This window comes from Amblyomma americanum, chromosome 4, assembly GCF_052857255.1.
Source record: "Amblyomma americanum isolate KBUSLIRL-KWMA chromosome 4, ASM5285725v1, whole genome shotgun sequence".
NCBI classification, from domain to species: Eukaryota; Metazoa; Arthropoda; class Arachnida; order Ixodida; family Ixodidae; genus Amblyomma; species Amblyomma americanum.
This window is the reverse complement of record NC_135500.1, coordinates 127,973,643-128,262,000: the sequence shown is the minus strand read 5'-3', so window position 1 is coordinate 128,262,000 and position 288,358 is coordinate 127,973,643. Positions and strand designations below refer to the sequence as shown.

Here is a 288,358-nt window from a genome sequence, read left to right as displayed (position 1 = left end):
TACAATACAGAAAAGATAACACTGAGCAGAAAAATTAATGATCGACATATACAATGGTGGCTAATGCGGTTCTAAACTGAGTAATGTCTCCAATGCTGGCAATCGATCCGGGAAGGTGGTTCCAGTCTTTGGATGTTCGAGGAATGAAGGAGTTGCTGCATGTTTTCGTCCTGAGTGGAGCAATTCCAACCTTGTGTGCGTGGCCCAGACGAGATGAGATGTACGAAGGCGAAGGGATGAGTGCACTACGAATCTTGGGACAAATATGAAAAATTTTATGCAATTGAGCAAGTGCGGGAAAAGTTCCGACAAATAGCTAATGATGGTAGGTTTAACATGCGTTTTATTGATGATATGCTAGCAGTACGATGGTAGTTATGCAGAATGAAACGAACGGAGTTATTCTGTACAAGCTCCAGGGCATAGGTTAGGTTAGCACAGTTAGGGTCCCAAATGGATGCAGCGTATTCTAGTTTGCTACTGATTAGTGTCTTGTACAGAAGAACTTTAAGTGAGCTGGGGGCAGAAGAAAAATTACGGCGAAGATAACCAAGCATGCGATTAGCATTGTTAATTATGGTGTTAATTTGAAGGGACCAAGTAAGATCAGAAGAGATTTCGATGCCGAGATAACGATATGAAGTGACGGATTCGAGCGCACTGTTATTTAGGTAATAGACGCTAGGACTGCAGGAATTTCTAGAGACACGTAAGGCTTTACATTTAGATGTATTAAGGTACATTTTTTTAATTTTTTAATTGGTTTTTGGGGAAAGGAAATGGCGCAGTATCTGTCTCATATATCTTTGGACACCTAAACCGCGCCGTAAGGGAAGGGATGAAGGAGGGAGTGAAAGAAAGGAAGAATAGGTGCCGTAGTGGAGGGCTCCGGAATAATTTCGACCACCTGGCGATCTTTAACGTGCACTGACATCGCACAGCACACGGGCGCCTTAGCGTTTTTCCTCCATAAAAACGCAGCCGCCGCGGTCGGGTTCGAAAGGTCCATTTTCCACAAGTCACAACAATTAGTAATAGCATCCATATCACGTTGCAAGGCATTAGTACCGCCCGAACTGTTAATTTCCCGAACGACAACACAATCATCAGCAAATAAATTAATCTTCTACGCCATTTGCTTTCCTCAGAAACCAAAAACCTCCACCCACTTGGGGGGGGGGGGGGGGGGGGGGGAATCTTTAACGTGCACTGACATCGCAGAGCACACGGGCGCTTATGCGTTTCGCCTCCACCGAAACGCAGCCGCCGCGGTCGGGTCCGAACCCAGGAATTCCGGATCAGTAGCCGAGCACTCTAACCACTGAGCCACTGCGGCGGGTAACCGGGTCATTTGGCTTGTTGACTGCGCGGCAGGATGCGTCGTTTTTGGTGCAAAAAACTACACTGGCACGTTCGAGGGGATTCCTGCAATTCTGATTCCTCTCAGTGAGGACTCAATTGGGTCGTGAGCTGAGCTTGCCCAACCGGAATGATGCCGTCTATGAATTACAAGTCCAGATTTCTCGGGAAAATCATTTTGAATATTGGAAAAATGTAAGACGCTGTTATGGAAATATTAAATGTAATGGTCCATTATTTTGACACGTAGCAAAATATTTCTTTTGAAGTGTTTCCAGCGATCGCATCGAACATTAAAGACTGGCACAGAAAACCAATTGGGAACGCTTTTGACTATACCAAAAACCTGAATAGAAAAAAAAAACTACAGGACTGCCGTCGGTTGATCTACGGATATATTGATTGTTACAGTGAAATCTTCCATCATATGAAAAACTGCGTTCATAAACAGTTTCCCGCTCAAAGATGCTTTTGTCCAGAATTGCTAGGTATGTTTATTTTTGCGTGGCCGCTGGTTTTGTGATCATAAATTTAAGTGCGCTAGTACTTATTGTGGGCATTCTCTGCATTTAGCCGTTGTTTGTTTGTCTGTCTGTTTGTCTTAAGCCAGGTTTTAATGACAGGCTGCTCACCTGCCCAACCCAACCCAACCCAAGTAGCGCCGACGGCAACACCTGCCATAGAAGGCCAGTGACGCATCGCTTGACCGCTGCACCACTGCGCCAGGAGTGTTAGGAAGATTCCCGGGGATCTATGCATGAAGAGGATGACCAATTCCGCATATGAGGACATTAATTAACCCATTATCGCTATCCGAACAACTGCTGTCCGTGAACACTGGATCTGAAAAGAAAACCGAACTGCTCGTGCACCTAATTCGCATTTGGCTTAACTACGAAAATCGAGCATCATTTTTTTCGGTTACTGTGGCCGTACTGTCATTCCTCGAACCGCGTTAAATTTAGATTACTAATAAATGAACAGCAGCAACTTTACTTCACTGTCGCCAGATCCTATGGGCTCGAAAAAAAAGTACCGTAGTCCGCTCCTCCCTTCTTTCCCACTACCGTTACGATGAGCACTCTAAGACTCTAATAGGTTTCAGACAGTTACTGCGCCTTTAATTTTTAAAATCAAATTAACTGATTAACTATAATCACTCTGTACACGGAAGCCATTTCCCGGTTCCATTCTGAAAAGAAGACACCTAAACATTTTGAGTTTTGTCGATCGAGTGGACAGAGCTTCGTTGATAGCCTGAAGTAATAGTGGTTTATTGAAAGAAAGAAAGAAAGAGAAAGAAAGAAAGAAAGAAAGAAAGAAAGAAAGAAAGAAAGAAAGAAAGAAAGAAAGAAAGAAAGAAAGAAAGAAGGAAAGATGGTTCCCAGTGACACGGCGAGAAGGGCTAACAAATAGTATAAGGGTGCCTCGATGGCAGCGCCGCCTGGGTGGAGACAACTTCAGCGGCGCCGCCATAATGAATCACACGGTATCAGCGGCGCTTGCGTTCATGCTCTCGGCGCGCTTCAAAGAGCTTCAACTTGAACGGCCTTTTGCAGCGAGAGCTACACTGGGCTACCAGTCGAGCGTTTCGCGGTACATGGGAGAGGCCAGTTGTGATTCAATATGGCGGCGTCGCTTAAGTTGTCTTAATTCACCCGGCGCTGCAGCATCGAGGCACCCTAAACAGTACAAGTGCCGCGCGCCGCGAACGGAGCATTATAAAGACGGGCATGAGAAAAGAGAAATACATATTATGTAAATAGAAAAAATCCTTAATCCCCGATCCTTTATATTTTGTTTGCTTTGTAGGGGGCGCGATGGAGGACGCTTAAGCTTCGTTAGCCACCTTAGCTTCGTCTTTAAGAGTGCGACGTGACAGCGTGTTGCAGCGTTGCCAAGGTGCCCACGGAACACCATCGCCCGTTCGGCGCGACGCATGGCCCAATGGACAATTTAAGGAATGGACGCCTGTCTCACATATCTCGGTGGACACCCGAGCCGGGCCGTAAGGGAAGGAAAATAAAATGAAAATTGGTTTTAAGGAAAGGAAATGACGCCTGTCTCACAATTCTCGCTGGACACCCGTACCGCGCACCGTAAGGGAAGGGATTTACCTTCCCTTACGGCGCGGTTCAGGTGTCCACCGAGATGTGACACATACTGCGCCACTTTTCGTTCACGGCCAACGCCACCGACGCCGACGACACCGGCTTTTCTGCGACACGGGGCTCTTACTGCTGTCGCGTTAAAAACGAAGGATAAGATTTTTGCTAGCCCCGGCATCTGCCATCGATACTGAAGCACCGAGCTGGGGCAGCGGAAATAAAGGATAGGAGGCAGAAAAGAGAAATGAAATGGAGAACAGGGGCTAGGTTACGTAACTGTCAATTAGGAAAATTGTCAAAAACTTGTCACAAAGGTGTCAATAATAATAATAATTGGTTTTTGGGGGAAAGGAAATGGCGCAGTATCTGTCTCATATATCTTTGGACACCTGAACCGCGCCGTAAGGGAAGGGATAAAGGTGGGAGTGAAAGAAGAAAGGAAGAATAGGTGCCGTAGTGGAGGGCTCCGGAATAATTTCGACCACCTGGGGATCTTTAACGTGCACTGACATCGCACAGCACACGGGCGCCTTAGCGTTTTTCCTCCATAAAAACGCAACCGCCGCGGTCGGGTTCGAACCCGGGAACTCCGGATCAGTAGTCGAGCGCCCTAACCACTGAGCCACCGCGGCGGGGCTCACAAAGGTGTCAATAAGCCTCGCTCCTATTGGTCGGTTGTGGCCAGCGGCCATATTGCTTTTTTGCGTCATGGGTGGCTGCTGATGAGGTCACGAATATGACAGAAGTGATGACGTTGCACACCTAATTATGCAGGCGGTTATTGACAGTTTTTTTGTCACAGTTTTGAGGCTGTCAATTTGACCGTTGAGTTTGTGAAAGAAAATGGTGGCGGTGTACGCGGCCGTACGACTGAGGCGGCTGCGCGCGATCAACGGCGAAGGAGGGCGCACGAAGACGCGTTTGACTTGCCGGACGAGCTGTTTCGACGCCTTTTTCGACTGGAGAAGCAGACTGTGGAGTGGTTGTGCGACGAACTCGCCGATGAACTGGGAGGTTTGCGTGCGAGTGCGCTGTCGGTGCGACGGCAGGTGCTGTGTGCACTGCGGTTCTTTGCCACGGGCGGTTTTCAGGCTGCCGTTGGTTACGAGGCGTACGTCGGCATCGCACAACCGACGGTGAGCAAATGCGTGCGGCAGGTATTGGAGGCAATTTGTGAAGTTAGTGCGCAGAAGGGGTGGGTTCCGTCGTCACCTCTTTGACACACAGCTACATATAAACAAGACACGCTTATAAGCTGGCAAAGCACTTTATTTTTCCCAGCAAATGGCACTTCGTGTCGTCTTCTGTTTCCCATCCCAAGGGGAAAAAACAACCAACCACTCGTCATATACTGTAACGCCTCACCTTTTGGCATCTTTGACGTCGATCGAAAGAGCCGAACAACAGACTTCATCAAGTTGTCTTCATCGATTTCGTACCAAGCGCTTCTTGCAAGTTCGCTCGGTAGTCACGTAGCCTTCACTGCATTCGTTGAAATTTTTCTGTGCACTTAGGTCAACCGCACAGTAGGTCGATTCCAGACGCCGCGCAAAAAAAAACAACAATAACACGGCGTGAAACAGCTGCTTCTGTGCAAAGCGGCCTTTTTACTGCCGTCAGCACACCCACGCGGCACCGAAAGTTACCCACCAGTCAATTTAATAGCACAACTTCGACCGCTTTTTGTTTTGCTTAATATTCTCGAACTTTAAACACAATGTTTTGACAAAATAAAATATTAGTTATTTTCATCGCTGCTTATTTATTGCTTCTTTTTACAAAAAATTAAGCAGACGGCCCCTCGAATGCTCTCGGGGCGCTGCCCTGCTGTAATTGGCTGATTCCTCGACGCGTCACGTGGTGACGTCTCATCGTGACGTCATTTTGACGTCACTGTCAATAACTTGTGACATAATTTGTCACAGTTGCGTAATCTAGCCCCAGATTTGAGTAAGTCGTGAATGTTATGCAGCGACTGAAGGAAGAATGAAAAGGAAAGTGTACGGGCATGTCCACGTACTGGTTTGATCTGAGTCAGAATCGGTGCCACGTACGGAATCGGTGCCACCCCTACGCCAGTGGGGTTCCGGACTGGGAGCTCCAACCGCCGCTACAACCTCCTAAACAATTTCATTAAAATATTTTCACCACGAAAGAGGTGTGAGTGGAAACGATTGAACGAAGAGACGCACGTCGCAACAAGCGCGTACGCCGAAGCGACGACGCAAGTTTTAGCAACAGATACCCCAGTGGCAAGGAGCCCGTAATGTCCCTAGATCAGCTTTTCTTAGAAAATCGCTTTTTTTTTAGAAAAGCTCATGAAGGGACTTTAGGAGCCCGCACCGCAGTTGGCTAGAGCCCCTACATCCCAGCCCCTGAGGGTCAGGCCAAGCCCCAGTTACGGCCATAGTATAGACCTCCTGCATGTTTGCAAACAAACGAGGTGGCGCTGCAGTCGCTAGCGGGCTCGCGGTGGGCAAAAGGCCAGAGAGTGGCGTCGCGGAGAGGTGTTGAGCGCGGGTTTTGGTGGTGTGTGTTGGGTTTTATGGCACATAGGCAGCTAAGGCCATCATGCGCCAAACACAAGGTATAGAAAATTGTCTTGTGCTGGATTTTATACAAAAAAACAACAAACCGTTGATGTGAATGACCTAAAATTTTATTTCACATCACATAGTGAAGGTAAATGGCATAAATATTTTTAAAATGGCTAATGGTAAGAGCGCGGGTTTTCATGGCTTGTAGGCGCGTTTTCAGTTTCTGCGAATCGCAGCAGTGGTTGATGCTTTCAACTTAGTGATTTCTCGAAGTACACGCGCTCGCATTGGCCACGTGGGGCGTATTCAGAGAAATAGTTTGCCACTGTGTATTGTATATATGGTTAGTAGTTAAACAGAAAGCGTTTCTGCCGTTGATTTCTACGCAAGGCATTGAATAAAATAAAAAGGTTTTGACACTTTGCACTTGTCGGAATGATTTTACTTCTGAAAAGTAGTGAGGGGAAGCTCTGGCGTTGTTTCGGCGGAGCAGACGTGCGCTCTCCGTCTGTTGACACACGTGCCGCGCTGTGCGAAGACGGGACAGCGTCGTGTCCCCGATCTCCTCTGTCTCGCTTAAGCGCTGTTTTTAGCCGCAGGATCGCGCACCAGCCAGGCCGACCTCTACTGGTCGATTTGGTGAAAATTTGTGATTTACTTTATTTCCAATCCCTTCATTTGGTTTTCTGTTTCGTGACGAAAAATTATAGCAAAATATTCAACAGAGATCTCTAAATTACGCTTTTTAGATGTGTGGTCGTCGAAAATTGTGAGGTAATTTCTTTGATTTCTTTGAGGTTTTCTTTGATTTCAGTGCCGCATTTCTTTGACCAAAGCGAAAGCGAAGAGGCCATAAACGAGGCAATAAACTTTAAGGTTCGTTTCCTGACCTTTGACATTTTCTGCGATTGGCATTACTTACCCCGTCGTAATTTCGTAACGAATAAAATAGAATGATTCTATTTGTCGCAAACGATTCCTGAGACATCGAGGAGTGTAATAAATCTCTCGATTTTTTTTCCTACACGTGCAGTAATATATGTTAGTTATTTTTGTAAGAAACGTTTTCTTGCAACTATATGCATGCATAAGTACTGATCATCTAAAAGAAAGAATAGCGTCATCATACAGGACAAGGATTTGTGAACATGCGGGAATAAAAAAAATTGTGCCCGTTCTACACAATTATTTAAGGCCTTGGGGTGACTTGACGAGGGTGTTAATTATAATTACCCAACTGCACCAGGTAGAGCTAAAAATAAAACGCATTACTGAAACTAGCGTAGCAATTTCATATTTGCACCAAATCTAGTTACATATCACACGAAAACACTTTTCTTTGCCGCGTCCCCTCTCAATCTCGCAACGTGTGTCTGTTAGTAGCCCGGCTGCGGCTGGTTCTTTCTAAACAAGCTGCACGATCATGTACTACCTCATGAAAGAGCTTATGACACATGCATGTCGCAATGAAAAAGCATGTGGCTTTTAGCACACTTAAGGTATGCTTTTCTAAGCACGCCAATGTGACCGCGCAAGATTGACACAACTTACCAAACTTCCTTCTACTTGAATCAAATAATTACGTCAGTCTTATTAAGAAGCACTTTCAAGTAAATATTAAATGCCATAAAACATGCTGTGCTGTTAACAAAAGAACGCATTGGTGGCGAGTGAACCTGCTGGCGCTCCGTGCACACTGGCTCAAGGTGATAAATACGTGTGCAGCTACATATGTGTTTTTTTCTTTCCTTGCGCAGTTATAAGCGTACTATGCTGATGTTCAGGTGAATGAACACAGCGACTTGCATGTTATTTAAGTACATTGAGTGGTAGTGCCGATCGACTCCCAGACATCGCGCTTTACTACCGCAGCCCATTCCCTGTTAGCCAGTTTCCTAATGCGGTATTTATCTGCGACCCGCCGCGGTGGCTCAGTGGTTAGGGCGCTCGGCTACTGATCCGGAGTTCCCGGGTTTGAACTCGACCGCGACAGCTTCTCGCGTTCTTCAGGAATCTCAGGGGTTCTAGACACGGCAATAACTTGCAAACACGCGACTTCTTTTCTGGTGCCTACTCAAAAGCCATTTTGTCAATTTTGTGCCCTGAAAAAAAAAAAAATACCCGCCGCGGTGGCTCAGTGGTTAGGGCGCTCGGCTACTGGTCCGGAGTTCCCGGGTTCGAACCCGACCGCGGCGGCTGCGTTTTTATGGAGGCAAAACGCTAAGGCGCCTGTGTGCTGTGCGATGTCAGTGCACGTTAAAGATACCCAGGTGGTCGAAATTATTCCGGAGCCCTCCACTACGGCACCTCTCTCTTCCTTTCATTTTTCACTCCCTCCTATATCCCTTCCCTTACGGCGCGGTTCGTGTCCAACGATATATGAGACAGATAATGCGCCATTTCCTTTCCCCAAAATCCAATTATTTATCTGCGCGAAACATATCGAGGCTAATTTAAATTTCCTTTCATGCTACTACGCGGATCCAATAGTGACGCAGCTGGTCAGTATACATGCTGCTTCTGCAGTGCGCAGGCATGATGCAGCCGCCGGTATCTGCGGCAGCTGCGGTATACAGGCACGGGCAGGCCGAACCTGTTTTGCCTACCATGCGAAAGTCGCTGCTGACATCAGCGCCACCGCATCCTCGTGACGTGACACCTTCGTGACAGAGAGCGTGGCACGACCCTCTGAGCTCACTTTCAGCTTGTACAGAGCACGTGGAGGACAGCGTTTCAGCGGCGTGTGGAAAGGTGTACACTTAGAATAAGTTAAGCGCTGTCGGCGACAACGGACTGGTGGTCTATTTGATTCGGGCTTTAAGACGGTGAGTTGAAATCGTAGCGCGTTGCCGGGTGGGTCTGTTATTGCCATTTTTCAGTGCTGAAAACATCATGGTGCGCGCTGGTGATAAATGCATGCCTTCAAACGTAAGTCGCGGTCTATCTTCTCAGCTCCATGCGGAAAGGTATAAACGTGCATTTACTTTCTCGTTTAACCGCAGTGCGGCGTGCCGGAGCCAGAGCTGCAGTAACAACAACAACAATAACGGCATCATGAGCGGCGTCGGCAGCGTGTCCGAGCTGCGCGGCAGCAACCTGGAGTCGGCTTGCAACGGCGTGGCGGCGGCCCTTCCTACCGGGGACGGCCACCGCAGAAGGCAGTCGCCGGACGGACCAAACGTCGACCCGCACGGACGCCGGCTACCCCTCTCACCCGCTGGTAAGGCTTCCAGCTGCTGAGCGGAATCTTTTTTTCTTTTTTCTAATGCACACATGCATCCTATTTTACCGGCCGCGCTGGCTCACTGGTTAAGGCGCTCGTCTACTGAGCCGGAGTTCCCGGGATTGAACTCGACCGCGGCGGCCGCGTTTCGATGGAGGCGAAACGCAAAAGGCGTCCGTGTGCTGTCCGATGTCAGCGCACGTTAAAGTCCCCAGGTGATCGAAATTACTCCGGAGCCCTACACAACGGCACTTCTCTCTTCCTTTCAATCCCTCCTTTAAGAAAAATTAGCTGCGGTGCAAATACTGCTGAACCTGGTTTGCTGTGGCGTATCGGGCAAGTAGACGCGGCTTGGCGTCTGTAACGTTGAGTGCGTTCCGCACACTGGATAGGCAGCGCGCCCATCCCGCCACCCTGGCAGCAAATGGTTAATCGCGAGAGGTTGGTCACCCAATGAACGCTGCGGCCTATTGCTGCAGTGCCGAGTGTCTGCCGCAACAATGTCAGCGCTAACGCATGCAGCCCACATCTCTCGCTCACCACCACCACGTACCTCAAAGCGCGATTGAGGCCACCACTGACACAGGGAGCCAGTTATGCGCCTTCCTTTCTTCAAACTCATCGAAGTCTAGACCGTTGTCAACGCTAACGCCAATGAACGCAATGAACACCGACGGCAACAGAGGCGAGCGCTCGGTTTCGGCGGTGGTGGTGGTGAAAGGCCTTTATTGAATGAAAGAGGTGAGGCTCTTTAAAGAGCCCCGCAATGGGTGGAGTCGTTATTCCGGGACCCCATTGGTCGAAGCCGCCAGCTTAGCCCTCTTGACCGAAACCTTTTGGGCCTGAAGGTCCGAACAGCCAAGCAGGGCCGCCTCCCATTCCTCTCTCGTAGGGTTGGGGTGGGGGGAGTGAGCTGAGTTGCGCTGGCAAGCCCAAACCATGTGGTAGGTGTCAGCCACCTCCCCACACTGTTTGCACCTGCCAATGAACGCGGGATCGAAGTGTTTTAGTACTGCCGGGCACAGCATTGTGTTCGCGAATAATCGGAGTAGAACGCGTTCGTTTACTTTCCCAGTCCCTTTGCAGGGGCCGGGTAGAGGCGATGCCTATCCTTATAATAGGACGTGATAGCTTTGAAGGAGAGTAAGCAGCAACATTCAGGTTCCAGGTGAACGCCCGGTGAATGAGTGCTCGGGCCGCCGCGTCTGCAGCTTCGTTTCCTGCTAGGCCCTGATCCATGGCCCGGAGTCCAAACCAGGCAGCGGGGAGTAGGATCGGTATCCCGGCTGCAGTTCCTTAGTATTCGTTCAGCTAGTGGAGTTATCCGGCCAGCCTCATAATTGCGACATGCCGAACGCGAGTCTGTTATGTGTTTGGATTTTGAATCAGAAGCAGCTAGGGCGATGGCAACCTCTTCAGCTTGTGTTGTGCCTGGAGCTCGAAAGGAGAGCCCATCCACCTGTATTTCTTGATGTATGACCGCGGCCGTGTACCACCCCCCGTGGGTCGGCCCAGCTACATCTACGTAAAAGACACCTTGTTTGTTGCCATAGTGGTGCGCTAAGGCTTCCGCCCTAGCCTGACGACGACCACTATGATCCTCCTTGTCCATCTTAGTGGGGAGGGGTCGAACTCTGACGGCGCGTCTCCAGAGTTCGAGCACTCGGACCCGCTCCTGAATGTGAAAATCATGTTGGATGTGAAGGCGGGCTAGCAAGTGCCGACCCGACTTCGTTTGGGCTGGCCTCGTGTATTGATTTGTGAGATGGGCTTCCTTGAGCTCCTGAAAAGTGTTCACCACTCCCAACGCAAGAAGTCTGGCATTGGAGGTGGCCACAGGAAGGTCAAGTGCCCTCTTCATCATTTTGCGGAGTACTACCTCAACTTTGTCTTCGTCGTGTTTCCACAAGTGTAGATAAGGGACCGAATAGAGGATTCGGCTGATTACGAAAGCATGGGCCAGCCGCACGGCATCCCTGCTTCGCAAACCCGCTCTCTTGTTGGAAACGCGATGGACCATACGGCCTACTTGGTCTCCAACTTTGCGGAGTTTGTGCAATGTTGTGTCTACCCTTCTTTCGTTATGGATGAAGAAGAGCCCGAGTATTCGAATCTCTTTGTTACGGCGGCGGCGGCGGCGGCTCGGTGACGTTACAGCTGCCATGTAATTTCTCCTCGGTTCATCGTCAAACTCGTTCACACGGCGAAGAAGCTATGGAGGGTAGTAGTAAAGCATTCGCTTTAAAATGACTCCCGTGTGGTGCGCGATGTCATTGCGCGACATTATTCCGAAGCCGTTCACTACGGCACCTATTTCTCTCTTTCCTCTTCCATTCCCAACTTCCTCTCTTCCTTTACGGCGCGGTTGAGGTGTCCACCGAGGAATGAGAGAGCTACTAGGCCATTTCTTTTCCTCAAAAAAACAATTTTCAGTTCAGAAAATGTAAGCGTCCGCACTGCAGAGGCTACGTCAGGGGGTCACGTGATTGATGCCATATCGAAAGCGCACGCTGAAAATTATTAGTCGAGAACTTATCCTCGTGCCAATTTCATGTATTGGGCTGAAACTTGGAGGCCATCCAGAAAATTTGAAATGAGATTTGGTTTGGTTTATGGTTTATGGGGGTTTAACGTCCCAAAGCGACTCAGGCTATGAGGGACGCCGTAGCGAAGGTCTCCGGAAATTTCGACCACCTGGGGATCTTTAACGTGCACTGACATCGTACAGTGCACGGGCCTCTAGAATTTCGCCTACCGCCGCAATGGGGATCGAACCCGCATCTTTCGGGTCAGCAGCCGCGGGCGATAACCACTGAGCCACCGCGGCGATTAAAGAGGGAAGATTATGAAACAAAAAAATTGGCTGTGGTTTAGCTCTGGTTAACCCTAGTTGAATTGCGAAAGCTTCGTTTCCTCGGCACGTCGTCTACACAGCGTCTCATTCCGACGCTCTCGAGAACTCAAACCGGTCTCTTCCACAGTTGAAGAGTCACTCCGGAACGTGGCACGACTTCTAGCCGCATCTTCGTTACGACGCTTCTCGAGTCGTGCGGCGCGTTCTTCTGGCGTCTCTTGAGCGCGTTCTCTTCCTCGCTTCGTTATGTCGTTGTTGCGTCTCTTTCGCTCTCTCCATAACGACTACAATACACTTAACGCTGTTCGAGCTAATACAGGGAGAGAGGCAGTAGTGGTGGTCTGTGTCTCAGTTCACATCGCATTCGTTAACCACAACTGCCCACAGACGCGTACATCACAGGCGCTGCAACTGAGACAGACCACCAAGGCGAAGCGCATATATATACGGGGTGTCCCAGATAACTTGGACCAAGATTTTTATAACTAAGCGTTCTTCAGAATTGAAATCGCGTGGATGTGGTTAATTAAGGCTGATCTAAACTTACAGTACTATTTTTATTGTCGTACTTAAATAATTAGTCGAGATAAATTAATTAACTTTTTAAATACAGCTTGAAACGTTCAGGCGTCATTGGGAAATTTGTGGAGCTCCACAAATATTGTCCAACACAGATATTTCCAACGAGATAGACTTAGCGTGGCCGTTTTATTTGTGGAAAAACGAAAGCCCGCGGAGTTTAAAGAATACCACGTGACAGCGCGCTCCATGCGCCCGAACTCGCCGCGATTGCAGCGCTCTCATTCGGGCTTTCTAATAATAATAATTAATAATTGGTTTTTTGGGGAAAGGAAATGGCGCAGTATCTGTCTCATATATCGATGGACACCTGAACCGCGCCGTAAGGGAAGGGATAAGGGAGGGAGTGAAAGAGGAAAGGAAGAAGGAGGTGCCGTAGTGGAGGGCTCCGGAATAATTTCGACCACCTGGGGATCTTTAACGTGCACTGACATCGCACAGCACACGGGCGCCTTAGCGTTTTTCCTCCATAAAAACGCAGCCGCTGCGGTCGGGTTCGAACCCGGGCGGGCTTTGTAAAAAACATCGCTCGCTTCGCGCCTTTCGTGCTGCACACGACAGAGCTTCACGTTGTGATTGGTTCCAAGATAAGCGCCAGTGGGTTCGGGCGGCAGTTGAAAGTCGGCTCTCGTTTCTGCGGCGATAATAGCGCTCTCACGCGACCAGATTGTTGAATGCGTCGCCAGCTGCCGTCGGTAACGTCAGAGCCGAACAAAAAGAGAAGCCTTTCTCGTAAGCGAAGAGAAGGCGCGGCGCTGGCAACGTTTTTTTGCAAATCACGGAGGAGAGCGCTGTAATCGCGGCGCATTCTGCCGCACGGAGCGCGCTGTCACGTGGTATTTTTTGAACTCCGCGGGCGTTCGTTTTTCCCGAATAAAAACGGCCACGCTAAGGCTATCTCGTTGGAAGTGCCTGGGTTGGGCGTTATTTATGGAGCTCCACAACTTTCCTATTGACGCCTGACCGTTTCAAAATATATTTTTAAAAATAATTTATACTGAATAATTATTCAAGTAAAACGACCAAAAAATGTACTGAAACTTTAGGTAAACCCTAACAGCATCCACGCGATTTCAGTTCCGAAGAGCGCTTACGTTTTTTTAATATCTTGGTACAAGTTAGATAGATAGATTGTTGCCAGGAAAAAAGAAAAGTGCACAGGCCGGCTCACTGGCTCAAGAAGAGCCACAATCGCTACCGCGTGCAGAAGTAGGAGAGTTGAAAGATGGGATAGAAGGACAGGATAGTAAAGACGCGCTAAAGACAAGGCCGATACCGGAGGTAGTGCATTACCGGGCCAACCGGTGGCGGGAGTGAAGCATCCTTCAAACTCTCCGCCACATTTCCAAAAATAAGTCCAATTGGACCCGTAACAGATACTCCACGGGGTCCGGACATTCGCTTGGTCCAAGTTAGCTGGGACACCCTGTATAAATATATACCCCCCGCGAGGCGGCACCTCCTCTCCCTCTACCCCAGCGGAGCACCTCTGGTGGAGCGAGCGGCGAAGGCAGCGGCATCGACGGCGGCGCCATCTGTTGGAGCGCGGCTGCGGCGTTGCTAGGCAACGGCGGCTCAAGGTCGTTCGTCGGCCACGGCATACGGATGAAGTGCGCGACGAGCCGAAATGGCTCGCTGGCTGGCGTAGTAAAGCTTCCGCTTTAAAACGAGTTAATGATAGTTCGAAATAACGCGAGGTAGTGGACTTAGAACATGCAAGCGCAGGGCAGGCAGCCGGCAGTCCATTCGAGCGTCTCGTCGAACACCTCGTAAAGGCAACGTCGTCGTGGCTGGCAGGGAATGAGTTGCCAATTTGATGACGAGAAGAAAAATCTGCTGAGGTGGGTATAGAATATAGGCGACAGGTGGCGCACAGCAGGGGAAATTGACGGTCAAGCATTAAGAGAGGCCTTCTCTCCGCGTTGGACTTAGTCATCATACTTGTCCGGTTCGGACGGATTTCGCTGGGAAGTTCCCCGGGGATCCTTCTGCGAACCCAAGTTTTGCGCTCCAGGAGGGATGGGCAGTGACCGCGGGTGTAAATGCGACAGCGGCCGCTTGGCTTGGAAATGACTATGTAGCGACGAAGCATGGCTTTGACTCGCTACAAGCAACCACTGCGAAAGTCACAAATTAAATTTGGCTGTTTGAGCCGCCGCGGTGGCACAGTGGTTAAGGCGCTCGTCTACTGAGCCGGAGTACCCGGGTTCGAACCCGACCGCGGCGGCCACGTTTCGATGGAGGCGAAACGCTGTGCGATGTGAGTGCACATTAAAGATCCCCAGGTGGTCGAAATTATTCTGGAGACCTTCACTACGGCACCACTTTCTCTCTTTCTTCTTTAAATCTCACCTTTCTCCTTTCCCTTACGGCGCGGTTCCCGACTCCCATGTGAGACAGTTACTGCATTTACTTTCCTAAAAAAAAACATGTCTGTATGGTCGTATAGCTCACCGGCGCGGATAGCATCTGCGTATTTGAGATTTATGCAGTCCTTAACTGCAAACGACGTTCTCCACATTGCATCCCAAGTACATGTTGTAATCATTAAACTTGACTTCTGTTTGTAATACTCCCAGTTTATACGGACGGCCTAATTTTACAGCGTTACTTAATGCTTCGCAATAAGTTTTTCCCGCAGAGTATACTCGTACCCGTAACGCATAGCTGTCAGTAGCACCGTTTCGTCGAGATTTGACGCACCAATGCGACGAAGTATAAACCGTTGCTTTACTTTTCACAACCAGTGGTCGTTGTCAGCCATGAGTAAGATGTATCACTGACTCGCTCATTAATGGCGGGCACGCGATGTCTTGCTGCTCATGAGCCAGCATGGCAAGCGATGTGTATATGACACGACCACTGACTCTCTTTCCTTCTGCTGCTTTCTCCTTATCTCTAGCTCATTTTCCTGCCCCCTCTATAGTCTCGTACAGTTGTGGCTAAGTGCCCTCATGTGACGAGGCAGTTACGAGAGCTGCCAAAGATTCGACTCCTTCCCGCCGCGGTGGCTCAGTGGTTAGAGCGCTCGGCTACTGATCCGGAGTTCCCGGGTTCGAACCCGACCGCGGCGGCTGCGTTTTTATGGAGGAAAAACGCTAAGGCGCCCGTGTGCTGTGCGATGTCAGTGCACGTTAAAGATCCCCAGGTGGTCGAAATTATTCCGGAGCCCTCCACTACGGTACCTCTTCTTCCTTTCTTCTTTCACTCCCTCCTTTATCCCTTCCCTTACGGCGCGGTTCAGGTGTCCAACGATATATGAGAGAGATACTGCACCATTTCCTTCCCCCAAAAACCAATTTTCAATTTTCAAAGATGGTCATTACCCGCCGCGGTGGCTCAGGGGATAGGGCGCTCGACTACTGATCCGGAGTTCCCGGGTTCGAACCCGACCGCGGCGGCTGCGTTTTTATGGATGAAAAACGCTAAGGCGCCCGTATGCTGTGCGATGTCAGTGCACGTTAAAGATCCCCAGGTGGTCGAAATTATTCCGGAGCCCTCCACTACGGCACCTCTTCTTCCTTTCTTCTTTCACTCCCTCCTTTATCCCTTCCCTTACGGCGCGGTTCAGGTGTCCAACGATATATGAGACAGATACTGCGCCATTTCCTTTCCCCCCCAATACCAATTATTATTATTATTTTTGAAGAGCCTCTCTCCTGTGCCCGCAAGCACATGTGTGGACGAAACACGAGGCCTGCACCCTTTCTGAAACTGCCTCGTCACTCCATGTAAATTCTTGTCCGATCGCGCAGAGGCCATCCTGTACTACGGCACCCGGCTGAGCAACTACGAGCGGACCGAGGTGTCCCAGTACCGTGACATCTGGTACCTGGGCCTCGACGCCAGCAAGATCGAGTTTGACGAGGGGGCCGGCCAGAACGGCGGATACGACGACGAGACCGGCTCCTACATCAAGGTACTGCACCCGCTTGACAGCTTCCTATCTCTTATCCGAGTCTTCCGATTGATCGATCAGCCGATGCGTGAACAGTCATCTAATTCCTCTCAGGCAGGAAGCTGGGCTATTTGGCGTTTTGATTGAGAGGACATAGTAGTATAGCGCCAAAAACAGAGGCACAAGGATCGAAGAAGACAACACAAGCGCTAGTGCTGTCTTCTATCCTTTTGTCCCTGTTTTAAGCTCTACTACTATGTCCTCTGAATACAATTTCTGAAGGACAAGCTTAAAGGACTATAGACACCTAATTTAATTGCATGTTTCTTCTTTAAAATGATGCGTTAGATATTAGAATACATGGATCACCGCGTGCTACTCGCCTACGACCGCTTAATAATTGGTATTTGAATTTCTTGTGTCATGCTGTTTCCGTTTACGTTTCATCAACCTAACGGTGGCTGTGACGTGCAGTTGGTCTTTAGGTTACGTGAGGCACGTAAAAACTGCAGTATAAATGAAAGAGGCACGTAAAAAGTGCAGTATAAACGCTGATACGCAGTTTTAGCCCCGTACAGCACTTCAACCAGCCTTCATCAAGAGCTAGAATTAAGACAAACGACGTATCAGCAGTTATATTGCCGTTCTTTTGGTGCCTCACATGACCTGAATTCCAAGTACACGTCACACCTATCGTTCGCTTGATGAAACCGAGCCAGCGTCACGAAAAAATTAAATTATGAATTATTTAGCGGTCGTAGGCGAATTCCACTAGGTGTTTCATGCTTGCCAATATCTAAAAAGAAGAAAACACGAAAGCAAAAATTTCATGTCTGTAGTCCTTTAATTTGAGAGATATGGGAGAGATTTTTGTCCTTCAGTGGGCGTTGTCAGGCTGATGATGATGATGAAAGGCTAGAGAGGTCAACAAGGCTAGTATTGACCAGTGCATCTCAGAAGGGGCAAGTATCCAGGCGGGAAACTTCACTGCCATCCATCCATTCGAAAAGCGCCTGGCGTCGCTGAAAAATAAGACTTAGGACATAAGCCCTTGCGGAGACTCCTAAGCAGGGCGAACTTTCTGACGAAGTTTCTATGAGGCATAAATAAAGTGGCTGGTGAAAATCCACAAGATGTGCATATACTTATTCCACTTCGGTTGCGCGATCGCGTACCACGGACTTTAGAATTGTTCTTTTTCATAGTGCATGCCGCTAGTTAATTTGAATACCGAAATGTTCAGCGATTGATTTTGGAAATTCCTCGCTAAATGTGCTTAAAAGGCTACATTGGATAAGATCACAGTGGCTACCATGTACACTACTATAAGTACTAACCTTAATGCTCTCCTGTTATAAAATATGAATTTGCGACGAGTATGAGTCGTCAAGGCTAATTTGCAGGCTGAAAAAGCGAAATGAAGTTTCACTGAAAAAACTGCTCAACAAGAAACTTGCAACGTAGCACGCTCCGTCTCCTTTCTCGAGCTCCACTCTCCCTAAAAAACTTTTCATCCCTAAATGCAGCTTCCACTAAGCATACCGTTGCTATCATGAGCAGATATTTCTTGCCGAGCAAGCCTTTGCTTTCTTAAGCAGAGCTCTGCCTGCGTCTTTGAAGAGTGCTGTGGAGAAATATAGAATTAGCGTCACAGAACACAGATCTAATAGCACACGATATATACCCCGTTAACTCTGCACCGCAGCAGGGGTTCAAGCTTCATGTCCCTGCACTCGAGCGACGGAAGAACAGCTTCCCATAAAAAAATATTACAACCTTTGTCCGTAAAGTTTCGAGACTGATTTATTTTTTTTTAAAGAATGATTACCCAAAACAAATGCTGGTGCGTATGTGTAGTGCCATCTTTTCGGGCTAACCTGAGATATTTATGTTAATTGCTGTGGCAGCAGATAGATGTAACTACATGTAGAAAAATACGCTGTCACTAGTCGTCTGCGGATTGTACTGTGAGTGAGCCTGGAGAGATGGACGTCCACCTCGAACAGCGTGTAAACAGAAAATTCTGTGTGAAGCTTGGAAAGACAGCCACACAGACGTGTGAGCTCCTTCGTGACGCTTACGGCAGCGAAATTATCGCGGGCGCGAGTTTTCGAGTGGCACAAGAGGTTCTTTTCGAGGAGAACGTCGGTGGAAGACGACACAAGGCAGGGACGCCTATCAACCTCTCGGAATGAAAACAACGTGGCTCGGATCAGGGAAATCGTACAGCAAGACCGCACCATTACAGTCCGCATGATATCAGATGCTCTCGACATTAGTAGGACAACATGCCACCAAATTTTCCGTGAGACCTTGGGGAAACGAAAGCCGAATGCCAGACTTGTGCCGCACTTCCTCACACAGGACCAGAAGGACACGCGGGCATCAGTGAGCGCTGATTTGCTCTCCGAGGCAGAGTAGGATGCTGCATTCGTCGACAGCATTATCGCTGAAGACGAAACACGGTGTTTTCAATACGATCCTCACACAAACAGGCAGGTCGCCGAACGGTGATACACAAGCTTTCCTGCGTCGAGAAAGGTGCGGTGACAGAAGACGAATACAAAGACGATGCTGATAGTTTTTTTTTTCGATGCCAGAGGTGTCATACACCACGAGTTCGTCCCACAAGGGCAGACGGTGAATCGGGTTTTACATCCGCGTGCTCCAACACATGTGTGATGCACTGCGACGTTATCACCCTGACTTATGGGCATCTGGACAATGGGGCCTTCTCCACGATAACGAAAGGCCGCGTACTGCGCTCAGCGTGACAAAATTTCTCGCCAAGCACAGCATTACTGTACTTCCCCATCCGCCATACTCGCCTGACCTCTCCCCATGCGATTTTTTTTCTGTTTCCTCGTGTGAAGAGAGCCAAAAGGTCGCTGGATGGGGAGCGTGGAGGCCATTCAAGACGCCACGACAAAGGAGCTGACAGCCCTACCAAAAGAAGCGTTTTCCAACTGTTTCCAAGACGTCAAGAAGCGTTGGAAGCTGTGTATATAGACAGCAAGGGAGACTATTTCGAAGTGGTGCTGCACAAATGATTTCAATGTTAAACGCATTTTTTTTAATGGGCTCAGTCTCGGAACTTTATGGACAAAGGTTGTATATATTTATGGCCTCCGTCCACTGTACAGTCGCGAGTAAAAAATATTAGCACTAGTGACGTGCCACTGGAGCGGCTGATAGCAACTCTCCGCGCTGCGGTTACGCATACGCCAATAAAAAAAGCGCCAGGCGTGTTCGCAAATCCCTGTGCCGCGTCAGCCGCTAGATGCGATTTTTGCCGCTCCGGTGATGTTATTGAGCTAATCTTTTTTGCTCGCGACTGTACTTCACGCGCCTTGCGGCACGGCGTTGGTTGCTCGAGACAGAGGGTACCGATAATTCGAGCAGCGCCATATATCTCAGTGGTCGTGGTATATAAACTAGATATTGCAGACACCCTAAAAACTGGCTGTACTTTAACGACATCCCCAGTTAATGTCATGAGAAGATACATTTTGTTTCAAACAGTGCTTAATATGGGCAGGCAAAATCCCGTATCGAGCTGGCACTGTTCCTCACAAAACAAACGTAAAATCTAGACATTAATTATTTTTCCGAAGCATTCCAGCAGGCGTACCCATAAAAGCGGGATAAGCTTTCAGCGGAAACACCCTCTCTTTGCTTAATGCCCGATTTTACTACTAACGCGTCCGAAGTACCTAAAAAATAAATAAAAACGATTTCCAGTCGTTGCTAACCATCGCGCACCTATCTGTGAAAACTCAGAAAACACATAATATTGCGAGGTTGATCAAAGTCTCTGCGTAGTACAACTCTCGGACATACTAAAACGAAGAGCGACCGCGCTGACCGACCGAGTTCGTTCGCGAAGCCTGCACAAGAAGAGATTGTTCGAATGGACACCATGTGGAGCGAATTATTCGAGCGTGCGTCGTTCGAGATGAACTGCATCAGACAGAAACGGCCTCTTACCCCCCCCCCCCCCCCCCTTTTCTCTCCTTCCCTCGTTTCGTGACGAAAGATGAGCGGCATGTATTGGCGGCCCCTCTCTCTCAACAGGCCAGCGAGGCTACCGAATGAATGCGCTTTCTCTGCTCCCACGCGATGACAGCTGCGGCAACGCGCCCGAAATGTCTTTCATTTCGTCTCATTTCTGATTTCGCTCGCTCATCTCGGCTCCGCGCGATCCAGGCGCACTACGTGAGAACGAAATAGCCTCGGGGAACAGACGCGGATCTCCGAGGTCGTTGGCCCAGTTCATGAGCCTGACGCTCACCCGGGTTCCTCTCCATCAGCGCAGCGTAAATGAGCGTGGACTAATACAGTAAAAAACTGATGGCGACAAGAAAAAAGAAATTATAAGAAAGTCTGCGAGTGTCTTTCCATACGATGGACGCCCGGAGATGACACACGAAATATGTGCTGTCCCCCGCGTACACGCGCGGAAACAGGCCACAACCCAGGCAGCACAAAATGTTATAATAACGATATATATAATTATTATGAATGTTAAAATAATGGCTATGTTTTGGAACTACGTTCATGTAATAAAATTTGACATACAACTTATTTGTTGCGCACGTTTCAGTAAAACGAAATTATAACATTAATTATAAAACATAAGTAAAACATGTTTGCAACATAGCATGCAACATTATTGAAACAAGTTATATCAACATAGCAGGTGTTGTAGCTTTAAGTTCGAAAAGTTTGTGTAATATGTTCCATATAGAACTGGAAATTAGGATTAGCAAGAACCACAGGTGTAACTTGCAAATACGTAGCACATGAATCATTTTGTACCAACTAAGAATTCAAGATTTCTATTAAAACAATGACTAGCTACAATGGAAGTTAAGAAAAAATCTCCTTATTAGCACTGTATGTTTCAGTAACGTTTGTGGAACAATAACTAATAACATTAGCAAAGCATTACTATAACTTTAATATAGCGTTCCTCACCAATACAACCTTACTTCAAGCATCTGATTTAAGCACCAGAGGAAAAGCTGGCCGCGCTGCACTTGACCCACCATGGGCGCTCAAAGCATCATGGGGCGATGAGCTACTCGATGCGGGACAGTCGGTTTTTTTCATGAACAGAGAGTGGCGTTACTGAGATGTCCCGTTCCGACCACGGCGCAGACGACTTTGGCGCAAACGTGCGCGAAGGCCATAGTAGCGAAAACGCAACAGCATACGACGCAAATAAATCGTTTCTGTTTTTTAAATGTCATTAAAAAACCTCTTAAAGTGTTGAAGCGAAAACATTTTTTCAAGAACATTTTCTTTAAAAAAATGCATCTTAAGCACCAAATTTTGGTCTGCTGTCTGCTATACTTAGCCAATAGGAGAGCAAGCCACCGTTTATTTTGGGCAAACTTTACATTTACATCCTTTTCTGCTCATTTGTTGCAATTTATAGGCAGGATATTGAATGTTAGCGAATTCTTGATTATCAAACAACGTTTCTTTTTTATTATTTTTTGGCCAAAAGTTGCGGTTCTGCAGTCGGTAGTTCTCTGCCCCATGATACTTAGAGCGCCCATGGGGGTACAGGCGGTCTCGAGGCAGCTCTATGCAAACTCCCATAGGCGGGCGCCAGCTTTCCCTCTAGTTAATAGTAAGAAACTCTATGGTTCTAAGCATACCTAACAATTCTGGACGCAAGTATTTTTGAGCGGGGAACCGTTTATGAAGGCAATTTTTTCATATAGTGTAAGATTTCACCATAACAATCAATATATCCGCAGGCCACCCGACGTCAATCATGTATTTTTTTTTCTATTAAGATTTTTGCTATGGTCAAAAGCGTTCCCCATTGGTTTTCTAAGGTAGTCTTAACTGTTCGATGTGATCAATGGAAACAGTTTAAAAATATCAGAAAAATGGACAATTACCTTCAATATTTCCTTACTAGGGCCTAAGAATTTTCAAAGTTTCAAAATTTTTGTCCGAGAATGTTGGACATGGTGTTTTTCCATGTTTCAGACAGTAATTGTGAACTTCAGCTAACAGAACTTAGCAATTAAATTTCTTGACTTGTGCCAGCCATAGATTGTATACATAGTGCCAAGATCATTTAAGAAAACTTTAGTTGTTAACAATTGATCACTAACACCTTTAGATGCTACTGCTCATCGATAGTGTATAAGCATGAACGCAGGGTAACAACTCAGAACATGTAAGTGCACGAGTATGCTTTATAGTTGTACTGTGTTATATACTGCTCTACCTTTCGTCGCCCTTGTAGCATTCTTCACGCTGAATTGAATAGGCTGCTGGTGTGCATTCGCGTAATGCCCCAAGCGCTCGGTCTGGTCGTTAGAAATTGTTATTTTAACGGTATTTTAAAGTTGCTGAATCTTTATACAAATGTTTCAGCAATCTTGCGAAATCATTATACCAATGTTAAGTTAGTGAAAAAATGACATTAAGAACGATGTATTTACGTTTGCTTCAAACAAAGGAATAAGTTTATAAAATATAGGTGCTACTTGGGAAGGTTGATATTAATGTTGTTTTTATTGCAGTTTTTTGTTGAGTAAAGAAGAAAATTTAATGGGGAAAATGTAGGAAATTGAACTAGAAGAGAAGGCAATGAAACCACGTGCCGCCGGTGGGATTCAAACCAGCGACCTCCGCATGTTACCAACTGATAAATGGTGGCGGCTACCTCGTCTTCGACTTTCTAAGCCATTTTTATTGCGTAGCTCTTGATATAAATTTGCCAGGATTCTCCGTGGCTGCATAACTGCCGCGGAGAGGTGACGAACACAGCAGATGCGATGACACGAGCACTATAGCTGTTAATTGCGCCGTGCGATGCAGGTGATGCACGACCACATCGCTTACCGGTATGAAATCTTGGAGGTGATTGGGAAGGGCTCCTTCGGCCAGGTCATCAGGGCCTACGACCACAATACCAAAGAGCACGTCGCGCTCAAGATCATCCGTAACAAGAAGAGGTGAGTTTAGTCCACTTCTCATCCATCGCCACTTTCAACAAAAACTATATACTTACAGCAGTCTATGATAGCGCCGGGCATCAAATCGCCCTATTTGCGCCGGATTATCAGCGAGTTCCAACCATGCCAACTTTGGTACAACTTTGGCCCAACTAAATAAGGAACAACTTTTGACATATTGTGGCAATTAAAAAAAAAAACTTACTTTGTACCAGGATGGCGAGAAAACAGTAAGCAGCGTGCCGTTATTGTGAATACTATAAATTATAATCGGTGAACAAGTTAGCGACACTGCGGAGAAGACTGATATCTCACAGGTCGCATAAACAATTCCAGATTTCAAGGGCAAATTCTGCGCTCATATACAGTATGGTGCGTTTTTATCGCTGACACTTTCAAAAATTTCCCCGCCTCAACCGCTGGCTCGTTTGCGGTGAAACTGCACACAGAGCTTGCGTATTATGGTAACTTTTGTATCGTACCAAGTTTGACAATGGTACTTGCTTAGTTCAGGCGCACATGGTGCGAAAACGTAAGCGTCTACGAGAGATCGGCGAGCCAAAACCCGCAGACGACGCTTTTTCGCTGAGAACCGGCAGTGGCGTCATCTGTTTTCGCCAGCTGAAAGCGTCACGACTAGGCCGCCGAGGCGAGCGTTGCAAGGAGCGCGGGCCCTTTGAATATGCCGTTCGGCATTTGCTTCATCTTAAGTAATTTCAAATTATAGCACTGAAAAACAAACCAATTTCAGGCGTATCTCATCATTTGCCCGCGCTCCTTGCAACGCTCGCCTCGGCGGCCTAGTCGTGACGTTTTCCGCTGCCGAAAACAGATGGCGCCACTGCCGGTTCTCAGCGAAAAAGCGTCGTCTGCGGGTTTTAGCTCGCCGATCTCTCGTAGACGCTTACGTTTTCGCATCATGTGCGCCTGAACTAAGTAAGTACCATTGTCAAACTTGCTACGATACAAAAGTTACCATAATACGCAAGCTCTGTGTGCAGTTTCACCGCAAACGAGCCAGCGGTTGAGGCGGGGAAATTTTTGAAAGTGTCAGCGATAAAAACGCACAATACTGTATACCCAGCATCACTGAAACAAGCCTCTAAATGTCCCTGCGCAAGAACCGCCAGTCAGTTGGTGCGTTTGACTCTCCCTGACTCTCGTGTTTTTTTTTTTTTCTAAGCAGTATAAATTCGACGAAGCTGCTGACACCCAGTCTCCAGTTGTCCGCTCTCCTTCGCTGTACTAAAAAAAAAAAAAAAACTGTGATGTCCACACATTTGTGCTATTTGCATTGAACCAACCAGATCATTTTGAGGCAACGTTTGCATAACAGCTGTTAATTTGGAGCCCTTCCGGATCGATTCGGCATGCGTTTGGTTATGGCGCATATCACAACCTTGCATTCCTAATATTATTTCTCATCTTGTCAATACAGCGAGGCCGCAACATTGACACAGGTAGTATTAGCATTTCGAGTTTGGTCCATAACGCGCCGCAATTACGTAGGTGCATCAATTAAGCACTACAGCAAAAAAAAAAAAAAAGTAAGTCCCGCTGCATGTAGAAGGCTCCCGGAAATGAACCCCGCGGGCTCTGAGCTGCGCAATGTGGTCAGTCGAATATAAACCATAAGTTGAGCGCAAGTGATTTATTAGTAGTTTTGTGTCTATGTGAACACATTTGTATATTACTAATTGATTAATACCCCTGTCACACGGGACTTCTTCTCGGCCTTTGCCGTAAAGTTGTCTTATTGCACTAAAGGAGGAAAACCGAAAAGGAGCAGCGACGCTGCTACACGGCAAATCCAAAGGAGCTAGAACGCGGCCTCCGTGAATGCCAAAAGTCACCGCTGTGTGTGAAGCGGCGCTAGTAACATTATAAAATTAAAGCAGACGGTAGCACTTCAGCTAAGAGTGCTTTCGTTTATGTTGAAAAAAGTAGCTATCACGATAATAAACGAGCGTTCTGACGGTGAGAAACGGATATTTTGAAACAGTTTTTTGTTTTTCATCGTTCTCGGTCCGACCACGGTAGGCGCACATTTCCGTTCGGCTCCTCGTTGTGTTCGAGAAGCGTGCTTTGTTGCTTGTGTCTTTGTGCACACAAGCAAACTCAAAACACGCACACAACAAAGAGCAAACGAAGAAAAAACAGCAAAGCGAGATGCGCAAGCACGTGTGTGTCGATGCGGCTGATGAAAAGCGTTCAAGTCCTTTCTTAGCAGTGTGGATGTCTTTAGTCATAGCCTCCTCTACGGTTAAGTGCACTGTAACGCAAAATTAACCATTAAATAAGATAAATTAGATATTTTTTTACGGTTTCAAAATTAAAATTGCGTCAATTTTTTATTCTTTGAGCTCGCTAGCTGGCGCTGCCGTCTGGGTTGCTCCTTTAAGCAACATTAAGGCCGCTGACGGCCGCCTTTATTGCTACGGACCTTTATCGCAAAGGTCTCGACGCTTTGCCGTGTAGATGCGCGTTACGCGCCTTTCGGGCAAAGGACTTTAATTTCTAAGGCTGGAAGCAAAGTAACGCAATGCGCAATAATTTTGGATAAATAAAAAAAAATGTGTCAGAAGTGGGATTCGAACCCACGCCCACATACGTGGACCAGAATTCCCGAGCCCTTCACAAGGGCAAGGCTGTGCCTTGAGTCTGGCGCCTTAGACCACTCGGCCATCCTGACAGCTGGTCTGCTTCGCCTGTAACAAGCGGCCAATGAATTGCGGCCTTTATATGTTTTTGTTTACTTTGTATTAATGCTTAGTGAGTGCCGGTTTCCATTTTTTTCTTTCGTAACTCTTCGTCCCACGAACATCACTAGTTAAATTAGGCCTCCCTCACCGCGCGGTTCCAAGGCCGGGACAAATCGGCCATCAGAACCATAAAAATATTAGATACCCCGTTAACTCGCTTTTTATCAGTTGTTAACAAGTGCTTGAAACTCTGCTCACCTACGATTTCTTTCCTATTGTTAGGCAGCAAATAACCGCGAAACGGTGAATAGTGTGTGGCCATCTATCGGTGTCTTTCAGCAACAGCAACCGCGGGCGATTCGAATTGGTGTAAACGCGTGCCCGTCAACTCGACTTCCACTCGTCACTTTAATGTTTTAAGGTTAGGGTGGATTGCGGTGTATTAAGAATTGATTACGCAGAATTTAGTTGGATTGCGGTGGGTTCCGGCGGATTGCGTTTAATTAAGTGGGATTCGGGTGGATTGTGTTATATTAAGAATTTAATACGTTAAATTAATTTGCAGATGTGTGATGGATTAATTTAGATTACGGTGGATGGTAGCATATTGAGGGTGGATTCTGGTGGATTAAGAACGAATTACGTTGAATTAGGTTGGATTAGTATGGATTGCGGTAGATTAAATGTGGAATACATCGAATTAAGTTGGATTCGGCGGATTTGGTACATTAAGGGTGGATTACAATGGATTCTCCGATGAATTGAAAAGAAGTCGGTGCATTCGCCTTCACTGCACTTGAGCAGTCTTAAGTGACCTTAAGTGACATTTTTAAGTGACATTTTTTTTTTCAGCACGCCCTCTCCACATGATCTATTGTGATGTGGCCACATAATCTAGGCGTTGTGTCTTTAGGTTGCGTTCGTGAAGCCAGCTCCCTCAAAACCCTTGGGTCTCTTGTATGGAGTGCGTTCCGCGACATTCGTCATGGCTGGGCGCGGGCACGAGCAAAGCCGACGGTCATGTTGCGGCGCCACTAGCTCCAACTTTATCCGTCACTTAGTGCATGCTTGTGTATGTGTCTGTGTGTGGGCGACGCGTGCGTGCACCCTTGCAGCCATCCCACTGCGTCAAACTTGGTTCCAGGTTTCACCAACAGGCCCTCATCGAGGTGAAGATATTGGACCACTTGAAGAAGAAAGACAGGGACGGGTACCACAATGTCATCCACATGTACGACTATTTCTACTTCAGGAATCACCTGTGCATCACGTTCGAGCTGATGGGGTGAGTTGCTTTCCTCGGTGGCACAAAAACATTCTGCAACTATGTATACAGTTACACGCGCTTTCAGTTTCCTTAGAGCAATAACACTGCAGAGTTGGAAAGTATTTATTCCTTTATTAATTGCTAGTCCTCGACATTTACCAACCAGTGGTAGTCGCTGCACATGCCAAAGTTTTGTGTGCACAGCCAGGGGTGGATTCATGAAAAGGGGAGGGGGGGTATGCATGTTGCAAATATGCGATGCACTTCTTGTCGCGTTCGTATAAAAACGTAATGTGGTATGGATGGTGCGTGCTTTTCGCCTCTGAATGCCGACGCCACTGCGCAAATGATGAAGCACTGTTTCACCGTGATGCTCTGGGAAATGCGAAATGCAACCGCCCTATTAATGCAAGCATGACTGCTACTGGGAGGCTTTGTCAACCAGACTGAACGGGGGCAGTTTTCTCTTCAATTGAACGGTGGCAATATAAATGAAGGGAAGCATCTTGAATGGTCTTGAGAGGGCGTGTAATCTCATTGTTGACTTTATATTCAACGTCAGCAATAAATAGTTTAGCCGTATTCTGTGCCAGCCTACAAAGAGCTTTCACTATAAAGAATGTTTAGAGTAAAAACCCATTTTCATGCCCCATGTCGTAACTGTGCTGCTACTTGCATGCTCTGTCTACAGGATGAACCTGTACGAACTCATCAAGAACAACAACTACCAAGGCTTCAGCTTGAATCTCATCAGGAGGTTCGCCTACTCCCTTGTGCAGTGCCTGCGGCTCCTCCACCGAGAGAAGATTATTCACTGTGATCTCAAGCCTGTAAGTGTATAGCACGGCACGTCGGGCACTGTTGTGGCATGCTCTCTGCTGAGTCGAGGTAACCACTTTATGGCAGAGGCAATCACATATACGAAGGCCCTCGCCTCTGACAACTTTTTGAAACATTGCGCGCAATGTTTATCTCGGTATGAGCCAATTAAAAAATATCTGTTTTCTGCTCCTTTCAATATCTCGTGTATAACATTAGCACAGAAATTGTCTCTTAGCTTATCATGAGCGTTTGGTGACCAATTCACGTGCGTGGCATTTCACATTAAACTGTTATGAAAGACTGCAAAGAATGAGTTCCTCTTTTCTTTATTTCGTAGAGGGCATGAGGAGACCAACTATGGAAACAGCGTGTCTTTCATTTGACCATACGGGCGCATATAGAGGCCGCTTGCCGATTGGTTACGCACCAACCGCCATTACTCCTCCGTTTCTCTCCCCTTGTAGGAAAACATTCTTCTCAAACAGAGGGGCAGCAGCGCCATCAAGGTGATAGATTTCGGCAGCTCCTGCTTCGTGCACCAGAGGGTGTACACGTACATCCAGTCCCGGTTCTACCGGTCGCCGGAGGTGATCCTGGGTCTTCCGTACGGCACGGCCATCGACATCTGGAGCCTGGGTTGCATACTCGCTGAGCTCTACACGGGCTTTCCCCTCTTCCCGGGCGAGCACGAGGCCGACCAGCTGGCCTGCATCATGGAGGTGCTCGGCGTGCCGCCCGTCGCCGTCCTCGAGCTGGCAACGCGCAGGAGGCTCTTCTTCGGTACTGTGCCGCTCTTATCTCTTCCTGACACTGACAGGTGTCAGCGGAACTCGCCAAAACAAGACAGAATGCTGAAAGAGAAAGAGGATCGAACACTCTGATCTTATCTGCACACGAAACAGAACAGAAAAAGGAACTGCAGCATGAAATCTGGGGCCGTATTCTGTAAGGAGACATTATCCATTTCCCGTTTCGGATCCATTTGGAATCCATTTCGTCCTCTGGCATTGGTCACTGTTTTTCCCTGACGTAGCAGCGGTTTTCAAGCATCCGCGAAAAGTGGCCGGGCCATTGGCTGGTGCCTGGTGGCATCGGCCGATGGCGAGCCGGTGCGTACGGCAAATGGCAAAGCTAGGCTATCGTCTATATCGGGACCCACTACGTTGTGATTTCTGAGATTGGCCACTTGCTTCTTTCACCTTACGCTGACGTCACACAGGCATCACGTCAAATTAAGTTGAAAATGTGTAATGGGTCCTTATATAATACGGTCCGTGTTTCGATCCCTTAACTGCAGCCTCAGGTGGCTCACAATTCAAATGAGCTGTGCCAGTCGAGGCATGCCCCCCCATTTTAACAGACAAGAGTTAGCACTGAAGAACACCTGGCAGTGCTTCAATAAACCTACTTGCAGGGCTACTTGCTTTTCAGATATTATCGCGCTTCAGACAGCATTTTTTAAAGTTTGAATTGTCCGACTTTTCGCATCATACATGGTAAGCAGCGAACTAGCCAAGTTTTCCACTAAAGAAAAAGTAAAGCATCTGCAAGGATGTTCAAACGTGCTTCGAATGAAGGAAGAGGAGGATCAGTTAATACTGGATCATTTTTTGTGAACTAAAGCTTTTACATTATGTAAAACATGAGAAACTTTCAGCACAATTTCCCTGTGATCGCCTGAACAGGCACATATAAAACCGCGATAGCACGTGTTATACACTTAACGCTTCTTTCTTTCTCCTCTCTCTCTTTCTGGTTCAGATTCGAAGAACGTTCCTCGTCTAACTCAGAACAGCAAAGGAAAGAAGCGAAAACCGAACTCGAAAACGCTGGCTGCTGTTTTAGGCTGCAACGACGAGGAGTTTGTCGACTTTCTTTCCCTCTGCCTCGTGTGAGTATACAGTCGGCGCTTGTTAGATTTAAAAAGCTGGTCAGACTCATGACCTCCCGCAGTGTCGTATGTCTTCCTCTGTTGCACCAACCTCTGTTACATGAGTAGTACTTTGATGTTGGCTAGTTGGCGCATTATTCCAAATAGGTGTATCGTACGTGTGTGTCACAGTGCTTATCTATCAAAAACAGTGCAGAAAATTTTCTATTGTAACAACAAATTTTCCTGTAATATTTTGGGACCTGACAAGAGAAATTGTTGCAGTAACAACAGGATTTGCTGCAGCATTGTGCAGTCTTCTGTTGTAAGGACAGTCAATTATGTTGCAACAACAGACTTCACACTACTAAAGAAAAATCTGTCATAATGACAGGATGACAAAATTTTTTGTCATATTTTTTGACTGGGCTCTGTCCTTTTTCACGCCCCATCATTCATTTGAAGTTCGGAACTGTGCTACATAGGTGGAGCACACTGCATAAGTGTGATATCACCACCAGTTGTGGTCATCCGATCCTAGCAAATTTTCTACTCCCATCTGTCCTCGTAACTTTCTGCTGCTTTTGGCTACACATCCCTATACTTTTGGAACCTAATTGTTGCTTTAGCAAACTATTGTTTATCTGCTCTTTGTATTGCGTGTCTCGCACCAGTCTGTTTCCTCTTCGCAAGATAATATTAACACCATCACCTGCTCCAGTTGCATCCACTGCACGATAAACTACTCTCCCACTGATCACCAATAAGCCCTAGCTTTCAATTGGGAAATGGTGGCCAGCTATTGAACAAGGATAGAGGAATGCATTTTTATGCTCACTCAGGTCAACATTTGAATGTGGTTGAAACTGGCCTGGTTTACTTTTTAAATTGTGGATAGCTGTGGCAACACTGGGATTCGAACCCTGGGCTTCCGGCACATAAGGCTAATGCTCAAGCTCTTCTCCTGGGACACAGAGGATGTAATAGGAGCTCACTCCTTGAAGCATAAATCGTGCTAACTGTGGCGACACTCCATGGGATTCGAATCTTGGTCTTCTGGCACATGAACTCGGCTGATGCTCAAGCTCCTCTACTGTGACATAGAGGACGTAATAGAAGCTCACTCCTCGAAGCAATGCACGCCCACCATTGCTGGAAAAATATGCACTTAGCTGTCACTTGAAGCAGTATCGTTGCCTGCAGTGCCCATGTATGTATGGTTCTGTGCCTCAAGACGCATTCAGTTATCATACAATTCGCGAACCCGCAATATAATTGGCCGTTACTTTTGAGTGTACATGACTGCCCTGCACGACTGTGTCTTCAAGCATTCAAGCACAGTCTATACGCCACTATGACTGACGTGTAGAGAAAGCGTATACCTGCGAGAATGACTGGCTTTTGCGATAGTTCTGCATCTTGGACGCTACTGCACGCGTCTCGAAGCAACTTTTGTTGCTACAGTGACATTTTCCCTGCGCAACAGCAGCCTCAACTGTTAACTGCTCCAGTGTTTTTTTTTTATTTTATATTTTTCAACCATTGAAAAATGAACCGGCTCTGTTTCAATAGCTCTCATGGCGCTTCGCAGCGTGTCTAATGTCTCTGTGAAACTGTTCTGGATAAACCAAATGCCAAGCCAGCTTCTTCTTGCTTCCGTCTGATATCGCTCATCATAAATGACTTCGTAAAAGTGTGGTTTGCAAATTTATGCCAGTCACTGAACTGTGTATGTGCAGAAGAGAGTGTGAGAAAGTATTATATAATTACCCAAAGTAAATTATAGTCACAAGACGATACGGCACATGCGCGAAACGTAAACGTGAATTTCACCAAAAATAAAGTTTTTTTTTTACCCACACATCAAGGTGGAACCCCGAAACCCGAGTGACTCCTGATGAGGCACTGAGGCATTCCTGGCTTGCCATGCCCAAGGACTCGAGGCAAATATATAAGACGGTGCAGGCCATCACTGTCAAGGAGACAGAAACAGGCAAGTTTGGAGCCTTTTATTTACACCCCTACACCTCAGCAGAGTGCCTCCCGCCTTTAATTCATGGCCCTTTCAGAGTTTTAGTGCGAAATCACCAATTCACGGGGTTAAACACAACCAAGAATCTTGTGTAAAGCCTCGGAATAACTCGGGTATACTCAGGTCAGCTCAAAGCATAAAGCCGGTCGTGGTTCACAGGAGCGTCGCCAAAGCTGCAGGCAATGGGAGGAAGCTCGGGTAAGTTTGGAGGGGCGTCGCGCCAGCTGTAGCCATTGCGAGGAGGGTGTCGCGTCAGCTGCTGCCAAATGGAGACAGAGTGTGAAGGTGAAGAGCGAGAAATGCGGTTGCCTGCACATGCAGATGCCAAAAATAAGAGGCGAATGAACACAAGCTTTCGCACATCTACTCAGCTTAACCGCATTAAAACCCTACCACTTTTTTTTTTCCAGTTGTCAGAAAAATTCGCTCCCTTCAGCAAGCCGCATCGTGAGCCTGGCTCAGATTTACGAAACTTTCAGAAATTCATAGCTGATGTCAAATGGGTGGTTAGTGAGGAATACTGTGCACAAAGTTAAGTGAAAATGGCGGAATATATTGCCTGCTCGAATACCGGTGAAATTCGTAGCTTGAATGTTGTCACGGAGTGTCAGAAGTCGTGGCTCTTAATAAAGCCTTTTAGAGGACCTTAGCTCTGGTTAACTAACGGAGAGCAGGTTGCGAAAAGCATTGTACTTTGAATTCGGGCACTGCAATTGCCTCGAGTGATCTTTTCAAGAAAAAGCGGTCGGATAGAGAGCGCCTAAAGGAGCCATCCAGGTAGAGCAGATAGCGACTTTTCCCCTATAATGGTGGTTGAGAGACCACGCTGTCAAGCCCAAGACTTCGGGCTCAGTTTTCTTACTTGAAAATACTTGTAACCAAACTGCACAAATGTGTCTATGTGGCGTAGCGGTAGTGTGACTCGCAAGCCGGTGACCTGAAGGTCACAGGTTTCCGATGCACCTCTGGTGCAGCTGGTGCCATCTATGGAAGCCTCTTGCAATCAAATATAGCTCTAATTTTCCCTTCACACCGAAGGCAATGCCAAAACCGGCTTTTCTGTGACACGGGGCTTTATATAAGCTCTCGCGTTATACTTTCTTGAAAATACATATTTTCTGTTATTTTCCCTCACTATTTCAGGCAGCTTATCGAACTCCTACAAGGTCTACAAGTGTGCTAGGCCAACGGAACAGAAGATAACTGAGCAGAGGAAAGCCACCACTTCAAGCGGCGACACAAGCGCCTCCTCTGAAGAGTCCCGTGAGTACGAATTGCGCGCTGATGTCATCTTGCAAACAGAGCTGCCAATGGGACACCATTGCATATTTGGTTTGATCGGTCAGATCAGCACCGAGATGAAAGGAAAGGCACAATAACTCTCTCAGTCTGGGCGGACACCTGACTTACCACTTGTGTGGGATTGCTGCTCATGATTCAAAGCTGTACTATTTGCAGCCTAATCGAGTTGAGTTAGAGGATGAGGTTCTGCATCTTTTCATTTCAATTTTATGTCCATCTCTCTCTCTCTATCTCTGTATCCCTCGTTATAACAGCACATCGAAAATGTGTCCATATATTTCTGCACAGCGCTCCTGCCAAGCAGCTCTGTGAGCCATTGCGGGAGCAGTATCAATGGTCACAAGTTCCACGGAGACCCTCTGCAGGACTCTGGCACCTTCCTGCCTCCCATCCTGTGACGCCAGCTGGTTCAAGGTAGATAGGTGCGCCACCGCCTCCGGCTGCTGCACAGGCTGAAGACTTGGCTGGTCTTCGTCCGTTCTCATTGCTGGGCGTCCTGGGTGACACAAATGCAAGGAAGAAAACATCCGTTCCCGCCAAAAACAAGGGCACATCTTGTTTCCTGTTGGCCTACTGTATACGTTTGCAGCCCGCTTTTTGTTTCTGTTTATTTGTTCATTGAACGCGCAGAATAAGTAAATATAGGGGTAACTTGTACATACACACGAGGGAAAACTTGTTTTCCCTACAGCGAGTCATGGTAAGCCACATTAAGTTACAGGTTTTTTGTATACACCAGCCACTAAGCTCCGAGCTTGCAAATATACTTACTAGACAAGCATGGCCTATTTCCTTCTCTGTTTCTTTTTATCTTCATGTGTGTTTTTGGCTGCTTCAGCTTCAAAGACTTGTCGACGCAAGGGTGGCTACCTGCATGCAGAGGAGTATGTGTGACGCCTCCAAGGGCACGCATGACACTGTTTGGCAGCTCAGCAAACATGCATACATAAAATGTATGCATGTATACATATAGGTAACTGACGCAAAAATATTGCTGTGTTCTGTACGGCCAATTGAACTTAACCCTTATGTTTACAAACAATATGTGTGCATCATTTCAAGTCCTAAAACATGCGCACCTTCTCACCTTGCTGATATGTTACAGGTACTTCACATCCCGTGTGAGATACCTTTCGATGTTTTTTTTTTTGATGAAGCCAAAACACTGAATGTGACATTGTTGGATATTTTACAGGTTTATTATTGATGGCATCTACAAGGTGACTGCATGACCAATGTTACGCGCTTTCAGCTTCAATGTCTCAGTAAAAGGGCTCTAGCATATAGGTGGCCAATCAGGCCACGTCTAGAGCTTTCTTTTTGTCTTGTGTATATGATCCTTCACTGAGTAACAATAGCCGTCACCATGTGCACTGTACGGGGTCTTCGATTGATTAACAGAGTCACAGGGCCAGTAAAGTTTCATGTCCAGTCTCACTGTCAGTGCGTGTGCTTCAGTATAATTTGAGTGACTAAATAGTTATTTGTCCTTGTTCGTGTATTTAGCTCAGTTATTGCCTCGAAATGTTGCGCGCCAACATGTGTGACATTGATGGTTGTCAAGTGTGCATAAAAATAGCATTTGTATCTTGGCTGCTTGGACGCTATTAGTAATTCTTTTGGTTCTCTTGTGAAAAACTATCACAGGCTACACAGCTTGTGGTTTAAGACGTTTTTGAAAGTTGTTTGTATAAGAAAACACGGCAAGTGAAAATGTGCGAGCCAGAAGAACTAGATATACCATGCCCAACCTGCCGTGGCAAACGTTTACGAGCAGCTTCAGCATGAACAGGGTGCCTCCTGTAAAATGAACTACTAAGGTTTAAAGATACAAAAATTAAACTCTGAGGATTTAAGTTCGAGCGCCGCATTATTCTGTTGCCTACTGCAAGAGAAAGCATTATTGTAACTAAGCACTTCGTTAAGTTTTTATCGATTTGAACTTGCATATAAGCGCATAAAACGTTTGTTAGAAATTGCATGAGCAAAAGAAACACCAAACGATGCAATTTCCGAAAAGACTGCTTTATTCTCACAGGGTTCTAGAAACAGCTTTTACCAAAGTTGTATAATCTGTTCAGTACGATGGGTCACCACATGTGAGACCTCCTACTGCAGTGATTTCTAGGAGGTGATCTCTTCAGTAGAGTTATCAATGCCGCCACCATGCAGAAATGAAGCTGGAAAGGAATAAAGCTGCAAAGGATGAAGAACTTGACTTAATCAAGATGATAATTCTTTACCTGCCCCATGTGGCCGTAGGTTATTCTGGTAAAACGTGCAACTTTTGCGAAAAAAAAAAAGACTTTCAGTAAGTAATGCGAGACACTGTATGCCAAGCATCAACATAGGTGCATTTAGCATTTACATGGTAATATTCACAAAGCTGGCTATGTACAAGTTGTATCGTACAATCATGAGTTGTCATATCTTCTAGCTAATCACACTGAGTCACTTTTTTATTTTTAGTATGCAAATTGTGACATGTACCCGCGATTTGTAAATAAACACATCCTGCGCGCTTCAGAAGAGTTTCAATTAATAGGACGTCACGTTGTGCTGTAGATAATGTTTTTGCTCGACAGAAAGGCACATGACCAGCGCGAGATAGCAATTGCAACACAAAGGGGGTGGTACAGCGCCTGTATCGCTGAGCCTGTGTACCGAGGTTGGTGTCTCGAACGGCATGCCTGTGAGCTGGACAAGCTTTTTTGCAGGGACTGGCAGGGGCGGATTTATGGGGAGGGGTTAGCACTACCCCCTTTCTTCAAGACAGAAACTTTACACAGAAACCTCTTTTTTTTTTTTTTTACGGAAAAAGTCGGAAGAACTGCATGGTTCAAATGGGACTGCCCCAATCCCAATCGCCTGTTCCAAGAGTGCCCCATAAACCTGCCCCTGGGGACTGGATGAGAGCACTTTTGTTTTTACACATACTTTTCGTTTGTGGTGCGTGTTGAAGGAGCATGTGATCCTGCTCGAAGTAAAGGTTAGGTGAGCATGTGTAAAGATGAGATGTGGAGGGAGTTCTATTTTGACGACGCTTAATACGCCTGCAAGGTGTACAGTCACGTGTGGCGCATAGCCCTTTATAAATGAATCTTGTGAAATAGAGCTTTGTACTGTAGTCGCAGTGGACACGCCGTCTTGCGTTTTGCGATCGCGTAATGACGGCACTCTTTCCTCCTTGTCGCTTCGTTCGTCCCGTACAGCAAGAGGGCAGGGTCAATAGGCATACCCGCTCCTTCAGCTCCTCGACCTTAAGCCGCCCAGTTCTGCTCGTATTTCCCTCGCCTTGCCGTCAAGCTCAGAAAGAAAAAGCGATTACATCAAAAGGAAGAAGATTTCTGTTGTTTTGTGCAACAGGAACTGCGGAAACAGTGAAATAGTTTGAAAACTTTGTGGCTCTACCTATGTTCTGTAGGTAAGAACTACAACCAGTTGTGTCTCTATTGGTCGATGCAGCTATCAAGGAACGTGTTTTTCCGCCAACAGTGGCTTGAATCATATTGCTTGTTTTACGAAAAAATGCAATGCCGCAACCTTGCCTCGTTCTCCTTTGCGAAAGGACGCAATATAAGAAAAGACCACGCCTCTTTGTCACGAGTCTTGAAAATACGTATAAAGCATTGAATATATGCCATTTATGAATGCGACGTGTGAAGTAATTTGTATCCAAGCATAGCTGCGGTACACCGGAGTGAGGGAAAGCATTATAGACACTCAATTTTATTATTCACCGCATTTTTTTTTTTTAGGTCACTCACATGACAGTTCTGTACAGTAGGCCAGAAAAGTACTTACGTCACAGATTCCGTGTACATGCTTGCTTACGGTATGAACTCTGAGATAAATAAAACAGAGCAAGTTTGAGTGGCTTGGTAAAATACTGTGTTGCCATTGCGACCTGTATGCCATCATCTTAGGAAGAAAGCCTCTTGTTTTCCTCAAAAATGAAAGGACAACTCGCTTTATTAGAGGGCAACAATAGTGTTGTCTGATCATCACTTTGAGGGCTTTCAACATATCCCACTTAGAAGTGTTCAGGGTATGCAGTATGCAAAACAAAAACAAAAAAAAAACTAAGTGTTGCTTTATAAAAAAAATTATTGCGTCTCTCGTGTGTCAGGAACCAAAGCTGCAAATACATAGTGCGTCACGAGGCATTCATGGCCGGGGAAGCGCAGTGGAGCATTTAATGCAAAAGTGGACCAGCGAGATACGAGTGTGTCATATCTACATATGACTTGAGCTTAGCTGTTCTTTGTTGCCATGCTTCTGCCGGCAGGCCTGGAATTGCTGCCATAACTGTACTATAGAAAGGCCCATACATGCAGCAGTGGTGAAGGAATTTTCCCCAAAACATTCAGCGTGCGCCTTTACCTGCGGCTGTTAGTTGATCTTTGCTTCATTTTGTATAAAAAAAGAGAGAGTGATAATTCATAAACGTGATGCATAACAGGTTGGTGCAATAAGGGCGGCATTTGGTGCACGCAACAAATATTAAAGGAAAAGAGTGCACAGCAAGGCATCAGTTTAAAAAATGCAGGAAAGCTCTTCCTACACGCAGAATGAATTGTACTCTCAGAAAGTCGACTAACGTTTTTAGCTGCCGTCCTATAGTTTTGCAGTCGTTAACGTTTTTTTGCTGCCACCACAGTACATGCAACCTTAAAAAAAATTATCTTCATCTAAATCTTTCTGCTCTGAATAGAAACTGTTGCAGGTTTCAAGATGAGCCTTGGCTTCCATCATTTCAATTTTCCATGTTTCTTTCATCACATGTGACGTCAGTGTAGACTCACCTGAGGTATCGAGGGGAGACAATGCTTATTCTACGCCAAATAAGCATTTACAATCAAATGCAGAGACGCAGAAAAAGTAGCTACTTAAAGAAAAAAAAAAAGGTGGGCTTTTGGAGTGATGAAAAAGTGCGCCGCTCAGATATTATACACCCCTTCTTTATATCTTGTGTCTCTTAGCGAATCTAGTCGTGCTTTGCGTCACCCTTGAAGTTGTGCTGCTGTGTGCTTGCGCACCACGCTGTGACTGTATACATATATATTTTTTCTTTTGTACAGATTTGTCGATTTGCGTAACCCTGTATGTGGACGTTTTTTGATGCTTTGTTCTATGTTCTCCCAGTACTGGTCGATCCTTCTTCATGCACTGTATGTGTGCTGTCGTGGGTCATGTACTGCACAATTATTCGTCGTAACCAGCACATCCTTTACTTGGCTGCCAGTCGCAAGAAACTTGACGGTGTGACACTGAAATGATGGGCAAATAGTTGAAAACACCCGCAACCGGGCCAACTTGAAGAGTGGTACTCTAGTTTCGTGATGATATCAAGACCACAAAAAAATGCACGTAAAAGTTATGTTCCTGCTGTTATCAAAAATTCCGTCAGTTAGACCCAACAAGTTCTATTTCAGGCCCATTTTCCCAGGAGCAGCTTGAAAACCCGGTCAATCTGAGAAAAAAAATGAATTTCAGCTCTCAAAATTTTCCCTGTTCCCCGTAAAAATTCCCTTTCCACCAAATTTTACTCCTGAAAGTTCCTTAAAAAAGAAATTCCACATAAGTGGAATAGGAGCATTACAAGTAGCGGTGCTCGGAAGTAAACTGAAATTCCGTGCGAACATTAACTTCTTGTCCACACTGATTACGGAATCGTCCTGCGTCTGCTGTCACACGGGAATTCCGCTTTATTTGAGCATAAGCCACTCGTGTGCACTGGAAATGCACAGTGTCATGAAGGAGTATCTCGAATTTGGGTGCTTTTCTTCGGTGACAGTCTTCTTCTTACAGCTCCTCTTGGGAAAGCTGCAGGTGTAACACACGTGCGGTAAAAACAGCAACGCAGCATAATTTTTACGATCCAATCACGCCAGCTGACAACACTCGTAAAACATGCTGCACATAATGACTGCCTAATAATTTAATTTTTTTAAAAGGCAGATTGCAAAGCCATTTTTGAGAGCCGTAGCAAAGTGGTATTCGAGCTAGACAGCGCTGTGATCATTAGACTGTTAAAGTCCCTCAATGTAGAGGAACTTCATAAACTGTAGTACCAAAATCTACCGGTGGTGGCAGCTCGAGTCATGAATAAAGCATGGCAGCACTCTAAACGAGGAGAGGTGCGCGGCTAATTTATGTATTACTCCCGGTGTGATAGAGTTACGCAGATGCGCGCTATGCTTGTATTTCCGGCAGATGGCGTCATAAAACCGAGACTCCTCTACTGCTAGCTAAAGCTATTGAAGCCACTTGCTCTGTTTGTTAGGTCGTGCTTTGAGATACTCCTGTCAGTACAGAAAGCTCCCACAGCGGATTATTTTATAAATAATCCGGATAAGCTGATTGGAAGAATGAGCTTCAAGAAACGTAATAGATGTAACTAAGTACTTTCCTTCATAAAGGTAGCCTCAACAAAGGAAGCAAAAAAATAAAGGGCTCTCTTTGAATACGGTACTGATGCGTCTTAAGAGGATGCCACCAACCACTCACAGCGGCGTCACTCAAATCAACTTTCGACCCCTTTAAGCATGATGTGCGTATCTGAACAGGTTGGAAGCAAAAGTCGGAAGAATTAAAAGAAAAAAAGAACCACTCTCAGTGACTGCCCACATTGTGTCGCCACACGCAGCCATTACCAGGACTTCGGGACAAGCCCTTCTAGTTCCCTTGGCTGTCATCAGGTGGCACATGGCTTTGACCATTTAAAACTAGCATGCTGACACCACCTGTAATGTAAGAAAGAGACTGAACACGCGATTGCTAAACAGAATATGATAGGCCGCTAGGCTTAGCGGCACTGGCGAGGTGCTGTCCCAAATTCCTGATAATGTTCTGTCTCAGCTTTTTGTGTAATCATACCCTTCTCTCTCCTCAGCGCCATCATTGTTTCCTTACCCTTTCGTTGTGACTTGGTGTGTACTATTTATGACGTGTTATACTTCGGCATGGTTTCCAATTGTGTGCGCTCAAAGCGTACACTTCTGACAAACGCTAAATCTGTCGAGTGTGATGTCTTGGGTGCCTTTGACGATGAGAAAGAATGCAGAGTGATAAATAAAACAAAAGATATAATCAGTGAAGTGCAGTTGATGTATGTGCGATTGGAATGCGAATGAAATCAATGTGCGAATAAAACATTGGTTTTGCTCTCTGGTCCAAAGCAAGTTGCCCTTTTCTTCCATCCTCGCCTGTGCGTTATGCACAGCTGCACACAACCAAAACATCGATCATTCCATCAACTCGTTGTTTAGACTTATTAGCGAAAAGTGTTGAAAGTATAATATTCCGTATCGCAGACAACAACACTCGCAGGATGTTACCGCAGTGTAACGAGAGATTCAGCAAACGGCTATTGAGCTATTGCCATTTCGCTATATACTGAGATAAAGATTTTGAGAGCGACATGCATATATGTAAAGTTATCGAGGACTCTTCATTTTTCAGACATACTCTATCTTCAAGTAGCACTTCTCTCCCAGTCCTTGATTGTCATGAAGGAAGCCGGTCTGACAAGTGGCAAGAGATGTTTTCGAGGTGTTGAACCAGAGCCTGAATCTGAAATACAAAGTCCATGCATGTGTTGCGGGAGGTAGTCGAACCAGTCAGAGAAGTTATGAGGGAGAGAAACTACGCTATCACTCGAGATGCCTTAGGGTAAATAACACTGAGTGCAGCGAGTTGCCATAGTGCGTTGCCATAGTGCAGGCATGGAAGAGAACTGACACTCAGCGTTTGGATGATGCGTAGATGTGGAAGCAAGAAATCATGGGCAGTTCAGCTTGGAGTTAACTACGAATTATCGTGCTCTAGCACCATTAGTGCCGGTTTTGCATGGTTTATTTTGACTTTCTATGCATTTGCTTGACCTGAACTTGCTCACTTTGGTTGACATATCATATGGTGTAAGTTTACGTGATATTGCATCATTTAAGACTTGTACTACTGTAGAATTGGTCATTCTCTACATTCCCAGATACCTAGGAGTCCCGATTCCCCTCCCGGCGTAGAAATGCAGCGATTAAGCTATGCACCACTGCTTTGCGATGGCAGGCGCTGCCATCGGTGGGGCTTGTGAGTCCCACGTTGTTTCTGAGGAATCTGTTGCGACTAATCATTAATTTAACTGCCACGGTGGGTGGTTTGCTCACAATCCGGGGGGAAGCTTGCGATGACCTCACAATGTCACGTGACTAAGGTGGCCCACGTGCTATATGCAGGTTTCGGACAGAGAGACAACCGCTTTTCGGCAGAGTGGAAGCACTAGGGCACTAAAATGGCAACCACAGGATTTGTTCATTCCAGACTCGAGGAGTTAGTGACTACCATTATTCAGACCAAATGTTGCATATTAGCAACACGTTTGATTTTGAAGTGGCCTGAGTAACGCTTTGTTTTAAGTGACAGCATATGAGCCTGACTGCAGCAAAAAGCCAGCATCAGACTGGGGGAAGGCACTAAAGAAATAAAAACTTCATATCTGAGTGAGTGGGATGCGAAACTGTGGCGCTGCTAAAAAATCAGTTACGCTGGCCGCTGCTTCAGGCCACTACTTTCTCTAAAGCCACAGCTTTTTTTTAGAGCATCGTATTTATTGCTGTCAAAATATATTCTATTTATATTAGCTAAATTATTTACAAACCATTTAGGAAATGCCACGAAACACATTGCAAAAAGAGCACTAGACACGAGGTAAGGCTGAGCACATCACCAAGAGGGAGTGCCACTCCGGTGTAAAGTAGGTCGGTTCATACACTTCCCTCAAATGAACAATCAGTTGGGAGAAATCCTGCCTGAACGAACTGCCAAGCTCTCAAGCTGCGGTTGCGATGTCGTCGTCTTCGTCATGTACCTGCGTTCACGCGTGTTAAACTGCCCGCCTCTGACGCTGTAGTTTAAAAGCGTGATCTTCATCATCTTCCATCCGTGCGCATGGAAGCATCGTGCAGCACACCGCACTAAATGGCGGGAGATTAGAAGCAGGTAATAGTAATTAAGCGACCTACAAACTTTCCTTGTTCGGGGTCTATTCTGTATTTAGCATTTATTGTAATCGTCGTTGTAAGCACTACTGCGCTGTTTTCTAAATATTCTTGGCGTGCATTAGTTTTTGTACATAGACACAACAACATGCGGACTCATTTGAGCAGTGCATATAGATAACAATGAAATGTTATAAGTGCAGGGCACATGTATGCATGCAGTGCATGCTAGAAGTAAAGGCAGAGTGATATTTTGTGGTTCAACTCGTAACTGTCCCGGTTTTGCCTCACGTATTAGCTCAAACAACACAGGCACACATACACGCACAACAATATAATCATGTAGGCTCTCGCCAAAAGTGCCTTGAGGGCTTGTCTTGTGTGTTTATTACTCAGTAATATCGGCAGAAGTTGCGGACTACAAAAAATAAGTCGAGTTTTAAAAAGACTGTTAGTGAGGGTGAAGGAGGGCCAGCAAATTTTTGAAAGTGAGGGTGAGGGAGGGCTGGATAACTTTTCAAAATGAGGGTGAGGGAGGCTCATTTATTTAAAACTTAGGGTGAGCGCTAAGGAGGAAAAGTAAAAATGCGGGCATTTGCCTACCTCTGGTCCAGGGCATCTATGCGCTGCTGTACTCGCTCGAGATTGTATTGGTGGTCTACAGTGTAGGCATGCTGCGCGTAAGTAGGGATGTTTGGAAGCAGCTGAACGTCGTCATGTACGTACTTCTTAGTGGTCACCGAGTTCGTGCTCATTAGCCTCTGTGAATAGCTGGAAACACAGCACCGCTTACACGAAGTACATCGGCTTCCTACAGATCAGCTTGATCACGCTAATTTCATGCCGTGTCCTCAAAACGCTTCAAAAGCGCGTCGTGCTTTTACTCTGGATATGGGATCTGCTGAATGGATTGCTACACCGCAAGCTGTTCTACGCTTACGACCTAATCTGGGCCTAAATCACGGCCGAGGATGAGGCCATGAACAAGGTGTCCCGCTTCGTGCAGGCGCCGATGCTGGCCGCCGTTATACGCGAGAACAGTGGATACAATAAATCACAGACGCTCAAGAACGTCGCGGACGTCCAGCAGCGCTACCCTAACATCGAAGTGGCCACCAAAACGCGTCAGGCAGCTCGCAGGATTCTGAACAAAGCACTCGATGGCCTCAATGAGCTGCACGAGGGTGGTCTGTTGGATGAAAGGGAAGGAAGGGAGGAAGGAAGGAAGGAAGGAAGGAAGGAAGGAAGGAGGGAGGAAGGAAGGAAGGAAGGAAGGAAGGAAGGAAGGAAGGAAGGAAGGAAGGAAGGAAGGAAGGAAGGAAGGCCTCAGACATTGCTGGCACATACCCACTACGGGGGAGTGGCCAAGACACAGGTGGTTAATTGCTGGATACAGGAAAGTTTTGATGGGAAAAAGAGTGGTAATAGTATGTAGTCTATAGATTGGAAGACGGAAGGACAGAGGTCCTGTTAACTAGGAGATCGAGGACGGGACAATGGCTTAATGTGCATAATAGTTTGCAATGCCTGTAATGTTTCAATGTCGTACTGACTGAGAGCGGGAAAAAGAAATTAGAATGGGAGTCGCTGCGTTTCTTGAAGAAAATTTTGCACAGCAGAGCGCGCACTCCTGTCGCTTCGTCCAAGCAAAGAAGCGCCAATGGAAAGAACAACCGCGGAGGACACAGGCAAGCCCAGTTGATGAAATGGAATTTGCAAAAGACGCTTCCTCAAATGAGAGAAGCGGTGGCATAACAGCAGGAAATGATCTATTGTCTCAGGTTCGGCACAAAAAGGGCACAATGGGGAAGCCGCCAGGTCAGATCTGTGAAGGTAGAAATTTAGAAGGGGAACCCAGCAACGCAAACGCGTGAAAGAGACCTCTAGTCTGCGCGAGCGCCCTTCTTTGCTACGAAAAGCGGTTTGGCCTGCTCCTCTCTAAGTTGACCTGCATGATGGCATGCCGACTAATGTGGCCGTCGGCAACGCGGCGTTCAACACAATGCTCAGTGTGTCGTATATCTGACACGGGGCGTCGTGCTGTGGCTGCTCAATTCCTTCTACCAATACCTGAAGTTAGGTGAGCTTCTCGTGGAAAAGAACAGTATGCACGACTGCGTCTTCATCGTCTGCTCTGGAATCGTCCGCGTGAGCGGCAGCAACGAGGAGCCGTGGACAAACCTGGTGCAGCTGGCCAACTCGGACTAGACGCATTTTTATTTCTGCGAGGGCGCCTTACTTCCAGGACTGCTTGGTGGCACCGGACACGCTCGACTGCTTGGCTTTCTGACGGCCCGGCCCTCGGTGTGTCGATGTGTCTGCTGCATCCCCGTGGATGAGATATGACGGCGCTGGTGCTAGCAGCACCCCCAGCTGCCAAACCTGGTCTACCCCATGTGGTTCACCGTTGCCATCCGCGTAGGCCTCGCTGTGCTCGTGAATCAGAAGCGATACCAGGTAATTAAGCATCGAGCTAGTGGTTCTTCGAAGGCGCACTCTAGTTTGTATACAGTTCGATGTGGAGCATAGCCTCCTGTGTAATGGATAAATTTCCTTTTTTTTCTTTTTTGAGGAAATGAAGGTCAAAGTAACTGTCTCACTTCTGGGCTGACATCTCAACCACCCCATCAGGGAAGGGGGGACGAGATACTGAAAGAAGAGGTGGTGTAGTGGAGGGCTGTGAAATGATTTCGACGACCTGTGGATCTTTAACTTCACTGTCATTGGACAGCATGCGGGCGCCGTTTGTGTTTCGTGTGTAGTCGATAAATTAAAGCCGTCCTCCTAGGTGGAAGGATGATACAAGGGTGGGGGCGGGGGAAAATTTTGGAGGGGCGAGAGTGAGGGGATGAGTAGTCCTCGCATGCATTCTTCCACTTCATCGGGCGGGGGAGGGGGGGGCCGGGGGAATCGACTATCTGACTCCGCCCATTCAACGAGACTGAGTCGAACTGTTACGGTCTGGGCGAAATTAGGAACTTCACAAATCAGGTCTTCAGATGTTTCAACCCTCACAAATGAAAAGGTTCAAGAAATACTAATGAATATACGGTGGCATAAGTGAGCATTTGACAAAGTGAAAAATAGCTATGACGTAAGGAAAGACATAGTTACTGTTTCGCTCCGCGTTGGACGCCCGAACCACACTGTAATAAATTATGCAGTAGGGAGCGAAAGAAGGAAGAAAGAAAGAGACTCCGGGTTAATTTCTACCACCTGGGCTTCTTTAACGTGCAGCGCCATCGCACAGGACGGGAGCATATTCGCACTTAAGCTTGCCATGCCATCAGCTTTGTGTAAATTAATTTCTCGTAACAGTGCAATACGGTTAGGACGCCCCACCTTCAGCAAAATTTAACCAGGAGCGTACGCGCCCGGTCGGAGAAACCTTACTTGTTAGAACCAGCGCACCTCAGCTTTTCACGCGGCACTGAATTCTCTGCATGCAGGGGTGGACACACGACAAGCCGAAGCTGTTCTTGGAGAACGGCATCATGCCGAGCTTGTACTACGCCATCGACTTCGCGCTGGACGAAGCGGTGCTGGACGTAATCCTGACCCAGACACGTAGTCCAGTGCCCAAAATCACAGGAACTCTACACCGGCCCCGCATACATACCCAGCACTGTGCGGAGTTGTTCCTGCCAGGCACACCTTAGGACCGCGTGCGGCCGGTAATGCTCATTATACGGCGGTGATGCGCTACCATCTGCCAAGCGATTTGGACTGGATCCACTAGCCGCTCACGCACTACGATTACAAAAAGCGTCAAGCCCTTTCCATGGCCGTTTCCATATCTGGCTAGCACCGCATTCGTCGCCCAAAGGCCTCGCCAGCGATCTGTCCAGCGAGCCCTTTCCGGTTACTAACTATATCGTCTCGTAATCCCTCACCGACAATCCTGTCCACCTACTATACCGGTTCTATACGAGGATCACTAACGTCCTATTTCACTTAGATTTGTTTATCATTGGCTAAATCCAAAACCACATGTGCCCTTATTCGAGCTGAAGCAGACCACGATCGCAAACAAAATCACATTCGTAGCAACGTTACCTACCTGTGAACAGTTATAGATATGCTTAACCCCATGGACACGCGCTCACCATCACTATGGATTCCCCGCTTGCTGCCTGTATAATGACATCATTCGACTGGAACCACCACGTCGACCGTTTCACCACGTCTGCTCTATTGCTGTGTAAAATATGACCTCAACCTGAGGAGTGACTGACAGCGTGCCGCAGTTGGAACAGCAGTGCCCGAAACAAGCCACTTGAGCCGTCGTCGAAGACTTCTCGCTCGAGCACACATCCTCTGGTCTCCAGACGCACCTCACCTCCGCGGAAGGTCGCGTTGACGGAATGAAGTTTCTGCATGCCGCTCGGGCATCGTCTATCATATTCAGCGTGAACAATTCGCCACAGTCTGAACGTGTGACGGGCCGGACGTCGTCAGTGCATTAGAGTTTGAGGACGCGCAGGTGCACGGGCGAAGCGCCGAGGACGCTAATTTGTGTCTGCCTAGACAGCGGAGTCATTACTGCAAGATTTCTGCAGTAAGATTGTCCTGCTTAATAAAAGAACCCCATATATATACAGAGCGATGTTGCTGCAGGAGCATCTAACTTGCAAGTATCATGACTGGGTCTACGCACTGCAGGTACTGAACTGATATCTGTGTGCTCTAAAGCCGTCTTATACGCAGAAGAGGTTTGCATTGCAACTGCATTTTAAGCTGTATACCCGCTCGAGCGAGAACGATTCCTGGTATTCCGAAGTCGAACTTATCACGTAGCCCGTACCAAGCACAGTACTCCCCACGGAGAAGCCCAACTGGTGCGGCCACTGATATCTGGCAGCTTGCAGGGTCGATCATATCCATTCCTGAAGGCCTGGTAAGGGGAGCTATACCCCTGCCTTGTCCTGTGTTTGTCATGTCTACGTCCAATGTTAATATGAGAGAGCTAAAGAGGTTGGATCATAAGGACAGCATCAGGGCTTGGTTCACAATCGTTTCCTTCCCCCCAAAAAAGTCAGGAGCACGGAATATGATCCAATGCTCTGTTCTGATATGAATTAGCGATGTTATTTACTGATACCGGTGACGTGGCGATAATAAAGAGAGGCAATTAGAATACTGAGCCGTGGTGCCCGGGTCCGATCCCGACCGCGGCGGCCGCGTTTCGATGGAGGCGAAACGCAAGAGGCGTCCGTGTGCTGCGCGATGTCAGTGCGCTTTAAAGATCCCCAAATGGTAGAAAATAATCTGGAGACCTCCACTACGGCACCTTTCTTCCTTTCTTCTTTCACTCCCTCCTCTGTTCCTTCCCTTACGGCGAGGTATGGGTGTCCACCGAGATAAGCGAGACAGTTAATGCGTCATTTACTTTCCTCTAAAACCAATATTCAATTAAAATATATGTTACCCAAGAATATATAATATTGCTAATGTTCGCGGATGAAGGCACGACCATGAAATCCATCTTTTATTAAGCGATTTACAAGCATATCATATTCCTTGCCGCTCTGTACGTTCAAGTCATCGCACGCATCAAATTGTGAATAAAGCTTACTTTCCTCTGTTGTGATGAGTAGTTCAATTGTTTTATATGGCGTCACTGCAGGATATGAGCTGAAAGAGAAAACGTAACGGTTTATTTCGTGAAGTACTCCTATCATGCGTGGCGCAGCATCCGGCATTTATTTCCATATTATTTATTTGTAATTTGTACATAGTTTATACTACCCTTATCCTTTCTTACTGTCGCCCCCCCCCCCCCACCTTTCTTTCCCTCTCCCTGTTCTTTTCTTCCCGCTAGTCGCAGCTCAGGTGCTTCAGGTTCCGATGGCAGATGCCGCGGCTAGCAACATCTTTTCCATCCATTGTTATTTTATTAATAAATAGCCAGTAACAACAACAACAGCAGCAGAGTGCGTGAAGAGCACTGCAGCGGTGCCGTACAAGACAATATTCTGTAACAGTGCAACCGCGTAGTGGAGGAATAGGGCCAATGCAGAGCGGCATCCTTAGTCAAGGACGTCACTTGGAGTATGCGCGTGCTGTCACTTAACGCTGCCTGCTTGCGCAAGTCCACGCGTCCGCTGGCTACGTGATTGCACATGCTCGCTCACCTATGTCCACGTGGCAGTATGACCCGCAATGTGGACAGATCAGGTGTGGGCGAGTATGCGCATCTCGCAAAAAATTAGCTGCGGTTCAACTACTGCTGAACCTGCATGGTTATAGAGCGAAAGCTGTGGTGTGTGAGTTGGCTTGGCGCCTGTATAACATTGAGTGCGTTCCGTACACTGGACAGGCAGCGCTCTCCCCCCGGCAGGTGGCAGTTAATGGTTGATCGCGAGAGGTTGGTCACCCAATGAACGCTATACGTGTGCTCCTCGCCGCACTCCTTCATGGTTTCACCCGCACGGCTCCGGCTTATATTCCCCCCAGACTGACGTCACAACGGCAGTTTCCATCGCATGATTTACAAAGATCGTTTTAGTATTCACCTGGTAGGACGAGAAAGGCCCATGCTGGGTTTTGTTAGCCTTTAGTCGCGGAGGCTCCGGCCCCCCGTCCTCCAGGCCTGCGTGCCGAGGAGTAGTAATGGGCCCCCAAGTGTCCATCCGTCCATCCATCCGCGTCCGTCCGTCCGTCCGTCCATCGCACGACATGATGAGATTGTCCGTGACTATTATAACGCCCTCTACCGGCGAATCGAAAGGTCAATGGTCATGACCATGTGGTGTGACACCATGGTGATCCACAAGGTTAGGCTTAAGGGCTTAGCTGTGGTGCGACTTATAGCCATGCATGGCCTCTAACTCGGTGAAGGTCAAATTTAGTGTCACGCGAAGCGCGGCTACCCAGCGTAGTGAAGCTTTCGCTTCAATAATTTGCGGCACTGTGGAATCTACAGCTCTCTCGTACATTTAGGAGCACAACAAATAGCCCATTAAATATTTGAGCAGTGTTGAACTATTTTAAGAGCGTCAGCTCTTACTCATCACGTTTCTCGATTTCTTGGGGTCTGCTACCACCTCCCTTCGGGGTGAAATTTTCTGTCCTAGGAATTCAAGATGGCGGCCGCATAGTAAATCGATATAGCAACACAATTGGTGATTGATTGGTGACGTCATTAGAGATCGAATTGGTGATTGATTTGTGACGTAACTGATATATCCAATTGGCTAATAATTAGTGACGTCACTTATAAGTCCAAGATGGCGGCCGCCATAGGAAATCAATAGCAACCCAATTAGTGATTGACTGGTGACGTCACTGATGTATCTAAATGGTGATTGATTGGTGACGTCAATTATCAAACAGCTAACGCTCGTTACTTCGTCTTCCAGACGGTGGCGGCATCATTTTTTCAAACAGGTTCTGTGGCAACTAGAAAGGTAGATTTTTTTTGTAAAAGTACAGTGAGCGTTTCATTCACTGCTTAATGAACAGAGAAAGATCTCGCGAACAGAGGCCTGCTGCGAAGCGATGCAGGGCCATTCGCAAACATAGCGACCGCCGAGGCTTCTGCGTGAGCAGCTGCACACTAGTGCTCTTTCCTTCCCAGTGATGGAGCCACCAGTCTCGTGATCATGAACTTGGAGGAACACGTACGCTCATGCATGCAGCTCGCGCCCTTCTGAATGGCTCAGATCGCCATAGGTTCCAATCCATAATGCTGCAAGCTACTTGTGAGATGGAGTTTAGATTAGGAGGGATGTAAGGGAGAAAGGTGGGAAAGCTCAGCAGCCTGTGCACCTGTATGGTGGGGATATAGTTTTTATACAGATTCAGGTTTTAAGCTGTCGCAGTGCCGGCTACTCTTTAAAAGCCCGAGAAAGGCTTCCTCCCTGCACATATTTTTTTTTAACTGTGGGGTTTAACGTTCTAAAGTGACACATGGGCCGTGAGGGACGTCTTTGCGACGAGCTCTGGATTAATTTAGACCACCTGAGGTTATTTAACTTGGGCTGAAATCGCACAGCACACGTGCATTATGTCGTCTCCATTGAAATTGAACCCGCGACCCTCGGGAACAGCAGCCGAACGCCAAAGCCACTGAGCCACCGCGGTGCGTCTCTACCAGAAAGCTAATGTGGCATTTTTACGAAGACGAGCATTTTGACCGGGCACCATCCATTAGTAGCAGAAGCGTATCTGCTGGTGCGGATACTTTGGAACATCGCTAGCTTTCGCAAAAATGATAGGTGCCATTGAGTTCTTAAAGTTATTCTCTGCAGGACTTGCGCCAGTCAGAGCTTCGACTAACAACATGCGTTCATAACCGTCAGCGGTGACCAGAAGTATTTCTTATATTTTTGAGGCCGGAATACGCCGCGTGGAAAGGCATAATCGTGATGTCACGTGATCGTCAGTTCAAGACATAGTCTCCAAAGTACAGATCTACATCTAATGATTTATTTATAGTGGCTGCATGGCTCAGCAAACAGAATGATTAATAGAATAACATTTTCAAGTCGAACGTATTATTCACCTCAGTGAGGTAGAACAATAGTGGCTAACCTTCATTGTCAAAATGCATACGTCGTTTGGTGATGAGCCGAGTGATGTGACAGAAAACGCAACGTTGTACCGCCTACCATGGTCTGCTACTCATCTGATGTACGCAAGGGGCACAAAAGGCCTTAAGTGCGAACGTCACAAAGCTAAATGATCAATCCGTGTGTACCATCATGTAACTCAGGTGCAACTACAAAGCATGTGATCGTCTTCTAAATTCGATGAGAATCTGCCGACGCCATTGGCTGGAAGGGGATCCTTTGACGGGGAAAATCCACTTCGTTCTTGACTTGTATCCGACTATAATCTGCGATGCTTGCGCTCGGCGCAAAATGCTCCACGTGAGGTTCATGGATCATTTTAATGCTCTGATCTAACCTGAACGTCGCTTCATCGCCTCTTCGGCGCCACCCTGACGCTACCCTTGCGCCATTCCTGTGGCAGCTTAGCCTTATTCCAGCGTCGCTGCAGTGTAGCCCTGCGCAACTTCTCGGTTGTGTTGAAGTGAATGAGGTTCTCGAGAAACAGCACCACGACGGCGCACCCCAGCCCGAGACCAAGGAGCAGAAACGTGGCGAGGAAATGACTGAGGCTGGCGGATCCTTCTCCTGGTTCGGGCTCCGCCTCTGAGGAGGCCGGCGGGACGACGGCCTCGCAGCCCGGAGCCGAGATCTCAGCCAGCCACTTGTCCAGAAGGCCGCCCTCGCGCATCTGGCCCAGCCTGCAGCGAAGACAGCGCCGTCACTCGGTGTGCACTATGAGTGGCCATGCACGAAGGATCGCGAATCTTCAATTCGGGGGATGCCTAGTGGCCGAATCGTAAATAATATAGCCCTTCTCGCGCTGTAGAGGTCGTCCTCAAGGACATGCTCCTCCCTGATCTGCGAATCCGCTCGCGGGAAATTGATGCGGTTGACAGAAACGTCCGGGTGAGATAGGGCTGTGACAAAGTAGCTAACTGTACTGCCGGAATCCTTCAATAATACTTCCAAGGGCGAAGCACGGTGCGTCACTAGCACCGTTGGCTAGGGAATGTGCTTGCAGGACGCCCTGGAGCTGTCTGCGTCTGCGTCGCACCTTACCTGGTAGAGTCGTCCACAGACCTGTCTAGAGCGCTCGAGCTCTGTTCTGTATTGATGGCAGTCGCCGCTGCCCGGTGGGCACGATGCAGCTTTTGAAGACATGGGGAGTTCAATGCGTTTCATGGGAGTGTGCATGCTCGATAAAGTCAAATTTCGAGCACTCGTAAATCACAAATGTGTACTCCGTCGTGCGCTGTTCGAGCGCTCTGGGACGACTGTATTCCTTGATATCAATTATTTGCACAATCTATCTTTCATATAGTCTTCTATAACCTGTATTCTACGTGTTCGGCCGCGGAACAGCTCAAGTGCTCACCGTACAGTAAGGGAGTATGTATGGCGCCCAAGGCCGTTATGAGTGGCTTGTTTTCAAGCATCCACGCGATCCGCAGCAGGTCCAGCATGACCAGCTCAGATGTAACCGCTGCAAGTACATAGCATTATCTTTCACTGCCTTTCATTTTCTGCACCCGACAAAAGGTGTGCCAACTAGGAAATCAGGTCATACGATTAAATGAAATGCCCCCCGGTAGACACCATCATCAATCCAACTGCGTCTACTGCAACGCGAAATACCCCTCTCACTGGTTTCCAGTAACCTTGTTCTCCCCAGCTGCACCAGTCTGTCTCCGCAAACTTCGTAACATATGCACACCCCACTCTCTTCCGTCCGCTTCTTCATCCCTCCTTGGAATCCACTCCGGTACCCTATAAGCAGCCATCGGTAATCATCATCAGTAGGCGATGATAAACAAGCAATAAATCTTACCCGTGTGTGCTTTTGTATCAACAATGTACTCTGGTCAATCCTCCATCGTGGGTACGTGCCATTCATCCAGAGGCCATCATCATCATCATCAAATCCAGCGCGATCGACTTCAACCTACGGTGACCTACTTATGGTCCAGCGTCCGCCGCAGTGACAGTCCTCTTCGCACGAACATGGCCATGGGCACCTGCGTGACCGGCTGGCGGGCGTAGTAGAACTCGCCCTGCAGCACGCGGCAGTAGCGGTGCAAGCGGCGGTTGATGGCCACCTTGGTGAAGATCATGGCCGCCCGCTCGGCCTGTATATCGCGCAGTGTGGACAGGCTGAACAACTCCGAGGCCGGAAGGGCGCCGCCCTGGTCCACCATGCGCCGGTACACCTTCTGGAAGGCGTCCACCCGCGTGTACTGCATGGCCAGAGGGGAACATGCAGTGAGCAAAAAGAGAGACAGTTTGTAACAAGGCGGAAACTGCGGTAAAAAAAAGGAAGTTGACACACTCTCGCAGTGCCTTCATGAATTGTGAATATACAAGGCCAAAAGGGTATGAAAAACTGCCGAACTGAGAAAATTTCAACATAAAGACCGCTTCCTTGATCCTAAAATAACTTCTCGCTTCCCTGTATAGTCGTACGCTGTTAGGATAGTACACAGTAACTCGGCAGCCGGCCACGTCATAAACTTGGAAATCTACGCTTCCATATATGTACAAACCGTAAAAACAGGCTTAACGAATTCTCATGTCTCGTGTTACACGTGTACGGACTCAAAACGCGTAGTTTGATGTTAGCTTCTTGAACACCGCCGTTTACAGCCCTTAGCTGTAACAAAAGCGTGCTCTGACTGAGTCGACAACTAGCTATATAGTCAGATAGAACTCAAAAACAAAGCGGCTTCTCCCCGTCAAAAGACCCCGATCCAGTTAATGGCGTCGGCCGATTCGCACGAACCTGCTACCGTGATAATGCAGGGAGCGGCGTGGCAGTTAAGGAAGGAGACTATCCCCTTTAATCTGCGTCTCCCTGCGTTTTCATGCTATCAGGATCACGAGAATACGCCGACGCCATGAAAGGGGGTCCTTTGACGGGGAGAAGCCTCTTCGTTCTTGAGTTGTATATCCGACTGTAGTGTATAAGTCATCACATGCATAACCGTTGCAACACGCATGTCGCAAAGGGAACCTTTTGTTTTCAGATTTTTATGACAGCGCCTGCAGATGTAAGTCAGTGAAGGCTGCCTGCACGTCAAACGTAGACTTATTCGAAGATCAGCGGGCGTGCTCGCCTTGATTGCCTGGTAGAATCCCGACCCCCGCAGCAACACCGGGCGTATCTTCTGCTCTCGAGCCAGGTCCTCGATGTCCCACAGCCGCTCAACGTCCTGCTTGACCAGCAGGCTGGCCTTCATGAAGGCCGTGAAGAAGGTGGTCACCAGGATCACGCCCAGCAACCAGAAGCACGTCACCAGCCGCTGACTGACTGGGCCCGGCTTGCTCCAACGAGGCACGGCTGTCTTGCGAAAATGAACGGGAGACAACAGATAGGCACATGCACGCTTGCCTCCTGTCAGTGGTTGGTGTTAGTTTTTCTTCATCTTTAGTACATGCATTCACTGAAAATAGTGGTATGGGAGCCACTGACGGTTCATTAAATCGGCCGGGGAAATAAAAAGAAAACTACAGAGAATATCATTCCCTGCGCTAGTCACAGTGTGTTAGAAGACGGCAATGTGTGGTCCGTGTGTCGGACGCGACAGTGTATCGGCTTGTACTGCGACTTCCTCGGCGCGCGGGCGAGCGCCGGCGGTGGTCAGTCACGTCAGGTAATTCAGGTTAACGACACCACGCCAGGCGCAAATTCGGCCCTCCTACAGTCCGGCCGCTCCGACGCGGCTCAGCGGCTGCGCAAGGAGTAGCGCATGCGCAGACTGCGCAGAACGTTCGACGCGCCATCTCTCGTAGGTTTGCGAAGCAGCGCCGCCCCGAGGAGCACGCGGAACCGGTCTGGCCGGGCCGGCGGCGGCTGGCGCACTCGGCACGAAATAAAGACATGCTCCAAGTACACCAGCGCGGTCAGATTGCGCCGAAGCCGCCGAACCGAACGCGTCGGCGGTCAAGCGCAGTTGGAGTATAGAGGGTCTCGCTTTGGCCGACGTGACGTCGCCGTGCCGCGCGCGCGCGTTACGTCGGAGTATAAACGCGCCTTAAGCATCGCGGAGTGCCCGAAATCACGCGATCAGCTTCGCATGGTATCACTCCGAATACTTCTCTGCTTTTTTCGGTATGGACACCTGGCCGCAAAACTCTGTGGGCGCACCGTGATCCTTCGAGAAAGAGAATGCAGGTAAGTTTCCTTTGCTGCTCTGCGATCTTCTTGGTACGATTGCATGCTGCAGGAAGCACCTTTTATCGGAACGAATGCGCTTATACTGCTAAGGGATTTTTTTCCGCAATTCCAAAAATGCTTCCGTCGAGAATAAGAGCAATATCTTTTGAATCATAATAAAAGTATCGTACTAACTAGTGGAGGAAGTCTTGATCGTGTGGCGCTCAAGTAAATTAAGTGAATTAAGCGCTTTGCTTGCGTGCTACGTGCATTAAACACTCGTGCATCAGTACTGTTCCGTTTCCCCAATAAGTTTAAACGCAGAACCAAGGCTATACCTTCAGATGCACACGTACCTCAAGTCAGAATCGCTACGAAGGCGATTACTTTGGGATTACCGTATACGGATAAATATTCTACCCAAGGTGAATTAGAATAAACTCCTTCGTTCAACTGCAGTATATATATTTGAAAGAAGGCCGAGAAAAATACATGAGCGTAGTTGGGCCCTTCGTACCTTTATCCTTCACCACCATTTTTAGTGCGAAAGCACTACTTCGCGAAGTGAAACTGGCTCACCGAGTTTGTGTTAACCTTGACACTGAGGGTGGCCTTGGCCAAACAATAAATAAATAAAATAAATATTGCCGCGACCTGGGATTTGCACCCGCGGTGGCGCGAACAGATCAGCTTCGCTGGCCACTGCGCGAGAGCACTATACTTTCGTCGCATTCCATCACGCATCGTGTTAAACTGCAACACACAGGAAGGAAAGAAGGAAGGAAGGAAGGAAGGCCTCAGACGTTGCTGGCACATACCCACTACGGGGGAGTGGCCAAGACACAGGCGGTTATTTGCTGGACACAGGAAAGTTTTGATGGGAAAAGGAGTGGTAATAGTATGTAGTCTGATAGATTTGCAACACACTATCGCGCTGTCATTGCACATCGTCGTCTTCATCAATTAATGCTATTATCGAACGTACGCACTCGCGCGCTTTGCACTGCGCAACGTCGTTTTCATCAACTAACACTACTATCGAACCAATATCGTCGCCAGAGGTGACGACCACACAGCAAAGCAAAACCATGAGCCAACCAGGCTAAACACATGCTTTCGCACGTCTACTTGACTTAACTAATAAGTCAGAACCCTACCACTTTTTTTTTTCGGGAGCAAGTGATCGTCACGATAGGGAAAAATTTATAGCTCTCGGTAGGCCGATGCGAAAGCATTCACCACTGACGGCGATTGTCCACTGCTAGAACTTCGGTAAGTGGAGACAGCAAGTGCGCTCACCCTCAGAGAGGACGCTGCTGGCGAAGGGCCATATGAAGTAGCCCGGCCCGCGTGGTTTGTACCCGCTCGTCTGCAGAACTCTTTCGATGACGTAGTGGGCCAGCCCGCACACTACCATGCTGGCGATGATCAAGGCCCACACCTGCGCAGAACCGGTTGTGAGGGGACTCGTTCAAAGAGCGCTCGGTCATCGTTGCAAATTAAGCCTGCGGCGGCTCTGCAGCTTACTTGCCATCAGGACCAGAAGGCCCCAACCTGCATCTTCCATACACGTAGCGCTGCCCCGCCGCGGTGGCTCAGTGGTTAGGGCGCTCGACTACTGATCCGGAGTTCCCGGGTTCGAACCCGACCGCGGCGGCTGCGTTTTTATGGAGGAAAAACGCTAAGGCGCCCGTGTGCTGTGCGATGTCAGTGCACGTTAAAGATCCCCAGGTGGTCGAAATTACTCCGGAGCCCTCCACTACGGCACCTCTCTCTTCCTTTCTTCTTTCACTCCCTCCTTTATTCCTTCCCTTACGGCGCGGTTCAGGTGTCCAACGATATATGAGACAGATACTGCGCCATTTCCTTTCCCCCAAAAAACCAAACCAAACCTTTTATCGCGGTCAACGAGACGAGCGCAGAGCCGTGGTGTCTTTTTTTTTTGTTCTCGAGCGTTTACAGTCGCGTCACGCAGGTGCACGCTGTGTTTATCCGGTGCAGTAAAAGTTATCAAGAAAACTTGCTTTTTTTTTGGGGGGGGGGGAAGGAAATGGCACAGTATCTGTCTCATATATCGTTGGACACCTGAACCGCGCCGTAAGGGAAGGGGTAAAGGAGGGAGTGAAAGAAGAAAGGAAGAAAGAGCTGCCGTAGTGGAGGGCTCCGGAATAATTTCGACCACTTGGGGATCTTTGACGTGCACTGACATCGCACAGCACACGGGCGCCTTAGCGTTTTTCCTCCATAAAAACGCTGCCGCCGCGGTCGGGTTCGAGCCCGGGAACTCCGGATCAGTAGTCGAGCGCCCTAACCACTGAGCCACCGCGGCGGGTAGAAAACTTGCTTACCGCGGGAGAAAAGGTGAGCGCGATGCTGAAAAGATTGCTCTTGAACTGCTTGGGCCTTCCTCCGAGGATGACCATCTCCTCGTACGAGTAAGGCACCGTAGGGTCAGCCACAGAGACCCGTTGTGACGTCACCACCAGCGGTCCTGGCGCGATGTCAGCCTCCTTGCGAAAAAAGAGAAAGATATCACGTTGTTCCTGATGAAAATAAAAATGCAGTGCAACGGACGAGGAGGGGGACAAGTGAAGCACGAAGCAAACCTTGTCGTCGGCATACGCGCCATTTCAACAGAGGATAACGACAAGGGAATATGGAATCTCGTTCATTCAAACTCGCTTAATTCGAGCTTCCGGTTTATTCGAAACGACGCTTTGGTTAATTCTGCAAGAGATGTATTGAAAAGGTCCCAGTTAATTCGAATTCCGCACAATTACAACAAAGTATAGGTCCCCTTCGAGTTCGAATGATCGAGAGTAGCCTATTGAATTAGAGAAAAAATATATATATATATATATATATATATATATATATATATATATATATATATATATATATATATATATATATATATATATATATATATATATATATATATATATATATATATATATATATATATATATATATATATATATATATATATATATATACACTCTAAATCGAACCCAGAGTCACTGCCACACGAGTATCCACTATTGGACGAGATGGTATTGTTGACTGTCAGGAATGTGGCGATGCCCACGCATGTGAACTGTTTTTCTTCAAGCATGAACATGAGCACAAAGATGTCACACTGTTTTGACGCGTGCTGCTTTTTCCTGTGTTGTTTTGTCGTGTGCTGTTCTTTCGTGCCAACCCTTCCCCTTCCCGAGAGGCATGGTAGGCAGCGCTGCTCAAATGCTCGGGGCTGGAGTCTCAAAGGACTCTAGTCCAACGGGCGCGAGCAGCGGCCTCGTCCAGCGGGGTCCCGGACTAAGGACTCCACCTATGTAAAGGGCCATTTTTGGCCTGCAAACTCTCTATTCACTGAATAAAAAGTTTTCACCACCACCGCCATCGCAATAAGACAATAATTCCTGTATGCAGATAAATTTAAGGTAAACAGGAGTCCAGGACACAGAAGTCAGTTTGTACAGGACATGTCAGCTGTACAAATACGACTTGCAACGGAACTATGTGAGTGCACAAATACATGCTACGATTCTCTTTTGTTTCATTTCTTCGTCACGTAAAGTCCGCCGAGTTTTTTTTTATTGAGCAATTTTTTTTATGCTGCTAATTTTACAGAACTCTGGACGTACTCCCTGGTGCTGATGCCCTTTGTCAACAAATCCCTGTAATAACTTTAATATACATATGTATCCCCGCTTTTAATATATACACCCCGATTTTGCTACGCTTTTTCTACACATTTTCTTTGTTCTTAATTGACTGCTGCAATCTTATCCCTCCGCTCAACCCAAAGCATGCCGCCAGTTTTTGCACGCTTGATAAAATCTCTGCTTTTTCATTAAAAAGTCACCTCTTTTCCAACTATGCTGTGCTCCTTCTAAGCTATTGGGAATTTGAAATTGACGTGGTTCTGTACCTGTGGCCGCGTTGGCCGTCTTTCGCCACGTTTACTGATTAGCGCTGACTGTTCGCAGTCCACTACATTGATTCATATAGGCCGTGCTTCCTTGTCAATTGGTCGCTTTATTTAAGGTTCTAATAGGGGCTTATACGTCTTCACTCCATCATCATGAGTGCGAGGGAATCAGTGCTCATTGCTGTGCTGTTGTATAGCATATATAGGAACAGAAAAAAAAGTCGTAGAAATCCGCCATGGTCTTACTACGAAAGCTGTCGCTGTGCTGATTTGAGAAGCTGGTACACATATCTATCGTTCAAGTTAACCGCACAACGCAGCCACGCAGTAGCTGGAGCGAACTGGAGTGATGTCAGACTCACGTTCTTGACCAACATTCCTACGATTCCAGGCCACGTGTGGTTCACCGACTCGCCGCCGAACGTGCCATACCTCGGCTTGACGAAAGTGCAGCTTTGAAACGAAAAAAAAAATGCAGAGAAAAGGAGAGAAAGCATAAGACATTCATTGTGCAATTAATTGCACCGGCTCTCCTAAAATTTAACCACCGTACAACCACCCCATCAAAAGCGTCAGTAAAGTCTGAGCTAGTTGGTACTCTAACATGGACCAAGTCAGCGCAAAACAAACGTGCTGTTTGTCTCTGATCCTTATCCAGATAGCAGCGCAGCCTCTTTTATGTCAAGCAAGAACGAGCTCTGCCGGGTGAAAGCAGGAAATTAGAGAAGAAAAGAAAAAAAAAACTCGGCGAAGCGCGGCGTCACGCTTTTTCGCGAGGAACACAGAAACAGCCTGCAGAATGATGCAGCGGTAACCACTTACTTGAGTCTTAGGGAGTCAATGGCGGCATGCGTGATTTTCCCGATGAACCCGAGAAGCTGAATGTGGCCATTCTCCACCCTAGCATCGATATAAGGAAGATACTGAAAAAGAAGAGAGAGAGAGAGAAAAAAAACACTTTTCCCAACTGATCTTTTCGTTGTTTTCTTTGAACATAAGAAATGTTACCCCCCTGTTACAAAAAAATGTGTCAAGAAAATTATCACGATCGATTGATCAAACACGCCGGGGTAAACCATGGTAACTCTTCTCAAAGCATAATCTCATTCGTGTGCTTGGACTGCGAAAGCATGACGACAACAAAGCACAGTTACAGATGCGTCGCGCCCTGATTCGTGAACGCCCTATATCCTTGTTTTGGCAGCCAGTAATAATACTCAGTCGTCTTCCGAGTTTGTCTTCTTTCACTGCGCATAATATGACAAATACGCATGCAATATGTGACTGATGGGAAGTCCATGGTGTTTAGCTGACCATGGTGTTCGCACGGCGGGCTTGAGGCCGCCTTTCGCGTAGTTTGTGACATTTCTAGCGAGAAACGGCGTCTGTATTAAAACTACACTCCTTTCATCTTTAAACCACCACATGTTCCGCTAGTAATACCAATTGTCCAGAAATTTCTCGTATAGTTCTGAAAGCCGCAACATGTCACTAGCTCTGCCGTCTGCTGCAAAGTCGGCACAATTATAAGCAATGGTTAGCTTAGTAAAGACAGAGAGAGGATAAGACTTTAATGACGGTCGAACCAAGGCCATTTAGCAACGCTCTTCTCCTAAGCGTTCTTAAAACACACTATATGTACCACCAGCAAAGTTAAGTGCAGCTTTCGAAATCATAAAAATGGGAGAACCGATTAGCCATAGATTATCACAGCATGGAGAAGCTGTCGTCAGCTGCACAAGTACGCCTAAGGCGATGTATTGAGGTGCGCTTCACCAAAGCTAGCGCCTAATGCATATGAGCAGCCCACGCGAGCTGAGGTAGCCGCGCCGTTAAAATTCCCCCAAGCCACTGGCTTGAATCAACTGTTACATTCGAATCGCTTCCCCTCAACTTGCCTGTACCCAAATTTGCCTTCCTCAAGTCGCCTGAAAACTTGGAATCCTACCGACAGGTATGCGATCTTCCACTGCCTTTCGCGAAGAGCGTCCATGTCGAGGATCGTGCGGCCTGCTCTTTTGAGTCTGGCTGTGTATATATTCACTCGCGCTGCAAGAAGCGACCCGACAGCACATCGATTTCATTAGCGAAATGCTCTCTACTTACTGCTCTCAAACGACCTTCGTAATATTTTTTCAGATGACCTGATGTTCTCAATGGGGCGGGCAATTTAGCAAGGGGAGAGGGGGAATAAATTGGCCATCTCCTGCCCTTGAACACGTACACACACGTACGCGGCGTTGTATCAACAAGGGACCTTGTATTCACTGTGCAAACACACGTGAAATTGCCCAATGAGCCGATCCCAGCAGAAGTCATTGATCTGCAGGGCAATCGAGCTCATAAGCCAGCTGCCCGGACTAAATTGGACAGATACCCTGGGTTACCTCTTTTGAGCCCTGTCTTCGACTCCTCAGTGCTTCTTGATCAAACAACGCGCTGCAGCTCGTTATCAAGACGGTCAAAGGTTTCAAATGGATTGGTCAACCGTGATTTTCATAGGGCCGGCTAAACACACACACACACACACACACACACACACACACACACACACACACACACACACACACACACACACACACACACACACACACACACACACACACACACACACACACACACACACACACACACACACACACACACACACACACACACACACACACACACACACACACACACACACACACACACACACACACACACACACACACACAGTACGTTTCCATTAAGCGAATAACGTCGGTTGCCATAGCAAGGCGTGTACAGCCAAATCATGTACCGGCAAACGAAGTGTACCCGCGACCAGCCACAAAGAAGAAACAATACTGATCGCATTAGGCAGATTACATAGGCTGAACACTGGCACTGCACTGAGCACGTGTAAGTATTTGGCACTGAGTGAAGGTAAATCCAAGGAGTCTGAAAGAATTTCTGATGGCCATACAGAAATATGACTACTGGTCTTATTTATGGTCGCACGGACCCGGATAATAAAGGCACCCCCAGACTATAAAATGTTTGTTCTCTGCATATCTATCTCGGTTTTACGACACCCTAAGCTGTGAAGAGGCAGCTGCATGCAGTCCTTGCAAGCTGCGGTTCCATGCTGCACGCGGCGAACTCTGTACTCTGAAGCGTGCTGACTTCGCACAGTGTAACCACCGCGCAGTCTGCTGCGCTTGCAAGTGTTTTGCACAGCCGGAAACGTTCAAACGACATAAATCAATCACTACAAGAAGTTCACGATAGCAGGTCTTCAGAGTCACAAGCCGCGATTACAATGCGACTGAAGTCAACCTCCAGTCCACTTTTTAACGAAAGTGGAAAAAGCGTCGAGGGTGAGAGTAAACGACGAGTCATGTGCGCCTTTCCTTCTCAAAGCGTATATACTCTTTTCCTCAAGGAGGAAAGAACATTTATTGAGCTCTCAAATTCGTTTTTGATGGCTTCAGATGGGGTCTTCCTTCTTCGGTCGACACTCCATCTTGTTACAGGGTTGGGGCCCTAGTCTAAGGCTCCACTGAGTATGGCTGCGCCTCGCACTCTGTTTATCAGACCCTTTTGAGTTTTCAGGTGTGTGCCGGTCAGCATACCCTCCAACTGTTCCATATTCGGGTTATTGACTATCATAATGATCGGCGGCTCTATCTGTTGACAGGCCTATGACGTATGATAGATTGTTGTTTTGTCACCACAGCATGGGCATCTTGCCTCGTACTGTGTAGGAAACATTTCGCTTAAGATATTTAGGTCGGGGAAGGTGTATGTTTGGATTAATCTCCATGCAGCTGCGTCTTCCCTGCTTAGTCTTGCGTTTGGTGGTGAATATCTTCTTCATACACCTTTGTAGTAATTCAGTACGTCTGAATATTTTAGGGTTACTGGTTCGGGTTCCTCGTGGCTGTATGCATAGGGTGCTCGGCTTGTATGCCCTCAAGCTACTCTATCAGCCACCTGGTTTCCCTTTACCGCTGTATGCCCTGGTATCCAGATAATCGCGTGTTTAATGTTTTTGTCGGCTGGGTGGGTGTCTATAATGCGTAGCGCTCCGCTCACTATTCTTCCATTCATGTAATTTCGACTTGCCGTTTGCGAGACCGTTACTATTGTCAGGGTTCTGCCGGTACGGTTGCCCTCCGAGACTGCTAGAGCTATCGCCGTCTCTTCCGCTTTCACTACCGTGCAGTCCGTTAGTGACGCGCTTGTCACTTCTTGTAGGCTTTAGCTTACAACTGTGGCTACTGCGCCGTTGTTGTGGTCGTATCTCGCAGCGTCGGTGTATGCAACGTTGCTTTTCTCCTCTAACCTTTTTTGCATGTGCTCGGCCCTAGCCTCTATTCTTGCCTTATGTAGATTTGGGTCCATATTTATTGGTATCAGCGCGACATGTATTGTGCTCCGAACTCTTCAGGTATCTCTTTTGCGCCCTCGAGTTCCTTTACTAGTTCTTCGCTGCAGTATCTCCTTAAGAGTACCCTTCCTGCTTTGGTTTGTTTGTCTTTGGATTTGGTTGCTCATTATTGCCTCCTTTAGCTCGGCAAAGGTATTATGTATCCCTAGAGCTAATAGTTTTTCGGTTGATGTGCGTTGTGGCAGGTGTAATGCTGTTTTGTATGCCTGCCTTATTATAGCGTGAATTCTTTGCTCTTCCTGCTCCTCAAAAATCCCTCAAAAAGTGGATTGCAGTCGACTTCGATCGCATTCATGTAAACACTGCTACAGATAACGATGTGCAAGTTGAGTTCGTTCTCAGCATAACTTATACGAACGCGTTGGATCAAGCAATGAATTAACTTTTCGTCAAATAATTTTTTTCTGCCTTGACAGCCTGTGCTTGTTACGCAACATGTCCGTGGCATTTCTTGCAGCGCGTTTAGCGAAGCACAGAAATTAGGCAGCGACAGAACTGCAGTCGAAGCAGATTAAAGGCATCTATATGATAGCACAGTAAGCACTGTTTCAAGTAGTAAAAGGAATCGAAGAAAACAGCTCGTCGTACGTAAAATCCCGTCTGGAAGTTCACCTTGAAGAGCCAGTGGCCTATAGACCTTTCCGTCGGGCGAGGTAGGTGTTTCTTCAGATTGTTTCCATCCGTCCTGAAAAAGAGTGTGGATGAGAGGATACTCCCATGAACTGCGTGAAACAGAAAACAGCGGACACGTTGAAAAGGTTCAACTTAGTAAAAACATCAACCAGTATATTGTGAATGCGCCACCGTGGTGTGTGACGTATTACGGGATGACTGCCGAGAGCTGAATTAATTCGCCAATATCGAGTGCGATTTTGTGCACTGCTTAAGTTTTGTGACAGGCGACGAAATTAAAGTGGCGAGCGGGTGGCGTGACACAACGTATGTACATACCTCTCGCCCCTGAAAGCATAGGTTGGCACCATGAGGAGTGGCTCGTCGCTCACTGTCCCAAAATTCGGCGCATATTAGAAAGAAAGGGCGCAGCGCGTAACCAATCGCGCTGTAAAATAAAGCAAAAAAAAAAAACGGCGGGGAAGGACCCCCGGAGAGTGCGTAGCTTTGCGCGTACTGCTGCCACTCAGCTCGCCGGCGCGGCGCCGAAGGAGGCATGGCCGCGCGCGGCGTCGATTTCTCTAGGATGTCGGAGAAGTTTCTGCTCGTTGTCGATGGAAAGGGGGTAACCTTGTCCGCGCTAAAGTGATAACCTCTCCCTTTCGCTCCTGCGCCGATAACTCAGCGTGCCGAGAATGACCTAGATTTTTCTGGACGGTGATTTCCGCGCTCGACCAATGGGGTCGCGCGCCCGGCACGAGGGGTTTGTGCAGTTGAAGCCGCGTGTATGTGCGCGCCTGCATTGGCGCGAAGAACAGACGCGGGCTGCGCCTATAAATGCGGGGCTGCAACCACTGTCTGTTAGCCCGAGCCGCCGATTAAGCTTCCGAGAAGCGCGCCCGCTCGACTCCCGGGAGAACACCACTCGCCCAGCCTGGAGCAGCAAGGCAACGTGCGCCAGCCTGCGGGACGGCCCCGTCGAGCTCCTCAGGTCGTTGGGCTGTCGCAGTGCCCGGTGAACAAATTGTGTTTTGTTTGATTGTCTCTCTGCGCTAGTGCAATTCAGGTACAAAGATTTTGTTGAATTGTGTCTCTCTCTATTGTTAGTTTGCACGAGTTGCATCGTATTTGTAAATTACTTCGTATCTGCTCGTACGAGTGATAGCGAAATCCTTTGTATCGCCTCTTAGCTGTATAAAATTTGTTTTGTTTGCGAACCTTTGACTCCGACCCATTCTCTGGCTTGCGTCCGGCGAAAGCTGGGCACCAAACGACCAACCCCCTTGTCACTTGGTAGCTGGTCTCCGGCTGAGCTTGCCACGTTGAGTCGAGGGCATCTCCTTTGTGACCGAGACCGCTACCCCACACGCTCTAAAGGTGTCTGGGAGCGCACGCAAAAGTGCGCCAAGTGGTGACACTAAACGACCAGTGCACATCCGCTCACAACCACTTACTCACTCTCACGGCGTGTGAGCATGTGAGTGAGTGGATATATGAGTGCACTCGTAAGTGTGCCGACCTATGCCTGAAAGTGGAGGGGGATCTTACTCTCTCCACATGGCCACCTGCCAACCGAAGCTTCGGATGGACAGATTTTTTTTTCCCGAAATTGGGGTTCTGATGCTCACGCATTAAAAATCACAGTACGGCTAGCATCTGTAAAGCCCGTTTCACATGCAAGCGAACCGCTCGCGAACTCCGCCGCCGCGGCGCTTACACCCTCTCTCAAGCGGCGGAGGAAGCCCCAGCGGCTGGAGCGGCGAGGTTCGGGCAAGTTGGAAATTGGCTGCGTTCCAATACTCTAGACGTCTAACAAGACGTCTAGTGTGACGTCTAGTGTGACGTCTAGGAAGCAGTCTACATGTCCATGTATTGGAACTTGTCTACTGCTCACGCCGCCTCGCGGCATAATAATGTAACTAAAGCTTATGAACAATTGTACTACTATTTTTCAGAAACTGAGAAATAACGATAATTAAAAACGTGTTTTCAACAAGTTTACACATTTCTTCTGCAATGACTTTGCGCGTAAACCGGACTGGTGGATGTGCCTATCGGTCAGTCTACTTGTAGCAGACGGGACCGCTCCCCGAAGACGACGCTAAAGAGATATGAGATTATTCTTTTATTATTGATGCTAAGCTGTACATGCTCCTCGAACGTGCTCGTCCAGACGGTCCTGTAAACATAAGAAAGAATACGAAAGACTGTAATCAATTTGCGCGAAATGCGATACGGCTAATATACACTGCAACAGGAAAACACATACGTGACATTAAACCTGCTGTCTGCCGTACGTGGCACTCGGAGACAGCGAGAGACCTAAATACAGCAGCGATCTTTAATCCTGCAAATACTAAAATCAATTCGCAACATGCCGGTGTATTTATTCTGAGAGTGTAGAGATAAAGAATGCAGGCGAAAGAGTTGATGCAACTAATACAGCAACAGAAGAACACATTTGTTAACCGTCACGCCAGCCGTCTTAACGCCCGTCGAGGAAACCAACGACAGCGACGAGTATTCTCTAAAATCAGTGCTAATTAAGATCCGGCATCGTCAGATGCCGGATCACGTAAACAGACCTACAGCGTCCGCTGCTGCAGCAAAGCTCTCAACTGCACGATTTTCTCCTGCGTGATTCACTGCTAGGAATCGCACGTCCACGAAGATTAATTAGCCACTAGTTTGCGTGCCAAATAACATAATGAAATGACTCACATTTTTCCTTTCCTATACTCCGTGTACACTCCGACGCCCGCAAGAGTACGACTCGCTCATCCGCGTACATCAGCTCCGCCATCTTTAGACAGCAAGTTAGCCTGCATCGATGTGGACTTCGGCGAAGCAGTCTCATGAGACTGCTTCGCCGAGAAATGGAACGCGTCCCAAGATGGCGGCTGTCCGGCTAGACGTCTAAGTAGCCGTCTACTTGGGACTATTGGAACGCAGCCATTTTCGCGGCGGCGACGCGGCAGCACCGCATCTCAACAGAAGCGTTTCGGTGCAGGTGGGCTGGAAACGCTGATTGGTCGATGGGATGCGCTTCTCCGTGACGTTTTTCTGCTTCTCCCTCGTTCTCAACCGGACGTGGGTTCGCCGCGCCTCTCTCGGCCTGTCCCTAGAGTGCCTAGGGAATCGCTAGGGCCGGCTGGCCGGCCGCCGGGCGTGCGTGGTCTGCGGGCATTCTCTTCGTGAGCGTAGGCGGCGGCGCGCGCGTTTCGGAAGCTGTCCAGGTATGGCTTTTTTTTTTTTTGCGTGGTGCGCTCGTCGGCGCAGCCAGCTGAAATTTCTGTACAGTTCTTGCTTCCACGACATTGCGACGACCCCCAAAAGGCGCTGACCCGCGAGAAATCGCCAGCGACATAAAGGTACGCATTTTATCTCAAATTTCGCTTCATGAAGTGCTGTACCGCTTACCTACATGCCTTGCGCATTCCAGGACCTCGTTTTCCTGCTGCAGGAGCACGTCGTGCTGGTGTTCAAAATTTTGCAACTCCATTACGACGACCCACATAAGGTGCGGTTTGAGGACCGCCGGCGTCGCCATCTGAACCGCCGTCTGACAGCCACGATGAAGCGCTTGTCTGGCGTGCACGTTCTCAATCACGAGGTAAGGGTTGAACAACGTTTTCGCAAGTTTTCTCGTGCAGAACTCGCCAAATTGCGGCGCTTGTAACGTAACTTTTTTTGCAGCATCGTTTCCTGGATGCTTCTGGCGAGCCGATGCTGTCCTTGTTTGCCGCAGACCGGGGCATCGACCAGATGTCAAAGATTATCGTCGCGGCCCTCGTCAAGATCTACGGACCAGGGATAGCGTCGGCTTCAAGGGCAAGACCAGGAGAGGTGTACGTCGTGCACCGGTGTCGTCGGTGCGGAGCCAAAGGGCACAAGACGGACCACTGTGGGCCTACTGCTCACCGCGCCGCCACGCCGCTGCAGGTCGCGGTTGAAGTGCTCCTGCAAACGGCCCTCTTTAGGGCCACCTCATTGTTTCCTGGCAGATCGCGAGCGTCCCGTTTCGTGCCCGTATTCCCTCTCTGTCGAAATCGACGCCAGACATCAAAATCGCGCGGTGTGAGCTAGTAAATCGCTGGTAGAGACAAAAACTCGTGCTTGTATACAGACTTACCCATCTCCAGTGCGCCTTTGTTTATTTCCGTGGGCACTACTCGCGCTTTGTAGAAATCGACGCCAGCCGCGAAATTTTACATGTTAGACCTCGCTACAGCATTAGCGCAGCGTGCCTTCGTCTCTTTACGTTCTAACTTTTATGCAGCGCACCTTTGTTTGCTCGTTACTTTTGTTCTTTTCAGTCGTTTCCTGAATCCGTCCAAAGAGCCGGGCTAAATGGATGATTATGGAACCACATGGCGATTGCACTGCATACAGCACGACTTTGGTCCCTGTGTTTTTAAATAAAAACATCAGATGTCGAAGGTCATGGTCGTGTCCGAGGATGGCTTCCACAGCTGGGGCCTAACCATAGGGACCGCACACGCTTTGTCGTCGTTGCCAAGTGGAGAGGCCGAAGATGGCTGGCATCCTTAATAAAGATCCCTTCTCGGGGCCGCTTTAGTGTTTCCTGGCAGATCACGCGCTTTCCACCCTGTGCACATGCTCTCATTTCCAATTAAAAAGGTCCTTTAATAACAAGATGTTGCATGGTACTTGAACAATAGCGGCTACAATGACAAAGGTGAAGAAGTGCTGGAGTTACACGGAAATAAAAAAGGTTGGGGGTGCCCACATAACAACCTGAAATGGATTTGGACAGGACTCCTAGTTAATTGCATTTGGAAGAGAAAGACAAGGTTTAATTTTGCAGTGTAAGCTTGCTTCTCTAGAATGAACAGAGAACGTTGCCTCACACTGCTTGGGCCACCTTCCTTGACCCCATGAAAAAAAAAAAACAGGATGCCTCTGGGAAACTATTTGCGGAATCTCCGCCCCCCCCCCCCCCATTCAGGAGGGAAGGGTGGGTGGGGGGGGGGGGGGTGACGGCCTCCTCTTTGTCGGGCTCGGCGCGACGCACGATGGACAAGACGGCGAAAGGAAGGGGGCTGTCAGTGACGCATGTTCCGCGCTCTTCGCTTAGCCAGCGTACAAGTCCCTTCGACAGCCTGAAATGCCTTCGGTGGGCATCGTCACGCATGTCGAAAGGATTGTCATGCACGTGCGACCGCCGATAACATTCCTTGCAAGCTTATTCATTGCCGTGAAAATCACGTCCTCCCCGTATCTCGCCCCAATTTTTTTGAGCCGGTGTGAAATTCAATGGATGTATGGAATGCCCACACCACTTGTCTACGTCCACCGTCCTCTTTTTTACTAGCATGGGCCTCCCTCCTTTGAACAGGATCCTTTCGGAGATCTGAGCCAACTCAGATCAGGATACCCGGCTTCTTTCAGCCTCTCTACCTGCCCCAGGAAGCTAGCCTCCGCTCTGTGTGTACAGGATTTCCCAAGAGCTCTTTTAAGCATGAAGTCGCTATACCCGCCTTGACGAGTGTGGAATGCCCCTAACTGACGTTCAAGAGAGGTTTTTTTTTTTGTCCTATGGTGATATTCCCAACAGACCCTGCTCTCTAGATAATGGATCCGGAGGTATAAAAACTTTTTTTTATGGCGCAAGGGCATCTATGGCCAAATACGCCTTGACACAAGGTATTTTCTTTTTCTCAAGGTGGGGTCAAAGACTCATTTCCCAAGCATTTCACCCTAAATAAGCCGAGCACCAGACCAGGGAAAAGCTTGTACCCATTGTATCCCCGGTGGGTACCCGGCGGCACTGGGGATCGAACCCCGCACCTCCCGCATGCGAGGCGGATGCTCAACCACTTGGCCACCGCTGCGGTCGGTCTAAAAACTGTAGGGTAGCTGAGCTGGGTAGTTCGAAGGTGAATCGCAGGCCACTATCTGTATCTTTGAAGATTTTGACGACGTCCGGAACTGCCCTGGGAGAGTTCGACTTAAGAATGATTAAAAAATCATCGACGTAACGGAACACTTTTAGCGCGAGGTCAGCAAGATTTTGTGCCAGTTCTTGATCCATCCTGCTCAAGTAAATATCGCTCAAAACGGGTGCCACACGGGAGCCGATGCACACACCCGATTTTTGGACGTACACCTTTTCGCCCCGCCCAACAACGGTTGACTCTAGGTAAAATGATAGCAGCTCCAGGAAACTTTCTATGGAAACCCCCGCACCCCGCCACGAACACCAACTCGTCATTGTCTTTTACAATGCAGTCTTTCACTCTCTGCATGAGCTGAGCATGGGGTAGCGAATAAAATAAGTCCTCCACATCGATGCTGAAGGTAGAGTACTTTTTCTTATCCAACCCAGACAGGTACTTAACCACACTTGCGGAATTGTTCACCAAGAAAGGATCCGAAAGCTTGAGTGAGCTCAAATGTCGCTGTAGAAATCCCGACACAACATGCTGCCAAGTGTTGCGCTCGGATATGATTGTCCTGAACGTTCAGGGAATGTAATTTCACACCGGCTCAAAAAAGTTGGGGCGAGATACGGGGCGGACATGATTTTCATGGCAAAGATTAAGCTTTCAAGGATTTGTAGTGCTGTGCGAAAGAAGCTCGAGCCTGAGAGCAATCGTGCTGGAGCTGAGTGCTCGATAGCGCACAGACAGAAAACCAGGCTCACAGAGTGTAAGACGGGAGTCGTATACGAAGTCCCCCTCTCGTGTGGGAAGAAGTACATCGGCCAGACGGGTCGATGTATTAACGAGATGTTAGCAGAACATCGCAGGTCGTTGAAGGGCGCACCTTCCTCTAATCTCGCCCTGCACTGCAAAGAGTGCAAAGATTGCTTCCCACGATTGAACAAGACCAGCGTCTTGTTTAAACACAGGGATCAGGTTTGCAGGGAGTTGGTGGAAGCGTACCAGATCAAGGAATCAGATGACTGTGTAGCATCACCATCTGTAGGCCTCATTGATGGGGAGATACCTTTTTTGCGCAGTTTCTTTAGCGCAAGCAGGCGGTGTGGAGCGCTAGCTTGGCAGGAGTGTGCCTGTGAGTTCGCTGTTTGTTTGTTTTGTATCTTGTCTCTGACGATGCGGAGATTGCTTTCAGGTTGTGATCAGTGGCATCACGTTACATGTGCCAAGATGGTGTGTGATAGGGTTTGCGCTTTCGGGTTTTTAGCATGTTTTTCGCGGGATGAAGATGCATATATAGGCCTTTTTTCCTTGAAGAAAAAATCTGTTGATAGTCTGCGCTCGTGTCGTGCCTTCTTGTTCTCTGTCTTCGTTTCTTTGCGCAGTTAAACATGATACATACCCAGCTCCAGTGCGCCTTTGTTTGTCTCCGTAGCGACTACTTGCGCTTTGTGGAAATCCACGCCAGCCATGAAAATTTACATATTAGACCTCGCTACAGCATTATCCCAGCGCAGCGCGCCTTCGTTTCTTTGCGTTCTAACTTTTATGCAGCGCACCTTTGTTTGCTCGTTACTTTTGTTCTTTTCAGTCGTTTCCTGAATCCGTCCAAAGAGCCGGGCTAGGTGGATGATTATGGAACCACATGGCGATCGCACTGCATACAGCACGACTTTGGTCCCTGTGTTTTTAAATAAAAACATCAGATGTCGAAGGTCATGGTCGTGTCCGAGGATGGCTTCCACAGCTGGGGCCTAACCATAGGGACCGCACACGCTGTGTCGTCGTTGCCAAGTGGAGAGGCCCAAGATGGCTGTCATCCTTAATAAAGATCCCTTCTCGGGGCCGCTTTAGTGTTTCCTGGCAGATCACGCGCTTTCCACCCTGTGCACATGTTCTCATTTCCAATTAAAAAGGTCCTTCAAACCCTGCAGAAGGCTTGAATTAGCAACTGCTAATAACAAGATGTTGCATGGTACTTGAGAAACAATAGCGGCTACAATGACCAAGGTGAAGAAGGGCTGCGAGTTACACGGAAATAAAAAATGGTTGGGGGTGCCCCCATAACAAGCTGGAATGGTTGGACAGGACTCCTAGTTAATTGCATTTGGAAGAGAAAGACAAGGTTTAATTTTGCAGTGTAAGCTTGCTTCTCTTGACCCCATGAAAAAAAAAAGGATGCCTCTGGGAAACTATTTGCGGAATTTCCGCCCCCCGCCCCCCGATTCAGAAGGGGAAGGGGGGGGGGGGGGGTGACGGCCTTTTCTTTGTCGGGCTCGGCGCGACGCACGATGGACAAGACGGCGAAAGGAAGGGGGCTGTCAGTGACGCATGTTCTGCGCTGTCATTAGGACGAGCTGCCCGGCTTCTCCGCGGCAGCTCCCCTTTGAACCCCCCGCCTGTTCAATCGGAGGCGGGCGACGGCGGGGTGGTGTTGAAAAGGAGCGCCCTTGGGGTCAAGTGCCCCCCCCCCATAGAGACAGAAACGGCCGAGCGCTTTGAATCTCGCGTATTGTTCGCGCCCGAACCGAACAAGACACGGCTGAGACCAATTTGAGTCAAACCAGGTCCAGATGTGGCGGTGGCCAGCCGGTTTACCGGCTTCGGGCTAAGCCGCGCGCGAGCAACGCGCAATTCCCCTGGAAGGTCAAGACAAGCGGTCATGCGGGCACAGCGAAAGCGCCTCGCGACAGACGATCTGGCGACACAGCTAATTGAATACAGCGGGAGCGGCCGATCGTCAGCGAAAATCAGTCGCACGTGTGCGCGCGATATGCAGATATGCAGCTAGTGGTGCTCTTGTAGCGTGTTTCGTCTTTGTTATTGTTTGCATAGGTCGTGATCGCTTATGCATCTTTTTCGAACCTCAAACGTAGTACTTGCCCAGAAGATGGCACGATCAAAAATGGCAGATGGCAAATGGGGCAAAAAGAGAACATTAAAAAAATAATCGCTTCACTAGCAAGAAGGACAGTGGTAAACCGGCACGATAAAGCGCAAGCTTCACGAAACCTGGTGAGAGGATCGGTGGTGAATCCTTCGATGTAGACGGCTCAAGTACAACTGGCTACGTCTCATCGAGTTTTCTCTTCCCTGCAGCTTCATGCAAGATGTTGCTGTGAACAACATATCTAATGCACGTGCAGCAGGGGATTCCTCCTTTCTGTTTCGTTCATACGCTTCGATCAGTGATTTGATGCTCCCCTGCTCCACGTGTTTTATAAATACTGTCGAAAATCGTACTCGAATATAACAACTTCGAATTCATCAATCAACACTATTCACAAATTAACGGCACAGCCACGGGTACAAGGATGGTCCACACCTACGTCAACATCTTCATGCATAGTAATAAGTAAATTTTTGAAAGATTGTCCCATTAAGCCCACCCTATACAAACGCTACTTGGATGACATCTTTTTAATTTGGACTGACACACCTCGTCCACCCCAACATATCTTTCACTTACACGTGCGCCCACACCACAATTAACTTCCTAGATGTTGAGATTTTGGTAAACGAAAGCTCACTCACCACCAGTAAACCGACGGACCGTCAACAATACGTACACTTCCAAAGCTGCCATCCTCGTCACTCTAAAACAAGCATCCCATACTCTCAGGCACATCGATCTAAAGGAATATGTTCCCAAGATGAAGACTTCGTAAAAAATTCCAAACGCATGCAAGAAGTCCTCATTAAGCAGCGATACCCGTCGCCATTGCCGACGATGCCATTCAAAGGACATCTAAACCCAACCGAGAGCAAATACTGGAGTGACGTCGATACAGCGAGCAAACAGACCATCAGGCAAATCTCGTACTCCCCTTCACCAGTAACCAGCCGCCTAACGTACGTAAACAAAATCTTCAAAAAAACATTTCAACATTCTCAAACAAAGCGAGCTAGCGCCTCGCCAAAATTTTCACTGCTCTCCCTCATGCAGTCTACAGACGACCGAAAAACATTCGAAACATTCTAATACACTCAGTCACATAAAGAGACGGTTTTGGGGTGTCCACCTTGTGGAAAAAGTAGGTTCCAGGTCTGCAAACACATTACAAACATCAAGCTGTGAAATAAGCACAGCTTCAGGATTCAAATGGAAAATTAATGACAACTCTGATTGGGATTTCTGCAACGTAATATACCTCCTAGGATGCAGTGTGTGCAGTACGCAGTACATTGGGCAGACCGTTAACTTTATACGAATTCGCTTTAATAACCACCGCGCGCACATTTTATCCCTACCTCCCCTTGTTAAAACACATATATTAATGAGAAAAACGACCCATTTGATGCAATTAAGTTAACAGTCCTACAGGGTGGGTTCCACAACAAAGAGATCTCGAGCAACGCGAGTCGTACTTTATTTACAAATTTAATAACAATTCCTCACGGCATTAATGAAAGTCCGGGTGTATTGACCTCCATCGCCCCTTGCAGAGCCAATGCTGACCTTAGGAATTCCGGCGCGACAAACCTCGGTCGTTTGTCGCCAGCGGCATCTTTTTCAAGCTTCGCTGCCCGCTTACACAAAGCTCTGAATTCACCCCCCACCCCTGTCTTGCCAGTTCGACGCACCACCTTGCCGAGCGGGGTGCAATTGAAGAACCAAGAACCCTTGATGGGCACAAAAGAAAAATACTAGAAAAAGGAGAAAGAAATAAAGAGAAAAAGAAAAACGCTTTGTCCCCTGCCGCCCAGCGAGCTTGCGCGGGAGGCCAGCCCGGGGGAAAAAAGGAATAACGAGGGGAGGGAGGGCATCCGGGCCCTCAAAGCAACAATAACAGACTTTGGCGGAGTCCCGGAGCAGATAAGAATCATAGATGCATGTACTGCCCGTGCCGCCGGCCAAAACGAGCAAACAAATAAACAATAAATTCAGACAGGGCAGGAGACGTTCCAGGAGCGTCTTCGGTACGAATAGTGAAGGCGGAATCAGCGGCGCAGTTAGCTTAACTACACACACGTGCACTGTGCATGAAACACACACACAAAGGAAAAAGAAAAAAGGCGGCAAAACATACGAGTTCGCGAAAGTGTCCTGTGGGGGGGGGTAAAGGTGAATGGCAGGAGCATTTAATCAAGGGTTCTTGGTTCTTCAATTGCACCCCGCTCGACAAGGTGGTACGTCGAACTGGGAAGACAGGGGTGGGGGATGAATTATGAGCTTTGTGTAAGCGGACGGGCAGCGAAGCTTGAAAAAGATGCCGCTGGCGGCAAACGACCGAGGTTTGACGCGCCGGCACTCCTAAGGTCAGCACTGGCTCTGAAAGGGGCGATGGAGGTCAATAAACCCGGACTTTCATTAATGCCGTGAGGAATTGTTACAAATTTGTAAATAAAGTACGACTCCCGTTGCTCTCTTTGTTGTGGAACCCACCCTGTAGGACTGTGAACTTAATTGCATCAAATGGGTCGTTTTTCTCATTAATATATGTGTTTTGACAAGGGGATGATGGGTAGGAATAAGATATTTACTTATGCAAGAGTGACTAGCTATGAGCAAAAATTTCCGTGTTTCAATTTTCAAAACTGCGAACTTTGACCGCAGCGTCCCGGACAAATAATTCCAACTCCCGACCGCGTTTTTAAATTCATTCTAAACGGGGTACGTGTTTACTGGTACCTGCAGTGGTCGGCTGCGCAACTATATATATAAGCTATCGCGTGCAGCTGTCATATTATAAAAGAAAATCCGCACAAAACAAAAATTACGCAGCAACGGGCTGTGGCGAATGATTGCGCGCAATATTTTTTCGCGGGTTAGTGCTAACGAACAGTTTTGTTTTAAATCACGAGAGTTGTATCAAAAGCCTTTATATGTCGTCATTAATTACGATAGGTACGACGACACAGTGAATAAGAGTTTATATAGACTGTCGTCCTTCAAAGACCCAATGCTTTTCTCCTCCAAAACGTCGTGCAGAAAAAAACCGGACCGCCAAATTTTGACACGGTTGTACGAAATTTCTGCACTAACGAAAGCTATGAGTGTAGTCTCCTGCATGTAGAGAATGTAGAATACAAGGAAAAATTATAATATGTATGCTCTAGGTCAGGTTCATAGTCCTACAGCACTCGATTGTAAATGCAGGCACTCGACGGAGCGCTGATAGACGGGCGTGGTCACCTGTAGGCGCATTTGCGTGGCTCTGCATGGATAGTACGTGTTTAACCTCTCAGGTCTGCAAAAGCTGTATCGGGTCCGCCAGGCAGTGGCGATTATAATAAATGCACAACGAAGCGCGCCGTTCGAGCGCACTAAAATAATACACCAGCAGTTCAAGGATATCATATATAATAAAAATATAGAAACGCGCATGCAGTGTGTGAAAGCGCGGCGCATCAGGTGCGCTTTTTGAACCCGCGCGCGCTGTCAAAAACGTGGGGAATTCCGAGAAAAACCTAGGGAAAATATGTCTCTTCCCAACCGGACACGACGTCATTAAAAGTCACGTGACCATGACGTCACGTGACGTTTTAGGCGTGACGTCACATTTTGTTTGACCAATCAGCGTTTCCAGCCCACCTGCACCGAAACGCTTGTATCTCAACCAATGACCGCCCGGCAAGGGTGGCTAGACTGGCCCGGCGTTGCCACGCGAGTTTGTACGCCGCACGTACGAACTTTTGTTTAGGAAATAAATTGTATAAAGCGCTGTTTAATGCCTAAAACGCAATAATGATATTTATTTAAATAAACTATGAAAAGAAATGACAAAATAATGCTTTTATATTACGCTTTTTTTGTGTTTGCAGGCCACGAAAACCGGTTGCAGGCGCATATCTTTTGCCCGCAACATTGGTTTTCGCAGCGGTGGGAAACGCGCAGCGGCGATGCATGTGAAACGAAAGCTCGCGAACCGCTGAGCGCCGCTGTTCGCTCTGTTCGCCAATTCGCTTGCATGTGAACCGCTCTTAACGCTTCGGCGGCTTGCAGACAAATTTTGGGTGCTTGCATTGCATTGCCGGGCTCAGCCCGCCCGTTCACAAACAAATTTTAATTGAACGTTCCGACAGTAATCATTAGCAGTAGTTTTACCTTGTGTGAATTACTGCAACCAGCACAGTAATTACCGCATACGCTCTTGCGAGGGCCGCACCTTTTCCCCGAAATTTTGGAGTGATGCGGTCGCTAAACGACAGCGGCATTTTTCACCCAGTTTTTCTCATTATGCATTGTTTTTAACGAACGTAACTTGAACCAAGGATTTCAAAAAGGCGGCGGACCGGAGCTCGATTGGTGAAACCAATAACGTATAGTTCCCGTCTTTTGGTGCTTCTGAAGTATTTTTTTAATTCCGCATAATTAGTTAATCAGCTACGAGTAACTATGCAAAATTTTTAACATTCACTTTAGGGCCACGTGCCTTTCGTTACGTTGTAATAGGGATTAAGAAACAACCGATGCAGTTTTTGCGGCAATGTATCTCCTACGCGGTCCTTTTTTCTGGCATTTAAAGAAAGTTCACGAAATATGAAAGCAAAAAGCAACAAAGCTATGGCACTGTATTGGCAGACGTCACGCACGCCATCCCAAGTTATTATAAGGAATAAGGCGGATACGCGTGTCTCACGAAAGGGGACAGTGCCCCTGTCAGTCTGATCTAATGTGACGTACATCGTGACCATGTGTCCGAGAGTACATTCAAACGCTCGGTCAGCCCGTTAGTTCGAGGATGGTAGGCGGTGCTGGTCCAATGGCTCAGAGTGTTTACCAAACCTGAATGCAACTAGTCCGTTGCGAAATGTTTAGCTATCGTTTGGGCGCTAAGCTCTGTGCCAGCTGTTTCTCAAAGACCCGTCCGGTCGCTTCGCCGGATGGACTCTCCGCCATTGTGAGTTAGACATCCGCGTCATCTACCGCTCTGTGCACAAGCACATGGACGCTGATGCTGTCTCACTTCCCAACGACGCTGCATAGTCCTCGGCGGCTAATTCCGTTCTCTCGGCGCTGATATACCTTCGGTGCAGCAGAAAGATCCGTGAAAAACGCAGTAACGACGACGTATTCACTCTGAAGCGAGGGGTCCTTCTTCGTAGCGCACCGCTATGTAGGAAACGATTTTTTTTAGCGTACTCAAAAGCGCCACACATGCTAAATACGGGAAATAGCGTAGGTACGTTTGGCTTTTTTTTTATTGGGGGGGGGTTTAACGTCCCATAGCGACTCAGGCTATGAGGGACGCCGTAGTGGAGGGCTCCAAAAATTTCGACCACCTGTATCGTGCGACGTAAGCGCACGTTAAAACCCCAGGTGGTCGAAATTTCCGGAGCTCTCCACTACGTCCCATAGCCTGAGTCGCCTTGGGACGTTAAATCCCCACAAACTAAGGCAATATTCAGGCACCTTTTAAATCCTTAACAAAAGAAGCATGACAAGTTAACCAAAATCCCACTAGACACCTTTACTCACACAATATAGGAAATTGCCAACTGAAAGCTGTATTACCTAAAGAAAAAAAAACATCCAAGCTAATAAACAGGATGCTATGTTCAAGCCAGACAGTCACAGCCACCTGCAGACTGTGCGTCGTGAAGTTGTGATGCTGCTGGTAAAATGAAAGTTGAAACAATTTTTGGAGCTTTAAAATTTTCGACCTGGAGTACTTTGAAGCAGAGGAACTTGTGATTTAGGAGCAGCCTGGAGCATTATACTTCCTATCTGAAGCACTTTGGAGCAAGCAGCTTTTAGTTTCCAAATCTCTTAAGTTGGCAAACAGTGCAGTAAAAATTCAAGTGTGATCTAAAGACGTGCTACACCATCAAGTTTGTAATCTTTAACGCTGTGTCACACTTGAGAGGTCTTCAAGCATAACTGAAGAGCAGATGCCTTTGTATAATATGTCAATGTTTTGTTGAAGTACGGATACTGACAAGCACAGTAGCTCAAATGTGCAGATGTGTGGCTTCTCACTTCTTTACAAAGCTGTACAACCTTATTAGACCTCCACATTAAAACCAGTCGTTATTTTTTACATTAGCCAGTTATGCCACGTCTTCGTGCACTCGTGGGCTTGCCTCAATCAGAAGCAATTATTCACTCTGTTGCCTCCATATCCTTGCGAACCAGGCCTTGACCAGTGTCTGTGCTGGCTGAAACGTTATCAACTTTGCCTAGAGTGAGCACAAAGCCTGCACGATGTATAGCACTTCATTTTTTAACAAATGGCAGAGCACAGAGGTCACCATTGGCATCAGCCATGCCGCCTGAGATTTTCAAACTGATGTACAAAGGTAGCTATGGTCTGAAAATTTGCCTGCATAACGTGGAACACTGTATACACGTTCCCACTCAGCAAAAGCAATGTTCCATATATGCATACATCGCCACACTGGTGCATGTAAATCATACCACCAAATGATATTTGTGTCATTATATGCAACCTTAGTTTGATTTGTGCTAGGCTTAATCAGGCAGCCAGTCCGAATCATGCCAACAAAAGGTAGATTAAAAACACGCGGAAACTCGAAGACGTAGATCGGCTCCCACTCAATGCGTGTGCTGCTTGTGTTCCCGAAGTGAGAGATAAAGCAGCATCAGCAACAGCTCGAAAACAAGGCAGAACTTTTCCAGATCGAATGTGGCTTGTACAAACAGCCTAAAAAGTACACTATGGAAGCCTGCATTGAGACATTTGTTTTGATTAACCCACTTACTGCAAACTCTGGGGCAAAAGGAACTAATGCTGCACAAGTCATGTTCATCATATTTTGAAATTGTGGCTACAACTAAGGTTATGTCTGCCTGAATAGCTGGCGCACGGTACCACCCAATATGAAAGCAGGGAGTTTAGAGCAGTTTGGTGCAATTTTCTCAGTTGTCACAGGGGTGGGGGGGTTCAATGCCTAACCTAAAAGCAACACATGGGCTATGAGGGACATCATAGTGGAGAGCTCTAGATTAATTTAGACCCACCTGGTGTTCTTTAATGCGCCACCTACCTTCAACAATGATGGAAATAATTTTCACCGAGTTATACCATTTTACAATACAAGAAGTGACATACCCCCAAACCTTGTGAAGAATAAACAGTCAGCGTGTGTGTTTTTTAGCTAATCATTTATTACAATTCACTGCTCAGAAGGCATGCTCCTGATGATGTCAGAGTCACCTGTAAAAAGGAAAACAGAAAGAAACACACTCAGTCCATGGAATAAAACAAAATATGCAAGTTTACACATAAAATATGGCTCACATGCTCCAAATGTTCCTTCAATAAAACTGAAGGTGGCTGTTGCAATTCAACATTAGGTCGTGCCACATAGCCTCGCTTGAAAAATGGTGCCTATTTTACACAAGTGCCCCCGTAGAGAATGCGTGATCTCCCCAATAATTCCTCTGTGTACAGTCCTGCACTCACTGTGGTGACCACACTTACACGAGGAAGTGCCCAGAGTGATGCTGTCATTACTCAAAACTAATTTTTCTTTTCTGCAACTGCTATTAACATTGCTTTCAAAAGGTGCCTGTATTATAAGTCTTCAGATTGAAGGAGGGTACACCAGCATCTTATCTCACGAGGTCATAAATATCTGTACAGTCCAAAGCAAACAAAATCCATATACAGAAGCATGAGATATGCATTCACACGGATCTATTTACAGCTGACAGGAATAATGTACGGCCATACGGCCCCCGCTCACTACTCGTGGTGTGTACTGTGCGACTGGCAATGGTGGTGATGATGATGTGCGGGCAGAGCTTCGTGCTCGAGGGTGCATAGTTGTGGCTTACACATTTTTATCTTCTGAAATTCTGCCCACTGTCGACAATGCACCCTAACCAGGAATTTTTGCAAATTTGTACCATCCCATTGTTCTGCCGTTCCTACTGATGTCTGCAACTATACATATATATAGATGCTAAATCCAAGATATTTCACAGAATTACAGAAAACTAGGGGCACTGTATATAGCCAATTTTATTATGACCTCAGAATGCCACAACCATGGCTTGGTTAAACATGTTATATTGACAACACAGTGCTACTAATAGAAACTTAGTAGCAAAGTCTATTAAAGTGAATTAGTGCATGGAGCCACAGCTGCTGCAGTGAGAACTTATAAAACCAAAACTGCTGGTACATACTGCTGCACAACCTGCAGATGCACTTGCACAATCATGTGAACATATCCAAACCTATCACATATGCAAACATGTTTGGCCTCACAAATGTTCACATAGTGAGGCAGCTCCACAGAAGCAAAGGGGTTACAAAAATGCTTCATTTGAAGGGGTTGCCCAGTCTTATAATTTAGAGAGTCTACGTGCAGCAGCAGCATGGGCACCTTGCTCGGGAGCAACACAAGGATTCGGAGAACGAAATACAATTGTGGGTGCAATGTAGGGGCAGTGTGTTTCACTATGCCAGTAACTGTTGAAGCCTACCTGGATCAGTGATGCTGAGACAACAGACACGGTAGTACTTTCCACACGCTGTGCCCAGCTCAATGTTGTTCCCCGTGTAGTGATGGACACCAGTCTTGGCCAGCATGGCGTAGTACTCGATCTCGCTTTTCCTGCAATGCATGAGGTAAACCAATAAAGTTTGGAAAGGAGAAGAGCAGTGGGGAGGTGTATAGTTCCCCACTGTGCATTCTAGACAGCAAATGCACAATAATGGAAGCTCAGCATCCATCCAAGTCTATGCTTTCAGAGGCATATTTTGCTCATGCGCTGAGGACCATTATGCAAGGACAACTTTTTATGTACTGCAACTGCTGTTACTAAGAGCTCAACTCATAAAAAAAAAAAGAAATGAAATGGTAAATTTTTGTACACACTGCACTGATACCAACATCCAGAAGTTGCTATCAGAACCATTATGATTTGCTCAAAATCTACAATGATACAAACTTTACAATATGCTGGGCTCTTCCCACAGCATAACAGGTGCCTGCTACACATTGCTACTTCGCAGCACTGAACTTCTTGAAACATGGCTCCACTCTGCAGCTGTTCACAGCTCAGTGCTAAAAATAGACACCGTCTACCTGTTGCTTCTGTTCTGGCTGCTAAATGTCAAACTTGTGCGCTTTAGGCAACCACTACTGTACAAAATACATTAATTCAACTCTGTCAAAATTGCTACCCACCGCTTCTACACTGTTGTTTCTATTGTGCCGCGTTCCAGTTTGCTCCCTTAACTTATTCGCTCGCTACTGCGAAAAAATGACAGATTCTGAGTGTTTTAAAATAAATATTTTTTCAAGGAGTGCTAAGTGCACTGCGCAATGCAATCAAACTAGCATATTGGTTGTACTTATAAGTTTGCCTATACTCCATTTCATACACAGCAGGCAACGCTGCGGAAGTAGTGCGTCCGCAAAATCATATTTCTCCGCCACGTATCATTCGTCCTTCTCGAAGCCTCGGTGAGTGATTGGACGAAAACAAACAGCGGTATAAAACGAAGCGGTAGTACTGAAAATTAAGGCCGAAGCTGTGAGGCGCTCAATACTCGGACCCTCTTGCTGTAATTTTCACTGAGTGCGAACTACTTTTTAGGCGATGATGGGGTGAGGGCAATTCACCCTACCAGCCGATCAGACCGCCACAGTCATTTGTGCTTCTCCAAGTCTCGATGAGTTGGAAAACAAAAATGTGGCAGAGGTAAAACGAAGAGCAGAAGATCGCCATTCACGACACTAAATATCTTATTAAACGAAATATGCTTGTGCTCACTTTGCTAGTAGTGCGAACTATTTTTTGGGCGCGGACTTAATAAGCGCTAACAGGCGTGCTAGCTTTGGCAGCATTGCCTGCTATGTATGAAACGGAGTATGGTATCCTACATTGTAAGCCAACTCAAAGGTCGGTGTTGAGAAAAATATTTCCACCAAATGAAAGGGTGATTCTGAAGTGAAATAAACATGATAGTAAAAAATATTTTCTTTTTTAAAATTTCTGAAGTTTTGGCATACTTGGGTAAAAAGGAACTATGACCATAGCAAAAGAAAAAAAATAGGAATACAGGACTAATTTCTGCCCATGAAGCCAAACTCATCCATTGGGCACACGACAGGTGTAACATTGCGGAAAGAGAGAGAGAGAGAAAGAGCAATGAGATGCATATATACTCCACAACAGCAACCTCTGGGTGTTTTGTTTGCAGACCTGAAGTGCATCCCACGAATGCCTTCCCCAGCCCATGATCTAAGGCTCCACTTTGTGGGCATGTTGATTAATGTCATGAGCATACAATGTTGATGAATTCTGGGAGCAGCTGAATTTAAAAAGTGGCACCCAGAATGAACTGGTGGGCCAGTCACCTGTGGATTGCTGAACAAAAATGCACCGCTATGGCTGCCAACACTACTGCACTTCAATCTTCTCGGGTAATAGTCAAGGAGTGGAAATGTGGAAGCAACCAGCCACAAAAGAAGCACAACGGCAGTGGCACACAACAGCAGCATGAAGCAAGAAAAAGAATGCAAGGCTGAGGAAACTAGGCATGAGGAAACTGATGAGGAAACTAGGCATGCAACTAAGGCTGACCCAGAGTGGTGTATGCGCGAGCAGGAAAATTGGTACAACCAGGCACTATGCAGATATCACATCCTGTCACTTTAGAACGCAGGTGGTTCCTTGAGCTGTCTGTCTTGTAAAGCATGCGCTTGCCATGTTCACTTCTGATAAGGTTGGCTCCAGTAACAGCAGTGCTGCCAAGGCTCAAGTTCAAAATGCATGCACTTGTATCACTGCAGGTAGCAGCAAGAATGGCACTTAATAGCAATATGGTACTAGATCACGTCAGCTACCCTTGTCAGCTTTTCTGCGCGCACGAAGTGAGCAAATGCCAGAGATCTGCCCTCCGCAACGAGTGGTAGCTTCTGCCACATGTTGCTGTTGCATTTGCACATATGTGCAACGCTGCCACAATCTGATATTTTTGTAAGGACATGTATAAGTTTTAAAGTTTTGCGCATTCGGCAAAGCATTCCCATCAGTGAACCCCAACAAAGCAACAAATGGAAGTGGCAACAGTACTGCAGCACTGTGAAGGAACCTACGAAGAACATCTGTAGAATGCAAACACACTGATCTCACAGGAAAAATCATTTTGTATTCAGTAATGCAGGAAAAAATGGCATGCTGCCAGAAGGAAGGTTCGCCGGCTCCCCATCTTTCTTAATTAAATGGTGTGTGAAACTCTCCAAAGTAGGAAACAAAACTGAAAAACCACCTGTGCTACGGCCAAGCTGTTTGCTACAGTGCTGGCTTCGAATGCTGAAAAGTATGTAAAGAACCTACAGGCTCATATATTTCACCAGTGTGCATGCTGCTGAAATACCCCTTGTCTATGAATGATACCAGTTGGCAGAGCTCAGGCAGTGTAGTATATTGCCTTAAAGTAGAAGCATGCACATCACCCAGTTAGCAGAAATTAGTCCCCTAATTCAACATCAGGAACCTACCGGGAGCCCTCAACCTGCTGTTATTGCCACCTCATGAATCGGCATTCATAAATCATGAATCAGTATTCTATACTGTTTCATACACATGGCGCAGTACTGTCAAAGCTAGCACGGCTCTTCGAGCTGGCTACGTGCAAGCCCGAAAAGTAGTTTGTCATATGCCCAAAGGACAGACAAGCACTTGTGTTGTGGCGAACTCCTGTACTGCGACTAGCAATGTTTTGCACAAGTTTAGACCCGCCCCTTACAGAGAGCTCGAGAAGAGTTCCATGCAGTGGAGTGACACATGGCAGGCATATCATTTACTCCAAACTCCACCCACACCCAAAAAGTAGTCCCCCAGTGAAAAGTATAATCTGAGGGTTCAGTAAATGATGGCTGGCTGTCTTGTCCACGATTTGCAGTGCCAAGCCTGTACCACTCCTAGCGAGGCTTTGAGAAGTATGAGTGATATGCGGCAGAGTGATGTGCTTTTGCAGGTGCACTACTTGCGTAGCCTCCGAAATGTTGCAGACTAAGTGTGAAGCAGTATACATAGGTTTGCACATTGCAAATGTACCAGTATTTTAGTGAGTTTAGTTTGGTTTAGCATATGGTGGTTTAACGCCCCAAAGCGACTCTGGCTATGAGGGATGCTGTAATGAAGGGCTCGGAAATTTTTCGACCACGTGGAGTTCTTTAACGTGCACCGACATTGCACAGTACACGAGCCTCTAGCATTTCGCCCCCACCGAAATGTGACTGCCACAGTTGGGATCGAACGCGCGTCTTTCGGGTCAACAGCCGAGCGCCACAGCCATTGAGACACCATGGCGGCACCATAGTTAGTGTATGCTGCTTCTCTCAGCTGCTAGCTGTGCATACATGACGCATGCACATGCAGTTTGCACCTGGAAGACAAGCTTATGCAAGCAGTAATGCAGTAATGGTAACCTATAATGTTCCTTCTTGGCTTCGGAACGCTTACCTGAACGATCGCCGCGATACACATGCGGTAAAGCTGTATCTAATATTTCACCTTTTGTGGACTACTGTCACCAATGAACACACAAACACACACAAAAGTGCGCACAACGCTGCAGTTTAAATGTATTTATAAATTAACCAGTGGAAACTATGAAGCGAGCAACTGCTGCATTGAGGAGATTGCGCATGACGTTCTGACCACACACTTGCCCCACAATGCGTCAGACCGCAGCACCATGCCGTGCTCACATTTCTGAAACCCTGTGAAGCAAAAAATGACTGGTTTACCTAAGCGGAGGCGTGTTGTTGGCGATGATGATAAGCTTCGCCTTGCCCTGCCGCAACGTCTTGATGGTCTGCTTGTGGCCCAAGACGTACTTGCCAGACTTCATCACCAGGGCCAGCCTCGAGTTGATGCTCTCGAGAGCCTTTTTCTGCAGTGGCGGAAAGATACTGGCATGTGGCATGTGCTTGCTGCTGACATCCACCGCGCTGTGAAACCACTTCCCTTCCCCCCCACTTTATAGCTAACGCTCGCCTGCCGAACCAGGTCCCAAAACAAAATGACGGGTCGATTCCCGAATGCCTTCCACGCCGTCATAGATGAAGGCATGAACCGAAGCTCATGTCACGCCTGTGGCAAAAAAGCTACACCGTTGTACTATTGACACTAGCTACTTTAAACAGCTCGTTGCTTAGAAGGTGCAGAACTATAAGGTAATACCGTGCAAAGCACCGCAAGACTTTAGCTCGGTGACCAATCTCGATCTACATGACAAATCGCTCGTCCTAATGAAACGCGCCGGCTGACCGGCAGCTCGACCTGCCGCAGCATATTATGCCACGCAGATATATTTCATATTACCACAACGCGACTACATAACCATTGACAGAGAACTAACAAAAGGACACACAAAAAAGCATTCATCGCTGCTACGTCAACGGCGGCCGCCAAAAGTGAGATGTAGCGGATGCGTGCAGCATGGAGTTAGGTTTAACTCACCTGTTTCTTTTGAGCGACCATCGTGAAGCCGCGCGTGGGTCCGCTAATCTGCAACAAAAACACTGCTGATGAGATGCTCCACAGACGTTACATCAAAAGTTTAAAGGTCTGAAGCGGTAAAAGAATATTAAAATATTGACACAAACGGCACACTCAATGCGCCGACACTCACACCACGTTGCCAAAGCAGGCAAAAAGAACCGTAAATGAACTCTCGACACCAAGACGATCAAAATGAAAGTCTAATGTAATCAAAATGACATTGCTTCTACGACTAACTATAATTAACAATTAACGCTTAAATAATAAATTAATTTTGTACTTGTATTTGCGCATTTGTTGAGCTAAATTGAATGCGCTTCGTTGGAGAGTAGCGTATAGCGTCGCCATGGCAGCTGTTCGTGATTGTTGCTGTTGTGATGTGCTGTTTTGATCGGTGATCGGCAGGTTTCATGACCGCTTTCACTCGATCACATTGAAAACGATACTCCCAGCGCTGCACAAGGCGGTCATCATGTTCATTTACTTGAGCAAGAAGGTGAGCCCGCTCTTACAACTTTTTTCCCACGGTCCTTCGGGTTCAGGTGAATGACACTTGTTCACAGCAGTTAGCGCGAGCGTACAATACAATACACTGAAGCCAAGGCACCGTTTTGGGAACCGCTGCTGTGCAAGGACGTCCTGCGCTCTGCGCGCTGAACGCGATTTTTCGTGTATTCAATTTGGTCGCGCCACTTGTTGAGAGAGCTCCGCAAAAAAGAAAACGTTTCTTATTTCAGCTGTGCACAGCAAGAATTAACTTGTGTCAACACTCTGGGAGTGGCGTACCAGCTGAGCGTCAGTGGCAGGTTAAGTTCGTGAGGCTTAAAAGAAACAAAAACGAATAATCACTGGAGAAACGGCATCAGCTGCCTCCAAGAAAGGATTGCATTCGTGCCTGTGAGCTCCTAGTAGGCTGTTTTATGCAGCGCCCATATGCATCAAAGCTTAAATGTAAAAAAAAAAAAAACTCCCAACTTAAGCAACCCTGCAATGAAAAAAAAAAACTACTTTGCATAGTTTGCAAGTGATCTGTCAGCGCGTCTTTGGTCCATGAAAGGGAGGCGCATGCGCGAAACAGATCAGCTGTATAATTTGTGAACTGGCGGTTATTTACGTTGCTTTTGTTTTTATTTATGCTACAGATTGCCATCCCCAACAACACAAGAATTCAGTGTTTGGCATGGAACAGAGAGCACGGTTACATTGCTTGCGGGGGTGACAACGGCCTACTGAAAGTTTTAAAGTTGGAAACAGGTAATGGAAGATTGTTTTCTACCTTTATTTTATATTTTTATTTACTTCATGATATTTGCTTTCACACCACAAGCTACACAGACATTCAGGGCTTTTTGCAAGACCATTTATTCTCCATTTAAACTTGTGGAGACACCAAAATTTTCATAGTGTATTTTTCTCTCGAACGATACGTAATGCATTAGTAAACATGAGTCGCCATGTGAAATCCACCTACGCTTGCAACCGAACTTATAAATTTATCCTTTGATACAGTTTTGGTTTCGGTTTCAGCAGTTGAAAGATAGTTGCGACGTCACAAGTGAGCACCAGATCACGTGAGGCATACAGAAACTGCAATATAAAGCTCCTTGTTCACTTGCACCCATTCCGGCTTTTGGGGCAGTTTAGCGTAAGAGTTTAGAATGAATTAAAACAACAAAGCATCGTTCATATTGTAGTTTTTGTATCGTTCTTGTGATCTCATGCTCACTTGTGACGTGGCAACCAACTGGTAACTCATACCAAAACTGAAGCTACAGAGGACCAAAAAAAAAATTCAATTTCAAAGTATTTATTGAGCGCTGGCGAATTACACGTGATCCACATTTACAATACGCATCATCGCAGTCTAATAACACACTCCGAAAAATCTGGTGTCTCCACACCTAGGTATAGATGTTAGCTTTCCAAGTGTTTAGAGTGGTGAAATTTGAGCCAGCACTCAAACACTTCAGTTATGTCATCTGCTGCACTGACACCAGGACTTAGGAAATCTCTAAATGTTTGCATGTAGGGTGATATCAAAAACAGAATGTCAAGAAGCTACTGAACCAGAGCAGGAAGACAAAAATATTTCTTGTTGCCGCGTTGTCAGTTTCTTGTTTGCTATGGAGAGCCACATTTGATGTGAACATGCTTTGTCATGTTTGGAGATGAACTAATACACTGATTTAACATGAATTTGATTTCTAAATGCTAGCAGCACTTTTCCTGTGGAACCCTCAAGGTGATATGGATATTTTTTGTACGACATATTAATGCATTAAAGTTATTCTGAAGATCTTTTTGAAACGCTTTTTCTGCACTTACAAGGTAGCCTTCTCACTTTGGACGGCTGACCGGGCAAGTTGGCTACTGCTTTGTTTCTGCCTTGTAAAACCAGAAAGCACATGACCCATTTGTAGTTTCTGCTGTTGTTGTGCCTTGGTGCTGCTTTCCCACAGAGCTTTCTTATGATCTATGAGCAAGTTTTAGCTCTGCAGTGGGCACTGCCAAAATGGTAATTGGAAATTAGTTTTTGGGGAAAGGAAATGGCACAGTATCTGTCTCACATATTGGGAGACACCTGAACCTTGCCCTATGGGAAGGGATAAAGGAGGGAGTGAAAGAAGAAAGGAAGAAAGAGGTGCCATAGTGGAGGGCTCTGGAATAATGTCTATTTTTAACACATAGCACAGCACATGGACGCCTTAGTGTTTGGCCTCTGTGGAAGGACCTTACACAAAATTGGGCCATTGGGGCATGTTCCCATTGACAAGCTCTTTTCCATGCATCATAGTTTTTGCTATCTGCCCCATCACAGTTTATCTTAGACCTGTGCCACATGGACACAACAAATAGCAGTAAATGCTTAAGGCCGTAAGTTTGTTAATGCTATCTTCGGAGTTGGTGCTACACGTCGACATTTAATGTCAATATATGAAAGTCACGATTACAGCAACGCCTGAAAGTCAATCAATTTCACCTGAATATAAACAGTGCTAATGAGCGCAATATCTTGGCAAAGTAGTTCATACAGAATTTAAGAATTATTTTGAAGAAAATGCCACTGTCCTTGCTCGATAAGTAAAAAAAGTGATCATAAAAGCGCTCGTCAGCACACGCTCATAGTATCTGTCAGAAGTTAAAAATGGTGCACTTCACATCGAAAATGCAGTAGAGATACGTAATCTGGCTGAAACCTATAGATAAATCATTTGCTGCTGGATAGGAAGTTGTTACTAACAAAAGTTGCATGCAAAGTTGTACTAGCAAGGTGGAACGGGGACGAGAGTACGCATTGCTCGGGCGATTGAGTTGTGGGAAACTCAGTACCTTGTGAATGGCAGTAAGACTAATGCAATTAAAATTATATGTGTGGCACTGCATGAGTGGCGTTAAAATTTAAGGCAGTAAGGACTTAATAGCATTCAGTTTGTCCTTGTGGCATGGGTATTAGTTGCTGTAGGACTGTTTCAAAGCCTCTGTCATCAGAAATTTTTGAACAGTCAGCATCATTACAGCCACCACAATCACTGTACCCGGTAGGCGGTTTCGTATAGAGATAACTGTTGGTTTGTTAAGTGAACTACTGATGTCAAATAGGAGTATTTCTCCCGGCTTCTCTTACTATCCAGTCCTGAAACGAGAAATCTGAAATGAGTGAATTGGCTTGGCTTATCTCCAAATAGCAAAACCTGAAAGTACCGTCCTGGCAAGGAAGACATTTTGCTCGGAGTGAGTGGTTCACTCTCTGGTAGATTTTGCCTCAACACGGAACCTTGTCATTGTTTACAAAATGCTTTTTGGAGAAAGATGTATTTCTTTGTGTCATGACTGGTAACGCTGTCTCTGCCTTTCCATGGCATTACAAAAAATCCTGTGGTCACTCGCAGCGCTTTTACTGAATAATAAATGCATAGCCTTTGCTAAAGCTATGCAGCCCACCGTCTCTGCTTGTGTGCTATACCGGCTCATTTTGCACTGTAAGCATTCCACATCTCTTGAAGGTGAGAGTAACTCTTACCCTTTCTACTGATAAGCTTAGGGCTTCCTGGTCTGATGGAGAGCCCTGCTGCGTAGCTTAGAAACACACTGCCGTGGCCTGTATTGTGATGCTTATAACATTCCAAAAAGACTTTGCACCTGCTGATTGGGTTTTTGTAAGCAAGGCTTTTCAGTTTGGGCAATATGAATGAGGCTTAGCCTTTGATTTAGTGCTCTAGCACTAGAGCCCTCGCTTGCCGATTTCACCATTGTGAGTTTGGTCGGTTGCACAGTGCCCATCGTGCCCAGGTTGCTTGGGAGGAGCAACCTGGGTCTTGCAAGCCTCACCAATGGCAGGTGCTGCCATCACAGGGCAGTGGCTATCGCTTAACCGCTATGCCAGAAGTGGCATGAGGACTCCTAGCGATCTATGAATGTGAAATAGAGAATGACCAGTTTCGCCTATGTGGGCATTAGCCCATTAAAGCCATCTCGTCATACCCTTCAGGTGGACCTTAGATACGATTTTGCCAATCTTTGTCTGAAGCCTGCTTGACCTTAAAAACCCAGCCTCGAACAAAAACAAAAAAAAAGGCGCCCATGGGCTGTGCCATGTCAGTGCAAGTTAAAGATCCCGAAGTGGTCGAAATTACCCAGACCTCCCCACCCCATTCTTCCTTCCTTCTTTCACACCCTCCTTTATTCCTTCTCTTATGATGGGGTTCAGGTGTCCACAGAGATATGTGAGACAGTTACTGTGCCATTTCCTTTCCTCAAAAACCAATTTTCTAGGCACCTAATTTGTATTTGGCTTAAGTGTGCTAAATCTTTCACCATTTTCTTTATGACTACTTGAGAATTTTTTAATTACTCTGTTATGACCCAATGACCTAATTTTCAGCAACAACCAGGCAGACCTCCCCTGTATTCATTAAAGTCTCTCTCTCTCTCTCTCTCTAATTTTCAGAGAAAGATGGGAAAGTCAGGGGCCTTGCTGCTCCGAGCAACCTGTCAATGAACCAGACACTGGAAGGACACAGTGGTAAGAGCTAAAGATATGCAGACAAGTGTTCTTTGTTTTTATTTTGTAGTTTCCACTTTGGACTTTGAATTTTCATGTTGTGGCACTAACCTACCCAAAATATTCCTGTGAGTCCTTGTGGCATGCTTCAAACAGGCAAACTAGAACAGATGTATAGATAAGAAATAGGTTAAAGATCGTGAGGACTGAAGAGCGGGCTTGTTGGTAGCACATCTTTACAGAACAGCACGACAAAAACATGGACAACCCTGTTTTTGCCGCGCTTTCCTATTAATTTATTTGGTTTTCTTTTTGTGATGTGGGAAAGATGCTTCTAGTTTTTATGGAAAGCTAGAATTTAGAGAAAGTGATGGCATTGTTGAAAACTTACAGAAGGCATTTTTTATGAGTCCACAAGGTCAAGCTAGAAACCTTGATTTCCCTGTTATTGATTGGCACATTTTGCCCACTGCCTTCTTTACAACTAGCAGCAAGTGACAGCTCTGCATCATATTTCAGGAGTCGTACAGGTCGTGGCTTGGAATTCACAGTTTCAAAAGCTGACATCAAGTGATCAAAATGGACTCATCATAGTGTGGATGCTATATAAAGGTTTGATTCAGAATATACACTTGCTTCCGTAAAAATCTTTTCTGTACACTTAAAGTGAGCAATCACTGTATACAAGTTCTTTTTTGTTTTTAGGATCATGGTATGAAGAAATGATCAACAATAGGAACAAGTCGCTCGTTCGAGGCATGGCATGGAATGCTGACGGCCAAAAAATCTGCATTGTTTACGATGACGGTAATCTTTTTTTATTTATTTATTTACTGTAAGTAAGTGCATGTGTGATGAACCAAAAGCTGCTTGCGCGCAACTTATGTTGTGAGCTAGGGCCATCCTCGTGTTTGCAGAGCTGTTATGTGCCTATTTTTTATCATTTCTTGCAGGTGCTGTGATTGTTGGCTCTGTAGATGGGAACCGTATATGGGGTAAAGAGCTGAAGAACCTTCATCTTCACTTGGTGGAGGTGAGTTCAGCTTATTTTTTCAGAAGGCTGCTGTTGTCCATTTAGACAGGAGCACTTTGTTAGTGTCTTACGGTCATAGTTCCCCTGGCCCCTTCCTTCTGCCTTCTTACAAATGTAGTCTTTCTAGTGCCTTCGTTCTTTCTTGTGTGTGCCGTTTTATGTGAGGCATATTTGTTCTTCTCATTGCGAGCTGTATCATCACTGCATTGCTGCCAGCTTGGCTTTTTTTGTAGAGGCCAAGCATCAATTTCTTGACACGATCTTTTGACACTTGTAAAATGTGATTGTGTTTACTGCCTGTTTCATCCAGTGGTCTCCCGATGGGAAGTTCTTGTTGTTTGGAATGCAGAATGGCGAAGTTCACGTTTACGAACAAGGGGGAAACGCTGTGGCAAGTACTATTTCTGCATAGTTATCATGAACTGTGATGGGCACTGCTCGTTGGAGTGGGCCCTGTTTTTGAAACAGTTGTCGAAAGAAACTATGGCTTGCTGTAATAAAACTTCGTGTCAGTTATTGAAGAACTATTTGAAAACTTGACAAAGGATTCGATTCATTTTGAATAATTTTGAACAGGCGCTATTTGATTTGCTATTCGAAAATATAGAATATTTGCGCACCCATGCCACTTATGTAAACCTGCATGAAATAGTTGTCAGAGTGCAGTTTTTGTAATGATCTAACGAGCACCAAGCACAGCATGCTCTCTTTATTTATTTTTATTAATTTATTTATTTACCAGTAGTGCTTTCAGGAAAAGTATATCCTTTGGAGGGGAGACGATAAACAAAGAAACATGTACGAAACGAATAAACAGTCTGACAGAAATGCTACCTGACATTTCAAATAAACTATCACACAACCCCATATAGTGTAAAAATGAATTTTAGTAAAGTTACCAAAGGTGTGTGGGGCTGAAGATGCTTTTGAGCATATCCAAAAGTTTCTGCTCTAACATTCACTGTAGATGGAACAGGGCGAAATGAGTTGAATGACTTAAGAGGAAGTCAGGCTGAGACGAGCGCTGCCTCACTAATAATTTTTTACTGAGCAGAATAAATTTTGTACATAAAAGTCCTGTAAAAGGAATAAATACTCCTTGAAAATATTTTGCACATGCGCTCTAGGCTCTGTATGGTCACAGGACTTTTATGCATAAAATTTGTTTCTGTAAATAAATAATTTGTTTGGAGTCGGCATTCATCTGTGTGTGCGTTCTTTTTTTGTCATTTGTCTCGTTTCATGCTGTTCTGTCCACAGTGAACTGTTACCAGCTTGTTGCTCCTGTTTTCCATCCTTCTTCAATGCTGTAACATCGCTGGTTACAACTGCTTTTTTACGATGATAGCTGTTAATGGCTTGGGCAGGGCATGTAATGCGAAGGCAAGATAACCGCTAGTCCTTAAGGGTAACGGAGTGTATTCCAAGAGAAGGCAAGTGTAGCAGGGGGCGGCAGAAAGTTAGGTGGGCGGATGAGATTAAGAAGTTTGTGCGGATACGGTGGCCGCAGCTGACAAAGGACAGTGTTAATTGGCGAGACATGGGAGAGGCCTTTGTCCTGCAGTGGGTGCAGTTAGGCTGATGATGATGATGATGCTGATGACTACCAATCCATGCTTGACTCACCCTCACATCTGCACCTTTTCTCCTGCAGTCTTGCATTTTTCTTGGTGCCAGTAGATATCTGTTTTACGGCGTTAGTTGTTGGCACTACTGTGTGAACTTTGTACCCACTTCTGATGTGTATATATACTACATTCTCGAGCATGGAGTGCACTAATACACATTCTAATTTTTTATAAGTGTGCTTAACTGAATTGAAATGTTCAGCATGCTCAGTATTTCAGTTAGAGGACCGCTATGACCTATATGTTTTTGTTGTCTTGCCTCTTACATCATACTGCCTCATAGCTTTCTGCTGGTAAGCTATGTTAGATGGAGGTTTGTTTTGGTTCAAACTGCTCCAAGATAAACATTTACTTGTTCCAAACTTGTTGGAAACAAGATGGCAAGCCCCGCACTTTCTTCCTTTACTTATTTTTTCTTTTTTCCTTCTTTGTCTCCTTGTTTGCATGTTTGGACCTATTAGAATAAAGACAACACTGACAGTGCTGGTGGTGTGTGTTGAAATGTAAGCGGGGATTTGACTAGGCTGGATGTGGCTTTTCTCACCCGTGCAGTCCAAGATATCACTGCCACTGCTGCACAGTTCCAGTGGGACCAAGCTGATTGGCATGCACTGGTACAACAGGTGTCTGCCCGAGCCAGGCTGCCCCGTCTTGGCCATTGGCTATGAGAACGGCAAGGTTCAGCTGATGTGCAACGAAAGTGATGACTGTACGTGCTCACGCAGCAGTGCATGGCTTTCGAATTGAACTGAATTTGTATTCATATCAGGAACAAAGGAATTGAAATGAGATAGTTTTAGGAGCGACTGTCTTAAAGGGGCACTGAGGGCAACTGGGGCTAATTTTTTGTGGCTTTATTATGTTTTTTTTTTGGTAGCAACAGGCAGATTTATTTGCGAAAATTTTGGAGTTGGAAAATATTCTTTCCTGCCACTGGATTCGAGCGATATTGATGATGACAGTGAGGGCGTTAGGGACGTGGTCACTGCCATTTGCAAGTGGATGGCTGCGTGGCTTAGCCTCAGAGATCTGTTATTCAAAAAGGAGTGGTGCCATCACAGTTATTTATTGGAACAGCTTAGGTTTAGGTTTTTCTGAGTCATAATTGGTAATGATGCATGCTCGTATTTTACAAAAGAAGGATAATGAACAGGTGATGGCATAGCAGTTGCAAAGGCTATTTCACTCTGTTGTTGCACAAAGAAAGAATCGGGGAAGAGTCTTGGTATGGAGGAATGGGTGAGTGACTTGGAAGTATATGGGCCTCTGCCATGAGACACACTTCCGTGAACAGAGGGCAAAAGTGGTGTGGAAAGAGAAATAAAAGATCTCATGAAACGCCTAAAGCTCTTACTTGAAACACATTTGCCTGTTTTGCTTAAAACTGAGTGTGAGCATGTTTTCTGTTTTCTAAAATTCATTTTATTACTTTTGTGCATTTGGTTGTATGATTTGGTTGAACAAGTAAAAATATAGCAGGACAGGTGATGTGGTTCAAACTTGCATTTGTTTTGCTTGGTTCCAACATTTTTGTACCGTTTTTTCAGCTCCACTTGTCTTGGACACAGACATGGTCTCCACATGCCTTCAGTGGAACCACGATGGGACTATGTTGGCTGTGACGGGAAAAAGCTATGGTTCGGAGAGTGAGAAGCGAAACATGGTCAAGTTCTTCAATCCCTATGGCCAGGTGAAGACTGAGGCTGCATGCAGTGAAACCCTGTTTGTAATTATGTTTTCTACTTGAATAATATGGTGTACTTAGGTAGACGTCAACTTAGCAGTGTTCAAGGGACATGCAAATTGCCTCACTGAATCAGGCCCCTCATGAAATAGGTGCATTCTTTAGCCTGCCAGCTATCTATAATGCATTCACACCTTTTGCATTAAGATTAAGAGACCTTTGAAATTGACCTTGCTTAATGAACCTTCAACCATTGCCATAGACACTACTCCTTACAAAAAAGCTCCTTGTTTTCTTTATTTCTTTTTGGTTTTAATTTAATCTTCTATTTAATCATACATGACATGTCATCTTTCTCACCAAATGTCTCTTGTCAGCTGTGAACTTTGCCACACAGGTATTTAGTTCAACGAACCGAATTTTCGGATGCAGATTTTTGTTCATGTATACGGCTTATGGTATTGCTAGGGGTCACAGATTTCGGTTTAAACTGAAAAAAAGAAAGGGAAAGATACACTGAATTTGTTCTCTTGAAATTTGGTTTTAACTGAGAAAGGTTGGTATCCTTGAGATATATACCACAGATTCTTGTATACTGAGCACGAATTACAAACAAGAGTGAATTAACAAAGTGTGGAAAAGCCAGGAGCGCAGTGAGACAGCGGAATTGTTGTATGCGGGGCGCAGACCGAAAGGCTCCGTACCTCGTCTACTAGCGTAGCGCTTTCTGCTCACACAATGTGATCACCTTACCAGAGCCATTACTTGGTTTAGCAGTTTTCACACGGCATGTAAGGGCATTGAAATCATCTGTAACCATAACAAGCGAACGTAAATTTGAACACAAATGCCACAAAAAAGTCATGTTCTCGCTTTGGCGACTGTTCAGTAGCACTTCCATTGCTGCTGTCATCATGTGGACTACTTGATTTGAGGCTCTCAGGCTCATTCTGGATTCCAGCCGCAGCCACTCTTTTTTTCTTTCTTTCTAAACCAAAACTTTGTTAAATGGACTATGCAATTGACATTACCTAAAGCAGACGAGAGATAGGCATTTCATCACTCGTCACCCCAGTGCAAGAATTTTTGAGCTAGCATCAATAACAGCGAAGATATAGACGATTAAAAATTACGCTCCTCCTCTCCCCCCTCAACTCGTACACGAGGAGCACCAGAAAAAATAAAGAGAACAGCTCTGGGACTGGGCCCCGCCCATGAATACGTGATCCGCTGACGTTTATTTTGCGACTTCCGGTTGTCGCTCCTAGCCTCCCAGCAGCAGCATCGGCGGCGTGGCGGCATCCCTTCGGTCTCTTCTCCTTCCTGGATTGCGGCGCGCGTCGGGTTTCTTTGCTTGTCGTCTGTTGTAGTTAGCAGTAATAAACCCAGACCTCGAGGTGCGACTGCTCGCCTTTACGGCCGCGATGGGCATCAAGCCCTATGCGAGCGCACGAAGAGCCGTGCGAGTGGCTCCGGAACTCCCGACAGAAGGAGGCGGCAGAGGAAAATTGAAACCATATGCGTGAAGGCAATGCCCTGGCTCGCGCTTGCCCGAGAGGCTCGCGCGGCGGCACGAGCAGACGAATTTCACGGCTACCGGAAGTGTGCCCGTGACGTCGTGGCTGCCGTGGCTCCAGCGAATGAGAGCGTGTGGTGGCCTGGCGACGTCATGGCACAGTGACGTCCTTGTTCCACAATTTTAGTTCCAAAATCGGTCACTACGAGTACACCAATCGGCCCGCGAATTTTGAAAAACACGGTTTTTAAAAGTTCTTAATAAATTGCCGGCTCAGTTCTGAAGACTCATTCTTGGTGTGAATGCTTCTTAGCATCATTTCTAAGCATTGAAAACATTTACAAGTGACTTTTTATTCGTTGCATAGTCCCTTTAACGTTGTTGTGGATCGTTTGGTGCTGTTGTGGTTTGGTGCTTGAATGAAGGAGTAAGCGGGGTGTCACACTCAAGAAATACACTTGCATTTATCCCACACAGTCACGTAAGGTTATTCTCACATGAAGGCGACTAGACACAAAGGCCTTGTTCCAGTTGCCCGTGGCTTTTGCTTGCTTTTTTGCTCATTTATTTGATCTCACAGTTTTTAAAAATAAGCTTCTATATATGCTTTTTGTTTTACAACCTTTAAGTTATGTACTACAGTAAAATCTCGACGATGAAAATCTTCCAGGGTTATAGAACTATTTCTACCAGGGAAGACAGTGAAAAAGCAGTGCCAGATAGAGAAAGGAGAATGTAGCTAATTAGTGCAAGACTGGAAAGGCATTGACAGCAGTGATGGTGGCTGCAGTTGCATCATAGGCTACATGCATTAGGACAGTGGAGGCTTTGCGGCACTTAATTTGTCACGTGCATTTAGAGATTGTTTTGTCTCAAAATGTTGTCGCCTCTCCATTTTTTTGAAGCCTAGTCAATTCTTTTTAAAAAAGCCTTTGGGCATGGTTGCCCTGAATTAGCCGTAACCATATATCCTTTTGTTTTCTTAACTCCTAAACTTTGCCGCTTGCATTACATTCAAGGTCACATTATATTTGTGCAGATACAATATACTAGGCCATGTGAGAGACAAGGAGAATGGGAGGGGCAGTATTTACTGATGTGTTTATTTTGAGGTAAAATTCTTATTCATAAGCATATGAAGATTTATTTGTTTAATGAAGATTTTTGGGAATCTTCACATCTCTGTTACTACGGCTCTTCAGAACATGCTTGAGGGTTTCTAGCAAACAGTTTTGTTCAGCTGTGGAGTGATGCTTAATAAAGTCACATTCAAAGAAAGAGCACAAGAGAGCTATACTTGACTGGGTATTTCTTTCCAGACCAGCATATAAATTTGAACTTGGGCCTGGAGTTCCAAACAGCTTTTCATTTCTGTGGATGCATACGTTCAGTGAGCAAACAATACAACTTACCAAAAGCTCTGCCTTTTATGGCTTATATGTAGGGTTCTTAGTTTTCGGGTAAAACCCGATTTTATCCAATTTTTGCTCCCCGAACGTGTTCCTGAAAACCCGATTTTTCCCTTATTTCTTGCGCAACTACACCCGCGGAACTACTCTGCCCCCAGTTGGTGAGCGGGCGAGAGGTGGCCGACAGGCAGAGACGAAAACAGTTGATGTTATGGAATGATGCTGCCTGTAGGCCCCCAGGGCCCAGTCAAGCTGTCTGTGACAGCCTTTTGCCTGGAGCACCCTCAACTTGTAGGTTGCAAAATAAAGTGGATTTGGATTTGGAAATTTGGAGCTGTACTGGATCCATTCCAGAAGGGGCTGCTGAGGCAGTCGTTTGATGACTACCGACCTGACCTCTCTTGATTTCCGTGATCAACATGTAGATTCACTTCGTGAGGAGCTTAACCAGTACTTGCTGAAAGCAGCCCACTAATTGCATGACGCAACTGTGCGCTACCCCGGGCTACAAAATACCACGTTGACAATGTCATGCGCAGCTAATGGCAGCTGTGGTGTTGAGGGAACATTCTCTCAGCCGAGGTACCTTCAAAGGCCGGACAGGTCTCGCATGGAAACCGAAACGCTGTGCATGCAGATGATTAGATATGTTAACAAGGACGTATAATAAGTCGATGACCAGCATGTGTGAATAAAATATGTCATGTTCATGTCCCAAAACTAATCCAGGCTATTTACTAGTAATTATTAATTAGCAATGAAACGCCAAATTCTGAAATATTTTCTTGAGAAATCCTATTTTTTTCCTGCTTACCAGCCTGAAACATAGCCCAAATTGTTACCCTCCGATTGAAAAAAATTGGATAAATTATTAGTGTGTAAGTTTAATCCGAAAAACCCGAATTTCGGAATGTTTCCATCAAGAACTCGATTTCTCCCCTGTTACCAAGTTGAAAAATGGCGCCTGATTTTTACCCCCCGAAATTGAAAAAGTATAAAACCTGAATACGAAGAACACTATTTATATGCACTGAGTGTTCTTATATGGTATCATAGGCTATAATTACATATCTTAAAAAAAAAAAACGAATTCCAGGCACCAGCTGCTGGAGCACAATCAAGGGGAAATCTGTTGGTTTATGAGAAGTGCTGAAAACAAGGCATTAGAACCAACAAGAAAATTTTCAGTGAAGAATCTATTTGTTTAACTTCTCCGAGTATTTGCTCAGATCTATACCCTGTGATTATCTCCGTGATTTAATAATTTTTTCTGGGCTCTAGTTAGCCCTTAATTTGTTGAAGCTCTGATTGGAGCAGTGCCTTATAGGTCTCCTGCTTATTCAGTGCAGGCCTCAAATATTCCTTCTAGAGATGTAATGTGTTCTTCCTCTGCTGTCTTTCACAGTACCTGCATACATTGAGGGTACCTGGCAAGGAGATAACTTCCTGCGCTTGGGAAGGGATGGGACTCCGCATTGCCCTGGCTGTCGACTCATTTATATTCTTTGCCAACATTCGCCCTGACTACAAGGTAATGCACTGCATTTTTTTTGCTTCAGAGAGCAGTTGATGTGGTATTGCTTTTTTTTTTGTGACCCAACAACAGTGGCACCCGTATTAGGCTGCAACTTAAAAAAACAGCAGTTATTAACACTAGGCCCCAGTCACTGGCATCCTGTATTACTCCGCTGGCCATTCAGAACAGTAAACGAAATCAGCTCTTTAATGTTTTACTTTATTAAACAATCCAGGTGTCAAAATTCTAAAGCTTATAATTTTTTTCTTGTGGTTAGCTTCTTGTTAGGTTACTAGAAAAGTGTTAACAACGGACTAATTTTCTATCCTGGAGGAATTCTGTGCCGCGATCTTGAATGGAGCGGAGCTTCACTGTAGGCCTAAGTTGTATCCGACTCTAGTCAATTTACAGCCTGCCGTGGCCAAGAAAATAGTTCCATCAGTTTACCACTGTTTGTAATGGGCTCTTACGATTTTTCAAATTTTCAAGAAAAGTTCGAATATTTGTTGAGGTGTAAGCCACATGTGCCATTGCTTGCCCTTGAGCATACAGGAACACGGAAGATGGCCAGCTTATTAGGACACTGTACAATAAAAGCAAGTTATTCACCTCCCATTAATTCCGAAATCCGGATAACTCAGAACTGCTGGCGCAGTCTCTGCCAGTGCCCATGTAAGGCTATGTCGTAGGACGTTTGCTAATTGGGACGCTACGGCTCTCTCACTGGTTGATTCGAATGGGATCCCGCAGGGAGGCTGCGTCCAAGTGTGACGGACACAGTGAGTAGTTGTTAAAAGAGCCCTACTCAAACCTGAACTGCATGGTGCAGAGTTGCACGCTCACCTCTCGTATGCGTGCAACAGCAGGCGTGACGAAAACCAGACAGCCTCATCCCCAGGAATAAACCGACCTCTTAATTTCGGTTTTGATTCTCTGAGCTTCACCAGTTTGCGGCGACGGCTCCTTTCAGCAACACATTAGCCTCCCACCAAGCCCAGCTGCATGCCATTTTTGACGCCGAATGATGGTGCTATGCGCTTCCCTCGTTTTGATCCGCATGGTTCTTCTGTTGAATTGAAACTGCATATGTCGAGTGCCATTTGCGTGCTATGCGGTGAAGCATCCTTACATGCGACACAGCCGCTTGTGTGGGAGCACCTCCGCTAAAGTGTCACACCATGAAGGTTGCCAGGGAGGCCCGTACAATATCGGAGCAGTTCTGCTTCGACATTCCCAAAAGTGTGCATGCAATATAGCATTGATAGAAATGTGAAAAGTAGTTGCTGTCGTGCTGTTCTCATCCCAGAAGCAGCCGACCATTGCCCAGTTTTTCACCAAATAAATTTACTGTGATATAAGCACCACTTGTCAGTTTTTTCAGGGTCATTTGGTGATTTGTACTTCGGATAATTTGAAAATTATTTCTGCTTCCTTGAATACAAGTTAACGAGCTTTCACCATATATGAAGGAAGCTAGCAGTATTTTTAAACCAAGGAATGCTCAGGAAAGTACATCTAAGGTGTATTTTGTATCGTTTCATTTCGGTTTTCTTTCTTTTGGTCATAGCAGACGGCACCAATGACAGAGCGCGAAAAGAAGAGAATATGAATTGAAATGATACAATATAAGCTGCTGTTCTTTTTCTTTTCTTCATTTTAGAAGGTACATAATTTGACAAAATAGAAGAAAAGGTAACATGCAGCTGGTTGGTGCTAAATACACAACCTCTACATGTCACGGAAGGCACTCCAGTGAAGCGTCACACTTGTTATGTAATAGTCATGAATTCGTATCCTGCTGGCAGCGCGCTATCTTTTCTTCTCATTTGAGACGTTACTAGGCATGTGCGAATAGTAGTGATTTTTTGGTTCGTAGCAAATTGGAATAGAGTAGTAATTTTCTTCGAACAATTTCGAAGCGACTATTTCAAATACACTTCTAGCATGCAAAAAGGTTGAACGGCACAATAGGCATTTTAAAAATTGGGTATTTTTCAAACACACAAGGTCATTACATGAAAAAATGTAATGCATTGAAGAATGAATGTCGACGTCCTGCAGAAGTGGCCATCGGAAATTGGGGAGCTGGCCTACATGTGGAGCTGACATATTTGTGGGGCATTAGACCTATCTATGACTGTGAGACCCCCGAGTGCTGGTCGTAATTGTGATTGCGTCATTGTGCAGCTATTGCTTTTTAGCGATTACTTCATGAACACCTGCTAGGCATAGGCACCGTGCGCTTAGCGCCACCCCGCGTCAGGCGTTGGAAATGGGCACCTGTCATGATGCGCCTCGTGCTAGCTTTCTCTCGTGCTGTCGCACCTGATTTGCGAATTTCATGCGGAGAAGAGTGGCTGCTGCACCTGCAGTCTTTTCAAACTAATTTCCGCGGAAATAAAGAGAACCACGTATCCTCCGATTAGAGAAATTTAACATAGCGCGATCCGTGGCCATTATGGCCACTATGCGTGCGCACATCACCCTGAGGACACCATAAGACGCCAGGCACCGGCCAGCTGTTTGCATGCCTGCCCTGTCGGGACCAGTCAGCGCGTGCTCACTAGTAACACACGATAGCGGATCAAGCTGTGCTAAATATCTCTACTGATGCACACCACCGTGCAGGTTATGGTGCGTGTGCACGTCGGTAGCACGGCTACAGATATCTGGCAGGTACAGATCCGAGCGCCGTGCTTCCACCTGCTTGCGTCTGTTGCTACGAGCATGTGCAGATCGGTCCCAGCATACGCACGGGAACACAGGCAAGCGACGCTGAGTCAGAGCTTTGGTTGCACGTGTGCCGCGTTACGATGCCGGAGCACGAAGCAAGAGTTCCAGAACTTTATTCGCTTGAGGCGAATACTTAGAGATTTCGAATACCAAACATTCGGTTCAAACTGAATATCAAATACTTTACTATTTGACCGAAATTCAAAATTATAGAATATTCGCACAGGCCTAAAAATTGCCTATCTAAAATGATTAGACAATTACTTTTCCTTTCGAATAACAAAACAACAGCAGGAATACTTTCCCATGCTTTCCTTGGTTTCACTAAACTATGAACTTCTTTTGTATATTACTGTGTGTATAATTCGGCCTTGGTTTAGAAAACCAGCCATCCGAAATTGGGCAGGTCGACCTACAAGCCGAACTGACCTATTTGTGATGCCTAAGGTAGTTTTGGATGAGGGGCGGATAGAGCGCACCCCGTGTTGGTGCTCACTCTTGGCAGAACACATGCATAAATAAAACAATTTTTACTTCATTGCAAATTTTTTCTGCTAAAGAAGGTTCGAGTTGCGCACACCATTTACCCAGCACCATAAACTTGTGGTCACTGTCTCGAATGTGCGGTGCGAAACACATGAGCTAACTTCTGATAATCTCTAGGGCGTGCGTTGCACGCGAACGCAAAACTTGGTAGTTCTATTTACTATCAGTCAACCTGGTTGCACGCAAGTCTGGAAGGCAGGATGGACTGTCATCTTTTCACTTTTAATCTCCATTTGGTTCTGCCTACTGGCCTTGTGATTGCATCATTATGCGCTTATTGCTTTGAATTGCAGGTGTGCCTCTTGATGCTATTCTGGGGGCAACTGCAAAGCTTTAGGGGAATGAGGGCGAGAGGGGGGGGGGGGGGGGGGGGTCGTATGCATTGGATTATATTTGGCGTTAAATTTTTTTTTTCCGACCTGTATTCGGATTTGACTTATAACATACCAGTACACAGTGCTTACACATGCACTTGGGCTATAAGATGCTCGTGGTGGGTTTTGAGATTTGTTTTCTTGTTTTCCATAACATTCCAGTGGTGTTACCTGGCAAACACAGTGGCCTATGCATTCAACAAGACAGACCGTATTGAAAGCACAGTGGTCTTCTGGAATACTAACACAAATGAGGTAAGGTGCTTGATCTGACAGATTGTTTGAATGGTCTTCTATTTGGCATGCATTCTGAGCTGTGAGCATGTTCTATCTAAAAAAGAAGGTAATTTTGGGTTCATTGTACGCAATCTGTAAACTTATGAAATAAAACTAGGACTTGGGGGATCAAATTGTAAAATACAGTACTTATGTGACATTATTTTAGAGTTGTGTGAGCTTGTTAGCCCTGCAACAGTGTTGTGGCAGCAGATAGTCTTCTGATGCTACTGCTGAGACAGTATCGTTTTCTTACATTGGTGATTCAAGAGTGCGTGGTGAATTAAGAAAAAAAATTTGCATAGTAGGCTGTCAAATATGTTGTGCATCATTTTATTTGAAAGTTGCTCGAAATTTACTTTTAATAATTAATTTTGAACTTAGTAATACTTGTTGGGGGGGCTAGTTGGTGCATGTTTCCAGAAGAGGGTTGTAGCGCCGAAAAAGACAACACATAGCCAGCGAGATGGGACAGGCGCATCCTTAATTGCACCTGTCCCGTCTCGCTTGCTATGTGTTGTCTTTTTCGGCGCTACAACCCTCTTCTGGAAATTTTGAACTTACTGGAGCCATTGTTGTTCAACATGTGTTGTGAAGGCGTATTGGTTTGGGTGATAGGGGAATTTTTTACTTTGTAAGAGCACCATCGCCTGTTATTGCTTTTGGGTACATTTGGAAGACTGGTAAAATGCATAATTGAGTTTTGCTAATGTATCCAAGGGATCAGTGAAGTTCCCTGATGATCTGTGCACTAATTAAGTATGGAAATCATTGCACGCTTCAAGATCTCTTCCACCTATCAGTATGCTTTAATTTATAGCATGGTGGACTCTGTTTAGTGCTAACTCTTCTGGATTAAATTCTCTGATCAACTCAACAGTTTGTCCGCAGACAGCTTTTGTAGGCGTCTTTCTGTGTGATGAAAAGAAGCTCTTGTTGTTGAAAATTTCACAACCTGCAGCAGCAAAATAATAAACTGCAGATTCAGCGTGGATTTCTGAAAATTTCTTGGGGGAGAGTTTTTTCTAGGGAATATTTTCTAGCAAGTTTGCTCGAACTGCTTTTAGCACTCATACTTTTCTGCTTGTGTTTTCTTTTTACAAATTTCCTTGGCTTCTTCAGTACACCAGCCGCTAAATTTGTGCCACAAAGTCATTTCATCTGTCACTACTTGGTGCCCTCCAACAATGTAGTGCATTCCATTCAGTTTCTGCTGGTGCCTCACACTTTTATTTGCTCTTTGCTACTGACAGAAGTACGTGAAGTATATGAAAAACCTTCTGAAGATGTGCGCCGCTGGAGAATTGTGCACAATTTCCACTCGAGAGGATGGAAGCAGCCCCAAGGTGGGCTCCCATTCCTTTTGCTTTTAGTTTTGTTTTCCTTGCTTTGCTCTGAGCACAAACAAAGTTTAACTGTGGGGCATTCGAAGCATGCAGCCACAAAGTGAAATGTGCGGTTTTCACATCCATGCATGATGTGTACAGCGCACCCGTTGTTGTTTGGCTGCGCCTCTAGATTGAGAAGAAATTATGCATTTTAGTGTTTTTGGTGTCCGGAAACTTTTGTGGGTACCTGTACTGCAAGATGTGAGTACTTAACTGACCGTGAACGAAGGGTTGAATAAAAAATGCTTGTTAGTAGTATACATATGTGTAGATTGCCATTGCCAGTGATGAACGAATTGCCATTCCGTCGCAAATGCTAAATGCTGTTTTCTGGCACTTAATATATTTGAAATACTTTCGTGATATATTAGTACTACTTTTATAATTTGTACAGGCTTGTACTGTGCACACTGCAGATGTACTCCGTATTGCCAAAAGAGGATATGAGTGTCATTCGGTACATTAGAGTTGCCTTCACTGATTGCATGTTTTGAAACAAGAGTAATGTAAATTTGATCACAATAAATTAGCACATCAATGTGTAACTAGTGCACTTTTATTGTGCATGTTGGTGTGTAATTGAATACGTACAGTGTAGAGTATGCTGTGATGTACTACTAGATGTCAACCTGTTTGCTGCATGCAGGGATGAGCTCTTAGCTAACTTATCAAATACTGACCACAGTGCATTTTCTAGTGAAAAAAGAATATCATTTGGCAGATTTTTTGATGTGATAACTTTGCGTGTGGCACCTATGTTACATAAAAAAAATGTTAAAATTATATTTCTTGTGTCATTTTGGGTAGTTTTTTTTAGCTGAGTTTTGTTCAAGCTTTGGTGACAGTATTTGTCATAATAATAACCACTCTGTTTTGGAAAGTGAAATAAAATTTATTTTTGTTTTGACTGCTGTGTATATTTGAGTTAGCTTCTCAGTGTAGAAATAGGAAATAATAAAATCATATTAAAAAAAATGAAATTTATTTAAGGACTTGCTAGTTTCTGTATTTATACTTATACACTGTGACAACAAATATAACTTGAGGTGGAGGTTTGAGACCTCAGCATGTCCAAGCCAACTATCTGCTGAGGACTTGCAAAAAAAATTGGCGGTGGTTTAGCTCTGGTGAAACCTGGAGTGACGCGATAGCTACAGCTGGCTGAGTGGAACTTGGTCACGTGACCAACCACATGATGAACCACGTGATCAGCCACGGTGCCACGCCGCGGGCAGCTGCTCCGCACCACGTGACAGGATGGCGGCGCCGCCACGCTGAAGGCTCGAAATGCTACCGTAATGTAGCTATCGCTATGAAATGGCGATAGTTTGCGGTAATATGGAAGCAACGGGTACGTCGATATTATTTGAGAGACAACACTTCAGAAATGCACGTGACATCCTTTCCCTGCACTATTAAACTATTTCAATGTCTTCCCTTCATAAACTGGCTGCACTGTCTTTTTTTCACATTCATAGCCATCTTCTCATTTGATTGTGCAAGCTGCGCTGTCCCAAGGATGTCAAAAAGTTTGCTTTTCCTAATACCTCATGAGTGTAGCGGTGAAGCTTGCTGTAGCTATTTTGAGGAGCAGCGCAAAAAAAATGCATTATATTCATGCCTTGGCTACAAATATAATTTGAATTATATTCTTAAACCGATGAAATAAGGAAAAAAACACATTACATTCGTATAAATACGTGTTGAAGCATTAAGATTGAAATGCAGCAGTGGTACTTCAGCAGTTGTTCTTCTCGCTACGTGAGGGGTATTTCTGCGTATTTTTGCTTCTAGTATTTCGTCAGATACCACGAAAGGTGTTCAGGCATGATGTTTCACCATTATGTCACATTTTAGTTTGGAGCAGAAGTACCCGGGAAAAAAAAGTAAGTAACAAAGAAAGCAAATGTGAACAACAACAATCCATTCTCATCCATCTCCTTGTTTTAATTTGTGACTGGCCTGTTGGCTTCGATTTTTTAAAGCACTGCCGGGCGTGTTACTTGACTTGACTTACTGAAGGGCACTTTCTGCTTCTCCCCAGTACGCCTTGATTGTGTGCAACTCCATTGGGACGCCAGTGGATAGCACAATGACGGATGTGGAGCCCCTGCAGCTGTCCATGACTGAATCGCACGTGTTTGCGGCGTCCAAAGATCAGATCTTCGTGTGGCGCTTCCAGACACCCCGGGGACGCACTGTCGTGCTCGAGTTGTCTGGCCAGCGGAGCAAGCCTGTGCTTGAGAGGTATGGAAAAAAAAAAGGGATGTGAACAAGTGTCACATTCTGCTCTGTGTTGACAGCCATGCTTGACAGCTCCAAAATAACATTAAAGGGACACTGAGGAGAAATTGAAGTTGGCTTGTATCGATAGAATAGCAGCTCCTGATTACAAAAACACCACTCTTACTGAAAACAAAGCTCTTGTAATGTAGAAAATAGCAAGAACCAAAATACAGGTGTCGCCGCCACAGGCCAATCTCGCAAGTACAAGCGTGATGACTTCCTAGGACAAGAGGCGCCACCTTGGAGGAATTTTCCTTACTTCATGGAAGCCACGAATCTTTGAGGCTGGCAAAGAAAGGTTGCGCACCGCACCGCTAGCCGTCAGAAATCACGGAGTCTGCGTTTACGTCGCGTATCACGTCACTCCGTTCTGAGACGTCATAAGAGTTCTCCGTGTCGTCATAAGAGTTCTCGAGTTTGAATCAGAGCGGCGGGAAAAACTTTCTCAACTTCGAATCCAAATTTCTTTGAAATAAATGCATCTTTCGCGCCCGGACAAGCGGCAACAAAGCCATGAAATGCCGAACTATCAGATTTTGCTAACAAAAAAAAAATGATAGAGTTCTGCTCAGTGTCCCTTTAACCGTCTTTAGGTTTTTCGGAGTGGTGCGAAATCTGTTACTGTCCAGGACCACTGAGCAGAGCAATTATAAGAGGGAAGTGGTTTCCGGTTGTGCAAGTCTTAAGCCTTGCTAAGGTGGGGAAACTTGAGTGAAATGGCGGTTCACGGCCACATTAAACATTGCATGGAAACTAAGGACGAAGCTTTTGTCTTCTTTGTCTTCTGCACGGTGTTTTCTATGACCCCACGTTGAGCCAGCGAACGTATGTGGTTGTTGACGTTGACCCTGTAATGCTGGGGCAATGAAAATGTTGGGTAGAAGTTATGAGCTTCTAGCATTTCATTGCTACTGACCCGTACAGCGTGGAAATGTAAGGACCTAGTAGCGATAGCAAAGAAAACTTAATTACTCTGGAAATAAAATGAGCAAATTATGCTGATTTCTGAACATCTAAGAAGGATGAATATGCACACTATAGTGATCCAGAGAATAATCTTTCCATCATGTATGGACGTAGCAGTACAGCTGCTGAAATTCAAGGTGGTTTTACTGGTGGGGTCAGCTTTTGCAGTGAACAATCTTTTAGCATGACTCCTTCATGTGTGTCAGCTGAGTCTTCCATTTTGTTTTTGTATTTATGTTGGGAAGTGCAGTTTGTGCAGTGCTAGGAGAGGTGTAATAATCTTTTGTTAATGCAATTGAAAACTATAGCCATTTTTATGATTTATATGTACATGAAGGGTTTTAAGTGTGCATAACATGGGTGGATAGTGTGCTTGTGAACAGGCAGCATTTTATTTTGAATAATGCTCTCTGCAAACTCTAGAGAAACTGGCTTATCAGATCTTTGCATGTACCATGATAGCAGTAGCCGATTTATGAGTGGCCGCTTTTATGTGGCCTGCCAGTTGGAGCAAAATGCAGCATGCATTTGACCGTAGGGTCGTATAGTTGAATGCAACTTGCTCTGAAAGCAGAATGAGGCTATGAAGCATGGTTTTCAGTCAGCCTTTCATGCCAATGATTCAAGTTATAATTTCTCTATTACGCATGCCCCTAGAGTTGAAGAGCTCTTGAGATATCCAGGACCAGTGAGCCCTAATAAAGTGAAGTTTTAGCATGCTTTAAATCATTTCTTTGCACTGAATTTATAATTACTGGTTTTTACAGTTGGTCGTTTACCTAATGAATAAAAAGTCAGTTTAATTTGTGCCAATATATAAAAAGATCTCTTCTGCATGGAATTATTTTTTGGCTTCTAAATGGACTTCTGAACGCTTACTTTTGGGATGGCAGTTACTAGTGGCATTGGCATATTGCAGGTTTGACGTTCAAAGTCGGATTTTGCTTATCTTATGTTACAAAAAAAAAAAAAAAGAACAATTCATAGGTTTTAAAAAATGTGTCAATAACATTGCATTCCTTTTACATTTAACTATGCTTTCTAGGAAAATTGATCGCATTTTGCCATTGCAAATTGAGAGGTTGTTTTGTGGAAACATTTTTTTAGATAGCCAAAAAAGTTCAGCATAGTTGTTTCCCTAGTAGTATTGATTTATGGTGTTGGACAGTTGGTAAATCAGGGAAAAAGATATCTTTTAGTATTAACAATGCTGATCTGGAAAAGATTTTTTTTCCATTTCTTTTTTTGCCGTTCTGAAAAACTCCACAAAACTTTCTCTATGGAAGAGGCAATTTCATAAAAAAGCTGTGATTTCTCAGCACTTACTGGCAGATTCAGAATGTTTGTTTTCCTTACATAAGTCTGACCATAAGAGTTTAGTGTTTGGAAATGTCTGAAGATAAGCACAGTTGCTTATCTTTGTTACAGGGTGATTCACATCAATGAAACTCCAGCAGAGGGTGAAAATTTGAACGACATGGATAAGATTTATGAGGTGAGTCGGCACCCTGCATTTTATTGTGTTTGGTGACAGACTTATACCACTGGCACTTTATCATGGTCTTATTATGGTGACCTTATCTTGCTCCTCATTATAGGCGAAAAAGAAGCACCAGGTAAGAGGCACTGTTTGCTATCTCGTGTCTGTTGTTGATGCTCCACTTTCTGAAGGTGCCAAGGAAGGCTTTCGTTCTTACAGTTCCAGGTCAACACGGACTCAATATGCTGTCTTGCGGCGTCGGAAAAAATGCTGATAGTTGTAAGTTGTACGGTTACCGCACTGCTTTGTCTTCTTTTTGTCTTTTTGTATGCGGATTGCCTGCTTTTCACGGTGTTTTTTTTTTCTGCTTGGGATGTTTTTCAGGGGCGTGAGTCGGGCACGTTTCATCGCTATTCAATGCCTCAATTATTGCTCGTCCAGAAGTACTCCATCCCTTGCCGACCGAACAGGGTTATGCTGAACTGCACTTCTAGGTGAGCGAGTCAGGGGGAGCCTTTCTTGGAATATGTTTTGCAGATGCATTTTTTTTCTGTCACAGTTTACTCATGATATTTAGAACTTGGAAGGAACCGAAAAGTTGCTCGAATTTTTCATATCTTGAATTAAGGGAAGCTTTTCTGATGGGATCGAACATCAGTTTGGACAAATCATAAGTTTGATTTAATTGAGTTCGACGTGCGGAGAGCCTACTTCATCGATGCTCACAATTTAGTGAAATTTATAAAGCTTTTTATGAGAAGTTAGATTACAGTCTGTGTGTACTGGAATTTTGGCGTTGAAATCTAGTTGTCACTAGAAATGCAGGTGTATTTCAGTTCAGACATGCATTCTATCCTTCTTTTTTTATTTTCTAAATACATATTTTGTTTAACATCAATTTCATATCATATAGAGAGCCTAGCAGCCAATTCAATGTGGGGCTTGTTGATATTTTTCAAGAAATAAGTTGTGTGTGCACATTTGTTAAGCGCATGTGACATGCTTGCTTATCGCAAAAAAGCCGTTGTCTCTATTTTTCTTCTTTTTTCCTCATTTACTTGTTTAACTATAGCACAGAGGTAGCCAGTGGGTAGGGTTGTAGAATGTGCTTTCTGTTGAAGAACATCTATCTAATTTTGTGTACTTAGGGCACATTGATGATGTAATCTGCACTGTCATTATTCCTATTCGATTGAAAATTTTTCATTCTCTGATATGCTTCTTTTTTTTCTATTCGCATCTTTCTAGTCGAATGTCCGTGATCGACATTACAGGCTGCTTACTCCTGTTTGACCTCGAGGCCAGGTCGTTGGAAGGAGAACAACTTGCTTTTGAACGGCGTGACATTTGGGACGTAAAATGGGCAAAGGTAATGAGATTTTTATATCGAAATTGTAAAGAATATCTGCACCGATTGTACAGTGCCTGATAGTTAGTAAGCTCTTAAATTTGCACTGTGTAGATCAGTGCCAGCATACTCGAGGGAGGCTGTAGAACAGCTGCGGTGGTGTATTAAAGGGCTACATGAATTAAATTTAGCATGACTTACAAAGATTACTCTTAGCTAGCATGGCAGGTGAAAGCACTTAGTAATGTGTAACTCCATGCTTGAAATATTAACGAGCATGTCATAAATGGCGTACAAAAATTGGCGTTCTTGGTACCGAAACTATAAGAAAGTTTTTCCATTAGTGGTCACCAGAAGTAACAGAAATCGGAATTGGCTGAGTCGTGCAAATTGCATCTGCTCATTGTGCGCATTTGCTGCCACTAGTGAGCACTGAATCATAATATAAAGTTAGCCATACATGTATAACTACTTGAACAAGTCTCTTAAATACGCTGTGCATGTTTTCGTTAACTTTTTTTTCACTACGATTACCCATTGCCTTCCTGATTGCCTCCCTGTGTCAGCAGTGGAAACTTGAGTATGCCACTCGGCAAAGTAGTGTTGCATATTAGGCATGTGCGAAGAGTGAATTTTCAGCTTGAAGTGAATAGTTATCCCGTTTGATAATTTCATAGCCAAGCGAATAGTTTGTGACTCGGAATGTAGTGGTAAAAGAAAAAGGGACAATTCTCAATAGCTCAATAGCAGTCGCCAAAAGACACGGTTTGCAGAATTCACTAAGGCAACTGAAAATAAAAACTGAGACAAAATAGAAACAAATGGCTTCGAACTTGCATTGGGTAATGTTCAACGGTAGCTAGCCAAAGTGCGTTAAGCATCGTGGTCTCAAGTCTTTACCGTGCGATTCTTTACATGCTGCTGATTTTAAATGTGCAAGTTGTTGACAGATTTTCCAGACACCAAAATTTCGGATGTGCTGCATCTGATGCCACAATTTCTGCGACCCCATTCGCGCAGCTTATGGTCATGGGACCACAACAAGTAAAGGAGGTTCTCAAATTTGTGTCGACTTTCAGGGCAACTATGACCCATTGCTAGGTGTGCATGTTAGCAACTGTAGGGCATTTTAAATGCCTCTAACAAAGAAACGATGCGTTTTGCGACCGCGCAACTTTGCCACAATTACTTTCTTTACATTTTCTGCACAACCACAGCCAGTTTAGCTTGAACATAATTTTGTCAAATTAAGCCCTTAATGAATTACTTTGAACAGGTTTCATTTTTTTTTGTTAGCTGGGTTTTTATGATATCGAAGAAAAATATGTAATTGCAGGTGTATATATAGACTTTTCGAAGGCATTCGATAGCATAAACCATGTTACTTTGTTAAAAAAACTGGAAGTATATGGAATACGTGGAATACCTCTCGACCTCTTAAAGTCTTACCTCGAAAACAGAATGCAGTGCGTTTCCATACAGGAAATTCTATCCACTTGCCAGCCAATAAAAGCAGGTGTCCCCCAAGGCAGCATACTTGGTCCCCTATTATTTAACTTGTACATAAATGATATTACGTGCATTAGTAGCAACGCAGAATACGTAACATATGCAGACGACACGACCTTATTTTTTCGCAGTCGTTCGTATCATTCCCTTCAATCCGAAATAAACAGCACTCTGGAAAAACTGACCACCTGGAGCGAAATAAACTCTTTACAGATTAATGCTAATAAAACAAAGGCAATTATTTTCACTACCAGACAAGCAGCCAGTGCTCCAGAGATGACGTTCACTTTAGGCGACGCAGATGTAGAAATCGTAGATTCTGTCAAATGTCTTGGTGTCCACTTTCACAAAAATATGTCCTGGGACACGCACGTTGACCACGTTACCACACAGATAGCAAAAACTGCTGGGGTCATAACTAAATATAAATCGTACTTACCGACGGCCGTTAAATTACACATTTACAATTCACTTTTCCTTTCACATGTTAACTACTGTCTCTTAGTGTGGGGTAAAACAACACTTGGTAATTTAAATCGCATACATGTCCTACAGAAAAGAGCGATCCGCAGCATAGCAAATGTTCATTATCGTGAACATACATCCGAACTTTTCACTAAATTTGACATTCTTTCCATCCATCATATGTACTCATTCTATCTTGCAAAGCGATATAAGCATGACTCGCTTGAAATTCTCCGTACACTTGCTAACTTGACCCCTCAAACACGACACTACAATACACGCACTAATCTAATTTGGAAAATTCCTTACTCACGCTTAAGACTATCTGAACAAATGCTCCGTCATGCCGTACCGACCCTACTAAACCACCTTCATTGTCAAGGAATTAACATAAGCACCATTACCAACAATATGCTTAAGTCCTTTGTAACGCGACAGTGAGCGTGTATGAAATTGTTTTATGTATTTTAGAAATTCTCTTGTAGAATTGGTGTGCTACCGTGGCTGCCTTCCTTGTACATACTGACCTTTATTTGTGGCTCAAAAATGAGTATATTATTTTTGTATTGCATACTATACGTACTGACTTTTAAACTTTTTAATGTATAAAGATGTATGTTTTTTAATCTTCCACTGTATATGCCTTGTAAATAGGGGGCTCGAAGCTCGTCAAGTGGAAACTTCCACTTTTTCTTCGAGCCCTCCTCGTCCTCCGCTAATCTTTTTGTGAGGAAGAAATAAAATTATTGATTATTGATATTGATTGATCATACCATGCTGTCATTTAAAAATAATTCATAGGCACTTAATTCTATGAAAATGGCTAGAACAAATTTTCTGCAGTGGCTGCACCTTCTTACACTGTGTTCATATGTGCAATTTTCATTGCTCTGGGAGCACTCTAGCTGAATAGTCTGGGGTCAACTCCGAATTCTCAAATTTGTATCTTGTTACATTTGCGTTAAAAGTTTCTTTTCTTTTTTTTTTTTCACATATAATTGATTTCGTGAAAACTGTTTGTTGCAATGCACTTTGCAGTCTTCATTTTTACTTTTTGAAACATCTTGGGCCTGCTGTCTGTCTTCTAGCTGATAGACACCATGGTTGCTCAGTGGCTACGGTGTTTGGCTGCCGAGTCCAAGTTCATGGGATCAAACCGCTGCAGCAGTGGCTGAATTTTTATGGAAGCAGAATGCAGAAACACACGTCCGGTGCAATGCTGGTGCACAGTTTAAGCACCTCGGGTGGTTGCAATTAATTTTGCGCTGCCCACTGAGGCGTCTCTCATATCCCACATAGAGTTCAAGGCTTTGAAGCCCACATACCATACTGTGCTTTCGTTACTGGTTAGTTATTTACAAAGCAATGCTGTGTGCTTTAGGATACAGCATGGTGGAGGGCTCAGGATTAATTTAAATGGCCTGAGATTCTTTATTGAGTACTGAAATGTCGGTACCACTTGCATGTGCCGTTCATCGAAATGTGGCTGTCACAGCTGGGATTGAGTCTATGAACTTGCACTGACTGTCTGAATGCATCAGCCTTACAACTGCTGTAATGCAGCACTTCATGTCATTCTGCAGTGTGTCTAGCTCGCAAAATTTATGCTGAGTGAATCGGGGCAGATCCTTGTGGAGTTGCTAACTGCAGTGTTGTTGCATTCAATTATGCAGGACAACTCTGAGCTCTTTGTGCTGATGGAGAAGACCCGCATGTACGTCTTCCGGAATTTGGATCCTGAGGTAGGTATTTTTTGACGAGTTGTCCAAAGTTCAGGTCAAAAAGAAAACAATGGCAGTTCTTAAAACCTAGCTTAACCAGTTAGAAACTGTTAGGTAGACCCCACAATGGCTGCTGCTGTGCATACTTACTGTTGCAATGGGCATGAGGTACCAGTACAGTCTTCACAGCCTACCTCTTAAATTTGGATATCATAAGACAAATAAAATGTCATCTTGACACTTTGGCGTTCCTACTATAACTGTCAGAAATAGCTTCACTATGCTCTATAAATCTCAGGTGTTTAAAAAAATATATGGGCCCTTGTGGTTAATTCTTCTAGACAAAATCTGTCAGTTTCATTGGGAATCAAGTCATAAGTGAAAATAAAAGGATGATGGCCTTGAGGCTTATTGCATTTTTGCTATCTGAGCTTCTATTCATTTGGTATTCATCAAGTACCCTCTGCAACAGTTAGCATGGTGAAAAGCTTGGTGAAATCAGTCTGTCGAATTTAGTTCTTTTTTCAGAGCTGCATTTCTTTATTATTCGTTGTACCTTGGATTGAAAGGTACTATATCAGGTGTGAAAAAGTGTTTTTAGATATTTCATTTTGTGTCTTGAAGGAAGGCTCGCAGTAAAAAACCTGTGTCACCGACTCACTGCTGTTACATTTTTCCCGTTGCTGCACTACTAGACTCTGCTTGCTAAATGGCAACAGCATTATTCAGGTGTGGTTTTGGTAATGTCGGACTGACATTACCAAAAGTGCGGTTAGCTACCCAGGGCTTTGTTTAGCTGTGCAAAATGACAAAGAGAAGGAAAGAGAGAGAGAGTGCACACTTGCACATGTTGCAGTGTACAAGCACTTGTGCATGTTTGTTTTCCTTTCTTACGTGGGGGCAGTGGTTGGGGGGGGGGGGTGGGGGGGGAAATATCCTACTCAACCGTCCGTCCGTTGCATTGCCACCACCATCCATTTGTTACATCGCCACCTAGGTCACGTGACCTTGTGATGTCACATGATCTTAAGGTCACGTGACCTTAAGATCATTGAAAGATCTATAATTTGGGTAAAAATTGCAAACAGCTTTTGCCTTCCCGCAGTTAAGAGATACCTAAGTGTTTCCAACGAATTTTTTATTCTCTTTTTGGCAGCAGTGATTAGAGCCATTGGTGAGGTCAGTGTACAGCAGTGCTTTGAAGCTGAATAGCATATATAACTGCTTTGCTGCCTGTAATCCGTCATTAAGTTATCTTTTACAGTGCGCACTTGGGCTTACTCGGGCCTGAGTCACCTCACCATCCATGTCATCTTTTATTTTCAGGAACCGGTCATGTCGAGTGGTTACATATGTAGCTTTTCAAACTTGGAGATCAGAACCGTTCTTTTGGACGAAATCATGCAAGACCCGGAGAACCCTAGCCAAGAATTTGTGTGCAACATGGAAGCCAAGGTGGGCAGATAGACTATTTACTGAAAGATCTCTTCGTCCTATTCATGTTGTGACTCTTTTCAGCGTTAAATTTTTTGTGCATTTTGATAATATTTTATAATTGTATAATAATATTGCATGTACTGATATGGTAGTAATAAGCAAATAGTAATAGAAATCATAGTGTATTAGTACGGATGAACAGCTTTAGTAATTATAGTCGAGCCCACTCATAATGAACCTGATGGTCACACGGATTGTGTTTGTTGTATCCAATGTTTGTAGTAAGTGGACTGCCCGTATTGCAGCCACAATACTAAGTCCGGCGAAAGCGACACTTAATTCTTTATAACTGTGTCATGTGCTTCATTTTATTCAAAGCAGACCATACCGCAGCGCTTTCCAGGCTGTCCAGGGCAGTCATGTTCCCCTTGCCGAAACCCTTACTGTCGACAATCGTGGTTGAAGTGTCCACGGCAGCTGGTGGCAGGTCGGCCACGTTAATCAGATTCCTAGTGGTTGGGGAGTACTCATACTTTGTGTACAGTGGCTCCGTCAGAGCACAGCTCTGCGATGTTGTCCATATGAATGTAGCCGTCAGCTATGTATCAGCGATGCTTTGCCACAGATCTATGTACGCCTGATCCCGCATGTTTTCTACACCGTCAGCTATGGTTCTTGGGCCCATGAAGCGAAGAAAGTAGCACAGTGCACATGCGCGCAGAATGTATCACCTGCACTGTCTGCTATATCTGGTGCTGCCTACACGTGCACGAAAAGTGGAACCAACTGGTCAGGTGACTCATACCACAGCAAGGCTAACAAGGCATTCAGACTTCTCAAATCACTGTTGTTACTTTATCAAGGACCATGCGCAGTAGCTCCGCTTTTGGCGCTGCCCCAGTCTCGCGCACACCACGCTTCTATTTCTGGTGCTTTGTCCAACCGGCACAATGAAGGCAATGATCGACCTAATAGGCCATTGGTGCACGCTTGACTGGTGGTTCAATGCTGCCTTTTTATTGCTTTTTTGGATGTTTCTTCCACTTTCCGATGAGGGGGGAGGGGGGTTGAGAGATGCTTTTTTGTCTCCACCCTTGCTGGAAGCACGAATTTTTCTCCCTCAGGGGCGGGCAAGTTTACGGTGCCTCCTCAAACCAAGTGCTTCAGCCATAGTTGTTTGTTGTATCTGAGATGAATTTCCATTGCCATAATGCATATTTTGACTGCAGCACCACACGTGTTTGTAATAAGCGAGCGTTCATTATACCTGTGGCCATTGTAAGTGGGCTAGACTGTATTCAGTAATTTGGGAATATAGTAACTTTTTTTAATACACTAGAATCTGAGTGCAAGTCTCTCTGGTCACAAAAAATATAATATCATCTGAAATTTCGTAGCATCCAAAACAAGCAAAATCTGTATGCAGGAGTATGGGAAATGCATTCATGCAGATCTGGCAGCATTTATTTACGACTGTACGGCAACAGATCACTATTTAGTACGTAGAGCGTGACTGGCAGTTGCGACGTCTGCGATGTATGGGCACGTGCTGCCGCTCACTGCTCACGATGTGTGGCGCACAATTAGTGATCGCGACGCTGGCGATGTGTGGGCAGCGCTTAGGGCATGAGATTGCATTCTTGGCTCAAGAGTTTGCGTCATCCGTGTTTGGCTCAAGAGTTTGCGTCATCCGTTGTGGAGTGAGAGAGTGTTCGGAGCATACAAAATTTTGCACATGTACAAAATGCTCTCCAGCGTATGGTGGTGATGGTGTGAATGTTGTACAGGTGGGATTAGCCTTACAGTGGCCTGCCGGCAATTGCTCCCCCTGAGCCACTGATTTAAATGATTTTGTCTCTTCCATTGTTCCACAAGGCCAGTGTCCTTTAAAAATTTCAAGAGTGACTGGGACACTGATCGCTGCTCAGTTCAGTAGCCCTATGGTACACGATGTGAGAGACATCGTTCGTTGCAACATTCGGTCTCCTCAGGTTGCCCAGGAGCATCTCAAGCTCGGCACAGGAATGTGGGCTAAAATGAAATGTTTCACATAATCCACAACGTCACAGTTTACGCTGTGTGATCCTTGTTCATATCACTGAGATGCCACTGTAGTTGTAACAATTACCTGATTAACAGTAATAATAGTTATAATGTCATATTCATGAAGTTTATTTTCATTGTGCCACGTGCTATTAAGGTAACCAACCACTGTGTGGTGTTTTTGTGGTCATTCCTGTAGGTCTTGTGTAATTTTTTTCATGTTGTATTCAAATGGTACAATGTATATTAGAGTCACATTTGGACTGAAACCTTGCTTTAATTTATGCTGTTTTTCTTATGGTTGTATAGTTATCAGCTTGGTATAAAGCTTAGATTGCACAATCTCAGGTGATACTGCAGTTTATATTCCAAGAGCATCCACAGCTCTGCTTACTCAAGAGTCAATCCCTTGTATACATTAATGAAAGCATAAATACCAAGGCGCAGTATGTGCCAGATCCTAATGCGCACATGTAGTTCTCTCTTGATGTTAACCACTGAAGTTCTGTGCTTCAGTTCTCTGCACACAGTGTCCATCTTCAAGGCACACTGTACTGGAATACTAAGTCCGCCTGAATCCTAAGGTTACTAGATTGCAAGTATGCCATTTTTACGGAAAACGGAGCTTCAATAAGCCAGAAAATTGCATAAAAGCAGAAGAATATAGTGATGCTACGTGGAGAATTCCAGTATGTGCACCTGGTCAAGTGAATTCTCTTCTGGTTGTGACTGGCTCACTGCCTTTGTGCTTAACACTCGCTTGACAGGAAGTGCCATTGAAGTGTGAGATAGGTGAATGTTGTTGAGATGTGAGAATGCAAAACATCGCTTGCTTTGCCTGCTCTCTAGACATTCTGCGTGAACTCGCTGTGTGCAGCACCTTTAGAAGTGCCAAGCCAGGCACATCCTCTTGAGAAAGTACCTTTATGTCATGAAGGAGGGTAACCTGGGCTTTGTAGTAAACAGTGTGGTGGTGGTGTCTGCTGCTAAATATTGTAACAAAGGGACATCTGATTGGCAGGGCAATTGGTTTGTTTTTGTTTGTTTTCGCTGATTCACCGAGAAAGCTCGGAGGAGGGGCACACGCCATAAAAATGATGTAACACTACCTGTGCTTCATCAGGAAACTTACGGAGGAGCAAATCGAGGGGCTTCACTTGTGATTTTCTCAGCAGCCCAGACACCTTTTCGGGCAGAAAAATTTATGTCGGTGTTTCTGAAAGATAATCTTTCAGTCTAGTGAAAACTTGTTTATGGTGATATTTCCTTTATTGTCTCTTGAATGAGGCATAATTTTGATTATCTATGTGGTGTGCCTTATAAATACTACAGATTCTGAGCAAGTGGTGCAGTGAACTTTTGCGTTAATGTACGGTTCGTTTTATTTTTATCAAGGTCAGTTAGACAAAGGTACAAGTGCAAGCCAAATCTTTTTTTTGGTATTCGTGCAACACTTACGCAGTTTCACACTATAATAGTTATGGTACTATATACTGGCATAGCATAGTAAACATAGAATAATTTGTATATTAAATTACTAAGATTGAGGGTGTGACATGTAGGATACTTTGCTGTGGCCAAACTTTGATGCAGTGGTATTGCTATGAGTGCATTAATGGTATTTTGCTCAGTTGAGGAGGCTTTGCGGCCTTTGCTGAAGATACCTACTAGTATAGTTCATTTGCTGATTGGACTTTTCAAATTATCTGGGACTCTTAAATGGAAGTTTGATTGTTGTGGCAGTGTTACAAGCAGGTAGTACTATGTACTTTAGTCAATGTTGCAATTGAGATTTTGACAGTGTTTGACATCTAAATTTACAAAATCTTGTAAAATTTGCTGGCAAAGCTTATTCTGTTCCATTTCTTTATATATGTTATTTCTTTCTTGCTGCAGTCACTACGAGACTCGAGAGATCTCTTAGCCAAGGTGGGCATAGAAGAAGCAACGCAATTTATTGAGGACAATTCCCATCCAAGACTCTGGTAATAAAAACCACAGTTTTGCTTTTGCTTTGTTGCATTCCTGCCAACATTTTTTTTCCAGACCTCTTTCAACCAGTAGGAAAAAAAAAAAAAAACTTCCTTTCTATGCAGGCAACTTCTGGCTGAAGCAGCTCTGCAGAAAATGGACTTTCAGACAGCAGAAGCGGCATTTGTTCGTTGCCGTGACTACCAGGGTATCCAGTTTGTCAAGCACATAGCCAATTTGCCGGTTAGTTACATGCATCATCGATTTTGCAAACCTATTAACAGTCATGTAATAATAACCAATGTGTGTGATACCCTTGAACAGTACCTTTTATTATAGTTTCCTTAACGCATGATGCAATATAAGGGAAATGATACAACATCCAGTGCAGGCAATTGCTGAAACAAAGAGTATCAATGCATATCACACAGTTTCTGCTCATATGCAAAATTGGCTTGGTATAGAGATGTATAGAGATAAAGATATAGAGAAACTTGATACGAATCTCTAGGGGTCACGAAAAATAGCCATATCATCTAAAATTCGTATCATCCAGAGAGAACAAATTCTGTGTGTAGAAGCATGGGAACTGCATTCATGCAGTTCAGTTTAGAGCTTATTGGATTTACTTACAGCCACGAGCCACTACTACCTGTTCCTGGTGCATACAGCACAACTGGCGCTCGTTGCGTTGACAGTGTGCAAGCAGTGGTTAGTTCACGTGCTCGTAACATACATAGCGGCGCGAGTGAGTGTTTGGAACATCATATATTGTGCACATTGTACAGAGTGCACTCCGGCCAGGGACTTTTACAAATTTATATCATCCAGAAATTTTCACCAACCGTGATCAAGTCATCGAGATTCTACTGTGCAAACAGATGTCTTATCTGTACTTCTATCTCAAGCTTTATGGGGTGTCAAACATCACCAAAATATATGCCTTTAAATGCTATTTGGTATGTTGGGTATGTATAAAACACTTCATAACGCCCTCTGTAGTGGTGTGTAGTAATATCTTCAATTATAGAAAGTTTGCTTACTTGATGTTTTTTGTCATCTCTTAGAATGAAGATATACGGAAAGCAGAAGTCAAGGCATACTTCAAGCAATTTGATGACGCAGAGAAAATTTACTTGGAAATCGACAGAAGGTTGGTGCCAATTCAACAAGAACTACTTAGTATCACGTGGTGTAAATACATGTTTTTTGCACGTTTACAAGAAATTTGTCAGCATGGGTGTTTTTCTCACTTTCAAAGTTGGGCTAGAATACCTGATATATGCATCACCCACATTTACAACCTTCCAACATATTTGGGGAAGTATATGTATAGTACTGGTAGCCTTATGTGGAATCTCAGGTCATTTATAGGGTGTTATATGGATGGTACTAGGCACTGGAAATGGTTTAAGGAAGAATGGCATGACACCTTCTTATTGGTTGCACACAGCATGTTTAGTCTGAGTTCATTTATTTTTGTGTGTTTGTGTGTGTTTCACTTTGCATGCTTTTATCCTTTTCATTTGGCTAGTTTTTGTTAGTTTTCTTTTTTTTTTCCTTGATTACTTTGTTCACATATGCTAGTCTGTCTTTCTCCTTCCTGGGTTGCGTTATGCAATGTAAACCAAGTCCTCCTGCCCATATGTTTTACATTCATAGGCAGCTTGGTGGGTGTCTCTATTTTATTAGTAATCTGAGTGCATGTTTGTGTTTAAGCTGTCTGTTTCGTTTTCTGATTTCGTTATGGTGTGCAATCCTTTGTTGTGTTGTTTTTTCCCAGTCATGCCGACTGCTGCCGCATCTTCTGACCCACCCAACCTCCCTCCGTTGTTGTGATGTCTGTGTGCATTAGCACCATTTCTAGTCCTGCCAAGACCAAACTCTGAAGAAGTATCTGCTATCCTGTCCAAGGAAACAGCCTAGTCAAGCAAAAAGTGTAATTATGTTGAGTACGTGGAATGAAAGTTTAATGCTGAAACTGTGGAGGGAAGCTGCTACTGTCATAAGCGATGGATAAACACGACGGTGATCCCCGAAACTCCCCAGGGATCTGGCAGTATCCATGCGCAAGATGCTGGGAGACTGGTTTCGCGTGGTCCAGCTCCTCAAGAGCGGCAACAGTGGCACGGACGATAGGCAGCTTGAGGAAGCCTGGAATGCCATTGGGGACTACTATGCGGATCGGCGAAAGTGGTAAGCTGACAAGCAGCTCGTGGATTTGTGCGGTTGGTTTCACCACTGTTCGCTAAACTCACATCCATGCAGATTGTTGCATTGCTGGTAGAAAGAATGTATCAATGCGGCTCCTTCTTAAGTGGTTGTTTCACTTGCAGTCAGGTTTTACCCGGGCCTGTACTATATTACATTATGATTTCATTTTGATTTTATTTCATTTTTAATTTTCTTGTGCTTCGGTACTGGATGAAGCAGTGCAGTATAGTGCTGCAGAGTCTCCTTAAGTTCCGTTTTAAAGAGTGTTCATTGCGAGTACTCACTGCTAGTGATCACACTTGTAATTTTCTGCTCCTCAACACGTAGTTAGTTGTCCCATTTATGTTCTATTAATCTATCTTAATTGTTCATGAAATTTTCACGACCTTGCATGGCCATTTCTGCAGTGTTTAGGACTATTTGCGACAATATAGGTACGTTATTTGGAAAGTTCTGATTTGTATATATAAGTACTGTTAAGTCCTGACACAACACGTCCCTTGCTCTGCTCCTCAAATATAGACACGAGCTGGGGATGGAAATGCGGGTTGTCATCATTCCTTTCAGTGCATGATGGGATGTCTAGCAGTGGCCAGCGGTGATGTGCGCTCACAGTAAAGTGCTCTTGCATCTCTGCATTCATGTAGGGACAATGCCATCACATACTATAAGCAAGGCCACAATCATGGCCGCCTGGCTGAAGCTTACTTTGCTATTGAAGATTACAACGGCCTGGAGAGCCTCATGAAAAGCCTGCCTGAGGGGCAGTCTCTGCTGAGTGTACGTAGGGACAGTTGGCATGGTTTCTCACGCACAACTTTGCACAGTATGGCATCACTGCTTGATTATCTCTGTTCACGCTGTGTTAGCACACAGATTCAGAGAGCACGGCACTGTTAATCAGAGCACTGTGGAGGATTGGCATTTTGCTCAGAGTCACGCAGAATGGAGCTAAAAGTGTGTGTGGGAAATGCAAGGAATCAGTTTGCTGGGGCGTGGTGGCGGAAAGACAATGGTTGCCTCATGGTTTGAAGGTGTGGCTCTGCTGTGATGACTGTACTATTGTGTTCTCCCACAATACAGTATACGGAACAGGGTCGACCAAACCATTTGACCACCACTTTTTCACACAGCCTGAAGTAGGCAAATGCAGCCCAGTTTCTTAGCACTATGCGGATTTCAAAATTCTGCCATTTGGTCTCAAGCAGTACTCCCCAGATGTTAATAAATTTTATTCACCAAAGTTGCACTCCATAAGCATTTGACAGTGAGTATATGCACATGCTTGCATAGCTGTACTGGTAGCCTTACTAAATTATCTTGAGCAAATGCATGTATGTAATCCATTATGGAGTATAACATCTGTAACTTGAAGCAGAAAGAGGGAGAAGTTGGTGTACAGTTATCCACCAGACTTTCCTGCTAAATTAGATGGCTCCTTAGAAGAAGGGATATATACTCACGACCAAATTCACTGCTCTTGGCCTTGACTTATTGGCTTATTTTCTGAAAAAAAAAAAAGAAAACAGTGGGCATTGAATTAAGAATAGGTAGGCTTAATGTAGGGCTTTGTGGTTGCTAACACTGCCAGGATAGCCTACCAAAGTTCCCAGGAACTTTTTTTACATGTGACGATTTCTGACATGTGCACCACATTGCAGGAAAGCTTGCTCATGATCTGCTAGCATTCTGCCCATTTTCCACGATCCATGTTCTGTTTGCACACATATTAGGTAGCCTTGGCTTTGCTTAGAAGAGCAAAAGGTTCCGGGGAGCACTGACAGGCTGCTTGCATAGTGCTGGCTGTGGCAGAATCTTGTGTTCGCTATAATGTGATGGCCCTTCGTTAGTGTCTGTCCCAACAGACCTTCAGAGTCTTCCAACAATTCAGTTGAACCTGGATATGTCGAAGTTGAAGGTAATTTTGGAATAATTAGATATATATCGATAGTTCAGTACATAAAAAAGAATCCCTACAGATAAGCTTATTTGTAAGCTAGCAGCAAAAATACATTTGACCAACACTTTTGACTTGCTTCTTGCAGCAATGTGCCGGCCGATGACATACTAACAGCACACCGTTCGCTAGGCGCTGATGGGTGCAACCTGCTTTGCATCGAGGCCACAGCGGACGGTGCTTTCAGACTAGCCACATACTATTATGAGAGGTCTAATTCTGTTACCAGTACACCGTAAATAGAATAATCAGTCATTAAAATTAAGGCACAGTTGGTTTCTGCGCTGTCTTTGGCAGGGTAGCTAGCGAAGCAAGCTAGGCAAAAGCCTCCGCAAGGCTTTAGTTAGCTAGGTTGGCTTCACCGCAGGGCAGTGATGTCATGTGGTAAATGAGTGCGAGAGCAAAGGCTACTGTGCAGCGCACCTCGTGTTGGCTTTGTCATGTGGTTTCAGAGTGCTAGCGCTGCCAGCAGGTGCCCCAGGCTGTGCAGTCGACCTCTCTCCACGTGTGAAAATTGATTGAAGAGCACAATTGGGAGGAGCGTCACTTGCCACTTGCAAGGGCGTGGCGTGCCGTTCGATATATTGAATGATTGGTGAAATTGAAGTTTTGTATGCAGCGATTTCTTCCTCTACTTTAACACAAGACTTTCAAGGGGATAATCTGCATGTTCGATATTGCCAGTAATTTGAAATATCAGGTTTTGATATATCTGGGCTCAACGGTATGCCGTGTTCACTCGTAAATTGGTTGATATGTCATATAGGTCAACTTCCCAACTTCGGGGAACTGGAAGAAAAAAGGTTGGAATAGATTGTCATATTGGTTGACCAAAGGAAGATCTGAACTGCCAACGTGCAGTTAAGCTGATCAGCACGGCACCCTCAGATACTGGAGCTGCGGTAGCGCTGTAGAAACGCATCATTAGAGGTGCTCCCAATATTTTCCCCAATAACTGACACACTTTTTGGCAGCATTGAAATTGGTGTGCTGTAGGTCACTATTTTGAAGCTTTTGCACATAAGATGATAGTGAACTTAAATGCTTCTGAGAATGGTTGCCCATGTTCAGGAGGCGTGACTCGCCGCGTGGCTGTGCAACTGAGAGAAGTTTCTTTATTTAGAGCAATGCCTCTAATGTGAGTGGTCGATGCGGTGATGGCGTGGTGGGGTTCATACTTATCTTTTTATCAGCCTTATCAGCCCTGCACTCTCAGAAAAAAAAGGTGGAGCACGAAACTTGTGCCCTGCAATGGTGGGAGCATGTACCATAGTTTGTGAAGGCTGAAATACGTTCGGAACACATGACTAACAATGCTAGTGTCATTGGTGTTATTCTTCATTTCCTTACTGGGTTTCTATCCAAGTTTGCACCTCACCCTTGCTGAGATTTGTGTGCTTACCCATCAGTTTGGAGAGTGCGATTTTCGAAGAACAGGTCGACCTCTACACGAGTGGATACGGTACTACTTTTTCTGACCCTGGTCTTTATCACTTCTGCGCCGTCTGCGAGCCTGAGGGCTAAAGTGGCTTGGTGTCATATCAATTGCACAAACAAAGCACTTGGCATTTTGTTTCCTAAGTAATGTGCTGCACTAAGCTTGACTTGTATGACAAGGCATTTTTAAGGAGAAGTAGCCTGTGGCTGTGTGCAGCCTTGTTTCAAGCTTGCCATTTTGCATATTAGATATTTACTGGAGGGTTTTTGTAGTAATTGAGCTTTTTTTTTCACTTGGACACTAGGCAAGTTTTGTGGGACTTCAAGACATATTAAGAATAAGAATTAGGGAAGTTCGAATTATTAGGGCTTTGCTTCTGCACTTGCTTCATTACTTGCATTTATTGCAAGCTTGTCACACATGACTTACATTCATTTTTCTTCTTTTGCTGAAAGGGCACTGGTTTATTGTTTTAGTTAGCATGCTTTTCAAGCATCAAGGCTAGCTTTCCACTGCACCTGAATACTGCCTGGAAAGTCGTGTATCACTGTGTGGAGCCAATTTTGTGTTGCGCATTCCGCACAGCACATTGTTTTAGCCACTCTGCCTTGTTAGGACTAGCAGGCACGTACAGTCCCGGTCATAATATTATGGAGCACGCTTCGGCAATCAAACTCTTGCCATGCCTTACCTAACAAATATTAGGACATATTTTCTACATATGTTAGCATGTGCCGCTGACGCGCTCATGCACGAACCCAAGAAACCACTATGGAATGTGTGAGAAAATTTCAAACACTGGAGCATGCCCCCTAATATTTGGCCTGCACCTGTAAGTTGCTGCTGCAAAGACATAGCAAGCGTTCATCATTCTGTGCCTCTTTTTCTCTTTGTGGTTAGCATTGATTGACCAAGCTGAGTTTATTGCAGGACAAAGGCCTCTCATAGTAACCTTTCATTACTTTTGCCGTGAGCCAGCAGTAGCCATTGTGTCCTATTAGTCTCTGAACCTGAGCCTTTGTTACCATGATCTATTGCATCATCCCTTATCAAATGATACGCTTAAGTGCATATGTATTGCACTGGATATCTTTATATATTATTTTTACTGAAACACTCACCTCTGTTAGTTACTGGATGGTACTTGAGTTACGGCATCTAAAATACATTTGTAGCTGTAGCATGCTTAGAGCCCGGTAACAAGTTAGTCTTGTGCTGACAGTGAACTAATTTCATCTAAGTTTGCAACAGACTGTACATTGTGTGCATGAGGATCAATTTCAGGGAATAGTGCAGGAGATTGTTTTGAACAAGTGTGAGATATGATCTATTGAAGAATTTGATCTGTCATCTGTGCAGGACATTGGCTGTATGTTTGGGTCTGTCGGCATGTGCAACCAGGCTGTCGAGGCATACAAAAAGGTATGATAACAGTTTTCCTCTGCTACCTTTCATGCAGGTGCTAAGCTGCTATCTGAGAATTTACCGCCACTCTCACTTTATCACTTCCTTTTCCTTTCCTCAGTGCAATAAGATAAAAGAAGCCATTGACATATGTGTTTCCCTTAATGAGTGGAACACTGCCATCGGACTTGCCAAGGAGTTCAACGTGCGAGAAATTGACACGCTCCTGGCTCAGTACGCAAAGCGCCTCCTCGACGAGGGGAAAATTCTGAGTGCTGTTGAGCTTTACCGAAAGGCCAATCGCTTCCGCGATGCTGCCCAGCTGATGTTCAGGGTATGCTTATTTCTGCATTTCTCTTCTTCATTTTGTCTATGTTCTTGAAAGTTGACTATGAATGCAAGCTTGCAGCGTAATCACCATTGTGCAGTGAGGTCTATTTTGAAGTAAATAAATAAATGAATATTACACTGTTAGTCAGCCCTGAGAAGCTTGGCTAAGTGCCCGTTCAGAACTTCGCTTATTTTTGTCTCTTCATATATTATACCCTACATCTCAATAGTGACCCAGGAATGTCTCAGAAAAGTGTAGCTGTGCATCACCAGTGTCAGCTCGGCAAAATTTGCCATGAATGGTTCATCTTTTCTGTTCCACTTAATGCAAACTTTGTGAATATGTTTAGATGAAAACAGACGGGCATTTGTGTTACCATCATGCTTCTGTTGCAGCTTCTCATGCTGACAGCCACCAGTACGATGGTACCAGTGGTTGGTGTCCCATGTGGCAAGCCTAGATGTGCGAACAGAGCTTGGTCTTCAAAGCCCTCCTGTGTGCAGAGGAGGGAGAGGTGTATGCTTAAGAAAAAAAGCACCTGGTGCGGTTGGGCATCTGAGGAACTGACATGATTTTACCTCGACAGTCCTGTCTTGGGCTTGGCGCGTGATAGCCTGAGATGCTTGTGCACCAGTAAGCCCAACACAAAACAGCACAACAGTCCTGTTAGATGCGACAGGCAGGGATTATATCCCTGAATGTATTATATTATGGGATTATATCTCCACTGATTATATCAAATTTTGAGCCATTTATTTCTGCACAGATGTTAGTGGGGCACATTTTTGTTTGGGAATTCACAATTCCTTTATGGTGCCTGCGCTTTTGTGTATAATAGTGCACAACGCAGCCTTGCATACACCTGAGTCCTAGGATGCCTGCATACATCTGTGATGGGCTCTTCGAGTCTGGCCAATTGGGTCTTGGGTCTTTTCTTTTCTTCTTGGATATTGCAGACACTTTGGCCTATATGCCATCAAACCTGGAGCTTGCCGATCATGCCAATTGCAAAGCTTCGTACGGGGCCCATGTATTAAAATTCAGCAGGCTGATTGAGCCAAAGTTCGGAGATAGCAGACTGCCACGCCACTTGTGCTGTTCAGACAAACTGCTCAGTGCTGTTCAAAACGCCCAACGTAGCAGAAAAATAAAAGTTGCAGGACACCACCGATAGCTGACAGCCCGGCTCATAGGTGCTGCAACCATTTGTTAACAACCTGGGCAAAGTGGCCACTAGTACCAATCAGAACTTTTCCAAGAGTATCTTTGCCAGCCAAACAAAAAAAAAAAGATGCACACACAAGGAAGATTCTGTTGGGAAAGTCATAATTAGGAGCGGAGTTTCTCAGCTGGTGTGGTCAAACAGCTGCGATAAAATCTGTCTTTGCCTGTGCCGTTTACTGAAAATGCTGGCTCAGGTGGTGCTTGCTTGTTGAAGGTTGCAGCTGAAGAGTCAAAAGGGAACCACACGCCATCTGTTATGAAAAAAATGTACGTGCTGGCAGCCACCTTAGTGGAAGAGCACCGGATGCTGTCTCGCAAGATGTCTAGGAGCATAGGAGGCACAAAGGCCACTAATGAGGTGAGGAACGGAACCGTTGCTGAGTTTATTTGAGCCTATAAGACCTAGTTGTCATCCTTCCCCACTGTTTGTTGACTGTGGTGTGGGACGGGTGGAGTAAATTTGGCTGCCACTACAAATTACAACTGACTCAAAAATTTGTGCTCATAGTGGACCCCAAATTTGTTCGAATTGTGCAGAATTTGAATTAAGGGGAGCCCTTTAAAATTCACTCGGTCCTGGCAGAACCAAAGCATCAGTTTAAGTAAACCATGGTTAGCCAAAGTACACTGCATGAAAAGAAAGGTGTGTAGCCAACATGCCTCACCATCATTTATTATATATGCGACCAAATCTTTGAGGTTAACAGAAAGGCTAGAAATGGTTTAAAGAGCAGTGCAGTTAATGAGTGGTGTAGCGGAAAATACATTATTAAGATGCAGAGAAAAAGCTGGATGGCTTATAGAATAAAGCTGATTTCAGGGCATTTCAGGTAAAATTAAAAAAAATGAATGAATGTGGGTAGGATATGTGCCGGTATTACAAGCTGGAAGTTCTGCATATGTCCTGTAAGTATCGTGTAAGCGCCCTCGGCAGTGGTCTGTTTTCACCGATTCCAAAGCTGCCCTCCAAGGCTTACAAGCTTCTCTTCGCCTTGGAGTCCATGAACAACTGGTCGCGGAAATCCGACAACTACATCATTGTGCCATCTGTGGCTACTGGGGCACAGCGGCATAGCAGGCAATCACCACTCAGATGAGGTCGCGCAAACTGGTCAATACGGCGGCGATGTTGTATTGATCCCCTTTTCGAGATCAGACGCAGCGGGCAGGCTTCGTGCTCTTGCGTGGGACATCACGCTTGCTGCGTGGTATTCCGGCCAATTTTCCAATTCACGGTTAAAAGCCTTGGACTCAGATCTGAAGGTCCGGCTTCCATCTGGCCTACCACGACGTGAAGAAACTTTGCTGTGTCGCCTGTGGCTTGGTGTAGCTTTCACCAACCATTACTCGTCCTTAACCGGTATGGCTGATAGCCCTGCATGTGCCATCTGTGGGTATGACGAGACTATATCCCACATTCTTTGCGACTGCCCTGCCTACAGCACCGAAAGGCAGTCGCTCTGCCGTGCGCTGCAGAGTCTAGATCCATGCCCACTTACAGAAATGAAGATTCTCGGCCACTGGCCACGGGGATCGTCTGTGGTGAAGGCCTCCAAGGCATTGCTCCGCTTCTTGCGAACTTCTGGCCTGCATGATAGGCTGTGACTTTAACGAACGCTTGCTGACTTTGCATAGTGCAATTTTGCAATTTTCGGGATTTAAAAGCCACGCCGCCTTGTAACTTCATACTTTTCACTGTTTATTTCTTTAAGTCTGTTGACATATAACCTACTACATTTTTTGTGAGCTTCATTTAAATTTATATATTTCAGTTATTATTTATTTTGTATGTGGCCCACTTCTCTATCTAGTGCCTTCAGGTTCTGAGGGTAATGAAACAAAAAATAAAAGTATATTGGAGAGTCAGCGGGGATACTTGAAGAGCGAAAACATAATTGAGGCTGGCCAAGAGTCAGATGGAGTGATGAGTTTAGGAAATTTGCTATGGCATAAAACATCTAAGGAGTCATTGGGAGAAGCCTTTGTCCTGCAGTGGCCACAATTGATGGTTATGACCTATGATGTGAAAATTTTCTCATACAACAGTTCTGTCCAAAATATCTACTACCTTGTCATTAGTTAAACTATGTCAAACCTTTTCCAAAGTTAATGACACAATTTTCAAGGGTCAGTAGCCTCTTGTACGGAGTTTTTTCTTGTCGAACCTGCGCACCACAGTTGAAGATGTCCCTCTACTTGGAGTCTAAATTCAGAGAGCTGTTTGCATCAAAATGCAATTCATGGCTGGCTTACACCTTGGCTATTAAATCATCGGCTGTTGTTATTTTTCAGCATATGGGCGCTAACCGAACAGGGACTAAATTTGGAAAAAAAAAAAAGAATTCTGGTATTTGAATAACTGACACCAGTTCCAGCTTCCACAATTCTGCATGCACTATTTTGAATACAAAATCACACGTTTTTAACTCGTACAGGCATGAGTTATTTGAAAATGGAAGGGAAGAATGCCTCCACTACGGCTCATTTGGGAGAGCAGTGCATGTAACATTAGGGGTTGTGTGTAAAATCCTAAATCAGCATGTGGTCATTTCTCCTTCAGCTTTCTTTCAGAAGTAACTTGCAATGTTTGGAGCTTAACTGCACATCTGACTTAAAGTACCATGGTTCTCCTATGCCTTATCTGCTTGGACTCTGAACTTTAGTTGTTATTTAGGTGTTACTTTTTTTTTAGAAATGAAGTAGCATTACCAAGAATGAGTAGCTTCAATTGTAAGCAGACACAGGAGCCAGGTAGAGCTTCTGTCGTCCTGACGGCTCTGAATGTATGTTTGTTGTTGCACAATTCGGTTCTTAGGGAATAGCTTCATAATGCCTGAGTTGGTTTATTTCAGTTAAAATTGCCAGCTCTAAAAACACCGGACAAGAGAAAGTTTGTGGAAGGTGATGCTGGCCTTTTGCTAAATTTTATTCCTACCATGCAAGCCACACATACATAGGGCAGTCTTTAGAGACTTATGCAAACAAGTCTTGACGTTTGCAGCGAGTGTATGGGGCCAGCGGCCACGTATGGTGGCCTTGTGTTATAGCATTTGCCTCGCATTCGGGAGGTGCTGTGTTCAGTCCCCAGTGCCGCCAGGTACCCACTGGTTTTCTAATGAGTACAAGATTTTGTTCGGCCTGGTGCTGAACTCTTCTGGAGTAAAATGGTTGGAAATGGCCTTTGGTCACCTTTACCTCCCTCGATGGAAAATCTATCCCCGAGGGACCGAAATCTGCACTGTACAATAAGTGACCCTTTTTTCGGGCTGCCTGTTAAAACCCACAGGGGCGGGATTTGAAGGCACAGGTTCTTTTTCCAAGCCATACAAACCTAAGAAGCCAAGCACCCGGCTGGGCCGTAGCTTGTACCCAATTTTGAGAAAACCGGTGGGTACCCGGTTGGCAGCAGGAGTCGAACCCACCACCTCCCAAAGCTGGGTCGATATGTTGGTTGTGTGTCCAAAACTTCATGTAGGCATTGGTAGAAATTGGTTTTTCTTGCCCCTTTCAGGCCAGTTTGGCACTGAATGCACTGATGTCCGACGACACGAAAGGTGCTGGCACATTCAGGCCACTGGACCAACCATGGAGAGGTGCAGAGGCATTCCACTTCTACTTGCTGGCTCAGCGGCAGCTGTATGAAGGTTTGTGGTTTGCAGAGCCCTTTTCTGTACCTGCCTTGATTCAGTGTGTGGTGGTAGTTGCCAGGAAAATGGACATTGATCTTGTAGCGTGCTTAAAATTATACAGAAAGGAAAAGCGGGGGTCAATGGATGGAAGTGTGTTGCTTTCAGCGAGAGCAAGTTATATTCCTATTATATAAGCAGTTTAAACCAGAACTATAAAACATCATCTGCACTGAAATACTATGGACGAAGGAGGACCTTCACAACCCCAAGTGATTTGGCGAGCTCGAGATTGAGAGAAAAAAGGCCTAATGTCTCACCATAGCTGAGGCTTAAACATTTGAATTGCATGCTCGTAACCATGCTGTGAGTTTTTTTTAACCTTGTGTAAAAGAATCGCACCTGACCTTCAGGGCTGGTGTTCAGCATGTTTGCTTTATCTTGCTGCAATTGGCTGGCACCACTGGTTGTCACAAAATCGTGGCATTGTGCCCTAATGCAGCCAACACCTTTTGAAATGAGTGATGCTAAACACAGGTGGCATGGATGCAACTGACTACATGGTTTTGTTGGTGATGGATGGATAGATGGATGGCCCTGTGGGCGAGTGGACGTATATGAAATTTTGACCCTCGCCAAAAAATGTGTTGGAACTTTTATTTCCCATATAATGAACCCTCTCCCCAAATTGATGTCAACTTTTCTGGAAAAAAAAATGGGTTCATAACGTGAGTATGTAGGGTATCCATGGTTAAAGCTTTTTCCTTTGTACACTTAAAGCGGCATTTTTTCTCTTTTCTTTTTTTAAAAAGGATTTGTTGATGCAGCTATGAGGACTGCCTTAAATTTGAGGGAATATGAAGACATCATGGATTCTTCAGAAATATATTCACTTCTAGGTGAGCCTATTTTCTCTGATATTTGCAGTGGATTGCATTTCAGGTGCTGTGCTCTCTGAATCTCTGCACCTAGTTGAGGCTGAGGCTCTGAGAGCACAATCAGATTTAAATGCTAAAGAAAAATTTAGCCAGTTTTTCAAGTACAGCGAAAGCTCGTTAATTCAAGCAATTTTTTTTTTTTTATGAATGCATGTCGTAAAAATTTACAGTGGTGTTTCAAAGGGCAGCTGAACACGTTTTAAAATTCAGTGAGCTTCAAGGGATTGAATGTGTTAATGTTGCACGTAATGAATGCCGTTTTTTTTTTCTCTGGCATTTGAAATGGTGACAATCATGATTAAAGCAGCGGTCACATTCTGGCTTCTCCGCACAGGTAGGGTCTGCATGATATCATCTTGGGCGTGGTATATTTTCAACACAGAAACACTTTCTCAAAAGAATAAAACAAATGCCAGTAAAGGTAGAACCTGCTCTGCGCTACTTGGGGACATTCAAGGAGGCACGACAGGGCTTGGACGGTTATCAGACTCCTTCCATAGACGACGCTACCACCTGGCTTCTTCGCTTCGCATGACACTGTGTGGAGAAGCCTGAATGTGCCCAGGCCTTTAATTGTTGATGGCATTACTGTCTTAAATGCTAGCATATAAAATCTGGCATGATTTACTTGCAAACTTCATACATCCAAACCCTTGAAGCTCATTTAATTCTAAAAAAAATGGCTCAGCTTTCCTTTAAAAACATTTGTAATTCTTGTAACTGCAGTTGTAAAGGCATTTCATGCGACTGCCCAAATGTGGGTCATTGCCAACGCCTTTTTACAGAAGGCCCTGCTGAAGCAAAACATACCAGAAAATGAATATTTGTTGAGGAATTGGTCAAATAATTGCGGAGCTCAATAGGAGGGGGTTGCTTTGATCAGTTGCAACACAAGTGTTTGTGAACATCACGTCTGTTCGATGTAATGAATAGTAACAGCTACTTGGCAGTCAGTACAGTGAAAAGCCTGTTCAGAATGAAAGAAATCAGTAATTTTTAGGTGCAGAAGCCTGTTCCCATGGGCAGTGCAATGGTTGTGGAAGTCAGGAAGGTCAGGTTCACTAAAAAATTACCAAGCAGTTAGTAAAAGGGGGGGCCTATGACTAGATAGTTTTGACCTTGGGCATCGGTTTTGCAGCACTGACCAGCTGTGCTAATCGCTCGTTTGGAACGTGCTCCAAGGCCTTTGCGAAGCTAGAGTCCCTGACCTCCCTTAGCCCAGATGAAAGGCAGGCATACCAGCAGCTTGCAGTGGATATATTCACCAAGTAAGTCCATCTTCAATGCCTTTCCTAATGTGATAGTACCTGTGGGCTCTTAAGGTGTCAATGAATGATTTCAAGCCGAACAAAATAACGCTCTGTGGCCATACAGTTTTACCAATTTCTTGGTTGCTGTGATCTGGAAATAATTTGCGAGTTTCAAGGATTGTGCAGAAACCTTCAGAGTTGCACAGACGCTTAGTGAGACATCTGGTCATTTGTGTTGTAGTCGACTTGCGAGCTTTTTTTTAGAATAAGGAAATGAACAAAACTGGTAGAGTTCTGAGGAGGTTGTGCTGCACGTTGAAAAAGAAAGGGGAAGAAAGAATAGGGAGTTTAGAGGCTGACGTGCACAAATAAAGTTGGCGGCTGCTCTGCACATGGCTGGAAAGACTGATGACTCAAGGGGTTGAACAGTGTGGTTTCTGCAACTGCACGTCACATGGCGCTTATTCATGGTTCACTTTGAGACTATAAGCGAATTTGTAAAAGGGCAGGGAACTGATTTAGAGGTATGAATGCTTTCTCTCTTTTATTTTTATACATTTCTAGTTGTCACAAAGTCATTGCTTGTATCAAATCAGTTTTCTCAAAGCGTCTTGCAACAAGCAGTTGATGCGGCTGAAGTGACATTGTACTTAAGATCAACAGAATCAAAGAGGACGTTGCTTGGCACCGTAATTTAAGCTCAATACTGACTAATTCTCTATTTGGAAGATGCTGTCGAACTTAGTTCTTATCACGGAAGTGCTTAACTTGGCTATTCTCAGGTTTGTCATACAGTTTAATGCAGAATAAAGCATTTATCCCCTTTTATTGATGTTCGTGCTTTTAAGAAGGTCTTTTGAAGGCCATAAACCTTCATGTTTATGGTTTACATGGCAGTCAGTGATGTGCGGCACCCTAGAAGGGTGTAATGCTAGCTTGGAAAACAATACAGCTGTCTCTTGATACTTTAGGACATTCTTGTTGATGAAGACACTGCACATGTTTAACAAAAGAAAAAAAGTTGTAGCTGCAGTCACTTGGCTCCCTACTATAGGTAGCGTGCAGTCATCACATTCAATTTTCACTTTGTGATTGCCACTGTTTGGATTACACACCGCATCTTTATGAAAGAGTTCCTACAGATTGAAAAACTGCCTTGGTTTTTCACACCTTTGCTGAGTATTAACTACTAATCATTGAATGCCGACCACCTGGGATAGTAAGCTTTCTGTGTTGCAAGAGGCCTTTTTGGCAGGTTAGTTGGTGCATGAAGTCTGACTATAAACCCCTGTTGTCAGTTCCGTGTCTGTGTAGTCATGTCACATCTCTGTCTTTTGCACTGTTTCCTTCACTTAATTTCTGAGGTTGTCCAGAAAACAGAATCCTTGTCAGTTCTTTTAAAGGATAATGGCCTGGCTTGGATATTTTAAAATAATCCAGTGCAATGTGTCGTTCTTATAGTTTAAAACCATTTTTGCAAAATTTTAGAACTGTGCACGTGGTTAATAAAGGTAAAAATTCTAACCAAAGGCCACTCACACCCCAACTTGGCCAGTCTCTCTTCCTTCGCTGGTGATGGTGAAGGCGCACTCATATTGTGCCCTGACCATGAGAATGTTATTGGTTGATAGTTCTAATTGACAGAGACTGGATTTCTCTAATGTCTAGTTGCCAGCAGTATTTGTGTCACTCTTTACCTCCACAGCCCATCTTTAGCATGAAAAAGCATTAGCTTTTGACGCCTTTGTGTTGTGTCATTTTTAACTTCATTAATCTACTTCTTTGTTTTTGTATTGCAGCTGCAGAAGTATATTTTAATCCACTGCCCTCATGTTTCCTTAGATATGTTGCGATAATCATGTTTTAGCACTGCGTGGGGCTTTGTTGGGATCTGTCTATTCCTTGTGACAGATGTCAGCGCACACTCACCACTGTGCAGAAGCACCTTATAGTGTTGACTTCTGACGTTGCTTTTCATGTCAGTAGTCCACATTATGAAAACTGAAAAACTGCAAAATTGGTTATAATTTACGGGGAAAGAAAAGTGTGCATTAACTGTCTTGACTTCTCGGTAGAGATTTCATCTGTGCCATGAGGGAGGGGGTGAAGGAGGGAAATGGAAGAAGGAAGAAACAAAGGGGCTGTAGTGGTGAGCTCTGGATTAGTTCCACCACCTGGGGTTCTTTAATGTGGACTGGCATTGCATTCCTTGCCTCATTCCAGGAGGAAGGAGAAAGGGAAGTTTTGTGTGGTTGGGAAGCCACATTGGGTGAGGGCATGACAGAGAGAAGCATGGTGATATTGCTTGATTGCAATGGTTGTATAACTATGCAATTAGTGAATCATTTCGGGAAAGCTTTGTGGGAGTTCATTCCTTGCATGATGCTTCACTGCTAGTGGAGCGTAACAAATTTCCGACTGGAAGGTGGTAAGAGGCTCTTCAAGAAACAAAATTTGTTTCTTATTAACCAAAGTTTGTTCCTAATGTGTCATTTGTGCAGTCTGGATAGGTGCTCAGTTTTATTCTTCCTTATTGCTTTTTTTTTTTCAGGCACTCTAGAAACGACTCAAGAGAGGTTAAGAATGAGTGCCCGAATTGCGAATCTGCTGTGCCTGAATGGTGAGATGCGTTCTGATATTTTTTTTTTTCTGGCATAAAGTTCCTGTGCATGTGTACCTTATGTGCAAGTTATCCAGGAAAAAAAAAAGAGCACTTTGTTGTTAATCTTATGTTTTGCCTGCAGCAATGGCACAAAAAAATGTGGTGCAAAGCTGCCTAAATATTTTACTTTCGCTGTTCACTAGATACTTTCTAAATAGTTAATTGTGCCTGTGTCATTCTAACACCTCGCATTGTTATTTGTGCTGTTGAACAGCGGCGTATATTATATTTACTTGCATAATTTGCACACCCCTAATTTACTACCTGGGTTTATAAAAGAAAACTTCTACTTGCATATTTTACGCCCCCTGCTGCACCAGACCACTAACATGCAAGGCAGATGTCGCAGTCTGTAGTTGCGAGAGGTGTGAGTGGCGAGGGGACAAACTGCACACCGTTCACCCGGCTCATTTGTGCTGGCGGTCACTTTCCCGAGTGAAATTAACGAATCCAAAGTTACCAAACCATTTGCTGTTCGGTTTGCTGTTAGTTAAGTGGGCTGCATGCGAGTGCTCCGTTTTATCGACTGTTATCTATCTCCGATTGCCTTTGTCTGCTAGCTTCGTGATTGTATTGTTGTGATTGTATTGTTACGCGTTTATTGCTTTGAGCTGCACGGCCTCCATCATGCCATCTAGTGGGCAACTACTTAACATAGGGCAGGGTGGGAAAAGGTGTGCATTGGAGCCAACTTTTCTTTTTGGCCGGCAAGCAGTGCGAGTTGGGGGGGGGAGGTGTCGACATATAGGCAGCAATATACAGTATTTATTGCGCGTTATAACCTTTGTAGAGTTTTTCACGACATGTTCATAAAATTTTCGCATAATTTGTGCACCCCCTTTTTGATGCCTTAATTTAAAGAAGAAAAAAATGCATAAATTACGCGAGTAAATACAGTATTAGAGGTTCTGAAGGTTGCTCTGGCAAGGCATGAAGACTCTTTGAGGTGTGCTATTTCTTATTGTACTGTGCAAAATATTCTTCCTTCTTTTCTTTGGAGGGCTGAAGAGGGAGGGGACCAATTCTCAAGGACACCACCGTGGTTGCAGTTGAATGATGTGATTGATTAACCCTCACCTCGCAGATTATCTTTCCAAAAAGTGCTGAAAAAAAAATACTGTTTTTTTATTGCCCCATTGGATTCTGCAAGGAACATAAAGGACAGAAACAGTGAAAAATTGAACTTTATTTCGGCATAAAACACTGAAATTAATTTTTAAAAAAGTGAAGTTCTCCTTCACTGCAAAGCATCTGTGGCAGTTTCGTTTCACTGCACAACATTTTAGGAGCTCGTAGTTGCGTCTAAAGTGTTCGCCTGGCAAGGTCACTTTCATAGGTCGTTATCTTCGAGCCTGTGCCTGTGCTGTGTGTCTTCAAGAAAAGTAGTTGCAAGTAATAACTTCTGCAAAAGATCCAGTCTGGTAGCGAAAAGGTTGCATTTGTATGGCAGATCTCAAAGCACGGTGCTGCGCACATCCTCACAGCACAGTCCTGGCACCACATCTGAGTTTCTTTTCTGGTGCTTATTGTTTTGTTACCCTCCGAATGCTTGGAGCAAAGAAGCAGAGACGCGTATGCGGAAAATGACACCCATAGTGATGTGCGCCAAGTTGTCGCATACCTTTCCTTATTTTGGTTGCTAGGGTAAAGGTTTTCAGTTATCAGAATGTCAACTACTTCCAGCCTGAAGTCCAGATATGCGTTTCCTTCCCATCTCTTAATGGAAAGCATGGAGATAAAGGGGGCTATTTATTGACATTGACCCTCATCCACTGCTGGCTCGCTGAAATGTCGTCTTCAGAATCCATAGGCTCCAAACTGAATCACAACAGCCCAGCAACATCATTTTCACTGCTAGAAGAGACTGATTTCTTCTTCTGAACCTAAGGAAAGATGGACACGCCTTTTTTTTTTTTTTATTTCAGCCCACCTTTTGTAACAGACTCATTGACGTCATACGGTGCCGCCATATCGAGCTGCATCTTATTAGAGTTCAGATTACTTTTGGCCAGATTTGGTGGCCCATCAAGCTTGTTTTTTTTTTTTTTTTCTGCAATGTCATATGTTGATGACAGCGTATACTAGAAGCACTGGGCCAGCCAAGCTCATCTTTGGTAGGCGTTTGGATCCTGCACAAGTAACGACATGCCCAGCTCATCTTCAGTAGCAAAAGAATTAAAAATACCATGTGCCATGTTCTCATGAGCATGCATTCTAAAATGCTACCAGAGCAAGCTTCTGTGCGAAGACTGGTACTTCTTTTTTTACATTTCACTCGCCCTGCTTACTCGCAGTGCCTTGCAGTGTGTTGTGAAAAAGGAAAACTAGAGGAAATCGGATTACGAAAATGCTAATTTTAGAGACCCTAGCCTTTTTGTGTATTTCTTTTCATTCACAATGATAATTATATTGTTTTCTGGCATTCTCCCCACAGCGCTGGGTTCCTTTCATTCTTGTTTAATCTTTTGAAGGTGTCCGACAAATGAATGCTGTCTTCCAGGATTCTTTTTTTTTTATTTCTTACAAAGTAGACAATGTTGGCGTGCCCTTTGGTGCTTTTAATTTTTTTTGCTTCATGTGGCCTCTTGGTGTTAATGCAGTTCTGCTTCGGTATTTAATGAAATATTCATGTCGTATTGTTCGACTCTGCAATACTTGTAGCTTTTTCTAAAACCCTTTTAACCCACTCAGCAAGCTAGAAGGCATGATGGCACACATGAACAGAAAGAAACTCGCCATTGGATTCCTGCTAGTTCAGTGACTGACAACTCCTCGTATGTGGCAAGCAGCACTGTGTCCAATCCCCAGTGCTGCCAGGTACCAACCTGGTCTTCCAGTAGGTACAAGCTTTCCCCTGGGATGGTGGCCTGGTGCATGGCTTCTCTGGGGTAAATTGCTTTGGAAAAAGCAGTCTTTGACCCCCACTTCACACAGACTGAACACGTTAGCCATTGTGCTCTGTGGCCACGTTGCCATTTAGCCGTTAAAATTGAATCATCGTCAGTGACTGACAGCTCTGTTCATCATGCACGCATGTCACCGCCAAGTTCTGTTTCTCAGCACTGCGGGCATGAGCTATGCCAATTAACAAGTTGATTTCAAATTGCTCATATCACTTGGTTACCTGTGAGCTAGTGTAGTGTCTTCATCCAGTTAGCCAAGACCAGTTGGCCTGTGAGGAAACAAAAAAAAATATACCCCCTCATCTCTGCGCTTTAAGGACCACCACATGTGCGAGCTGCGGGAGCAAGCTGCCCGTGTGCATTGCAACCAGCAGAGTCCTCCGAGAGCCAAGCCAGCAGTGGACCTGTTCGCTGTGCCGACACAGTGCCTACAAGCAGGATGTCGTGCACCGACACAGCTGTCCGCTGTGCCACGCACCCAAGACAAGTGTTGCGTAGGGGTGCCTCTGTGGACTGTGTCGCAAGCTATTTCGATCGCGCACTTTTAGATGCAACTTAGTACCTTGTGCAAAGTGTTTACAAAAAAAAATTCAGCATGTAGTCTAGCCTGTTAATACCGCACGATCTCCAGTTATTAAAGTGTCTTTAGGGAGAAAAAACAAGCATAATAGGGGTGGATGTGCACCGTGGCAAGTTGACAGCATGTGATCACTGGGCACAAGGGTTGGGGTTCTTAATATTTTTAGCCTCGGGGAATCCCGACAACTTTCAGCAGGTGTTGAGGGGCCTCGCATGTCTTGGCTTTCGTCTCCTCTTGCCTAACATGCATGAAAAAAAGAGCATGCAGACATATAGCCCCTTAAAATAAATGTCCAAATTCAAATAATAATGACTAGCGGTATGATGAAAACAGTCTGCAGTAAGCATTTCTAGTATGTCCAGTCCGAAAATAAGTTGGGTAAAGGAAATGTGGGGGTCAAGGCACTCCAGGAACCTGAATAGCACTTGAAGGAATGAATGCTAACAATGCATACTGAAGGACCAGTTGGTCAGACATGTTTTAAAGAAGAATATAGCCTTAAGTCAACACACAGAAGAGGCAAGGACAGGAGTAGTGCCTGTCCTGTGTGTTTTAACGCTGCAGTCTTCTTTAAACCACTCCGATGAACCCAGTTTGGGAGCCCCTGGGATGTGTACATATTCGTCCATTATATAGTGCTATATTTCATTACTCCTATTCAGAAAACAGACAAGTGTTGTATCTTGCCACGCAACATAGATTGCCCCCAAGAGTATGCTGTCATATATGGCAGAAGCAGGTTTCTGTTAAGAAAATTCAGAATAATGTGAGTTGAGGGAGAAAGGATTGCCCAAATTTTCATTAATGCAGTGCCATTTCTTTTTTCTGCTTTGCTTTCTGTCATCACTGTTGGACAAAAACACTGTGTGCTTGAATATGTGTATATATGTGTGTTGTGCTTTTTATTCCATAATTTTGGTTTGTGCAAGTATGATTTTTATTTTTTATCCATGACATGCATAGGATTTCTTTTGTTGTTGGTTTTCCAAGTTCTTGAGCCAGCAGCATCAGAGAAACTGCTCGAAACTGCAGTATTGTGCCTCAAATGCCGCACTACATCAGAAGTGCGTCTGTATATCTAGCAGTGTGCTGCTGCTTTTGTATAATAGTTTGCGTGTGAGTATGTAATAATGCTTTTGCTAGTGAAATGGGAATGAGAGTTTACGCTCGCTGTGAAGGGATGTTATTGTTTTGTAGAACCTGGTGCTCTCATAAATTAAGATGTTATTTTTTATCATGCCCCTTTTATCACTCCGGTGCTAGCTATGTTACAAGACCAAAGCTGTACAAGACTTCTACAAATGATCTCGCCCTGTTCCATTTTTCTTTGGGATGCACACTGTACAAAACAGATACTATATGGGCAAGAAGAGTGATATAGCAATGCTTGATGTGAAGCTGCTAGTGTCTTATGAGTGCTTCCAAAGCAAGAAAATGACACTGGTGTACACAGTGGCCTATCACTTTTTAAGTACTTTGCAGGCATATGCTGATCACACCTTTCAAACTTATTTCACTGTCATGTCATGAAAGAATTTTGTATGGTGAATTAAAATTCTCTTCACCAATGTGTTTGCCCTTGCGTGTGACTGGTAGAACAGATCAGTAGAATAGTGTTAGCCTTGGTAAGAGCAAGTCTTCACTCCCTGTTCCACTAATTAGTTGGACTACAAAATTTTCAAATTTTTGCTTTCCAATTTAAATTCTGTTTTTTGGGAGTGGAAAAAAAAGAAGTGCTGCTGAACGTCCCCATGTGTAACTACCTTAAAGTGCTGCCTTCAATTCATTACGTCTCTCAGTATTAACAAACGGCCATAAAACGAGATGTTGGTAATTCAGAGGAATGTTAATGTGGCATAGCATTCATACTAGACAAAGCTAATACCTAAAATTATGTAGAACAATCACATTATAATTGTGAATTTTGTAGTGATCTAAAATGCACCAAACCTTTCCACTGTCCCTGTACTAGTTGCTGTTTCTTAAAGTTCACTTCCTGTTTAAATTAAGGAATGCAAACATATAGAGTAAGTGCGGCACTGATTACAATTTCTATGTCAGCTTTGCTGTCCTTCATCTCGTGCATAGGTTCAAGATAGAAATTTTCTATAGCTTAGTGTTTCACCGAAATGACAGTGGCAACTGCTGAAACAGAAAATTTTGTTGTTCTACCAACAGTTTGTTCACTATAAAGGATACTTGCGAGGTGCATAACTGCTCATATGTCTTGTTGCATGTGTGTCCTTTTTAGCATTCAAATGCCACGCTCAGCATTTCGCCGGCTAGACCAACATCAGATTCTTCTGAAGCTAATTTATGCATATTACTACATCAAGATGTAAAGGAGCAGTGGCCTTGTGGCAGAGCATCCGCCTCACATTTGGGAGGTGCTGGGTTCAATCCCCAGTGCCACCGGGTACACACCAGTTTTCTGATGGATGCAAGATTTCCCACAGCCACGTGCTCGGCTTTTCTGGGGTAAAATTCTTGGGAAATGGGTTTCTGACCGAACTGTTGCATTGACGGGCCAGTAATTTGTTCCGCCGTCAAACAACCCTAGATCTCCCTCGTGCAGTAAAAGCTCATTTGTGGCCCTTTCACAAATTGAATCATGAACCACCTGTGCAAGCTGTTGGTGTTCAAAACTGGTTCTGCCCCCGTAAGGACACAGCAGGGTTTGCGGAACCTCTTCCAAACGCACACCCCTGAGGAAGCCGGGTTCCAGGCCAGGGGATGCTTGTACCCATATTTTTACCAGTAGGTGTCCACCTCCCGCACCCAAGGCAGACACCCAAGCCACTAGGCCATGACTGCGGTTATTTTTTGCAATCAAATGCCACGCTCGGCATTTCATCAGCTAGGCCAGCAACAGGTTCTTCTGGAACTAATTTATGCATACCACTGCATCCAGATATAAAGGAGTTGTGCAGTTTTTCTTTGCCTTAAGTATTTACCTATCATCAAAGTTTTAGGTGTTTTTGAACCCTTTGATGTGCTATTTTTTGTTTTCCATGGAAATGAAAATTTCGTACAGAGAGTGTCAGAACTGGTGAAACTAGCAACACTGAAATGCTGGGACTTATTATGTAAACACTCGAAGGATTGTGTAAATAATTCCATTTCGAAGGTGCACATTACACTTGAAATTGTAAAAAAAAGTGATATTACTACTGGTGGCAAAATATATGTCTGCACAAAAATGGTGGACGATGTGCTACCCCGCTCACTGTTTCTCGAAATATTATTTACTGCTTTTGCTATATGGCATAAAAACGAAGCCAGCATATTTGTGAGATGGAGGACACAAAATTCACCTGAAACGAAGAAATCACTGCTAGGTGCAGCCCACTCTCGGAAAAAGCTGTCAGTTCACTTCTTACACAGTCGTGCTGAAGGGTTAAGCCAGATGTTCATGACAGAAGGGTAGCTGCATGATGAGGCAGGAGGAATGAAATGGGTAAAGCCAAAACGACCCGCCGCGGTGGCTCAGTGGTTAGGGCGCTCGACTACTGATCCGGAGTTCCCGGGTTCGAACCCGACCGCGGCGGCTGCGTTTTTATGGAGGAAAAACGCTAAGGCGCCCGTGTGCTGTGCGATGTCCATTAAAGATCCCCAGGTGGTCTAAATTATTCCGGAGCCCTTCACTACGGCACCTCCTTCTTCCTTTCTTCTTTCACTCCCTCCTTTATCCCTTCCCTTACGGCGTGGTTCAGGTGTCCAATGATATATGAGACAGATACTGCGCCATTTCCTTTCCCCCAAGAAACCAATTATTATTATTATTAGTACTGTGTGCTATTTTTTATGCATGCCTTCACTTTGATTCTTCTCTGTTTTGTTCGCAAGAGGGCTATGCAGTTTTTCACCCATTTGGGTATTCAGTAAATGTGACCTGTGTTTCACCTTGTTTTCCAGTTAGCTGACAAAGGATCAGTCTTTCTCCGCACAGTGAATTAACACTCATTTTCTGTGCTCAAGTTTTGTGCATTGTAGGTTTGGCATTGGTCAACTAGCCTACTGCAAACATCAAAATGTTGTAGCTTTTTGTGATCAGCCATGGCAATTGTCTTGGCAAGTCTTTCATCTTAAAGTGCATACGAGGGCTACCAAAAAGAAACCGAACTTATTTTTGTTTGAAGTTACTTATTCACATTTTAAGCACAGAACTTCAATCCCCTTCAAAGTACTCTTCACTTGCACTAATACACTTGTCTAATCTTTCATTCCATTTTCAAAACATTGTTTAAATTCATCTTTAGTGACCGTTGACAGCGCAGTCGTTTTTTTCTTCACCTCAGCAACATCGGTAAAATGCTTTCCGTTCATGTGTCTTTTCATTCTAGGAAACAAATAAAAAGTCGCACGGAGCAAGGTCGGGTGAGTATGGCGCGTGAGAAACAGGCGTCATACCATTTTGGGTCAAGAATTGTCGTACAGACAGGGCTGTGTGAGCAGGGGTTGTCCTGATGGAAAAAAACCAGTCACCTGACTACCACAAATCGGGCCGCTTGCAGCGCACGCTGTTGCGCATTCTTTTCAAAACTTCCAAATAGAAAGCCTGGTTAACTCTCTGACCCTGCTGAACAAACTCTGAATGCATGGCTCCTCTCATATCGAAAAAACAAATCGGCATTGCTTTGAGGTTTGATATCACCTGAAAAGTTCTCTATGGGCGAGACAATTTTAAGTTTTCCACTGGCTTGATTGTTACTTTAAGGATTTTATTCAGGAGCACTTGAGTTTTCCCCATAGCATTGTCCTTTTACGGCGTTTTTAACATTTCAAGAGTTCCTGTTCACTTTTTCTAAGCAAAAAGCAGAATTTGGCAGCCGCACGCTGTTCACGAAATTAGCCACTGCAAAGGCGACGCTCACACAAAACAGTTGGCACTATAAGCTCTGCTGAAACTAGTTCCGACTTTCTTCAGCGACTGCACTTGGCTTACTGACTCTGGAAAGTTCACTCTGTGCTCCTAGCGGCAAAACGCAGAACTACAAAAGCCCTGCCCAACAAAAAATTAGTTTGGTTTCTTTTGGGTACCCCCTCGTATGTGTGTATGTGTGCACGCTCACTCCTAAAATGGCTCCAGACATCTCTGTGGTGCAAAAAAATGTTCAGAGGCAGCATATTGCAAGTTTCTGAGGGCAGGTATCGCAAAATGAAAATCAGCTTCTCATCAAGACCCAAAATCTCACTCCTGATATCAGTCCTTGAGGCCAACAGTGCTGCACTAAAGGCATGCTTACTCAAGGAGAGAAATCCCCATCTTTGTTTCCAGGCAAGTGCATTGCACAGCAAAAGCACCATGCCTTTGTGATGAGGCACTGTTGTGACATTGAGCTCCCCACCTCCTCACCGCAACATCATAAACGGGGAAACACCACTATTTTAGGCGTACAAATGACCTTCATGGCTAGGGCATAATCAGTTCCGCATGGCATCCCGGTGAAGCCCTAAAACGTAATGTCAACTCACCTGTCTATGCCTCCTCTCATACAATAATGTTGTGCTCAGAGAGAGGCAGGCATTGTTATAGATACGAGGGAAAACAATCAACGGCACACTGCAACACGCGTGGCTGCTTTTAAAGATCAAAAAGGCAAACTGTATTGGTACAGTATACAAAATGCATCAGTAACATCACTGCACCACAAGTCCCAATGCTATACCGAGTGTTCCTTTTTTTTTTTTCCACAATTTTTTTTCTCGACACGGCACACGGATATATTTATATCACAAATATCCATGTATTCTCCTTCTTTCTCATGGGCGCACTAAGTAAGCCCAAAGCAAGAGGAGAAATGGAAAAGGAAGGAATAAAAGAAAAGAAAAGTTTCAAAGAGGAAAGAAAACAAGGAACGAATAAAAGACTAAGTTGTCGCACAAAAGGTAGAGTTTTGCACTACTCGTAACCGCGCGCCCAGCTATCGACAGAAGCTTGAGAAAGCACAACTTGTGGTTATTCGTAAAATAACACATTCTCTTCGTCTCACTCTCCTTTTTTTTTTTTTTACACGTTCGAGCAAACATGCTGCCTTCTTTCAGCGGAAAAAGATGCTTCAAGGACAACCTATGAGGTGATATGGAAGAACTTCACGCGTATCGTGAGAAAAAGTGTGACAAGCGATACTCATTCAGTTTTCTCAAATTTGGCTGCAGATGTATCCTATGTATGCCAAGCATAGAGCATCTTTTATGTATATTATATGTGTATATATATATTTATATATATGTATGTATAATATTTATATAATGTATGGGGTTACAATCTGCCAGTTGCATGCAGTCCTTTGGATAACAATACCGGGTCAGCAGTTTTTTTTTTCTTTGCTTGCAGAATTTATAAGTTGCCTCAGGGGGGTTTCCTACAACTATGAGTAGACTCTGTTTCCTTCATTTTTGTGCCGTTTTTAAGGATTCTGTGGGCAGTTACGCTTCTTTGCATAATTTAAATATGGTTGAGTCATCCTGTATGCATTGCTTCCACCTTGTCCCTCTGCACTAATGCATAGAGCACGGTGATTCACTAAATGAGTGCAATGTACAGGTCTACTTATTGAATCTTTTGTGCTTCCTGGACTACTGCAAATTGTTTCATTTATTACTTTAATCATTCGTTCTGAAATCATAGCTTGCCGATGAGGTAGAAGTCGCACTTGTGGGAAGGAAAGAAAGATAAACTGTACACGTTTGATTCGCCAGCTTTTGCTATCTTCTCATAACAGTGATGTTATTATTAACAGTATTTGTAGAAGAGTGAAATGTGATAGTAATACTATAGCAGTATGATGCTAGGAAGCCTTAACGTCACATCAGGAAAGAAAAACCATAACAGTTCCCATTAATGTCTGCCGGAATGTGGAGGTATAAAGATGGATGCCCCAAAACAAAATGAGTAACCAAAGAGCCCAGCCCTTTTGCTTTTGAACCAGAGGATGCTGCCCTCCCATCCATGCTGACTCATTTTAACTGCATGGTAACAAGATAACTACAACAACAAGCAAACAAAGCAGTTAGAGCCGGTTTTTTTCATCTTGCACTACTCTCACAATTCACAGCAAGAGCTTAAAAGCCTTGGGTTTATTCCGTGGGCCAAGCCTATATGCAGAAAGATACACTATTAACATCAGACTGCCATAGCAGGAGCCTCTACAGAAGTGAAAAAATTTGAAGGCATGATGTCGCGCTGTAAGAAGCGAAGTAAAACTAGTTTGTTTCTTTTTTTTCTGTTTCGTTTGGTGGCAATAGTTTGAGGAGGAAATGAGAGAAATCAAATGACCACGGAAAGAGCGGCCTATGTTGTCAGTAGTCGTCATCGTCGTCTCTTGTCGTAATAGAAAACAGCAACCACGTGCAAAAAAGAAAACATGGTATTGATTGGGAAACAGTTCACAAGAACCAACAACCTTTTTTTTTCTCCCCACATTTGCATCATGCAACAGCACTTGTCAACAAAACAAGAAAAGACATGCCGGAGCACTGACTTCTTAAAACAGCTGTCATGTAACAACGCCTAAACGGAACAGAAGAAAACAGAAATAATAGTCAAGAACAGCATCATGTGTTACATGTGTGTGTTTATATATATATATATGTATATATATATATATATATATATATATCGTATTTCACAAGATGATGTGGTGATCAACAATGAGTGATGACACTTGCCAGCCCATGCCCGCATGCGGTTCCACCAGGTTAGTACATGGACAGTTCTTTTTCCTAGGCATCCTATAGAAACAGCACAAGATACAGACAGACGTATGCACAGAGCATAACAGGCACTTTCCCTCGAGACTTGAGAGAAGCTTTAAAGTAAAACTCGCTTCCGTCCCTCCAGTTTTTCAAAAGGAACCGATAAAGAGCATCTAACAAACAAACTGAAAGACAAAAGCGAACAAAATGTGGGAAAAGAGATTTACAAAGTCAACAGAAAGCCAACAAGAAGAGAGAGAGAGATACCATGCTTGGAAACTTGTGATTTCGCAAGTATGTATAGTATTTATATATCTATTGTATCTGAGCATCTTTTGCTGCAGAAAACAGCTGTTGCTTCCTCGCCTACTCCCTCTCTCTCTTTCGAAGCTTTGTTTTCCTCATTTTTTTTTGTCTCCTGCGCGCGCGCGTGTGTGTACGTGTGTGCGAGTGGCGTTTCCCTTCCTTCCGCACAGAGGGAACTCTCTGCCAGGCGTTGTCTTTCTTTTGTTCAATGGCCGGACAGGGGGTCCTGCCTGCCCGCGCTTGTGTCTCTTTGTTTCTACTTTGGGGGCGAGGGCGGTGGGAGTGCGGGAACGCGGGGTGGGGTGAGCCGAGCGAGGGCAGCAGCGACGCCGCGCCTCCTCCGCCTCCCACTCCCATTTCTGTTTCCTCCTTTGTACGGTTCCTTCTGCACCTCTGGAGCCAGCCGCGGAGAGAAGAAAGAGAGTCTCTCTCTGCCCCAGCCGTGTGTCCCTCCACGTGCGTCCGCTCACAGTCACAACAATGACGGCAGCAGCGGCGAACACTCCTCTCTCGTGGTCGTCTCTGGTGTACGCCCGTGGCACTGCCGCAGTGCCTCCTCGTCGTCGCTGTAGTGTGGCGCCGCGAGCGCCGCCTGGCGTCCCGCGGCTGCGTGCGACGTCGTCAGCCGAAACTGTCCATGGAGGCGAGTGAGTTGCCCTGCGAGGAGGAGGAGGCGGCCGCCGCCACGTTGACCAGCGATGAAGGCGGGAAGAGCTTGTACCAGCCGATGGTCATGTTGGTCAGGTTCAGGTCGTCCAGCATTATCTGAGCCACGCCCATGAACACCTTCTTCTCCATGCGCCCGTACTCGCCCCACACCGTCACCTGCGGAGGAGGGTCACGAGGGGTAAAAGATTGATTGTATCGCTCAGAAGTTCTGAACAGTTTGTGTTTATGGCCTGCTTGTGGATGCTAGGGACAGGAGAGGCCTCATTTACACTGACCCCCACGACACATAGGCGTTTTTGTATTTTACCCATCGAAATGTAGCTGCCACGATTGGGATTTCATCTCTCAGTCTCATGTGCAGTAGCGGAACATGTCATTCACTGTAGTCGGTCATTTTGAAGCAGGATGTAATACTCACTTTTAGTCGGGCACTGGCACAGATCTATTAAAATGTGTTTGACATTCCAATGCAAACATTTTGGTTAGTTCTCACTGATTAGCCTGCTCATTAATGGCAACATTAATGTTCATCTACAACAACATTACTATTCACAGTCCTTGCACAGTTGTGGCCATATGCGTAGTCTGCACATTGAACGTCATTTATACCAATGCCATCTGCAAAGTTGTTAAGAAAGCTGGGCAGCGGTCTCCACAACTCATCAAGGTCTAGGATGACGTCTAGCTATGACATCATTACAACCAGTAGCTATAGCATCGAAAGCCCTCAACGGAATAGCATGTAGCATGGATAAGTCGAACTTGAGAGTAAATTGATGGGATCAGAAGTGCAGTACATTGAATATAGGGACTGCTATTTCCATTTTAATGTCATCTGTTTAAAACTTTTACTATGCATTGTAGTTTCCCACAACTGCACACTAAATTCCTTTGCTGCTCAGTGGCACAGTCACTTCTTTCTCAGTGCCTGAAATCTAACTAAGAGTATCTGTTTACATATATGACCATATGCATTCCCAGCACTGCCTTATCTATACTTGACATTCGAAGGTTTTGTATGTGTTTTTCTGAGAGAAAATTCTTTCAATCTTACATTTTTCAACTAAAAGCCAAAGCAGTGTAAGAGCTTTTGTTTGGCGGTGCCGGGTACCATGAGATACAATCATGTAAATAAATCCCGGGTCAGAATTTGTTACATGAGGGTGCGCATTCGTCAGGCAACGTTCATCTAGTTGAGCAAAGTCGCGTCTTCGGGACAAGGGTTAAAATGCGCGTTATAATGATCAAGCATTTTATACAGGAGTTCAGGATAGCTAGTAATTCTCATGCATTCGCAAGTTTAGGTGTTTTTGCGTGTATGCTTTGCCAGTTGGCAACTTTCCTAGCGTGAAAAATTTTGAAGAGAAAGTAGGTTCACCTTTACATAGTCGGGGCGCACTAAAAAGGAATGATTAGACGTTAAGCAAGAAAAGGAAGCACTTCTGCATGTGAACTGTTCTTGCGCTCTACTGTTTCCGGCATAACTAGAAGCCAAAAGTTGTTTCTTTTTGACAGAAAACTTCGAATGCTCTCAAAGACTTAACAGTGACCATTGGCAAGATTAAGAGGTATCCTTACCTGAAGCACACAACCTCGGTAATCTTCATTAAATATTAGCACCTGCTGGTAAAGTGGATCTAGGGTTCGTCGAGCCGTTGCCGTTTTCGCCTTTGCTATGCATTTTCTGCCGTTGATGAGATACACCTTGACGTACGGCGCTGCAAGAAGACACAACAGCAGAGCGGTCAAAAGCGCGAAGTTTGGCCGCTTGGAATAAACATCGTGGTAACGGTCTTCTAATTCGTGTCAATACAAAGCCAAAAGCACAAATTTCCACACTGATCATTCGTCTTATGTCTTACCCGTGCATAATTTTTTCGGTCATACTTTCAGGCCTGCACCTTGGAGAACCAGATTTGGTGTGTAAGTAAACTTTTCCCTCTAATATTTTTTGGTAGGTGTGGTAAAAAGCTTACTCAGTCGCTCTCTCTCTCTCTCATGTACAGTATCATACACACTGATCTGACCTGTCAGTTTTTTTTTTCCTGACAACTGAAAGCTGGCTTCACGGCATTAATGCTTGTACTGTGGCAAAAGCAGCTTTAAATTTAGTTTTTTTTTCTTAAATTTTTGTTTCGGAATAGTAAAAGGTGACGAGGCATATTGTAAAAAGAAATAAGAGTTTATACGGGGCCATGATGTCACAATAACAATGAGGGCCGCTCTGAACGAGTCTAGCCTCACTGCGTGTCTCTAACGGTGAGTTCATTACCCCTTCCCCGCCCGTTTTTGTTTTCCTGCGAACTATTAGGCCTTCCGAAGTTAGCAGTTTACTCTGCGTTAGCGACGTGCGTAATATTCAAGGAGGCCGTACAACATGAGGCCTGTGGCTCACCCCCCGCCCCCGCCCCCCTCATTTTCCCCCTTTTATTCCAGTAACTGACTTGCCTGCGCAGGCGACTACCGACGTGACACAGAGTTCCCCCGATCCCACTAACGGCGGCGCCCCGAGAGATCAGCGTACCTGGGAGCATCTTGGCGCCGGGCTTTGGCTGGAGTCCCTTGGCGCGTATGACCTCGACCTCGAGGTGCGTGCGCCGGTCGCAGAGGGAGACCTGCAGCTCGCCCAGGATGGGCGAGGCGAGCGCCTGGCGGCCCACCAGCTGTCCGGGCCCCAGCTTGTCGACGAACTTGGCGAACTCGCCGCCGTCGGCCGTGAGCCTGAGCGAAGGCAGCCACGTGGCGCTGTCTCCGCTCAAGCTCCCTTCCCCGTCGGACGATACGCTGCTGGCCTGCCGCACCAGGTGGCGCACCTCCTCGGGCGCCACCTCCTCGCTGCGGTGCACGCTGAAGGTCGACGACCGTTTCTTGCGAAAGCCCAGCCGCTTCTTCTGGCCTGCACCCACACGTACCGGCATTCTTCACTCGGTCCTCACTACGGCACCGCGGCCGCACCATCGTCATACTTAGCCAGCTTATGTCATCTGCGGGACAAAAGCCTCACCCAGCTGCGGCCACCCTTTCGCCCCCGGCCACGTTCCCTTGTCTTCGGAATCCACTCTGTTGCCCGAACGGACGATCAGTTACCTGTTCCGCATTACTTGTCTCGGTCATGTCCACTTCCTCTTGAATACATCTAGGATGTCATTAACTTGTATTCATGCTTTATTCCACGCTGCTGTCTGTCTCTTATCTTTACGCCTACCATATTTTTCATAGGTCGTTGCTCTATATTAAATGTAATCAAGTTTCGGCTCGACAGACTATTCCAAGCAAGATGCAACTGTTATATTGACTTTCTTTTGAAGGCTATCTAGGGACCTAGGGACCTCACATAGGCTGGCTCTGTCTGTGTGTAATATTTATCGCGGGCCAGGTAGCGCTGATTTTCCGGCGCAAGAACACGAAAGAGGCTTTGCTGGACCACTAACTCGTGTTACGTCGAGGACTATAGGCATATGTCTCCCACGGCAGAAAAATTGCGCGGCATACTAGAGACTGAAACGTATAGTTTTATTACTGAAATACGATTCGACCGATTTCATTGACAGACCACTTAAGTTGCTGAGTGCTGCCGCATAAGTGAATGGTAGATTTTTGATCAAAACTGAAGTCAAGGAAAGCTTTAGCAGACAAAACTTAGCTTTGCATGACGCCCAGTTTAAGACACCTTTTTATTCCTGTGAAGCGTGACGGGCGTAGAGTACACTAGATCGAATATATCTGGGGTGTACAAATTGGTTCTGGTTCCTCTTAGGTGTGATCCAGCACATCAGCCAAGGCCAAAGGAATGAGCCCAAATGTTTGTTTTTTTCGGACTGAAATAACTAGTGCGCACCCCTTGCCTTATGCTTTTTATTTAGCGGACACAGGAAAAAAAAACAAGCTTTTGTTTTTCTTTCTGCTTTGGCAGTGTCAGAAGTTCCACACCTGTGCATAAAATTCTGTCCTGAACATGTGCAGCATGGCAGCTTATGTTCTAATGAAGTAGCAGTATGTTCGCTGCGGTGTCGTGATCCCCGACAAATCAATAGTGGCTTCAAGAAGGACGAAAGAATTGACGCCCTGTGACTAGCTCTCAGTTTTAACCTCTGGCCGACTGCTTGAATACCAGCACATCTCCTTGTGGTTTTTCGGTTACTTTGCATCTGGCCCTTATGGGCCATTTAGGGAAAAACAGTAAAAGTCTCTGTGGACCAAGAAACCATCTACTACACTGGCTGGCGTCCAAGTCCTACTATTTCAAGCACTTCAACTGTTCCAAGCAAAACATTTAGGTCCTTAGCTGAAGTGTACGCCATCTTTGTGACCTAAATTGGCCTCTCCAGATCGAACAGTAGGTGTCACCACCCTGTAACCATGGAGAACACATTAGGTATAGAGCGTTACGTGATGAGGCCGGCCTCTGAAAGCTGACCTCTCTCGAAGCCTTTCCCTCTCCCCGCCCTCCTCTCTCTTTCCGGACACGCCAAAGTCGGCCTCATGTGAAGATCGAGACCCTGCTCTGGTTAATAAAACGCGCCACAGGGTGTCACATGCGGCCGACTCTCTCTCTTTAATTTTGTACGAATCGGCTTCAAATCTGTAAAGTGACGCCTCTTCCTGAGTCTCTCTTCCTCCGTGCCTAGTCGCGTTTACATGAATGCGACAACGTCGACTCCAGTCCACTTTTTGAGAGAAAGTGCAAAAACGTCGAGGAGGAGAGTAGAGTTTGAGTAGATGAAGCGCACAAAAACACAGCACACAGGAAAGGAAGGCACGAGACAGGTGCTCTTCCTTTCCTGTGTGCTGTGTTTTTGTGCGCTCCATCTACTCAAGCTATGAACCAACTTGCCCAAGAACGTGCTCTACTGAAATACCTTTCTTCTACAGTGGGCCCTTTTCTATGTGTATCTTCAAGTCCACCACAACCTTCACTGGTGATCTGCCATATCGCCCTTACGACGTGCCGTGCGAGGGTTTATGGGTACTGCATCAAGAAGGGACTTATACCTTGTGAACTCGCCGCATTGAAAAAAAAAAACAAGAAAAACAAGCGCCTGTCTCGTGTCTTCCTTTCCAGTGTGCTGTGTTTTTGTGCACTTCATCTACCCAAGCTGCTATGAACCAACTTGCCCAAGAACGTGTTCTACTGAGGAGAGTAGAGGACGAGTCGCGCCTGTACTTCTCAAAACCTACTCTTTCTCTCGAAAAATCGACTGAAGACACATTCTGTCGCATTCGTGTAAACGCGGCTCCTGTTACGGTGGCTGTGGCGCCGAGGCACACCAGAGAAGGCGGCGCATGCGCAGTCAGACGTAGGGCTCTCACCGGGCGGAAGGCGCACGTTGGCGCTGAGCAGCCGGTCGGCGGCCTTTTCCGTGAGCGAGCCGACAGCCGTGTCCGAGAGGCTGCCGTCCACTTTCTCGATGCTGGTGGCTTCCTCTTCGCTGTGGGTGCGGGCCAGCGCCCCCGCGCTGGGCGCCGCCGCCCGCACGGGGTGCACGGGCCCGTAGCTCTGCATGCGCGTCGTGAACTCGCTGCGAACGAAAACGGGAGGAGGGGGTGGTGGGGGCCACTCTCAACGTCACCACCTACGGGGAACAGAGACGGTCGCCGGTTTCCCGCTGGCTTCACAACGACAACCGGCCGCGCTAAAGGCACAAAACAAAAGCGCGCGCACACACACGTGGTGGTCCAGCTTCGGCAGTGTGGGCCAAGCTTGGCTCAACACCACGAGTACTCACTGCGACATGTACGACACATTTTTATACAAGACAGCGAAAAGCGTACGCGACGTTGTTCGCTCTTTGCTATGGCGTGCTGTATGGCACATTACGCGCGTTCTGCGCAGTGCAATGTGTATAGCGCGCCGCCAAGTCAGTAAAGTCGGGTGGGCGTGTAGCTCTTGTGCTGCGCTGTGTACGACTAAATCACTGCGGAGGACTGAATCTGCATACTGTAAAACCTCGTAATTTGGACGCTAAGAACTGAAAAAAAAACGTCCGAATTATCCGAAATCCGAACTGTCGGCTAGACCTCGAAAAACTTCAGAAACCTTCCTCACAAACGACGTGAGCACCACGTGAGGAGAGCGTAGTTCCGGCGTATCGGAGGAACGTTGCGCGTCGGCGTCGGAACAAAATTAAACAACCAGCAATGCGCCAATCTACTTTCGAAACAGCGCGCGGCCCCGCTCGGCTGAGAAAACGAAACTATGCGGCTGGGCTATCTTTAGGCCTAGCGATAAGGGCCCTACCTATGTTCGTCGCCACTCCTGCCGTTGTGCGCACACAAGAGGTGCGCCAACAACAATAAACCATACAATTAAGGCTTCAGGAAGGGTATTTGCATAGTCGCTTGCCGTACCGGCCATGCTTTGACACGGCCCCCTTCGGGTGGCCCTCGGAATTAACCAGTGTGAGCTCCAAATTAACGGAGGTTGAAGTAACGAGGTTTTGCTGTAAATTGAATTTGTGACTTTGCAGGACTCTTGTCCTAGGTTGTGATTTCGACATTCATTGGGTTACGCCTTCGCTGTTTCGAGCAATGGAAATGACGAAAAGAAAACGTGGGTTACTTGATGAAGTCATCTGAGAGCTGAACTGTGTCTGCTATCTTGGCGGAGACCGAGTGAGATGAAACAAAATGTTGACGACGGCGGCATTAGAGATCCTTGCCGCGCAAGTGTTCCTTCTATTTCATAGAGTTATAGACCGCAGGAAGTCCTCATCCAACGTTGACGCAGTGGTGCAGCGGTTAAACGATGCGCTACAGCCCCGGCAGGTGGCTATTTCAAACACAGCTATCGGTAGGGCTTATGAGATTCAGGGTGCTCTTCCTGAGCTGCTGTAAAATGAAATAGTTCCACGCGATGCTGTCTATCTCTCGGCCAATGAGCTGATGCGCACTGCCACGGTGGGTAGGTGGCAATTGCGTTGAATTTATTTGAATTGAATTCATTGTCACCTGCCATAGTGGGCAGGTTGCCGCCTACCTACCGTGGCAGGTGGGCCACCCGCTCTTTCGTGATACGGACAGACGGACGCCGACTTTTCTCGTGAACGAGACCTTTAATGCTGCCGCGTTGAAATCTGCCGCTGACTGCCGTTAAAAAGAGTTAGTATGATAACGCTATTTCGAAACTATAGTTACCTTAGCATTCATGCACTTAATACCTTTCTTTTTCTTATTTGCATCAAAAACTCTCGCCAGACGTCACCGCAGTTTATTTGCGCAAAAGGCCTAGTGGCAACCTATCTTTAATTTCTCGTTAGAGGTTCGTTTTCAGTGAAGGCATCCTGTGTGTCATTAGAAGGTGGTCGTCCATCGACCACGGCGTCCCTCTAAATCAACGCCGGGGGGCACCCGTTCGTCGAGGCGGCACAAAGCCACGTCGGAGAGTGTGTGGTGCACGCACGCACCTGAGCGTCCTGCTACTCCTCGGGCGCTCGGACTGCGTGGAGAAGGCACTGGTGACGGAGAACTTGGACACGGAGCTGGTCTCGGAGCCGTCGCTCTCGCCGGCGCCGCCCTCGGCTCCCCCTTCGGGGCTGAGCATGGAGCCGCCGAGGCCGAGGCCCGCGGCCAGCCGGCTGCCCCCGCCCCGGTGCGAGGGCCCGCGACCGCCGGCTGTGCCCCGATGCATGGGCGGTGGCAGGCCCCGGTGGTGGTGGTGCGCGTGCTCCAGCGCCTGGTGGTGCCGCAGGCTCACCTCGCTGTCCGAGTACATGCCCACCGGCGTCATCGCTGCGCAGTTGAGTTGAGTTGAGTGGTTGTAAACTACCGGTGGGATTAGCCTTGCAGTTGCTGCCGGCAATTGCTCCACCGTAGCGACACTTAAATAGAAATCACAGAAACACTGTCCGCAAAAACCCAAATAGACACTCCTGAGGTCACCACGTGGAGGCCAAATCCGTGTCCTGCAGGTAAAGTAGAAGAAGGCGAGAAGCATCCCTTCTACTCGACTGGCTCCCGCGCGGGAAAACAATGTCCCGAAGAGAACTGTGAGGAACTCCTGCCTTCTTGAGGGCAGGGTGCCGGTCAGCGCGCGCAGCTTGTCGCGGAGAAAACTACACTTGGTGCGCGTTACTCCACGGAGTGGAAGAAACAGAAACTTCTTCCGAAAGCGAAAGACTCAATGCTAAGTGTACGGGATGATGCAAGAGTTGCTGAGTTGATGGCAAACAAAGTTATGGAAGGTTTAATTATTGCAATACACTGAGTGTTTCAATGCGCTTAAGGATGGTCAAAAAACGGAAACGGGACCGGATTAGGCCCAAAGGTGTCTCCAGATAGTTTCTTTTTCGTTTTCATTCTAAATTACTCCGTCTCCAAACATGGCGCATGCGAACGGAGCAACGCTGTTGAAATGCGAAGACAAGCGTGAGTAAGGGGTGCTGCAGCAGGTTGTTTTCTAAGAATAACATGTCGGGCTAGTTGATGTAATTGGTTAGATTTTTTTGGGAAAGGGAATGGCGCAGTATATGTCTCATATATCGTTGGACACCTGAACCGCGCCGTAAAGAAAGGGATAAAGGAGGGACTGAAAGAAGAAAGAGATGCCGTAGTGGAGAGCTCCGGAATAGTTTCGACCACCTGGGGATCTTTAACGTGCACTGACATCGCACAGCACACGGGCGCCTTAACGTTTTGCCTCCTTAAAAACGCAGCCGCCGTGGTCGGGTTCGAACCCGGGAACTCCGGATCAGTAGCCGAGCGCTCTAACCACTGAGCCACCGCGGGCTAGCTGATGTAGTTCTTCGAATATGGTAAAGTTGCGCAAAAAGAACACGCACAAGACAGGACACGGGACTAGCGCATTCCGTGTCCTGTCTTTTATGCGTTCTTTTCGCGCAACTTCACCGTGTTGAAGGATTGCGTAGGTCTCCGAGGTCACGTGTTCAGGACAGCGTTGCTGGCACTCTATCCACGACCTGTTCTCGTCTCCTCGTTGCCCTCTCCAAATCATCCTTGCGTCTCACTAACGGCAAAGAAATCTGTCATACAACCACTAAAACGTTGGCTGATCGATGTCATGTGACGTAACAGGGCCTTCTAGACAGCAAAGGGCACGCGATATTTCATGGGCCGAAAAAGAAAGCTGTGTGTGGACTGAGGGCACAAGCAGAGGCGAAAGGACGGTAAGTGAAATGTTTGTTCTCCGACTGTGGGGATTCGTCTCAACGCATGTAGCGTTCACTTTGAGGCCCCTCTTGAAAGACAGCTCGTGAAACGAACGAAAGCTGTCAACTTTTTCAGGACCGCAAGCGTCGGGGCGCCGTTGCGTAACGCCCGCGTCCCCTTGCCGTGACAGAATGCGGAGTGCGTGCTGGAAGCAACGCCCGCGTTCTTAGCGTAGCCGCCGCGGTGACTGAGCCGGAGTGTCCGGGTTCGAACCCGACCACGGCGACCGCGTTTCGATGGAGGCGACGCGCAAAAGGCGCCCGTGTGGAGTGCGATGTCAGCGCCCATTAGAGATCCTCACGTGGTCGAAATTATCCCGGGGCCCTCCACTACGGGACCTCTTTCTTCCTTTCTTCTTTTGCTTCCAACTTCACCGTTCTTCACGGCGCGGTTGAGGTGTCCACCGAGAAATGAGGAAGTTACTGCGCCCTTAATGCAAAGCTAGACGGGTGCTGCATACCACTCCTGCTTATCTCTCTCCACGCCCGCTCCTCAGCTCCGCGGTTTAGGTTTGGCACGTACAGAGGGCCACAGTTGGTCGCGCCGTAGTGCACCGAGCAGAGTCGTATTTTCAAAAAATTCTAGAAACTGATGCTGCAGTTACTAACCGTCAGCTAAAAATCTCCAGCTGCAAGCAGGTGCCAAATTGTAATAGCTAACAAGTTAATTATTAGAATTAAGTTAACCAGAACTCTACAGTTGATTCTCCTTCTTTTAGGCGTCCTTCGCCACTGACACCACTAGCCGCAAAAATCTAAAGCAACCCAGTTTCAAATATCGCCGTTCGTCTTCGCTGATACACGAAGCATTCATTTTTGAAAAAAAAAGCATAGCGCATGAAGACAGGACAGTGCAGAGACAACACAAGACATAGCGCTCGTCCTGTGTTCTCTGCACTGTCCTGTCTTCATGCGCTATGTCTTTTTCAAAAGTGATGCACACACAAGTCCAGAGTTCTACCTTATTACGAGGCATTCAGAGCGTGGACAGTTCAGTGCTGAACGACGCGCTCCGGTAAACTGCTTGGAGGTCTGAAGAAGTCGGACGAAAGCGCATGTGCCGCACTTACTGCCGGAGCGGCGCTGCTTGATCTGGAGCTTGAGCTGCCGGGCGCGCTCTTCCATGTCGAGGGTCATCTGGTCCCGGCTGGTGCCGGGTGCCCTGCGTGCCCCGGGCGGCGGCACTTGGGGCAGGTGGCGCTTCTTGGGCGTCGGCGTGCCCGTCGGCGTGCCGCCCAGCGAGTGGGACACGCGGCCACCCATGCCCCCTCCGCCACCAGGCATGCGGTCGTCGGGGGGCGGCAGGCGGGGTCTGCACGCGCAGGTGAACAGCACACACGGTTACAACTCTCTGTGAGGCCACTTACTCTCGGCTCCTACGGTTTAGAGCGAAGAATGTCCCCGTTTAATAAGAGTGGCAAAGTATCATTCGAATACAAGGCAGCACAGCTTCAACAGCAGCGGCCATAACCTCACAAGAGGTTTCCTCTCCCGTTCAATTCATTCACTATCCCCGCTGCCTCTGATGCCAGAGCAGGCGAACAACGTTGCTTGCTGGCTATCAACTGTGACGCCACAGGCGGCAGCTGCCAATGACAAAAGGGGCAAAGAATACATCGGGAAATGAATGGAAACAAAATATGGCACCAGGACATACTTTCTCCTCGCATAGACTAGTTTTTGAAGGTCGCAGACTTTCCATAGTGAGCAGGCACGCATGTTGGTCACGAGACAAGTTCTAGGCGGGGGTGGAGCTGTACTTAGGTTAACGCAGCACGGTGTGTACAAAGCTGGCAAAGGACAGGTTTAATTGGAGAGACATGGGAGATGACTTTGCCCTGCAGTGGGTGTAGTCAAGCTGATGATGATGATGTGGATAAGGCGCATGCAGCGATAACATCGCGTCGAAGGAAATCAGTACGCAGGATGTGCAGGTACTCAGGAGCGTACCGCCACGTTCAGTATGGAAGACGCTAAGCCTGTATAGTATGTGGTGCACATCTGCTAACTCGGTGGCTCGAGTTTTGTCTGTGCTTGCGCGTACGTGGCGTGGCGTCCGTATACCTCACGTCCGGCGGCGACAGCGACCTGGAGCTGGACTGCATGAGTCGGCCCATGGGTCCGGAGCCCAGCGACCGGGAAGGCACTCGGTACAGCGTCTGCTGCTCCCTGCCGCCACTGCTGCTGCCGGCTCCTCCGCCGGGGAGCACCACGGAGCCCGACCGGTGGCGCCGGTGCGGCATGTCTCGCCGCGTGGGCCGCTCGCCGAACTCCTCCTCCAGCGGAGGGCTGCCGCAGCCGCCCGCCGACGAGAGGCCCAGGCTGGGGCCCTCCAGGCTGCGACGGTCTGCGCGGACGAGCCGAGGCGCTGTATAGTTCGCACCGCTGTCGCCTTCACTTGCAGGGGTGGTGTTTTGCGGGGGAGGGATGCTAACGCATTATCTACCGAACCAATCGCATTGATCGTCTGTATATTTATTTTGCAACCAATTATGAGTTAGGACAAATCGTATAAACGGTGTCTTAAAAAACGTATATCATCGTCACAGCAATTTCTATGACCAATATTATGCCACTCTGCACAGCGCGTATCCACGCTTTTTCAACCCACTTTAATTTCCAGCGAAGCTCGGAATGACACTACACCCACATCGACGACTTCGCTGCATCGTACGGCTCGCTGTTTTCTTGGAAGCCGTGACCCCTCCGTTCCGCCCATCGTGTGGTGCCTGTCCAGCATCGTGTGGTCGCTTCTTTCTGCCAACTATTTTCGTATAAATGATGGCATCTTCGACATGAGCTTTCTGACGTCTGAAAGTGCTGACATGTGCTGTGAGCAACCGCGGCAGATGACAGAGAAGACGTAGCCCAAGTCTCTGCTTCGTCTGCGACCTTTGCGCGTTGCGAAAGCTTTGTGGACACGTGGTGAACGTTAGAGAGGATCCGAGGCCATTGGCGATGACTCACCTCTGAGGATGGGGATGGCGTCGTCGTAGTCAATTTCGGACAGGTCGCTGTCTGACAGCCTTGATATCGTGGATGGCGGTGAAAGGCGATCTGATGACGTCACTGAGCTTGTACCCTCCGTATCCAGGTACATGTTGCGATTTTTCTGCGCGAGAGCATCGAGGACGCTAACGTTAGCTATCTTATGCGCACTGTAACTTTCTTTGAATTTTAGGCAGTTCAACAACAGAGCTGTTTGCTTACATAATGCACCGATGCTCGTAAAACTTTAGTGAATAATGAGTGAAGGAAAATTTGGCCGACGGACATTCCGGCACAAGGTTGTGGTAGAGCTTCTTAAGAAGTGTCATAAGGTTTCGAAAAGCAAAACTTTCCCTTGCCGTGTATAAATTATGGCCATATGTCTGCGGGTCTGTGACTACTTTTTGCCGAAAAGTGCGTGGTGCCGGCTCTCTTCAGTGACTGTTTTTGTTCACTACAGCGTTCTTTCTCAGCGGTGAATGTTCCAAAGACCCATCGAGCGCCAGTGAAACCACTGAAGAGCCCACAAGATTGGTAGTGGACATAGATGACCACCGCAGGATAGGCGTTGTGGGTTGGCCCCGAATCATACAGGCATTAGTGTAGAGGAAGGAAAATAAACAGTATGAAAGCACACGTGAAAATGTGGGTGTGCGCAAAAGAAGAAAAAAAAAACAACAGTGCACCTACTGCCTTATCCCTGCACTGTGTAGCTGCAAAAAAATGCGCTCATAAAATGGGAGTCCTTCAAGAGCGCGATGTTGGGTCTGAACAAGTCCCTTAAGCTCCATTATGTGCCTTCATCGAGCGGAGAAGCTCGGGAGACGTCAATAGAGAACTGGAGCTTTGGAGACCGTTAAAGTGTCCGCGTACACAATTTGATGACTAATGCAGTGCAAATTTGAGGAGGTGTTAGTATCACCAATTCTTTTTCGTTTCTTTTCACTCCTTCGTTTCTAGAGTGCCAAACACCAACATTTTGTTATTTTCTTGATAATACATCCTATAGTCCTGTTTCGCGCCAAATTGAAAATACACAAAAATATTTTCTGATGCACTGCACAATGCAATCTACTACAGCAAAAAAAATTGCAAAAAAAGTGCTTATAGGGCGACCTGAGTAGGCAAAGGCAGTTGCATTTCTCACCCCCGCAGTGAGGGATAGGAATAAGCTTTGCTGTGAAAAGGCCCCAACCACGGTGAGCTTTTGTCAACCGAAAATTCGTGTTGTTGAGTTGAAAATACACAATGCCCACTAGCCATTCCTGCCTGGCGTGCCTATATAGGTGCACACTAAAACAGGAGAAATTAAACGATTGCTTACATAATGTACACCTAGGCTTTCTTCATGACTGGTCAACGGGTACCATTCGCCGTCTCCACCTAAAGGCGCCGTAGCCAATTCAAGCACAACCTGGAAGAAATGCAAAGAAGAAAAAAAAAATGGCAAGACTGTTACCACTGCGTAACGCGAGATTCAGCGACAACTGTTAAGGTATTAATATTTTGTGATCTACTGGGGCAGATAATATGAGAGCGACTTCGTATCTGTATAGTTCTAGAGTGCTCTTTTTAGTTTTCAACACATCGTCGTTTTTCGTCCAGGGCTTTTCAATCAGCCGCTCTAGGCGCGCGGCGCCACCGGTGACCCTTTCCTCGGCCGGCGCGTTCGCAGAAGCTGCGGCAGATGAACCGTGCTGAATTCATCCGTTCTCGTCGTACCCTCCCCCCTACGTCCACGGTAACCTCCCTCCGGATGGTTGCCGTGGTAACCACCCTACGGTTACTCATTCGTAACGCTGTCGCAATAGCCTTGTCCTTAAGCTGTAACCACCCTCCGAATAGTTCCTGTGTCAACGCACCCACCGGTTATGTCAACGACTAATACGACATACTACTCCTACTACTACGACACGAAACCCAGGAACGGGCGCTTAATAGCTGTCGCTATGAAAAACAGTATCCTTTAGCTCTCATGCGAGCTCCAACTCGGGAGAGAGCACACTTACACCCAGGTACAGGGCCGATGAAAAGTTCCCAGGCCACAGGGTCTCCTTTTCTTCGGATATATCCTGGCATTTCAGTTGCCGATAAAACTATGAAGGTCGTAAGAGGTTACAACCACCCTTCTTTTACCCTCTACAGATATTTTGAGTTTCGGGGATGTCGTAGCTGCCTGACTGTACTGCTAAAAAAGCAGACCCTGTGGCCTGGAAACTTTTGGAAGACCCTGAACATGCTTACTGCATACACCCGCTATCAGAGGGACGTGGAACGAAGTTGAAGTGCAGCGTAGCGAGTGGTTGTCGAATTCGTTGACATGATCCATGTGATGTGGACACGTCCGAGCTTTGGACAACTTGACAGAACGGATGAGTCCTGGGAGGCACTGCTTCACAACGTGGACGAAACTAAACAACGTGAAGTCATCCGCCTCGCCCTTGCCGCTGTTGAGACCCAAGGGATCCCGGTCGACGGCTGAGGGGAGGACATGGCTGGGACCGAGCGGCGCCTCGGATACCCATCATCCTTTTGACGGGTGCTAATAAATGTTATTTCTCTCTTTCGAATTCGTCGCAGCGGGAGAGAGCGCCCACTGACCTCTCCGAGAAAATCGTTGGCGCCGTATCGGTCGTAGTCCCAGACGGTCACCTCCAGGGCTCGGTTTATTAAGTCGCTTTTCCGCAGTGGAGCGTACACGAAACTTTGGTTCCACTTGGGCTCATTCGTGTTGGCAATGGTCTTTGTTCTTCTTTTACTCTTTTCACTGAAAGAGGGGAGAAACGCCACGCCATGAACCACAGCGCGGAAAGAAATAAGTGCGTCGAATAGTAACGCCATCGGCTAAACAAAGCTTTGTACTATAATAAATAGACTTAAGCACTCTCTTATAGCCAAGTTTATTCAATCGGGCTACTCTATGACTTCAAGCTGACTTAAAATGAAGCTGCCAGAAGACAAGGCTGCGTGCGAACTTCGCCCAACAGACTACGTTTACTCTGAAATGTAATTTCGACGGCAAGCAGTGAGGGTGTTTTATGCTAGAGTACCCATGCTATAAGTATCGCAAAATGTAGCAAAAACGAAGCAGGACAAATAAAGAATGCAACAAATAAAACGATTTAAGATACGTAGCATGAAGATTCACTCACCTTCTATCTTGGAGCAGGAACATTTTTACATAGGGATTCCTGGCTTGGTTATTAGATCGCGGTGGAAGCTCTGTGGCACAAACAATTGTAACAACTAACTGCAAGGATTGAGCATCGTACCAGAGTTTGATCTGAAAAAAAAAGGAAGGAAATGTGTTTGAAACACCGAGAAAATTATTCGTAAATCCCCCACGCGCAAGACGCGAACATGGAGCGACACTCGCTGCGATAAGCACATCTTGGTGAAGGAGGAGTAGGCCTTTAAGCATGAATCTTCAATCGCCAAATTTAGGTCGAAATTGAAATGCCATGTGAGAGAATAATCGACAGGTTAAGATGTGCTGTTCGCTATAGTCAGGAATTCACTATAATCAGAAATCCCGAGTGAAAATTTTCGCCAATTGCGAAAAATGTGACCTGAAGTCCTGTCATCGAGGCGTGCAATGTAATCCAGTTTCTCCGCGAAAAATTAGGCTGACTGCGCAATTATCGCGCATTTCTCATTGCGATGTGATGCGTACGTCAATGTTGGAATAACTTAATGCTCAGCAGGTGCTTTCTGTTGTAGCGAGTCGCAAAGACAGAGGCACGTTTTGCGCAGTTGCAGAACTATAGCAAACAAAATAAGTGTACAGTTTTGGAAAATGGCTTCTCATTCATAATCCACAATGAAAAATTATACGCGAAATTTCTTCAGCCGTACAGTGACAGCACAGCTTTCACATGAGCGGGAATAATATTCTCAGAGACTCCCTGATTTGTGCAATTAAAGCTGGAGCCCCATTGCACATTTTTTAATTAAAATGCATGTCATATATCTCGCAGCATGCAAGTTACCTTTTATATCGCCAACTAGAATGCGTTGTAACAGCTAGATCATAAATTGGACTGGTCCTTCCACGATGAGGCGAGCAGCTGACAACAATATCACAAGAAAACAAAGAAAAGAAGTGTGTCCGTGTTCCTTCTTTATCTTACGCCCCTGGCTATATCGTAGCCTAAAGATTGCTGGACGATCCATTTGCCGGAAATGGGATGGCGTTTTAACGCGCATTGCCGCGCGCGAAGGCCGGCAGTGATAATTTCGAACCACAGATGGCGCCACATCGCTCAGGCGTAGGTAGCGCTATCCGTTACCTCGATTCAAAGGTAAGGCCTATAAAATCCAAAAACTCATCCATCTATCATTCGTTCATTTGTCAGCGCCCTTCGGCGACTACAGGAGACAGTCGAGTGCGTCCACTAGGCGTGACGCGTCTCTCGATACGCGTAAACTAAACCTGTTAGATTGAAATGAAAAAAAAGAAAAAAGAAGGGCAGTGGCAGGCTTACCCGGATGCGTCCGCCAAGTATTGGAGAACGTCTAGGTCTGTGGCCTAACGTTGGGGAGCCGGGCGTCACCGTAACGCTGGGCCTCCGGTCTGAGTAGTCCTGCTTCCTCACGTCTGCGCCCCAAAAACCCAAGACACGTCAGCTCAGGGGGACACCACACGAAGAGCAACAACCGTTTGCGCTTCAGAATGATGGAGCACATTCTGTTGCCTCCTTACTCCTAGCTTCTTTAACGCTAACATTGTAGAACTATTAATCAGCCTTTAGCCTGCGCAGCGGCTGCTGGAATAAACAGGAGCCGTCCAGACTGAACGTATCATTGAGTCGGTGTTTTAGTAAATGAACTGCCGCAGTGCTTTAAAGTGTATTAACTTCTGTATTTTTCTCAACAAAGTAACCGTAAAATCGCTCAACTAGTTGTTATTTAACTAGTTGTCGTTACTACGTGGTAGCAGCGAGCTGCTGAGGAGCATTTTAGTCTACGCACCGAGTCATCTACAAATCGTCTCCGACGATTTTCCTATTACCCTAATTTCTAGTATACAGTCCTGACCAGTGCCGAGTCGCAGGATTAAAATTCTGCTGAAAACAAAACTTTTTTTTTAACCTGATTGTCCGCACCCATTACATAGTCCTCACCCGGTAGCTAGAATCGCGTTGGGCTATATGCCACAATGGGCGTTTTTGAAAACGAAAACACCGTAAAGTCCGCATATAAAAGATATTCCGCGAATCACAAAATTCTCAACTTTTAAACATAAACAGCCTGCGTACATTATAACAGAATTTACGATAACTGAAATCTTACCAACCAAACGGCTTTGCGCTAGCATTCGGTTAGAATGCAGCTGGGTAATTTTGTTATGAAGAGGTAAATTGAGACTTATCATTTGTAACGGTACGCCGAGAACACAGACCCATAATAAAAGAGGCAGTACTATTGCTTCTCTGCGTTGTATACCCTCGCATAGAAGGATCCATATGAATCCCATCCGACTCCCGGTATTTAGCATACAAAGGCTAAATACCGTAGAACTATTTTTTCCGCTTCTGCTGCGCATTTAGTAAAAAAAAAATATTCAGGGGCGACAATTTTCGTGAGACGCCCTGCGGTATACAAGGTGCTTTTCGTAATCGACAAGGAAGAGTCGAGGACTCTTTTAAGAATGAGTGCACGAAAAAGAAAAAAAAAGAAAAAAAAACAGAGAAGGGAAGCGCTGAAAAGCAATCATCCACGAGCTTTAGGTTAAGGACAGAGCAAGGTGCATGCAGACGAGGTACGCACCTCGCCGAGCGGTGCTGCCCGTGCTGGGTCCCGAAACATGCCTCCTCATATTCCTGTCCGATATGTCTCCTCTTCCAGCATCACTGCAGATCGCGAGGAAGGAGTGAAGAAAAAAAGGTCGAAAGGAGTTAAAGCCGGAAAGAGCCCAAACACTTTGAGTCACTGCTGCTCTGATAAGCATAATAACCACCGAGACGCTTTCACGAGATGAAAAAGTTCGCAAAGAGGCAGGGAATAATTTCTGGTTACTGTTTATTGGAAATATGTCGGTGACAGTCTGCAATGAAAGCCTTTACATGTCTTGTGCAGAAATAAAAAAAAGACTCTAATTGCAAGTAATGCGGTTTCATGACTTCTGGCGACCAGATGAATGCTGACGCCAAAGTGCTCAAGCAAGTGAGTAGCGGCATTTCTCATCAGTCAACGTACAGTGACAATGCAATGATTTATGCTTCAACGTCGCTTTAAAACTAAAGAACAACCTAACATAGCAGTTAAAATACTTATTAAGCGAATTACTACTATGCATGAAGGCCTTGTTTCAACTGAAGCGCTTGCAGATTTCAGGAATCACAACGGTGCTATAAACATCCAATGTTAATTTTTTTTCGGCCAGTGAAATACGGTTTCTGTCCCTCACTGCAACAGCCTTTTTCAGTTGTAGCGTTTAAGCGTCATTTTCTATATGGGATCACTAAGAATGACGTTGCATACAGCGTGCAGTAGATACTTGTGAGCCGTACCTGAGTGGCCTTGAGACGACGAGTTCGACTTGCATTTCCTGTTTAGATTCTGATATGATATCGTAGACCTCCTCGTATGTTTTGCCTTGAAGTGACCGACCATTCCATTCCAGAACTTCGTCTCCTGAAAAAAGCCACAAAGATGGAATTTCACGATGGGTTATTGTATATAATAAAAAAAAACCTCCGGCGGTATCAATTTGATTTTGTTTTATACACCTTCAGACACGCGTGAAAGACACCACAAATAGCGCCATTTTCTACCATGAGATGGAGATTATTGTCCGCATAAGACTAGTCTAGATTTGGCACAGTTTTCTCCGGCCGGATATGCACTCATGCAAAGCACACAAACGCATTAGCTGCTCTAGAGATAAGTCACGTGGATGACAGAAAATGCCAACACAGCAACAGAGTGTGGCTTTTAGTCTACGATGGTCAGGGACAACCTGCAGTACATGATCTAATAATAATAATAATAATTGGTTTTTTTGGGGAAAGGAAATGGCGCAGTATCTGTCTCATATATCGTTGGACACCTGAACCGCGCCGTAAGGAAAGGGATAAGGGAGTGAAAGAAGAAAGGTGCCGCAGTGGAGGGCTCCGGAATAATTTCGACCACCTGGGGATCTTTAACGTGCACTGACATCGCACAGCACACGTGCGCCTTAGCGTTTTTCCTCCATAAAAACGCAGCCGCCGCGGTCGGGTTCGAACCCGGGAACTCCGGATCAGTAGTCGAGCGCCCTAACCACTGAGCCACTGCGCCGGGGTTCAGTACATGATCTCCGAACCAAAATATTTTGGGAGGCTGTTTGGCCGAGACATCCAATTTCACTAACCACACTTCGTTCCCAACTCGAACTACGTTTTAGAATTTGCGAAAAGATCGTCGCTCTGACTTCAAACGTCAGCCCAGAAGCTGATGGTTGCTCGTTCCTGAGGCATAGACCCTTATGACAACTTTGAATCTTGGCAGACTAAGGAAGCCGCATTGTCGTGGGGTGGTCGTTGCGATTGTGGTGTACACCAGGCGCTTGCTGGTCGTCGACGCTAACAGGAGGCTATTCATTGTCGCCTGCTTAAAATGAACACATTTTGGACGGACGAAAAGTAGTCACCAGAGAGTTGCGAGATGCTGAAAAATGGGAATCAAGGTTGGCATGTACTACACATTTGTGCTTTTGCTTCTTACAGTGCACTAAGTACAGCTCCAGAAGACTATAGTGACTAGGGAGCACTTTTACGATCACTCGTGCGCTTGCTGTGTTCATTCGTCGAACGAACGATCACGTCGCCGTGTTTGACATACTTTAACAAGCCTCGCTTTAAATTTGAAGTGTTATGTGAAACAACTTGGGGCTTTAGGCGCGACATTAAGGCTGTGGGATAAAAGGCGTAGGGTGCGTTAGGACGAAATTAAAAAGATCACCTGATTTCACCACGTTTTGACATTCTCCCATCTCATTTATTCTCCCGAGCACATGGGGCGGTAAACCACATACGAACGCCCTATACTGAAGTCACCTACGCGTCATTCTCCGCCCCCATCACCCACTTCACTATTTGCTCACTGCGCGGTACAGTTGTCCCATTCGGTGCCTTTTTCTTTCCCTATAAATTCCTCCCCCTCCTCGCGGTTTTAGTAAGTGGAATCCCGAATTTTCGGTTTCCCACTAACTAAAACCGCAATTACCGGGTAGTTAGCGGGCACCCGCATGCATTTCCGGTTTTGGTTAGGGCGCTCTGCTACTGAGCCGGAGTACCCGGGGTCGAACCCGACCGCGGCGGCCGAGTTTCGATGGAGGCGAAACGTAAAAGGCGCCCGTGTGCTGTGCGATGTCAGTGCACGTTAAGGATCCTCAGGTGGTCGAAATTATTCCGGAGCCTTCCACTACGGCACCTCTTTCTCCCTTTCCTCTTTCACTCCCACCTTCCTCCCTTCCCTCACGGCGTGGTTGAGGTGTTCACCAAGAAGTGAGACAGTTGCTGTAACATTTTCCTTTCCTGAAAGATCACTAATTAATTTTTGGTTTCTCGCTACACGGCCCGTGTTAGACGTTGTTCTAGAACTGTCCAGTGGAAAAATCGACGGACGGCAGCTGATACTGTAGAGGCGGACACCACTGGGAGGCGCAAGCGTGGCGTTTAGGAACAACATGGCGGTACTCGTTAAAGTGCGGGCTGTCAGCTTTGGGTTAAACTCACTTTGGTTTAGACACTGCTCTTGAGGTTCATTTGGAACATACGAACGCGCAAGCTACATCTGAAAGCCAGAAGAAATAATTTAGGAAGGTATACAGTGTTACCTGCCGACTTTTCTGAAACCGGATGTCATAACTGAGACTTTCCACTAAGCGACTTTCAACACTGCTGCGTTATTAAAGTTCCTTCTTCTGAAATCGCTGCTTGATTTTTGTTTTGCTAGGCCTAACGCTGGTTATCATCCGTCTCAAAAACTCAACTTTCCTGTTGCTATGGAAACACTCAGCCCTCGGCGCCACGCCATCCGCAAACGTCGCGCAGTGACGTCGCAGAATGTGGGTGCATTGACGTGATGTGTTCCCGCGTATCCTAAAGAAGCCAAACGTGCTCAATTTCTGTTCACTTCGTTGTTCTGCGCGCACTCTAGCGTTCCGCACTGACGCCGCAGCATACGACACCGTTTTGATGGCAATAAAAGTGCTCCCGAGAGCTCAGGATTGAAGCAGACGACGTCTCCTAATTGCAACAACAGCGCCCCCCCGCGGCGCCCCACCGTTTTGGCCACAGCGCCTTTCATTGATCCGGGCCTCGCTTTTGTTGCTACATAGGCCTAGAGCGCTGTGCTCGTTGGGGGGTGGGACGGGCAGAAAAGCTCACTCACCGCGCGCTTCGCCGTCGGACGTAGCTTTGCGCTTTAAATATTTCATGGCTAAGGGATAGGCGTAAGTGGGACTTTCTCATGACTAAGCTTTAGTCACGTGACATTCTCTTCTAGTTTCCGTATCTGCGTGCTTATCGCAAAAGTATAAAACATGGTTACTTGTTAATAATCGTATAGTTAATCCTACCAACAGAACTGAAAGGTCCGGAACTATACACAAGACAGAAAAATAGAAAGAAACAGAACTATTCTCTGTCCCTTTTTGTCAGCAAAGAAGCGATCTGGGAAATGGTCATGCTCATGCTCGCGTCTTTTCTCGCGCGATGCAACGATGAGCATTTTTACACAAAATCAAGAAAGCAACTAGGCTTGCCCAGATTCCAGAGAAACCCGTGCCTCTGGAAACCACGCCGAAGAAAAGTAGTGCCAAAAAGCAGTACAAATAAGAAGCATCCTGAGTGAGGCCCTGAGGTCTAAACGAGGCCGGCTTCAGACAGGAAAAGAAAGAAGAATAAAAGAGGAGGGAGGGAGAGCGAAGGAAGGAAGGAATGAAGGCGTAGTACGTACCAGGCCTGAGGTGTCCGACGGTGTCCGCGACGCTTCCCTTCTTGACTTTCTCCACGAGGGCGCCCAGCTTTCCGGACTCGAGGATCTTGCCGCCCACCACCTTGAGGCCCAAGATAGCGGCGCTCGAGCTGCCTCCCTCCTGGAGGTTCTTCTTCAGCACCATGCGGCCGAGCATGCGCGTGCCATCCGCCGAGGGCTTCCACGAAGCCGGGTGCTGCTGGGACCACCAGGGGAGGGGACAGGAGCACACATGTACCCAACGCCGGGGAGCTCCTCGGACACTCGCGTTGGACGATGTCAATGACAACTAATGAATGCGTTTCGACCGAACCAGTCGCGAAAGCTTCCGGCAAGTGGCTTTAACTCTCGGCACGTCTGACACGTACTGTTCAGCTTTTAAGTTCCCCACCCACTTTGCGCGAAATGGAAAGGGTCTACAAGCCGTGCGGTGGCTCAGTTTTTGTCTTCTTGGGGCTCTGCATGCTTTAAGAAATTAGGAAGGATTACGTTTCTCACTGATGAAGTGTTCAGCGCCGCAGCAGGCGTCCCGATAACAGGCTACTTAGCTTTGCCGATAGCGGGCATTGCAGCTTTGGGATTCATTGAGGAAATGTACACGCCCAGCAAGATGTTGAGCTCTTCTCCGTGTTTCGTCTGAGTTTTAAATCGGAGCATCAAACGCGGCTGACCCCTTTCCGTTCGACCACGTGTTGTCGCTTCGATGAAAAATGCGGGAAAAATAAAAACAGTTCGAATTTGGAAAAAAAACCTTGCCAAGGAAGTTTCGCGACTGCAGCGGTCACCAAAAAAAGGCAAAACAACGTTCTCGATGTGTCAGCACCCTGTCCTACTTCGGCGACCATGAACAAGTTTCGAAGGTTTACAAGAAATATGTGCTAGTTGATTCTTAAGACTTACTGACTTAAAGCCAAGCCTTGTTGGTTTCTCGAAGGGGACAAAATTCCGACAACGTACTTTTCTCCTAACCAAACAATAGCCTGAGGGAGAATACTATGCATAACATTATTCTGCGTCTAGCTGGTTGGTGTTTCCGGCTGCCAGTAAGGTCAGAAAAAATGTTTTGCTTTATCAGCAACATTTTTGTTTGCACCAGCTGTCGTAGAGGGTTTTCTAAATTATTAAATTTTTAAAAGCTCGGTGACATGTATTGATCCAAATTGATGGTAGCTAAAATTTGTAACATATCGGATGCCATCACCTCACGTCCACCAGTTCTTTTCCCACTTCAATATTAATCACAACGAAAATTGCTCCTATTTTAAAATATATTTCTTGGCAGCACACACACTCAACTAGACAGTGTAACAAGTGCTGTTAGTACTTCCTCAAAGCAACAAAGTGGTTTATTCCCAAGAATGGTTAAAGTCACAGGTATCGAGGCATCTGCGCCACACTGCGTTATTTTTTTTAAAGGCACAGTCTGTCGAAGCCAAATTCTGGGACATGATTCGGTTAATATAGACGGTGCCATAATACTTCACATAAGAAACACCACACATTCGGATAACACACGTTTATGAGCTTGTGTCTTCTGGTCACAAGGACGACGGGTATTGCTTTGAGAGTTTTATGTAAGACGTATTCTACCCACATTATTCAAAGGATCTCACAAGCGACATCACTCACCAGTAAATATATTAATTATCCTTCAAACCCAATAACAGTTCAAAGAAAAATAACGCAAACACCACACCAAACCAGAGAAATCTGTTTTGGCGAGGCCATTCAGGGCGTTTCCGATAGAGACGCAACGTTAGCGGACGAATCGATTTGTAGTAACGCAAAGATGGTTACAGCACTTTAGAGACCCATTTAAAATGTGTAAAACTGTTCTTGGTTGACGCAGAATCTTTCGTCTTGCGTGTCGCATCGCACACATTCCCCAGCTGTTATGTCAGCGAGAAATATTTGTGAAAGACGATAATAAATCCCGGTTTCCTCTGACGAATACTATAAGTGCGAAAAATTTCGACGTATAAGATAACTGAAAGCCAGTAGTAAAAAGGTCACGTTTTAACGCCCTTAGCACAAATTCCAGTCGAGGATCTTGTATATTCTTACGTATGTTCAAACCGTCGCAGTTTAAGGCGTAGAACACGGAACGAAAAAGTAAAATGGCCAGGACGATGACGCCGTTCACGAAAACAAAAATTATGTGGAATATCTTAAGTGGCGTCTGGTATTGGGATGGTTTTCAGGGCACCGGAGCCTTGCACACGGAAAATGAGACTCAAACATCGCCATTTTCAATGGATAATAACGCTGACAGACGACCTATGATTCACAAAATCTAAATAAATACCAAAGTGGCTTTGCCCAAAACAGGCTATCGTCGATCAGACGCAGGATTATTAGTACAAATGCTAAATTTCGCTTAGCGGCACTGCTGTTTTCTGTTTCTCTCTGACGACACAGTGTTGCCACCGGTCTACCAGACAAGGCACCACCAGAAGCGACTTCCACGGCCCTCCCATCTCTCTCCAGTCGTATTGACCCTTACTCTCGCTTTTATTTTCAACGAACGTGAACTAGAAAGAATAATAACAGGCTGTATGCGGACACAGTTGCCACATCGACCACGTTTAAGATCAAGAAAAGCCAACAGGACTACGAATCACGCCGGCTTACCTAAAAGGCACCATCCTGTGCGAGTTCGGGACGCGCCGGTCGCATAAGAGGGATGCATCTACACACGTCTGCAATCGCCGGTCACGGTCGACAGAGGCGGGAAGGAGTCTGACGGCTGCCCTCAGAGCGGCGACGGGGAGGACGTCGTCGGCACGACCGGGTTTCAAACTCGATGACGGGAGAAAATGAAAGGCACGGGAACGGAGGAGAGGGGTGAGTGAAAGAGTGGCGGGGGTCCAGAGAGGGCGTTCGGGGAAGACGACGCACGGAACCGAACGCGAAGTGATGCCTCGAAGTCGTGAAAGCCGACGCAGTCGCTGCAGAGTGTCCCGAGGCGCGCGCGCGCTCTCACGCGTATAGGCGACGGGGGAGGAGGAGCGCGAGAGGAAAAGAGAGCGCCCGCAAAGCTGTCTTCTCCGCGCCAATACTCTGCTTGCGGAAAAGCGCACTGCGCAGGTGCCACCAGCGATTTCGCCGAGCGCAGGGCCGGGTTGCCAGAGGAGAAGCCGTTGTTGGCGCGACGGTGGCGACGGCGGCGGCCGTTTGGTCAGCTCCGGCGCACCGCCGCGCTGCTGCAAGTTGCCCGCACGTTCGCCACACTTGCCTTAGAATCTTGTTTGCAATCGCAGTGGCTAAACCACACAACGGTGGCGTTTGAAAGAGCTGCGCGTTTGCTGTAGCTCTAGATGTGATTGGGACAGCCGAGAGAGAGAGAGAAAAGAGAGAGATAGAGAGAGAGAGAGAGAGAGAGAGAGAGAGAGAGAGAGAGAGAGAGAGAGAGAGAGAGAGAGAGGGAAAATACATTTAGTTTAGCGAATCTATCCTGCTACGTTCTTGCGGAACGTGGCTAATTGCTCGGTATTTTTGCTGCATTGCACAATAACATCATTTTTCGTATTTTATGCTTTTATATTTCATCAAGATATTTTATCTTTATTAACATTATATTTTATTTCACGCTTATCCTTAAATATTACAATCTTATTCATCTCACTGCCCTGGATATCGAAAAAATATTTGATAAAATTTCTCCACGGCCATATATCTCACGCCTTCGTGTCTCAGCTTTCCCCTTGTGCCTTAAACTGTATTTGTGCTTTTTTAACTGACCGTCAACTACTTGCTTGAGCTCATTGTCACGGGTCACCGCTTACTTATGTGTTCTAAGCCCGCCCTCAGGGTACCACGCTGGGGAGCCCTATCTTACTTATTTACATAAATGACTTACCATTTAACGTTTACTTAACGTTCGGCTTTTTCGTGACATTTGCGGACTCTGTCGCCAAGTAAACAACCCATATAATGCTCCAACACTTCAGAATGGCCTTTATGCTAGCAAGCCTGGTATTTTAAATGACTTATGCTTACTAACACTAGCGACACGCGACTAACCTCCTTCCACCGTCGCCGCAGATATGTAACCTTCACCAATAACCATAGTCGGCACAGCTTACCGACTAGGTATTCGTATTTTTTCCTTCCTAACTTGGACCTGGTACACAGCTTGAGTTCCTAACTGAGCGAATTGCGCACTTGGATACCTACACCGCAAAATATTCCTCGCGCTTTATTCTATTAAACTACTGGCTTTTAGGACTATGACAACGTTTAAACTTCAATACGCTGGCGCTATATTGAATCTCCGCGACACTGCTCTTGTATAATCTCTCGAAGGCATCCGAAATCGTGCTTGGAAACCCGTGGCGTGGAAAACGCTGGTGTGTAGGAGTGGCAAATGTCGAATACACTATCTAACTCAAGACCTTGAAATTGTACACCTGTTTCTTGATTGGTAAGAAAAAAAAAGCCCATTAGGTGCTCCATTAGGTGCTTCGGCACCAATGCTAATGGAAGTACTTCCTGCTGTCTTGAATTAGCTATGTTAAAAACTCCATGGTATTGTGCAGCACGGCGTGGGGCCCCCTTAGGCAAACCAAGTCTCTTATGTGTCCCACTTATATGGGCCATATAAAATATTTTCATTTTTTTGCACTCTATTCATAACATTTTTTCCTGGTATCAAAGTGAATAAGAAGTTCAACGCGAAATATTATGGCCACGTTTTCTGGCTTTGCCAGCTGTTGGCTTCTTTTTACTTGCAATTTCTAATCAGGTTACATGATTCTCCAGAACCATACTTAGCTCCAACCCTGACCGCCGAAAGCCACACACAGCTTAATTCCGCTGAAATGAATGTAGCAAGAGCTTACTTAGCAGTATCTTACTCATCCTAGAGTTTAAAACACTCAACTACGCCACTTGCGGACACATGAAACAAGAGAGCAGGCAAAGGAACTGCCGAGCATGAAAGTTTTTTGCAGAGGCGAAAACGAGGAAGCCTGATACGAGCCCGCTAACAACGTTCTCGCATTTCCCTGCCCAGTGGTTGCGGGGCACGGACGCGCCAGCACATTTTTGCAAAGGCAGCGGAGTTGCCGATTAAAAAAAAAAAGAAATAAACCGTTAAACAATACAAAACAAAAAGGAACTTCGGTTGGACGGGGAAACAGGATCATTCTAGTTTTCGCGCTGCCCCATAGCCCGCTCTTATTTAGTTAGTTTTCTTTTTATTATTTTCAAAGTGCCGACGCGTCCGAGTTTTCACATAACGCGTCAGCGAAAAGCGATAAGACAACAAGAGCTCAAATATTTGTTTTATTCTCTTTTTTTCGTTCTGCCTCCTCTTCTGTTTTTCTCTTCGTCTCTCTATCGCTCTCTTTGCCTTTCCGATCATTTCGAGCGACGATACTGTACCGCGCTGTCTGCCCAAGCGGCTGTCCAGGTCGACGGAAGAAGGAAACAAAGGTGATTCGCGATGGCGATAGAAAGCGAGAGCAAAACAATGCGCGAGAGCAGCGAGAACGAGTTGGAGGGGGGGGGGGGGGGGAGGGGGGAGTAGCGGCAGAGATGAAAGCGAAGGAGAAAAGAAGAGGAGGAAGAAGGGATCTCGAAGAAGGAAGACACACGGCGTGTCGTCGAGAAACGAGGCGGGAGCAGGACGGGGGCTGGCGGTGCGTTAGACGGCCAGGGTATGGAAGGTGGCACACCAGAGATCACGGGTTTCTGAAAGCGGGATGTGGGGAACAGTATAAAAAGAAAAGCACAAGGACAGATCAAAGGAATAACAAGAGAGTGAAGAAGGAATGATGGGAAGAGACAATGATAAACACGGTACTCTGCGAGGTATAGCGGCCGGGCTTGGGGAAGAACAGAGTGGGTATAGGGACGATTGAAGGCGCGAAGAGAGCGTCCCTGTACGTGAAGAGGGAGCGAGCGAAGAATAAGGAATACCGCGCGCGGCTAGGTAGGGAAATAGAGCGAGCCTGAGTGAGAAGGCAAGGAAAAGAATGAAAGAGGAGAGAAAGAAGTGAGTGAGAGAGAGAGAGAGACCAAAAGCGGGACCTTTCCTTCTCCGTGTCCGCTTTCGAAATGGATCGATGCGCAAGTCAGGTCAGCTTCGATCGTCCCCTCTCTGGCTGTGGTGCTTCCTTGCAGTGGCTCGGCGAGGAGGGCGCGCCTCTCCTCAATTGTACGCCAGCGGCGGCGCCGACGAGCGGTCACACACGGGAAGAGCGAACCTCCTCCTCCTCCCTTCCTCCCCCAACACTTCCCCAAACTCCCGCAGCCGCTTCGGCAAGTCTTCCCTAACCCGTATAGGAGGGCGGGGGAAAGCCGTGACCGGATCGTCTAACCGGGGGGAGGGGGGGGGGAGGCGGTGCCCCTCACCGCCCATCTCAGCGACCGACTCGGGGGGAGGGGGGGGGGGGGGGTAGGTCCCAGCGTGCTCCGACTCGCGAAACACTAGGAGCAAAGCGGCCGACGCTGACCGCGCTTTAGTAGAACACGCCGGCAGCCGCCGCCGTCTCAGCAGCGGCAGAGGAGAGAGCGTCGAGACAATCGAATAACGCAAAACCGGGCCGTGTTCCTCCTCCTCCTCTCCACGTGTCTTCTTATTCCGTCCACCGCTTTTCCTTCTCAAGGAGCCCTGCCGAGACCTCGCGTGTCCCTCACTGTTTCGCGTCTCTTGTCGGTTCTCTGAGGGCCGATAGGTAAGACCTCCGCGCTACATCGCTCGCCCTTGTAACTGTTGTTTTTTCTGTGTTTCTGAAGAAGGGACACACGCGACGCGGAGAAAGCTAGCCACACGCCCGGCATGTTTGAAAATAATGAGGACGGAGAAGGGAGCAGGTTTAAAATGATGCCGCCACCCATTAGGAACATACAGTCTAAACACGGATACGCCTATATGGGAGCAATAAAGCGGTAAGCTGGCGACTAGCGCACCCGCTTTTATAAAAGGGAGTGCGCTAAGGGACAGTTAACTCCCTTTTTACTCCCTTCTGTTTAGAGTGTAGGGAAGTGTCGAAAGGCGTGCCGCTTAGCTAAGCCGGCGTATGTGCGGCAGGGCCGACGTCAACGCTTATTCCTGTTTGCGCATGATTTGCAGCAGTGCCTCTCAATTGTGATCTTTTCCCACGAATAGGTGCCACTACTCAATGCGGTACGAGCAACGTTAATGCTATGACTTTCACTCAAAATGCATAGTTTCAAGCGAAGTTTACGAGTTTTCACACCTTTTCCTTACATAGAACAAGGATTTATGTAGTACTGACTAGACAGTCAGTTCATTATGTTCGCAGCCAAACTTAGGTCCACGCAAGCATGCCCGGCGCTTAAGCTCGTGGCTTAATATGAATATCGGCAGTTTCCGGCGTATGTGGAAACATGACTATTGGCTATTACGTGAGACCTGAAAACAGTACTGTGAGGCGTGAAGACATACTATTGGCTGTCAAAAAACTTTGTTCTAAATGACCTTACACCTCACCACTGTGGTAACACTGTAGTAAACACCGAGAGCGTTTACCATCTGATGAGCTCCTCAGTGGGTCGACACGCGTTTTGAAAGCGCAGCGCGTTTTGAAATCATAGCGAAGGCCGATAGTTTTCGCTCTTGTAGCAGGTAGCACATAGACTGGTGGGTAGGTTATGCCTTAGTGTCTGATAGAGCTTTCGGTATCAGCAAGGATGAAGGCAATTGGGGAAGGAATTTCGCGCAAGCGCGACGAGCGATGTTTAAGAAACACGGTCTTTTCCAAAGTGCTGTAACCACATTTTTACTCAAGGATACTTAACACATTACTGCATTTTTCATCACTTACCCCAGCTACCCAAACACATTTAACACTTGTGACCACAAGACGCAGATTTTCACAAGGCACAAACATTGCAAAGATTTCAAGGCATGCTTCTGCAGCCTTGAAGCCCCATTCTGCGAACTTCAAGCTCAGAAACTGCCGCTCCATAAAAATAAAAAAAAATTCACAAGGACACTTAATCGCCTTATGTGTTGACAATGCGGCAGCATTAGAAGCTGTTGATGCCTTTAGAGGAAGTGATGACAATTCCGGTCTGGCGACGTCACTTGTCTCCGGCCAGGTGGAGTTATCCGCTCTGGTGACGTCAGGTCCCCTCAGTCAATAGGAATTATCTGGTTGGTGATATCGCTTCTCAGTCAATGAGAATTATCCGGTTGGTGACGTAACTTTCCCTCAGCCAATGGAAATCATCCGGATGGTGACGTCACTTCGCTTCCGCCAATGGGGCAATTTTATGACCGACCACGAATTTTTCTCCCGAAGAGACTTTTAATGCTCTCGCATTAAAAAAAAATATCATACAGTGACACAAAATCCACATCGTCAACATACGCATTGGGCACGAAGTTAAGCAGGACATGCTGCGTGCTGCTACACCAACGAGCGAAGGCGTGCAAATAAGCGGTTAAGACAGCCATGCAGCTAGCTGGTGAAGTTTCGCGCCACACTAAGAAGCGTATGCAGCTGAGTGCGCTAGGCATGCGGTGATTGGTGCTCGAGATGGGAAGCAAGCAAGCGGCGTGCATACGGGTAATAAAAGGTTTTAGCTTCTTCCCGCAACTGTAAAACAGTGGTAACGTTCAGCCAGTGTCGCACGCGCAAATATTTCTAAACAGGCAGGGCAAGCCGTTCGCCTGTACATTCGATGTAATGTGATTGTCGCAACATTTAAGCTATTCCTGCGAGCTGCGCGGTGCGGCCAGTTGGATTGACGCACCGGCTAAGTATCTATTCGCGCTGCATTAGCGCAAAATTACTTTCTAAGTGGCAGTTGCAGTGAACGAAACTGTCTTGAAAATTGGAGCGCAGCTCAGCACGGGGGCATCTCCGATTTTAAGGCAATAAAGGCTACAAAAATACGCGAAAAACATACAAACCGTAGTAAGAATGGAAATTCGGGACTATCATTCTATTTATATTTCTTTTTCTTTTCTTAATTTTCTGTGTGCTTGGGATCTTTGTGTCCCCTATTACCTCCTTCGGCGCACAGCAGTCATGTTGGCCGTTTCAAACGCGGCTGACGAAAATCTCTGCTTTCCAACAAGCGGCTCCATCCACCTCCCTCCACCCCCCTCTCTCTCTTTCTCTCAGCTATGAGCTGGCACGAGTGAGAACAGAAAACCACGAGGTTTAAACTCCCGCCCAATATGAAGTACAAGGTTCGCTCAAGTTATGTACTACGCTGAGGGTCTGAATGACACATGTTATTGGCGGAAACGCTTACGTTCGCAACGCAGGCGCCCATTTTCCTATAGGAATCTCACCTGACGTATTTCCCGCGTCGCGAATTTTAGCGTTTGACTCTTTCTTGTTTCTTGACACTCGTGTGCGGTGCGGTAATTACGGATTTTGTTTCTCCGTGACAAGTGAACGTAGCAAACTTTTAAGTCACTGCAACCATGGCACTTCTTGTAGAGTTCGTTATTTGGATGCCTGTTTGCATTCGCGAGGTCGTGGTGTTAAGAAAATACAGGGAATAAGGAATATCTCCGAGTCAAAACAGAGAAATAACAAGCTAAGTTTGCTGCGATTAGCCATATACGTGTGTAAAATCAGTCCAATTAAGGCTATAAATAATCTCAAAAAATCTTAGCAAACGCTATTCTAATTAACCACGTTCCTATACATTATAAAAAAACCCAATTACGCCTACCGGACTTGATGTAAGATTGGACAGCCTTGTTTTATAGCGTGTTTTTTTTTAAATGAAAACCACCACCTTTTTCCTTACTAGCAGGATTTTTTAATAAGCTGTTTTAGACGCTCTGATAAAATCTCAAAATGCTTTTCTTTTTTTTTCCCCCTGTGACTGGCGAATGAAACCCAACAAAACCTGCGAGCGCTTATAGAGAACAATGGGGAAGAAAAAAATAGACGGAATTATACACGTGTTGAGAGAGCAGAGAGAACCTACTCGTCATAAAATATTGAAGAGCCCTCTCGTGCTTAATATTCTCCTTTTTTTCTTCTTCTTGCATTTCCTCCTCCAGCTAATGGCCTCAAGTGGTATCGTGTACACTAATGCCCTCATTTGGCGCATCTAAGGAAAACTAAGAAGGCACCAAGACTAAGAGAGCGAGAGAGAGAGAGAGAGTAAAGGGGAGGGAGAGTTGGGGGCGAACAAAGAGCAGGCCACGACGGTGGCGCACGTCGATAGTAGCTAAGTATAGACAGCTCGACTCGGCGAGCGGTCCTGTTCGCCGAGAGCAGTTTCGAAATAGCCGCGGCTCTCCGTCGACGGAATGGCGAGGGGGAAAGGGAGTGGGGAAGAGAGGAACCCACGGCGCGAAGAAGCGCCGATAGCCTCAATATTTTAGCGAGTAACAGCGCGGGAGAGGAGGGGATACAGCGGGGGGCCTCGGTGTGTTGCAACGCTTTTCTGTCTCCCAGTCGGAGGAAATCGCACCGGCAGGCCCTAATTAGCGGCTAAAGAAGAAAGGACGCCAGAGTTTTAGCATGCGCGAAGGGATTCCGGGGGCAATGCAGGCTCCGGCAGTCTATGGCTCGCTTGATGTGACGCTCCGGTTTGTACAGTAAGCGCAACTAAATGGGAGAACAGTGGGATGGATCTCAAGGTCTCGGCTGGTCGAACCCCCTCTTCGACCTGTCGTTCACCGGGAGCTGGAAATGTTTAGGGTATATTTAGGAGATTTGTGCAGCGGCTTCGAACGGCACCGTTCGTTGTATTATATATAGCGAGGAGATCCGCGCGAGATTAAGCGCACGTGTTCGACTGATCGCAAGTAATCTTTGCGGGCGACGCTCGACACTGAATATAGCCACGTGAATGCGTAGGGAACGTATATATAGCCTTCATGTGGCGCGGATTTTGCGCTGAAGAATTTGAACGTATATATATATATATATATATATATATATATATATATATATATATATATATATATATATATATATATATATATATATATATATATATATATATATATATATATATATATAAACCTTTTGTAGCATTTAGCCGAACAGGCACGTGTTGCAAAACTGTCGTAGTATTTTTGGCCCGAAAACGGAAGGACGCATCGGGTGTCATGCAGTTTCCGTGGGTAGGCTCAAATTACGCGAGACACGCGTAGCGCGCGGCCTTGTTGACAGAATTATCACCGGCATTGCTGGCCAATCGATGCCTCCTTTTTACAGGAACCCATTAAAACGCAGATTTAAATAACGACTAACCCTGACTCGCGCGTCAGAACGAGCGAACTACAGGTTGATCGAGAGGAATCCGAAAGAAAGTCGCACCTGGACACCGCGCCATGTTTGCGCGTGTTGGCATTACACCGTGACTGCTGTAGATTATAGCGCTGCTCGTTAAAAAATTGTTCAACGATGGTCCGTGCCCGGCTGATGCTACGGGAGGTCGTATAGGAGCTATATGGGAATTGTATGGGAGGCCTAGGGAGTGTGTATAGGAGTCATATAGGAGCATTTATGGGAGACTCCACAACAGCCTAGTCGAAAGCTGCGAGGTACGTTGCCCAGAGAAGCGTCTCCAAGAATGCTTTGCTATAGGGGCACTACTCTGATGTCGGATCGAAACAAAATGTCACGCATAACCGGAGGAAAGGAGCTTCTGCAACCGCGTGGAGAGAAATCTCGATGCAGTATACTCTCCGCCAGTTCGCACAAGCAACTGGTAGCATTGACGGGTGTGCAGCTGAGAGAAGCGCGTGACAGCGGTACTAGCAAAAGCGTTGCGAGGATGCGAGCCGATCGTTTCACAACTGAATCGAACTAGCTTTACCCTGGGTGCGTGACCTAGCGCCGTACGGCACCCTTCTTTTACCAGCCTGAGCAAGCCATATCTTAAGCACTTGAGGAGCAACTCGAAAAACACATCTTAACAAACTGCAAGGGTTTACGTGCTTATTACACAAAATACTTTATATTAGTAGGTACGATGCTACAGAGTTCCTCGAGAAATCACGTAACGTGATTGTAGGCGGTTAAAAATCATATCCATATTTTCTTTCATATCTCAATTTTTCTTGAAAAGTAATTTTGGCCTTATAATTTTTTTACAACCATTTCTCACTAACCAGCATTCTCGTCAAATTTTACGGATGCAGCACAACTATAAAAAAATTCCATAAATCTATAAGAGTTCGGGTTTCTGTTAATCGAAGAGGACAAAGTAGCTTAAAGTAGCAGCACTGTGCTAGTTGGTTTTGTTTGTGCGATTTGATGGCTTAGGAAACCGGAGTTTTGTTCCAGGAAATGTTCTTGAACTGACTCGCTTTAATCTTACCCCGACTAGAGGCTCGCTTCCAAAATGCGTGCAACAGCTGCAAGGCGTACGCAACTTCTGTGCTCCTACTGTCACATGCTGGGCTTGCTAAAGGCTGTGTCATGCCTTTGCAAAAGCTAAACCACTACGTCCAGCGTCTGTCTCAACACTGGAAAGCTTACTATTCTCAGGCTATAGTTCAAGCGCTACGCAAGGGGCTACTGCAGTTCAAACGGCAAGTGTTGACTACACAAGCCTTGTGTGGAAGACACCATGAACTTATCATTCATCCACTAGCTCGCAACGACAAACCCGGCGCTGTGGGCGCTCGCAGGCGCTTATATCTTGGCGAGAACCGCCACCTGTCGTCAGACTACCTGTGTCACCCACCCACCCACCCACCCAGGTTCTTTCAGAATGCGCCCAGAACAGGAAGCCATCGACGCCTGTCGCTTTCGCGATATTTGCTGGATCGCACCTAATCACTGTCGATGTTTGCTGAAAGGTTGAATGGCAGAACCGGATTGTACCGCTGATTGTCAGAAGTCATCTTAAATTGACAACTGTCTTAGCGAATTTCTGGGGGAGGTAAATTTACTCGGTCTCTGCGTTGATGCGCAAGATGACCCGCCGCGGTGGCTCAGTGGTTAGGGCGCTCGACTACTGATCCGGAGTTCCCGGGTTCGAACCCGACCGCGGCGGCTGGGTTTTTATGGAGGAAAAACGCTAAGACGCCTGTGTGCTGTGCGATGTCGGTGCACGTTAAAGATCCCCAGGTGGTCGAAATTATTCCGGAGCACCCCACTACGGCACCTACTTCTTCCCTTCTTCCTTCACTCCCTCCCTTGTCCCTTCCCTTACGGCGCGGCTCAGGTGTCCAACGATATATGAGAGAAATACTGCGCCATTTCCTTTCCCCCGAAACCAATTATTATTATTATTATTATTATTATTGATGCGCAAGTACACTGTAGCTAAGTGCTAACCCCTACCAGAGGCACGGTGTATCTTTTTTATATCACGCATCTGCCTCTCACAATTAAGAAGCGTAAAAGTTTGATAATCATTAAAAGGTTTCACTTTGACCTTGAGCCGGGCTGCCCACTCCTAATGTTATACCACGTGACTGGCCGCAGCTGGAGCCGAGCTCCGCCTGCGCCGTGCCGCTCGCCTCGCCGCTGCGCTGAGCCTCCACCGTATCACGTGACATGACCACGTGATTACCCGCATGTAACGCGCGCCTCGCCGAGCTCGCTTCAGTCAGAGCCGTTGGGGGTTCGACTCTGCGGAGCGATGGAGGCTGGTATTTCTCTCGTCTCATTGGGTATAACTGAGTTAAACCTCAGCCATTTTCGTTCACATGCTTCAGCTATAAAAGGAACGCGACGAAACCATTCACAGCGCTCTGTGAATGCAGTAATTATGCTCCTGTGTTTTCCGCTGTACTTCTTACTTAGTAGACGCTTGCACTTGCCTCAGTTTACAGTAAAAAAAAACGAAAAAAAAGGAGGCCAATGCTACTTCCCAGCGGTGTTTCTTTGAAACTTGTGAATATAACATTGTACGTGTCACGTGTTTAGAAGCACTAAACGGAAGCTTGATTCCTTTCTTCTCAATGACAGGGACGAGAAATGGCTGACACCCACCTGACCGCAGCTGCGCGGTGGAAAACAAAGCTTTTAGGCAGCCACCAACGACAGCGGCCCTGGTGCCAAGTGCAAAGCACAGTTCACTGAGAAAGCTGTGTTTATCCCAAAATCGCCAAAATCTCTTTGATCAAGCCACTGAATATAGATCCAGGCGTAATCTTGAGGTGAGTGCCACGAATTATAGGCCGAAAATTTGTCTCAGCAGTATGACACGTCGGGTTGCTTGACATCAGAGCCCCGGACTGGGGGCCCCTCCCGGACGGGGCAAACTTCTTATTGAACAAAAAAGAAATGTTTTCAGTCATCATCACCATCATCATCATCACTCGAAATTCGTGCGCATCCAGCACATCGCTCTACCGCGTGTAGCATTTGCGAATCAGCGATCATGCGCCAGCTACCTTCCTTCCGAAGTCTTTTTCTGTTACGACAGCTTCCCCAAGCGAAAGCGTACGGCACCAGCCGATCAGATTTTAGAAGCGTCTGTACAGAGTGCCCCACAGAGCCGAGTCTGTCTCATTCGCCACAGTCGAGCCATTTCTCCTTTTCTGCAGCTAGTTTGCGCTATAGTTTTGAAACGCCAGCTGGAGAGGGGGGAGAGAGAGAGGTGGGTGTCTCCATGTGTGTACGTGGGTGTAGTATACCTTGAGGCACAAGTCCTCGTTCAGGGTGGCGCTACTACTGGTGTCAATGCCCGAGTCCTTGGTGAGCGCGTCCCTGCAGCCTCCGTGGTCCCGATTGAAGCGCACCGTTTTCTTGCGGCACGGGTCGGCGGGAGCACCGCTACAGCCGCCTTTGGGAGCCGCCGCGCCGTACGCGTAAGGCACGCTCGCCGCCAGGCCCGAACCGGGCACGCGCGACGGATACGCACAGTCACCTGCATCCCGAGTCCAGGAGGTGAGCATGAGCGGCACAGATACATACACAGAGAGGGATAGAGAGAGGCCACTGCTCGCTTGCGTCCGCCGCCACCAGGGCGGCGTCGGTGTTGGCCGGCACGAATCATTCGAAGACCTTCGAGGTTACTGCTAATGGGTTCGTCGTGCTGGTAACACTGAGCTGTGGATGCCATTTTGCGTCCAAATAGTTTTAGTGTTCGCTTATGTTTAACTGAGCGCGTGTTTAAGTGCCAGAATAACAGGCTTCGATGCATCATGAGGGGTGCGGCGAATGCTCTGATAGACGCGGACGTATACACCGTTGTGTTATGTGCAGAAACAGACCTGGTTACGTTGAGGGATGTAGGCACAAGTGAAAGATGTTAGTAAACTTCGCTCTTTGCTGGCCTGGCGCGGAGCCACCGGACAACTGCCCCAGGGACATGTTCCTTGCTTCCACCCGCCGGCTAGGCACAGAAACGCATGCGCGATTGGTTTGCGACGGGATAAATAAGGGAGTAGTTACTCAATCTACTCCATTTTGGGGAATTCTTACAAAACACATTAGATCAACTTCCCGAGATGAGGTAATTGAAGCTTAATTAGAGCTCGCGCTGTGACATCTGTAGGCAGCAAGCGGTTGCTACGGGTGCCCACAACAGCCGGACATGCGGAAGCTTCTGGTGGCTTCTGGACTGTATACTACATTATACGGTCATCACAACGCAGAAATTGAGCGCCGATACTCGGAGGCATTAAGTTTCACGAGGAGGGGGGGTGTTCGTTGCTTCTGTAAGGTAACGATGGTTGGTGTACATCAGTCTGATGCACAGTGTCATGCCAGAGTGTCTTCAATTTTTTTTATAACGCTCTTTTGTACTTGACACTGACACGCAGTGTGTTTGCTGATGGACACTCGCGCTATCTTCAGGATACATGCCTGTACAGAACGCAGGTTTTCTGTGGTGGGAAAAGTTGGAGGTACCTCGTCTCGTAACACGCATGTAAAAAACAAAATGAATGAACAGAAAGCCGAAAGTCTTTCGTACATGCCACAATGCCAAAATTAAGCGCCCAGCTCCACGAGTCTAGGGCGCGCGATGCAGACATTTGTTGCCCTTAACTGTGCTCCTTTAGATCATGGATTTTCTGGCGATAACTACAAAAATCGAGGATTCAGCGGATACAGTCAAATTTTTCTTTCTCGCTAAGATTCACTGATTGCGGTTCCGGCATTTGTACGAATTTTCACTACAGCACTTGGCTTTCAAAACTGTGCAGTTGGAACACGAAAACAAAAGAAGCATGGAGCAGGCGTGCTACGCCGATTTAGTTCTCGTATAGAAAATCACAAACAACAACTCAACTAAGTAGTTGGCAGCAATTGCAAGAAATTGTGCTTGCCCAATAGCTCATAATAGGCTTCGCTCAAAATCCCGGCGAGTCTGTAGCGACCACTGATGATCTAAAGATGCTAAAACGCTGCTTGAACCTAAGCTCTACACCTAAATTCGTATGATAAAAAATTCTGCATATACACTTAAGAGTGCTTACATATGGGAATGTGGAAGCATTAAAGGGCCGAGCTATGTTACGTTGCAGAATGACTATGAAACATGACTATGACCAGGAGGCATGGCACACTTTATAGAAACTTGTAAAGTGCTTAGTCATCTACGTTGCACAATGGTTATGATTCATGGGTCATGACTTTCATACCCTACGTTTCGTTATTCATGACTGCAAATGTCCGCTTACATGTGTTGTGACCTCGTGAACCGGAGTTCTGACATACAAGTTTCGTGCCATGGACGGCGATGGACGCCGGCTTTTGTGCTAATGGGACAAGTAATGCTCCCGCATTAAAAGGCAAAAAAGGAATGCAGCGTGTGATGGCCCCAAACTTGGTTTCAACGCGGATATGGCTGTCATAGTCGCAAAGACAGACCAACACGGGATTGTACATATTGGCAATACCTTTGCAATACATTTGCCCTAAACACTGTTGTACAGGGAGAAAGCACAGCAGCCGCAAACCCTCCAGCGAAACAACGGCGCGTTCAAAATTTTATTCCGTATAATCTCGCTGTTTGCCTTCAGGGGACTGCAGGTTGTAGAGCCCCTTTCATGATACCATGGAATGTCAGAAAGAAAAAAAAAACTTTATCGGGAAAGTTAGCCGTAATTATAAGCAGCTGTTCACAGAGTGTTATAAGCAGTACAAATCAGTTTCCGCGTAAGCGGGAAGGCGTCCCTTACCAACCACGTATGTTAGAAAACGCGCAACAGACACTGGAGCTCGTTGGAAGCAGCGTTTTTTCTTTGCGCAGCTGGCATATGGGAAGTTGTGAGAAGATACATACCACCGCGTCTTGGCGGCCGATAACACGAGCGCGCAAAAGCTGGCCGCGCCGACCTCCCTAACGGCGAAAGTTCATTACCAACCTAACGGCTATCCCGCATCGCCTCTGAGAACGTCGGGAAAGAAACAAAGAAACGAAAAAAAGTACAGCGGAAGACGCAGGATCCGGGAGAGCAGGGGCAGAGTACACAGCAATGGAAACGTGCATTGCATGACGCACGCAGACACCGATCAGATAGGGCACGCACGCACAAAGGCATCGCCAAAGATAACACACACACACACATCGGTTGAAAGAGAGAGACGGAAGAAGGAGGAGGAGGGGGAGGGTAAAACGTGGCAACCGCAACATGCGACGAGCCGTACGTCGCTTTAGGTGTGACCAGGGGCGGAGTAAATAAATAAATGAGGAACACTAGAAAGTGACGTCCAGAGTGGGGGGGGGGGGGGGGGCAGCGTGAACGTGACGGCTTTAGGAGAGGGACAGGAGAGAAGAGGGAGCACACACACATACGACCATGAGGAAAGGAGCCATGAGTGCACGGAAGAAACGATAGAGAAAGAGAGAGAGAGAAAGAGAGAGTGAGCAGGAACAGAAAGAAAAGGCTACGAGCGAAGACATCGCAAGCGCTAAGTGTGTGAGCCACGCAGAGCTCGGTATACAACGGCAAAGAGTGGAGACGTATAGGGGCACAAAGCGAGAGACGACGATGACGACGACTGGCTGGCGAGTGAATGAGTGAAAGAAACAAAAAAATAAAAAGGGCGGGAAGATGCGGGAGTGTAGGCCTGGGCCTGCTCCGTAGAGAGGTTGGGTCCGGGCCGGGAAGAATGGCTCACCGAAAGGAATTTTTTCATTTTGGCATCGAGTATTTCCTGCTGCTTCCACGTGCGATTGAATACGTCGGCCTCGCCTGTGTGAGCGTGTGGGAGAGAGAGAGAGGGAGGGCGAGAGAAAACAACGAGACGTTCGCGGTCAGCGCAGAACTGCAGCACGCTCTGCTTCGGCTTCGCCTTGCCGCCACAGCACCCCTCCTCCCTGCAGCTACGCAGCTGCGTTCTCAAGTGACCGCTAGTAGCCAGGAGCTGCAAGGGGGAGGCAGCCTATACTGCAGCATGTGTTAGAAGAGCAAGACGAGCGAGGAAAAATAAATAAGAAAAAGTGACCTCGCTAGCGCAGATCGTTGCCAAGACCGCATTACGGCGTGATGCCGCTGCCGCCAGTGAAGTGTGGGTAGCCACTGGGGTCTTTTAGTTATTTCGTCTCGCTTATACATCTGGTGCTCGACAGACTGCCTGTATTCTTTCCCTTCGAGTCCTTCGAGGACGACGTGTGCATGTCGCTAATTTAACAGATATAATGCCGCATAACAGCTGGGGATAAAGGAAGGGTTAAAAAAGCATTGCTGCGATACCTCTTTTGATCGTCATCTTGGGCGAACTAAGACTGTTCTGATGATACGCCCCGCAAAAAACATGGAGCACGCGTTGGGTGAAGAAAAAAATAAAATGGCAATTGATTGGCGTGGCCGGCGATTTCTCGCGTTATATCGTTGTGACATAAACATACGGTGGTCCTCGAGGCACAAAAATGACCCAGCTTCCTGTTCTTACTTATTTCAGAGGTAGTCTAATGTCTAGCAGGATGTAGGGAGGCGTTCGTGCAACCCTTCTGAAGAGTCATTCGGTTAGTGCTGGCTAAAGAGGGTACGAATGTGCTCGAAGCCAGCCGAACGCAATCATTAGTAAGGGAAATGACAGAGATGAGCACAGTTTTGTGCAGTAACAAAAGTATGGAAACAACATTAGGGGTAGCTGAAAATCGTTATCTGGAATTCAAGAGCTCGGGATGCTGCTATGCCAGTCTTCCTTTCGTTATATCGATTGTGCGGGAAATTCTTGTTATGACCAATGAACATCTCGCTAGCAGTTCTTTTATTACAAATCGAATGCTCCAGTCGCGCTTACAACAGCAGAGACATCCTGATCAAAGCTTCGATGACTGTGCCCTTGCCAGAAGACGAGCACGTGGAACCGTGCTCGTAATATGGGCTTGCCTTCCATCTGACCATTTTCTTGTTTCTTTCAAGACTATCCCCTACTCTGAAACGTACGCACAGGCAACTGCTGGAATTCTGGATAGTGAACCCCAGATAGCAGGGACCCACCGAACGCTTATGCACAATCAGTATGAGCTAAATCGGCTCCCGATTGGGCAGCTTTCGTGGCGACCACAAGGGAAAGTATAGGTGCGTTTCACGTTACACTCCGCTATTTCGAAAACTTTCACGTGGTGCGTCAAGAAGCAGGAACTCTGCGCTGGAACTGGGCTTGGCGACAAAGCGTCGAGGCGTAGCAGACATAATAACGGGCCCCAGGAAGGCGACAGCCATAGTGGCATGGGCCAGCAACCCGACCACCCAGCCGTTTTGCCAATCTACTCCGTACCTATCTACCCGGGCTCTTGACCACCGCCACCAAGCCTCGCTTTTCTAATGTTCACTTCTTCGGCTCCAGCGTGCGCATCTTACGAGCGCTGTCCAAACGACGAAGCCCTCTACTACACGGCCGAGCCGTGGGTGAAACGCAACCATACCGCTGCCTCCTTTTTATCGCAGCCAGCCCTCGAAACTACTGCGCACGACATCCGTTTACGCAGGCCGCGCCGCCGGGTTACATGCTCCGGGTCGGAAGGAGGGGGGCAGAGGCAGCAGGGCGTGGATTGCTCAACGCTCCTCGAAACAACACAAGCGCACGCGGTGCGCGCCTTATTACGCGCGAAAAAACGCAGCGCACATTTTGAAAAACATGTTTGCACTCCTCTCCATATATTTCTTTCAAAAGCGAAACACACGCAAAAAAAAAATATCAGCGGAACAACGACCGTCCATCTGGAAGAAAAGAGGAGTAGGAGGTGGAGGAGGACACAAAATGGAGGACGCTGCACACGGCAGCAGCAGCAGTGGTGGTGGTGGTGGTGGTAGCAGCGGCGACGGATGAAACAAAGGGTACATACAACACGGCGGGAGAAACGGGAAACGCACAGAGGGGGCGGCGACGGGAGGATAGGGGGAAGGGAAGAGAGAGAGCGGGTCAGGCTCGTTTTCGACGACGGCGCAAGCGGCGGCGGCGGCGGCCGCCCTTGATGCCAGACGCACCCGGGAGCTAAAAATAGCCCCGCGCGCGCCTGCTGCACCGAGTCCCGGAGCAGCTCCGTCGCATCCCCGTTCCTTGTTCCCTCTCCCTCCTCCCCGATTCCCGCTTACTCCCTCGCGTTCCTCTCCGCATCCCGCCGCCGCTTCCCCATCGAGCCGGGCGGCGGCGGTGTGAGCGCGCGTTCCTGCGTCCTCTCTTCTTGGTGCTATTGATCGCAGCCAGCAGCGGTGCGGTGCTAATATTAAAGTGGGCGAAAGGGAAGGTGGCGGGAAGAAAAAAAACTGAAGGCAGAGGAGAGGATGGGAAAGAGGTAGTTGTTCCTGCCGGAGCCTAAGAGGGAGAAGAGTGCCGTAGAATTGCGCGTATATCGGCGCACCAAAAAAGCCGAGGAAAACAAAAACAAAAACAAAAATGAACACGGCGACTAGAAAGAGAAAGACGGTACACACGCTGTGGGCGTCAAAACACCTCTACAAAAAAAAAGAGCGAACTAGAAAGTGGCGGAATAAGAGTGAGCGAAATAGAAAGCAAGAAAAAGAAAGAATACAATTCAAGGAAACGCGACAACGTAACGATAGGGCGAGGAGTCGAAATAGAACGAGAACGAAAAAAAAAACATTCCTCACGATGAAGCTTGCAACGGAACACCAAGTACGCGAGAGTCACAATCATAAAACACGGAGAGAGAGAGAGAGAGAGGGAGAGAGAGATAGAAAAAAAGTAGGAGCACTAAAAGGCGGATGCATGTTCGGGGGTGGAAGACGATGAGCAGAGGTGCACCCGGTTAAAGGGGGAACGAGTGACGAGCCTAAAAAGAGGCAAGAGAAGGCGAAGAAGGAAGCAACTCCCTCTACAGTTCAATGGGCGAAGGAGCAAAGCAGAGGGAGTGAAAGAAAACGAAAGAAAGAGGAGGGAGGTCGGATTCCGAGAGCGAGTGAGGAGAAGACAGCGTTCGCGATAGTGGGCAGTTTCTTTTTTGTTGTTGTACTTTGTTTTCAAGGCTCGAAAGGGTGGCGAGGCAAAAAAAAAAGGAAGAAAGGCGAAAGACGTGATACAAAACGGAACGAAACCTTGGGCATGGCGCGTAGAAAGAGCGCTGGCTCGATAAGCACGCTTACAGTCCAGTGTGATAACAAAGCCCTATAGAAAGACCGTTTGTCACGAAATGCGGTAAATGCTGCTAATGATGCGAACGTTTGTCTTATCCGGCTGAGCTCACTTTGTGACAGGAGGCAGCTGCATAAACACTGCTGGCAGAGTGAGGAATTATTCCTTGCTTGTTGTAAAGCCACGCCGCACACCAGTGTAAACTATAACGCACGGAGGCTGACAAAGAAGCAGTCGGGGTATTTTGTAGCAAGCCAACTGCGTAATGAATTCCTGCTCCGTCTTTCGAAAACTTTACCACAATGGTTGCCAGCATTCCGACCGATATTTTCGCCTCCAGCGCATGCCATCAAGAGATAGGATTGTCATTGTTTTTTAATTTCCTCTTTTTGCTTTGGGATACTTCAACTTGCACAAAATAACCAAGATGACAATTTGTACAGCTGCACGCGCTGTGCTCAGAAAACGTGACAAAAAAGCGCTTCAAGTATTTTGCTTTGGGCTTCAGGCATTTCGGTTGTAGACCGTTAGTGCGAGTACAGAATTCGCAAGATATAATTTTCAAAAAAAAAAAAAACTGCCAGCGTACCATGAGAACAGTGGTACGACACTAAGAACAGCGCGTACTGATGATGCGTTATTGCCACTTGAGTGCTCCAGAAAGATGGAGTCACATCGGACTAAGTACAACCACTTTCCGATAGCGCCCAGACATTCATCACGAATCTGCAGACAATATTAATGGGTGTGCTGTTAAGGAGTTAAGTTTCTGCGTCGGGGAGCACCTCTGCCAGCTTCCGTGGAACCTGATTGGCAAGTCTACGTGGAGTAGCTCTGCGCTCTTTGAACTTAGAGATATTTCTAAAGTTTCAGGCTAATGCCTCAATTGCAACCCTGAAGGTAAGCACACTTCCTCTTTTTAGAATACCTGGCCCAAACTTCGTAATCGCCTACTAGCCGTTGCCCAGGAACTTTCGCACCACGTTTTGTAAAGACTCGTTGCAGTCCGAATCAACATGGAGATCACCGTCTGGCACTACATAAGCCCTGTTTACATGAACCCGACAGGACCGGGTAGAGCCAGCGTCGGGCTAGGTGACTCGCCTCTGACTCGCCACGATTGGTGTCTACATGAACTCTGTTCAAGCGCGTAAGTATCGCCGCGGCGTGTGATGGTAGGAGTGGGCTACCCCATGCAGGGACTCTGCTCATACTAAACTTTCTTCGAATATTCTGCTGAACAAGATAGACTGACCCCGCACCGTCGCGCCAACTTCCTCCCTTCACCCCTCCATACCCCTAGCCCGAACAATGAACAGCGGTGTAGCCCACCAGCCACATCGCGACGATAAAGACCGGTCTCCCCCTTTTCGTGCGCCACGCTGAGTGATGACACATTCGAATCACATGGTATTTGTAAAGGCGGGTCGGGCGAGTTAACCTATCCCCTGCAGGCGAGTTAACTCGACTCGCTCTGCCGCTTATTTTACTCGACCCGACAGCGTTTACATGAACCCGGCAAATGGTTTTTTACCCGACAAGCAAACTCTACTCGACTCTATCGGGTTCATGTAGACAGGACTATAGATAAGAGAAGGGAAAGATAAGCCCCTGCAGAAGAGAGGGTGTTTTTGGGACCTTATCTTCTTGTCTACCTTGAAATCCTTAGGTAACCCTCTTTACCAAGGGGGCAATGAGTTCGATTATGAATGACATTCTCTGTGGTCGAGAAAACGCGATAGCTCGTTACAAACGCGAAGACGCCAGGACTCCCTGGGCGTCGCCACATTGGGCTGTGTGGAGCCGGTTCGCAGCAGCCCAGAGGGGGGACAGAGAAAGGGCGGTGTGACCTTTTTCGCTGACGCTCTCGCTCTCCTCGCAGCTGGAGCAGTCCGGCGTGGAGCGGGCCTCGTCGTCCGAGGAGCTGAGCGAGCGCTGGCGCATCTTGCGTCCGCGCTTGTGCCGGTGCGGCTTGGGCGGAGGCGGCCGCACGCACTCAGACTGGTCCGAGCTCAGCGAGTCGTTGCGCACCACGGAGTCCACCTTGCGCCGCTGCTGTGCCTGCTGCTGCTGCTGCGGCTGCTGCTGCTGGAGGCCGACGGCAGACGAACCGCCCGCGTGGAGTGGGTGGCCCACCTGCGGAGTCTGCAGGGCCGGAGGTTGCTGCTGCATCAGGGCCCCCTGGAACACGGGACAGATCACAAGGGATGACAGTGGGTGTCGAATGAGTGACCTGCACTGTTGGGCTCGGTCTTCTGACGTCACAGCCCTCTGACACGCGGAGCGTCACAGGCCGTCACCCTGAAGGGAGGAACTCGGGGCGTCAAAGCGGTCTCTTGCTCGTCCCATTCGGTGTCTTGAAAGGGACAACGTACGGCCGATAAGAGGGCACATCACAAACCATGGGCACACAGTGAGAGACCGCTTCAGCCGGTCCCGACGGCAGATGACAGTAGTTGGAAAGAATATACCGGCGCAGGACAAAACGTAGGCCGCGCAGAAACGCAGAGTAGTATAAGGAGAAGTCTCTCGGGCCACATCGTTCCCACGTCAACGCCCGAGGTGTTCAAGACAGAGGTGAGTAGGACTTGCCTGCATGGAGGGTCCCTGCAGCTGCTGCTGCTGCATGTGGTGCGGGGTGAAGGGCTGCCCCGGTTGCGGCTGGAGCCGGGGCGGCCAGCGGCGCTCGGGCGAGGGCTCCCGCGACGAGCGCATGTGCGGGTCACAGCCAGACAGGCGTCTGTCGCCTCCGGGACACGGTTCCTGCGCACACACACACGGGCGGCGCAAGTGTAGCAACCCGTGACACGGACCAGAGACAGGCGAACAAGATATCTTCTCTGCGGCATTTTTCTTCGCACTGGAGGGTTCACGTGGTTGACGACAGATTGAGAACCCAACGCACAGCCGACGAAAATAAACGGCCATTTTAGTGCGCGTGCCTTTCATGGTGCTTCGCTGCATATTGGAGCCGTCTTGGCGTGTTTTTGCGCCTCCAGAAGGACCACGTTCGCAGAAGAACCCTGAAGTGTACGTGAGGTATGCGGATGCTCATGTGGGCCAATAGTTTAGTCCTCGCGATAGCGGATATACGAAACAACAAGCATTCGTCAGGTAATGTGTACGAGGGAACTTAAGGGGGGAGGGGGGCACCGATCCCGCGTAAATCGCCTAGAAATCCCGATTAGAGAAACACTGCCGTCGACACGCAGGCCTAAGAAGTGACACTCACCTGCGAAGAGTACTGCCGCCGCAGCTCCCGGCCTCCGAGGTTTCCTAACCGCTGTAGGCTTCCTCCCCGCACCAGGCCCATAGGCATGGGCGTCGGGTGGCCAGTGTAGTTGTCCTGCGGGCACAGTGAGTGGTACAAGTCGGGTGAGTGCCTCTAGAACAACGGACTCACATTGAAGCTAAGAAATAGGCAGCGATTTCCCTTGCATTCTCTCCGGCATAGCTGCGTTTTACATCGCCTACTGCTCCTACAAACTCCTCAGGAGATTGTGAGGATTTAAACCTGGCGGCGAAAAATGTCCCCACACCTCTTGGATAGAGCGAATAATGTGTCTATACAACTCTGTGATGGCATGTGATCTTGGCATATTTCGTCGTGACTTCGCCCCATTCAAGCGAGATTTGCACCGGCCATCAGTACTCAACACTCAACCATTTATAATTATCTTCTTGTTTTATCAGTTCATTTCTTCACATCTCTATTAATAACCGCATGCACCACTGCACTAGCCCTTTGGATGTTGGTAGCCACCGAAAAACAAATAAAAAATTAGACGGTACACTTATGCTCCGCCTTAAGGATCTGGCGCAATAGCGTTAATGGGTTAATACCCATATATGCGGAATTGGTCATTCTCGACTTTACATTCATATATCCCTGGGAGTCCCCATGCAACTCCTTCCGCAATGCTGCAGCCGTTAAGGGATGCTCCACTGCCCTGAGATGGCAGGTGCTGCCACCGGTGGGGGCTGTGCGACCCAGGTTGCTCTTGCCGTGCAGTATCTCGCGATCAGTCATTAACTTAACAGCCACCTGCCACGGTGTTGGGTTTGCTCACAATCAGGTGGGCAGGTTGCGCTGTCGCGAAAGGTCACGTGACCTATATGTCCCGCCTAGGTTGCTTCTGCGGCGGGTGGCCACCTGAGCCACTCTAGCTGAATTTTCTGGGTAACGGGACCTTTAATGCTATCCCGTCAATAGTTTGGCGAGCCCAGTACATTTGTTTTCAACCGCGCTAGAGAAAGTGCGCACCTTTTCGGCAGAGTGGGCTCGCTCCAGGCGGCCCCTGGCGGCGACGCCCGGCGGCGGCACGAGCTGCGAGCCGCCGTGGATCCACTGGCCGGTTTTGATGAGCAGCTCCTGCTTTTTGCGGCACAGGATGCACACCCAGATGACCTTGGAAGAGCGCAGCGTCACCTTGCCGCCGCAGCGCGCGCAGCAGCGGATGCTGCAGTAGTTGCAGATGTGGCCGATGCCGTCGGCGAACTTGGTCTTGAGGCAGATCTGGCAGGTGGCCTCGAGCTCGGCGCCCAGCTTGCGCTGCTCGGCGCTGCGCTGACCGATGGCCGTCTCGAGCAGCTGCACCTCGTCCTGCTTCTTCCTGCGAAGCGACATCGACATCACCGGTCAGCATCCGAACCCCTCCTCTGGGATGTTCGGTTGCCGCTTCAATTCGCGAATGCTTTGTTCGCTCTTTACAACGTGTACTTGGATCCTTTCTTCTCGAGTCAGGAGCTTATTAAAAAGGAATTGGAACCCTTCGCATTGAGCGAGAAATTTTATATTGAAAAATTGCACCGATCCTCTTTTTCTGCGAATTAACCTCTACTTGGACCCAAAGAAAGGTCTGCAGGATTGTGTAAACTAAAAATTAAATAAACCTAATGCACCGTCAATATGGAGCCTGTGGCTATGCACTCCACAGCCCATTAGATCAGTTTCCACAAATCAAAGCAAGTCAATTTGTTCCTTCACTGGGCGCATTTGCAGACTGAGATATCTCCGAGAAAGAAATACACATAAAGAAGAAAGGATTCGGAAAACAAACCACATGGCACCGGAAAATTAATAAAGAAACCTTAATTAGACTGTAGAAATAACTCCACGCGATAGGAAATCAAATAAAATAGAAACAAAGGTCAAAATAGGTGTATAGTATTTATGTTCACTCAGGATAACACGTACGCAATGAAAGTATCATATTTCCAGGTGCTCACCCCTTGATATGCACAACAGGGCGATGGCATACACAAAAGTAATGTGGGATCAAAGACTACCACGATGAAAAACAGAAACTCGTAAAAAAAGACAGCAGCAGCAAGAAAAAAAAAATGTTCAAGGGACATCAAAACACACCAGCTGTGCGTCATAACAGAGCCCTTTACCATGCGTCCTTTTTCGAGAATATTATAATTATCGAGGGGGGAAGGCGGGGGGGGGGCGGCTAAAATTGGTGCTGCCTTTCTAACTGAAAACCGCATAAACATAGCAGTATTCCAGCAACGCACTTAATTATTCGATTTCTATTCTGGGATAGTTTTCATCCATTAAAATAAAGTACGTTATTTTTGGGAACGCGCCAAAATCATTTATTAAGAGTAATACCTTCACAAGCAAATTATAAATGACAGGTTGCAGCAATAAAATTGTTAGTAAAATGCTAATTTTTATTGTTTTTTTATTAATTACAATTGCTTGTCGGGTACATACGCGCCTTGATCATTCCTCACACAATCACAGCTGCCATTTGGAATACAAAACGGCATTAGTGCAGGCGACTTGTACGAGAATACTGCATACCTGTCCTAGATTAATTTGTGTTACATACAGCAAAGTATACCTGATACAAACGAATACAGCATTCTCAAGCCGGCTTTTTCACCCCGTCGGACATTGAACCAAAGAACAAGCATTTTTGCAATAATGTTTGTGACGTCATCTTAGGCCACGTGGAGCATCACTTCTGGCTACGCAGTGGAGTTCAGGTCTGGATATGCTCTTTGAACATACAATGCGCTCTTGCTAATCAAACTTACTTAATCCTAACAGCCGGTTTACACGAATCGACGCTTTGGTCCCATCAACATCAAAACAAGTAAAAAGTGTGCCCGTTAATCGGAACTCCACATAAATCGAATTATGTTTCGGCTCTATTCAAGTTTCAATTAACGAGTGTCGACTGTACTTTCATTCGGTATTTAGAAAGACGATTTGTTGTGTCGCAGCGAAGGAACTCTATAATAAGTAATAATGAGCAATGAGTTTGTGAAACGGAAAGCTCGGCGAAAAAAAAAATTAATTTCTTTGGATGAGGAGCACACTGCTTGTGATTTAATGGTGCATTATGTAATTGCCAGTTGTTGCCAGGAGTTCCGGACAGCGGTGCAGTTTACTAATTTCGCCACTACGTGTTGCATAGCAAGAAACTAAAGGCCGTATTTTTTCTATATAAAAAAAATACGCGGCGGTACCGAAATTCCAATCTGAGAACCTTACTTTATGTCGGGTGTAGCGTTCGGCGAATCGGCTACGACGCGACGTATACATGTGCATGTCGACGATTTCCCTTACAGCCTTGCAGCGTGAGATCGAGTAGCTGTGATGTGAAAATATCAATTTTGGACAATTTTCTCTTTTGTCTCGACAAGCACGACGCAGAATAATGGAAAGTCCTGTTCTTGTTCTACCCGAAGCCGTTGGAAAAAAGCTATTGGAGCCGCTATACATTCTTTAAAAACTGCGGTTCTTGTCACCCAGAACGGCTCAATTTTCGTCGCTGTCATTAAACGCCCGTTGTTCAAGAACTGAATAGTTTTGGAATACAGTTAGGCTAGATGCTCTTAAATCTAAATCCTGTGGAAAAAAACAGCTTGTTATCTGTACCATTAGTTATACCAAAAAGCGCGACCTCTGGCATTGAAGCGGCATGGGCCACAAGACTTAGCAGCGGTCCCGAATTCCTAATAACGCTATCCCAGACTGCGTGCGAATACTGTGATGAAATTGTTTTTAGCTAACGGTGCATTCCATAAATGTTTTATGCCGACTGTATACACAAAGTAAGCGCGGCTTAAAAGGGAAAGCGCTGACTGCTTGTCGTCGCTAGGTTCATTGTCACCAATAAAAATGGTCGGTATAGGAGCTATTTAGCAAAGTGAGGCTTTGAACGAGTCAAACAAGCAAACCAGCATTACTGACAACAGTCTAGACCGCAGGCTCCAACACGAAAGGCGGTTGAGATGGATTTACATGTTACAGCCCAGTAAAAATCGCCACCGTCATTAATCGCCAAATGAGGTGCCAAGTGAGCTGCCTGCGAGAGAAATACAACCTCCCCCGGTCTCCTCAGTGTGCACCAGTGATGAATGAATGAATTAATAATTGCAACGGAGTTTATTGGCACAAGCACAAAACACTCAACGGCTTTTACTGACAGTCTGTGGTCGGTCCAGCTCCAACCATTGGCGAGCGCTCGCCGATAGCACATCATCGTCGTCGTCGATACTGAATGAATGAATGAATGAATGAATGAATGAATGAATGAATGAATGAATGAATGAGTCTGAATGTATAAAAATTTTGGCAGCGATCGTTGCCAGATGACCCACATCTGGAACATTGAGATCGTACATGACTGCTGTAAATATGAGCGAAATGAAAGCACCTATATAGGAGTCCGAAACTAGCCGTGACATGCCTAAACAAATAACCAGAAAAACAGGATTTTCGATCACGAACGCACAAACTAGTATATAGCGAGATGAGGATGTGGGTAAAGGAGATGGGGAAGCTGGGAAAGATTTGGGGTTTGATCACTATTTTGATCGACATTGCTACGTTTTCGTCAGATGCAGCTCTGGGTGATCATGCGTGAACACCAAAACGCCGTTTTAATCCGCACAGATGACAGTTTCTTGTTTCCATCGAAAAACATATTTCTATGCCCAAATAATATAATCAAGCCCCATTAAAGGCATTTTGTCAGTCTTCCAGCGCAAAATGCCAACGAGTAACTTTTTGCCAGAATGTGATAATTTCGTACGTTCTAACAATGGTTGAAAATGCTAACCCCTAAACGCCAGGATTAGTAAAATACACAGCCAAGAGACTGTGGAATACCTTTCTATTTCGAAGACGCATATTACGATGGAGATTGAGAAAGAAATACGGATGTTATTAAAGGTGGCAAAATCTCTCTCCATAAAAATGATGGACGATGATAAATTCACCTGAAGCAAAGGTGTAGCACGCGCTTAGAAAACCTTGCGAATTCTTTTTGTACACAACTGCGTACAAAGCGCCTTAAAGGGTTAATACGAATCATTCTTTAGTTACCTCGCCCGAATTTCGCGTTGCATGCATCCATCTCATGTAAGGGCGCTCACTCGCCAAGTGCCGAGCGCTCGCCGCGCCTGCGCGCGGCCAGTCAGCGCAACGCCACGCATGCGCACATCCCTTACAAAATTTTTTTAGACAGTCTGTAGACTGTCCATATACTTCTGTCTATAAAGTTTATAGACTCTCTATAGACAAACCTTAGAGAACAGTCTATAGGCAATACAGTTGCTATAGACAGCCAATAGACAATATATAGATTTATGGCCATATACTTTTAGTAGACTTTTGTCCATAGACAGTCTATCGACTATGAATAGAAAAAAAGAAATATCTATAGGAAGGCAATAGAGTCTATAAGAAGTCTATAGACTGTCTATAGGCAATTTTTGTAAAGGATGTGGCCGGTCGGATCCCCGGCTAGCCGGCGCTCGCTCGCTTATCTTGACGAGTTGTGTCAGACGAGGCGGGGTCCTCGAAAGAAAACACCTACACAGATGCGGAATTCCGCCCGACGACGAAGCACCCGTGAAGCCGCCACAACAACGTCGAGAGAACGCATGAGCCAAGCTTACTCAAAATCAACCAATTACGTGCTTGTGTTCATGGTGAGTTGCGTCGTGAGCGTCATGACGAATGCTCTCCCACTCCATAGATAACCATCCCAGTGGTTTCTACAACACATTCTGGTCGATATATTTCAACCGTGGCGGCATCTCAATAGCGAAACACCCCGCACAGTCACTAAAGAAATCTCCCACCAGCAGTGTCGTCAGACACTTCCTTTACCCTTACAGGGGGCCACTCTCCAATTCGACGCCAATTGTTTGTTTCAGCTCCTACCTCCTCTCATTTTCATCGCTTCCTCCACGCCATAAGGAAGCGGAAGGAGTGCGGAGTCACTGGGGTCCACCTCCGCGTTGCCCCACCAGTCTAGACCAACGCGTTACTTTCCGCCAAACCCGGCCCCAGTGGACGGCGGTCTCCGCACAATGCAGCGTTGTAGAGACGGCGCGAGATGCTCTCGGTAGACGTACAGAGCGAGAGGACAAAACGAACAATAGCCGAGACGAGCGCAACGATCGCCCGGCGTCTTTTCTTGCGCGCGTCCCGCAGTGCCTCTACACGCCGCATCTTACGCCCACGTGGCACCATGGCCCCCGCGAATTGGAACCCCTCGCTCCATCCTCAACGAGCCCGAGCCCACCATGTACTTTTGTTAATTGCGCTCTCAGCTGACCTTGAGCTGTCGCCGAAGGCGGAGACGGCCGTTTTGCACGAGCACTCATGTTGTCCCAGGCGCAGAAGAAAGCGTCCGCAAAAAAAAAAAAAAAGAAAAGAAATACGGCGCATTCTTGGCTAAGAATCCCCATCTTCAGAGCCCCAAGAAAACAGCTGCAAGAAGCGGAGGGAGAGCTGGCGATATTTACGAGCAGGAGTAGCGTAAAATGAGGCATAAGGAAAGGGGACCGTTGAAAGAAGAAAGGGCAACGGGTTCGCGCGATAATGATGGGAACCGTTATTCGAAGTAAATTTAAAAAAGAAAACGCACAATTTCCGCGAAAGTGAACAGGAACACAGCGTGCATGCCCGCTCTCAAGCACTCCTGCACAGCCCGGAGATTGTGTCGAGCATTATAGTAAGCGAGGACAACAAATAAACAGACACGAAAAACGATGGTGGAAACATCCAACGAATACACAGCGTAGAGAGCTCTTTATAGACTCCAACTATCAAACTGTCGCGGCACAGCGCAAGACGCGACCGTCTCGACGCTTTCGAAACGCGAGACTCAAGCGATGTTGCTATGCTACGCTATGCGCGCTGCGAGAACAAATGCCTCCTGGACGGAACAGTAAGCCCTCTACGTCCGGGTGCGGCTGGACGTACACAGCGTACACCATGTACGCGGCGGAGTCTGACGAGTATGCATGCCCCCCCCCCCCCCCCTCCCCCCCCCCCCCTCCTCTTTCGTCTAAGCATGCGCGCTCGCATTTGCCCGGAAAAAGATGGACGAGCCCAGTATAAAAACGCTGCGACGGGTGGTGCGCACACGCATATATGTATGCCAGTCCTTGATCCTGTTTGGACATACGAGCCCTGTGTGGTCTTTGGACAGCTCGGAGGCTGCGAGCCGCGGGGGACCCTCATACTGCGCTTGGGCCACAAGAGGAACGATGTGGAGGAGCAGCGGCGTTTCAAAAATTGTTTGCTCTTTTCTGTTCCCCTCAAGGCCAGCGCTTTGAAAAGACCGCTTTTTATATAGAGTGCTCTTTTGCAGAAAAAAAACAACAAGGAAATATAACAACAAAATGGCGGCACTCGTCAAAATGCCGCCGCCACTTCTCGTTGCCGAGGGACAACTTCCGCGAGTCGACTGTATAGCGGTAAAGAACAACACGTCGGAAAAAAAATCAACTAAGAAAGGCAACGCAATATTCGCAGAGGAGAGGATTACAGCAACAATACCCTTCTGTTGTACTCTCAAGACATGCGCTAGCTGGGTTGCCATACCCGCCGCAAAACTAATGAAGCACAGACCTGAAGTGCGCGCAGCCGTCGATGTGCTCCTTGCTGAAGACTTTATTAAGCAGCCACGAAGTCCATAGCTATAAAGCGTCTAATTCAGGACAACTTCATCCAATTTTGTTCGTAGCAAAAACCGGTTCTGTGTCTTTAGCTGGTTATGTTGACCTTTGTCCGCTGTCAAACCACGCCTCTATTGCCGAGAAAATATATTTACATTTTTTTCCTCTACGCGATTCAAGGTCTACACCGAAAAAGGACTCCACCACCTGTGGATCTTTAACGTGCATTGACATCGCACGGCATAAGGCGCCCGTGTGCTGTGCGATGTCAGTGCACGTTAAAGATCCCCAGGTGGTCGAAATTATTCCGGAGCCCTCCACTACGGCACCTCTTTCTTCCTTTCTCTTTTAACTCCCTCCTTTATCCCTTCCCTTACGGCGCGGTTCAGGTGTCCAACGATATATGAGACAGACACTGCGCCATTTCCAAACCAATTATTATTATTATTATATTATTATTATTATTATTATTATTATTATTATTATTATTATTATTATTATTATTATTATTATTATTATTATTATAATTATTATTATTATTATTATCATTATTATTATTATCAACGTTTTGAGGTGAAACGCGATGCAGTGGATGCTACTATAGCATCTGCGCGAAAAAAAAAAACACTTATATCGGCGCACCGCCTTTTACCTTCGAAAAAAAAAAAGCCGGCGACCACGACGTCCGTATCTGGTGTTTTTATGGTACTTCCAAGCTTAAAGAAAGCTTCATTAACTGTCACTTGAACGCGGTAATCTATTGCTGCAGGATAACTTCGATATGCCCTCAGTATCTCTTTTGAGGCTATCACATAATCTATTCATTGTTGCTTTCGTTACTCTAAGCACGAATAACGTTTGGTCTCGTTGAGAGCGCAATATTTGTAACTAACTAAATAAATAAAAAGGCTATGCAGGAATAAAAAAAGAGTAAGCTGTCCTCTAGCGCACCCCGTTGTGATGGGAAGAGCATGCTGCCAACTCTCGGAGTAGATTTCAACCGCTAAATATATGGAACGCTTATTCTTGGTAACGGAGGTATGTTCCTGATGCAAATCGCAGTAACTTGATGCAGATAGCAATGGGAGGAGCCTTTTAAATGCTGCACAGGAGGTCCTGAGGTTAGAGAATAGGGGAGATTGAAACCTCGGTCAAAATATCCGTAAATGTTAGAACTTCGCATGTTTCGAAGAGGGAATTTGTTCCCACTGCCAAACATAAGTATTCCGTATTTTTAGTGATCGAAATCAACCCCAGGGGTCGGGCAGAATGCCCTGCCCCTTAAAGGGAGTGCGCTGGAGGGAAGCTTACTTCTTTTTTACTCCTTTCGTGTTTACAGTCTACACTACTGCTTTCGCTGTGTTACTTGTAACTTAGGAAGTTTTATATTCATTCTTGTGCGCAACAAGGGAGAGACCTTTACTGAAAATATTAAAGCCCTGCGTCAAGGGTATGTGGTTTATAAAAGATTAAGAGGTCGGTAGGGTAAATAACGCGTGAAGTCCTTCAGCCTCGATTGCACGATTAACATGGCCAACCCTTGTGCCGAACAACTGCTCCACCCAGACATCAACCACTCCTACTATGTTGAAGGAGGGTTGGGAAGAAGAGAGGAAGGGGGATGGTGGATGGTGGCATGAGGTTTGGAGGCAGTTCCCAAGATAATGGGTTGTTGAAGCAGTCGTCACAATGAGAGAATTTGGAGCAGTTTCGAGCTTGAGCGAGGAGGTGTGCGAAATGGGGTGATTGATGTGTGTGATTGTGGTGAGGCCTAGGGTCTTTGTAATGGGTAATGACAGTGAGTATGGATCTGGCCGGAGAAAAAAAAAAAGTTAAAAATAGCAAACATTATAGCGCAGCGTCCTGTTGCTATGCGTCTGTTCGTTATACTAGCTTTGCTTCTGCGAGGCGGTCGCATCACCAGTGCTCCAGGCACCCTTGTGCTCAAGGCATCCACAACGGTGCCATTCGAGGCATACGCACTCTGTAGCAGTCCCATCGCAACGCATTGTGCGGTGCCACTGCTGTTTTCATGGCCGGATGCAGGGGCTGCAGTTACGCGCATTGCAACGCGACGTACCGAATAATTTCTTCACCAGCATGACATCGGGGACACCTCCTATAGAGACCTGCCAAAACCTCGTGCGGCGCTACATCTTTCTTAGCACGCCAGCTCTTGCCTGGCCCAAGAGGCTACTTTCCGCCACGTTGTCGTATATATATCTTTTGGTTATGATCACCTTATCTCATCTATGCATATACAAGGATGGTTTGCTGGCAGTTTGCTGCTTCCATTTAATTACCTGCACGCACGTCTCCTGTCGCCAGTTTGGCGCTAAGGTCGTTGTCAGCGCCACCCCAGCTACCTAGCTGGGGTGGCGCTACCCAGCTGGTGCCTATGCAGCGATGTAGATACTCGTATTTGTACAGTTCACGGGCCCATCTGTCGCCTGGTAGGGCACTGAGGGAGCTTGGCGTTGGCCTCACGAGCCTAGAAAGTGGACCATCCAACGCCACCCTGTAGCAGGGTTGGGGACATACCTTTTTACACCCAATGCAACACGGCCAACCTCTCGCTGGCGTGTTTCAAAAGATCTTCGTGCCACTGACGAGGGGCAAAGCATTGCGTTTCCAAATGTAAAGCCAGGTTCGGCGACCTTCTTCCACAGTGCACGGACCACCTCGAAGCGACTAAAGGCCCAGAGGGATCTGTGCGTGAGGTATGCCCGTCATTAAATAGCCTTTGTTTTCAGCTTAGTTTCTTGGTCGCTTCGATAGTGCGTGCTGAAAGTGACCACGATGCCGAAGTACGTGTACGGCTATATTGGATGTGTATCGTGTATAAGTGTATAAGCACGTGTACTATTATATTGGCGACCTACTCAACCGCCATGTCTTCCAACATTTCCTCGATTCTTTCCCTCCCTGTTTTCATTCATTGAAGCAGACTCGATATTTTTCAGATGGGTACCACACCGTATTGTTCATGTGTAGTACATGATGAAATTTGTTCCAATATCGCGCGCGACTTCTATTTTGAATGTTTAAAAACATGACTGTCGTTTGCATCCTTTGTTTTATTGTTCGCCTCGTCATTTTCGTTCCTGCCCTGCATGAAATTGAAAAAGTAGGCCCTGACTGACTAAAACGTCTATGTAAGTGCGGTTGTATTCCCTTTACATGGACGCACTGCAGAGGTTGCCCCATCACTTGGGATCGGCTGTGGTCTGTCACTCTTGCAGTCCTATTGGTTGTTTTTCGCTTGTCACTGCTAGAGCAGATATCTCTGTGTGTGGGTGCTATCGTCTCCGGTGTTGTGGCCGCATTTTGCGTAGCTCCTTTTCTTCGGTTCTCGTTTGACAGTATTTACGTTGGGCTCACCGGGTGTTGCGAGCACTGGCCCTGGAGATGGAAGCTGGAGGCGGTGATAGACTTGTCTTGAAATGCTTTGTTGCTCTTTGCGAGCACGGCGTTCTTGTAGTGTATTTAAAGGGTGCGTGTAGAAATAGCAGTTTGCACCCGCAGTGGAGGTACCCAGAGAAGAGATCATTGATGATGATGATGATGATGATGATGACCTCAGGCTTGATGGCACATACCCACGGCGGAGGATTGGCCAGGGTGCATTGCTGATACAAACGCACACATGGGCAAGGAGGGGAGTAAGTGGATAATTTTGTTACCTAGACACGTATTTAGGTGAAAAATGAAGATAAAAAAAAGAGGAAATGAAAAAGCAGTGAATTATCATTCAAGGAGATGAATCTACCTGATGCAATTATATATTCGTGAATAAAATCGCGCACTGATTTCAAGGCATATCCCTTGCCGCTCGCCCCGAAGGAGAGGAGAATCGCAATAGATAGAGGAAGCCCCAGACGAGCAAAGGGGATCTCCAAATAAGTTTTAAGGAGCGAAGCGAACCGCCGGCAAAAGAGGAAAAAGTGATCTATGGACTCAATTTCATTGGCAAAGTTAATTAGCTAAGAGCGTTAACTCGTGCGCTATTTTTTTCGTCCGCGTGATCATATCAGCCGGAAAAAGTGGTTCGGCTGCTTGCAGGTGAAGTGTTCAAAGAAGACGGTCTAGTTCGGGCAGCCTTTGTTTCGTTAGAGGTGTCGCAGTGTATCTTGTGACTTAGTGAAGCTGACTGACTCGAGCTCAGAAGGGGGGAGCTTGCAGTGGGCCGAGAAAGCTTATGCGACGGCTTGGAAGCCTAGGTAGGAACCGAAGGAAGGTTCTCGGAAGAATGAGTGCGGGCGAAGGGAAGAAAGTGAGTTGATATATTGCCAAGTTGATCGTGCACAATGCGCCAGCTGACCTTGCAGCAAACTTCGCATACTTCGCTCAATGAAGCATGAATTGTTTAATGACAGTACGTGGAGAGTGCTCTGCCGCCTTCTAGTTGATAGCAAAGAAGCGGAAAAACACCCGTGCACTGAGATTTCATAGCTGTCAAACAGCACCAGGTGCTCAAAACTAGTCAAGAACTTTCCAAGTGCAACCACATGCCTCAGAGCCGACAATGTTGAAACTTAAAATAAATAAATAAATAAATAAATAAATAAATAAATAAATAAATAAATAAATAAATTGTATCATCAACCTGAGGCCAACTTCAGTACAAAGGCATCTCCCATCACTCTCCAATTAACTCTCTCCAGTTACAGGTGCGGCCACCCTATTCCTGCCCACGCAACCTTCTGTCGCCCCCTGCTGCGCTTGCCTTCTCTTGTAATCCAATCTGTTGCCATTAATGACCATCGGTTCTTTTACCTTCGCATTACATGCCTTGCCCAAGGCCATTTCTTCTTGATTTCGACTAGGATATCATTAGCCTGCGTTTGTTCCCTCACCCACTCTGCCCCTTTCCTGTCTCTTAACGTTACATGTATCATTTTTCTTTCCGTAGCTATCTGCTTTGCCCTTAAGGTGAATCCTTTTCGTTAGCCTCCATGTTTCTGCCCCACAGGGGAGTACCGGTATGGTACAGATGTTATATAATTTTCTCTTGACGGATGTTGGTAAACTGCCCCCCCCCCCCCACACACAAGCACGCGCACGCACGCGCACGCGCACGCGCACGCGCACACACACACACACACACACACACACGCACACGCACACGCACACGCGCACACACACACACACACACACACACACACACACACACACACACACACACACACACACACACACACACACACACACACACACACACACACACACACACACACACACACACACACACACACACACACACACACACACACACACACACACACACACACACACACACACACACACACACACACACACACACACACACACACACACACACACACACACACACACACACACACACACACACACACACACACACACACACACACACACACACACACACACACACACACACACACACACACACACACACACACACAGAGCTGCTTTTTCTCCGAAAGAGGGCTGTACTGATAATGCAGTAAGGCAAAAAATTCAACCAAACAACCACTCAATCAATTGTAAAGGTATAGCAAAGATGCGCTAGAGCCACTTCTACTGATCGAGATTTTGGTGCCCGTCAGATAACGCAAGGTGGTCGAATATAATCCGGAGTCATCGCTATGGCATCCCTCTTAGCCCCAAGTATTGCTTTTGAACTTAAAACCAATCACTTAATCAAATAAATTTCAGTTAAGTTTTACGACTTCCGCTGAAGTTTCGGTCACCTCACGTCACTTCATCCGTTAATATCGCATGGAGGTGTGCTGGATTGCGTTCTTGTTTTGTGCCTGTGGCTCTTGTGTCTTTTCACAAGTTTTGTGCTGTCAGTGGGACTTGGCCCTTCTCGCTGTCTTGGACCTATTCGTCGCCTATTTCACGCCACTACATCGCGTGAGTCGAGTTTTGATGCACGCCATTATAATATTGTTGCCATTCAATTAATGTCATTTTATTAAAAGGGTAAAACACAAAATTCATGTTTTGTATCTTCTTTTTGTAATTATGCGCAAGACATCCTTAATCACCACATGGAACCTACCGAAGCCCGGTAAGAAATTTAAAAACGATGATCTTCCCCAATCTTGTTTTGGTTTGAACATTTATACGGCGGCTGGAATGTTAACGGTTTGTTCTGGTCCCCTGAAGCTCTCAAAAACAGCGATACTATAGCTCCTTCTTCCTTCACCGTCATCCCAGCTCTCCAGGAGAGCTGGCGTAAGAGATTCAGGGAATTAAATCGAAGGAACGATGACATGGCAGTTTTTTTTCCTGCGCTAACTCTAATAGAAATTTAACTTCATAGCAACAGTTTGGCTGTTGTAAGCGAGACTATAACATCATGAGAGGAGGAATTAAACAATAAATTGTATACCGAGCGGAGGCGAATTCCACGCGGTGACCGATGCATGCATTGTACTAATGTCTTGCGCACCATTCCGAAGAATGAAACAAGCAGTCAAAAATTGGTAGTCAATACACGTTAAGGGACAGGGGGGACAACTTAATTAATTGTTCTCAGTAAAAATTGATTCCCTGGTTTTTCCTGGCCATGTCGACGTTTGGGCGACAGCAAAATGCGCATATATCGCTGAGAAAATCAAATTTAAGGATCGTCCCGTGAGTCGATTCACACTCGACGCGTCATAACCGAAAAGGACGAGATGCCACTGTTTGGAGTGAATGGCGGTGCAGCATAGCCTCTGGGATCCGCAACAAACATCGGTGTCAACGCACGCATTTTAATTGTGAAATCGACCGGTGATGGCGACACCTTATTCGGTTTGGTGGTCTTTTCTAGCTTGCAAAAGCTCCGTCTTCGGTGCAAGTAGACTCTTTGTGATTAGAACGCGGTAGCCTATGAATACAGGCTAACTTTTATCTCTCCTCAGTGTCCCTTTAATACAAACAAAAGAAGGACAAACCTTCACATTTTATCTCTCATCCTAGATTAAAAAGTTGGAGGGAACACTTAAGCTCCGCCTTAAGGGTATTACACGATAGCGTTAATGGGTTAATTCCCATATATGCGGAATTGGCCATTCTCAGCTTTACATTCATAAATCCACGGGAGTGCTCATACCAATCGTGGCGCAGTGGTGCAGCGGTTAAGTTATGCGCCATTTCAATGCGATGGCAGGTGTTGCCACCGGTGCGGATTGTGACTCCTGTTGCCCTTCCCGAGTAATCCCTCGCGACCAATCGTTAATTTAACTGCCAACTGCCACGGTGGGCGGTTTGCTTTGCTCACAATCCGGTGGGCAGGTTTTGATGATGCCACAACGTCACGTGACCTTGGTAGCCCACCTGCCCTCTATGCTGCTCCTCTGGGGATTTTTCGCTCAAAATCAACGACGCCGACAACAGATGCCGACGAAGACGCCGGCTATCGCATTAAAAGCGACAGCAGTAGCTGTTCCATATCCCACCTCGCATCGTGATTGCACCATTATTGCACCATTATTGCACCATGACTACGCAATAACTGTGTGATTGTGTCACAAGTGACATTGCCGGAAGCATCCACTCGTATACCCACGTGTTCGTTATATGGCCCAGATCCATCTCACGACAATGTCCTCGGGCACCATCTAGGGTGCCGTTACATCGTAAGTCGGACACTACGCTTGCCGCAGGCGAGGCAGACACAAGCTGACAAGCTGGAGGAATGGCCGTTTATTTGCAGTGCACGTCCAAATATAAAGACAGGTTAAGGAAGGAGTGGAAGAGAAACAAAGTAAGAAAACATAAGATAGGCAACCAGATTGGCACGTGTAGCTGTCGACTTCATCTGAGAACTGATAAGAAGAACAATGCAGTTATAACATTTCTCCAGCAATAATACTGAAGACGCTGCACAGGTCTGCGCTCTCGGGTTGAGCGTCGGAGTTCCGTGGCCACTGTAGGTTCACCGTTTCTCTCTTGTGCGTCCAGGGGTTGGGGTGATGACTGACGCTGTGGTGGTGACGTTTCACGCGTTTCGGCTTTTGCCTTTGGCCCTGCTCCGGGAGTTTCTTGCGGAGTTCTCGAGATGGACGAGCTTTCACTTTCCCTATGGCCTTGGGTAGCCGTTGGATGTTCCCTTGCGTGAACTTGATCAACGTGTCGCCGAACGAGGCCCTCAGGCGTTTCCACTGTCACTTTACCGTGCCCGACTTCCACTTATCACCATTGCCAAAGTTACGGACATAAACCTTTGTGTCTGGTGCAAGGGTCCAGTCATCCGATGTTCCCTATCTTCCTGCAACCGAGGCAGGAAAACATGTGTCGAGGCGGGACCGGATTTGGTAGCCAAGAAGAAGTTCCGAAGGAGATTTTCCCAAGGCAAGGGTTGTCCTCCGGTAGTTGAAAAGTAGTCTGCAAAGGCAATCTTCTAATCTGCCCTGCTTCATCTTCTTCAGCCCATGTTTGGCAGTTTGGACAGCTCTCTCTGCTAGGCCATTCGACTGTGGATGAAACGCAGCAGTGCGCAGGTGGGTTATGTTATTGTTGTTCGCAAAATCAGTAAATTCTTGGCTAGTGAATTGCGTCTCATTATCTGAAAGAACGGTGCGAGGAATGCCGAACCTGCTAAAGAAGCTGCGCAGGGCAGTAGTCGAAGACGTGGTCGCCTGTTTCATTGGTACGGCCTCAATCCATTTGCTGTGAGCATCTACGAGAACAAGGATCATGTTTCCTTTGATTGGCCCCGCGAAATCTATATGCACTCTCGACCAGTTTTCCTGGCAGGTCGGCCAGATAACTGGCGGAGCAGATACCGGCATTGGTCGATTTTGGATGCAGCTTGTGCACCCCGCTGACAGTTGTTCTCTGTCGTGGTCCATTCCTGGCCACCAGAAAGCTGACCGAGCGACTGATTTCATAACCGACGATCCTTGATGTGCCTCGTGCAACATGCGCAACATTCTATGTTGCGCATTAACTGGAATGACAACTCTACGGCCCCAATACAGCAAACGGTGGGCCAATGACAGTTACAGTCTGCGGTCGTGAAAGGTGCTTTCAGTTGAGGTTCAGTTTCAGGTGCTTTCAGTAAAAGGTGCTTTCAGTTATGAATCGTTTACAACACCGTTTAACCCGGGGAAAGTCATTGTAGGTATGAGAGTTTGCTGAGCGAGCTTGCGGAGAAGTAGAGATGCGAAATGCTTTATACCCTCACACCGTAAGCCTCGGTACTCCCTCATCAAAAGTAACCAAGCACAGACGCAAACAAAATTGCTCTACTAAAAAAAAAAACCCGCACCTCTTTATGAATACCGCTAGAACATTCACGCCAGTGCCCACCCCTTCATGGCCTCTAGCTCGATCCTCTCCCATCATTTCCTTGCTCCGGTAGCAAAGCGCCAATCAGGGCACAGCGATTAGTTAAACCACCCGGGAAACGCGCGAAAAACAACCATAACGGATAGGGAGCGGGGGAAGTGGGGCGAGGGCGAGGAGCGGCATGGAGAAAGGTGTCATTTTTCTTCAGTCAAAGTCTAGCACCGTCTCCCCTTTTACTTTCTTGTCATCCTTGACGTTCTTAAATTTCCGAAACATCTCGGGTTCGAAGCGCGAAACCAGCTACCCTTATACGCAGCCTGCCAGATCCCTCCGCCAAGTTTACAGGGAAACAAAGCTGGCGTTGTAAATACGTAAAAAAATAAAAGCCAGAAAAGACGAAGTGAGGAATGGGGCTGAATTCCGAAGCCCCCATTTTACATCGTCCGCGATCTCGAGAGAAGTTGCGCTTCTTGCGAGCCACGCCACCGAAGAAAAAAGTGAAGTAAAGCAGCGCCTCTAGCGGAAACGGTGACGGCGCACGACGCACCGTGTGTATTTTCAACTAGGGCAAAAAGTCCGCCGTTCGCTGAGAGCGGCGGATGGTCGCTTCACTCTCTCTAGTTGTCGACCGCCTCTCCCTTCTTCCCTATTCCCTCGCCGCATCCCTCGCGACGTGCCTCTCCCGCTCGCTTTCCCCACCTCAGTACGTACCGCCGCGCGCGGTCTTAATAAAATTAGCGTCCTGGAATTTCTTGAGGAGGCAACAAATGGGAAGTTACCGTCACCCAAGCTGCGTGCTTTAGTTAGAGCGCGACGAGACATTGCCCTAGCTTGCGTTCGTTCTGGGCTTGATTACGAAATTTATGTCGAGTCTATGAAGCGCCCGCTCAGGTCTTGCTCTTTCTTCCCCAGAACCTTCGTGTCCCGCAAACTCGTATTCCTTTTTTTTTTACGGTGCTTCAGAAGAGTCACATTTAACTGCTGTGTACTTACCACTTACGGATATCTAACCAGAGAGGTGCGTTTCGCGCTTTACGGTGTCCGCTCCCTATTCATTTTCTATTTCTGTGAATGACTGATTGTAAAGTTCGAGTTAGACTTCAGGCAATTGTTTCCTCGTGACATAAACCGTGCCATGCAGGCACGAGCAGAAGATGGTACAACGTAAATCAGATAGCAACTAAATTATATTACTGGGTTGCACTGACTCTTGTGATCTCTCCCTACTTTGTCAGTTTAAAAACGCAACAAGCAGCGGGGTGTGCAAATAAACATCGCGACGTGAAACACGCGAGTTAAAGCTGTTCATGCACGCCACTATTCGTCATCCTTAATTTCACCTTTCGCGGCCTCCGTCTTCTTGCCCTGTTTCGAAAAGCACTCACACTCACTGGATTTAGCTGATATATTTGCCTTTTCTTTAAATAAACTATCTTCTTCAGCATATGCGCGCTCATTTTAGGTGGAAATATAGAAAATAACGTATATGAATATATAGAACACACACACACACACACACACACACACACACACACACACACGCACGCACGCACGCACGCACGCACGCGCGCGCACACACACACACACACACACACACACACACACACACACACACACACACACACACACACACACACACACACACACACACACACACACACACACACACACACACACGCACGCACGCACGCACGCACGCACGCACGCACGCACGCACGCACGCACGCACGCACGCGCACACACACACACACACACACACACACACACACACACACACACACACACACACACACACACACACACACACACACACACACACACACACACACACACACACACACACACACACACACACACACACACACACACACACACACACACACACACACACACACACACACACACACACACACACACACACACACACACACACACACACACACACACACACACACACACACACACACACAGAGAGAGAGAGAGAGAGAGAGAGCATATATGGAGGTATGGAGGCAGTGAAGCATGTATCGAACATACATGGATATATTAAAAACAACAAAAATGCTTCATATACACAAAGGTTTTGAGACAACGTATATAAAGCAACCACGCGTGGAAGTTGGTAGATATTTTCACCGACAATGGTAACTTGGAGCTTTCGGGTGACATGAATAATTAGGACAAGCACTTTCATCTACCCTTGACAAAGCACATGTGTGATGGCTCACTGTGTCTGGTGGTTCATAAACTCTCGGCAAGCACTAGTTTTACTGGTTACTTTCAAAGCCTCGAAAATGCCGATATCTACCACGAAGAGGGCTGCAGAATTTGTTACTAAAAAAGATTTAAATTATTATGAAAAAGAAAGCGTTGAGGGCACGTTTCGTTAGAGCGGATGAATTCAAAAACGATTAAATAAGGGGGAAAACGAAGCTTCTTAATTAAGCAGGCAAAACAAAATACAGTGAACCGGGCTTTCCGACGTACACCTTCCTTTACTAGTAATTACAATATTATGTTTGAGTTCTTAGGTACTTCAAATTATTCTGAACTCACGGCCTACTTCGTCACGTAGTTTATGAACCACTGTTTTGTGTAGTATGAGGAAGACTTACAAGAAGAGTGTTCCTCGCACAGGTACCAGAAAAAAAAGTTTAACTAGCATTGCATACGAAACACTGCGGGCACACAAAGCATTCACGACGTTAAACTAGCGGGGAAAAAAATCATGACGTTCAGCATGATAACTCTCATCGCGCCACACAAAGGCGCCTAATTCTTTTTCTCTCAATCAAAACAAAGCGTCTGCCTTGAAAATGGTATCGGCGGTTTCGGCCTTTACCCGCCGCGGTGGCTCAGTGGTTAGGGCGCTCGACTACTGATCTGGAGTTCCCGGGTTCGAACCCGACCGCGGCGGCTGCGTTTTTATGGAGGAAAAACGCTAAGGCGCCCGTGTGCTGTGCGATGTCAGTGCACGTTAAAGATCCCCAGGTGGTCGAAATTATTCCGGAGCCCTCCACTACGGCACCTAATTCTTCCTTTCTTCTTTCACTCCCTCCTTTATCCCTTCCCTTACGGCGCGGTTCAGGTGTCCAACGATATATGAGACAGATACTGCGCCATTTCCTTTCCCCACAAAACCAATTATTATTATTATTTCGGCCTTTACCCGCCGCGGTGGCGCAGTGGTTAGGGCGCTCGTCTACTGATCCGGAGTTCCGTGTGCTGTGCTAAGGCGCCCGCGTGATGTGTGATGTCAATGCACGTGAAAGATCCCCAGGTGGTCGAAATTATTCCGGAGTCCTCCACTGCGGGCACCTCTTTCTTCCTTTGCTATTTCGCTCCCTCCTTTATCCCTTCCCTTACGGCGCGGCTCAGGTGTCCAACGATATATGAGACAGATACTGCACCATTTCCTTTCCACAAAAACCAATTATTATTATATTTCCACCTTCTAAAACATACACTCCTGCTGTCCAATAAACAGAGGGAAAATCTGATAGAAAAGTGGCTTCTTAGCAGATTTTCACCTCTAGGAAGTTATCGATCAGAAGTTCGATCCCTTTGACGCTAGACGTCAGAAGCCAGGGCCCGTTAAGGAACCTCAAGTGACCGAAATCATTCCGCTGTACTCCACTTTACGACACCTCTTTCTCTCTTCCTTTTTCGCTTCCACCTATACCCCTTCCTTCACGGCGCGGTTCACTTGTGCGCCGAGAGTGAGAAAATTACTGCGCCTTTCCTTTCCGCATGAAATGTATAAGAAAGTCTTTCACTGTGGAGGCGATGAATGCGGGTCTCTTTAGCGGGGGAGAGGCGCGCTACGCACGCGACGAAAGGAACCACTAGAAACGGCCTTTGGGAACGCCGTTTGGCAGCTGCGTAGTGCGCGACGCGGGAGCCAACTGGACACGACTCGCTTATTCACCATTCTGCAAACACATTCAACTGTTTCACAGACGAAAGGATGGCGCGACGCGACAGCCGGCAAGTCCTCACATCGCATTCGCTAGCTGTCGCTGTCAATAAAGGGTTACCACCACCGTCCGATCTTAGCTGCGCTCGTTCATCATGCGCTTGTGCAACTCCTTGCAGTCTTGATAATGGCGGTGATAGGTTAAAGCGCCACCCTGGAGTGTTTCAGCTCAGTGTTGCTGTACGCCGCTACCGCCAGTTGCCAGCAGCGCATGCGTAGGTGACCCCGAGGGGCCCGAAGAGGCAATACCTGTCCTGCTGGAAGCAGTGTATGCACAAATGGTCCCAGCAGGCCATATGCGGCCTATTGAGGCGCCTGGGAACCATCGGCACATGCGCTGCAGGCGGTATACGGTAATAAAGAACAGCGAGTTGGGCGTGTCGGTGCCAATTCGTGTTCGAAAAAAGTAGTGCGAACGGATTGCCAGTCAGCGCATGTCCCGTCTGCTCCTTTTCCCGTGTTTCAGTCTTGTTCGCGGTACTATTTTCAAATATATACGGTAACGTTATGATAGCGCATACCACCACCGCTACCGCTTACCGCGTACCGTCGCACAGTCAGTGGGCATGCGCATGTCGCCCTTACGGGGCCAGATGGCGCCACGTGCTCCGTCAGCTGAATATCGCGTCCGGACCATCTGCGCATGCGCAGTGGCCGTGCTATGTACGCGGTCAGCTGTAGCGGTGGCGATGCTGGCAGAGCTTGTATTAAGCGAGCGCCTGATGCTAGCCATAACAGTACGCAATGGAAAGTTATAGCATAGCGAATACGTATTAGCATAGACATACCGGTTCACTGGACGCCTGTTGCGCACGTGTTGTAACACCTCACCGCGCAGATGCCACTGCGAGTTCGCACAAAGCGTCTGGTAATGCGGTATGCCTCTACACTAGCACATCTCCGTTATGATAAAACTAGCTGAATTCGAGTTTTAACATAAGAGAGGTTTAGCACAGTGGAGGCGTGCTAGCGTAGACGTATATCGGTTTACCGGACGCCGGATACGAACGTGCAGAGGCCTCGCCTGACCCCACCCATGCCACTGCGTGTGGGCAGGATGCGTCCGGTAAACCGCTATACGTCTACGCTAGTATGCCTCCATTGTGTTAAATCTCTCTATAATGTGTGCCGCCAGCGCTACAGCTTGGCGCGGTCCGCGAGCCGCTAATATGCATGCGCGGATGACCCCGCGGGGAGCCGGGAGCATGGCGACAACGTGCACACCAGCCGCGTCGCAACACTTGCACATGCACATTGGCGACTCACGGTGGCGTTGGCGATATACGCTTTGATAAAAGTCTCCACTAATTACCACCTGCAAGCGAAGGAAGGGAAGATCTGAAGAGGCCGCGATCGGAAAGACGGCGGTCGCGCCTCACAGTGCTGCCTCACTTCCATTGCGAATTTAATACATAACACAGGGTGATGTGATGGTTTGGTTTTTGGGTTTATAAGGGTTTAACGTCCCAAAGCGACTCAGGCTATGTGGGACGCCGTAGTGAAGAGCTCCGGAAATTTCGACCACCTGGGGTTATCTGCGAAGGCAAGATAATCGCTGGTCCTTAAGGGTAACGGAGTGAATTCCAAGAGAAGGCAAGCGTAGCAGGGGGCGGCAAAAGGTTAGGTGGGCGGATGAGATTAGGAAGTTTGCAGGCATAGGGTGGGCGCAGCTGACAAAGGACCGGGTTAATTGGAGAGACATGAGAGAGGCCTCTGCCCTGCAGTGGGTGTAGTAAGGCTGATGATGATGATGATGATGATGATGATGATCGATATTCGACCGCCGCGGCCGGCACCGAATGCGCGTCTTTCGGGTCAGCAGCCGAGTGCCATAACCACTCGGACACCGCGGCGGCACAGGTTGAAGTGAAAGCGCAAGAAGTTGGACTAGTTGTTTGTATGTGACTATAAAATTAGCGCAAAACGGGCCTCAAGTAGAGTAGAAAGAACACGAGCGCTTGAACACGAGTTGTGCCAGAGAAGGCCCTACAGGAAGACGTGATTTCTTTCCCCTAACTCTCCCGTGGCGACAGCGACACCACCCACGCCACCCACAAAAATGCGAAAAAAAAGGAAAATAATCTTAGCCAGAGTGCTAAAGTTGACAATGGAAACTCCTACAACTGTCTGCGTCGCCACGACCAGAAGCGCCCTCAATAAAAGCATTGTTGAGGGTGTAGTAATTTCAAAGGGCACCGAAAACGTGGCGAGTGCGAAGCATGCGTGCTGAGTGGGTGAGAGAACAAACGCGGGTTAATGATATCCTAGTCGAAATCAAGAGGAAAAAATGGCCTTGGCATGTAATGCGAAGGCAACATAATCGCTGACTCTTAAGGGTAACGGGGTGGATTCCAAGAGAATTCAAGCGTAGCAGAGGGCGGCAGAAGGTTAGGTGGGCGGATGAGATTGAGAACTACGCAAGCAAAGGGTGGGCGCAGCTGGCAAAGGACAGGTTTAATTGGAAAGACATCAGAGAGGTCGTTGTTGCGTTGTCCTTAACTTAAGCTTAGTAGTACCGCAAAAAGATGGCACTGAAATCAGCGCGTTTTTCCTGTCTGCAGCTATAAGTGAATTAAAGTGGCAACTCTCCGCTGGCGGGTGCCTTTCCAAAGAAGATGCGCCGTCGTTGCTAGAAACGGCTCAACTCGTCTAAAGGCTCTGTGCTGCTAGGAAAGCAGTTAAATGGTAGTCTTCGCAATAATTGGCACGAGTTTCTGTACGACACGACCCCATGCCTTCCGTGAAACATGTCAAAACCAACGATGAGTAGAAAAACCATCGCTGCTTTTGACGGCTTTTGCGGTTAAGGTTCAATATTCGCCATGTGAGCGCGGTGAGTTTATGAATGAAAAGGGAAATCTGCCTGAGGGTGCATAATTAAGTGAGTGTTTCAATTACTGCCCAAGAAAAGAGGTCCTCTTCAAGGAACAGCAGCAATCAGAGTGTTTTCGTCGTGACTATGGCACCAGATAGCATACACATATATTAGTGCAAAAGCACTATTCCGATGGCTAAACTCCTAGCAAAATCCTGCGATGTTTCTCAGTTTGTACCAAATCAAATAAATTAAATAAACATCAGCGACTGGAATTCGATCCTCTGGCGGCGCGAACAGATCAGCTTCGTTGGCCACTGCGAGAGAGCACCATGCTATCGCCGCAACCAATCACGCCTCGCGTTAAACTGCAACACACAATAGCGCTGTGCATTTCACACCTCCTTCTTCATCAGCTGACACTACTATCAAACTAATATTCGCGCTTGGAGCTATGTGGTAGTAGGGACAGAGAGATGTGCGCTGCAGAAACAGGGCACGAGAGCATAGGCCGCCGGCGTACATTGGGTAAATCGGCTTCGACGATTGAAAAAGTTAGACGCGCATAACTGACTCCCTGGGTCAGTGGACACCTAAACTACGCTTTCAGGTACGTGGCGGTGCTGTCCACCTGCAAACAACTGTTTTCGCACAATATTTTGTGCTTGCAATGCTAAACCGGTAGCCATTTTTTGGTGAAGGGGAAAACAGGGTCTGCCACGTCTGCTTGGCCAAATTTAGTGCACGTTAATTATTCTTAAATTGCTACTTTAACCGAATTCGTGATACATTTAGCTTGAGAAAAATCCCACTAACATCCAGTATTTTTCTTACTATCAACAGTTATACCGCAACAGTTTCTCTCTCAATAGTTAATTTTTATTTTGTTCCGGAAGGTTAGTTTTAGCTCGTATAGACACTGCCCTGATCTTTATTACTTCCACCAACGGAGATGTGTGAAATCAAGCATTCAAGCTGAAGTAGAAGGGAATTCATCGTTTATAATGGGACAATTTTTAAAGATGTTTAGAAATATCTGCCATTCGCATGTCCTACCGGCGTATCAGAGATTGAACAGCACAAAAAAAAAAGCACCGAGCGCCCGTATTTATGTTCATCGTCGATAAAGAATGAACAATATGCAAGGCCTGCAAGGGAGGAGCGATAGAGAAAAGAGAATAAAGCATGCACAGTGATCGATAGTGGAAGAGTGAAAGAGGGAGAGAGAGAGAGATAAAAAAAAAGCCTCCAAGCGGCACGTCCAAAAATAAGTGCTTGTTTCAAAGCATGCACTCAACCTATGCAGCTAGATATCTACACGGCAAATATTTTGAGGAAGGCATTTTTCCATTTCTCTTACAATATCTTGTTCAAGCCGGCAGTTGTGCCACGGAAGGCAGCTGCTCTATAATACGAGATACGTGCACTATCCCAGCACAACTGCTAGCGAAAAAATGAGCTATGTTTTCCTGGCTGGCCATGGGAGCGATACGAGCTTACAGGCACTCGCAATTAAGGATCAAATGTCCTCATGGTAGCCATTAGAGGCTATACTTTGTTTACGTCAAGCATTGATATACACGATTTTTGGAGAACCAGCAGCAAATGGTCTCAGAAAACGCCCTCTTCCCGTTTCAGTTAAAATCATATCTACTAAATGATTCTAGAAAAAAAAAAATAAGGATTGGAGAAATAAAAGTATGACAACAATTTTAAAACTCTATACTGACAGACTTTTCACATGAATTCAAACGAACCAAATACTACAAATATCACCAAAGAAACAAAAAAGAGGCACAGCATAATTTGATGCCTTCAGATATTCAATAAATAAGATAACTATGGGATACAGCCACCAATATACATGAAATAAATCCGCACGCAAAAACAGGACAAAATACCTCGATGAAGCTTCTTTGGGGTGAACAAAGTGCTCGAGAGTTGGAAAAACCTTTATAAGAGTGCTCAATGGTAATACGTCTTGATGCCGTTGTTTCAAACGTGCAGTGCTGTGTGGAAAAAGGCATAGGGGGAGGAAAACACAACCGACATATGTATCCCTCCGTCCTTGATTTACTTTCCAAAACAGCTCTAAAATTTGAAAAGATAAAGCATCAACTATAGCCTTAGTCCTTGCGCTAATGTTGACGATGGTCCGTAACAACGGTTGTGCTCTCTTCAAATAAAAAAAATGCAAGAAAAAAATTACCAACTCCTCTTTGCATTTTTCATTTTGTCAAAAGAAACAGGTTGTTCTAAATTTATTCCCACGATATTCGACTTGTGTTCGATTGACCTACATCCGCTTCGTTTTCCCACCCTTGGCGCTACTCTTATCTTGGGTGAATTGTAGGTAAAATTGAGTGAGGAATTATAAAATTCAGCGAAAGATTTATAATTAGAGCGAAAAATTATCTACGAAAAAAACACAGAATAAGTGAAAAACGCAAAAAATATCATTGCGCAATTAAGAACCCCCGCCTCTTAAAAAGTCACCATAAATCTTCTCCTAACTCTTTTTGGCATCCCGCAGTGAGAACTGATTTAAGCAGATTCCCAAAGACTTAAAAGAAACGTTCCAGATGTGTAAACGGCCTGTCTGATTCCTTCCACAAACGAGGCAAATAGCTAGTGTCATAAGTGATCTTAATAAAGCTGTAAGATGATTCTCTGTAGTTGTTATCTATATAAATCAACTAATCGAAAAACTGCAAATGAAAGCAAATAAAAGATACGTAACACACCAGCCTGGAAGTACAGCATACCGCACACTCGAAAATGATGTACGGATTTTGCAAGGATGGGTTCTTTTAAACTTCTCGCTATCTTGTAGAGGCGGGACATCAACTCTTTACAAGAGCATGGCGTCTTTTGACAGGCAAAAAAATTCACCTCCTCATCGCACCTAATATCGCAATCGTAACGAAGAGATTCATTCAGAGTAAACCTCAGATCTCGTGTTGTTGGTACACACAAGACTTTTCCCGTAATTTGAATCCAAATCTTAAGGAGGAGTAGAGCCTTTACCAATAATATTACTGAATCAGTGTTATTCATGCTCACATGTTGCACTAGGGAGAGTTTTGCGCTAAGTATTGGATTCATTAAATACATCTGAAACAGAAGCAGGCGCGTGAAAAGGTTTTTATTAGAAAGCTGTGAAATGTCACGAGAGTCTTCACACTGGTGTAATTTTTAAACTAGTCACGCTATTCAGGGCGCTTAATAAACGCGTGCAGCAATGTGAAGGAAAATAAATATGTTTCAGAAGCTCGAGATAAATATGTTTCAGGAGCTCGAAAAATCCGGTCTGGCGGAGGGTATTTAACAGCCGCAGCCACGGTACGCCCATGCTGTCGCAGCCGACGTCAGCGCACCCTGGAGGCCACGAAACAACGCCTGTGTGACCAGAGGCTTGTTTTCCAACCACGTAGGTGGCGCCCCTTCCTCGCTCATGCGCAGTGCAATTTCGCAAGCCGTCAATTCGGACAAAGCGCTACTCGAAACAGAAGGTGACTTCTCTACTAAGCCTCCCCTCAGTTTCCTGATCTTGCGTGAGTGTGTAAAGACATTTAAAGGAAAACACCATTTGGGGAAATAGTGCTGAGTTCTAGTCCTCTTGAAGTCCTACTGCCTTCAAATTGAAACCTGACGCGCAGCACCAGCGGTTTAAAGGTATAGTGATCAATTTTAATCAGCTGCGCAGTTAAAAATGAAAGAATAAACCTGGATGCCCTACGTTGCGTCAGGAAAACATCTTGAGTTTCACTGTTGCCACACGCGCAAGTATATACTTAATGCTCAGTTGTTCGGGGTGAAACACGTCGTGTATGTGGCCTCAACAAATCTAACCGAAATCACCTTACGACAAGCCGCATCAAACGATGGCCTGAAGATCGTGTGCAGAGGGCGCTCCGTAGGTTATTCCTCCGATGCCAATACGATGCCGATATCTCCATTTGATAAGACCTGGATACAACGGGCGGCCAAATGACGAGATAGGTGATGACCACGGGCGCCACCACAAATTGGTCTCGACTAGAGGCCCGCGTACTGTGCGATGTCAGTGCACGTTAAAGAACCCCAGGTGGTCGAATTTCCGGAGCCTTTCACTACGGCGTCCCTCATAGCCCGAGTCGCTTTGGGACGCTAAAGCCCCATAAACCATAAACCAAACCAACTCAACGGAAGATTTCAGGACAGCATCAGCGGGCCCACCGCATTTCTCTTAGAGCGCTGAAATGAATTGATGGCTTAATCGCGCTATCACGTTGAAGTAAAGGAAGCCAGTAGCGTTTACAGCTACATTTTAGCGAAAGTCTGGGCTGCCTAACTCCCCTGTGGCACCTGGCGAAAGAAACAACAATCGTCGCACATGACAAAGAAAGGCCTGAGAGCACTCTTAGCTGTGCTTTGAGAAGTAAGCATTAACAGAGGACAACGAACTGAATAGCGAGGACCGCCACTTGAGAGCAAGAAGAGGGACTGATCATGGCCAACTTGGGATTTATGATGCTTCCAGCCGAGGTTTAACGGCGATGACAATGTAACAGAGCTGACGACTCGTCAGCAAGACTAGCCTACGTAACAGACCACACGCAGAGAAAAACTGCATCGATTAGTGCCTAATGACCTGTTAACAGGAAAAATATGGACGGTACACTGCCGATGTTTAAACGTAGAAATACAGTGCACATATCTTCGATTGTGGCGTGCACAAGAATAAACTGGATACTTCTAGTATACTATAAAACAAAGAAACTCGCTATGCTCTTTTCTCTCTGTTGTTTCTCTTCGAAATCTGCAACAATTCACAACTTCCCGTAAACATGTTAGCTGTAATTTTACCAAAAATAATACCGATGCCACTATCAGGCACATTACATTTTGTTGTCGGGATTCAGATCGTTAGTGATGCCCGCAGCGTCTTCGCTGACATCGACCAAATACTACCGGGATGCCCAACGCTACTTTTCTTCAAGTGCGCCGCCTACCGTCAGACCTTTAAAGCGCTCGTGCGTCGTGCCATACAATGGTAGAGACATGGCTCCGCGACGTCCTTGCAGAACTGCAAGGGACCTTAATATTGTACAAGCGAGCGACCTACAAACGGGCCGTTCGCGACAGCCTTCTTGCGACACACGCTGGCGACGACGCCGAGAAACGGGCAAACAGCGATCCGCCAGCGAGGAAGAAGCATACTGGCTGCATTGCGAGACATAAAGGAGGGGACGATAGGGAAGAGCGGGCGTGTGGAACGGAGCGGAGGCCAGGCTGAGTGTGAGCAGGAGGGATACGAGGGAGAGGAGACTGGGAACACAACCGAGCGACGCCTCAGCGAAGCACTGGCGCATTCCGAATCAATGGAGTCCATCTCCCCCTCAGCCACGCCGCGCGAACCTCACTCCTCCCTCCCTTCGTTTCACACACCGGTGACGTCAATGATGGCGTAGAGCGTGACGTCAATAGCGTCACGCCAGCGCGACTCGCGCAAGCATGAATCCCCGCCGCGGACCCTGCGCTGCCTCGCCGCTACTCTTCCCTCTTTTCGCGGAATACGCGCCGCGTTGGCGGCGGTGGCTCATCCCTAAACGGGAAAAAGGCGTGCGCTTGCAGCGCTGCCCAACAACTTACAAGTCGGCAGCCATTACGTTATCTCTCTCCAGCCACCTCCCCCTCATTTTCTACACGGCGCACACGGAATCCCGGCTTCGCTCGTTTCTTTATGCAGAGGTTTTAGTCACAGTTCGCCCACTGTTTCGGCAGAACCTCTGCCGGAATCCCGACGATCCTTTTCGGCCTGGTGTATACTCTCCCTAAGCACTCTGCTTTTTTCTTTCTCGCCTCCATCTTTCTCTAACTGGCGGCCAGCAACCGTCGTCATTCACCTATGACGTCCACACACACGTCGATGAGGGGCCTTCGAAGACAGACAAAGAAAAGATGGGGAGGTGTGGAGAGGGACCGGTAGGGAAAGGGGAGTCAGATGGGGCGTGCCGTGATCGGCGCGGCACGCTTCGCGCGCGCCGATTTCAGCCGCAACAGCTGTGCAGACGGCTCCGTACGTGAGCGGCTTTTAACGGCTTCCCTATCTTTCTCTCTCCCCTTTTCTTTCCTTCCCGCGGCGACAGGCACACACAGATCCGCTTCACGTTTTTATCGGGGCAACCGGCCTCATTGCTGAAGCAAACAGGCCCTAACCCTCCGACCGCTGCCGTAAAGATAAGCGCCGGGGAACAACAGTTCCCTTGACCGCGTCTTCTTCTCTCTTTCCACTCAGGTGGACTAATTTTAGGGCCAAGGCTGCCGCAAAACTACGGGAGCCAGTTGACGCAGTCACAGGGGCTACCAGCAGGAACAATTCGTGTTTGTAGGTCGCAAATAGACTCGTCAGAGCAATATATCATCGGTGATAGATATGGGCTCTACGGAGAGCGGCGAATGCGTGCAAGGGGATACCCCAGGGTGCAGCCGACTGATTTCAGTTAAGGAAACTATGACATTTACACCTGCTAAACACCCAAAGTGTGCAAATATGAGTTGTTATAGATATTAAACCTTAGCACTAATATAACAGGGTTTAAAGAGATGTTAACATCCCTGGGAATGTTAATCCGCTAGACGCACTACACTAACATAGTTCGCGCTTCGCGTTTTAGATTCGTTCGACCCCACAGTGCAAACCATTAACCGTGAAGAATAAATTACTTGGTACTGCGACTACGGCAGAGATGCGCTGGTGCGGGGTTCGAGTCCCGGTCTAGGACGAATTTTTCTCTACATTAGGAGATTTGAATAACATGCCTACTTGTTCTTCAAACGTGTAAGTTTTATCAGGTAAATATTCCTTTGGTTAAAATGCACAGAAGTGCAGCGATATACGTCCGAAGCGGCGGAAGTCAAAAGAAGGAGAAGGCTGTTTTCGCCGCACAAATTGCTTTGAGGCGAAGAGCACTTCCTAAAGTGTGCGAAATTGAGCGTTGTAGCTCCTGTGCGCCCGCCGCGGTGGCTCAGTGGTTAGGGTAGTCGACTACTGATCCGGAGTTCGCGGGTTCGAACCCGACCACGGCGGCTGCGTTTTTATGGAGGCAAAACGCTAAGGCGCCCGTGTGCTGTGCGATGTCAGTGCACGTTAAAGATCCCCAGGTGGTCGAAATTATTCCGGAGCCCTCCACTACGGCCCCTCTTCCTTCCTCTCTTCTTTCACTCCCTCCTTTATCCCTTCCCTTACGGCGCGGTTCAGGTGTCCAACGATATATGAGATAGATACTGCGCCATTTCCTTCCCCCCACCCCAAAACAAATTATTATTATTAGCTCCTGTGCGTTTCTTTAACCTCGTAGAAAATTGTTAGGAAGGAAAATTTTGAATGAGGCTTAGCGACTTCCTTATTAATAGGGAAAGCGCTGTGAAAGCCGCAGAAGAAGTTGAGAAGATAAATGCTTAATACATCGAAACCGGGAAGTAGAAAGAAGAGGGGCTTCTAAGGTATTCAAAGGAACAATACGTTACGCTCAACTGTTCGTGTTTATGTTCTGCGACAAACCGCCTGGAGGGAATCAGAAGAGCGAGCTCGCCTTCGAAGCCACGAATCAGATGCGAAGACAAAATTAAAAGGAACTACGCAAAAAGTTCTAGAGAAGGCATGAGTAGATGGCATACAGAGTGAAGGATGTGAAACAAGCAGGCACGCTGGAATCAGTCAGTCAATTACAGCACACGCAACATTTAACCAAAACAACTTTAAATCAGCACAGCTTGGGGGTTAATACACAGTGTAGCATAAAGGATCGCGGCATTTGAGATGCTCACAATGTTACGTCAAGCAAACGCAGGGGAGGCCTTAGCAAAAAGCCAGGACCAACAGAGCAAAAAAATCATAACAGCTTAGATTGGCCAATAGAAACTTACAGCGCGTGTACCCGTGTTGAGAAAACCATGTCGACATGTGCCTATCAAAATAAAAATTAATACGCAAGACATAAACAAAGGGAAGACCAAAAATTTACTGGCGTATAACTCTTGCCACTGATAAGTCCGCGGAAATAGTTAAATTCTGCAATGACTGATTTTGTGGTTTTGGTTGTTAAACGTTCGAAAGCGACTCCGGCTATGAAGGATGTCGTAGTGGAGTGCTGCAGTTAATTTCGACTATTTGGGGTTGTTTAGCCTGCACTTACATCACACAGTACATGGTCCTCTAGAATTTCGCCTCCATCGAAATGCGACTGCCGTGACCGGGATCGAATCCACGTCTTTAGGGACAGCCGCCGAGTACCATAACTATTGAGCCACCGCGGCAGCTAATCTGCAATGAATCGAATGAACCGCAGACAAAGAAATCAGAGCATCTGCACAATAACTGAAAACAATCCCAAACCTAGTGAATTTACCTCAGAGAAAGTGATGCTCAGTGTCGCAAGTGACGTTCAGTATGCCTCATTCGGGCTAAGCGCAATTTATAGCCAGGTCAGCGGTTTGAGTAAGGCCGTTTATACTTTCTATGCTCTCAACGAGACTGGAGACAACATCCGTGGTGTCGTTCCCGAGTTCTTTGATGACATAAACTGGGAAGCTCTCTATGGTATCTATGTACCAGCGTCCAGCACTCTTATCGGTAACGAGGTTCCGGTATACGCTAGATTAGATTAGATTGCGTTACATTACGTTACATTAAATTACATCAGATTAGACGCCAGACAAACATTAGAGGCATTCTCTTTGAATCGGGGCGGCGAGTGCCATAGCAGATTAAATTGGCTGTTTTATTAATTCCTTTCTTTTAATTTAATCCTATCTGCTTCATTACCATTATAATCTACATTTTCTGTGCTCTAAGGCTTATAATTTTTAATTTCTGTGATGGTTCATGCAATTCCTATATTGTTCTTAAGCCACCAGCACTGATATGATAATTTTGATAATATGATGATGCTGATATGATAATTTTGCCTTCATTATCCTCAAGTTTCGGCATGGCTGAACATGCTTTTTATTTGATATCTGGATTTATATCTTCACAGTCTACCAGAAATTAGAAGAAATTAGAAATTAGCGATCATGCATGCTTCATGCATGCTGGATAGCGCGGCAACGCAGCGTCAGTTTCTTTTCCCGCGAAACCACGTCTCATAAAATTTAGTTAATGAGCAAATACGCCATGCCGTCATATTTCGAAATTAATGAACACCTTATCAAGAGAAGCAAACAATGAGGTCACGGTTAGTGCATTAACTATGCTGCCTGCGTTTAACGTTAAATATCAGCCGCAGCAAGTGTACGTAGTCGTAGTTACGAGAAGGACATTTTCTCATGTGTGATCTTTTGTCATGTCAGGTGACGGTTAACGCACGCACGCACGCACGCGCGCATACACACACACACACACACACACACACACACACACACACACACACACACACACACACACACACACACACACACACACACACACACACACACACACACACACACACACACACACACACACACACACACACACACACACACACACACACACACACACACACACACACACGCGCACACACACACACACACACACACACACGCACGCACGCGCACACACACACACACGCACGCACACACGCACACACACACACACACACACACACACACGCACGCACACACGCGCGCACACACACACACACACACACACACACACACACACACACACACACACACACACACGCACGCACGCACGCACACACGCACGCACGCACACACACACACTCACACACACGCACACACACACGCACGCACGCACGCACGCACGTTTCATGATGTTACAGCCGACTGTGCTAGCCGAAACACCCCATCTATGTTGTGCAGGATTTGACAACCCTGGTTTTAGTTTTGTGTTTTATCAGTTGTGACAGAGCAAATAAATATGTCGTCATAATTATTATGATCAACGGCAAGTTAAATTTCGTTTGTTGTTATGACCTTTAGATTATCTGCATATCATCCTGAAGAAAGCACAGCGTCATGACGCAGGTTCATGAATGATTAATTGTTTTCATCAAAATTTCTAGAGCGTAGCCCCTAATTTTTACAGTGGGCCGCAGCACGACTTCAACTATCCCGTTCTTCGCAGAGAACTGGCGCCGACCGCGCAAGATCGCGTCTGCAGACAGCCCACACTCATCTCAAGCTTACGCACAGCTTCCTAACACCACGAAGTAGTTCCTCAAAAACAGCCTTACACCGGGGCTCGCGAAGGCGGCGAACTTTTCTTTGACCCCCCCTACCGCTACCAGCACCAAGCGTGCAGAGGGTGCAAAAGAAAGAGAGAGAGAGAAGGAACGCCTAATTAGCACCATTTGCACGGCCGCTCCCCTGCCAGAGACAGCCTGAACTTCAAACAAAGGAAGAAAACTAAATGTATCCAGAAAAGAACCGGCTCTGGCAGACAGCGGTACTGAGCGTGGGCTTGAGTAAACGAGAAGAGCCGCGAAGAGCGAAGGGAAAAAGAAATCAGAATAAGAAAAAAAAAATTGACGCAAGAATGCTGTCCGCGCCATGTCTCGCTTTTTCAGAGGGAGGAGACTGACCTTTTTCCTTCCCCTAGCTCCCCTCTCTTCCCCAGCTCTGTACTCCCCATTCTATTCCTTAATTACAAAAACTTCCCCCCGCCGCCGCTGCCCTACGCCAGCGAGCCCAACCAGGCGCCTCATGGGCGCTGTTCGTTTGACTTCTGATTGTCCCTCCCCAAGCGTCAAACAGAACAAGTGCTCCCCTTTCCCTTAGCTCCCCACCTACCCCCAACGAACACACAATGACCCGATTCCGAGTCAACGCCAGCCTCGAGCTGCTGCTGCTGCTGCTGCGGCCGCCGACGTCTATTCGTTTTTCTTGGCCCGCAAAACAATCTTCATCGCTCGCCCCCTTCCTGCTTACACTGATCGCGCACTGTGGACGCGCCGCGGCTATTCCCTCCGCGTCCCAGGAGGAAGGACCGGGCAGTTGTTTTCCTCCTCGCCTCTTTAGTTTTTTGTTGTTTTTCGCCAGAAAGCAAGACGTCGCCGAGGTCGCGCCATAGTTTGGCTGAGCTCTCTACCCCCCCCCCCCCCCCCTGCCCCAGTCTCGTCCGTCTGCGGCGACGCCGCTAATGATTTTTGGCGAAACGTGGTATATGCTCGCCTCCGCATCGCTTCGGTGCTGGACGGAGGGGGAGACGAAGTATCCCGCGGAATCAAATTCTTCGGACCGAGAGCCAACGGTGGTGTCAGTCCTGATATCGACATCACTATCGGCTGCGCACGTAATAGAAACTTTAGTGGTGGTTATCCCCGTCGTCACTATCATCCGTGCTCAGACGCCTGCGGGAAGGATATTCACCAACTATCTCTGTTTTTCGTCAGCCGCGGGTCTCGGGCTTCTCAACTTCTAGCAAAATTCTAAACCAGCTCGTTTCCACACCTGTAGGACACCATCCATTCACTTCTCTCTGTGTACAGTGTCAGATAACATAGGTCTATCTTTCTTTTTTCTCCGTCACTCGATGCTCCTTTCTTGGTCTCGGTTCAAGCATTTTAGAGGTACTAATTTCCTGCCCATTAGGTGAGTACTGGCAGGACACAGTCACCGCATACTTTCTTTTTAGGGAGTATATTAAGTTGCAGCGCACAACATGCAATTATCAGCCAAATGCACGGTCGCATTTCGATGGAGGCGAAATGCCGGAGGCCTCTGTACTGCGCGACGTCAGTGCACGTTAAAAAACCTCAAGTGGCCGAAATTATCCGGAGCCCTCCATTAAGGCGCCCCTCAGCCTGAGTCGCTTCGCTTTGAACCGTTAAACAACACAAAACAAAGCAAACAAAACCACTGTAGCTCATTCCGGCTTTCTTGCTGCCAGCTTCTTTTTTCGTAAATAGGTTTTAGTGGCTCTGCCAGTGGGTTCCGAAAACAGTCTCCTCCAGCATGACCGGGTACCCGCCGCGGTGGCTCAGTGGTTAGAGCGCTCGGCTACTGATCCGGAGTTCCCGCGTTCGAACCCGACCGCGGCGGCTGCGTCTTTATGGAGGCAGAACGCTAAGGCGCCCGTGTGCTGTGCGATGTCAGTGCACGTTAAAGATCCCCAGGTGGTCGAAATTATTCCGGAGCCCTCCACTACGGCACCTCTTCTTCCACTCCCTCCTTTATCCCTTCCCTTACGGCGCGGTTCAGGTGTCCAGCGATATATGAGACAGATACTGCGCCATTTCCTTTCCCCCAAAACCAATTATTATTATTATTATTATTATTATTATTATTATTATTATTATTATTATTATTATTATTATTATTATTAGCATGACCAACCGCAGTCACGCTTCGAGCCATCGCCCTCTAACTGACAGCACTAGAGGTTACATGGCAGGCCGTTAAAAATGTACACTGAGAATGTACACTGCACACATTCTTAGCGACCTCCGATACACGCAAAGTTGCTTAACATTCGCGCCAACCCTCTCGCTTGCTTCATTAAAACATTATTTACAGCCACCGTACTGCTTACTCAGCTATTTTTATTTTTCAGCCCTAGCTGTAAAGAGGAAGGTGGGAAGTTGTAAAAGAGCCAGGGCTTGGGCGGTGCACACCACGTAGCTCGTGGCCTGTGGCTCGAGAGGGCACTCCCAATCATTCACTGGCTGCCGTGGAAGATGAGATAGGTCTCCTCAAGCAGCACCCATGGAAGAGCTTCGCGAACACCGCCGCGAACGCGCTCGGAAGCGACGGCTATTCAGAGTCACGCGCCCGTGAAATGGAGCGAAAGGTTTAACATCAGGATCCTGGCGCACGAGACGATACAACGGCCGTGATGAGAAGCGCCAGGATACGGAAATAATAATAATAATAATAATAATAATAATAATAATAATAATAATAATAATAATAATAATAATAATAATAATAATAATAATAATAATAATAATAATAATAATAATAATAATAATAATAATAATAATAATAATAATAATAATAATAATAATAATAATAATATTAATAATAATAATATTAATAATAAGTGGTTTTGGGGGAAAGGAAATGGCGCAGTATCTGTCTCATATATCGTTGGACACCTGAACCACGCCGTAAGGGAAGGGATAAAAGAGGAGTGAAAGAAGAAAGGAAGAAGAGGTGCCGTAGTGGAGGGCTCCGGAATAATTTCGACCACCTGGGGATCTTTAACGTGCACTGACATCGCACAACACACGGGCGCCTTAGCGTTTTTCCTCCATAAAAACGCAGCCGCCGCGGTCGGGTTGGAACCCGGGAACTCCGGATCAGTAGTCGAGCGCCCTAACCACTGAGCCACCGCGGCGGGCCGGAAATATGCGCCCGAAGCAGCATCCACCAGACGAGAGACAGGCGGGCCGTGGGTGTTTGAACGCCATCCCGTAGTTTAAAAATGACCCTGTGCTGTTTTTTTTTTATAGGAGGCTTGCTCCAAGCACAGCTAACGTAGTGATTTAGTCCAAGCAGGTTAACTTAGGATATGGTACATAGATGCAATCGCTCGTCAATTGCAAACGACGTTTGAATAGCGCACCGCGTACAAAATGTTAGCCATATCTAATTTTTCATGCGCCGACACGTACTCATGACGAGTTGTACTAAACCGTCATCCCTTATATGCGTGTTCATCCGACTGATAGAGAGATAGAGTGCAAACAAGAAGTAAACAAAGATTAAAATAAAAATAACTATTCTTGGGTCTGTGAGCTTTTTGTTTTGCTTGCTATAAGCAGATAGTTCAGTGCAAAAGCGACTGCATTTTGTGTTGTGTCAGGATATGCTATCTTTTATTTCAATTATCTTTCAAGTACGAAATGATTACATTGCTAATTTCCTATAGATCAACACCACAAAAAAAAGCATTCCCTTAAGTTTTTCTTCGTTTAATGACTGTTGGCTTGCCTCATAGGTATGTCGTAACGATCCCTTGAGTTCCATACCGTTGTATTCTCTATAAATTATGTTATTTTATGTTACGTTATCATATGCTATGTTGTGTTATGTTGTGTGGAGCTTAACGACCCGAAACTGTGTGAGGGTTATGAGCAACGCCGTAGTGGAGGGCTCTGGATTAATCTCCACCACCTCGCTTCTTTAACGAGCACAGCACACGATTGTTTTTTCTCTTTTTTTTTCATCTCGCCTCCACCGAAACGCGGCCGCGATTCGATTCCTGGCCTTTGGGCTCAGCAGTCGATAGCCGGTATACCCCGGGATATGTACGCTGTACGTGCAACGTTACCTTTATCTTTCGATAAATCGAGGAAATAGCAGGATTTTGAACTATACACTATTAAAATAGGTAACCGCTCTACTAGGAAACTGACGGAAAAAATAAATCTCTATCAAAGTGCTGAGCAGCGCCTGGTCTGTAGAACCGTTTTAAACCTACCAAGCCTTGCGGGAAGCATCCTGTCGATCTGCCAGCGTAGCAGACGAAAATCTATGTAAGCTCGAACAGAGTAGTGCCCAAGTAATGAAAACTGCAAAAAAAAACAAGAATAGAAAACAGGAACAGAAAAGAGAAAAAAAGCAGTAACAGGAAAAGAATGTGGCTGCAAAACTTGCACAACGTAGTAGACGAATAATGCTTGACGAACAAACCATCGCACTCGCGAGATGTACCCGGTACTGAAATGCCTGTCATAAGACGCCTTTCTACAACGACATTAGATATATTTACTATTGTTTCGGAAACACCGTTATAAGAGGGGGCGACGTCCTACAAAGATTAGGAAAAAAATAGAAACTGGTTTAGATGAGATCTAGAGAAAGATGAAAAAAAAAAACTCGGACAACCATGAAATGCTCGCCTTGCGAACGCCGGAGAGCTTTGAAACACACCAAAGCGGGAACCCTTTTATTTATTCTTAAGCTGTTATGCGCGTAATAAGATAATCTCGCTTAAATTGCAAGCTCAGCCGCTCGCTCGCTCCGAGCGTCGTTTAACGTCCTTATTGAATTACTGCCTCAAATATGCGCGCTAACTTTTCTGCCCTTATAAAAAACAAAGGAATTAGGAATGGATTTAATGCAGACACCGAAAAAAAAGGAAAGATATTTGAGACACCCTCCAAACAAAGAAAATGTTACAAATTGCTGTAAAAAGCGACGGAAAAGAGAGAGCGAGAGAGAAAACGCAGAAAGTGGAGAGGAGGCTGTTCGAAGAAAGGAGATTGGTCGGTTCCTAGGCAGTGCTGAATGGTGAAGGGCGATAGCGAGAGGCTGGTGCGAAGGAGTGGGAAAGGATAGCACTTTCTAAAGGAACTAGTCACAAAGTAATTAGATTACCGCTATTAATAATTTTTGTTCTTGCCCGCATTAGCGGCTAAAATTACGATATCCTCTTGGCAAGAGCAGCCGTAATTCGGTTACAAAGATTTCGCAACTTTTCGCTGCCGGACAATTACGGTTACCCTGGGCAAAACGCTTGGTTTAAAGAGAGTGTGAGGTCACAGTGTCCGCACTCGCTCTGCCCATGCAAGGGAAGCAAAGCTGGGCAACACGAATTGTCCACATCAGCGCGCCATTGCCGTAATTAAAGCACTATTGTGGCCAGCGCCGGTTTCGACAGTGTGTTTGGAATTTACTCTCTGATTACGTGAAACGTGTATAAATGCGAGTGCAAAATTTTGAGGTTCACTGCTTTTCAGCCATATTTTACGTGCAGAGGGGAACATTTTTCAACTGAAATACGAACATCACCGACGACGTTTGAGAGCAGTACTAGCTAGGGGCTTCAGCTTTTGGATATTCGTATTCCAACTGAAATACTCATCTTGAGGAGTTACAATACGAGTCGATAAAGAAAGCCAAATAAACGTTCGCTTTTGCCTGAACATGCACTACGGCGGATCTTCTTTATTAAGGAATCCCGAGAGACATCCGATTTTCCTCCCTAACTAGAAGACGAACCAACCATTTGATTGAGAAACATGAGACCAATTTAGAAGGCACTCTCCAGTTTGGGTTCGACCGCCCTTTTAAAGAGAAGGAACAGCGAACTCTTGAACAAGTGCCCTAGTGCAACCGAACTGTCACAGTATCAACTTGTTCCTAGGCACCAGTTTGTTTCTTCCATTCTCAGCCATCATTTATGGTAGTAGTCACATCAAAAGGGCCTCTAAACCTTAGGCAGTGCCAAGCATTTTCAAGAGATCTAGAAAAATATCAACGAGTAGCTGACAATAAACGGACGAAAATGACCGTATCAACCGAAATATTTCGACTTGCTTTAATGCCGACGTTTTGAACTTCTTTCATATTACGCCGCGCAGAGGAAAGCTACGAGCTATTCTGAGTGGTTTACATTATCCGTACGTGGGTGCGCAAACGTGTTCCTTAAACCAAGGACTAAAACTGCCGACGCTTATTACGCAACTAATTACTGCCCGTCCTGGGCTGGAAATAATGAGCACCTCATCCTCGGCGACTACAAATCTAAGTAAAGATTATTGAGCATTATTGATTGTAATTAAGTACTGAGCATTATTTACCTCTCGCAGCCGCTACGGGCATCGTCGGAAAGACCGCAAACTAGAAGAGGTGCATACAGTATAATCTATAACGTACTGGAGGCACTAATGCACTAAACTGCACTGTAGCCAACTTGAAAGCGAAGCGGAATGCAGGAAAATTGTCTGCAAACATAAAAGCGGAGAGAATAACGGGAGAGCCGGCGTGCATAAGCTGAACGTGCCGTTGCATAGCGAAGACTACCCAACCTTGCAATAAGCAGCTGGCAGTGTTAGCAGTGCGCGCGTTCAAAGCCATGATGAGCTTGAGTGTGTGGAAATGTGATCATGGCAAAACTGCTCAACAAATTTCTTTTTCTGATGTTTGCAAGCATAAACAGCCCCGCTAACAGCGAATCAATGCGCTTTCGTAAATAGCGTACTATGTAATAAGCATGTCGATTATGAACAGGGAATAGGTGAATATTGAGGCGCTATAGGCGAGGGCAACAAGTCACCTACATCGCGGCTGCGATTTGCTGCAGGAAATTTCTTCACGCGGTTTGGAGTATGAAGCGGCTGTTGATGAAGTACTCTGGAGACGCAGCTGGTTCTTATTTCGGCTGTAAATTGCGACGACATCGTGGCAAGAAGGTGACAAGGCCCGCACCCGCTCATTCGTTTTGAAAGCAGCCGCTGGGAGTTAGTGCCGAGCTGCAACTTAGGTGCCTCAACCGCCGCGGAACTTTCCGAAACTATCGCAGCGAATTAGGGCGGCCAAATCGGAGAGGGGAGTAAGTGTTCCGAAGCGACTTTGTTGATGGTAATAAAAGTTCCCAAATCAATCAATCAATCAATCAATCAATCAATCAATCAATCAATCAATCAATCAATCAATCAATCAATCAATTCGAAATGGACAGCCAATTAGGTGCCCTTTTGAACATTCTAATTTTTTTAAAGCTTTGGCGGCAAGCTGATTTACACTTGCGTAAAAAGCGAAGCTTTCAACGAAACTGAATGCTCCCAATTGGTAATGAAGTGCCGTTCATTACGACTCCGTTGAAATGCCGACGAGTTCCAAGCAGTTGAGGACGGAACGTAGCACTTCCCGCCTGGATATATTTTTGACTCTTCGCACAGCACAGAAGAGCTGACGCCTATTCCAAGTAAATTTCCCAAGACCCCTGAGCTCTAGCGGGACAGAGAAATCGCGATGAGCAAGGACGTTTTTATTTCATTACGTTAAGACAAAAAGAATATCTGTGCTTTAGTGAAAGGCGCGCTAAAATGCAGATCGTATCCGAGCGATTTGTTTGAGCACAAGGTAGGTCAGGTCAAAGAAGAAGCTCAGCGCCCGTCTTATCGTTTCTGTATCCGTCCTCCACTTTGTCTTCGCCGCGCTGCTTATACCGGGTGTTACAGGAAAGACTAAGTAATTTTTGAAAAATAGATTTTTGAGGTAAAAATATGGCTTTTCCGGCATGGTATTGCTAGCTTTGGCGGACACTAGAAAACCGGTGAATCATCATAACTAGTGAGCTGGTTAACTAATTTCTAGTAATTAACTTTTCAACTAACTGAGTTAGGCGCCTAGTTGCGATTAGAAATCTGTAGCGAGCCGTTAGTAATAGCCATACCAGTTTTTTTAATTCCGAAAACGCGATTACCCTCGCCGCTGTGGCTCGACAAAATTTGGTGAATTCGACTAGTTACGTGCACTGGAGGAGTTGCTTTGCCTGCATGCTCTTCAAATGCGCATGCATTCTGGCACGATGTAGCCAAAATTTGTTGGGCCACAGCGTCGAGGGTAATCGCATTATATCATTTAGAAATTTAAGGATTTACATTTGACTTCGCCGATATTAATGAGCACGACTGGGATCAAACCTGAACGTGAGTTGGAATTACGTGCTAATTCAAACTAGGTGAATTCGCACTATCGATATTTTACTCAAAAAAAAAAAACGCTTCCCATTCATTTGAAAAATACTACGTATAAATCAGTTAACATGGTGGTTTAATGGAAGATGTAAATATAAATATGCGATCAAAAAGGAAGGAGTGTACCGCGGTTCAAGCTAGTTGCGGCAATGATTGGCGCAATGACCGTTCTAAGCACGTAGCCGTGAGCCCTCTGCTAAAACAGCGGGACTCATCTTGCCTGCCTATACTATCGCCTACATAGAGAACCTGCTACCCAAATTCCACTGGTACTGCGCGCTGTGTCCGCTACCCCTGCCCTTCGCAAAAATGCAAAGTTTTAATGAGATGGCACTCAGTCCTGAGTCCTTCAAGAACTTTAAAAGTGCCTTCAAAGCTGTCCTCTGTGATGAAGGCTTACTCCAAGGACCCGGAATCTTGGCTTCACTAAGGGACCGAGGATCTAAACGGCGGAGTGTTGCAGCCAGATTGTGAACAATCAGTGTGTGCCCTGTGTACCCTGCAAGTAACGGCCAACGGACACGTGGAAAAGTGACCATCTCCCTTTGTTCCTCTCCCCTTTCTATCTCTCCCTCCGTTCCCCTTCCCACGTGTAGGGTAGCATACCGGGCGCTGCCTAGTTAACCTCCCTGCCTTTCCGTCTCTCTCTCTCTCTCTCTCTTTAATGCGATGGCGTTAAATGCCTCGTTCCCCCAGAAAATCCGGCGTCGACGTTGTTGGCGAAAAATCACGAGCATGGGCCTGGCAGGTGGTCCCCAGAGAGCAAACTATGAGGCAGGTGGGCCACATAGGCCACGTGACCTTTGCAGCGTCATCACAACCTGCCCATCGGATAGTGAGCAAACTATCCACCATTGCAGGTAGCAGCAAATTTAATGATTGGTCGCTCGGGAAGGGTAACCTGTGTCGCGAAGCCCCACCGCTGGGAGCACCAGCCATCGCAGGGCAGTGACGCATATATATATATATATATATATATATATATATATATATATATATATATATATATATATATATATATATATATATATATATATATATATATATATATATATATAGGAATTAATCCGTTACGCTATCGTCTCATAGTCTTCAGGCGAAGCTTAAGTGTCCCCTCCAGCTCTTGAGCCCCATTGTTTTTTTTTTATTTTCAAGACATTGGCCTTTATGAAAAATTACGGCCGCTAAATCGAAATCTGAAAAGCTTACAAATTTCATGACCACCATGTTAAATTTTAAGCCATTTTCTTTTTATTTCTGGCGCCTCTTAATCTGTGGTCTGTTTCTCCCACCCTCCTCCCCCTCAGCATAGTAGCACGTCAATGGTTTTAAACTCGCCGGCTAAAGCCTCTGATCCTCAGTACATAGCTTTCCTCTCTCTTTCCTGACAGCGCCAGAGGACCCGCTCATTACGAAATTTTAGTAATAGTTCGCTACACACTGGCTTGGAGCTGCTCTGAGCCCGAACTAATTCTCGCAGCACAGCACCACGTAACACAAAACCACGAAATGCGTACAATTGATCATTTCGACTCAGATTCCACGCTTTTTACATAAAAAGGCGGATGACAGAAACGTCATCGCTTCAGAAATAAAAAATGAGAAAGTTGAACAGAGAGTCACTTTCGTTTGACAAAAACACAGACAAATATCTCGGTATACGCGAGTATGGCATTCATAGTCGGGTCGCTGAGTACGCCAAGTTAACCTTTGCGTGCCCAATCACGTGCTTTGCGCTTGAAAAGAGCGCAAAGTTAAGCCCTGTGCACGTGAAGGCCACGATCAAGGTCTCCTTTGCTCTTGCTCAATCACTTTTTTTTTTCAAGCGCTCACTTGACATGTGGCTTCAGAAACAGGAGGTTGAAATAAAGGAGCCATGTTTTGCAGGTACCAGAACGTGCACACGCTTTGAGTACATACATATATGGTTTAACATGTAGAATTAATTTTACGTTGATAACTAAGCCATGACGTTAACGAGCTGGTGTCGCGGAAAATCCGGCGTCGTCGTCGTTGACCGTAAGCGAAAAATCCATGAAAAGCTAGGCAGTGGCTTAACTTGACTGACCCTGGAATTCAGCGAAAAGCAAGCACGCTTGCCAAGCGTCTGAGGCTCGTCCGCGGCAGCTCCGCTACACGTTCGCGACAGCCGACACCCACACGACCACGTGGCTATGACGTGGTATCGCATGGTATTACGACACCACCATCGGATGTCATCACGTGTCTTCACATCACCCCATCGGATGTTCTTAGGTCAAAGGTCAACCCAAAAGTCACCCAATGTCAAAAGTCAGAGGTCAACTCAACGTCAAATGTCAGCTAAATGTCATTGCCCAAGATCAGGGGTGAAGGGTTAGACACCATAACTCTACCACATATGGTTATACGGCTAACGTGGTTGTGCTGAAGGTCGTTTAAGGTCATTCTTCGGCCTACGCGACGACTGCTTTACCTAGCGTAGTGAAGCTTTTCGCTTCAAAATGCCCAAAGAAGCAACCTAGGACGCAGGTGGGCCACCTAGGTTATGTGACCTTGTGGCGCCATCACAACCTGTCCACCGGATTGTGAGCAAACTGCGCACCGCGGCAGGTGGCAGTTAAATTAATGATTATCCGAGCGAGGTTGCTCGGGATGAGCTCTTCTGGGTCGCACAAGCCCCACCGGTGGTAGCACCTTCCATCACAGGGAAGTGGCACAATCACTTAACTGCTGCAACATTGCGGAAAAAGTGGTATGAGGACTCCCAAGGAACTATGAATGTCAAGTAGAGAATGACCAACTCTGCATATGTGGTCTTTAACCAGTTAAAGCTTTCTCGTCATACCCTTAAGGCGGAGCTTTAGTGTCCTCTCCAATTTTTCTGCGCGTTCGAGTTTGAATAACCAGGCTCTTTTGTAGCGATAGCTACATTACGGTAGCATTTCGAGCCTTCAGCGTGGCTGCCCTGCCACCCTGTGGATGCGCCGCCACGCTGTCACGTGGTTGGTCACGTGGTGCGGAGCAGCTGTCGGCGGCGCGGCGCCGTGGCTGATCACGTGGTTGGTCACGTGACCAAGTTCCACTCGGCCAGCTGTGGCTGTCGCGTCACTCAGGTTTAACCAAAGCTAAACCACCACCAATGTTTACCTTCGTCGAGCAACCTTTCAGCAAATGAAGTCTGTGTTTATAGAAGTGCGTATCTTGGAAGTTATTTGTAAATGCTGTTAGCGACTCAGGGCTAGAAAGCTGCCGCTGGATTAATCCTGACTTCACGACACGGTAGCAACCGCAGGGTAGATTGCGTACAACACAGACGTTCACGAAAGGAAAGAAAGATAGAAATAAAAAAACAAAAAAGAGACAGACCGGCTAAGTTCGAAGGGTCGCAGAGCTTGGTAACAATGCAGCAAAATGTGAGAAGCTCTTGCCGAAGACTTGACGGATGCGAGAGCGAGGCTTTCGTCAATTCGAAGAAGCATATGAGCAAGTTCACACCGCGCTCCGTAGAACGATGACATTTAAGAAGACGCGGCGACAAATGCCAGGAGAAGCTCGATCAGAAGCATAGCAGGCACACTAGACTAAATAGACTTCATCGCCACTGGTGCTAAACAGTGTCTATTGGAGTCAAAGGTGAGATAAGAGATAACAGTGATGATTACAATGAAAGGATGTTTGCTGTGTCCCATCATGTCCGCCCTGTCAGCAGCTTTCAGTGACCATTACTTTAGGCAAGGACCGCATTTTTTTTTTCAAATGATATACTGCGCGCTAATATTATCTGTTCTCTATCCCTACAGCCACACGCAGGCACAGGAAATAGAAAAAAAAATGTATTATAGCCGCCGCGGTGGCTGAGCGGTTATGGCGCTCGGCTGCTGACCCGAAAGACGCGGGTTCGATCCCGGCCTCGGCGGTCGAATTTCAATGGAGGCAAAATTCCAGAGGCCCGTGTACTGCACGATGTCAAATAACCCCTGGTGGTCGAAATTTCCGGAGTCCGTCACTGCGACATCCCTCATAACCTGAGTCGCTTTGGGACGTTAAAACAAACCAATAAACCTATAAAAATATAATAATAAATGCGCTGCAGTGGAGGCGTGAACGAATTCGTTTTCAGCGCAAGTTGGTAAATATGCGGGCTTTGGGAATTTCCGTTTCCCTGCAGAAAATGCCCAGTCGACTTACTTACAATCGAGAAACAGAGTGCATAAAGCAGACTGTAGTCGTTTTCGTACTAAATACTGCGGAGACAAAAAAAAAAAGAATGAGAGGAATGCGGAATGGAATAATAAAAAAACAAATAATTCTTTCTAACTTCAGGCATGGCAGCTTGACGAGTTCGTCGACCCCACAGAAAAACTAAGAAACAAAACAGACAATATTAGCAAGGACGTATATCGCCCGCGGTACAAAGCTTTCCGCAAACATGGGATAGCGGTAAGCAAATTTCTCGACCCACTTCTTTCGTATAGAGAGTTCAGCACGCTGACGTGATCGCACAGATTTTTCCAGAAGATTTTTGTAAAACAACTGCACAAATTAATTATGGTTTATGAGGATTTAACGTCCCAAATCGACTCAGGCTATGAGGGACGCCGTAGTGAAAGGCTCCGGAAATTTCGACCACCTGGTGTTCTTTAACGTGCACTGACATCGCACAGGACACGGCCCTCTAGAATTTCGCCACCATCGAAATTCGACCGCCGCGGCAGGGATCGAGCCCGCGTCTTCCGGGCCTGCAGCCGGGCGCCATAACCACTCAGCCACCGCGCCGGCTCACAAATTAATTCGTTGAACTGTACTGAGCACATGCACATCCCATTATACCCACACCCTGTTCACACTGGCCTTTAGGATAAGCCGGAAATTAATCGGAGCGCAGACTCCTATAGACTCACGGTCCATTCTAACATTCTTAAGGTAAATGAGGACCGTCAAATATCTTTCTGCGGAAACAGTACATGAAAAGGGTCAGTGCAGATAGCTGTCTGAAACACGACATTACTAGTCTTCTGACAATCCGCTAGTTGCGCTGATGCTTTTAGATAACATTCGGTACATTTGATGCGGACGAGTTTACAATGTGCGCTTCCAATCAGATGTTACAGCTTAACCATAAATGACATAAAGAGACGCGCAAAAACTTCGTCCGCACCGCCCTCCCGCTCCATTTATTTCTCAAGATTCACTGCTTTAGCCGTCAGTTGTAATACAGCCCGGAGAAGGATAAAAATCCTTTTTCCAAGCTAATGTTCAAACGATCACTGCACGGAATTACACTGGCGGGCGATATGCTGAGTCACGTTCTCGAGTAAAGCACATGCCACTACGATGACGCAAGAGCTTCGACGACGCACAGAGAGCGAACATGCGAAGTGCCTCAGCGCTAAGCGTTACGATATGTAGTACTCTCATTTTTTTTTCTCGCTTGCATCAGCTTGTACGGAATACCTTTGGAAGAGTAGGCTCATAAAAGGCCACACACTGCACGTTTGGGAATTCCATGCCGCGCAGGGCGTAAGACGTTATACTCCGAGCACCGCACTCTTCTACGATGGCATGTGAAAGGTTACATTGCGTGCTTTAGCGGCGAGATTCGCGTGGTAGACTTCGGCTCCGGAGAAGCATCAGCAGATGATCTCGGTTGACGCCGGTTTGGCTCACTTGATGAAACGCGGGCTCTTGCGCGGCACTTGCTGCAGTGTATCGTTGTCCTGTTAGGTCAAGTATGATATGGTATCGTGCCGAAACTGCACTTAAGGTTTGAGAGAATACGCAATGGAGTTCGCGTAATCATCCCCCATACCTAGCACCACCTTCACGCATATCCCACCGCACTAAGCAACCATTTCATGTTGCTCGACCGCTCACTAGAACCGCTACGTTTGCTGGCTCATTTTTTTTCCCGAACAGCTATCATCTGGAACGGCCTTCCCCACGTCATTGCTGCCATCACCTGCCCATCGATGTGTTCGACGAGTGTTCCTCCTCACACTAAAGAATTGTAATCTTCACCTATGATATGTAACCCACACCTTATGTAACACCCCGAAAGATGCCTTTAAGGCAATAAAACATAACATAACGAAACAATACTACTTGGAGTTATTTAATGAGCCCTGACGTCGCACAGTACATGCCCAAGCAGCCCAGGTAGCCGGCCCAGTATTGTAAATGGATGGTCTTACTCTGGCTTTTTGCAGGACCGGGATTTGCTAATACGTTTCCAATTTCCGGCTAATTACATGTGCTGCTTGAGTGGGCGTTTTTGTAATTCATCGAAATGCGGCCGAAACGAGGCCGGTATTCTATCCCGCCACCTCAAGCTCAGCAGCCGAATGCCAAAGCTACTAAGTCGCTGCTCAGTCGCTTTGTTAGGAATGGTTAAGGAGAAGGTAAATGAAGTAACGAGAGGCGCACGCCTTGAGAATAACAGTAGTGCTTCTGGACATAGTAATAATAATTGTTTTTTTGGGGAAAGGTAATGGCGCAGCATCTGTCTCATATATCGTTGGACACCCGAACCGCGCCGTAAGGGAAGGGATAAAGGAGGGAGTGAAAGAAGAAAGGAAGAGAGAGGTGCAGTAGTGGAGGGCTCCGGAATAATTTCGACAACCTGGGGATCCTTAACGCGCACTGACGTCGCACAGCACACGGGCGCCTTAGCGTTTCGCCTCCATAAAAAACGCAGCCGCCGCGGGCGGGTTCGAACCCGGGAACTCCGGATCAGTAGCCGAGCGCTCTAACCACTGAGCCACCTCGGCGAGCTCGTGCTCTGCGTACAGTTCCTCGTCCACGTACTAACCAAAGCGAAACTAGTCCGTGCCCGTCGTACCCTCTTTCAACATGTCGAGGAAACGTTGAGGGACGAACAGGCGGACAAAACCAGGAATGTCGGCCCCGGCCGAACTTAAAGGAACACAATTCTATTAAATTTTTGTTCTGTGGTAAAAATAAATTCTACGTAATTTTTTGAATATATTATCGTTTGTTCCGCTGCAAAGAAGTGTTTATTTCTGAGAAACGCGAATTTAAAATTGAAACATTTTTGTTTCCGCCACTTGATTCAAATTCGTAACGTCAAGACCAAATAGGACTCCGTGATTACTTTTTGGAAGTGAAGGGCGGGTATAACTTAGCCTCAGAGATAGGTGCAAAAGCAAGCTGTAAAGCGTCACTGCAGTTTGCTTGCTAAAATCGCCGGTAGTGGCGATAAGTGTTTCTATATCTTTTTTTGTGTGTTTTCGAGCTAATACAAGTTCCGTTTTCTGTGACGGCAAATTTTTTGTCGTTAGAAAGCGATATATCATTACAGGCGAACTTCACCTTGCCCGCAATGTCTCTTTGAGGATGGTAACTTTTATGTTTCCGGTCCTCTTTCCGGTTTCCGGTCTCGGAACGATCTGAGGTACAGGCTAGGTTCCTGGGTATCTCTGGCCGGCGAAGTGAATCCAGAGATCCCCCCGTACAACGTTTCCATCATCGACTCCCTCTGAATGTACACATGACACTTCGTGATGGTTGGGAAACGCAAATAAGATGCACGGGAGAAATGTTCTTGCCAAACTAAAGCGAATAATTTTACTGCACGCTTTCCAAGACGCTAGATGTACTCTTTACTTTCGGATAGAAGTGCGACGGCGTTCTGCTCCCGAGCATGACACAGCAGGTTCGAACCCGGAGCGTCGTCCACATTTCGATACAACTAAGCCAGATACCAGAAACAAAACGTGCACGTTCTGAGACGTATGCACGTGTTAGTGCATCCCAGGATGCACCAATTAACCTGAGACTCTAACTAAAGCGTACTCCATAGCCAAGAGTGCTGTTTTGGTGCTCATATATGTATAACATTTTAAATGTACTCCTAAACTGCCTGATGCAAGTCCTGAAAAAGCCCCCGACATATTTCATCAGACCCAGGTATTATTATATACTATTATTATATATAGAGATAAACATTTACACGAAAATATTGGCTGTTTTTACTGTAGAGCTTGATCAACAACGACGTTACTGACATCACCGTTTACCTAAAGACTAAGCGTCCCGCGTAACTAGAGAAAACATTAAGAAATTAAGACCAGAAAAGGACAGGCAGCCCAAAAGCCTCCTGACTAGGCCTTCAGTCAGCACGATGCAAGAACAAATGAGGAAGGCACACTTGAAGAAGAGGCGTACGGAGGCAGCGACGAAAATAAAGACAAAGCTCTTAAAATGAATCTATTCACAAAGTTTTGCAGAGAATCGAGGATGCCCACACCTGGAAATCAGCTAATTCTGCCTTTGACTTCGAAAGAGCATCTTAATGTGGGAACCAGCCACTCTTTCCCTTTTTTTTTTGCCGCAGAAGAACAGAGGAACATTCCAACGGGATTGACAATTCTGGAGTTTCCCGCAAATGGTTCCTATTCAACAAGGGTGAGGCCACGTTGCATGTAACAGTGGTTGTAAAATGGCCCAGTGCATGCTAAAGACCCTCATTCATGGACTGAAACTGGGCGAACCAGGTGACATGCTCACTGAAAAGGAACTCGCAGGGGAAACACAAGAAAATATAACGCTGTGTTAGGTGCCACGATGCAGTGTCAAAGTGGCACAGCGTCAATGAAACTCTCGGAGTCGGTGGTAAAGAGAATGACAAGCGACCCGTTTAAACTGCGTCATGGCAGAAATTTTCGTCGACACTCATATCCATCCTTCAAAAATGGTACCCAAGCTCCGGATGCCCTACAGGAATCAAAACCAGCCAGCTGTGCTAATAACGTGCAGCTCATTAACAAATATTCGCCGTCGGTCTTCGTCCATCAAAGACCTAAGTCACAAAGAACACAAGCGACGGCTATTCGTACAACTTACTAAACGCTTGTTTGTTGTTGTTGTCCTCAAGAGGATAATGGCGCATACCCACTGCGGGGGATTGGCCAAAACACAGGCGGCGATTTACAGGAGCTCACAATGTTAAAATTAAAACATTACTAAAATAAAATTAAAGATTAGAATGCAGACTTGTTTGAAATTAAAAAAAATATCAAATACTATGAGATTGGGCTGGGGCGGTCCGAGCGTTTACATATTTGCCACATGCATCGTTCAATAAAGGGTGAGTGCCCCACAATTCGAGGGGCACGTTTTCAGATGTGAGCAGCATCCTTCCTTACGCAGTGTACAAGAAAAGCAGACCAAACAGGTGCCACACGTAAATATGAGACATGGAGAAACAACCAATGCAACACGGCTATATTGGTTTCGAATGGAGCATACAGCCGAAAAGTCCGCGCATATATAAAACACAGAAAAACCCAAACACCCTTGGTGTTGCATAACAACGAACACTCCTACGCGCAAAAGAGTAAATATTAAAGCAAACAATTACGTAGATGCAACAAAAAGGCCCTCACGTAGCTTTTTTTAATTTTTTTTCGAACTGCCCATGTTAGACACCATGTCGTCCTCTTCGACTATATCGTCACACCAGCACCAACAAAAATACGTCTTTTTAAACTTTACGTTTTCATTGGAGGGGAGATGGACAGCCGACTGCGCGCCCAGCTGCCCAAGACTAGCGACAAAGTACACAATAAAAGAAAGGAAATAAAAAACAATGGCCTCGGGCCCCGGCGTACGTACAACGGCATAGGCACACAGAGACTACATATGTACCACAAGAAGGCGCAGGGCGCACATTTTTCCACCACATTTCATTATTTTTACCCCCCCCCCCCCCACCTCTCTTTAAAGGGCGATTAAGCGAGCAAACAAAGAAAAGAGTGCGAGACGAGAGAAAAATTGCTCGTGCATTTAAGCGACGTTACCCATTAATACGTAAAGGCGAGCGCGCGCACGCCTTGCAAGCAGCGCGAGGGATCTGCAAAAGCTCGTCTCCCCCCCCCCCCCCCCCCCCCACCCCCGCGCCTGCTGCTGCTGCGGGTGCGCCTCTTTTAATAAAAAGGCGAGGAGAAAATACGCCGTGGGGACACGACAACGACGGTGACGAGCGTAGGCATGCCGGAGAGAACGGGCCGAGGGGGGGGGGGGGGGACAAGAAACGGCGACATAAAATTGACACTGCGAGCGCCATTAAAACAATAAAGAGAGGAAGCGGGAACGTGCGGTACTCGACAAATGGCATAAAAAAGGGGGGAAAAGGCGGCAGGGGGAGGGTAAGAGGGGGAACAAGAAGCGAAAGAGCAGAAAGGGAATAACGAGAGGAACGAGAAAGAGAGGATAAGGGAGGAGTAGAGAGAGAGAGAGAAATGGAAGAGAGGAAGGAAACAAGGGGGCGCGCAGGGGTGCTATTATTGATCCAAAATGGCGGAATCCCTTCGCCGACGTCACTTTTCCGGCGGGGAACGCGACGATCGGTGCGCCTTCTTGCCTGCGCAGTGCGCAGTTGAAATGGGGTTGCAGGGAAGAAGAGGGAAGAAAAAAAAGGAATGGGGGAAAAAGCGGGGCATATACCGAGTTGGGCGAGAGGAGGAGGAGGAGGAGGGGGGGAAGGGATGTTGGATGGACACAGTGGGATCACGCGCACCGTTCTAGTGCAACGCTGACCGCGCCGCGCAGCAGTTTCCCCGTGTACCATGAGCGAGCGCGCCGACACGGGCGACCAGTAACTGCTCAGTCAAAGTGCCACGCCGCCGGAAAAAGGCTAGCAGGCAGCGGGCCTGCCGGTCTGCCTTGCGTACGGAGCACGTATAGGGGGAAGGAGGAGGGGGGGACCAAAGGCCGAGCACGGATTGAGAGTGGAGCCATGCCGGTTCTATATATAGTGCGCTCGCTGCGTAGCCCTTTTCCAGCCCTACCATCATCCGCCCTACCCCCCTTCCCCGTTCCTCATCGACATTCGTTTTTTTTTCTTTCTTTTCGCACGCGCCTGCACAGTATACACCCGTTCCTCTCTCCCTCTATTTCTCTCTAAGATGACTGATTGACCTTCCTGGCCTCTGTACTCATTTTGCACCGATTCTCTTTATCGTTTCTCTTGTTTAGCCAGGCACGTCGATGCCGCCGTGGCTGCAAGCCATGCAGGAAAGCCAGTCGCATTAAGCGGAGACGCGGAGGCGATTTGCCGTAATGCGCCGTAGGTGATGACGTCACAGGTTGAGCAACGACGGCTACGACGCGATGAATTTCTGTTGTATATCTAACAGACTGGCGTATACTGCGCTATTGCTTTTGGAACTTTTCACTTGCCTCGTGAAGGGCGATCGGGTAAAGGACCCGGTCAAGACACTGAAAACAGCAATTGCTGCAAGGGCTTTTTCTTTGATAATGCGCTTTTTTTTTCTTTTTCAGTGAGAAGGTTGCGAGAAGTGGCATCACGTTATCAGTCATCAAAATTTTTAGCAACAGCTGCGCCAACATATACTGCCTAATTTATAAGCGTGAGCTCGTTCCACGATCACTGATAGGGAATGCACCTGTTATACATACGTGGCCTTGAATATGTGAAACGGTCCAAGCAGCCCGTTATACGTTCTGAAAGTGTAAGCCATTCGAATTTTCCACAATCATTAGTTTCTCTGCTTAGCTCCAGTTCCGATTCCAGCTGATCTCCAGCTCCAGCTCAGTTTCATTTCTTCAATTCACATTGACTTAATAATTAATGTAGAAAGCCTGCTAAGTTATTTCACTTTTAATTTGCACATCAATGTTCTGCGCAAGAGCTCCATACGGGATGTTGTTTAATATTGCAAAAAAGATTTTTTATAAGACATGACCAAGACGAATTCATCTTAGTTAACAACGACAATGTTAGTGAATGACATGAGCGTTCAGTTTGGTTTCTTTATCAGACACTGTCTCTAGTATCCAAGCTTTAAGGCAATGAATGGATGGATAATTACGGCATTGTAATGCGCAGAAGTTGTGTAGGTTCCATTTTTTCTTAGTAACTAAAAAGCATGAAAGTGGTCTGAAAGTTCCGCAAGGAAACAGCTATCAAAGTAACCCTTTTGACATGCTGCGTCCCAGCATGAAACCAGATTGGATCGTCTGCGCTACATCACTTGCAAGAAAATTCACAGGCACACCTAGTTACATTGTGTTGACAATGCGACAACCTTACAGGCTGGTGATGCCTTTACCGGATGTGACCTCACACTCACATTTTATGACCAACGACACATTCTTTTTTCCGATGAGGCTTGTAATGCTATCTCATTAAACATTTCGCCAGCGGAAGCTGCACAGGTTGGTTCTATCAAAGCTAATTTGTATGTACACCATTCATTATCATCAGCCTGACTACGCCCACTGCGGGACAAAGGTCTCTCTCTCTCTCTCTCTCTCTCTCTCTCTCTCTCACACACACACACACACACACACACACACACACACACACACACACACACACACACACACACACACACACACACACACACACACACACACACACACACACACACACACACACACACACACACACACACACACACACACACGCACGCACGCACGCACGCACGCACACACGCACGCACGCACGCACGCACGCACGCACACACACACACACACACACACACACACACACACACACACACACACACACACACACACACACACACACACACACACACACACACACACACACACACACACACACACACACGCACGCACGCACGCACGCAAGAAAATAGTGGCTCCCACAGAGTCAACGGGAAGCACTCTTTTCTTTTCCATAAATGTCAAAACTGAGAGAGTGTCTGTCTTGGGAGAAAAACTTATAGGGCAAAATGTTTGACAGTTGTCGACTGGGATCAAGCTGTTACGAGTCCAAACACAGAGCAAAAAGCGAAATTCTAGCTGTTGTGAAAGTCCGCACCCTGCAAAAGACGTTCCAATACCGTATTTTGAAATCGCAGGTAAAGACGAAGAACAAGAGAACGGGACAGTCTAAGCGCTACCCAAATACAGAAGAAGCGAACTTTGGAAACGAAATGGTACAAGTGGTTGGCTCCATGCGATCTTTCACAACTTTAATCGTAGGTCAGGACTCAAGCAATCCAGACAGCGGACAAGATAATCTGGAAGTACCTGAAAAAAAAATCCATCTAGTTGGAACAGCAGTGGGGCAGCACCGAGCTGTATGTAAGCTAGACGCAGTGGCGCTGCTGTCGCAGGCTGGGGTTGTAGGCTGGGGTTACGCCTCGCAGGAATACATGTGAACATAAATTTTCAAAGCGAGTTCATATTTACACCGATTTAACAGTGCAACTATGATGTCGCCCATTCGCGAAAAGAAGTCAAGCAAGTCCTAGATCAGACTGTGAAAGTGTTGATATGCTTTCGAAGGCGATGTATCTTTAAAACACTGCGATATGTGAGCGTGGGAGTCACCCCCGGCTGGGGTACCAAGCGGGCGCGCGACCCACTGAAAAGCATGTAAGTAATTTTCCGAAATATTCTTCGCGGTTCACAGTGTAGCCATGAAGGTGGTCTTGCGCTGATAGCTGGTGAGTGATTTGAAGAAGAATGTGACAGAGTTTGTAATATCATTTGGAAGTCATCTTTTTAACGCGTCACAACAAATGTGCGTTGTGACGCCGGACATGCTCCCAACATGCGCTCTATCAGCTGGGTGTTTCTCCCAAATGGACAAGCTTCTGGTGCAGTCCGACATGCAGCCGTGTGCGCTATACACTTGCTCCGCGATACAGCCGTTCAAACTAGACAGCTTAGACAGCTCTACATGAAAAGTTCTCAAGCAGCATGACAAGCGAACGAAAGCGAACTGTGCACCGTAGCAGACGACGGCGTAGCCGATACCATTGGCTGCCACCGGCGTCCGCGAGCGCCCCCTATTTTGCAAACACGTTGTCGGTCTATAGGCAAACGAAAATGAATCGCATAACCAAGATAATAATAAACAATCTCATTAAAATAATAATATTGACAACAACTAGCCCAGAGATTAATTTGGTCCTCTCTACTAGAACGTGCCTTAGAGCCCACAGTGGTTCTTTGACACGTAAATACAATAAATCATTCAGTCAGTCAATCAACAAACGAACTAAGCAAAAACGACCGACCGACCGACCGACCGATCGATCGATCGATCGATCAATCAATCAATCAATCAATCAATCAATCAATCAATCAATCAATCAATCAATCAATCAATCAATCAATCTATCAATCAATCAATTGATTGATTGATTGGTTGACCGATAAATCGAGCGTACATCAAACCCAGCTACATTTAAAGATAACTGCTGGAAACGTGGTTTTGATTTAGCTTACGCAATCATAAGTTTCAGGTTCGCAGAATAAAACAATGAGAATTGCTGAGTGTTGAGAAATGGTCATTTCCAAGACGCGACAGTAAGAAAACGTAGAAAACGTAGTTTAAACAGCTTTAAACGTCATAATTAGTTCAAACAGAGCGCTTCTGACAGTTAACTTTTTCTCACGAGAAGTTATAAGTTGCGATAGCTTAATTCCCGACTTACCAAAGTATCTGCGCTTCTACGAGATTCCTGGAATTCACGGATTCCTGCCACGAGAGTTCTAGATTTCGCGAGAAAATATTTTGCGGTCACGAGAAAAAAAAAAGCATACGTACAGTCGCCCATAATATTTAACGGGATGCGAGCGCCCTGGAACAACTTCCTCGGAGCGTTGCCTCGCAACCGAGTTGCCCAATTCTAGCGAATGAAGTTTGAAGCTTATCTTACCTCAAAGCAAAATGATACATGCTTGTCCCCTCATGATTGTAGGTATTTCACGCGATAGGTCCGCCTAACTGCATTGACAAATAACCTTTTCTTCCTACACACCCACATTCCATAAAATTGTGACGACAGTTCTTTCCACGCAAAATATCTCTGTTGCACGAGTTTCGTATATGGACTACTGTGTGTAGTATTGAATTGCGGTCAGAGAAGCAGTACAGATGACACGGAGGCCACAACCAAACAGGCCATTTTTTTATTGTAATGGTCAAACGGCAGCTCGGCCAAAGAACACAATGGCTAATCTGTACAGCCAACACGAGATGGTTCAACAGTCCATTACTCCCAAGCATTTCGCACCTTAGAAAGCCGGCCAAACGGTTAAAACAGATCCTATACCCGTTGGAATACCGGTGAGTGTAAGGCGGTATCGGGGATCGATTCTAGCACTTCTCGCGTAAGGTTGCGGACGCTCAAACCACAGGGCCACTATGATTTTGCATACTGTATCTATTGGGTGGTATGAACGTTGACATTTAGTGCGAATAAAAGATGAGAAATGTCGTCCGAGGGCTACTAGGCGCCGGTCGGGTTTGTTAATCTTATCATTCTACCAACACGTGTAACCTGTTCAACGTCTTCCACTCTTGACTTACTGATTACTAATGCTAATAAACACTTGTTTAACATTTCCGGACAAAAGCTTTGAAAATTGAAAAACTGTAAGATGCTGTTACGAAAATATTGAAGGTAATGATACACTCTTCTGATATGTAGCAAAATATCTCTTTTAAAGTGTTCCCATCGACCGCATCGAACAGTTAAGACTAACATAAAAAAACAATGGGGAACTCTTGTGACGATTAAAAAAACGTTAATAGCAAAAAAATGCAAGACTGCTGTCTGGTGATCTGCGAATATATTGAATGTTATAGTGAAATCTTGCATTATATGAAAAAATTGCGTTCATCAACGGTTTCCCGCTAAAAAAAATGCGTGTGTCCAGAATTGTTGAGTATGAGTGCGTAAGTTGTTACCTTGATGCCAGATATAAGTGATAATTTTTCTATATTTGCTTTCTTCAGACATGAAAATTTCCGTGGCAGTAACCAACAGGCCCTGCTCATGCTACAAACGCACTGACTCTATACTAAGCTTTCGTAAAGCGATTTTCATTCTAACTATACTGTCCAAAGGTCTTGAGAAAATAATTTACACACCAATAAACAACTCGCAAAGCATTCAGTACTCTCAGACTTCCAGTTTGGTTTCATGCAAACCAATCTACTGAGATGGCCCTAGTCAGGCAAAAAGAAATAATTAAAACTTTGAAAGAAAGGGTTCTTCTTCTGAGGACATATATTGATTTTACTAAAGTATTCCATTTAATCCATCCCGTTAGGGATTGAGGGTGTCGTTATAGCCTCCTTACTCTGGGACCCTCGCCTGTATACAGACGATTTAGTGCTCATACCTCACGTACTCAATAAATTCTTGTTCTTCCGAGGAGACGAAAATAATCTCTTATTAAAAAAAAATTGACCATTACAACATTACAGGTGTCAGACTTTCCTTAACAAAACCATACTTGAATTACCGCAAGCAATTTGTTTTCCATAGCAGTGCTTTGTCAGCTACCGCGGCGATCTATTGCGGCGTTCCGCAGAGCAGCATTTTAGGTCCCCTTCTCTTCCTACTAAATATAAATCACTTATCCTCAGTTCCCATTTCAATAAATCTCTTTGCCTTTCCTGATGATGTAACAATGCCTACCACAGGTAAAGATGTAAATGCAATAATGAAATGTGCAAACGAATTGAAATACTAACTAAATTGGTCCCCAGCTAATAATTTAAAAGTTAACACAACTAATATAAAAGGCATAATATTCCGTGGTAAAAAATAAACAAATTGAACCTGATGAAGAGCTTTTATCTGGAGTAAGCAAAATTCAAGTCGTCTCTACTACAAAGTGTCTGGGTGCCATTTTCTCGGAGGCTTTAAATTGGACGCGCACACTTAGAAACAAAATGAACAAAGTAAATGGCATTATATGTCGCAATAGGCTGAATCTACCAGCTAAAATTGAACTATTTATACACAACGCCTTTCATCTCTCACATATTCTTTTTATTATTTGGGGTGCTACCACGAAGCAAATTATTGACAATAAAGTCCTCAGGCAAAAACGGGCAATAAGACTAATAGATAAAATGCCATGGTACTCACACACAGATAATCTTTCTTTTCAATTTTGGTGTTGCGAAGCCTGTTATTTATGGCATGCCTTTCGGTTATTATGTATCTTGTACTAATAGTATTTTTCTTCAAACGTTTCACACGATTCTTTATATTCCTTCTTTTAACGTACGGCAGCATAATCCTAGGCCATTATCACTTTTCTGCACTGATTATTTTTCTGAATCAACATCCTACAAATTAACAGTATTCCTTAATGTCCTGGAATACAACAAATGTTATCAAAATACTTCCAGGAAACCCCTTAATTCATTTCATTATTTTCTTGAACAGTCAAATCAACTGTGACGTCATGATCATTAGTATTGCTTTTTGAATTTGCTCTCACTATTGAATATAATGTGTAGGCCTCGTTCCTTTGTTCCCGCGCTGCGCTTGCTACCGTAGCCGTGGACGCAATGGACCGCCAAACTGCACAGCGCACGTATTTTCCGTTGCGTCGCCACTCAAGGATGTGCGCGAAATCAAAAGCGGAAGTTTTTGGATGACGTCATATTCGGTCGCACGCATACGTATGCGGGTATACGATTAATAAAGGAATTAATTAAAGTTTCTTCTCCTCCTCCCCCTCCTCCCATACTTCACATGATCGTCGTTAAGCCGAAACACGTACAAGCCGAAACACGTCCACAATCTCTGACTTTGGGACCTCCTTCTGTATTCCAATGTTTTTCGCTAACCTTGTACCGTAAACATGAAATAAACGAACCTCGAACCTTGAACCACGGGGCCGGTCTGGACAGCGTCGTCGTGATAGTGACGACTAGAAACCATTCCTTCGGCCAGCAACGCACACACACATACCCAGAAATAATAATAATAATAATAATAATTGGTTTTTTGGGGAAAGGAAATGGCGCAGTATCTGTCCCGTATATCGTTTGACACCTGAACCGCGCCGTAAGGGAAGGGATAAAGGAGGGAGTGAAAGAAGAAAGGAAGAAAGTGGTGCCGTAGTGGAGGGCTTCGGAATAATTTCAACCACCTGGAGATCTTTAACGTGCACTGACATCGCACAGCACACGGGTGCCTTAGCGTTTTTCCTCCATAAAAACGCAGCCGCCGCGGTCGGGTTCGAACCCGGGAACTCCGGATCAGTAGTCGAGCGCCCTAACCACTGAGCCACCGCGGCGGGACCCAGAAATTCTGGATAAAAGCATTTTTGAGCGGGAAACCGTTTATGAACGCAATTTTTTCATATAATGTAAGATTTCACTATCACACTCAATATATCCGCAGATCACCCGAGTCGTCCATTTTTTTTCTAATACACGTTTCTGCTATCGTCAAAAAGCGTTCCTCATTGGTCTTATACGGCAGTCTTAACTGTTCGATGCGATCGATGGAAACACTATAAAATGAAGATTTTGCTACATACCACAATAATGGGCCATTACCTTCAATATTTCCATAACAGTGTCTTACAATTTTCAAAGTTTTTGCCCGATTAAGCTGGACCTGACGCGTACACAAGCTGCATTCAGCCTGATAGAGCCAGTCGAGCCCGTACAGCGCAACGCCCGGCTTCGGAAAGGCTGGCAACTCATGCCGTCATCGCTCGCTCTGTGTTCGTCACGCAAGGCACGACACGAGGAGCAACGGCTGCGCACACGGGGTGAGTAGCTGCGGCCACCACCACCGTCACCCCGTGCGTCGACGCATACGGCCGCGCGATGTTGCGTGTCCGGGTGGGGGAGCCAGTTCCGAGAACGTGGCCTGACGGAGCACGTTGCGAAGGCCACGACAGCTGTTCGATCAAACGCGCGCCGCGTTTACCCACTGCTAAACGGCGGCGGCTGGTTACGCATGCCGAGAGGCCTGGGGGCGGCCCACATCCGATGCGCTGTAGTGTACACGGCCAACTTGTGCCGCCCCTTCGGCCACTCGATCTTTACATACAGAGTGGCGTATATTATTTCATACAGATTAATATTAGAACAACCAGTTAAATGGGTACTAACAATATGCTACCTAAAGAACAATACTTACAAAAGAACTTAGCAAGATATCTGCCTAGCTAGTTAAGCCACCCGGAAAAAACTTGCTTTGTGCTTATAATGCCTTTTTAGTCAGCGATCAATACTACATAAAATGAAACATCTTGACCTATACCCGTAGTACAAGTTGGTGGAACGCAATATAACCGAGGAGGAGGATGAAAAACATTTATTAAGAGCGTAAATACTGGGTGGGTTAAGTAGGAGAAACCGTTGGACGCCATCATAATCCGGCCCCTCTCAACCAAAGATTTCTGGTCGAGGGACTTTGGCTATGAAGGGTTGCCTCCTAGCGCTCCTATGTCGGATCGGGATTGCTGTCGAAATCTTTTTTTTTTACATTCCCAAACTATTTCAGAGTGCGCCAACTGCTCCACAGAAGGGGCAGGACGAATCATGTGTGTCTGGATACCATACTTCTCTCTAGGCAATGTCACCGAAAAACTTCATTTCACCGCCATCTTTGCCCGCAGGTCATAATAGATAAATGCGGCCTAATTCTGAGTTTGCGAATCGCGCGGTGCACCAGTCTCATCAAGCATTGGGCCTCAGGATGGTAAGAATTAAAGTTTTTCAGACAAAGTTGCTATCCGTGAACGTTTGACGGTGGATGTGATGCGCAGAGTTTCCAGCAATTATACTCCGCGCTTTATCATTCTCAGCCGTAGTAGCATGCTAGGTGCACTGCCAGGCTGGCAAGTGTATTCACCGTTAACGAGTTCTATTCACCATTAATGACTTCTTCCTCATTTAGCCGTTATCGCGATGCTAAATCACTGCAGCTTATTCAAGACAAAAGCAAAAATTCTGGCGGCTGGTCTGGACTAAAAGCTGCTAATGACAACTTGACATTGTCCAAGGCCCAATGTAACGCTGGGGGTACTGATCCGAACCGACTGAAACACATCATAAAAAAAAGAAAATGCGATTTACGTTAGCATCTTACAACATAAACGTTGAAAAAGAACAGGGAAAGTGATGTACTCTTACAAAAGCACTGATAAAATGGTTTACAACGTATTAATGAATGTCACTACCCATTGCTATCTCAACAAAGCAAGATGCAAAGTCCGAGTATTCTTTCGAGAAACTAAGCGAAACTTTAGAATCGCTAGAGCTTCCAGCACAAGTGAAAAAAAAAAGTTAATTGTTGCTACCATTTGTATCCCGGTACGTGAAAAGTAATCGGATTAATAATTTTATATTTTAATCCTAGAGAAATTTGATTATGCAGCTAGCAATCCGAATTCTATCGTCGTCGTGCCTTGAAATGCCTTTTACTGAATTCCGTAAGTGATAATTACCTGTGTCTTGTATTACGACATTGCATATATAATGACACTGCATATAAATTTAAAGCACCCGAAAGAAAGAACAAGGCTGCAAGATTCATAAGCTGATTTGCAGGCCTTTAGAGCAATCATTATTTCAGTGCCCGATTTAAGCATGGAAGGCGAAATAAAACTACCGCCAATGCGGTACGCGCAGACCCTGGACATACAGGCGAGGCAAGCTGAGTTGCACAAAACACACATACTGACACAAAACATGTAAAAGATAGAAAGGAGCACGACAGGGCGCAAAAAAAATTAAAGCAATTGCTTCCCAGCTTTTGTAGTTACTCTTCGAAAACTCACATTAAGGTGTTGCTTGTGGCCGTCGGTGTTATAGGCGTCATGTACTGATGCTTGAAAAAGAGTTTCGTGGATGCCTATAACGGTCATTCGAGAGCAGATAAGGTCGAGATAGTTTACGGGCGACACAGTTTGTATTGTTACTTTGCCGCACAAAAATAGTTGAAATTGCAGATACAGATATATTTGCCTCCGCTATTTTTGAGATATCTATTCATTTGACATATACCAAAAATAATTTACGTTGTTCCTACCAACGACACATTTTGTGACCGTTGCATGAGCTTTACGTAGTCGTTAAATTCATTTTCCTGCGATAGCACAGGGGGAACGCGTAGAAAAAAATGCGTAAGCACAGCTTGACCAAGGCCCAAGAACCTCTACACGGTAGTAGATCAATACAAAAACCGAATACAGCGCTAGGCACGACAAACTCGAACGTTCGATGTATTTCTGATTAAATTAACTTCAACTGGTACGCGACAATTTGCAGTATTATATTCAAAGCACTGCCCGGAAAAAATAAACACTGTTTGCATAAGTGATGGCAGTTTACCGTTTCCGTTTAAAAAGAAAAAGTTACATTCAGCACCAATAAGAAAGCAAAATGTAACGAAAAGGTTTCAAGCATAAGTGAAATGTGAATTGTTCAAGCTTAAAGGAGTGTAGACACCTAACTTGTGCGTGCGTGTTTTCTTGTTTGTAATGATGCTTCAGGAATTATTATACATAGACTACCACCTGGTATTCTCTTACAACCGCTAAATAATTTATTATCAAATTTATTTCTTTTTATGTTTCGGTTTCAACAGCCGAATGAGGACTGTGACGTCAAAGTGTGTTTACACATCACGTCAGACATGAAAAAACTGAAATATAATCGCTGCTTCCGCATTTGTTATCATTTAGGTTCTTGAGGAAAGCAGGCTTCAGCACTGGAGTAAATTAAAACGATGAAGCAGTGACTATATGGACGTTTTTTCTTGTCTCGCGTGGCACAAAAACACTCTTTGACGTCACAGCCATAGTTCGGCTGTTGAAACCGAAACCAGAACAGCACGACAAAAAAAATTCGATTATAAACTATTTAGCGGTCGTAGGCGAATATTACATGGTAATTCATGCTTGTTAGTGTCTTCCGAATCATTGTGGAGAAGAAAACATGCCACCAAAATTAGGTGTCTATAATACTTTAAGCAACAAAATTTCATATTCCTTACTTCCGGAAACAGCAGGCACGGTGTTATATATTGCTTTTGTTTGAATGACTGGATAATAATAATAATAATAATTGGTTTTTTGGGGAAAGGAAATGGCGCAGTATCTGTCGCATATATTGTTGGACACCTGAACCGCGCCGTAAGGGAAGGGATAAAGGAGGACGTGAAAGAAGAAAGGAAGAGGTGCCGTAGTGGAGGGCTCCGGAAAAGTTTCGACCACCTGGGGATCTTTAACGTGCACTGACATCGCACAGCACACGGGCGCCTTAGCGTTTTTCCTCCATAAAAACGCAGCCGCCGCGGTCGGGTTGAATGGCTGGATTGAATGACAAATTGTGACAGCGTTGTGCGTGTGTGTGTGTGTTATGCCTTTTCCCCTTCTCTCTTCCTCCCTTTAGTCCCCTAATTCCTCTTCCCCATTAACGGTAGCTAACCGGAACCCCTTTCTGGTTAACATCCCTGCCTTTCCCTCCTCCTCTTTATCAATCTATTGTTTAAGCCGTCTTTCCCACAGAAGTCGAAATTGTTTATTTTCCACACTTCCATTATTTTTCGCTTCAAATAGCGCGCACGCACGCACTTACGTCACGGACACAAACCTAACTTCAAAAGGAGAACCGATAAAGGTTAATTAGTCCACCTTATTTTAAGAACAATGCCCGTTCGGCACACAATCACCAGCACAGCGCGAATTCCAGGGAAAGGTGGCATTGGGTCCACCAAAATAGCCAAAGAAACCCCGGAGAGCAAACCGGCGCGCTCCCACCATAGCTGAGCAGAGGTATACACGCTACACGGACAGCAGAGGCACATTTCCCACGACCCCCGCACGCGACGACTGCGCCGACGCTGCTGTCGCAACTTCGAACGGAACGCCGGAAAACAAGCCGAGTGGAGCAGTCGAAATCGGAAACAGTTTGCCCGGTTGGCCTTTCATCCAGCCCTTCAGCAGCACTGCATTAGTTGACCACTTCGCACGGGCGGAAACAGAACGAACGGGTCGATAACGAGGGGACGGGAAGGGGGGGGTGAGGACACGGGAGAACAGCTCCAGAGAAGGAGGGAGAGGGAGGAGGAACGGAGCAAGATGAATTAAGAAACGCATCACGATGTAGACGAGGCGGGCTATTTCTGAGGTCGGAACATCTCGCCTCCCCCCCGGCAGATTGGAGCGCGAAGTGTGAGCTGAGATCGACCGCCGCCACTGGCGAAGACGGTGACCCGCGGGGCTGTTTTAGGCATGAGCTGTTTCACGGATGTGTTAGCGCTGTGAGAAACCGGTCCTATTAATAATTGGAGATTAGACGCCGGCCATGAGTGGTCCCACGCTGTGCAGCAAAAAGTTCGCCTCAAACAATTCAAGCAAAATAAAGGTTTAAAACTTTGCACGAGGTGCGTCACGTTATCCATGACAGTCTTTGAAAAAGAATAAGAACGCTATAAGGGTTACAGAGCACCGCTCACGAGGTTGGGTTACATGGTCAGGCGGACACTCCGTTAAACATACCCAGAAATTCTGGAAAAGTGCATGTTTTTAGCGGGAAGTTATTTATGAAAGCAATTTTGTCGCATTATTATAAGACTGCACCAAAAAAATTTATACATCCGCAGACCTCACTTAGGGACACTTGTAGTTTTATGCTTTTTCACACCCAGCGATTCTCGACAAAACCATTTTTGAACGAGAAGCACTTTATGAACGCATTTTTTTCTCACATATTGTAAGATTCCACTATAACGATCAATACATCCGCAATCTCGCCATCGGCAGGCTTGTATTTTGTTTGCTTTTAACGTTTTTGGTGTCCTCAAAAGCGTTTCCCGTTAATTTTCTAAGGCAGTCTTAACTGCTCGATGCGAGCTACGGAAGCAATTTAAAAGAAACGTCTTGATACACATCAGAAGAATGCACTATTACTTTCAATACTTCCATAGCAGTACCTTACAGTTTACCGATATTCAGAATTCTTGTCCAAGAATGTTGGAGATGATTGCCAAAACGCACTCCAACGGATCTCTATGGGAGTTTTAACTGCTCGGTACGAGCGCCGGACAATCTTTAAAAGCAATAATTTGCGGCGTATCGGAAGATTGTATCATTTCCATCAATAAGTTTATAACATTATCTTATAATGTTCCGCACCTATCTCTCAATTAAAAGTGATGAAGAAAGCCGGGCTTATTCCCTTTGTGAACTTGAATTGACAAATTGCTACACTTACTCCAAATAACCCTATATTACTTTTTTCCAATTAATCGTATTGAATAAAGTGAAATTCCCTGTGCAGCGAGGTGGTCAAAACACTCTTCCCTACTCTTCCAACGCGTATGTTCCACGTTTGTAAACACAGCACACACGACACGGAGCAGAAACCCACCTACGGAGCAGAAACGTGGAGGGTAACGAAAAGGATTCAGCTTAAGTTAAGGACAACACAGCGAGCCATGGAAAGAAAAATGATCGCTGTAACGTTAAGAGACCGGAAGCGGGCAGAGTGGGTGAGGGAACAAACACGGGTTAATGACACCCTAGTCGAAATCAAGAGAAAGAAATGGGCTTGGGCAGGACATGTAATGCGAAGGCAAGACAACCGCTGGTCCTTAAGGGTAACGGAGTGGATTCCAAGAGCAGGCAAGCGTAGCAGTGGGCTGCAGAAAGTTAGGTGGGCAGATGAGATTAAGAAGTTTGCGGACATACGGTGGGCGCAGCTAGCAAAGGACAGGGTTAATTGGAGAGACACGGGAGAGGCTTTTGCCCTGCAGTGGGTGTAGTCAGACTGATGATGACGATGTTTTATACGTCTTCTGTGTGCGGCGCTGGTGTCATTACTCGCGCCTGAGTGCTACCTGTACCTACTTCGGGTTTTTCTTTTGCCTATGTTCCTGTCTTTTTAATCAAACAAGCCCAACACCAGTCATCCTTTTCAGTTTAAAAAGAAAGTCGAGTTGTGAACAGCCTGCAACTATACGGACGCTCTATGTGAATTCGCAAGTTTGGGATAACATGTCGGACAAGTTGCTATCAGTTCCTATGAAATTATTTTTCAACGACCAACTAATTTGTTAGTCGTAGCCAGTAAGAACATCTTACTCCAAGTTTTGCAAGGCTTAGCAGGTAACAAACTTTTCTACCTCGTTTTGCAGTTCAAACCCCTCAAGAAACCCGACATAAATAATATTGCACACAAGAAGCCAGGTATACCAGTCGCTGTCCCACTATGACGGCTTTCGAATTATGAATAATAAAGCGTCAGGATCGGCAGAGTATCTTCCGAATCTATGCAAGGCAAAAATAATACCCAGTGAACTAAGAAGGAGTTGGTTGTAGGCCAGTTGGTAGGCCCTGTGTTGTCGCCTGCCTCAGTCCCGTCCTGTTTTGCTCCTCATGATGTCCAGTGAACTACGTCGTCAACCATGCTTCTAGGAAAAAAAAATCACTCTCAGCGTTTTTCCTTCCATCAGAACGAGTATGTGAGAACGATAGCGTTGCCCCACAACCCGGGCCATGGAGCAGGCCTCCCAGCCAGACCTACAAGCCATACCTATGAGCCAGACCAGCAGCCATGTCACGGACCAGACCCCTAAGCCAAACTCATAAGCCACGACATCGACTATAGGCCCATAGTCGAAACTCATGAGCCACGCCGCAGACAAAAACTACAAGCCAGGTCCATGAGCCTGGCCATAGACCAAACCCACAAGCCAGACCCATAGGAACGGCATGAACCAGGAAAATAAGGATCGGATTATGATGTCGCTAGGCGCATTTTCGAGAGCGCTTACTCATTGGCCCACCTGGGTAACGTTCTCATGGCCCGGTAGGTGACCTGAGAGTTTTTGGTTATAATATTGCAGCGATGCCGATTATCCCGGAAAAAAGACCCTCATAGAACTACTGTTGAAAAAAAAAGGGGGGGGTTGCAGTCGCAGTTGGCCAGGAAGTCAAGTGCGGAAAATTACTGCCATAATTAAGTTTTTCTGAGTAACATGCAGGATTCAAACTGCGAAACAGACGTGTGGCTTCAGCGATATCGGTTAACTGACCATGATGAGAATTCATTGAGATAGCATCAAAAACAAAATCTCAAAGGCTACGCAAATTGCAGTTTCCAAGGCTTCCAGAGTAAAGCACATAAAGAAGATTGAGCAAATGCGATACAACGGACCTGGACTTGCGCGTGCACCAATAGATTCAAATGCAAACAGCACTCACTGCTATTAACGGCGAGAGGACGTGAAAACTTGTCTCCACAGACACCGGCCCAGCGTTCTCGCGCCTTCGGCAGTGCCGACGGACGACGCAAGCACCCCGACGGTCGCCACCAAACTGACCATAAACCCGAGCCACAGGAAGAATTCGTCGATATTGCGCCGATACGGCCATTAAGCTTCTTCCCATGTGTCATCTGTATATCACCGTCAGAGTGACGAGACCGACAAAGACAACGAGTGACACATTCACCCCGTCAGCACGTCCCGAGCGCGAAATGTCAGGGGCGGAAGGAAGAGCTTAAAAAAAAAAACTGTCGGCGAACGCGAATACCACTTTGCAAAAATGCTTTGAAGAACCCCAGGCGTCAGCCAGTGCCCACGTCTTTGCCTTGTCTAGACGTCAGCGGCCAGTGAAGACACGAACAGCGCCAGAGCAAAGACACAGAGAGAAAGAAAGTGATGAAAGACGAGCACAGATCTCTGTAGTCACTGTCGACGAGCATCTTTGAGCGCCCGATACAGCAGCCTAGCCTCCTCTCTCACCCTCTTCCCCTCGGCCATCCAGCGAACCTCCCACGCCTGGGGGTATCAGGTCCCCCGCTCAGCGAGCAGTCAGGAAAGGCCGTCGCGGGGACGAAAATGTCAAGTGTGAAAGGTGGTCCGCTTGATAGCCTTACTTCCCACTCGCTTGTGTGGGCGACCGCCGCCAGGGGTTCATCGATGTCCTGCTCTCTCTCTCTCTCCCTCTACCCCAGGTCCTCCTCTTCGCGCGGGCTCTCTGACGCGGGGACAGACTGAGCGTTGAACTTTGCCTGGCGCGGGAAGCAGAAGAAGCTGTTTTTGCTAAAGTGTGTATCCTGTAGAGTACCCGCCGGCGAATCTCGGGCACAGTGCCTGATTTCCCTTCCAGTTCAGCACGTAGGCGGCATTGAAAGTGTGCTGTGTCGGCTGCATTACTCGCGTATTCATCCAATCCGCACATATGAATTCATTAACAAACGTGTGAAAGGTCGCCTCTGAAACCTGTTTAACGAGTAGTTTTACCATTCCTTTTGTTTTTCATAAAAATAAAATAAAAAGCAGGCCAGGCTGGTGATGGATCTTCGTTCATGTTGTGAAGAGACTAGGAATGAATCTAAGTTGAGATACATTTATGTTTGAACTGGCGATAGACGCGACCTTTGCAAACCCATCTCCCTGAGGCGCGCTGAAAAGGTTGGCAGGGGCTCCAGCCCCAAAGTGCTAGCGTAGGTGACTCGTCATACCAGCCGCTCTGGCAAAGTTCAATACTTCACGAATTCTGCCCACCCGCTTCACACAAGGATCGTAACGTGATTTCACGCGATAGCGTTCAAGGTACCGTTCGGCAGAAAACCCGGCGTCGACGTCGGCATGACTGGAAAATTCTGAATGGACGAGAAGGTCGTGACTTAGGAGAGTAGTTTAACTGAAAAGCGGAAAAAGGTGGTCAAACGGAATCGAACCGCTCTCCTTTGGGCTGGGTGCCGGGCATGCCACCTCTACACAACTGAGGAACGTTGGTTCAGTTGAATAAATGGAAACCTTGTATGAGCACGTCACATAGCACAGTAGACGAATTACTTTACAGGAACACATAGCTAATATGGTCACTAATTAGCGTCATCAATTAATATGGACGATGATGTGTAATAAACATGTATGAGATGGCAACAAGCGAGGCATTGTCTGCGATAGTGTGTGCCAGGGCACCCGCAAGCGACCGTAGGAAGTCGAACTCTATCGCGTCATACTCTTAAGGTGAACTTACATTTCCCCTCTAAGTCAGTCATGTAAAATCATTTCTTTTTACGACGCCGAGTATCTTGTTTCATATTTTCCAGATATTTCTTTCTCTTATCCAAGTCAAGCCTTGCTACGGAGCTACTACAAGGATAATTTCTAACTGAAACAATCACGGAAAGCATTCCGGGTAATAAAAAAGCGATGAAAAATATGCGTATCGATGGGGCTGTGCTACCTGCATATCCCCACCATACTCTTTACGATTTGTACTCTGCGTAGAACTATCGATGCAGCCTTAGCACAATTGATCTCCCTCGCCTTGCCGCGAAGCTGACACGAGCACTGCGCATTGGTGATGAACCGCATAGGATCCGGCGGCCATATCTCTAGCACACTTAAACAGCAAGCCTACAGTTGATTTTCCGAAAGACATATTTAGCATCTCTTGCGTTGCTGTCTTAATAACTACCTATGACTAGTGCGGTTCCAAATTAAAAGAAAAACACTTTTAATTTGATCTCGATCGTGTATCTCGTGATGAACGGATCTAACCTCACGTATTTCTTTTTACTATAAATATTTTGGTTGAAATAATCTAATTGAATACATTACTATAATTGTTTTCTTTGCGAGTTCACCCAGTCCTTTTTTCTTTGCTTACTTACATATTTTATTTTTCAATCACAAGCAGCACTGTGTGGAAGATCATGGTGACAGCAGGGCCGTTAATGTTCATGAACCCCTGACAAAGAATCGTTACATTGTTCTTATCTGTGTGCACAATTTTCTTTCCATAAGTTCAATGCCTTACGTAAGGAATAGTAGGAGAAAATTGGGAGAGCATTTGTATTTGTGCTGTGCAAAGTGTCTGATCGTCGACGTTTATTTTTATAGGTTACGCGTGCGGCTAAGTAGTCTGACTCCCGATCGACTGAAGCAAAATACGAATTATCAATACGGACACACTACTTAAATATTGTCGCTTGTGTAGTCACATACGTAATAAAAGCGGTTGTTTAATTAAATCTTCAAACACAGGTATAAAAGAAATCAAAAATGACGCACATTTTTTTCCCTGAACATGTGCCACCTTCTACCACCCGTTAATTTAGTTGCTTTTTTTGTGTTGCAGCCCTCCCAGATCTCCCTCACAAAAATGTTCTATAGACAGTCTATAGACTTCTTATAGACTCTATTGCCTTCCTAAGATATTTCTCTTTGTCTCTTCATAATCTATAGACAAAGGTCTACTAAAAATGTAGGGCCATAAATTTATAGATAGTCTATAGACTGTCTGCAGGATTTCTATCGTCTATAAACTGTTCTTTAGGGTTTGTCTATAGAGAGACAGAAATATGTTGAAAGTCTATAGACTGTCTCAAGAAATTTTCGTAAGGGCGAGCGACGTCCTCGCTCAGTCCTCACACGCCAGGTACTCTTAATTGCCGCATTTTGTCAACGCAGATGTATGCAGGTATTATTGCAGATGCATATGTATGTGTACAAATGAATATCGATATTCTCTCTTTAAAGATTAAGAGCAGCAGTGCCGTTGAAACACAGACCAAGAAAGACCCACAGGCTTTCCGGGAAGAAGTTATGAAACTATGTTTCCTAAGCAGATATATTTTTTGCGCTCTATCAAAACGCATCCCGAATCAATTTTCAGATAGAAAGCAACTACAAACTACGGACATGAAAAAGAGCGGCGCATTTTATAGGGGGAGAATTTGCATTTCGGTGCCTATTTAACGGATGTCTTTAGGAGGTACTTGTTTCACGTGAGCAACAGACCGGCGTATTCGAAATTTATTGTTTATGCATTCAAACATTTGTACGACCACAGTCCAAACGATAGGAGCGGAAAAAAAAGAAAGATCGCTCCATGGCTTGGTTACGAAGGTAGTTGGAGCGCTCACAAATCTATGCGGGTATTGTTTCACATCCGGACAAATTCTTGCAAAAAAGCTTCGCATTTACTTTAGTGTCGCCCAAGCAGCCTTGCAATTAATATTCCCGTCGCCTAAAAAAATGTTTTGTCGTGATGAACAGCAATTATTTAAATACTGAACATGTTCAGTCATCACGCTTTCCACTGTGTTTCTATATGCTATGGATGCTTCATGTGTTATCTTGCTCAATTTGATATTTGCTGATGATAACCGCGTGCGAAGGTTTCCGATGTGTTTAGTAATAATAACTTTCATTCCAAAGGCTAGTAAGAGTTGCGAACGCGCAGAGCTGTGTCAAGTCTTTCTTACAACTATTATAGCTAATGAGATTACGTAAAGTAATTGCTATGTGTTCTGAGCAATAGTTTATCTGCGGGCACATTGTGACCAGATAAAAAAGTTGACACTGCTTAATAGCGGTTTTGGTTTGGCGCGAGGGGAAAACCGTACGCGGGAAAACCAACACATTCCTCTGAAAGTGCTCAAAACGGCAAATGAAAGCTATAATGAATTCGCAAGGTTTCGACATGCTAAAAATTAAGACAAAATAAAAATATCCTTGTTGCAACATTACAGTTACATTATTCTGTTCTGCCAAGTCTGAGAGAAAGTGGTTTCTGTTCAGTACGCGCTCGAATAAGTGATTCTAATTCGAAAGTATTCCTAGATATCCAGAAAATCTGGTCGCCGCCGGACGTTCCTGAAAGCTCTGGCAGAAATCCTAAAAGCACCCACACAACTTTGTAAACCGACACTGTGCACCTTAGAGGGAGCACGGGTGCCTTAAGGGTGTTTACGTACTCACTGCAATCTTCCAAAAAGAAGGCAAAAAAAGAAAAAAAGCGTGGGAGAGGAAGAGTACTTCGCGATGAGCGAAGTGAACTGGAGTGAACATTAAGAAAACTTCGTTGTAAAAGGTGCGGCATTAAATTTTTGGAACTGCCCACACACACAAGTTCGCTTAGAGATGTACGGTATTCTAGCCAGGGCAATAGTTGCTTTTGGACCTCCTCGCAATGGGCTGATTCGCAGTTGCGAAGTTCCACTGAATCACTGTGGCTGTCGTTGCAGATGCGCTTAAGGGGAAGACACTCCCACAACATGAGGCACTTCTTGCTGCAACTAATAACTAGTCCAGAAATATGTTTCGAAGTGCTTGAAATATTAATAAAACGACAACGAGCAGTTTCAAGCGATATACCTAATTTCAGTCACCGATGTATGTATGTATGTATGTATGTATGTATGTATGTATGTATGTATGTATGTATGTATGTATGTATGTATGTATGTATGTATGTATGTATGTATGCATGCATGCATGCATGCATGCATGTATGTATGTATGTATGTATGTATGTATGTATGTATGTATGTATGTATGTATGTATGTATGTATGTATGTATGCATGCATGCATGTATGTATGTATGTATGTATGTATGTATGTATGTATGTATGTATGTATGTATGTATGTATGTATGTATGTATGTATGTATGTATGTATGTATGTATGTATGTATGTATGTATGTATGTATGTATGTATGTATGTATGTATGTATGTATGTACGTACGTACGTACGTGTGTGTGTGTGTGTGTATGTATGTATGTGTGTGTATGTATGTATGTATGTATGTATGCATGTATGTATGTATGCATGTATGCATGTATGTATGCATGTATGCATGTATGCATGTATGCATGTATGTATGCATGCATGCATGTATGTATGTATGTATGTATGTATGTATGTATGTATGTATGTATGTATGTATGTATGTATGTATGTATGTATGTATGTATGTATGTATGTATGTATGTATGTATGTATGTATGTACGCGCGCCTCTGTGTGTGTGTATGTGTATGTGTGCGTGTGCGTGAGTTGTTTATTCATGACAAAGCGAGAAAGCGTCCACCAGGAGCCCCCAAATTCCGAAGCACTCGTCACAGACCTGTGCGCTTTGTAGTCAATGTTTAGTCAATGAAACTAACTTGTAGTCTGAAACTTTGTAGTCAATGAAACTAACTTGTATTTAGAAACTTTCTCGCTTAAAAAAAACTAAAAGTCCGCTGTATAATACCGATGACACGAAGAACAGTGCTACGCTAGCGACACTTTCTCTAATAACGGCTGTTATCCTTATGCCGAGCGAGCGAGCGAATTCGAGAGGCTTGCGAATAAGTGCTCACAGGAAAAAAAAAATTTCGAAATGCACAAAAACACGCGGACGTGCAGTCATCTCGGATGAAATTACGAGTGAAGAAGAAAGAAAAACATAATATATATGTTTCGGTGAGCCTCACCAAATATTCGCAGTTTGTGCATTTCTTCCGAGTTTGGCCTTTTCTATGCTGGCCTAAATTCGCGCGCCCGTCCCTGCACAATGAGCGCGCCGCAACTGCGCAGAGACGAAAGGCTCTTTTGTCGCTGCTGCAAAGAGCACGAGTGCGATTCCCTTAGAAAAAAAAATAAAAAGAAAAGAACGCGCAGCCGTGCAAGAAAGGAACCAGTATATCCGCAAAACATTCGTGCGTGCGATGTGCGTGCTGCAACAAACGCGTCGTCCATCAGCGATGACGCTGGGAGAGGGGGAAGGGGGAGATAGGAAGCGTCGAATGAACAAAGAAAGGAAAGAAGGGCGTAAGGAACGGACAGAGCGCCAGAAAAAAGCAAACAAGAACAAGACTGTTTTCGAGCCACTTGTGTGGGAGCCAATCGTTAATTTATTACTTCAACCCTTACTTGACTTCTTTTTCAATTTGTTTTATTATTATTGCTTTTTGCTTACGCACGACTGGCGCTTCGCTGTGTTCGCAAGTTTATGTGAGCGTGAACGCGTGCGCCCTGCGCCTAGCAACTTTTTTGTTTTATTAGAGAAGTAGGAGGGGAAAACAAAAATGTAGACCCCAACCTGGTAATAACCTTCAATCTGCGCTTCTCATTTTTCAGTTTTTTTTCCTTGTTTCATATTCTTGTAAACAAACCGCAAAGAAATGCAGCAAAAGTCTGTGACGAGCATCTCATTGACCGAACGCTGGATTCGTGAGGAAGGCTTTTATCATCATTTTCTACATTTTTGTTCACACCTGTGCTGCTATTCCGCGCCTTAACCTCCAGCCCGTAAAAAGTAGGCGCCGTTTTTCAGTACAGTTTGTGGCTGAAGGAAAACCAAGCACTAAACCCGTACACTGACTCTTTTTTCAGCCAGCGTTTTTAAAACGGGATGTAACTGATTTTATTTAAGACTTACGGTTAAGTAGAAGGTGAGCCAGCATCTTCGAACTCCAATGCTGCTTCTTTAAAAACTTATCTCTGTTCCAAGAAGAACAAGATGAAATAATGAGCAGGACTTTCACGTGTTGCCAAGGCAACGCCGACGCTGAATCTCATGTCATTCATTCCCTGCGAATAACTTGTGACTGCGTCAAAAATGCTTAGAGCAACTTACGGCCGGCATAGGAACCAAATGTGCGGTTCCAATGAACGCGATGCGCATGAGCATCGACATCAACATAGGAACTTTAAGAAATGTTTCAAAAACAGTCGCCAGGCTATATTTTTTTTTTGTGGCGCAAGGGCATCTGCGGCCAAAGAGCGCCATGGCATAAGGTATTCTCGTTTGCTCAAGGTGGAGTCAACGACCAATTTCACAAGCGTTGCACCCTAAAGAAGCCGAGCACCAGACCAGGGGAAAGCTTGTACTCATTGTATCACTGGTGGGTACCCGGCGGCACTGAGGATCGAACCCCGCACCTCCCACATGCGAAGCGGATGCTCAATCACTTGGCCACCACTGCGGTCGCCAGGCTATTCCTTCGCATTTCTTTTTCTACATCACGTTCATGCTTCATGAATGACAGATTACATTGAACTTTCTTGCAGGTTTGCTTGCGGCCCTTCGTATAATTGCTGCAAGATTTTTTCATTAGCGTTATGACGGAATATTCTGTTGTCTGACTCTTCTGAATCACCCCCCCCCCCCTCCCCCAACCACACACATTGGTGGTGCCAATGACCCCTTTCCAATTTTCTCTCATTCCATCTATATACACGCGAGCTCGAAAATATGTGTTTCTTTTTGCCCACTGTGTCGCCTTTTATGGCTTACTACCCCCGCCCATAGTAATAATTTTTGCCTTCGGTACGCAGTCAGTTCATTCGTCTTTCAGTCTCACTATATATGACCGAGCTTAACGCTCACCCAAAACTCTGCCTCAGACACTTCAGCGACTTTCGGTTTTCGTTGTCCACTACTGTGCTGTCCCGACTGATAACGAAGCTAAATCGAAGTGATGAATGCAAGTGGTAAAGTTGCTGAACATACTCTCGGTTGTCGACGCCGAATTCCTGTAGTTTCCAATTTGCAGCCATCACTGCGGCACGGGCGGCTCCGGTAAGAACGTTAGGATTGCGTCATAGTTCATAAGCATAGCGCCGAGTTTTGTGTGAACTTATTATTCAGGATTTTTTTTTGCCATAAAGGTGCATTGTCCCGACAAAAATGCCCAAAATCAATCAATCAATCAATCAATCAATCAATCAATCAATCAATCAATAAATAAATAAATAAATCTTTCTTTCTCCTTCCTTCCTTCCGTTCTTCCTTTCTTTCTTTCTTTCTTTCTTTCTTACTTTCTTCTTTCTTCTTTCTTTCTTTCTTTCTTTCTTTCTTTGACCTCACGCCTCCTTGGCAGAAGCAGGAAAATCCCAGCTTGGTTTTTTTTTTACTCCCGCAGAAGAGCTTATGGTCCTAGAAAACAGATACAAGCTTATAGTCTGCGGTTTTGCATGCAAATTATAGTCCAGAATTTTGAACAGAGTTCTGAAATGCATAAAATATAAAATACAGTACAATATATACCTAATTCATAAATAAAAAAGGAGTTGGTTCTGTCAAAGAATATCGGCGTGGAGATTACGGGAACAAAAAGGAGGGGCGATTATAATGAGACGCAGTTTGGCGAAATAAAATTAATCAATTAACACATCATTATAAATAGGCGTACGATATATGTGCGGTATTTCTGCACGTAGCTTCAAGTATATGGGCAAAATAACAATAAACAAATTGTACCAACGCCCATAACATTGCTTGCTGGAACTATTTCGCGCGAACGGCTATTTCTTCGCTATTCGTGCAAATGCAAAGCCGAGCGAGCGAGTGGTTTCCAAAAGTGACAATTTTGTAGCAACATGTTTTGTTTTGCCACGTCAAGTTTCGCAAAACCCAGTGTGTCACTATATCTACCTTAATATCTCGAAGTGAGATATGTTCACGGACAGGGGCTGGCTAATGTCGGTTTATGATTGTGAGTGTAGTTTCGTTTAGAAATCAACCGGGGTGATTTGGCAACAGCGCTCCCTCTGTGTTATTTTTTCTCTGAGATCCCGTGGAATCAACAACGTAGCTAATTTACAGCCTTCAACTGTGGTGAAGCCTTTCCCCTGTGCTCAATGTACCGCTTACAAACACGTAGCGTCACATGATAATAGTGTAGACATGTCACGCGCGAAAAAATTATAAGCCAGCCACCAGACATGTCGAGAATTTCCGCGCTGGCCAGCCGATTAACCCCGCCACGTTATGGTGTTACTGAAAACCGCTGACATTTTGAACGTCTTTGTAGTATATAACAGACAAAACACGCAAAGTCGAGTGAGCTGACATCGATTGAACTGACGCTGAAACCCCCAAGGGGCAACATCGGGGTTTGCCTGCGTCCGGAGGGTTCGGCTTCACGGACAAGCACTCTCTAATCCTGGCGTCGATGTCTCAACTTCCAGGCATCGCGAACACGAATGTCAGGATCATCTCCTCGTTTAAACTTTTCCTTCTCGCTTGCATGACGAACTTCTTTCAGTGGGAGGGGGGGGGGGGGGGTCACAGAAGAACATTTTCGGTCACAGCAGAACATACCTAGATTTTAAAGCGACAGGGAGTTCAACTTAAATCTACCTTCGCACATACAATACAGACTACGTGCTGGGTGGCCTTGTGCGGGCACTCCAATGTTTCCTGCAAAATGCATAACAGATTAGTTTTATAAGTTAATGAATCGTAAAATATGTCGTGGTGGACACGTATTCACTCAAGGATAACTGAAATTAATCGATTTTAGATGCTATGGCATGTGCACAGTTGCTTTGATATAACGTCTGTCCGCACCGCTAAGATCTTCGAAAGCAGAGTTCTCATGGACCGCCACTTTTTTTACGTACACATCAGCTGTACAACGTACTTCGTCAAAATTGCGCTCTGGTAGCGGGATTTTACTCTATATTCGTAATATATCATTCACAGGTAAGTCAGATTACAATCCAGTAACCATCGTCATCACGCAGGACAGCGCAGCTTGGGATAAATCGAATAATTTCTCTCTATCTCTCTCTCGCTGTATCCTTTAAAAAGTTCCAGAAGAGTTCAGATGCGGAGAAGTGAAATGTTAAAGAGTGGCTCAGAGATACTCTAGATTTTTTTTGAGGACGCAGCACGCCGTGTCGTCTTGCGGAGCTTAGTTTCAAGTTTAAAACTGCTTCTCTCTTCCGAGTACGCAGAAAAGAAGAGAAATATAACGAGCACTTGTACTGAATGAAGAAAACCTAGCCATGATTTTTCTGACGCAGTATTCCAAGAGCGCACTCAGGAATTGTTCAGGGATGTCAATCCGTGTGACGTTATTTAGGGTACCACGGAGTAATCAACGATGAATCATTGGTGTTCTCGTGGTGTTCGTCTCTCGTCTCTTGTGTCCTCGTCTTTTGCTGCGCTACAGTGTATTGGAACTATGTACCAAGAAGCCCAAAAAGCCACGCTGATGAATCATTCACGGAAGCGAACGAATAACGTGCTTGAGACCACTAATCTAACATTTCCCATGCTTTTCTGAAGCACAGGCCGGCCGAGATTTTGAGCGAAGAAGCAAGAAATAAAGCTTCTTCATCCCGCGGACGTCGGATATCCAAACACATCCTCGTTGCTGGTACGGAGGATTTTCTCATCGGAATAAAGTCCGTGAGCCGTAATAAATTACTTTTTTCCGCGCGTGAACGCAACGGAAATAAACTGATACATATTCCATTGAGCCAAAGCGGAATCAGGAAATGAAGTTCTGACTTCTGGTTCGAATATGCGTCGTTTTGCAGCGTCTCCGAAAATAATATTAATAAATATAAGCTGACCCCTGTTGTGAATTTTTTTTTTTTGCATTAGGGTAAATGTTCGAACCAACTCAATTTCTTGCACTACAATATTTGTCTTTTTTAAAACTTTTTGACAGCTGATTATCCAAACCAAAACACAGGAAGGGAACGCAAGCAGACAAGAGTCAAATTTCTGTTTCACCGTGTTATTTCCCTGCTGCTTTTTTATTCCATTTCATACTCTGCCAGGTTCTTTTTTTTAACGCCGTGCGTAGATGTCATGCAGACGCTAAGGACTCTCTCCTTTCTTGTTCATTTTTATTCGAGAGATTTTACGTAGAATGACAGATCACTTTTATAGAGAAGACCTTGACGCCAGCTTCCAGGCAGCTTTTACATAAAAATCTCCTCGGCACGTTTTTTTTTATTATTGCACATAATGTGCAGTACACTCTATGCTTTCGACGCATTATCACCTTTTGGCTCGCCGAAAGATAATTTCTAAGCGTTACAACAAGCGTAGCAACAACGGTAAGCGCTATAAAAAAAAAGCGAAGCGCATTTTGAACAACGGTAGGACGCAAGAAATCTCTTGACATTTGAAGCTTGAAGATCCTCGCGCAACACCACACGACCTTTGTGCTTAGTGTTGCGCAATATCTTCAAGCGTCAAAGGGCGAAGGTTAGGCGGGATCGGCTGCCAGGCGCATCGCTGTCGCTACCGGTCGCTCATACGCACTCTCCGTGAAGTAGCGAACAAAGGGAAGAGAAGAATAAAAAAACGAAAGGCTTGTGAGTCAGCCTCCTGTTACACAGAAATTTTTCTAACGCCCTCTAATTTAATGGCGTTCATGGCTTCTCGGGGGCCAATTAGGAACATACGTGTTGGTTTTACGGTTTGAAGTTTTTAGGACTAGGTACTCCGGATCTACGCACTGGTAGGTGTCCTCGCCTCGGGGTTTCGAGACAAAAGATTCGTCACCGAGTTTCTCAGTGTGAGATGCCCTGCATTATGCGCGCTCGGTATATGGTGCTAGGGGAACCCCGCAAGGCGTATATTTGCCGAATATACTTCGTTATCTATTGGAACGCGACAACTTAACAAAGGCCAACTTAGAATCAGATGAATAGGTGGATAACCGAGCACTGCCTTTATATTAAGGGCCTAAAGCTTCCGAGGTGCTTCTATACCCATGTACCGAAAAAAAATTGCTCATAAGACGGTCGTGTGAACCCAAGTGCTCCTTGCTGCTCAGAAAATTAGTGAGCGTTTTCAGGGTGACGCGCAAACTGCTTGCGACGCGTTACGTCGCTACTGCTATAAGGTCGACAGGTGGTGGGCATTGACCAAAGAAAGCCTGGAGGGCAATCGCAAGAAAAAAAAAGGCAGCTTGGAAGCCAGCTTTCTGAAGACGTAAGCTCGTGCAGCCTATGCTGTTTTTTTCGTTTTTGTTTGCTACGCTGCAAAGTTCACGAAGTGGTGAAAGAGAACCCTGGTTCACGTGCCCTGTCGAGAGCACCGCTGGCGTTTCTACAAAACATATCTAATCGAACTACAGGAATCAATGCTTGCCCGAGTAAAATACCAAATAAAAAGAATATAGTGCTCTGGGTTTCGTTATTTCGATATAATGAAATGTGCCGTGGAAGGTAAAAAAAAATGCGCACATGACTGCGGAAATCCATCGTAACAATAACAACAACTTTCTTTTTTATTTGGTGGTGGATAGAGGGGGGGGGGGGGCGGTTTCTAAACGGAAGTAGACTGGAAAGGAACCATGGGTGCTTCGCCCACGATGTCGAGAGCAGCATCCGTGTACGTCTCAATTTCATCTTGGTCACTCTCCACTCCCTCACTCCCTGAAGTGTTTTTACAACTAAGAAACGCTCGAATCCGGAGCCATCTATACTAAAGTCGGATCCTCGCATAATGTCGGGAGCTCTCGCAAAGCCTCGCAAAACCTCACAAATCCTCCTCAGGCACAAAGCCTGTCAACGGTAATCACATGTATCAAATGAAAAAAAAAATATTCCCACCGGTTAAGCTAGAAATCCAACCATTGACCGCTAGATTTAAAACAAAATTCCCCGAAGACAACGACAACGGACACCGGCAAGTTTCTGAACGTACCATAGCTTTTTTGTTTCACGTCATCTTTTATGAAGCCATGGTACTGTCAGTGGCGGGCCTGAGTATGGAACAGTCAAGACTACTGGCACAAAGTGCACGGTGCATTTTCTAGCAGGAAGACCTAATTCTAGCGTGTCCCGTTGAGAGCACGACAGAGAAAGCGAACAGGCAGTGGACGTTTACGATAAAGAATAACCCTTTCAAATCTGTGCACTTGTTTTTTTTTCCTTTTAGGCCAAGAACGCGGTGGCATTTATTGTACAGCAGAGCGCCTAGTATCTGGAATTCGCTGAAACAACATACAAGCCGCTATTGTTGCGGATTAAAGCTGCAAGTTAGTACCTCACGAAATCACTCTCTAGCTAACTGCTTACAGTGGAATATCTGTGTTCTCGTACGGCCGACAGCATACGCAAAAAAAACGCTCTAGTTCCTAGCAGGGTACAACACTCATATCGTGCATGAACCTTCTTGCTTCTAATTTAAATATAAGACCCCATTTAGAATTTGACTTTAACGACTTCAAAGCCATAAGCAAGGAGTCACGACTTCATCAGCGGGCCTGCGCGAAGTGACTTGCACCACAGAGCGACAATAACAAAACCACGCTCACACTCGACGTTCACCGTGTGACACGCACAGACGGTAGTAAATTGTAATTCAGGGCGCAAACACTAGCAGGGACGATACGCCACATCATCTGGTCAGCAGTCAGAAGCTAAACCTGGTCATGCGGCTGTCATTCCCTCACAGACCTTGTGCGCGAAAAGCTTTAAATTAGCGCGATAGAAGACGTCCGCGAGTTCACAAAGACGACTTATTGTCCTTAGTTATAGGCCTTTGCAAGATGTAAAGAATAATGGAGCAACTAAACAACTAGGCAAGTGAAAGCAAGCACACATTGCAAGGGTCGACGACACCCCCCTCCCAAATGTTATCGCCCTTGCCTTTTGCATTGACCGACTGCCCGAAGAGGCTCAGGCTACGCTGCACACTCACTGAGCTGGCACGAGAAGTGCGGGAAATCGTAACTGCTAAGTTCAGGGGGCCTTCAGAAACGAAAGTAGAGTAAACAGCGTTACGAATTCGGAAGAGAAACGGGATTTCGAAGCGAGCTTCCAAACCGTTAGGCTTAGCTACTTCCTGTGTTGAAAAAGCGTTTTCGTGGAGCCGCTTCTGACATAACAGCATACATTTCTCTACCGGGCCGAGGTGTTTTGCACAGGGCAGCATACGAAGCCCAAGAAAGAAAGCACACATCACGACACCGTCTATCGTAGCACGCTATCGCGCGAGCGCGCGCACACACACACAGTCCTATAGCTGCGTCCGGTGTTCCGGAGGTGTGTAGGTGTCGCGCCGGTGTTTGGCTCTCCCGCGAGATGACGGGAAAGACCGCGAGCCCGGGCTCGGGCGCGGGCTTTCGACGGGCCTTCTCACACAGCTCTGAGCGAAGCGACCCTCCCGAAGCCCAACCGAGATGCCGGGTCGCCTTTCGGCGGCCCTGGCGCGCGCGACCGAGCGCGAAGCAGCAGAGGCCGCGAGGCCTAGCGGTTCCGGAACACGGCGCCCGTTGGTTGGTTGGGGGGGCCGTGCCTGTGTCGGGGCTGCTACTCACTTGAGGATTTCCTTCTCGCGGTCCTCCTCTTCCTTCTGGCGTGCCATGACCGACTCGATGATCCTGCGCTCTTCCTCGGTCAGGTGGCTCAGGTCTGGCATGGGCGGAGGCCCCGCGCTCAGGGGGGGCCCCGCTTTCGGCGCCGACGTCATAGGCCGCGCCGGCAGCACGGAGCCGAGGGGCCCCTTGGGTCCTCCGAACAGCGGGAACGAGAACAGGCTGGCAGCCGTCGGACGCACGAACCCGGCGAGGCTTCATTGGGTAGCTACGGGGCCGGCCTCGCGAGCCACAGCCGCCCGGCGCCGCAGCCGACACATAGCAGGCGAACAGCGCGCGGCCGCGTCGCGCGCGCGCGCTCTCCCCTCACGCCGCCGCCGCCGAGCGCCCCCCGCTTAGGCCTTCTTGGCCGACGACGCGCTCACCGCACCGCGCACACATGCGGGAATCCGGGCACGGCCGCCGCGAACCAGGGGAAGCACAGGCCTGCTGGGCACTGGGACAAGAGGACCGCGCACCAACGCGGGGTCCCTCCACCGCAAAAGGAACCGCCGCGCACACTCCGCGTTTTGCACCCCCGCGAGAGAGGCCACAAAAAGAAAGAAGAAAAAGGCTCCGGCCGCGGCGACTCCGCTGCTGCTGCTCGGCTGCCGAGGAACGGCGGCGGCGCAGGCGGCGGTTCCTGACGTCAACGCGCCGACGCCGCGGCCAATCGACGCACCACACTTCCGGGACGTCACGCGCGCGCGTCACTTCCGCAGCTGCTGCCGGCAGCCGTGACCGAGGGTCTCAATGGAAGCAGCCGCGGCTCGGCGACGGGCCGTGCGGACGACGCTGCACGCGCGACGGTGACGACGACGCACAATTGGCGGATGTCGTCGCCACCTTGCACCATCTGGCAGGTGTTGTCTTCCTCAGTCCACGCCACAAAAAAACCGCCGAGAGCACTAGAGCGCCTGCGCTCCACGCAACTCGCCTTGTTTTCTAAAGCAACTAAATGTAACGCGCTACCGAACAAACTAACGCCAAACCAGCCGGAGCTAGCCGTAGCTCCTCCGCATGAAACGGCCACTAGGTGCCATAACCTGGCTTCATGCCTGGCGCATACGTGCACCACCGAAAGGGCACTTCACCACGACATGATGTCTGTTGCGGAGAAGCAACCTTGCCGGAAGAAACGGGCGATGGTACTGTTAACAAATAATATCGGTAGCCTAACGCTCCACGCGCGCTTCTTCGTACAGACTTTCCGAAAGTGTATCGTTCAGCGCGGCCAGGCTGGGAAATATACATAACGCAGAGAACACAATACACAGGCAATATTAATGAAAATGAGAATCGGCAGCTTAATGTCCTAAACAACTTTTCTGCTACGGCTGCCGGATATCATCTTGTGGGCACACATTGTCAAATACGTCCAAATTGGCGACATTGTTTCGTCGTCGTCGAAGGATGACGTTTTCACAACTACAGGTCCACACTGAATTTCTCCAGCATAGAGGGCGATGGCGTTGCCTGCGTCGTAGTGTGTCGTAACCGAAAGCCCCCGCGTTCATTTTTCGCTATGCCTGGTGTGGTCCCGCGGTCCATGTGAGCTCGACCCATATAAGCCTTTCTGTATATGCTGTCATGAGGTGAGGAGTAGCAAAACAGTCATTGTAGCTACTTCGCCCCCGAGAGGACAGGACAGGATATTTTCTTATATATTTTTGCAGGATATATTTTATACATTTGATAAAATATATTATATTTTACATGTTTTATACTATATTCTAAACAGGATATTTTTAGTCACGTCTGGACTAGACACATAAATTTTGTGTGGAACTAGATTTTGTGTCAGAGCTTACGCCAACAGTTTGTCAGTTCGTTCAAAAATAACCACTAACTAGATGACAAAAAGAATTGAGAAAGTGAAAAGGGCTTCAGCGCCAACGGTATGTGTTAAACGGGACGTGGAAGAAAGGCTGTGACCAGAAAATGTCGTCGGGGGTCAGTTTGGAGCTAATTTAACTGTAACGATGCCGTTCATGTGACTCATTAATCAGTGATTCACACGAATCATTGATGATTCCAAGTCTAGCTTTCTTGGACAAAAAAACTTTGAATATATTGGAACAGTGTAAGATGCTTTTATGAAAATATTGAAGGTAATGAATCGTGCATTCTTCCAATGTGTAGCAAAATCTTTCTTTTACAGTTCTTCCATCGCTCGCATAGAGTAGTTAGGACTGCCATAGAAAATCAATAGCGAACGTTTTGACGATAGCAAAACGTTTATAGGTAAAAAAATAGAAGTCTGTTGAGGGAAGATCTGCGGATATATTGACTGCTATAGTAAAATCTTACAATGCAAAAAACATTGCGTTCGTAAACTATTTCCTTTTGAAAACTGCTTTTGTCCAAAATGTTTGGCATGTAATGGGTGACTTACGAGATTTGCGGATGTGGGGGGTGGGGGTGCGCGTATGGTCTGGCAATAACATATGATGCTTTATAGATCAAAATGCGGAGACAGAAAGTATAGAAGCATAGTGCGTTGCTTAGGGAGGTTACAAAGATATCTGGAAATACCAGGTCCCCCCGCAGCGACATTTCTTGGAAGTAGACACTTGTTCCGATTTCTGTATGTTTCAGATCGCACGAATAGTGGCTTATCCGGAATGGTCGGTGCATGCAGCCTGGCTACCTGATCTAAGGTGTGGTCGGAAGGAAAAGAGAAACTGAAAACAGAAGATAGCTGAAGCGGATGCTCATGCCAATACGCAACCGATGCTGTATTTCTTTTTTTATTCGGGAGGTGTCGTTTGTAGCAGTTTTGCGCCTGTCTAAAGTATTGAAGTTACAATTATTTCGCTTATTCTTGATTAGGATGAGCGGAACAGATGGTCTGAACACGATTCTCCGGGGCTTAAAGAAGTGGGGTGTCAACTAATACGAACGCTAAGCAAGTTGCAGTGTGGGATCTGTTCCGCTGGACGACATCTTCGATAGGTATATTTTATTGTAGAGGCATTGTGTGAATAATAATAATAATAATAATAATAATAATAATAATAATAATAATAATAATAATAATAATAATAATAATAATAATTATAATAATAATAATAATAATAATAATAATAATAATAATAATAATAATAATAATAATAATAATAATAATAATAATAATAATAATAATAATAATATTAATAATAATAATAATAATAATAATAATATAATAATAATATTAATAATAATAATAATAATAATAATAATAATAGAATATGTACCTGACGACTGGACACATTATTTCGGTGTAACTTTGTAAGCGTGCGCTGTGTCATTCCATTGCTACGCCGCGCTACATTCCCTTGCTACGTCACACCTTCGCCAATGCCTCGGATTTTTTTCTCTTGCAGGTATGTCGGGTATTTCTAGCGCGTTGTTGCTCAGGTATGATATACACTGGCAGAGGGAAGAAACCTGGAAGGTGATGAAAAGGCTTGAAGTTAGGATGAGGACAGCGTAGCGAGATGCGGAAAGAAAAATGCTAGGTGTAACGTTGCGAGACCGGAAGAGAGCAAAGTGGGTGACCGAACAAACGCGACTTTCTAATATCCCACTTGAAATCAGGAAGAAATTAGCTTGGTCAGTGCATATAATGCGAAGGCAAGATAATCGATGGCCGTTAAGGGTAGTGAACTGGATTCCAAGCGAAGGCAAGTGTAGCAGAGGGCGGCAGTGAGTAAGGTGTAAGGACGAGTACGAAGTTTACGGAAATACGGTGGCCGCAGGCTCAGGACAGGGTTAATGGGAGAGACATGGGAGATGCCTCTGCCTTCCTGTAAACTACTGACATTGGGACAAAGCTGCGAGACAAATTCCAAGCAGACGCATACATCATGATATAGGCCCACATGGACAGCAGTCAGTCTGGAGGTAGAAAGCTTCCTACAAATCTACCTGCACCTGCACATAATTCCTACCAGCATGCTATTGAAGACACTAAAAAACTGCAGACGACCAAACAGCACAGGAAAAAAGAAGCACAGCGGCAATACAGCGCACGGATCCACATTTTTCTAAGTGCGGAAATTCTCTTTTGGCATATACTGAAGGAAAAAGTACAAGTTCGTTTCTCCAATGAAACTCTTTGCGGAGAAATTCAGTGCACCGATGTGGCCACAGCGTAAGCATCATCGCACAGAATTTCTCTGCTACTAGCAATAGGAGCTACCTGCGTTACGTGAAAAGAAAGCGTGCACTCGCCAAACAGCTCCGAGCCATCCCTCTCCACACCGAGTGCACTAGTTGCGGGCGGAATTCAACACCCGAAATTCTTGGAGAAAAATTTATCTTGAATCGCACCAGTGGAGCGTTAAAGGTGTATGTGCACCAGAACAATTTATTTCCTAACAATGACACGAGAAAAAAATCCTTCGCCGGTCCTCAGGCCAAGAAAGAACGTAAGAAAAAATGCCCGGGACGCGATGCAACAAATCAGCGTTAGCAGTACTGGTTGTACATTTCGCCGGTTCTGTGATCACCTTCTCGCTGCGTCTCTGAATTATATTTCGCCGCCCATTTTACATTCCAGTGCCTCGTGGGCTTCTCGTAGGTGGAGGCGTCTGGGTGGGTGGTTTGTATAGGCCCTTCCGTGGAATGTGGAGGTGGGTCGTTCGTGGTAAGTGAGCTTCGATACACTCTAAACAGAAATGAGTAAAAAGGAGTAAACTGTCCTCTAGAGCACTCTCTTTTATGAAAGGAAGTGTACTAGAAGACGGCTTACTCCCAATTTACTCCCATATAGACCAATTCGTGTTTAGAGTGTAGGGTGGAGGTGGGTTTGTTTATGATGGGTTACGGCTCCTGGATGGTGGAGGTCGGTGGAAAGCAAAGGTGGGAGGGCGGGTTCTGGATGGAGGCCTTCTCGAGAGTGGCGGTATCACACAACCGAGACCGAATGATTCTGAGCAAGTAATGGTAGTAATACTAACTCATTAAAAAAAAATGGAGCGAGCGCAGCGGCACTGAAATTATATAGCAGAACGCTCTGCCCTCTCCAATGTTTGGAGTGACTGTTTTCAGCAGCTGCTGAATGTGACGTTGCATAAGCCTGCGCATGACATCATTCAGGTAGAGAGAGAGAGAAAAAGCGACGAAAAAAAGGAAAGGCGGGCAGGTTGGCCATGCAATTCCCGGTTGGCCAACCTGCACGTGTGAACGGCGATGAAAGGATCGAAAGAAAAAGATGAGAGGAACGAACGATAACATCACAATGCAGTACAGAATGCATCCATTTGGTCTTTAGTACAGTCTTATTCTCAAGTCTCTGTCTCTTAAACATTTGAGTAGTGCCCTGATGGCTTTTCTGGCAGACGAAGGCTGTAGCCAAGATCACAGAATATTGGCCCCCGCTATACGAGACGTGAACCGAAGTGGAAACACTCTTTGAGCGTCAAAGCGGGAGATGTGACACAGTAGGCGTGCAACTTTCTCTTCGCATATGCAGCGTTTATATGCTAGAGACTCTTCCATTGCAGTTAAGTGGGATCAAGCATTCGTGAACGTTACTCCCAGCCACAGGCGACAGGATAGGGTCGCATCGCAGTAGGAGGGTCCGGGCGGTCGCTCTAATTGCAATAATACACAGTAATGGGTCGACGCTGTGCAGGAAGCACCCCGAGCCTCCTGGAGTATCTTATCAAACTGCGGGCGGGGACACAAAGCTGTCTTGCAGTGTCAGCTCTTGGCAGTAAAATTCGGATGTTTTGCACACTCCCGTGGCCCGACTGAGCAGTATTGTCGGCTTGATCGTTACCAACAATGCTCTTGTGTCCTGGCAGCCACTCAAAAATGATCTCGTGATCTTTTCCAAGTGCTCGATAACATTCAAGTATATAGATAGATAAAGAGGAGGAGGGCAAGGCAGGGATGTTAACGAGAAAGGGGTTCCAGTTGGCTACCCTGCACTGGGGAAGAGGAATTAGGGGACTAAAAGGAGGAAGACAGAAGGGGAAAAAGGAATAACACACATAACATAACAGGAGACCATCGCTCATCTTCTCTGTGAGTGCCCTGCATTTGCGAGTGCAAGACATACACTGTGTTGTGCCCTGGACCGCCTCGATCCTCGCCCATTAACAGAGCAAAAGATCCTCGGTCCATGGCCACAGCAGTCGACTGCCCTCAAGGCATACAAGGCACTCTTTGCCTACTTCAGTGCGAATGGATTGAGTGACAAATTGTAACATTCAAGTAGTTCATTGTTTTTACCAGTAGGCGGCAATATAGACCGTTCTTTTTTTTAAATCTTACCTGTTCGAACTCTTTCGAACATACTGTACCCCTTCCCTCTTCTAGGACGGCACATTCGAAAGAGTTTGACCAAGGCCAGTTTTCATGAGGGCAGATATGGGTACTAAATTAAAGACTACATAAACTTTGTTGCGCGCGAAGTAGCGAAACGTGATGTTCAGCGGCTACTGGCAACCAGGAGTGAAACTTGTGAGAACGAAGTGCGCTGTGTCCCGCACTGGCGGGGCCCCAAGCTCACCATCATCGCCTCGGCGACTCGTATACATGCAATATAATTAGGGCTACCCCAGCTAAATGCTAGAGCGAGGGATACCCTGATAATACAATTGATTTATTGAAGGCCTTCTTCTTTTTTTTAGAGAAAGGCACAAGGCCACTGTACAATTATATTATTAAGGCATAATTATATTCCGGAACTGTCCAAGCAATGAAGACATCCTCGCCCTGTACCTATTTCCAATCCAAACTTAGAAGCCGACCTACATAGAAGGCGAACTTGATCACTTCACCGACAGGCACACACCAGAAAGCTCTGGTTACACACGTGAAATATACTCTTGCTCCACAATACTGTTGTCGGTGTTGTTGCCGTCGTAAAAATGGCGCATAACCACAAGGGGGATTTGCCATGACCAAGCGGTGGCTACCAGTTTTGTGGATTGGATGCGGAAGAAATGAGATGAGGTAAAAAAAATTGGCTGTTGTTTAGCTCTGGTCAAACCTGGAGTGACGCGATAGCTACATCTGCCTGGCTACGCTTAGGTTCGGCTTGAAAGTGAAGACACACTGGTTTTGCACACATACTAGTCACGCAACGGCCTGAACTTTATTTATGTCAATGTTCTTCCCATGGTTAAACCTGGCTAAATTCACTCTCCACTCCCCTTTCTTCATTCATTCTTCCCCTGGTTAAACCTGGTTAAATTCACTCTCAACCACTCCACACCACGTGACCAACCACGTGACCAGCCACGACGCCGCCACGGAGCTCAAGGGCGGCCACGCAGCTCAAGGGGTGGCCACGCTGAAGGCTCGATGTGCTAGCGCAATGTAGCTATTACTAGAAAAAAAATGAGCAACTCAGGCCCAGTGACGGAGATAGCTGAGACTGCTAAAGTGCCCTAATAAGCTTGTATTTGTGGGAGGTAAAGAAGAAAAAAAAACAGAAATAGGAATAGAGAAGAGGACCGAAAGAAATGAATAAAAGGAGAATTTCTAAAAATTATGATGGAAGACGTTTCGATTCTAGGAAAAAAAATTAGAATTGTGCAGCAACCATTACCAACGCTCCGTCCAAGCATAGAGGCGCCAAAGGATAGATAAGCCGCAAAAGACAGGCGCAAAGTTAGTTCCTGGAATGGAACTTCCAACAGTCGCCTGCTTAACGAAGTGTAGCCGCGACAGAAGAGAAGGAGGTGATCTATTGTTCCTGGCTGAGCACAATACGGGCACAAACCGGAGGTCGCAAGACAAGGCCTTTAGAGGTGAACGCGTCGATTATTTTTCTTTTCTAAGAACAAACTGTGCGGCATTTTTCCTCGCTGATTATTAAGAAATATACAGAAAAATAAAGCATTCGTGGCAGTCTCAGCAAAACTCGATTGCTGTAAATACGCCATGTCATTGCTGCTCACCGCAGAGAATGTGCGTGCGTGCGTGCGCGCGCGCGCGCGCGCGCGCGTGTGTGTGTGTGTGTGTGTGTGTGTGTGTGTGTGTGTGTGTGTGTGTGTGTGTGTGTGTGTGTGTGTGTGTGTGTGTGTGTGTGTGTGTGTGTGTGTGTGTGTGTGTGTGTGTGTGCGTGTGTGTGTGTGTGTGTGTGTGCGTGCGTGCGTGCGTGCGTGTGTGTGTGCGTGTGTGCGTGCGTGCGTGCGTGTGTGTGCGTGTCCTAAATTGATTTCTTGATTGTTTATAAACGCCGATAGAGGCGAATAGAGAGGTTTCATTGCCTCGCGTGACTAGCTACGAGATAATGGGGTTCAATGCGCGACCCTGGTAGGCACTGATAGGGAAAAGCAAGCTTCCAGTACTACCGGCGTAGGTGGCGACAGTCTCAACTTCTCTGGCATGCCATCACCCAGGAGGTCATCAGAAACGACGCCGGCTCCTCATAAATGTAATGCAGTGTGGTGGGAACTCACTAGTCTATTGAGCTAGGTCGATGACAGACAACCATGGACAAAAAATCTCTCCACATAGCCGTTTTAAGAGGGCGGGCGCTTAGTATATAGCGGCAGTGAGCAATAAATATGTCACATCTGGGTTTCGTGTTGCGGCCAATAGATCCACCACACACGCTCTGCAGACGCTTCCAACCTGGGCGCCACCATATAGCTTACTGAACTCATGTTAGAACTAGGGGCTACCATGCTTCAAGATTAATAAAGCACGTTGAGGGGATAGTTAGCGCTGCATTGCTTCTAGAAGAGTAATTGAGCGCCACTTTATTTCCGGCGAGAGGAGCGT

At 46.3% G+C, this 288,358-nt stretch overlaps 7 protein-coding genes, 1 long non-coding RNA gene and 1 other non-coding gene across 12 annotated transcripts in view; 4 read left to right on the top strand and 5 right to left on the bottom strand.

The window, feature by feature from the left end:
• Positions 1–40,710, top strand: part of LOC144128345 (dual specificity tyrosine-phosphorylation-regulated kinase 4-like) — a 213,570-nt gene extending 172,860 nt beyond the window's left edge. Inside the window, exons 3-12 of one of the 2 annotated variants that reach the window (XM_077661681.1) lie at positions 9,007–9,224; positions 16,416–16,579; positions 23,405–23,541; positions 27,388–27,528; positions 28,202–28,340; positions 28,797–29,112; positions 30,094–30,223; positions 32,071–32,195; positions 33,378–33,497; positions 33,825–40,710. In XM_077661681.1, coding sequence (XP_077517807.1) covers positions 9,007–9,224; positions 16,416–16,579; positions 23,405–23,541; positions 27,388–27,528; positions 28,202–28,340; positions 28,797–29,112; positions 30,094–30,223; positions 32,071–32,195; positions 33,378–33,497; positions 33,825–33,934 — 1,600 coding nt within the window. In that variant the 3' untranslated portion in view covers positions 33,935–40,710. Of the gene's footprint in view, positions 1–9,006; positions 9,225–16,415; positions 16,580–23,404; positions 23,542–27,387; positions 27,529–28,201; positions 28,341–28,796; positions 29,113–30,093; positions 30,224–32,070; positions 32,200–33,377; positions 33,498–33,824 lie in introns of both variants that reach the window. The other variant, XM_077661680.1, reaches the window with a different exon arrangement.
• TRNAL-CAA (transfer RNA leucine (anticodon CAA)) lies at positions 26,118–26,233 on the bottom strand. The gene is made up of 2 exons: positions 26,196–26,233; positions 26,118–26,163 (listed from the first exon to the last, which is right to left on the bottom strand). It is a non-coding gene; the product is annotated as a tRNA-Leu (tRNA).
• Positions 40,711–44,922: 4,212 nt separating the features above from the next.
• LOC144130365 (sperm-specific sodium:proton exchanger-like) lies at positions 44,923–46,625 on the top strand. Its single transcript, XM_077664292.1, has 2 exons — positions 44,923–44,992; positions 45,985–46,625. The coding sequence occupies exons 1-2, from the start codon at positions 44,930–44,932 to the stop codon at positions 46,192–46,194; spliced, it is 273 nt and encodes a 90-aa protein (XP_077520418.1). The 5' UTR covers positions 44,923–44,929; the 3' UTR covers positions 46,195–46,625.
• Positions 46,626–51,074: 4,449 nt separating this feature from the next.
• On the bottom strand, positions 51,075–59,551 carry LOC144129829 (glutamate receptor ionotropic, delta-1-like). Its single transcript, XM_077663896.1, has 6 exons — positions 59,537–59,551; positions 57,589–57,747; positions 56,540–56,681; positions 54,201–54,424; positions 53,047–53,324; positions 51,075–51,788 (listed from the first exon to the last, which is right to left on the bottom strand). The coding sequence occupies exons 1-6, from the start codon at positions 59,549–59,551 to the stop codon at positions 51,458–51,460; spliced, it is 1,149 nt and encodes a 382-aa protein (XP_077520022.1). The 3' UTR covers positions 51,075–51,457.
• A 6,761-nt stretch (positions 59,552–66,312) lies between these two features.
• LOC144130364 (uncharacterized) lies at positions 66,313–67,146 on the bottom strand. The gene is made up of 2 exons (XR_013314079.1): positions 66,922–67,146; positions 66,313–66,379 (listed from the first exon to the last, which is right to left on the bottom strand). It is a non-coding gene; the product is annotated as an uncharacterized LOC144130364 (long non-coding RNA).
• A 75-nt stretch (positions 67,147–67,221) lies between these two features.
• Positions 67,222–68,717, top strand: LOC144130363 (uncharacterized). Of its 2 annotated transcripts, XM_077664290.1 has the most exons (3): positions 67,222–67,571; positions 67,643–67,813; positions 67,897–68,717. In XM_077664290.1, the coding sequence occupies exons 2-3, from the start codon at positions 67,775–67,777 to the stop codon at positions 68,284–68,286; spliced, it is 429 nt and encodes a 142-aa protein (XP_077520416.1). In that variant the 5' UTR covers positions 67,222–67,571; positions 67,643–67,774; the 3' UTR covers positions 68,287–68,717. The 2 variants fall into 2 exon arrangements, with proteins under 2 accessions (XP_077520416.1, XP_077520415.1); XM_077664289.1 differs by having other exon boundaries at positions 67,222–67,813.
• An 11,436-nt stretch (positions 68,718–80,153) lies between these two features.
• On the bottom strand, positions 80,154–86,735 carry RpL30 (ribosomal protein L30). Its single transcript, XM_077661676.1, has 5 exons — positions 86,672–86,735; positions 86,500–86,547; positions 85,785–85,930; positions 81,502–81,632; positions 80,154–80,224 (listed from the first exon to the last, which is right to left on the bottom strand). The coding sequence occupies exons 2-5, from the start codon at positions 86,518–86,520 to the stop codon at positions 80,184–80,186; spliced, it is 339 nt and encodes a 112-aa protein (XP_077517802.1). The 5' UTR covers positions 86,521–86,547; positions 86,672–86,735; the 3' UTR covers positions 80,154–80,183.
• Positions 86,736–86,874: 139 nt separating this feature from the next.
• Oseg4 (intraflagellar transport protein Oseg4) lies at positions 86,875–142,969 on the top strand. Its single transcript, XM_077661675.1, has 33 exons — positions 86,875–87,037; positions 87,684–87,795; positions 91,490–91,564; positions 92,063–92,155; positions 92,249–92,350; positions 92,497–92,576; positions 92,887–92,967; positions 94,757–94,913; positions 95,752–95,894; positions 100,219–100,344; positions 104,145–104,237; positions 105,512–105,604; positions 107,691–107,893; positions 110,327–110,393; positions 110,497–110,514; positions 110,598–110,657; positions 110,763–110,872; positions 111,627–111,747; positions 115,374–115,442; positions 116,748–116,876; positions 120,798–120,886; positions 120,998–121,115; positions 121,940–122,025; positions 122,922–123,068; positions 123,734–123,866; positions 127,841–127,903; positions 128,007–128,219; positions 129,655–129,798; positions 132,952–133,084; positions 133,879–133,965; positions 135,143–135,272; positions 137,806–137,874; positions 141,137–142,969. The coding sequence occupies exons 1-33, from the start codon at positions 87,014–87,016 to the stop codon at positions 141,315–141,317; spliced, it is 3,549 nt and encodes a 1,182-aa protein (XP_077517801.1). The 5' UTR covers positions 86,875–87,013; the 3' UTR covers positions 141,318–142,969.
• A 5,784-nt stretch (positions 142,970–148,753) lies between these two features.
• Rim (Rab3 interacting molecule) lies at positions 148,754–280,244 on the bottom strand. Of its 2 annotated transcripts, none has more exons than XM_077661673.1 (21): positions 279,596–280,244; positions 197,859–198,207; positions 196,827–196,940; positions 196,187–196,357; positions 195,445–195,775; positions 186,736–186,968; positions 172,170–172,383; positions 168,737–168,860; positions 167,994–168,076; positions 166,709–166,821; positions 165,377–165,507; positions 164,826–164,991; positions 163,549–163,638; positions 162,204–162,348; positions 161,301–161,583; positions 160,307–160,548; positions 157,476–157,800; positions 155,383–155,591; positions 152,597–152,968; positions 151,651–151,790; positions 148,754–150,228 (listed from the first exon to the last, which is right to left on the bottom strand). In XM_077661673.1, exons 1-21 carry the CDS (start codon positions 279,745–279,747, stop codon positions 150,025–150,027), a joined length of 4,191 nt encoding a protein of 1,396 aa, XP_077517799.1. In that variant the 5' UTR covers positions 279,748–280,244; the 3' UTR covers positions 148,754–150,024. The 2 variants fall into 2 exon arrangements, with proteins under 2 accessions (XP_077517799.1, XP_077517800.1); XM_077661674.1 differs by lacking the exon at positions 186,736–186,968 and adding an exon at positions 190,172–190,245 and having other exon boundaries at positions 279,596–280,237.
• Between the last annotated feature and the right edge of the window lie 8,114 nt (positions 280,245–288,358).

Coding starts and splice junctions, on each gene's coding strand:
- LOC144130365 (XM_077664292.1), top strand. CDS start 44,930: ATGTGGTTCACCGTTGCCATCCGCGTAGGCCTCGCTGTGCTCGTGAAT. Junction 44,993..45,984: donor TGAATCAGAAGCGATACCAG/GTAATTAAGCAT, acceptor CTCTGCATGCAG/GGGTGGACACACGACAAGCC.
- LOC144129829 (XM_077663896.1), bottom strand. Junction 56,682..57,588: donor CGCTCACCTTTTCTCCCGCG/GTAAGCAAGTTT, acceptor GGTTCTGCGCAG/GTGTGGGCCTTGATCATCGC. Junction 54,425..56,539: donor CAGCAGCGTCCTCTCTGAGG/GTGAGCGCACTT, acceptor TTCGCAAGACAG/CCGTGCCTCGTTGGAGCAAG.
- LOC144130363 (XM_077664289.1), top strand. CDS start 67,625: ATGCCTTGCGCATTCCAGGACCTCGTTTTCCTGCTGCAGGAGCACGTC. Junction 67,814..67,896: donor TGCACGTTCTCAATCACGAG/GTAAGGGTTGAA, acceptor CTTTTTTTGCAG/CATCGTTTCCTGGATGCTTC.
- RpL30 (XM_077661676.1), bottom strand. CDS start 86,520: ATGGTCGCTCAAAAGAAACAG. Junction 81,633..85,784: donor AACAACACGCCTCCGCTTAG/GTAAACCAGTCA, acceptor CATGCATTGCAG/GAAAAGCGAGATCGAGTACT. Junction 80,225..81,501: donor TCTCAGCATCACTGATCCAG/GTAGGCTTCAAC, acceptor TCCTTTTTACAG/GTGACTCTGACATCATCAGG.
- Oseg4 (XM_077661675.1), top strand. CDS start 87,014: ATGTTCATTTACTTGAGCAAGAAG. Junction 111,748..115,373: donor GGGACGTAAAATGGGCAAAG/GTAATGAGATTT, acceptor TCAATTATGCAG/GACAACTCTGAGCTCTTTGT. Junction 135,273..137,805: donor GCAGTGGATATATTCACCAA/GTAAGTCCATCT, acceptor TTTTTTTTTCAG/GCACTCTAGAAACGACTCAA.
- Rim (XM_077661673.1), bottom strand. CDS start 279,747: ATGACGTCGGCGCCGAAAGCGGGGCCCCCCCTGAGCGCGGGGCCTCCG. Junction 198,208..279,595: donor CGCGAGAAGGAAATCCTCAA/GTGAGTAGCAGC, acceptor GTCGCTTCGCAG/GAAGAAGCAGGACGAGGTGC. Junction 172,384..186,735: donor ACGAGGACTTGTGCCTCAAG/GTATACTACACC, acceptor TGGTCCCAGCAG/CACCCGGCTTCGTGGAAGCC.